This window comes from Ictalurus furcatus, chromosome 13, assembly GCF_023375685.1.
Source record: "Ictalurus furcatus strain D&B chromosome 13, Billie_1.0, whole genome shotgun sequence".
In the NCBI taxonomy this organism is placed as follows: domain Eukaryota; kingdom Metazoa; phylum Chordata; class Actinopteri; order Siluriformes; family Ictaluridae; genus Ictalurus; species Ictalurus furcatus.
Window position 1 is genome coordinate 11980278 of NC_071267.1, and position 222100 is coordinate 12202377.

The following is a 222100-nucleotide window of genomic DNA, read 5'->3' on the forward strand; positions in this document are numbered from 1 at the left end:
CTATACTATATGACATCACAAAAAACCTCCAGGCACAAAGTGTCATTTTAAAATATATTACAAATATTTATACATTAATATGCTACTAGTTCCTAACAAAGCCGGAACTTAGGATGGCAACAGACATACTGAAAATAACAGCTGCATCTCTTTCCAGCAACCTCCTCCCCTCAAAAGTGTGCCTGCTTCACCCTTTGTGCCTGTACTAGATAAGAAGGTAGGGCAAATTAAATCTGTTCTGGCCCAGATAAAGTTTGTGGAGTCCACAAAGGGAATTTTAGAAATGAATAGATAAGAATGGGTACTGTCTGCAGTACAATATTTTTTATGTGAAATGTGTTGCATTTACTTAATCAAAACGTAAAGTCAACTGCAAAAATGATTGAATATACAATAATACATGCCTGTAGGCGTCACTGAAAGGGGATCATTATTTAGGGATTCTTATAACTCCACCCAGGCACCCATATCTCCTCTGAATACCTTGCTGTCTATTTAAATGACCAGTCACACATGCAGTGGGTTAAAAATAGCAAGCACTCTGAAACTAGAAACCTTGCCTCAGTGTGTGGAGTGTGTTGTAGATGTATTTGCCTGCCCCAGAGCCATGCATTCAGCAAGGATTTAAAATATGTAGAAGTAAGTAAAGAAGTTTCAGATTTTTACAGATAGAAGGCACATACGCTTATGAAATCCTGTATGTAAAACTGATATGTGTTAAGATTAAATTGGAGGTCTTCTTAAAATGGCTACAGTTTTGGGACAGTTTATGGAGTTTCACCCAGTTCATGGTACAAATGTGCAACTGGACTGCTGTGGGACTAAAGCCACCCGAGTTGAAAGTTTTGCTAATGGAATCTGCTTTAGTAAACATTCTTTAAACCCTGGAGAGATTTTCCTGGTGGAAATCGAGGACAAGGAGATAGGCTGGTGTGGCCACCTCAGGATCGGACTAACTGCACATGATCCTCAAAGGTTGGAGACGGTTCCTGAGTATTCCCTGCCTGACCTTGTGGACCAGGGAAGAAGTTGGGTGTTTGCCATAACCAGAAACCACAACAAAGTTATTGACGATGAGGTTCAGGAGGTCCAAGGAGCAGGTGGGAGGCAAGCAGATGGGAATGAGGGCAGTAATGTTAAAACTTTTTTCACGGAAAGTCACTTGTATATAGAGAATGTGTGCATACCAAAGGACAAGTTGGTAGGACGGAGTCGGCCTGGACGGTTTAGTCACATCCTGGATGATCTTTATAAAATTAATGCTTTGCCTCCCACAGCCAGACGCAGTCGGATAGGAGTTTTGTATGTGCCAAAAAGACAGGGTTTTGCTGATATGCATATTGTCATCAATGGTGAAGACATGGGTGCCTGTGCCAAAGGAATTCCCACCACTCAGCCTCTCTATGCTGTCGTGGATGTATTTGCTGCTACTAAAAGTGTCAGAATTGTACAAGTGGAATATGGCCGTGAGTTCCCAAATGAAATATGTAGTATAATCACACACACCCACACACATACATATATACATACATACATACATATATACATACACACATACACACACACACACACACACACACACACACACACACACACACACATATATATATATATATATATATATATATATATATATATATGTGTGTGTGTGTATATGTATATGTATACATACATATATATATATAAATAATCTACAGTTGACCTATACTTTTTCTTCTCTCCTCTTTTTGTTCTAGTTCCCTCACTGCAGACACTTTGTCGAAAGACTATTCAGAAGCACATCATTCACAGAATGGCTTTGGACTGGTTGGAGCTTCCAGAGATGCTAAAACATTACTGTAAATTTGAATAACAGAGTCATGGGAGAACTGGAACGGCTCTGACAGCAACACAGTTTACAAACTCTGAAGATAAGAGGTGGATTATAACAGCTGTTAAACACATGTATATAACGAATAGCAAACAATGTATGTATGTAACAAATTATTTAATGACCACTATAATTCTTCTATGGTCATCTTGAATAAACTGAAGTCTACTGTGTCTCTTTTCTAAGACATTTTATCATCCTTAAAATTTAAATTGCCATGCATGTCAGTAAGATATGTCAGTATAATGATGAATGTAGAAAACACTGTTTCCCTTATACATAATTCCCTTATACACAAATACATAATTGACAAATTAATAAAAAATAAACAACATCTCCACTCAAGGCCTTTCAAGTTAAAGGCCTTCAAGTTTTAAAGAGAGGCACGGTAGTTTATGTCCTAAATGTAAACCATTATTATAAAAAGAAGAAGAAGAACAAGAAGAAGAACAAGAAGTACAATAAGAAAAACAACAAGAAGTGGAAAAGGGAATAAGGTTTCTAACTGCCCATGGGTAATGAAAATACACTGCCATCTACTGGACAAAATTAGGGTTTACACCCGGTTGAGTTTTGTAATTATCACGTGGCCGGATATTTCAACAGCGCATGCGTGCTGGATTCGCATTCTGTATATGTTGTGCTGTTAAAATTTTAGTTAAACTCGAGTTTTATTAATTATACAGTGAGCTGTACCATCTATAACTTTATAGACAACATGTCGTTTTGTTCTTTTTTCGGAAAGGAAGTGTACAAAGACCATTTTAAACGAGGTAATCATCCTATGTTTTTATCCTAACCTCTGAAACTTAGCACTTTTAATGTTAGTTTCATGTCTCGTGTTTGTATTTGCAAAATAGTTGAATCATAAATGAAATGATAGCACTTTGATTATTTTGATGCCGTTTACTCGACACATTTTCTAACCAATGTTAAATTTAATTATATTTTTAAATCATATATTGTTTTTTTCCCCCTGACCTTTTATTTGGTTGTCTGCAGGAATATATGTTTGCTCCCAATGTGCAAACCCACTATTTTCCAGTAGATCCAAATATGCCCACTCCTCACCTTGGCCAGCCTTCACAGAAACCATCCATGAGGACAGTGTGACTAAAGTGATGGAGACACTCACGGCTTATAAGGTTAATGAAACTGTGATCAGTGAATATCACTATTACATGAGCTTTAGTGTTAAAACAGCAGACTTTATACACGGTGTCCTAAAAGTCTCCATACATCGGGGAAATTAACACAGTTGAGCAAAATGTCTCCCAAATTTTTTAATTCATATATGTATAATATTCAGATAGCCTTTAAGAATGCCTTTTACAAAAAGAGAATGAAATCATTCTCATAGCTGGGTCAGGAAGCTGTTGCAAGATTGCAAAGGACTTTAAAACGAAACATGGCAAACATATCACACATGACACTGTTGCCACACTTATGAACAATTCTGAAAGACTGGAAGTGTTGCAAACATCCACTGATGAAGACACAACTGACGTGGTGCTCACATACATTGTCCCCTATGTAGGGAGACTTTTTGGACACCCTGTAGAATAGACATAAAGGTGAAGTTCATCTTCACTGGTTCCATTAGCTAAGGTTTATGTTTGGGTTCATGTGCAGGTCCTGTGTGGCAAGTGTGGCAATGGACTAGGCCATGAGTTTCTGAGTGACGGTCCAGAGGAAGGCATGCCAAGATTTTGAATTTTTAGCCACTCGCTGAAGTTTGTCCCAAAAGGTAAACAGGCTATACAGAGGTAGTCATTAAATTCTTATTTTTTGACTATGTAACAGGTCTTAAGGTCTATGGATTACTTATGAATAACATTACTTTAAACATTAATTCATGCATTGTATTTTACAGACAATGTTGACAAGAATTAAAGCGAGGATGGAGGTCTGTGACCATGCTCTGTAGCTGCTGTTGCACGCACGTTAAGAGGATGTTCATTTCATGAAGTGGACAGGGGAAGATCCACCTGGAACCCCTGTTCACAGATGTATGTGGTCATCCTGCTCTGTACCTCAGTGTAAAACAGTTGTAATATTTCAAATATGCACAATATTCTAGAAACAAAAACAGATGATTCCTCATGGGTCATAGTAATTAATATTCTTCACTAATCCATATTAAATGGGTTAGTATGACTTCTCTGGACCTATGGTTCTCAAACTGGGATCTGTGATGTGTAGAGATAATTTATTATTACTTTTTAAAAGAGATCAACTACTATTAATGTTATTATTTTACATCTGCATATAATTAACTAGTCATTTGAAATGAAAGGGGGTTAATCTAAAGCACGTTAATGTATCAACAAATATTTCAGTTTTATTTAAACTAGGTAAAATATGTTAAACATTTCATTTTCAACACTGTATCTGGATTAGGGTGGAACTTTCAGGAACATTCAGGCTTCAATAAATATGTATAATGGATAAATATGTATAAAGCAAATATATTTACTTATGCAGCCTAGTAATATGTGAATAGTTCAACTATTTGTAAAATAAATCTGTTCTACTATTAATAGAGGGTCAGTGGACTTTCTTTTACACTGAAAGAGGATCATTGAATGCAAAATGTTTAAGAACACTTCTAGAGCATTGGTTCTCAAAGTGGGGCCTGAGAATCCCCATGAGTCTGTCAAACATAGCCAGGAGGTCACAGGGTTTTTGTTTGTTTGTTGTTATTTTGTTTTTTGTAATAGTATGGGGAATCATAATCCAACTTTCAAAGTTTATTATATTTATTATTTTTATTCTTAGTAAGTAAGTAAGTAAAATTTATTTATATAGCACGTTTCACACAGCAAAGCTGACCAAAGTGCTGCACAGAGTAAGGAAAATAACAGAAACAGAATTAGACCAAATAAAAACAGACAATGGACAATAGAAAAAATTTATTAAAAATTTGTTTAAACAATTAAAAATTTGATCAAAAAGCCTGGCAGAAGAGATAAGTTTTAAGCCTATTTTTAAAAGTGGTAATAGAAGGTGCAAGGTGGATGTCCAGTGGCAGTTGATTCCATAGACGGGGGGCAGCAACAGCAAAAGCTCTATCCCCCTTTGTTTTTAACCGGGAACGAGGGACATGCAAAAGAAACCTATCAGAAGATCTTAGACATCTGTTTGATGAATGTGGTTTAAGAAGATCCTCGAGATAGGAAGGAGCTTGATTATTAAAGAGTTTTAAAAACAAACATCAGAATCTTAAACTGAATCCTAAAACGGACTGGGAGCCAGTGAAGCAATGCTAAAATTGGGGTGACACGATCAAACTTCTTTGCCCTGGTCAACAGCCTTGCAGCTGCATTCTGAACCATCTGAAGACGAGCCAGAGATGACTGAGGAAGACCCAAGTATAATGAATTACAGTAATCTAAGCGAGAAGTAATAAAAGCATGAATAACCTTCTCCAAATCCTGGAAAGACAAAAATGTTTTGAGTTTCGAAATAATCCGTAGTTAATAAAAACTAGTCTTAATGACTGAATTTATCTGCTTGGTTAAGCATAATTCTGAGTCCAGAATGAAGCCAAGGTTCCGAACCTGGGAAGAAATTGAGGGAAAGTGATTATGGAGCTCGTTAATGAGACCATCTCTCAATCTCAGGGGGCCAAAAACAATTATTTCAGTTTTGTCTTCATTAAGTCGGAGGAAATTATTTGTCAACCATTTTTTAATGTCATCCAGACAGTCCAGCAATGGCTGAATGGAGTCACCAGCTTTCAAAGGAATGTACAACTGGGTATCATCAGCATATCAATGAAAGGAGACATTGTGAGCCCTAATAATATTCCCCAACGGCCGCATATATAAATTAAAAAGAAGTGGGCCCAGAATGGAGCCTTGAGGAACACCACTAATAATAGGACTAGAAGAAGAGCAGAAATTACCCAACGCTACTGAGAAAGACCTCTTAGTTATTCTTAGTTATGAAACGAATTTGTCTGATTATTTTAATTGGTCATTTAATTATGGTTTTATTTCAGACCTCAATAACTCAATCATATAGCCCATAAATACAAATAAAATTTTACCTAATGTGTTCGATCAGTGGAAAGTTCAAGAGTGGGGAAAAAACCCTCTATGGCTTCAATATATAGCCAAATATATGTTAATACATTTAAATATGGAGCTTGATATGTGCACGTGTGTTGTTCGTAAATCATAACACCTGCCCCCTTGCACACCTTTAGATGAAACTGGAATGCAGACTGCACCCCAGGCCTCTTTACCTGGCATCAGAGTGCTGACCTGTTATGGAAATCCTTATCAGAAGAGTGGAGTTTAATGGGGTCTAAACCTGGAATAGGATGTTCAAAAAGCACATATGGGTGTGATGGTCAGGCGTCCACAAACATTTGGGCATAGTGAATAGTTGGTATACGTGTAATGCACTTCTTAATGAACTCCTGTTGTGTCTCGCGCATGAAACTCGCTGCCTGAGGTAGCGTAACACAAACACCAACTACCCGTTACACCAATAAAAGATGTTTGAAAATGTCACTTTTGTCTTTTTTTTTTTAAATAAACAATTTCATATAATTTGCGGGTATAATATCACACACTTCATCATCAAACCAGGAACTTTCCATCACCAACACTCCTGAGATTCTGAGCCGCCGTCAGTGGCGCGCGCTCAGCGCTTCTCTCCCCCAGATAGCATTTAGCTAATAGTGACAGGTTTGTCTTGACGTTTTCTGTAAGAACGATGTGTTTAATAATGTACCTTGCATGTAAAATATGAACGTCTGCTAATTTACTGATTTTACCACCTATAAATACTTTACACTTGTAACATCTTCTTTTCAGGAATAGCTGTTATATTTTCAGCTTTAGGTCGAAAGATGGAATATGCTTCAACACACAGCAGTGTTTCAATCTCTGACCTGAGCCCGAATATCACGCGTCCGGTGAGAAACTATTTTTATTTATTTGTTTGTTTATTTAATCTTATACTGAATAGCACTAAAAAAAAAAAAATCTTATAGAAGTATTGGCTCCAGTAGTGTAGGATGCTAAATGTGTTAGCACAGCTTTGGAAATAACTGGCTTGATAAAACAGTGACCTTTCATGTTTACTTAAATTATATGCTGGCTTATTTATAAATAAATAAAAATAGATAGATATATAAATATATCTTACTTTCAGAGTGTGGTCGGGATTATCATTGGAAAGACTGATGCAAGAGGATTCCCTGACAGGAAAAGTTGGCTATCACATAAATTACTTATTCATTCAAGGCTTTGTTTTAGACTGCTCACACTCTTTATATGTATTCTGATTTCAATACCACTACTAGTACTACTACTACTAATAATAATAATAATGTAATTTTATTACATTCTAGAAGTTGGCTCAGAACGATTCACTTTCAGCTTTACAATAAAAGACTCACCAGACCATTTCATTAATGTGTCTTCATGGGGCACTGAAGAATACATTCAAGGGCTCTGCAGTCATATCAAAATAGGAGACTGTGGTAAGAATTAAACTAAAACACATTTCTATCTACTCAGTCCTACATATTTCAAATAGCATATTTGTGATTTAGACTTAACTGTTTTATTTCTTTTTCAGTTGTCATTGAAAATCCTCTTGTTGCTACTAAAGATCCAGTGAAAGAGGACCGATTCTGTCCCACAACCCCGAGGTAAATGAGAACATTCTTAGAATAATACACACGGTCCCCTCCGAAACTATTGGAACAGCAAGTCCGATTAATTTGTTTGTGCTATACACAAAAGACATTTGGGTTTCAGATCAAAAGATGGATGCAAGACAACAGTTTAGGATTTCAGCTTTTATTTCCTGGTATTTACATCTAGATGTTGTTAAACAACATAAAACAGGACCTTTTGTATCAGACCACCCAATTTTTAGGAGAGCAAGAGTATAGGAACAAATAAATACTCGCCATAAATAACACTTAATATCTACATATAAATACCAGGAAATAAAAGCTGAAATCCTGTAAGCTCCTCTCATATCCATCGTTTGATCATGTGCTTGCTCAGTAGTTAAGACGTTGGACTTCTGATTGGAAGGTCGTGAGTTCAAATCAGCCCCGCCAAGCTGCCACTACTAGACTTACTATTGTAAGTCGCTCTTGATATGGGCATCTGCCAAATACCATGAATGTAAATGTAATGCAAAACCCAAATGTCTTCAGTAAAAAAAAAAATGTATTGGCCTTGTTGTTCCAATAGTTTCGGAAAGGACTGCTAGTGGAGCTCTGAAGCTATTGATTATTACTATTTCTTTTTTTCATGTATAAAAACATTTCATTGTCCTCAGTTTTTACCGACTGTTGGTGACAGAAGCTCACTCAGCCATAAGAATGTGTACAGATTTAGACACCGAGAGCAGACTGCTTTCTGTCTTCCACATACCAGTAAAGGACTCAGGGGATTTCTACTCACTTGGAGACATTACTGCAAATGGACAAAGCCTAGATGGGAACTTCATTAATATTCTAGCTGCTGTGCGATCAGTAGGAAACTGAGATTTCGTTGCATTGAAACATTACAACATTGTTTTGGCAAATTCATTTTAAAGATTTTATTTTTTGTATGACATATTGTAATTTGTAATTTAAAGATTGGAGAGCCAAAGTTCTTCACTACTTCAGCTGGACGAAAAGGGCAGAAACTAGAGATTAAACTGTTTGATGAAACTTTGACATCCTTCCCTTTCATATGGTATGTTTATATATATTCCCAAATTGACACACTCATCATCGTTATATTTGTTGTTAAAAATATTGTCATTCATAGCTGGGATGGAGAAACAATTCAGTTTGTACAGACCCTGCCACCACGAGAGACAGGTATAGTAATAAACAAAAGGGCAACATATAAATTACTGTAATGTACATTTAATTTGATATAGATTGATAGTTGAAATTTTATTTACTTGTAGTGCTCTTCATAGTGGATGCTCGCATCAGCTTTGATACTTTTCGTAACTGTATGGTGGCAACAGCTACCTCAAAAACAATCATTACTATGAACCCTGGTAAGTTCATAGTAAGTAGTGTCTAGTGATACCTATTAAACTTTTCTCATTAAAATTTCATTCTCATTTAGTGTACATTTTTAGTGAATACAAGCTTACCCTCTGTCTAAATACTACGTTTTTTTGTTGTTGTTGTTTTTTTTTTATATATATATATATATAGATACATTAGAAGCCAACCAGCTCTTCAGCTATGCCAAGGAATTATCAGAAAGTGAACAGCTAGATGAGCCACAGATAGAAGTGAATGTTAATGTTCCCTGTAAGCATAAACCATGTGTTCTTCTTAGCTGTATGTGCATATGTAAAGGTTTATAGGATCATGTCTGGTAGATATTGAATCTGTTTTTCTCATTTATTTCTTAGTGGACTCCATTAGTGATGTACTGACTGTGAGTCAGGTTAAAGCCAGAGCCCAAAAAAACTCTGAAGCCTTTTATGGTGTGATATATGGGTTCATCACCTCTTTAGGGTTAGATTCTTGCATTACTAAAGTCATTCACAGCAGGTGGTAAGTCGGAAATGCTTGGAAGTTAATGCACTGAGTTTAATGACCTGAGTTTTCTCCACATGGTTGAAGTAATTCTTAATTTTATAGTGACAGATGCAAATTTCGTGTCCATGAGGAGATTGAGGTCTGCACTAACACGGCCTGTCCAAAACAAGGACAAGAAGGTGAAGTCACTGCAGACTTTGATCTGCTGGTGGATATCAGTGATCATACAGGAACTCTGCAGGGCTGCAACCTGTCCGGCACAGTCGCTGAGAAAACACTGGGATGTACTGTAAGTACAAACAACTCAATCTTCTTTTTTAAAAAATTAAAAAATAAATGAACTGCCAAGTTGTCATCTGTATGACAAAGCTTGTAATCCAACACCTAGGGTATGTTCTTTACCCCTAATAAGTCAAATTAAAAACACTGGATGGATGGACTGGGTATGAGGTAGATAAACAGTTTAATATATTGCTGTACATTTAGAATGGCTATACATTTTTGGTACAGTTCAGCACGAGTGCACTGGCACAAACTTAATGCACTTGTATGCATGTTTTTGTACATGTTATAAACCACAATTCAGTCATTTGCAAGTTCAGTATTTTAGTTTCACAAATTATAGCAGTTTGTATAGAAGAAAACATCAATGTGAGTTTAATCTAACTGACATATCAGCTTAAAGATGGTAAAAAAAACAAAAAAAAAACATGTTTTATTAATACAGTTCTTGATGTTGTTTTGTTTTTAACTTTTATAAATGAGTTTTTTTGTTTGTTGGGAAATGCATTCTTGCTGGGAAGAGCTCTGTTTACAAATGCGATTTTTCCTTTCCTTTCAGTCCAAGGAATTTGTGTGTCTCTCAGAGTCTGACCGGACGGCTATGAAGTGGAAGTTTCTGCTGGAAAGATGCAAAATTTATGTGAAGGTTTAAAGATCTTTCTTGCATTGAAATCCCTTTTCCCAATGTATTGAGTTTTATCCTGTCAACATTACATGACTACAATTAGATACTATTGTGTTAGGATAATTCTACACTTAATTAAATATAAATCAAATAAATCAAAGTAAGTTTTGTAATCTCACATACTTATGCACTGTCACTGATCCTTCTGAAAAATCACAGGTGGTTCTGACATCTGTTTCAAATATCTGACTTCTGGCATACATACATACATACATACATACATACAGGCATGTGAAAAAATAAGTACACCCCATGGAAATTGTTGGCCTTTTTAAAAAAAAAAAAAAAAAAAAAAAAAAAAAGTCATATTTTGACAAGCAAACATTTGATCATCTTTGAAACAGTGCCTATTAATAATGTTGATATACTTGTACAAAACCACAAGGAAAATTAACATTTTCAATCACTTTTTCAAAACAAATAGCAATAGATGTTATATTCTTCTGTGGAAAAAGTAAGTTCAGCCTCAGAAGCTGGTATTGCCCCCTTTAGCAGAAATAACTTCTTGTAGGCATTTGCTGGGACAGCCAGTCCTAGACAAATTGCACCATTTTGTATTTTCCTTACAGTAGAGTGTATTTCAAATAATTTGGAGATATTTTTAAATCCCTTGCCAGACTCCTAGGCATCCACAACCTTTTTACTGAAGGCCTTTCAGCTCTCTTTAGATCTTGGCATGATGACACCACACACCTCAATTGCAAAGGGAACACCAGACACTAGATATGAGAAGGGTATAAATAAGACCGGTTCCACCTGCACTCTCTAAGAAGGTTCTAATCACTGGCACCCAATCTTGAACACCTGATTCTAATTTTATTGATTTGAAGGTGTGATGAATGTAGGGGTATACTTACTTTTCCCCATGTGACTTTTTTTTATTATTATTTAAATTGTGAATTTTAATTCACAATTAATTACTACAAAATGTCAATTTTCTGCCATTTGATAGTGTATTGACTTTATTAATAGGCACTGTTTCAAAGAGCATCAAATGTTTGCTTGTCCAAATATGTCAAAAAAGCCATTTTTCCACATAACTGTGTGGAAAGGATTGAATGTAGTACTGTGTTAACCCTAGCACCCTAATTAATAATCATAATTGTTCTATTTTCAAAACTGTCCAGCACCAATATATTTTACAGGTTTGCCTCAAATGGCGTAATCTCTCTCTCTCTCTAACCAGGTGTTAAAATCAACAAAAAGCACAAGTGGCATGAGGACAAGCATCCTGTCTTGCACCCTTGCAGATCCAGTGGAAGTGAAGCAGAGCATGTCTGTCATGACCAGCTGAGTGCGAGTGGGCCCACCAGTTCCTACTAATACACACAGGATATGAGATCAAATAGTTTTAGTGTTCATTAAATAAGTCAGGCAAGGTTAATATTTGATCTGGAAAAAAATGTTCTTGACGTTGAAAATTGCTCGTTTGTATTCTGTTTTGGTTATATTTGATACGTATTTGTGTATTAAATGTTCTCCTCAAATAAACCTGAAGATATTTTTTTCCTCATTCGCTTTCAGAAGTTGTTCTCGTTCCCCTTTCTCTTAGCCGGAACTATTAAATGTGTTCAGTGTTTCAGGGGGAATATGTTCGGGTGCGCATCACCTTGGTTCTTTGCCGTTCTTGTAAATAAAGAATATTTAATTGACTGTGTATTTTAATATTCTCGCATTATTTCTTTATTCAGCCGGGATTAATCGCCGAACAGGTAAAACCTTTATGTTTCCGTTTGATGTTATTCAGTAAATATAGTTGATCCTCTAGTAGAGGTTAGTTAGCGGTAGTTATTTTTCTTTAGTGTATGCTAACAGCGGTTGAGAAAACTTTCTTTTCCTAAGCAATGGATCATTAAACTACAGCAGATAGCAGGCAGTGTGTAACTGTCACACAGAGGCGCACTGTTTATTGTTTATGCATTGTTTATGTTTCAGCTCTCTGCAGTTGAGCATCGGTGTGTGAGTCCTACAGAGTTAACCATGAATGTAAACCAAGGCACAGTCGGGAGTGACCCAGTGATCCTGGCCACCGCTGGGTATGACCACACAGTCCGGTTCTGGCAGGCACACAGTGGGATCTGCACCAGAACAGTACAGCACCAGGACTCTGTATCCTTCCAGCTGAAAATGCTTGGACACACGCTTGCATGCTATTTTACATGTAAAATGCGACTTTTGCATGACTGAACGAAAAGGACCATTTGCTTAAACCACATTATATCGATTGATTGATTGATAGATGGGTGGATGGATAGATAGACAGATACATAGATAGATGGCTGGATGTACTTCATTGATTCCCAAGGGAAAATATGGGATTATTACATTATCCCAATGATTTCTTAACTCGAACACCAGCAGGTGAATTCACTAGAAGTAACACCTGATAGGAGCATGATTGCAGCAGCTGGTGAGTTACAATCCACAGGTTGGAGACGAAAAGTGAACTTTGTGCAACGCGTGTTCTTACTGTCAGCCTCTATTTACAGGTTATCAGCACATACGCATGTATGACCTCAACTCAAACAATCCAAATCCTGTAATCAATTACGATGGCGTTAGCAAAAATATCACATCCGTCGGCTTCCATGAGGATGGCAGATGGATGTACACTGGAGGAGAAGACTGTATGGCACGCATCTGGGATCTAAGGTGATTGACCGCTACCACTGATTTAGATAAGAAATCTGTTTGAAATGTTCATTTTTATTTATGTTACGTTTTCATTCAGGTCAAGAAATTTACAGTGTCAAAGGATATTCCAGGTCAACGCACCCATTAATTGTGTGTGCCTTCATCCCAACCAAGTAAGATTTGTACTTCATATTTGTGTTAATAAGACTGAAGGCTGTGATATAGGTTCTTGGGTCATTGGATAAGAGTTTATTTGATGTGTGTGTGTTTTTTTTTTTTTTTTTAGGCTGAATTGTTTGTTGGAGATCAAAGTGGTGTGATCCACGTCTGGGATCTTAAAACAGACCATAACGAGCAGCTCATCCCAGAGCCAGAGGTGTCTGTCAACTCTGTGCATATTGACCCCGATGCTAGCTACATGGCTGCTGTCAACAGCTCCGTAAGTATCCATATCCCACTTTGTCTGTATCATGTTTGTCCTTACATACACACATATTAATTCTGCATTAAATGCCACAAATAGCTTTTTTTTTCAATGTTTGCTGTTGTTGGCCCTTAGGGCAACTGTTACGTGTGGAATTTGGCTGGAGGAATCGGTGATGAGGTGACGCAGCTTATTCCCAAAACCAAAATCCCTGCTCACAAACGTTACTCTTTGCGCTGTAAATTTAGTCCTGACTCCACGTAAGTGCATCCGGAATTATTTAAAGAAATTCTTGTAAAGGATTGTGTAGTTTTTTTTTGCCACTCTTCCTTTTATCTTTAATCTGTTTGTATTTTATGTAGATTGCTGGCTACCTGCTCTGCAGACCAGACATGTAAGATCTGGAGGACTTCAAACTTCTCATTGATGACCGAGCTGAGCATTAAGAGCAACAACCCTGGAGAGACTTCTCGTGGCTGGATGTGGGACTGTGCCTTCTCTGGAGACTCGCAGTACATTGTCACAGGTGAGCATGTGATAAAGACTCTGAAGGTCTAATGTGGAAATGTCCCCCTCTGTAAAAAAAAAAAAAAAAAAAAAAAAAATTGTTCCATCCCTGTGTTGTTCCTTTTCTTTCCTTTCTCTAGTTAAGAAAACCTAATATATATATATATATATATATATATATATATATAACTGTATGTATTGTTAGGTATTTTTCCTGTCATCAGGGGACAACAAGTTTGAATCGTGAAGATACCACAGAGTATTTCTATTTGTCAAATAGCATGACATTAGCCAATCAGGGGCATCTCTTTGCTCATGTGTAAAGAATACAGCAGGTACCATTCTCCTCTCAGCATTGTCAGCTGCCCTTTGGCATTGCATTTCAAAAAGATGCAGTGACCAGAACACTGGGAGGAAACTGAGTAAGATATCATGATGTACATTACTTTTGATTCCAGGACTAGGCCAATGCAATCAGACATTTATGTAAAATTTGCCCTAGTAGTCTGTCTCTTGCAATTAAGTTCCAAGGGACTTAATATTTTGGGGGGATTTTGACGGTCCTTAAAAAATGCAGTCATATTCTGTAGAAGGATCATTTTTACCATGAAGCAGATGGCATACAAATAAATTATTACAAGTTATACTTCAATTAAACACTTTACATTTGAAGATGCCATGCACCCTCTCTACGTACTGTATATCTATGTCTTGGTATCCTGACATACACAAGAATTTTCATTACAAGAAGAAATATATTCTTAGTCTTAACTGAAATTTGTAAAGTCTTGCAGCTCATTATGTACTTTTTCTACATCGATTTACAGCCTCTTCGGATAATTTGGCACGTCTGTGGTGTGTGGAGACAGGGGAAATCAAGCGTGAGTACAGTGGGCATCAGAAGGCTGTGGTGTGTCTGGCCTTCAATGACAGCGTGCTTGGTTAAATCAGAGACAGTCTGCCATCATCTCCCATTCTGATGAAATAGGCAGCAGGACTGTTTGCTGTCACAAGTTTTACAGCCTGGAGTACTACATCAGGACAACATAAGGTTAAACTGTATGCGGCAGAAATGAGAAATGTTGTTTTGATTGTTATTGAAATTGTAATGTATTATTTTTTTGTGTATGACTACACAGTTTATGAAAAAAAGAGAGCATTAATTAGTCACTGCAACAACAGTCAAGGGAACATCAAAGATACATGCAAGACTGCAGTTCAGGATATGTGACTTTGATTCAGCAGGCATCCTGCTAAGTAGAGTGTATTAAATACCACCTTTAGAAATACAAAGCAGTATCAGGATACATAGGGAAGTACTTAATTGAGCAACCTAAGTACCACCTCCAAGGAAAGTCCGGTATAGAAATTGAATAATAATTATTATTATGATGATGATGATTATTATTATTACAAGTGGATGAGTTATTAAACTAAAGGTATCCAATCATTTAATACTAGTTCACCACATGTCGCATGGGGTTTGGTATTTTTCTTTTTCTTGCTTCCACATCTGTATATAACTACATGTTTGTAAATACAATCTATGCCAGTAAAAGACTGAATTAACAGACTGGTATTGTCATTGTAATCTCTGCCAGTAATGTCTGATGTCTAAACACTAATTAGCAGTATTGAACTTTCCCTTTTAGTTTACCACCCAGGTTAATCTGTTAATCTGTATGATTATAATGTTCTATTGCAGTCCCACAATATGTATCTGTACAGACTAAGGAAAAATGACTCACTCAAAATCATGATGCTTTATTGTAGCTCAACAGTGCCTTCAGTTACTCATATGCATCAGGTTACACAAATATAAGCAGCAACAAGTCTCTGCATAGAAAACTATTTTTTTTTTTTTTTTTTTTTTAAAAGGGCTGGGGACATTGTGGATAACATGACTGGATGCATCTGTTTGCCTTGTCAGAGTGATGGTGCGTGTGTGGCCCCTCCAGTTTGTCTCAGTGATAGCAACATGAATGTGCTTCCATAACAAAGGGGATGTGTGTTTCCATGCTGTATGCTCACACACTCTGAATGGAAGCTCATTCTGGCAGGTAGTAGAAACACACAGACACACAAATGTTGTTGGGGAAGCAGATGTCAATGCAGAAGTAAATTAGTCGTTCTTTGGGACCTGTAAGGAGATCAGTGAGCCTCTGATCAGTAAGGGAGGTAGGATTCTTACTTGCATCAATCACAAAATTACTTCACTTTCCCAGTCCTGCCACAGTTAGTCACTACAATTCTGGAAAAGGTCACAACTGAAGTGCTGGATTATGTTTCTCAGTCACATTTTGCTCTTTAAAGTGCTTCACGCTATGTGCCCCTGCACTTGGCTTGTTCGCCAAAATAAGCCTTCTAACTGTTCCATTGTTTGTCTTTAGAATAACTCGGTAGTATATTAACAAAAGTAAATAACAAAAGAATTAACAGTTTTTAGTGTTCTTTTTTTGTTTCCTTTTTGGAAGTTGTGTTTGTAGGGGAACTCTCACCACCAGCTCTCCTGGTCCAGTACACGGGTCTGTGCTGACAGAGGGACTGCAGCGGTTGCTGTAGTACTGAAGCATCCACACGATGGCCTGACAAGACACCTAAAAACTCAGTGTGTCTCTGAGTCTCGTTTCCCACCAGCCAGATCTGATTCACCTGAAATAATGACCACATCCATTATATTAGTATAGGTTATGAATACATTTAGTGTTGTCATGTTGGTAAACATTGTATAAATGCATCTATACATACTTATACAATAATTTATTAACGCTGCAGTGAAATGAGAGAGACATGTACAAATGATCTGATGTGTCAGTGAACATGATACAAAGTAGTTATAAATATCTATAATAAAATAGAACAATTCACTCCAAATGCCTAGTCAATAAGTGTTCTCTTCTGGTGAGCAGATTGAATTACCCAGAGTTGTTTAATGGCCTCAATTAGGTGCAGTGATGAGGGAAAAAAAAAAATCTAATCTTACTTTAGACTTTCTACCTGGACAAGGATACACATCAAGTCAAGTGGAACAACCCGTCTATTCTGTGCAGATCATAACCCACCACAGGAACAGCTTGTTACGTGCTGAGAGAAGTGTGGCCAGCACAAGGCTCATGCCTGTTAACGGAAGAGTGCGCTTTCCTCCCAGTAGTGACTTATAAGCGGGAAAAAGCAACAGAGCGGCCATTGTGCACTTAGTGGTCCCATCCTGTAATGGGATCCGTATGAGGCAGATCAAATGCGCTAAGGAATTCTGAGCCAGCTAGACCTGAGCTCGTCTGAACCTGTGCGGTCTGTTGCTCCTTTTCTGGAGTTGGAAAGAAAAACGCAGCCAAAAGAACTCTTTAATCAGCTCAGGAGCACTGGGGGTGGCGCTGTGTTCAAGTGTCAGTCAATCTCCTAGCCAAGCTCAAAGTGGCACTTACACACAACTTAATGCTGCTCTGCCTATGAGGGACCTGATGTATTTCAAAGATGTCAGGGTACATTTCAAATCATGCGTGACTTTTTACTAATTAGGAGATTTGAGCTGCTTTTGATTAAGCATCATTACCTGTTGTTTGGACTCATTCAAGAGCATGTGCATGTTTTCATAATCAGACATCTCCATTTGACGAAGGAAGCAGATGTCCTGGTTGTCAGGCTTGTAGCATATTAACCCCTAAACAGGAGAAATGATCTTTAAATGATTTCTATTACATTTTGATGTTCTGTTAAAGCCAGTAAGGAAATAGAGATCTTACATGTTTAATGTCAAAGAGCACTGTAGATGTGTGATTTGTTTGCGAGGTGACTGAGTATGTCACTACACTGTTGTGTTTGTCTACTAATGCAGACTGGTTGATCAGAGCAGCAGGGTGGTCAGGAGCTATGAGTCGGACAACCTGCAACGAAGACTGTTTAGGAGCGCATTTAGGTTTTGGAGACTTGTAAAACAAAATGCTGTTCTATTGTTGATAATTCGTAAGGGTAACAAATGCCTTGAAGTAGACACCCTATCGCTCACCTGCGTGTCTGGTTGGAGTGTGAAATTCCCAGTGACGATGAGGGCAGTAAGGGCAATGATAACGATGAGCAGCGTGATAGTGAGGGTGCCCCATAACACACGCTGTGGAAACCTGGAGGAGCCTATGGGGCCACAATGCTGAGACCAGAAGAAATACGTAAATATCACCCTATCATAACACTACTGTAGCCTGCTTCAGTCTTAAGCATCTTTATTCTGGATTCGGGTGAAGATTTTACACTAAATTACCCTCTTTATTCAAAAGTCTTAATGATTAATCTGTACTAGAAAGTCATATATTCATTCTTAGAAAATGATCAAAATGATTACAATACACTTTAATATGTTCTTTATTAATTTATACTTTGCCACGTGAATCGTCATTTTGGATGTAAATGAAAGACCGCATCATGGAAACTTACCATGCACTGTGGCTCCTCCAAACTAGTTTCTGAGAATTTCCACCACCTCATCATTCTGCATCTAGTTGCTTCTCCTCAGTCCCTGGCTCTTGCTTGTCTGTATCAAGCTGTGCTCATGACTGAGCAAGAGCAAGAGCTGTATACCTGCTCAGGTCCTCACTGCTAGTCTTTAACCCCCCCAACAGACACACACTCCACACAAAACATAGTCCAACCCACTGGCTGCCACTCCACACTGGACAATAGACAAAGGGGAGCGGTAGGTTGGATTTTTTTTTTCTGTGGACAGAGCTTGTCATCGCAAAGAGGCAGTTATTTTAGAAATGCATTGCTTTTGGCCTGGATCAGCTACTGTAGCTGCTGACTGGCCAAGGTGACTTTAATTTCAAATACTATAATTAATCATGAGAACATCACATAATTACATGTAATAGCTTGCACACAGTACACCAGTCATGTCTTTCAGTCTGAGAGGATGCTTATTTATTTGATCTTTTGTGTAGTGAGCACTTTGTTCAAGGCAAGACAAAAAAGGAAACCATTACTAGTGATCATAAAACGGAAGTCAGTTACAGTAGCTGTTACGCTTCAAACTCTACAAGGAGGGCTAACTTTAATAATGAGGAAAAACAAGCACCTCAATAAAGAACATTGTGTTTAGTTATTTGTGGTAGTGCACATCTGAGCAAATCATCACATTGGTTGTATTATCAACCAATAAGCCATCTTGTCTGTTGCAAGCCATTTTTCAGTACCTGAGGTTTGAAAGAAACAAAAAAACATCACATGTTGATTCTGTATTCAGTACATGTATGTATATAGGTGTGTACCAATATGTATGTAGATATCTTCAAAAAATGCACAAAGGAACACTAACACTGTACTTGGCAAAAAGCACAATGATATACATGGACATTCTTGTGGAATGACAGAGGTAGACCATGCTGATGGAGCAGATTATTAATAGAAAGTATGCTTTTGTGGCTTTATAAGGACTACATATTCCAATCAGTGTCCCGACAAAATCCTGGATATTGTATATGAAATCCACCCATGAGGATCCACTGCTAGTTTTTCCTACCCCTAAATACCTAAACCAATCCATAAACTGGATCTTAGGTGTGTTGAAGTAGCTATGAAGGGCTGTGGGTCCTGATAACTGGAGATCAGAAACTACTGATATAAATATCACTTGGAAATATCTAGCTATTATATAAGCCTCTTGCAGTGGGTCTCGATCTAGTCCTCAAGACCTTCAAGCCAGTCCACGTTTTCTTCTGCTGAAGTTCCAAAAGACACCTAAATCAAAAATTCACCTATTATTTACCTGGGACGTGTGTGTTTGACTCAGCAAAATAAAAATGTGCTGATTGGAGGTCCTGGAGACTAAATTAAAAACCTCCTCATTCACTCTTTTAACAATGAACTGAGTTCTGTTTTGTAAATAATATTAGTAATTATTGTAAATTTTAATGAGTAAATATTGTAAATAATATTCCCTTTATGCTGAACCTACATAACCCTGGATACATTTTACATCCTCATCAGTACCGACCCACTATGCTTGGAGGGCTGGTAAAATCTCTGCAATGCTATCAACATAGTAATCGGGCACCATCCCCTGACGCTTGGGACACCCGCTTCTTTGGTGCTCCTCTGCATCTGCTATTGTTGAGACACCAGTCAGGGACAGCAGAGTCTTCAGACCACAGGTGGAACCTAACATGATGTCTGTGTCCAGTCTGTCCCCAACCATAAGGCATTTGCTTGGGTCAAGCCCGAACTGGTTAGCCATGCATTTGAACATGAAGCTGCTGGGCTTCCCGACCACTTGGGCATGGCGCTGCGCCGCTGTCTCCACGGCCTTCAAAAGGCAACCAGTACCTACAGTAAAACACAAGATCAGTCAATATGTCGTTGTGTTTGTTTCATTGTTTTACAACAGGAGAGTAAAATCTCACCTGGGACAGCTTTGCCCCCCTCAAGAGGAAGTCTGGTGTCTGTATTGGTGCCCACAAACTGACACTCGGCATTGCACAGGTACTGCAAAGCTCTGTTCAGCTTCATGTAACTGAAATGTTCGTCAAAACCCACCAGAACAGCCTTGACCTCCGGGTCCAGAGGAACACTGGCCCAGTCTTTCTGCCCTCCTGAGACCGGATCTGGTCCCACACCGACCGACTCGATCCCTATCGCCTCGAGCTCTTGCTTCATCGCATTGCTTCCAATCAAGTACACTTTGCCCTGGAGGTTGCACACGGTTTTCAGGTACACAGCTGAACAGTAAGCAGTGCCGAACACTTCATCCTTGCTGGCCTCGAAGCCCAGCTTTCCCAGCTTCTCTGCGTACATTTTGCGGGTTTTTGTGCTGTTATTGGTGACGAAAAACACACGCTTACCAGCCTTTTTCAGCGAATTGATCACTTCAGGGGCGCCTGGAATCGCTTGATCTCCTCTCCATATCACCCCGTCGCAGTCAAACAGCACACTGTCCACCGAGTCCAGGACCTGCTTGGTCAACGGGCCAGTGAGCCGGGTACATTTAGACACAGCCATTGAGAAACTAGCTGCTGTCAGGGTTAGCTTGTCTACCGAACACACGGCTGAATCCTTCTCCGCTTGGGTATTTAGCCCTAAGACTGTAACTGTCGACAGTAGCGAACAAATACTAACTGACAACGGTGTGTTGAAAAATGTTGCTGTAACTCGAGATATCCAGTGTTAAGTAATACATTAGCTTGTCTAAGGGATCCCGACATGACCTTATTGCATTAGCGGCACATGCAACACTTCCGCACCGGCTTAAAGGGACAGTAACAAAAAAAAAAAAAACCTGGCGTACACCAGGCTACAGGTGCATGTCAGTAACAAAATGATGGTGTACAGCCTACAGTAATCGAAAAACTGGTCTGTACCAGGCTACAGTAACTGAAAGGGACAATAATCGAATAAAAGGTGTATACCAGGCTACAGTAACTGAATAAATGGTGTGTACCATGCTACAATAACTGGAATAAATGGTGTGTACCACGCTACAGTAACTGGAATAAATGGTGTGTACCATGCTACAGTAACTGGAATAAATGGTGTGTACCAGGCTACAATAACTGGAATAAATGGTGTGTACCATGCTACAGTAACTGGAATAAATGGTGTGTACCAGGCTACAGTAACTGGAATAAATGGTATATACCAGGCTACAATAACTGAAAAGCACAATAACTGAAAAATGGTGTATACCAGGCACTTATGAGCACAACAGCCTAGATATTGGTTTTATAAAGTATATGACCAGTCCTAAAAATTTACATTTTACAAGGCTAACAAAATCTACCACACTCTACATTAACCAATCCTGCTGAAAAAAAAACAGCTTGGTCTGACTAGCCACCAGAGCACAGACTGAGTTGGTCAAACTGGTAAATCATTATTTCTTTCTTATTCTTAACTAAATTATTCAGCACGTTTAACTGCCTTAGTGTAGTGTATGCTTCTTAAAAGCAACTTGTCCACAATGTTGCATTAGTAGCACTAGTTCAGAAACCGTTTCCTTTCCATCAGCGGGCAAAGACTACCAGTTTGACTAGCGTGGCCTGTGTTTTGGCAGCTGATCAGAGCCAGCTGGATTTTTTAGCAGGGAATATTGGAGAAACACATCTAATCTACAGCCACTTGTTTAACAAACATCGTATAAAAACCATTTATTAAAAAAAAAAATCAATCTCACCCACCAAGACAATATAAAACAATTCATTAAAAACAGTGGTATGAAAACATCACGTTAAAGAAAAGCAATTTACAGATAAAAGTAGTTACAAGACATGTTCGGGATCCAAAAGGTACTTTTCCTTTTTATAGTGGAGCTACAGAACAAATGTTGATAAATAAAGAGAAAGTATTACGCGAACTGCATCTAATTTCTCACACATTGCCTTTCTAGAAACCCTTTTAGCATTTTTGGATACCACATGTATTTAAACCTTTTCATAAAATAATAGGTCTAAATTAAAACAATTAAGTATCAATTCTAAACTATTTTTTATCGAAATCATTTCTAACAAATGACTGTGACCTCTACACAACTCTGATATTTGCACAAAGTCATACAAAACTATATAATGAAGAAAGTGATTCTGGATCCATGATAGCTGCTGCTACTGTTGTCTGCTCTGTGATGTCCTTTTGTGCATTTTATAAATAAAAAAGTGTCATACAAAGTCAGAAACAACATTAACAAGTGTTTTTGAGATAATTTAATGGCATGCAAATGTGCAAAGATTTAGGCATGTAGTTTGCACAATGCTAAACTGGTGGCTATTAGCTTCTCTTACTTGTTAGCACCATGAGCAAACACTATTGTTTTGTTCCACATATAACTACATTTGGAGTTGGGAGAAAATTGTCTACATTTCTTTTTTTGGTCAAACTCCTTTAAGCAGAAGCTAATTGTCTTTCTTCTGAGTAGGGCATAAAGGCCAAACTATTTCCCCAAGATTTTTGAGGATTCCTCTGTGATAAAAACCACGTAATGGGTTGTAGGACGTACGGCATCGATGTCCAGAGACAGGATTGCAGTACTGGCAGCCATGGCCTTTCTGCTTGAACCATTCATTAGATGTCTGATTCACCAAAGCCAGATAACAGTGAAACAGGGTATACCCCGCCACAAGGAAAAATACAAATACCACGAAGCCAAGCATGAAGACTATCCTCGGGAAGGTCATGAAGAGATGCTGTGGAGAGAGGTTTACATCATTTAGCCTTGAAAATGTCAAATACTTCCTGGACTGTGAAATTAGACTTTTTTTCCCCAGCAGTCACAGTATTAACAGTAAGGCTATTATAAAAATTTCTGCACAAATAAAGATTCAGTTTACCACTACTGTAAAGTCATTATAAGCATGTGTATGGGGAAAGCTTTCTCCATAAGATTAGATAAAGCTCCTAATACTGATCATGAAGCTTTTAGGGCACTTGTTGTAGAATTTGGTTACAGCTACTAAGGAAAGCAAAACTAGTGAACTTGGCCTGGATCAACAACACTGAAGTCACTCTTTTCAAAAGACTGTGGAGACATTCTTGTTCTTTTTCTATTTTCCGTTATCCATCTTTCTCTCTGTGATACCTATTATAATATTATTTATGTATTTATGGACCCGTTCTTTGGTGACTCACCTGTATAACAAACAGTGGTCCTACAGGCTGCTGCTGACCCTCCGCATCAACGTAATGTGCATTCATGATTCCAGATCGCAGGACAGTATGAAACAACATGTCTGCTGTGAGAATTGCAATATTGCCTGCCATGGCACATAGGCTCAGCAGGTAGAGCAGGAAGAATCTAGTATTCTGAGCACCGATGCAGTTATTCACCCAGACACAGTGGTGGTCAAATCTCTGAACACAACGGTCACATACACCTAAATATGACAAAAAAATAGAGATTTTAACTATTTTTTCAGGTTAAAAATGTCACTGAAATAGCGAGATAATGAGCCGATCCTTGGCATGGCACTGCCAATTTGCATGAGGAAATTTAAATTTTGTACTTTCCTGAACACACTGATACTCACTACAGTGTTTAGATCTGGCAGGTTTCACCAACTGACATGTTTGGCAAAAGACTCCCTCTTGAAACAACCTCTCATCATACTGGTACACCTTCAGTTGAACTGCATGGTTTTCCTTTGTCAGTGTACCTAAAAAGAAAGCAAATTTTAGATGAACTGTCTGAGGTTCTACTTTTATAAGCAAAACTTACATGTTTGACTTACATATGTTGCTTACCTGGATCTTTACTACAGCACAGGTAAAAGATGTAGGACTTAATTGCCAAGAAGAAATATGGAAGACACACGTTAAACAAAGTGGTGTCCATTTCTAAACAGAACCCAAATAGCTCATAGGAGAATTCTCCATACACAGCAGCCTCAAGAATAAGGTGTAAGTAAATGAAGAGCCTGTTTCTGTTGCAGAAGAGAAAATGGCATACTTAATAAACATCATGCAATTAATCAACCAGCACAATTGAACAATAACAGACCAACACAAGAAGCAAGTAGTATGAAATTTCCCTTAAAGTCATCAGTAATTTAGCATCTCGCAAGAGACAAAATAACTTAAGCTGTTGTGTGATACAAAATTTGTAAAAATAAAAAGTTATTTTGCCACAGCAATTTTGAATAAAATCTGAATTTTTAAGCATAGTCCCTGTGTATTTAATACATTTTAGTGTATAAAAACATTATATACAGTATGGCAGAAATACAATATTATTTTATTAAATAAAATATAAAACTGTGCTTAGTGATGCTAATTACAGTCAAAGGGGGCTTACACTAAACAATAAATTTGAGAAGTGTTGATGTACAGTAATAAGCAAATCTGAAATACTTTCCACCAGTGTTCTATTTACACTGATTAAAGTAACGTTGGATTTGGTTGAAATTCTCACCTCTGATGGAAGAGTCTGTGCATAATCCTGTAGCAAATATTTTGAATGCATTGTGGAATCCAAGGAGTAACAACCTGGGTAACCAAAATAGGTATCCTTAAAAAGCTATTTGCATTTCAGTAACAGATTTATCAAGGTGGTGTTTCTGTTGGTTTAGTGTTCAGCTGAATCAAAGGTTAGTGTACAAAGTAAATTTAATTAAGTGGGTTTTTTTTTCTTTTATAATTTTTTAAACATATATAATGACCTGACATTATGTAATGTGAAAAAATAAGTACACCCCATGGAAATTGTTGGCCTTTTTTTTTTTTTTTTTTACATATTTGGACAACTAAACATTCCATAATCTTTGAAACAGTGGTTATTAATAAAGCTGATATACTTGAACAAAACCACACGGAAAATTAGTTTTTTCAATCATTTATTCAACAGAAATGTGAATAGATGTGGAACATGTGGGCAGTGGTAGCTCAGTGGATAAGACATTGGGTTACTGATCAGAAGGCCGTGAGTTTGCTCAAGATCAAATGTTTGCTTGTCCAAATATGTCAAAAAAGCCAACAATTTCCATGGGGTGTAGTTATTTTTTCACATGACAATATATATCATCAGTTCTACATAAGCAGAAAATATCTGTGTTTAGGGATTTAAATACATAAATCAAGTGAGTCAGGATCTAAAATGGCCAACAGTTTTAAATTGTGGAACATGCTTTTTTTGTTTTTAAATTATAGTATGTTACCATTATTATACCATACAGGTAAGTCTATATGAGCTTACTTCAGCATTTTTTCATCCCACTCTCTGTCTACCACATCTGTAGTGTATGTGTGATTACCCCCAGACAACCATTTTGATATGTTTTCCTGTAAGCAGAAAAAGAATGGAAAACCTGTTCACTTGAAACCCACTTATATTAGATGTCTGGGGCAGTTGTTAGGGCAGTCAATACATGTTTAAAAATATTTTTTCGAACATGAATTCTTCAGTCAGAGGTATTTGTAACTTAAGCTCTAAATCTGTACAATACACCCCTTCTCAAAGGGAGGAATTGGTGCTTATGCAGGAACATCATAGTCATGTAAACACGTATATGCCCCAGTTTCAGCTTGATGGTGCATAAATAGAAATGACTTTATTGACTGTATTGGTCTAGATCAGTCCTGAGCTTGGGCTGCTTTTTTGTGTGGACTTTTGCACATTCTCCCTGGGTTTCATCCAAAATGTATTTCCTTAGACGTTTTCCACCTCCCAATAAGAAGTAGGCAGACTGTTTATGCGCAAGTATCCCTAGGTGTGAAAACATATTTGCATAGTGACCATCGATGAACCGGCCTCAAACCCGGTGTACCTGGGATAGGCTTTGGATACTCTGGGATCCTGACAATGTGGTAAAAAAAGATGAATACATTGGTTGTTCTCATGTTTGAAAGGGGAGTAAAACTCAATAAAAGCTTTCTCTAATGTTATTCTGAGACTTTAACTGTTAGCGAGTAAAAGGTTTAGTTCCAAATCTGTGTTATAAGAGAGTTTTAAGTCAACATGTTTTCTCTTCTTTACACAGTACATGGAAGCAAGTATATAGCCCATACATTACGACTGTAGCACAGCCAAAAGTACTGTATGTGGACACCTGACCGTCACACCTATATGTAGACCTTCTCAAAACTGTTGCCACAAAGTTAGAAGGACACAATTGTCTAGAATGTCTTTGTATGCTGTAATATTACGATTTCCCTTCACTGGAACCAAGAGGCCCAAACATGTTCCAACATGACAATGCTCCTGTGCACAAAGCAAGCTCCATGAAGACATGGTTTGCCAAGATTACTGTGGAAGGACTCGAGTAACCTGCACAGAGCCCTGACCTCAACAACACCGAAAACCTTTGGGATGAACTGGACCACCGAATGTGCACCAGGCCGCCTCTCCAAACATCCCTGCCTGACTTCACTAATGCTCTTGTAACTGAATGAGCACAAATCCTCACAACCACGCCACAAAATCTAGTGGAAAGCCTTCGCAGAAGAGTAGGGGTTATTATAACAGTAAAGGGGGATTAAATCTAGAATGGGATGTTCAACAAGCTGATATGCATGTACTGGCCATGTAGTGTATATTCCTTTAGCAAATCAACGTTATTATTTTGACATGCAGCTTGAATGATGCTTATTGACTGTCATAGTTTCTCCATTACTTAGGAGTCTTACTCCAGTGCAAAACTAACGACGTTTATTATAAATTAGAGTTTGAATCTTAAAGTTTTGACATTTGTAAGAGGACAGCTCCCCCGGTGTCTCTTGTCAAGTGTTTACCTCAGAGAGAGTGTTGTAGACTCGGCTAAAAGGAGTGTGCTGTTGGTCTGAGTATCTACACACCAGGGCGATGCAGGTGAGCACCACCGCCACATAGATCCCGAAAAGAGTCAGGAAGTCCATTTACCTGGGCGCTGTGCTGTACAAACAAACAGGATTTACACACTGATTTACCCAAGTGCATTTCTCACTCCAGTTATTATTTGTGGCTGCAATATTTATATATATATATATATATATATATATATATATATATATATATATATATATATATATATATATAGTTTTATTTTAGGTTTATTTTAGTTTAGGCTTACTTTCATTTCGTTTTAATAGCCAGCAAGCTATATACAGCTTGATACATAACGACTGTGAAACTAGTCATAGGCAAACACTTTGACAACAACTTACTAAAGGGGGGGAAAAAGGGAAACAAATATCAAATAAAATAAAAACATAAAAAATGCTACCTTTTTTCATTTACAAAACATTCCTCCACAATCCCCCGGCAGTTTATTTCCTCATGTCTCCTTTCATTAGCCACAGGTAACCAGCAGCGTGAAGCGAGTTAAAACAGACTCCTTGTTAGTGAGCGTCAATGTAAAAGTCCCCAGTAAGGTAAGAGTTCTGATGAATTGACTTAATTAATAAATGAATTTGTAGAAATTTAATTATGTTAAAAGATCCATTAATGTGTGTGCTTTCTAACTTCTCTAATATGGTTTTCCTATTATGAGGATTTTGTTTGTTAAAGAGACTACAAAGCTCGTCTTTACATCACATTGGATAATTAGCCATCTGCTGAATGCTGTAAATGTACTTTTATATGTAATGTAATATAATCAAAGTTTTATTTTTAAATAATTTTTGAAACAATGAATTGTTTTTTTTACACTAGGGTAACACACAGCCTTTGATTGTATACATAGACATTGACACCATACCAAACAGCAGCCACAGAACACCTTCAGGCCCCTTAAAAAAATTAACTTACCAAATATATCCTATGGGTGCATGCTGGGATGCAACCTCAGTGATGTTCCTGTGGTTTGCAGGTGTTTCAGGTCTTTCACCATCAGACACCCTCGCCCAGGTGACCCAGACATGGATGATCAGCCCCTGGCCTGCATCCCAGCAGCAGTAGGCCATGGGCCTGCCTTCTTAATACAGAGATACCTTGTGGCTCTCTCTGCAGCATCAGTAAAACAGATTTTATGGCCTAGCTTTTATCCAAACCCACTATGCCTAGCTGGGTCAGGACTTTACAGATTGAGTGTCCTGAAAAGCCCCGTCAGCCGTCAACAGTCAATCTGTTTTCCAACCCTTGCTCCACCAACTCCTGGTACTTGGCATGCTTCCTTTCATATGCCTCGTCCATGTGCTCTTCCCAGGGCACTGTCAGTTCTACCATGATCACCTGTCTGGTGGTATCTGAAAAGGTGACCATGTTAGTACAGAGTGTTGTGGAGGTTATATGGTCTGGAAACTTTCGCCTCTTGCCCAGATCTGCTCTCAGCTGCCAATCAGCAGCAGATGCATGGAGACAGTGTCGGTCTTGGTGGTGAGGAAGGCCTTTCTCCAGCCTTGACAAAAGTGATTTCATTCAAATTTATAATAATGAGAATTAAATAATAACCATAACAAAATTTATAACAGTTTCCCTCATAACCATTAACATCATCATCATCATCATGTCTATGAATGAATGAATGAATAAATAAAAAACAGACCTACTGGCTTTATGGACCTAAATATTTATAGCTCTATGGGCTATACCATTTCTATATAAAATCTTTGGCATAAATACAAACACACATATACATTCCCTGATTTGTGAGTCGCTTTGGATAAAAGCGTCTGCTAAATGAATAAATGTAAATGTAAATACATAAAACACTTAAAACTATGTAAATTCAAAATGTTTTTCATTACTCACTCCATATTGACTAATGTATTGTAGATATTTCTGTTCAGTAGACTTTATAGTCATCTTATATTACTGTTGCAGTGTTTAGATGGGTTGTCCTTATTTATACTGTATCAGAGCAGTTCTAGATGGACCTCTGCAAGGCTCAGGTTGCTGTGGTTGAAACCTGGCTGGAGTTGCAAACACCTCTCAGGTTACAGCACAACAGAGGTGATGCCTTCAGGACCTGGTAGCGCAGAAAAAAAAACTTCAGTGACTCAATGTCCAGCAACGAATACAGCAATTGTAAAAAGGTATGTTAGCATCTCTACCTGTGTCTTTTAGACTAAAGGAGAATAGTCTGTTGGGGTAGGATAACACTGCATTTGTGTTTTGCTCAGAACTGTAACTGAACTGTTTAGTTATTCACTTTGGAATTGTTTTACTTTCTGTGTCCACCCCCAACTCAACATGTTTTGGGAGCTCAGCAGATTCTTTCTGTTAAGGAATAAATTGGATATTGTATTTCAGTGTAATTTGTGTTAAATTGCATGGATTCCTTTAAAGCAGTCCATCAAATTCAGTCCTGGAGGATCAGAGTCCAACAGAAGGGCGATTTTCCACCACTAAAGCATCTACTTAACCTGGTATTAACTGGTGAGTTAAATCAAGTGTTTTTGCTCAGGGAAATCACCAAACTGCACTGCACCTGCCCCTACAGGACTGGAACTAATGACCATTTAAAGTTAGTACAGACCAAAGTGCTTTAAATGAGTGCACAGTCTAGGAGTTATTTGCACTTTATTTGAAATCCCAACTCATTTCTCTGCCTTATAGTCCAGACCCTTTGAGCTGGTAAGATGAGACATTGATTGAGGAAGAGTGTCTGTTTGGCTCTGGTGCTAAATAATTCAGTTAACCTTGAGTCACTTGCTTTTGTACCCGGCCCTTTGCATTACTGCATTAATTAGATTTAATAAAAAATGTGATCTTTACATGAGTTACATAGGTGCTAATATTTTTGCATTTTGTGGAGTTACTGAGTATTACGCTGCTGTGCATTACTGTGTACTGCCTTGGGAATAAGTACAGTATATGGTTACTGTATTCGTATTTGTGATTGAGCCCAGAGTTGAGCTTTCTGAGTAAATCAATCTCGTCTCACTAGTCTTCCCTGAGGATACACTGTCCGAGTGTGTTTCTATCATGTGGTTGGTGGATCTTAACATGTATCATTTAATCTGTCTAATCCAGAGCAAGGGATTTAATTGCACTGGTGTGACTGTGATCCTCTCACAGACGTTCTAATTAGCTTCCACCGTCCTGCTACATCCCCATGCTGATACTGGGCCACTTTCCATCCCTTGGAGAGGGAGCTAGCTGTCAGAGTATGGGAGGAAGATATTTATAGCAAAATGGGGCCTCACTTTACCCTTTTTGGAGAGAGAATTATTAAGGATCTGTGCTACACTGTCCCAGTTTCACAGTGTTAGCTCTGCAGGCAAGACTAGACAGACTTGCCAGAGATGCAGAGTCAACGTGACGGAGAAAAGGATTTCGGCACTGTATGCCCATCACCATTTTATGTGTCAATACTGCGCATGGTTGACTTTGATGATGGAGGGCATTGGGAAGGTTCTCCTCCTTGCCTGCTAATGCTTGACTAGAGGATGTGGTGAATAAAATTAGGAGCCACTGAGGTGGGAGAAGTGCACTGGATATTTTTTTTTCTTCACTTGTTGACTCGGGCAAAATGAAGAGATTCCTGCAAAATAAGAAAGGGAGGTCCTCCTTACGGCAAAACCAGAAGTCTGGCCCACGCTATGCACCTAAAGATTTCTGTAAGTTTATATTAATGTTTTTAATTGCTTGTGAGGATACAGGAGACTATGATTTTCTTATTAAATGTCCATACAGTAGTTGCTAATAGACGAGACACATGATTTACAAGCGTCAAAACGTATTACCATAGGTGTACCTATAAGCTTGTATAATTCTGTTAAAATTTAAAGCCTCTTAGCAGATCAGAGCAAAATTAGGGTTTCCTTGGTCTGCCCCCAACTGGTAAATTGTTCGACTTAGTTCTACATATATGCATTGCCAAATTAATATTCTTATATTGATATTCTTTTCTTGTAGCATGAATGTCTCTCTTACATCCATTGTAAAGTAAGCACCATGCTGTAGAGAGTTTTGGACATTTTGTGGCAGACCATGTAATGGTCTGTCTTCTAAGCACAGGTGATTTTATATTCCTCAGCTGTGTATTCTCAATCAGGTCAATGACGGCAGAAGGTTTGAGGAGTCAGCTGAGACTTGCTGGTTGTGAGCCTGCATCATACTCTTATACCTCAGTTCCACTGCTTTGCCTGAATATGTGGATATTGTCATTTACAGAGCAATCTGGCCTGCTTACATGGCTGCTTGTCAAATGGTCAATTATTCTGAAGAGAAACTAGATTGCCTAGTGATTCAAGAACAGGTTTGGGGTTCATTAAATCTTTGGTACAGCTCCAGTCATGGCATCATCACACAGGTGAACAAGAAAGGTAAGCTGCTGTCCTTCCTCTATTTCAGTTCTTACCATGCCAACATCTAACCACGGCTGGCCAGAGGAGTTTGGCTTCCAGCTTGGGGGCACTGGACCCAGCTATATCCTTACTGTGGGGGAGGGTAGCAGTGCTCATCTATCTGGCCTGCAGCCTGGAGACCAGGTGCTGGAGATTGAAGGGCAGGATGTGTCCAGTCTGGGAGCTCAGGCAGTCATCGCCCTGGCACAGGCACAAAAGAACATCCCACCCAGCATTGGCGTGGTCTCCAGAATACAGCAGGTTTGAGAAATAACTGAAGTTTGGGAGGACCATGCCTTAAGCTCCACCTTCCTAGTTAACTTCCTATTATTTCCAATTTCTCCAATTTCTCCCATTTGCTTCTCATGACTGAATTTCCAGCCAAGTTCTCAAAAAGTTTACTAGTCTTTTACTATAGAAATTTCTATACCATTAAGTTAAAGCCATGGTCTGCACTGGCAAACCTCCATTTCTTTTTCTATTTCCTTTTTTTATTCCCATTACATAATCATGCTGTCTTACACTCTTTATACTGCTTGCCCCTGTATTGGGTATGCTTCACCTTGCTCCTAGAGACATAATATATTCATCCCGCTGTTTTCATGTCTATAGCTAGAATGGACTGACGTTTATTTACCTTTCATTTTATCTTTATTTCTTACTTCCCTTCTTATAAATCATTCTTCTACGTAACTCAAATGTCAGAGACAGCAGTTAATCTCTGTGTTTCCTTTGACTCTACAGATGGATATTACCCCAGGCCCTGATGGTCGTTTTGGCTTTACTATTGTGGGAGACTGCCCCTTGCTGGTGGAGGACTGCTCTCCCTGCTCCCCTGCTGGGCGCAGTGGTCTGAGGGCTGGTGATTATGTCATGGAAGTGAACGGAATACCTGTGAAGCATCATGAGATGGCTGCTGCCTTAATAAAGTCGTCACAGGGTCGCACGCTGCGCCTTGGAGTGCTCTGCATGGGCAGCCGGCAGAAGCGTAGCAGCAGCATAGATGAGTGGCAGAAAGACAACGAAGGCACGCGGCTGGACCGCAAACATAAAGCCTTAGAGTTCAATAAAAGGGTGAGATTACATAATAACAAGTTTTGTTGCTTTAGCAGTCCACAGAAAAAAACTCTCATATGTAAGATTATTTTCTGTGAATTAAAATGATGATTCAAGGAAATGACATTCATGGCCATGTTTTTGTGGAATTATGCATCAGATTGAGGAGGTGTTGGGGAATGAGCCTGAGGTGAAAGAGAAGCTGTTTGCTGTGCTAAAGCAGTTTGCTGCTGAGAGGAAGGTGGACTGGCTGGCATCTGTCCTTCCTGACATCCTGACCACTGAGGAGCATCAACAACTCATTTCTAATGTCAGGTAGGCATTAGACCTCTATACAGTTTTTACTGTGTTCTAGTTTTCAACCTCTATTTCAGTGCTTCTCTGACCTGAAACACTTTTAGCACGTCTGTGCTGTTAGGTGGCCACTAGAGGGCCTTAGAGTTGATTCTTTCACTTGAGATTCAGGCTAATGTTCATTTAAAGGATGTAACAGGTAATGTTCTGATTTTGCTATGCAGAATCTGGTAATAACTTGCAAGAGAACCTGCAGTGTTTGTGTCAAGTTTTAGAGGTAGATTAGTCGGTGTTAGTCAGTCTGACTACATAATGCTGTTGATCAGTTGGATCCCATCTGCTACTGTTGTGCTCAGGATTATCCACTGGCTTTACTGTGTGGGAGATATGCATGTCCATAAGTGAAATTCCTGTACTAGTTCAGTGGCATGATATTTCATGTGCATCACCATAGCTGATCTAGTGCTGACACAGCTCTGTGTCCCAACACAATCTGTCTGCTTGGCAAGCACGTACACTAAAATTGGATTGATACAGAGAAGGTTAACGTGGCCTTTATGACAGGATGACAAGCAAGCACAGAAAAATAAACTGGTTCTTCAGAACAGTTTCTGATTTTAGCATGCCTGGAATGCCTGGCTGATTCAGAGAACAAACTGTAAAGCAAAGCCTTTTGAGGAAATTGCTCACCTGGGACCAGAATGGTACAGAACATCTGTTACTCCATTTGTATCTTTCTTTGGTCTAATTATGGGGTGTGTATGGGAGACAGAAGAAATGCTAAAAATATGATTTCTTTGTGTAATTCCAGCTTAAGACTGGAGTAACAGTTAATATGATAGTTAACAGTTTTGATCCTTTTTTTTTTATCTGAGGTATTAGGCAAGTGTGTAATGGTCTTTAGAGAGAAAGGCAGTTAAAGTGGACATCAGCATCTGCTCAGCAGTTCAGGGGCTACTAGCACCTGTCTAACACTACATATGATGATGATGATGATCAGTGGGTTTTTCCAAACTGTTGCCTTCGACAGCACCATGAATCTGGGAGGACAAAAACTAGTGCATGCATCCCCAATGTACACATGCTGTATGCTATGGCTGGAAATATTAATCTACATATATCTGTTCTATATCTATGTAGAAGTGTCTGCTGAGAAGTGTGACAGAGATCACAAATGTTGGATGTGATTATGTAGCTTCAACTGGCTGATACATCCTATAGTGTATTTAAATGCTCCTACTGTGTGTTTGTACCTCAGTGAGAAAGCTGCTGTTTGCATTCTTCCTGAACTGTGATCTGTTCTCCATCTGCGCCCCAACAGCAGGGTGTGTCTGTATAAGTAATGTTTCTACTGTGTTTAAACTCAAATAGTCATAGAAGTATACATACAGCTGGTATTTGGTGTAATTCAAAACGGACTATATACATTAAGACTGTTTTTGATTCCCATTTCTAACCTACTGAACAATATCTGGGTCAGTGTTTTAACACTATGAGTATAGCACAGTTTGTGATGGCCTACTGGGATGCTACCCAGCATTCATTACTAATATTCACTTTAGATGGTGGTTGAAAAATACTGTTTGACTCGGTTGTCATGGTGGCTAGCCATGGAGACATAGTGTTTCCATACAGGCAGAATATTAAAATATGTTAATATGCAAGCCTGCAGATATTTCATATTTCTCTCTTTTCCTCTCATTATTCACCATTATGCCTTTGCAGCTCATGAAGTGGGTGCATACTTTTGACAGTTTCTTGCTGGTTTCTGATAATACAAAGGCTATTCAGTTGCCTTCTGCTCTGTCGTAATAGTGCCTTGTTTTATTTTTCATTTGATTCAGAGTTAATAACAGCCTTGAAAAGAAAGATGGGTTGTTTGGTATGAGTATCTTTTATTTATGGCAAATTTCAGATTGATGAACTTGAATTTGAACGTCGCTCCTACACCCATAGTGTAAATAAATCCAGTAAGTAATGCGTTTTTTTAATGCTATTCATGCTAATAAATATTTAATAATTAATCAGCATTTAATAAATGCAGGAAGTAATAAGAATTTGTCAGCAGTACGTGTAATGGTGCTTGAAAGTTTGTGAATATAGAATATAGACTTTTCTATATATCTACATTAATATGACCTTAAACATCATCAGATTTTTATACAAGTTGTAAAAGTAGATAAAGAGAACCTAATTAAACAAATGAGACAAAATACTTTTATACTTGATCATTTATTTATTGAGGAAAATTTATTGAGTGGCAAAAGTACAACCCCAATTCCAAAAAAGTCATGACGTTGTGTAAAATGTAAATAAAAACAGAATGCAATGATTTGCAAGTCTCATAAACCCTTGTGTTAATCAGAATAGAACATAGAAAACATATCAGATGTTTAAACTGAGGAAATCTACCATTTTAAGGAAAAAATAAGGTCATTTTGAATTTGATGGTTGCAACACATCTCAAAAAAAAGTTGGTACGGGGCAACAAAAGGCTGGAAAAGTAAGTGCTACTACAAAAAAACAGCTGGAGGTTATCTGGCAACAGGTCAGTGACATGATTGAGTATAAAAAAGAGTATCAGGTTGTTTCAACTTCTATATTTTCCATAAATCTGATTCATTTTAGTATCTCATAATGCATTGTACATGTACTGTTTGTGCTGGTCTCTTTACATCCTTAATATTTTTTGGGTGTCCCCTTTTACCTCAATGTACTCACCTCACTAACCCCTCACATTTAAGCTACTCCACTCAGCTCTGCATATGTAATGTGCACCTGGAGGCAGCTGAGGATTGCCATGGCAGCCTTCAGAACATAATAGCATATTTACATTTTCTCTCTGAAGTTTTTTTGGGTTTATTTAGCACAGTTAATGGTCATTTTTTACTTAAAATGCATCATTTTAAATCTAGTTTAAATGCAGCTATTGTTATGTCTTGGACACTTAATTTAGAGTTGTTTTGCAATAAATGCATTTTTCTTACTGTCAGTGGATAATGTGCTGTTCTGTGGTTCAGAGAGGCACCAGTCATGTATATGGATGACATAAAACACTAACATAGGCCTTATACTTATCCGAGTAAACAGTTTATCAATACATTTATTTGTTAATTCCTTCATATCATATTACACTTATCATCATTATTATGTGAGATTCTCCTTGCAAATTTTAGCGAAGATAAATCAGACATAAACATGCCAGTTTCTTATTAATTATTTTCAGATTTTTTGGGGGCTGTCATGACAAATTATTGTGTGTTTTATTAACCATAACACAAGTGGTTATATTGTGGTGGATATTCTGGACAATAGTGATTACATAATGGATCTTTGTAGATTACAGAATTATAATGAAATCATATTTTTCCTTTGCTATCAAAATAACATTATAATAATAATACTGTGTGGCAGTAATGGACATTAAATTGGTTGATTATAGTTTACACTCCAGTATTTCTGAAGAAGTGGTTTTCAACACTCATTTTGTATTTTTGTATTCCACCACTATCTAAATTGCATGCAAATCCTGTTGTTGGGTGCATATGCTTAGTATATGCAGTGTGGCCCAAAAGTCTGAGACCACACCGAAAATCTGGGATTTTTTTCCTTTTCTTTAAAATTCTAAATTTTGAAATATTTTTAAAAATGAAGAAAGTAAATGTTCAGTATCTTTAATATTAAGTCCCTTTTAAATCCCTATTTAAATGTAAGCAAAATTGCGATATTGACCATGTTAAATGCTTTGTACAAAAGGTCAGATTTTCTTCATGCCTAATCTCTTCTCCTGAAGCATGTGTTCAGATGACTGTCCGATGGATTTGATCAATAAAATGGATCATAAGGTTTTGCACAAACTTGTGGAGTCCATGCCAGCTCGAGTGCACACTGTCATTAAAGCAAAGAAGGAGTGGTCTCAGAGATTTGGACCCCACTGTATGATTCAGTATATCTGTACACAGTACAGATATAGTACATCATATATAGAACACAAAAATAATTTAGTATTAATATAAATAAATAAAATTGAAATAAATAGAGCGAGTGAGAGAGGGAGTGAAGAGAGAGAGGGGGAGTGAGAGAGAGAGAGCGAGAGCTGGGGAGCGTGAGAGAGTGCGAGAGATACTCCCACACCTTTCAATTTGCTATATGCTGCCTGGTGTAGTGGGAGCTTGTCAGTAGGAAACCAGACTTCTTTCCTCATTTGAGAGGCTCACTCATCATCCGCAGCACAGGATGACAGTCTGTACCGCTGTGATTGATTTTTAAACAGGAAAATCTTTCCAGCTACTTCTTTTGATCAAAGGCAAAGGAATCCGTTTTAAGCTTTCACTTGACCATGACGTCTTTGGCTGGAAATATCTGAACTTCTCTGAAAGCTGAACTTAATGGCTCTTTACAGCTGATTTTCACCATCCCTTTCTTCTGCCTTGCTGTTACAATGTTTGCTAGGATCTTCATCCCCAAGAAGCACCGGCAGAGGTTTGACGAAGCCGTCTCACAAAGTCTTCTCAACCGTGTGTGCCGCAGTAAGAGTGTGAGCGAGCCAGGCCACAACCGACTGCGTCGCAGCCGCAGCCAGGAGCACCATGACCGGCCACATGCCTCCAAAAGGGCCAGCTCAGTTCCTAGAGACACTGGAGAGAACCACGAACGTGGCCATAAGAAGAGCACGGCTGGCATCCCAAGTATCCCCCCCACTGGAGCAAATCAGAGGTATATATAAACATAAACACACACCACATACTGTACACTATTTTCCAAGTCTCTTAATTATATTACTGAATTACTGTGTACTGTAATGTTTATCCCTGGATTTTACCTTAAATATACGCATGTACACATAGACTCCGTATGTACATAAAAGATAGTGTTACAACAGATTTCAGTGATGAGAAAATGGTACTGTATATATCACTGTACATAATATATAGAGCAGTTACTGCGTGTGTCACAGAGCTGTACAGGTTGTGCAGTGCTTTTGCCTTGCTCCTCCGAAAAGGAAGAGTGTTGTCTGTGAATATAAAAGTATGGTAAAAAAAAAAATAATAATAATCTGCATGAGGATGGCTTTTCAATAAAAAAAAAAACATCAGTGTTGACACTTCACAGTCTGTGGAATGTTGGATGTGCGTCATGTGTAGGAGTGTGTGTGTGGGTGGGTGGGAACAGCATCACTGGCATATGCTTATTTCAGGACTTCACATCCACTGCTTTATGAAGTAGAATGAAGATTAAAGTGTAACATATTCAATTAATATTGGTAGGAATGTCTGTTTACACACACACACATACACACACACACACACACACACACATGCACCACATGTTCCATGTTCCACATTGTTTACACCTCTGTTGTACCATTCTGTTGCACTATAATTATACATATTCTCAAAAAATAGCAAGTGCCTCTTCATAGAATCCAAGAGGAGATCAAGCTTATAGTATAGCAAGTATCTCATGACATGATGGCTATGAATCGCCCCTATAATGCCTCTGTGGTACTGCAAACTCTTTATACTGTGACATTTGTGATGAGATATTACATAAATAACCGACCATCAAATTTTCATTTGACTTTCATTCATTTTAGCATCATTATTGCTGCCTCTACTATCTTTTTTCTTCTTCTTCTTTTTTTAAAATCAGACACCTTAAGCCTTTTTTAACAGTTCATTATATGTTTACTGAAATCAGCTTGATAGTTTATTATTCAAGACTGTAAAATGATCTTTCCAGCCATTAAATGGTGTTATTTTTGACACAAGCACATTGTGTCCACAAAGTTATACATTTTAGTAGTCGAATCTATAGATCAGATTTTCTATATTATCAATATTGCATTTTAATGCCTAATCTGCTGCTCTGTTATTTTCTTGTTTGCTGCTTGTAATTTATGTAATAATGTCCTTTTAACCAAGCATCACTGATTGCCATCATCTGCTTGTTTTAATGAACACCCCTTCATTTAGCTGGATTAGTTTGCCTTGTATAAATGGTATGGCATTTTACTGCCTATTCACCTCCATCTTTGCCAAACATCTTCAGTATCTTTTCGAGGAGTTGCCACAGCAACCAACAGCATGCCCTTCGATGTTCACATGTCAAATATTCTCAGTGAGAAGCAGGAAAATCAGGGCGCTCTTCTGTGTTGAAACATCAGATGCTCTTGGTCCATGTTCTCTATGCAGTCTTAGTGCAGTGTTGTCTACTCTGCTATTCATTATACTGTTTACTGTGTAAGCAGAGGCCAAAAATAGAATCTGGATTAGATCTGTTTGGTGTTGTAGGTGTGAGAATTTAATATGCATTGCACATCTTATTAGAGATTTCAGTGTAAACAGATCAGCATATATTTGCAAATCTTTAGCCATATTAAAATTACATTTTGAATGATAGTGTTTCTATTATAGTGTTTATATATGAAAGGTGTGTATTAGTCACGGATTATGTACATCATATATACTGTAATAAGCACCTGACCTTTTTAGTCTTTTTTGTTTAGATTAGGCTCATATTTGTATACATGCTTGCCTAAATTCACAAAAATTCTAATCGAATCCAAGAATTATGTCCACCCACATTATATTTATATATCGAATGCAGTATCTGAGAATTGACAGGGACATCATCATCATCTTTTATTACTGATTGTTTTTCTCCTATAGGACCATTCGTGTTTACAGAGGAAAGAAGAGCTTTGGGTTCACGCTTAGAGGCCATGCACCTGTGTGGATCGACTCTGTCATTCCAGGTACACTATGTACTACATTGTACCTATTTATGAGTTAGACAGATTTTTTTTTTTAATCATTAATCGGAATTGCTCAGTGGTGTACTCAAGAAGTAGAGTCAGTTAATGTTTCATGATGTTGTTGTGATTGTGTTTAGAGTTGAGTAGGTCTGCATTGTGTATGAAAGTCTGGATTAATGTGTGAGGGGCTGGAGAGTGGGAGGTGAATGTGTGAGTGTCTGCATGACGATATTCGCCCACTACAGGCCTGGTTAGAACCTAGTTAGCACTGACTCAGCCGAGCCACGTGGGGCTGCTTATGGAAATATTGTAGGCGTCCAGTATCGTGATGAACAAACTGATTGCAAACTCACCTAGACTCAAAACTGAGTGTATGTTTTGTGTCTTAATCTATCAATAGACATATTACTAAGTACAACATATACAGTACCCTCTAAAAGTACTAGTATGACAAGGTCAATTCTTTTGTTTTTGCTATACAGTGAATACATAATATCTGGTTTGAGATGAAAAGATGAATATAAGACGATAGATCAGAATTTCAACTTTCATTTATTGATATTTACATCTAGATTTATTAAACAGCTTAAAACATGGCACCTTTTGCTTGAACCCACCCATTTTTCGAGTGACCAAAAAATAGAAACATGGTGACTGACAGGTGTTTGTTTTGTTGCCCAGGTGTGCCCTGTTAAACTGATTGTTTAAACAATTAATAGTTTTGAGAATCTACTCTTGGTTTGAGCCCTGGGTTTCACCTGTGAAGAATGCATTTGTTGTTAAAAATATATATAAACCAACATGAAGACCAGAGAGCTGTCTATGGGAGAAAAGCAAGCCATTTTAAAGCTGAGAAAAGAGGGAAAATTCGAACAGAACCATTGTACAAGCATTGGGCATAGCCAATGCAACAATTTGGAATGTCTAGAAAAAGAAAGGAGCCCCTGGTGTACTAAAAAACAGACATTGAACAGGTTAGCCAAGGAAAACAACAGAAGTTGATGACAGAAACATTGTGATTTCTGTGATGAAAAACCCAAAAACAACACTCACTGGCATCACCAACAACCTCCACAAGGTAGGGGTGAAGGTACCACAATCCACCATTCCAATAGGACTTTGAGAGCAAAAATATAGAGGCTATACCACAAGATGCAATCACTCATCAGCAGTAAGAATCAGAAGGTCAGGATGGAATTTGAAAGAAATACAGAGATGAGACACAAAAGTTCTGGAACCAAGATTAACCTCTACCAAAATGATGAAAAGGCCAAAGTGTGGAGAAAGAAATGATCCAAAACGTCATGATCCAAAACATACAAGCTCATCAAGCACAGTGGAGGTAGTGTCATGGCTTGGGCTTGCATGGCTGCTTCTGGAACAGACTCACTAATCTTTATTGATGATGCAACTCTTGATGGTAGCAGCAGAATCCCAATCTAATTGGAAAGAACTTCATCATGCAGCCAGACAATGACTCAAAACACACTGCCAACACAGCAAAAAGTGGAAGGTTTTAGACTAACCAAGTCCATCACCAGACCATATCAGGAAATGAAAGCTGAAATTCTGATCTATCATCTCATATTCGTATTTTGACCTCAAACCCAAAGATCTTCAGTGTATAGCAAAAGCAAAAGAATTGGCCTTGTCGTTCCAGTGCTTTCAGAGTGGACTGTAGCTGATGAGTTGAAACAGGTGTGTTAAATAATCGATGACACTGAAGAATTCTGATTGTACTAAAGAACGCTTCAGTAACAGCAAAAAAAAATCAGCAGAAAACAAAACAAAACAGCAGAAAAGAACAAAAGCTCTGTGTCACCCAAGACAAAAATACTTGGGGGGTAATTGCAGTAAATATGCTTCTACAATTATTCAACAAGAATATCATGAATTTCTGCATTATTAATCTCTTGTCTCTTCACCTACTCTAGATAGCCCAGCTGAGGAGTGTGGCCTTAAACCAGGAGATCGCATTCTGTTTCTCAATGGGCTAGATATGAGGTAAACTGCAGATGAGTTTTCATGTTGATATAAGACGTCAAGTGGGATAATTTTTTCTCACAAAAAACCCCCACAAAACTACACGTACTGTATATTGTGTATGTAAATGGTAAGTGATTACAATCTTGTCCTGTGAGCAAATTTAGAATGATAAAAGGATACTGTTGCATGGATGTAGACTTGCTGGGCCATTAGTCTAAGTCTGGTATAAGCAGAGCTTGGAACAATATACATGGATCTCTGAGCTAAAAAAATAATTAGGTTTAATACTTTATTAACATTATAGTTCTTCATTCATTGCTCAAAATACTTGATGGAGAAATATGTTTGTACTGTATGGTTAAAGATAAACATTTATTCATTCAAAGGATAATGAGCTACTCCTTTTTGTGATGCAGGAATGTGGACATGCTGCTATTTAAGATAATCCTGTTGAAATGATGATGATGATGATGATGATAATGATCATGATGATGATAATAATAATAATTAAGTCTTAACCTTGAAAACTCCACTTGTGTTCCATGTTGTTACTGCATAATAAGTTTTACACTTTGGAGTTTAACTCCCCAAATCCTTTCAAATAATTATACAACTCCAATTCTGAAAAAGTTGGGACAGTATGGAAAATGTTAATAAAAAACAAAGAGGAGTGATTTGTAAATGTACTTTGACTTGTATTTAAACAAAACAAATGTATAAAGACAAGGTATTTGATGGTTTACCTAATCAATGGCATAGTTTTTTTTAAGATAAATGTTTATTTTGAAATTGATGCGTGCAACAGGTTCCAAAAAAGTTGGGACAGGGGCCATTTAGGACTAATAGCGATGTGACAAGTTGAAATAAGAAGGTGATGTGAAACAGGTGAGGCAATCGTCTAATCATAGTATAAAAGGCCTAGTCCTTCAAGAACAAGGATGGGTCGGGGCTCACCAATCTGCCAACAGATACGTCAGCGAATAATCCAATACTTTGAGAACAACATTCCCCAAAGACAAATCGGTAGGATTTTGGGCATTTCACCTTCTACAGTGCACAATATAATTAAAAGATTCAAGGAATCAAGTCAAATCTCGGTTGGAAAAGGGCAAGACCAAAAACCACTTCTGAATGTGCGTGATCTCCGATCCCTCAGACGTCACTGTCTTAAAAACCGCCATGAGTCTGTAATGGATATCCTGACATAGGATCGGGAATACTTTGGTAAACCTTTTGTCATCAACACCATTCGCCACTGCATCCACAGATGCAAGTGAAGGCTTTACTATGCAAAGACTTCTCTGGGCTCAGTCTCATCTGAGATGGATGGTAGCACAGTGGAATCGTGTTTTGTGGTCCAATGAGTCAACATTTCAAATAGTTTTTGGACAATAAAGCCGTCGTGTTCTCTGGGCCAAAGAGGAAAATGACCATCCAAGCTGTTATCAGCATCAGGTCCAAAAGCCAGTGTCAGTCATTATATGGAGGTATGTCAGTGCCCATGGCATGGGTAACTTGCACATCTATGAGGGCACCATTAATGCAGAAAGATATGTACACATTTTGGAGCAACATATGCTGCCATCCAGAGCAGGACAACGCCAAACCACATTCTGCCCGGATTACAAGCGCATAGTTGCGTAAGCAGAGAGTGCGGGTGCTAGCATGGCCTGCCTGCAGTCCTGACCTGTCTCCAACTGAGAATGTGCGATGCGTTATGAAGCGCAAAATAAGGCAATGAAGGACCCATACAGTTGTGCCGCTGAAGAAATGCATAATGGATGAATGGGGGAAAATTCCACTTGCTAAACTTAACCAACTGGTGTCTTCAGCGCCCAAGCTCTTAATAAGTGTTATTAAAAGAAAAGGTGATGTTGTACAGTGGTAAACAGTTGACTCTCCCAACTTTTTTGTAGTGTGTTGCAGTCATCAGATTTGAAATGAGTGTATATTTTCAAAAATAAATCAAATTCACAAAGTAGAACATCAAATACTGTGTTAACAATGTGTTTTCAATATAGTACAGGGTGAACTGAATCTTCAAATGACTCTTCAAATGATTTTGTTTGTGTTTTTGCATTTTCCATACTCTCCCAACTTTTTTGGAATTGGGGTTGTAGTTCTATAATGCAAACAAAGCCAAGAGTTCCTAAGCACAGTTTTGGTGTTTGTTTAGGAATTGCTCCCACGAGAAGGTGGTATCAATGCTGCAGGGCAGCGGCGCCAATCCCACTCTGGTGGTGGAGGAGGGACCGGTGCTTTACTCTCCATCAGACTCTGAAGCCGAGGAGTCTCCCTCACGTCCTTGCTCTCACTCACCTGCCCTCAGCTCTCTGCAGTGGGTAGCAGAGATCCTTCCTCCTAGCATTCGCGTGCATGGCCGTACCTTCAGTCAGCAGCTCGAGCACCTCCTCACCACGCAAGAGAGATACACCATCTGCAAGGCTCTCGAGACCTTCTTTCAACACAGGTTACTGTCTCCTGTCTCCTGCTACCTGCTGTCATACATTAAATGCAATAGAGCACAGATTTAGACAGTTCTCCTGTTATTAATAAACTTCTGTTTTTATTCATATGATCAGAGCGGTACATATGAAGCTTCTCACACTGTTCGTTTAGAACCAGTTTTAAGTGGGTTGGTATATTCTGTGTTATGGAGAATGTCAGTAGGTCTGGTCTTTACATCTTTCCTTTGAGATAATTTGTACGCTCAGATATGACAAAATTGGGGTCTCTCGCTTTGCATCCTGGCTTCAGACAAATGTATTCATGAACGATTTTGTACATCCCCAACAAATTTTGACAGCAACTTTTAAAGTCTGACAACTAATTAACACTCACTGAGAGCAACATGCTTTTCAGAACAAATGTCAAAGCACAGCGTTCCCATGGAACATTTCTTCAGCCTCACAGTGGTGAAATCAGTGTGCAAAGCATTTAAAAATAGCTCCAGCTCTTGGCACAAATAGACACATACAGAACATTCTGCGTGGGTTCTCTTAGATTTTCTATAGGACTTACTGTTACACTGGGACAGCATACAGGGAGTGTTGCTTTACTGTCACTGAATTGCTCCCCATGTCTGTCTGGAATCCAGGAATGTGGACACACTCATTGTGGATGTTTTTCCTGTGCTGGACACTCCTGCCAAGCAGATGATCTGGCAGTTCATCTATCAACTTTTGACCTGCGAAGAGCAGGAGCGCTGTAAAAGCAAGATCTCCCGCTTCCTGGGCTTCAAAGGAGCAGGTGTGCAATAAAGACCCTTCTGTAGTATGTGTAGGCTTGGCTGAGAACTAGGCGTGAATATTATTGGTTGTATAAATGCTAGGCAATGTATTTTAGGCATTCTTTTTGTTGTTTATTTAATCACCATGTGTGTGTGTGTCTGTGTGTTGGCAGAGCCTGAACTGGGCACAGAAAATCACAGACGGAGCAGTTCCATGAGGGTGACTGGAACATCCCACCGAAACCGTATCAGAGAAAGAAGCTCAGATGATTGCATCATTGGCACTCATCTAGGAATGGGTATGTTTTACATACTGTACATCAGGATGGAGACTTCTGTAAATGCAGAACATATTACACTGGCTCATATTAGCTTTGACTCCTCCACCTCCATTTTTACCTCATGCTGTAGAATCATTCCTTCGCTCTTATGGAGCCTTAAACAACTAGCCATGTCGGGTCTAATGTTTATGGTTCAATAAGATTGCTGCTGTGTGTTGAGTTTTGTAAGCAGCTTTTTTGCTCAGTCCAATGACCTCACCGCTAAGGTGAATTACAAACAACTGCTGTTTGTGCCTATGTTTTCATTGGGGGGGGGCTGTCAGCTTGCTTTGGGGTACTGTGTGCTGGACAGTGATCTTTCTCCTCAGGGACTTTCACTGAGCCTGCAACCCCAGGGGAAAGACAATGTGGCGATGGGACCTCCTTTCCAGAGTCCCCAGATTTGAACCACGTGGGTACCATTCAGCACTTGTCAAGTACCTCTTGCATTTTCAATTGCTTTTACTCAGGCATGCCATTGTCATCTAACCACATAAAAACCTGTAGATATCAGGAGTGTACACAGAGCTGGAGAGTGCTTACACGGTGAAGAACAGCAAGCCTCTGCAGAGTAACTCATCACCTGGGAATGAGGGCATGAGCCATGCTGACAGCCATGCACTCACTCCCTCCTTCACACATGCTAAAAAAGGTACACTCATAATATCATCCAGTGTCTCTGAAATGAAATGGTTAACTGGTGCTTGATGAGGTGACGTATGATACAAACATGACTGTAATAAAACATTTCACTGGAAGAAAGGTAAATATTATCATGGCTGTATATAAATGAATGCATAGATTGACACCTAGATACATATTAACTTAATTGGTTATCCATCATCCTCCTTTAAAAATATATTGTTCCTTACAGGGAACCGTAAGTCAGGCCTGTCTCTGACATGGAAGGAGCCCTGTACCAGCCCTCAGTATGACCACTACCAGCAGACTGTCCCTTCTCCTGGAAGCATGGACTCTAACCCTTATGTCAGCCTGGACAGCTCTCCTAACTCCCCTCAGCACTCAGATGAGGCCCCGAGCCCTCAGCCTCGTCGAAAAAAACTCTTCACTTTCTCCAGACCCCCACGCAGCAGAGACACAGACAAATTCCTGGATGCCCTGAGTGAACAGCTCGGCCACCGAGTCACCATTGTGGATAACTTTCTGGGAGGCGAGAATGACTATGAAGAGGTGTGTGTGTGTGTGTGTGTTGTGATTGACTAATGTAAATAGTTTATATATACAGAGATATGAGCAGTGTGTCTGTCTTTGACAGATGAGTTTCCAGGAAGACCAGGACAACATATTGTCTCGTCAAGCGAGCAGCGCAAGCAGTGAGGACCACAGCAGTGAGGACACGAGCTCGTTAACGTACTCGTCTGAATCAGAACAAATCCCACCCCCTCCCCGGAGCCCACCACCCCCTCCCCCACCCATTCAGTTCACTGACATGCCCTCCCCCATCTGCCTCACCCCACAACACATGCCTCAACCTCCTCCTGCCTTCCAGAACCACCCCATCATACCCCCTCCACCACCCCCTCCTCGGTTCATCCTCTCCAACCGTCCGTCTCTTCACCAAGTGCTGCCTACAAGCCAGGCGACAAGGTTCCATCACACGCAGCCCCGAAAGCACTTTTCTCAGCCCTCTGTTCATACCAGTCAAATTCGCCAACCCAAAGCCCACCCCATCCTGCATACAGCCCCTCACACATCCCCACAACCTCATCATACATCCCAAAAGCCTCCTCACACATCCTCACAGCCTCGTCACACTTCCCCACAGCCTCCTCACACATCGTCTCAGCCTGCTCACACATCAGCACATCCCCCATTGAGGCACCGCACCCAGTCCATCTACCAGAGCCAGCAGAGCACAACCATGCAGCCCAAAACAAAGAGAGATTCGCCACAGTCTACCCATAAGACCTATGAGAGTACCATTTCAAAGATAACACCACCACCCCCACCTCCACTTCCCCCACCCTGCGAGCCCCCACCTCTGCCAAAACCAAGCCCTCAGGCTGCAGATACCAACCACATGAGTGTGAAGAGGCTCCGCTGGGAGCAGGTGGAGAATTCCGAGGGCACTATCTGGGGACAGGTTAGTTAGTTACACAATAAGTACAATGCAATCTAAGTATGATCGTCTGATAATGCCTCTTTCTGCTTGTTTGGCAGCTTGGAGAAGACCCTGACTATGGTAAATTGAGTGACATGGTGAAATACCTCAATCTGGAGCTGCACTTTGGCACACAAACAGGTTCCAGTAAGTTTGGAGTGCCACATGTATTCATGTCAAATTACCACCATCAAGAAACATTTACCAAAGCATCGTTGTTGATTGTATATTGTGACACGTTATAACAACTGCATTGATGCTCGATAGACGTATCTCATGTTTGTTGTCTATGTTTGTGCTTTTTCAGCTCATCACGTTTACCATTTCTCATGGATCACTTACAGTCTGTCCATTCACAGTGTCCTCCCCTCCCTCACTGGCATCTCAGCATCTCTCTTTATTCTCATGATGTTCCATTTATTGTTTCCACTGCTGGCTCCTGGAGAACCGATCCTTACAATGTAATTAAATATGTCAGTTTCTCTTCCAGAGCCCACCATTCTACCCGAGAGCTTTAAAAAGAAAGACGTGGTCGAGATTCTGTCTCATAAAAAGGCCTACAATGCTTGTGAGTATAACTGGGATCGCTTCACAAAGGAATTATCCAGGTTGCACTAAAGACTGAGATAGATGAATTTGAGAAACTTTTTTTTTAAAACTTGAGGGTGTATTGATACAAATGTGCTGTGTAAAGATTGCTTACATATGCCTAGTCTCAATGTGCAGTCATGGGAAGCCTTACCTTTTCTTCTATTTTATTAGGTTTAAAATATCAACTGTAAAACATGGAACTGCCACTTTATTAGGAACACCTGTAAATCTGCTCATTCATGCTGTTCTCCAATCAGCTAATCATATGACAGCAGTGCAGTGAATAAAATCATGCAGACACAAATCAAGACGTTCAGGTAATGGTCACATTAAACATCAGAATGGGGAAAAATGTGATGCCAGTGACTTTGACCATGGCATGGCTGTTGGTACTAGACAAGCTAGTGTAAATATTTCAGAAACTGATGGTCTCCTGGGATTTTCACACACAACAGTTTCTATTCAGAATGGTGCAAAAAACAAAAGACATCCCATGAGCATCAGTTCTGTAGGTGGAAAGTCTTCGCTTGGTCTGATAAATCCCTGATTCATTTCTGCTGCTACATGTTAATTGTAGGGTCAGAATATGACCATGGACCTAAGCTGCCTTCTGTCAACAGTTCTGGGTGGTGGTGTAATGGTGTGGAGAATGACTTCTTGGCATAAATCGGGCCCGTTAATACCAATAGAGCATTGTTTGAATGCTACAGCCTATATGAGTATTGATACTGACCCCGTGCATCCCTTTATAGCCACAATGATATCCAGCATGATAATGCACCATGTCATAAAGAAAAAGTCGTCTCTGACTGGTCCCATGAACATGACAATGAGTTCAGTGAAGTTCAGTGGCCTCCCCCAGTAACCAGATCTGAATCCAATAGCACACCATCAGGATGCAGTAAACAGGATATTCACAAAACTGCAGCAATTATGTTATGGACCAGAATCTCAAAGGAATATTTACCTTGTGTAATCCATGCCATGGAGATTTGAGGCTGTTCTCCGAGCAAACGAAGGGAGTTCCTACCAAGTATTACTATGGTGTTCCTAATAAAGTGGCTGGTGAGTGTACTGTCAGAGGTGAAGTGTGCTCACGTTTCCCTTGGTTGCTCTCCCCAGCTATCCTCATAGCCCATCTGAAGCTGTCTCCAGCAGAGTTAAGACAGGTCCTCATGACTATGAGCACTGAGCGTCTGGAGCCTTCTCACATTAAGCAGCTGTTGCTGTATGCCCCCGATGATGATGAGGTTAAACAGTTCCAGCAGTATGACCAGGATCCTGCCAAGCTTAGTGAACCTGACAAATTTGTCCTTCAGGTGCACATTTTTTTTACTGCACAGATAAGACTTTTTTTTTTTCTGGAAAACAATTCCAGGAAGTTCCATTAAAATATAGAAGGCATTTGATTTGATTAGGTATGCTTATGACTTTGTGTGGGTCTTTCAGATGTTACTAGTGCCTGAATATAAAACCAGATTGCGGAGTCTCCTGTTTAAAACCACCCTGCAGGAGAAAACTGAAGAAATGCGAATTGGTTATGAGTGCATCTACAAAGCCTCCCTAGAGCTAAAAAACAGCAAGAAGCTGGCAAAGATCCTGGAGGTAAAGTAGTTTTATAGTCAAAACAGTAAGGAGTTGATGAAAAATCTATTCTAATTTTTATTATTGTTCTGTATAGTGAACATTTCTTTAGATATAATTATTATAATGTTTTGTTTTAGTTTGTCTTAGCAATGGGAAACTATCTTAATAATGGCCAACCCAGGACAAGTAAACCAACAGGCTTTAAAATCAACTTCCTTACTGAGGTACAGTAGATATTAAACAAGACATGGTTTCAAATATGTTTTATCATGTTTTTTAAATCATTTTGTAATTTAAAAATAGTACCATGTAGGTTTGTTAACTGGCTTATTTAATAATAATGTTATAAGAATCCTGAGCCACTGTCTTTCCACAGCTCAGCACAACAAAAACAGTTGACGGGAAGTCAACCTTCCTCCATATTCTGGCCAAATCACTATGCCAACACTTTCCCGAACTTCTTAACTTTGCAGGAGAGCTTATAACAGTGCCACTGGCTGCCAAAGGTAAAATCAGCCAAGCGCCAATAAGTATATGATATGCATTTATATCATATCATCTTCTATACCTGTTTTAAAAAATCGTAACAGATTACATGATTAAGTCATGTTTGGCTGAATACTTTTTTTCTCTGCAACCAGTGAATCAGAGAACCATTACAGCAGACCTCAGTGATCTCCACTCCACCATCCAGGAAATCAGGACTGCCTGTCTAAAGATCCCAGCCACAGCAGAAGATCGATTTGCAGCGGTCATGAGTGTATCCTCTGCTAATTCACAGCCCTTCTAAACAAAAGGCTAGACTAGAACAGAAGGTGGACTTCAGGCACTTGTATGTCATTGAGAGTGGGGTTCGAAATCCCTAGTACTGGTACTTGGCTGGACCTAGAATTTGTAATGGTATACCAGTGTTTTTTAACAATGCTGCAGCAGCACATTACATTCTTGATCCTGTCTTTCACAGAAATACTCAATTTTATGGCCTTGATCTATGTGTTCATATCACAGTGCTGTAGAAATCTCAGATCTAACTGGTCAGGAGGTGCCGAAGAATTTTCTTAACCACACAGCTTTGAAATGGATTAAGAGTATATATTGGTATTTAACAAAGAAACGTGTCTAATTGTTGATTTGGTGAAGTTTTCTGTAAGGAGATATTTATTTAACATTTTATGGAAGGAGTCTCAGGTGTCAGCATTTTGTAACAGTCTACAAGTTTTGTTTTGTTTTGTTTTTTACTATGGGAGAGTCTTCAGGACAGAGGAGTTCATGTTTTCTGTTTTCTCTGTAACATGACAAGCTGCAAGAGTGAGAAAAAAAATACAGCCCGGTGAAGGAACTACTGTTATATCATGTGGTGACAGGAACTAACTTGTCTTGTGGATGTACCACAACAATAAATGTAAATATAACTGGAAAAAATGCATGACATGCAATTCATTAATAAATTGTAATTGTTGACAAATTGCTGTGGTATACAAGGAATAAAACATGTTCTATAACAGAATGCAGTATTATTATAGGAAAATATTTCAGTTTGGAGTTGTAACAGCCCTCTGCTTCATGTTAGGCTGCATCACACCAGCCCATCATTGATTATTTTCCTATAACAACAGTGTGGCCTGTCATGTTTTATTGCTTACTTATTGAACACCATGCATTTTACAGAACGCACAAGATGATGATTAGGCTGAATGAACAGAAAATTATATTTCACGTAACATAAGCATTAAGTGCAAATTTGCTTGCAGAGACACTGATGTAGAAGAATAAGTGTGTATTGATCACTTAACTTTGGCATCAGAGCTTCCTGGAAAACTCGCATCCAGCTGTGCAGTCTCTGGACTCTTACCAACAGAAAGCAATGGACGAGTTTGCTAAGGTAGCCTCTTACTTTGGAGAAGACAGCAAGGCCACAACCACAGAAGCATTCTTTGGCATCTTTGCAGAATTCATCTCTAAGTTTGGGGTGAGCCATTCATGAAAATGAAGAAACAGTGACAAAATAATATGCAGTAATGAGATAAGTAATAAAAGTGATGCCATTTCAGTCTGATTGAACCAAAGTGATTTTGATGAGTTTTGCTATGTCATTTTCTGTGTTGCAGAGAGCATTAAATGAGACGCGGGCCACAGAAAACCCCAGGAGCCCTCGCATTGCTTCACCTTTAGCCTGGTGAGAATATGCTTTAGAAATGCTACCCTCATAAACTAAGGCCATCCATGTGCCAAGAAGTCGACAAAGCAAAGAGAAGCAAAGAATTTAATCCAAGTTAAAATTTATGATACATGCTAAGAGTGTAACTTCATCATAAAGAATATATATTTTATACAACTTTAAGCTATCAAGGATGTGGATATAGTTTAATTATTTTTTAAAAAAAAATTTCCAGTGGCAAGAGAATGTAACAAGAATGTGAGCACTTTACAGTTCTTTCACCCACAGTTGATGATACGGTAGTCAGCTGTTTATTTGTTATTCCTTTCACTGATGAATACTGACCAAAAGCTTGCAGACAGACTATAATAATGGATGAGTGTTAATCATGTTAGTCAGCAGCATATCAACATTGTAAATAGATGATTAATTTTTGCTCCGCATTAGTGTTGGCACTCTCATTTGCTGAGACGAGACCCTGCCACACTAATAATGGCCACTTATTTTGTCTGATCTGTTGAAACAGTGGCAAAGCTGTGCATGAAAAACTGTACAGTGTAACAGTACTTATTATGAAACTGTCATCTATGAACTCTCTTGCTGTGACAATTAAAATATGAATGAAAATGCATAGGTCTGTTTTTTTAGCCTCACTGAAATGGCCCTGTGTTTACATATTGTTCGTTTTATGTTTACATGGTAAATTATTATGCAGCTTGGCAGATTTTTGCTTGAAATAATGTTTGAAATGTTCTTTCTGCCTGATGTTTTATGTTACCAAAAATCTATTAGTAGCCTCCTTATTAAATCCAAATGCAAGCTGCATGATGGATGTAAATCCAAACACTCATGTTTCTTTTTTTTTGTCTGTCCTTTTTCAAACCAGTGACAGTATTTTGAGAGGTTAATCTACAATTTGCATGTAGCATTGTGTTTATTTTTGTTGGCAAATAATTGTATTATTCTTAATGTAGGCCTAACCATTGGTTTCCTTTTAACCTGTATTTCTCGTTAGGACTTAGGTGTATTGATGTATAGATTTTTTGTGAATAGGATAGTATTTATCCTGTGCAGTTCTGCATTTTCTTTGGGCCACATTGGGATGCATTTTATTCTGCTGTCTAATTTATATATTGGGAATAAACAAACCTTCTGACAAGCACTGATGAATATCTGATTCACTTGTGTACTGACCTGCTCTTCAGCACATTGTACAAAAGCACATATGCTCAGCAGCCACTGTCCACCTCCAAATTCACATTATGCAAATTAGGTTCCCTAAATGGTTTCATGGGCTTAATGTAAGGATAGAGAATGACTTGAAACTATATTTTATATATATATATATATATATATATATATATATATATATATATATATATATATATATATATATATATATATGTATATATATATATATGTATATATATATATATATATATAATTGCACAAAAATATTATACTTGGTCATTTGTGTATTAAAGAAAATGATCCAATTTTACATATAGTGGGGAAAATAAGTATTGGACACTTTGACATGTCTTTTCTTTAGTAATGGAGTCTTGCGTTTTGAGCGTGAGCACTGGAGTGCATTGCCTATTGTTTTCTCTGTGACGATGGTACCTGCTGCCTCCAAGTGTTTCTGGAGCTCTTTCCGAGTGGTCCTTGGCTCTTGGGCTACTCTTCTGACTCCCTGGTCAGAAATCTTGCGAGGAGCTCCTGTGCGTGGCCAATTGATGATAGAGTGATATTTCTTCCACTTGCGGATAATGGTCCCAATGGTGCTTACTGGAGGACTCAGTGGTTTTGAAATATGTCTGTATCTGATTCCATCAATATGTTTTTCAAAAATAAGGTTGCGAAGGTCTTGGGAGAGTTCTTTGCTTTTACCCATCTCGAGATGTTTCTTGTGCGACACCTTGATAACGAAAAGCCTTTTTATAGACCATCAATTTACGAACCCAGCTGATATTAATTTGCACAGACAGGGGGTATAATTACTTATGGATTTCAGCTGGTTCAGCCTTACCTTGCCTTGGAGAACCGCTTTTTGTTAACGTGTTCAATACTTTTTTCCTGTGTCATTCCACTTTATTACACATAACTTTATTTATGGACTTTAATGTTGTGAATTCTTTATATTTCTGGATTTCTTGAGTTAACACTGATGTCTGGTGAAAATTTCATGTGAATAGCCTCATTGGAAATATATTTATTTGTAGAAAATGTTGACACGTCCAATACTTATTTCCCCCACTGTACCTGTGAGTGGCTTTCAGTATCTGGTATGACCCTCTTGTGCAGCAATAACTGCAACTAAATGTTTCCTGTAACTGTTGATCAGTTCTGCACATCGACTTGGAGGAATTTTAGTCCATTCCTCAGTACAGAACAGCTTCAACTCTGGGATGCTGTTGGGTTTCTTCACATGAACCGCTTGCTTCAGGTCCTTCCACAACATTTCTATTGGATGTGTATACATACAGTACATACATACAGTGCTGTGAAAAAGTATATGCCTCATCCTGATTTCTTGTTTCATAATAAATATTTCCAGAAATTAAAACAAAATCTAAGATAAAACAAAGGCAACCTGAGTAAACATAGAACAAAGTCAATGATAATGTTATTTACTTAAAGCAAAAAAAGTTATTCAATACCAACTGGGCCTGTGTGAAAATGTATTTGCCCCCATAGTTGCTAATTCCCCAAATCTATAAAACTTACACATACACACATACATGTGTGTGTGTGTGCCATTAAGACTAATATAGCTTTCTATATATTTTTAATAAACATGAATACACATCACTACATTCATTAATAAATAATCAGTTATTAAAATTTAAATATAATATCCAGTGGGTTCAGAAAGTATTCAGACCCCTTCTGTTTTTGCACACTTTAGTGTGTTATAGTGATTGTGTTAAATGTATGCTTTTTTTTTTTTGGTTAGATATTTATATAATGTGTATAGAAATTTAATTTGACACACAGTGTGAGCATCTCTGGCGCCCTCTGCTGTTCTGCATTTTTACGTTTTGAACCATACAGAAATTCCCTTTTTTTTCCTTGAAACTGTAAATCAAAAACCAACAAATGAGGTGCAATTGAAAGCAATTAATTAAATATTTAACACAGCTTACTATTTTCACGTATTCACTAATTAGTTAAATGTAGCTGGCCTAGCTAGATATACTAATTGCTAACAATCTCATGAGCTAGTTACTGGCTATTTAGTTGTTTACCTTGTCGGTTTATTTTGAGAGAGCTTTAATTGACAGTATTTACATACATACCACCACCTCCCAAAGAGGCGCTATTTAGACTGGTTTGTATAGCAAAAATAAACCAGAACTGGAAAGCGAAAGGGAAAAACGTAGTGCAGTAACTGGTAAACATGACTGAGCTGACTAGCTGAGGCTAGACATGACATGCACTTATCTTGTTAATCCATCTTGTAAGTAAGGCGTATGTAAGGCGAATATTGGATAGCATGTTAAAGTATTTTCAGCAGAAGAAGCTTAAGCTACACGTGTTTTCTTTCAGAATACTATGAAGAGTTTCTATACAAATTGCGGGGAAAAAACTAGAAGGGTTGTTACTGGGTTAACTCCATTATCCATCTGTTAGAGGTATGCGGTCATTAAACATGGTTTAAATATATTTGTATATTGTTATAACTTTATACATTTACTGTTCTTTCCAGTCCACATATGAAGTGGACAGATCCACAGATCCTGACAAAACTGAGTGAAATGGAGGAAGGCTCTAAGTAAGAGACAGACTGCTCCACAGTTATTATCCAGTTGACAGAAGATTAATTCAGTTAAGGCCAGGGACAAATTTACACTGAATCATTTTATGTTATATTCCCCTTTATGTTAAAGCTCATTACTGAAGGATTGCAGGATACTGGTAGTTTCTCACAGCTTGTCAGTTCGATTGTTCTCCTTGTGGAGCAGCCGAATGATGAATGTACCAGTGAACAAAACCCATGTAGCTGCACACACACAGCCAGATGAGCTGCTCGTCCCACACAGCCTCGCAGTGATTTATAAATACTGCACATATCTGCTAAAGGTACATAAACATCTGTTTGCAGCCACAGCCACATACAGAAGTGTAACAGCTTTGCATATTCAGTGCCTTAAAGAGATACTGCACCAAATGCTGTTACATTTTCACATACCTACTTTGGTAAATAAGGGTAGGAAAAAAGAGAAACGTATGAATCACATTTGTACACTGAGCCCCAGAACATTTCATGAATGCATAAAAATGTGTCCTAGCACCTGTTACTTTTCCTTTGCTCATGAGTCTACAGACCCTTTTCTGTGTGTCTTTTTGAGGCTCGGGTTTCTGCTGCTTAGCAACTAGCCTGCAGATTCTGTCATGTAAACCCTGACACTAGCTTCCTGGCTTAGGAGAAATATTTCCCTTTACATACACTGGTTCTATTATGTTATCATCTTTGTCTCATTACATTTTTGCACTTTTTATATTCAGGATACCTGCACATCAAGCACTGGACATTTTTGACATTCCTTCTGAGATTTTAAAAACTAATATAGTGCTGACAGGATTCATGTTTTTCTTATACATACCGTGATTTGACATACAGCCTAACATGACTTACTTCGTCAGTGTTGTTTCTTGTGCGTTTGCTCTTTTGCTCAATTCCATTACATCACTTCAGGAGTTTAAAGGTTTGCAAGTCTTCTGCTACCTGAGAGGCGAACTGTAGTGAAAACACGGACATGCCTTTCCCCCAAATAACCCCACCCAGACCTGAGAAGCTCTGCTTTCCTGCTCCAGACAGGGCTAAAGACAATTGCAAATGAAATGTGTCCTATTACTACAGGTTTAGAAACTCTTTTAAACATTAAAAGAACCCTCAGCCAGTCAGTCTCGGAGTACATATTACTGTGTATACATCATTATTGTAGTGGAGAGGAGGAAAACATTGAGCTGCCTGTGTAATATTTCCAATGTCACTCTGCAGGTTATTTGTGAAGGGCAAAACACAAAGGAACAGGCTCTTGTGCTGGAAGAGGAAACCATTATTCACCTCTGCAAGAGCCAAGTGCTACATTCTCCCACTACCTTCCTTAATAGCTACACAAAACCAGTCAACATATTCATGGACCCAGGTAAATGTTATGTCATTTAAAGTATTCAGGTTTGTCATGTTTGTGTTATTAGAAACTGTGTGTCAACCAATCATCGACTCTACTGGAAGTCAGAGTGGTAAAGAACAAAAGACCCTTAGAATGCAACAAGGGATATTTACAAAGGAAGATGTCACTGACGCATATAATTAAAAAGCCATAAAAGCAGTTGGTATTGTGCTTTATTAATTAATGGTAAAGCAGTAATAGCAAGCATTTTGTCTCCCCCCCCCCCCCCCCACTAAATTTCTCATTTCAGAAGTTTCTTCTTTGTACACCATCAACATATATAGCTTTAGTTCATTTTCCAAATGTTATAATGGGTAAGGCAGCAAGGTAAAGGCAAGGCCTGTGAACAAACATACTATAAAGGTCATCCTTAGTGTATATGATTTTGTCACTTGCCATCATTCAAGATCCTGTGGTTTGTTTTGTTTTTTTAACACAGTAAAATATTCAGTATACCACACAGTGTTTTCGTCCAGCAAGGTCACAGACTGTCAGGGTTGTCTCATTTGTCAGTTTGTTCTCCGTCTGTCATTTAGGAAATAGTTAAATTAACACACTGCCTGTGAAATGTTTCATTCTAGATTTCATACACAGATAACCAAATTCTTACACACAGATGACTTAATGCTTTAAAATTAGTTATGAGGGACTGATCACATTAATGCCCTAGGTTTAGGAAAACATTAACGGCTGAAGAATACTAACCTTGTGACGCGTGTACATTTTTATACTGTAGGTAATAGGCTATATTGATAATAAACTGCAGGAAATTCAGCTAAACACAAGAGGACTAAGACTTTCAAATGAAAAACAGAACAACTGAGACATACATAAGCCTTAGGGAATGTGTTGATAGAAACAGATGTAGGACAGTTTCCATACATAAAATTAAGAGTCGAGTATATTAGCTGACTGGAAACCTGCAGTCACAAGGTACACTCTAAAGCCACAATATATGGTTTCAGCTTAATATCATCCCAAGCTTAATATGCTTTGTTCTCTCTTGCTTTTTTCTTTTTTTTAACTAAGGCCACTTAAGATACACCAACTAGTACCTCAACCTATTTCCCAGTATTCTTACAATAAAATGAAATTTAGTGTGATAGCTTTAAACCTGTTTGGTGCCATGCAATATGTCCATGCCGCTATTCCTGTGGGTGCTACTGAAGGTCCAAATCTTTGGTGAAATGCAACCAAGCTGACGAAGACTTGGTGAAAGGGAAGGAGCAGCAGCATTTAAGAGAGTCCTTGGGATGTGAGGAACAGGTAACAGGTTTATGGCAGCCAAATCCTCACCTTCACAGGACGGTGCTCTCTGAGTCCAAGTCTGAATCCTTTAGCTGAGCAACAGGCTGCTGTTCTGGGCCAATGTCAGGAACAAGGACTCGGTTTAGCCCTTTGAATGACATCCCTGGTTCTGAACAAATACAGTAAAGTTAGTGTCCACCCAGGCTTTAGGATATTCTACAGTATAAAAAAGTTTTCTAGACTTTTTATAGCAAAGCAGGCTTGTTTATGCTTGGTTGTGCTGTCTGTCCAAACATTACTGATATACGACGGTACTGCTAGCTCAGGTTTATTCTCGTAAAATTTGTAACGGTCCAAGTTACAAAAAATGACTTGCTTACAAATGTCTGGATAAGCAACCAAATTGACTGAAAGGGGACAACAGTTACCTTTTAATTCTCACCCATAAATGATTCGTTTATGACTATAAATAAGTCAATTCAGAGTGATCTGTTTTACAGTGATACTTCAGACACTTTTGACAAGAGCCATGGTGTGTGACATGTCTGTTTGAATTTGATATAATTAAAATGAAAAATCTATGAAAGTCTGTGAAAAGTCTTATCTTTTCTGAACTAACATATTTAGGTCGGTAGCTAGTCCCTGGTCTGATGAGCTGTACTCAGCTATATAATTGACATACAGTGCCCTCCACTAATATTGGCACCCTTGGTAAATATGAGCAAATAAGTCTGTGGAAAAACTGTCTTTATTATTTAACCTCTTTTGTTTAAAAAAAAAAAAAAAAAAAAAAAAAAAAAAAAAAATCACAAAATAATCTGCTCTCATGGATATCAAACAACTGCAAAGAAAACACAGTTTAATCCAAAAAATATCTTTGTTAAATATAGGTGTGCAACAATTATTGGCATACCTATGAATTCATATGAGAAAAATATATATGAAGTATACTGATATTTAAATTTTTTTATTAGTACACCTGGGTGACTAGGAACAAGAAATTGTTCAACCATAACTTCCTGTTTCACAGGGGTATAAATATGAGGTAACATATAGGCCAAATTTCCTTAGTCATTCATAACAATGGGTAAGACCAAGGTATACAGCTGTGATGTGCGGCAAAAGGTCGTTGAGCTTCACAAAATGGGAAGTGGCTATAAGAAAATGGCACAAGCATTGAAAATGCCCATTTCCACCATCAGGGCAATAATTAAGAAGTTCCAGTCAACTGGAAATGTTATGAATCATCCTGGAATTGGACGCGTGTCTATATCGTCTCAATGCACCGTGAAGAGGATGGTTTGAATGGCCAAAAAAATCTCCAAGGATCAAAGCTGGAGAATTGCAGAAGATAGTTGCGTCTTGGGGTCAGAAAGTCTCCAAAACTACAATCCGAAGTCACCTACATCATCATAAGTTGTTTCGAAAGGTTTGAAGAAAAAAGCCTCTACTCTCATCCAAAAACAACCCCAAGCGTTTATATATATATAAAAACCTGTGTTTTGTTTGCAGTTATTTGATATCCATGAGAGCAAAGTATTTTTGTGAACTGTTTGAACAAAAGATCAAAAGGTTAAACAATAAAGACAATTTTTCACAGCCTTCTTTGCTCATATTTATCAAGGGTGCCAATATTAGTGGAGGGTACTGTAAATGCATGTGGCTTTATGCCACAACCGAGGATCTGCTACAGAAGGCAGGCTGCTTCATGCTTAGAAAACTAGGGTCACTGAACTACAACAAGTTGTCATACATTTAACTGGTCTGCTACAATTTTTTTTTTTTCCAAATATTTGGTTTAAATATTCAAAATAATTTGCTCGATCTGTATTCAGACTGCTGTCCCCAGTTGAAGACCACTGGTTCTACACTATATGGCCAAAAGTATGGGGACACTCCTAATTATTTTGTTCAGGTGTTGCATAAAATCAAGCACATAGCCATGCAATCTTCATAGACCAACATTGGCAGTACATGTGGCACTGTAATAGGATGCCACCCTTGCCACAAGTTAGTTCATACAATTTCTGCCCTGCTACATCTGCCACAGTCAACTGCAAGTGCTATTATTGCGAAAAGTAAGCGTCTAGGAGCAACAACAGCTCGGCCATTTCATGGTTTGGGCCCCTTAGTTCCAGTGAAAGTTAATGTTAATGCTACAGCATACAAATACATTTTAGAAAATTGTATGCTTCCAACCTTGTGGAAACAGTTTGGGGAAGGCCCTGTCCTGTTCCAGCCTAACTGTGCGACTGTGTCCAACGCAACATCCATAAAGAAATGGTTTAAGAATTTGGTGTGGAGGAATTCAAGTGGCCAACACAGAGCCCTGACCTCAACCCCACTGAACACCTTTAGGATGAATCGGAATATTGATTGTAAGCAAGGCCTGCTCATCCAACATCAGTGGCTGACCTCACGTATGATCTTCTGACTGAATGGGCACAAATGAAAAACTGACATACTCCAAAATCTTGTAGAAATAAGGCCTTGGAGAGAAGGCCTGGGTCAGTGTTTCAATTCATCCCAAAGGTGTTCAATGGGGTTCAGGTCAGTGCTCTGTGCAGGCCATTTGAGTTCTTCCACATCAGCCTTGGCAAACCATGTCTTTATGGACCTCGCTTTGTACAAAGGGGATGATCATGCTGGAACAGGTTTGGGACCCTTAGTTCCAGTGAAAGGAAACCTTAAAGCTACAGCATTAAGAATGTACATATTTGTCAGAAATGGTAAATGTCACATACAGAATAAACATGCCTGCATGTTAGTACAACATTTAGCATTCATGTCTAAAACAACAGGAATTGACAATGTTGCAATAGATGTTGACTAACCCATCATTTTGTAGGCAGCACTCCAGATGTCATTCGTGTCACTGGTGTCGCTGGCCACACACTGAGGCTGTGGTGGAGGCGGAACAGTGGGTCTGTTGCGTGGTTTAGGCACTGGCCGAGACCGAGGAAGGGAGCCAGACGGAAATGGGGAAACATTTGTGCTTGCATTTTCAGGAGGGACCATGGAAAGTGGAGGAGTTTTAGGGGGACTGGGAGTACTGGGTGGAGACGGCTCCTCTCCTGGATCTCCGACTGCTGTGGGCTGAGGTGGAGGAACACTGACCTGGCTGGGGGGCTCTGGGGGTGGATGGTTGGGGGCCTGGAGGGGAGGCTGGTTGCCTGAATAGCGCCGAGGTAACGTGCTAGACTGAATTACTAACTGAGTGGGGCTAAGACTGCTTGGAGAGTTAGTGGAGAGAGGTCTTGGAGATGGAGAGAGGAATTGAGGAGTCCCACATGAAGACTGTGGAGCTGACTGGCTGCCCGGCTGACCTGAAGGTGGATTGGTTGGTTTAGGAGGAGCAGGAGCCGGCTTTTTTATAACTATGGCAAGCAGATTAAAAATTTCAGATCAGAATTAGTCAAATGATTTTTTAGTGTGCATTAAATGATTAAGTGGTGCGTCTACCTCTGCGTGCCAACAGAGGGCTGTGTCCTGATGATCCCGTTGCTGGAGATGCCACACTCAGATGTGAACCTCCACAACCATTTCTCTGAGGTGTGGATGCTGCGTCACTCGACTTTGAACTGCCAAAATACATAAGTAAATGTATGCTTTCATGAAATGAGAACAAAACAGCCTTTCATGCTGTGAACTCTGTAGGAATGATTCATACATTGACTAACGACTAACAGATTTTGTCACAATACTGTCAAAACATTTTGCATGTGACTACTATATCGTGCAAAAGACAAATATTGTGATTCTGGAAAATATCCAGACTAGTCTTACATGGAATACCTACACAAGTCATGTGTTCTTCAAAGACAACAGGAAAAGAAAATCATAAAACATTTTCCTTCCATGATGTGATGGATTTCAAAACAGGCTTTGTGCACAGTGAAAAGTGGGGGTAGGGAGAGGGGAGGTGAAATGTGACATTATTAGTTAATATTATTTTTTCCAGTACCTGTTTGGAAGTACAAAATTATATTTATGGTTGGATATTACAGAAAAACAGTGGGTTTTTTTTTGTCTAAGTAACTAAAATGGTTTAACTGTAACCAGTAAGACCAGGGACACAAATTACTAAGGTACAAAGGGTGTCTTAAGCCAACATGAGTGTCCAGTGCATAACTTATTGTTCACTCATAACAGACACTAGATGGCATATACAAATACTGAAAACAGTTCTGTCTACTCATTATGAATGAACACAGATCAAATAAAAAAAGCAAGCGGGGCCATTTTCACACAACAGTAAGCAAGGTGACTCGCAGGTTCGACAGAGCAATGCTATACCTCTTACCTGAGCTCCTCCGTTTGTTGTGCTAGAAGCTGCTGTGCTGCTGCTAGGGCTGCCATCCCCAGTGCCAAGCTAGGCTGGCAGGCCTCCATACCCAGGCCCTCTGGTGCAGGCTGCTGTAGCAGGAGCTCAGCTACAGGCTGGCCTCCTGCAATACTGACAGCCTCCACCGGGGGCAGAGGGGGCTGGAAGGCAGGGGAAGCGTGCTGCTTTCTAGTTAGTGTACTGCCTCTACGGGGATTGTGCTCCATTAATTTGTTAGCAGAGCTGAAGGGAAGAGAGACAGTGAAGACTCCACAAGTGCAGAGATGAGCCCAAGTGAGCAACACCACACACAGAATAGAACAGGAAAAAAGGTATTTGCATCCGCAGATGTGCCCACACTACCCACAGTGAAGCAGAAAGCTACAGAATCAGTTGCTCAGAAAATGTATTTCTGAATCAGCAGTGCATGGAGTTTTACTAGTGGACAATGTTACACTTCAGGTGAATCTTTATAAAGGATTAGAAGATTATTTGGAGTGATGACAGCCTGGTCACTGATATTTTGTGTGTTGTTTATTGTTAGTGATTGTACCTGTCTCGTTTGGCCACGTCACCATCAGGTCCCACCATACTATTAGGTCTCTTCCTCTCTATTGTGCCCGAGTCATAGTCGGGTAGGGTCAGATGGTTGACATGGTTTGTCATGGGGGTGGGCATTGAAAACATGCCGGATACATTGAACTCCACATCTAAATAGATAACATGTATATACACCATCTTTACTTAATCATTTTAAATGCCTTTTCTTAGGGGTGAACAATTCAATGATATAGTTCTCACCTTCAGGGAAAAACCAGTCTGCATGTTGAATGATGGGCTCAATAATAGTAACGACATGGACAGAGGTAGCAGCTGCCATTTCTGCTAGGCTCCTGTGATTGAAGGCATAACACTTTAGGGCCTACACAGACCATAACATACACATTTTACTGAAATAAGAAAAAAAATCTCACCCCTCTGTTTTTGCCCATAACAGATTCGGTCCCAAGACAATTGCAATGTTGCTGGGGGTCATCTTGTTTATTTCACTTTCTTGAGCAAGCTTAGCAAGGAACTTCACCAGATACCTTTTGAAATGGAATCAGTGATCGGTCAAATTTTATGGCAGGATGTCTGTTCCATTTAAATACTTTTGATAAACTCACCTAAAGTTGGCTTTGTTGTTCTTTGGTAATTGATCACAGGTCACCCACAAAGCTTGTAACCGTTTGTCTGGGTCAGATATACTAGAAAGATTTGAATACAGTATGTCAAAAAAATGAAAAGAAGAAAAATGGCTCAACTAAAAATAATTTTGTTTATCTCATGTGGTTCTAAATTACTAAAGTAAACAATATTTGAATTATTCCTTCTTATATAGCGTCATGAACTGGCTTACTTGGATGCCTGAATCCACTCATCATAGAATTCATAAGTCATAAGAGGCTCTGGCAGTTCCCTCAGGTAGGACTTCAAAGCCCCTAATCAGACAATTAAAAAAAAAAGAAAAGAAAAGAAAAGAAAAGAAAATCCAGAAATTAACAATAATGACAGTATTTCAGTATTACAGGAGAAAAGCCTGTTTTTATACCAGCAACTGCATGTGGGTCAGAGTAGAACTCCTCTAGCTGAGAGGTGGAGCAGTCCAGCGCTGCCTTAAGCTTCTTCAGTTTAGAGGCTCCTGCAGTTATTCGGAAAAGACCCTGTTCAGGGAGCAAAAGGAGAGCCATGTAGCAAACACACCATTAAAAAAAAAAATCATACACATATTTTTCCGATATTAATAATCTGAGCTCAGATCATTTGGTGTACACTTCCCATTTGACATCCTCTAATTGTTTTCTAGATTACATGCAAGAGCATGCCATTTTGTGTTGTTTTTCATTAGGCATCAGATGGCCTCTGATGTTTCTCATACCTCTTCCTTCATGCCCGTCTCCAACAGCATCATCACACAGGCCTCTATGGGTAGCGCTATCTCTCTGCTACTCCGCTTCAGGTGCTCATCCAAGCCTGTTCCAAATGCTGGCTTCTCTGTCCATGAGTCTGACCAAACACACAATAAGGGTGAGGTTACATAGATGAAATTTAAGCTTTTTTAAATTGTTCTTTTTTTTCCCCAGACATTGGTTGAATTCAGGAAGTAACTGTTGTAACCAATCGAGATCAAGGCATCTTCTCTTCCCCCCCTTTCTTTGCTGATGATTGATGAAGGAGGTGGGTGATAAGAAGAGGTTTGACTCATAGTTCACATGCTGGGCTGTTGAGTACACCAGCCTGACACCACAGATGAAGCTCAGAATAACAATTTATAGCACACAAAGCCTAGATTTATATAGCAAATAAAGAAATAAAGAACAGCTTGAACATAACGTCATGTTAATTGCTGCACTTATTGTTTGTTCAGAAGAACTGGAGTGTTTGTAAAAAATATTCAGCTGTATAACAATTGCTCAAACTGTTCCACTGTATTCTATTGAAACAGTATAATAAACAAAACCCAACAGCAGTCAGAGGAGCTGTCACACCTTGCTGTGCCTGAATGGTTGGCAGGACACTTTCCAGCACAGAGAGAGATTTTCGGTGGTAATCCGCCTGAGCCTCTAATAACTAAAAACAGAAAACAAATTGAGACCACTGGAAAGAGAAATATGGAATAAAGTCAAATTACAGTAATAATTACTGACCACAGTAATGTCTGCCTACAAACCACTAAACGCACTTACCGTTACATAGTAGCGTGCATAGTCCCCCTCTTTTGAAAAGAAATTATACAGGTCGGCAGAGAGTTGATCCTAAAACAGAGACAGGCAAAAAGCAATTGATCACTAATAACACAACTATGATCTTAAGTATTTATTTCAACACAAATAAAAACAAGCTATATATAAATTAACAGCTATATGCATGCATGCACGCACATACACACACACATAAAGTGAACCAATGCATTAATGCTTTACACATTTTACATTTGGAAAATTTGTTCCATGGTACGACAGCATGGATATAGGAGAAAGTGGGTGTTTGATAACTAGCTAAACACAGCGGGACAATAGTAATTCTAAATTAGGAATGTCCTAATCTGCTCATTTCTCTGGAGAGAAATTGTGCTTCACCCTTGGTTTTGTATATCCCTTTGAGACTGCATGGATGAGGACTGCATATAAACAGTGTTTCAGCAGTTTCAAAGACAAAAACCGTCTACTCTTAACACAATGTATCATGAAAACTGAGTCTGGACGTGTTTGTTACCTTGCAGAGCTCCATTTTGTTCATTGCTTCATCCATCTCTTCTTTAAGCGAGTCTGCCTTGGCGGACAGCGCTTGTGTGTTTGTTCCCGAGATTATAGACTTGGTTGCCTGCAACCATCTGAGTGTGAGACAACAGGGGTTATTATTGACTACCAGATGACAGTCAATAACTGACACAATGTGAATGGAAAGTAATCTTAAGCGTTGACACCTCAAACCTTAAAATATAAAAAATAATGACCTTGTTCGAGCAGAATCATAGTCTAGCACCAGCTTGGCAAGTTGTCTTCTCTGCTTGAGTATGTTGGGGATGTCCACCTGAAAGAGAATGTATAGAAGTCACAATCAGCTCATATATTTAATAAAAATAAAAAATAAAAAAAGTCATGTACTGCACAGCCCATGAAAACCTTGGTCTATAAACTATGAAAGACTTAAATTAGGAAAGTGCTTACCTCAGCTAACTGATTTAGTGGGTCTAAAATGTCCTTCTCAATCTGAATCTCATGCTGCATCAGCTCAGACGCCAGTCTGTTCTCCGCCTCGCCACACACCTCCATCATTTTCCTACCAAGTATAGCCAAATATGCTGAAATGCACTTTATAGTCATTAGGGTTTGCCAAATGCTGCATTAAACCATGCACTGGGAGCCATTTTAACATAATGATATTATTTTTACTTAACCACATGAATATGTATCGCTAAACATCTAGCTATATGCTGAGCTGAAGACGATTGACAGCACACATATTATGGATTGGCTTCAAAGGACAAAAAAAAAAATTAAAAGTCACATAAAACACATTTCACATTTACCCAATAAGAGACTCCTCTCCTAGCTGGCTCCCGCCATCTTGCATGGCTTGTGACAATGCTGTCAGTGGGAGCTTTTTCTGCAATACACAAAAACAAAGTTCATGCAGATCTAACAGTGTGGTGACGACACAAAGGGGTGCCAGGGAGTTTAAAGTGTAAAGGACACGTTCATGTCTCTTCTCGATGTGTTTGCCTACCTGCCCCTGCAGACATGTAACCAGTCTCTTGTGTGTGTTGTGAGAAACAGCCCGCACCAGCTCCATGCGACGTTCGATCTGTGGAGAGCAATACAATACATCAATAGCAAACCACAGCAGCGTGCTCAAAACTGTTCCAGGCTGCAGAGCAGCAACAAGAACCACCTCTGCAAAATACCACAGGCAGACTGTGCAATACCATGCTGAGGCTTTTGTGCCACACTGTATACTGTTTACAGTGTGGCACAAAAGCACAGTAGTGCACTCACTACTGTGCTCTGAAGCATGGTATTAATCAACTAATTGGCATATCGTGTGAAAACCACAAAAAAAATTCTAAGGTTAGTACAAAATGCCTACAGTCAAACGCAAACAAAGTGTCTTTCGCTGAGAACAGAGAGAAAAACCGCTTGTAAATCTCAATCGCCCTTGCCCAAGGGAGATGCATAAAAAGATATGCTTTTTACACCCATGACACACAGGGACAAGTAGAATATTCTTCTCTGAGGATGTGGCTGCCAGTTCAGACATTTTTCCACTGAGGTTTCAAATAATTAATAGCTATGCATGCTCCATTACACGAGTTAATCACTACAGCTGACAAAGACTGGATTTAAGCAGAGAAATCCTGAGATGCAGGTAGGACTGGGCGATATGACGAAAAATCATATCACGATACTTGAGAACATTTCTATGAAACATGATGTATATCACGATATATAAAATTTAGCTATAAAAAAAATAAACTCCGCAAAACAGTAGTATTTCACTGTTGCGCGCTTATAATGTATACATTTTTTACAGAAATGCGCAGTGTGCAGTTTGTGCTTACCTCGTGTGCATTGTATGCACATATTTATGATTTCTTGTTACAATGTTTATTACTCAAAGTAAAAAGTAATTAATTGTAATCGTGTGGGCCCTATTGTTAAAGTAAATGTGCATTTCAGTAATATAGCTAAGTAGGAGCATTTCAGTTACCAGTATTTATATTAAAACATGGATTCCATGTCCGCAAAACTAACATTTTAAATTAAATACTGATAACTAATCGATATTGAATCGAATTGAAACCATATAAATAAGAATCGAATCGCCAAATTGTCGCAATACCCAGCCCTAATACCAACGATATCTCTGAAAAGTGTACCACGAAATCATCTATCATGATATCAATATTATATTGATATATCGCCCAGCCCTAGATGTAGGTCGATTTACTTACAGAAAATATTCCCTACCTGAAATAAAATCCAACAATACTGTCTCTAATAAAAGATAAACAGTGTATTGCAGTATAACATATGAAAATATGCAACGATTAATACAATACCCAGAAGCTCAACAATGAACGAACAAACAGATTAAAAAAAAGAGAGTGATGACAGCAGAACTGCAGCAGTTTTCCAAAACAGACCATGGTTTCAGGAATTCCACAGTCTGGCAGCAGAGATAACTGCCGCTTCGTGCCATTCAACACTCTCCCATGTCATTCCAGCAGCACACAGCTGAGTCCACCACACACTCTGCCTGCATGGGCGTCTCCTGCACAAGGACAGAGAGGATACCCTCCACCTGGCGTGGGAACAAGGGGAATCCATTGACTATTTTCTATTCTTTTTATGCTGAGGGTGATCCTGTTTGGATTAGCTAATGCAAAGGTCTTTTATAAATGTTTCCCTGTTTCCATCCCACGCCAAACACCGGCAGACCAACAGTAGACTAAACAAGCTCAAACACCGGTCTGCACCATTTGCAATGGAATCAGTTTAGTATCTCGTTTTACGAGTTTCCACAGAAAAGGGAAACGCCCACTCCCCAACATAAAGAAAGTACATGGATGAGCACATATAGTGATTACACTGGTCACATGTGGACTAGATTTAATAAGATATGATGTCATTAATTACCTACACTGCCCAGACAAGCTGTCTACAAAGCAAAGGCATTAAAGGGGAATTCTCAGACATCTCTGGAGTGTATGTAAATGCCCAGAGTAAGCTGAGCTATACTTTAGTCTACACAACTGGGTGTGGAGTGATGTAGTTCTTTTGATTCCTCTGCTTCAACATGACATGCAGCTCAAGCAGTTGTTCACAACACTGATCAAAACATCCAAAGTCATTATAATAATAATCATCATCATAATAATAATAATAAGTTAATTAATTCTCCCCGTTTGATATCATTCTTAGTTTGTCACATTCATATGACTAATGCACTTTCAAAATCCATTTCCTAACCAATGATCTCATCTGTGCTTCATTGTTTTTTCAATAGGTTTCACAATGCTGAGCTGCAGGCCTTCACAGGGTGGGGCGCACGCTTTCTAGGACATCGCAGGTAATTTACCTGACATTTTGTTCACACATTCAAAGCCATCCTCTTCCATGTCATGATAAAAATGCGTCTGTGTTTGTAAAGTATTTACCTAGCAGCAGCGACTACCTGTCACAACAGAGTGACTCGCAGGTTTTCCACCATTTAACTCATGATGAACTGCAAGTCAGACTGATGAGTCATTGCATTAGCAAAAAGAAAAACACACAACTGAAGACAGATCTGTTTCACAGGGTAAAGGCAGTGTGTAGAACACTGAAAGTGGTGAATGACGTGTACTTAAATCTTCAGTAAGGTATACTTTACTTGACATTCTCGCTGTTTTTGTTCTTGGGAAGAAAAAATAAATAAATCTTACAGTGCCAGCTGACAAAGCCAACCTGACAAACAGTTCTTATCTAAAATGCTTCAATGAACCTTTCATAAAGCACTGATGTGACATTTTCCAAAAGACAGCAAATGACGTCCAATGCAAACAACGCAAGTGTATGGAAGGAAGTAGTCACCTGTAACAGGTCATCGCTGAGGACTTCGGTTTTTTCAGCTCTGTAAGAGAAAAGCAGGAGAGATATAAATAGGTGATGTTATTAACAGGTCGACACATAAGCACACATCAGCGCAACAAAATCGATGTGATTAATACTCCTACAAATCTATTTGCAACACAAACAACAGATATAACAATCAATACGCACACACACACACACAAAAGTAGTCTTTTATTGCAGTGCATACTATATTTGAGGTTGAATGTTAGATGTATTAACATGAAGAAATCATTGCTGACTGTGTGTAATGAATTTCATACACCACACAATCAAAAAGCACAGTCATACACAGAAACGGATAAACCGGCAGCAGGCATTTAAGTGAAAAAAAAAGTCTACATGCAGCAGCTCCTAGGAGAGCAGTTGGTGTGCTCCACTTTCCCAGAGAATTTCAGCATTCCACCATTGGCCTTGTAATGCTGTTCTGTACAGATGCTTAGCTACTAATAATAGTAAACTAAAAGAGGTCTTTGGCCATGGTGCAGATTAGTGCCTCCAATATACAGAGTGGATAAACACCCGTTTAGTTCACACACAACGTATCAACACCTTCCAAATATGAGGCACTACTATTAAAAAACAACAAACCACCTTAGCTTTAAAAGGTACCTTCTAACTTTCCTTTTTAGTTGATCCAACAGGCATTAAAATAAAATAGACAATAAAAGTTTACAATGCTGATGGGTGTGTACACACTTCAATGAACTGCAAAGTCCATTTACATTTACAGCATTTAGCAGACACTATAATGCATAGTGGCTTACAGAAGGGCTTTGTAGTCTCTAACAAAAACATGCTCATCCTCATGCTAGTTCACTAGGTCAGGGACTAAGAGTATAATAATCCCGTTAGTGAGGTCAGTACAGTACAGTATATACAAACTAGTATACAATATAGTAGATGATTTGATTTAAAATCGTAATATTAGATTTGCTCTCATTTAGTATATCTGATTCTATTCAGCTCTTTTAAGGAAAAAAAAAACAAAACAGCACTATGAATGTTATATGGAAAAAGTTAAGGCAGCACATCTGCTTGCATATAATCCTGTAATACTTGTAAAGGAAGGGAGGATCATCTAAAAAGGCACATTTGGCTCAAACTAGCAAGGGATCAGCTTGTCTTCAACTTCTCATGAAATATCAAAAAATGATCTGACTCCTACATTCATTTACATCGAGAAGTATATAGAATAGAACTAATAAATGAACAGGCAGTATGAGGAGTTTTAGTTTCAGATTAAAGAACATGACAAAAATGGCTTAACTTTTTTATTTATTTATTTTTTTTTTTACGCTTGACTGTTTTTACATTGTATATGTTTCTACAATTTACATTACCCATACATTCATTAATTCATCCTCAGTAGCTGCTTCATCCTGATCAGAGGTGGATCCGGAGCCTAACCTGGGAACACTGAGCACAAGGTACCCTGGATATGCCAGAATCCAAACAGTCTATCTTAATATTTCATGCACATAATATTTTTGCATTTTGTGCAATTGCAATTTCACCAATTCAGTAGTTAAGTATTTTTCTGCAAAAAAAAAAAAACTAAAAAAAATTTTATAATGCCGCAGCAAAATCAAACTTTTCTGGCCGCAACAACCACAAAATAAGTCTGCGAAATCCTGTCCAGGACCACGATTGGGAACCTAACTTAATGATAGTAGAAATGAGCAATACAGTTTTGAGTGTTTTGAAACAGTGCAAATTCTTTTTCCAATCATACACATTACTTGCAATAAAAAGTTGTTTCTATGCTGCATATCCTAAGGGTTATGGAGTTAAGCCAAGTCATTTGTCAATTCAAATTGCTCAGATAAGAGACTACGTCCTCTATCTAAAAACATATCCATTTTAAATAGTCTTAGGCTTTATCAGCATGTGGCTAACAGTAAACTAGTATATCAACAGATGTCTCTGTTTGGTGGTTCTCTTAGTGTACTGTGTACAGTTGCAATAAAATTATTCAACCCCCATTGCAAATAAGGTTCATTGTCAAAATGTACAGACTTCCAGCTGTTTGCAATGAACAAATCAAACAAAAACAATTGAAATAGTTCAACACAATTTTGAATAATTTTGATTGCAACGCCAGAGCCATATATGCAGTTGCCCATGCAGTTGCCCATGCAGTTGCCCATGCAGTTGCCCATGCAGTTGCCCATGCAGTTGCCCATGCAGTTGCCCATGCAGTTGCCCATGCAGTTGCCCATGCAGTTGCCCATGCAGTTGCCCATGCAGTTGCCCATGCAGTTGCCCATGCAGTTGCCCATGCAGTTGCCCATGCAGTTGCCCATGCAGTTGCCCAGTTCTTGCCTAGTTTTCCATTGAAGCTAAGCAGATTTGAGCCTGGCCAGGACCTGGATGGGAGACCTCCAGGGGAAAACGAAGGTTGCTGTTGGAAGTGGTATTAGGGATGCCAGCAGGGGCGCTCCCCTTGTGGTCTGTGTGGAACCTAATACCCCAGTATAGGCTCATCTGAAAGACTGTACTGTTTTTACAGTATAGTGTCCCCGTCACTATATTGTAAAAACAGTACAGTCTTCCAGATGAGACGTTAAACCGAGGTCTCTGTGGTCATTAAAAATCCCAGGACACTTATCGTAAAAGAGTAGGAGTATACCCAGGTGTCCTGGTGAAATTCCCCCATTGGCCCTTCTCTATTATGGTTCTCTAATAATCCCCATCTCTGAATTGGCTACATCACTCTCTATTCTCCTCTCCACTAACAGCTGGTGTATGGTGGGCATTCTGGCGCACTGTGGCTCCCATCGCATCATCCAGGTGGATGCTACAGACTAGTGGTGGTTGAGGAGATCCCCCACTATGTAAAGTCAGTGTCTACAAAAGCGCTATATAAACGTAATTGTAGCTAGCAACTCTATAATTGATTTATTTTATTAATATTTCTCATTTTTCTGTACATCATAGTGTAAAGGTTCACAATCCCGACTACATGTATATCTCTCTCTCTCTCATTATGTATATATATATATATATATATATATATATATATATATATATATATATATATATATATATATATATATATATATACACACACACACACACACATATTCAACACACTGAGCACTTTATTAGGAACACCTGTAATTTATGCAATTATGTGGCTGCAGCGCAATGCGTAAAATCATGCAGATACGGGCCAGCAGCTTTGAGTAATGTTAATATCAACCATAAGAATAAGCAAAAATGTGACATCCGGGATTTTGACTGTGGCATGATTGTTGGTGCCAGACGGGCTGGTTTGAGTATTTCTATAACTGCTGATCTCCTGGGAGTCTCTAGAGTTTACTCAGAATACTAAAATGGCTGGTGGAGGTGGTGTAATGGTGTGGGGAATGTTTTCTTAGCACATTTTGGGCCTGTTAATACCAATCAGTCATTGCTTGAATGCCACAACCCAATTGGGTATTGCTGCTGACCATGTGTATCACTTCATGGCTATAATTTACCCATCTTCTAATGACTACTTCCAGTTTGATAATGCACCAGGTCACAAAATAAAAGTCGTCTCAAACTGGTTTCATGAACATGACAATGAGTACAATGTTCTTCAGTGGCCTTCCCAGTCACCGGATCTGAATCCATTAGAACACTTTTGGGATGTGATAGAACGAGAGATTTACAGCATGGAAGTGCACCTGAAAAATTAATCGTCAACATGGACCAGAATCTCAAAGGAATGTTTCTAATATCTTGTGGAATCCATGACATGAAGAATTTAGACTGTTTTGAGAGAAAATGGAGGCCCTACCTAGTATAGGTAGGTAGCTAGTATTAGTATAGTGTTCCTTATAAAGTGCTCAGTGAGTGTATCTCGAGAACCTGTGCCCTTTACTCATATTAACCTACCCGTTTATGGAATAATAAGGTCTACTACCAACATCATATTAGCATTAGTGTCTGATGAGTCATCAGTAATTTGCATTATTAATGTTGGCTGTATGTGTGTGAAGCTTGAACTACTGCAGCTCTAGACTTAGCACAGTCTCTCACGCTGGTAAAAGTGCACTATAATAACTTTGTGACAGCGGTAGACAGCTGCTTTCAATTAACACAGAGGAGCAAAGAAATTGACTGAAAAAGTCTGAAACCAAATCCAGACAGAATTCAAAAGACATTTTGGCCTCATGCCTGGGCCAAGCTATTGTGCCATGTCCAGTGAGAACCTCAAATCACCAATGCATTACAAGCTCAAAAACACAGTGCCATAGGATCATATCAAACAACAGAATGAGGAAAAACAGGCTCAAACACCACTGGCCATGTTAGTTTACCAAATCTATTTAAAGCACCTTTGATTACAAAACATAACAGAAAATAATAGTTACAAGTAATCTCAACTTGCATCTTGCCAGCAAAAGGCACTTATTATATACACAACAGCATCTACAGAAAGCAAGATTTTTATTCTCAATACCAAAAAATATGTTCTGTATAGAGAAAGGAGTCAATAAGGCCTATAAAGCAAATCACTGCTGCTACACAGAGGTAGATCCGAGGTTTTGCGTAGATGTGTGAGGTCCCGTGTTACAGGAAATTAGATCAGGACTGAAAGCAAAATGACTACAGAAGAATCTCAGAAGATAAACCTGCATGTGTCTGCTTGGATGCTATACGTTGTTCTCAACTGGACTTTCTAGCAGAGCAACAATCCAAAGCACAAAGCCAGATGGAGATTCCTGGTGTGTCACTCAAAGTCTACACACTTAACATCAGTACATATCAAGACAGGGGAAGAGCCACTGACAAACACATAGCTTAATTCGCAATCTTATCCCATAATAATAATAATAATAATAATAATAATAATAATAATAATTTACTCATTTTTAGCAACTTCTTAAAAATTGTGCCTGCATTTGAATCCTACACCATGAAACAGTGATAAAAGTATTACATAAACTGTAGCAATATCCTCAAGTAAATAGTTCAATCAAACAAAAGAATAGTTAAAGACGTAAATGCAGCATCTACTGAACTAATGAGCAGACTGCTGCAGCAAACCCAGCCAGCTCCTCATGCTATGAAAACCCCCTGCAGAGATCTAAACAACAGTTTGGCCTCTCAGCTAACAGACTGAGCTAATGGTGTTTGATGTACTGCTATGTCTTGGGCTTCGATGAATTAAGCAGAGTATTGGTAAGGGAAAATGATCTCGAATTTCTTTTAATCGTGTGGCTAGAGAGCAGATGTTCTGAGTTATATGGCCCATTGCGAATGGACTGATGAAAGTGGATGGTCCACAATAAAACAATAAATGACTTTGGCCTTAGAAACAGTATGGATTTTGTGCTTAGGAGGAACACCCTCCTTATTGTACTAAAGACACTCTGATGGTCTTACTGTAGGGAAGTCATTATCTGACAATTAGTCATCCTTCAGTTGTAAAGGAACAGCAAACAGCTGAAGTCCTTAGCCTATCCCACTTCCTATAATAAGCACTCAGTTACACTACAAATAAACAAAAGAATGCAATTAGAATGATTGCATTATTAGAATTATTGCATTAGAATGCAATCACTGATTTTTTATTTTTTTTAGAAAATGATCAAAACCTGATGTACAGTGTATAGTAAAGTGTTTTGCTATTTTACTCTAGAATGCTTAAAATAAATTAAACAAGACCAATATATCAATATGCAAATTACTGCAGACGATCGTTTAAATAAAATCAACATCTCAGTGCTTGCAAGAGAGCCCATGTTTTTCGATTCGGTTCTTAGAAATAAAACTTTCCCAGGACGACTTCCTGTTTAAAAACAGAATAAAGAGAGACTTCCTTTGAGGAGCTGCACGGCAAACACAGTGTACTGCTTCCTCACAATCACAGGAACTGTGGGATCAGCTGAGGCGTGTGTCCTGCCCTCACCTCCTCCCCACAGCCCCGAACACTTCAACACTCCAGTCTGCTTTCTGCATCGTGAACTCCTGATCTACTGTTAGCAAAATACACAAGTTGCTGAATGACTATTCCAGATGTACATGTCTATCATTTGGAGCTATAGGGGCTGAATTTAAAGCCAAATACCTGGGCTCTTGAAGTAAACATGCTGTTTAAGATACAAACGCTACTTTTAATACTGTTACGGTCCATATCAGTTCAAAACAGAAATGTAAACACGTCCTGGCTGTAATAGTTTTTATTCTCGTATGATCGACTGCAGTCCATCACAAGCAGTGCTAATTATTTGGAATGCAAACACTTTAAATGTTTTGGAAAACCCCTCTTGTACCTTGCACAAGATATGGGAGGGTCTGTTTCAGGATTTATCCAAACAAGTTGGAAAAGAGGGTGTGTTGGAAACCGTATTTCCCAAAGAGAGTCTGGAGTGAAATTATGACTAGTCTGGGTTATCTTCTGAAACAGGAGACATTTGAGCTACAACTTCATTAGCGAGAAACCACGTCTGTGTCACAACAAGACACTACAGCGCCTCTGCAAACAGGCCTCGAGAGGCTGATCAAATTGCAAACATTCAAACAGAATAAAAATGAGCACAGAGACACAGGTCAGAACTCGATGAAGCATTGCCCTTTAACAAAAAGATCTCAATCTCTAAAAACAAGAATACTGCCAAGGATGACTGTCATACAGTCTTATTAAACTTGATTAACGTCATGGGGATGATTGTGTGTTAAAGGAGTACACACAATCAGTATGATAACAGACCACTGCTGATCAAACCAGACTTCGAAGTCAAAATCGGGACTCCTGAGACATTTACGTATGAATCGCAGCAGTAAAATACATGGTCAGTGTTTCTCAGATGAAGCTCCATGCTGCGTTTTGAAGTCTGTGTTGTTGTTTTTTTGTGGCTTTACTTCTTGTTTTTTTTGTGCATAAAAAGGTAAGCACAACCAAAATGTAGACATACAAAACCGAGCCATATCTAGAAATAGCATAGTGGCATTGAGTAGGGTGTGTAATAACCCCAAAACACATATACACCATGTTCTCTGACACACTTGTGAAGATATTTACATAAGGAGTTGCCATCTACAGATGAGCAACAGTTGGACCAAATTACAAACCCGGTTCATGACAAAGCCCAGAAATAGCACTGCCAAAATGCTGCCTGGATGCCTTGTGGGCTTTAAACTTCATCAAGTTAACAGACTACAAACAGAAGTTAAAACTTGCTGTGTGTGACTTTGTCACAGTGCTTCAGTCACCCACCTCTTCAGACTGATCAGATCACAGCCATTCCGAGCCTCTGGGCTTCACAGCAGAGGAGTTTGGAAATGATGAACAAGCACATACCAAGTACATAAATTACACTGGACTCAAGAGGGAAGGCATGGGATGGTGGACAAAAATTCACAGATTTGCTTTCTACATTTGTCAGCTTCAACACTTTTGTGTTCTTCCTAACTCTGGTTGTGGTGAGAAGACGATGCGAAAATAAAAACGCCATACTCTCAGCACTGCACTAATTCGTCTTATTTATACAGAGTTCGAGATGTGCTTTTATCCTGTGAAAAAGACTGTCATAAACTGCAGATGTTGTGGCCTCTGGTCTCTAAACAGAGCTAAATGTGGCTGTTGCTGTTATATAATGCTGGAAGTTCGCCCAATCTAAGACACTTTAGCTGTAAGAAAGCGTTCAGTAAGTTAAATTAGCTTGTTGTGGAAAGATAAGCGTGAATAATCAGTCGCAGAGCCGCTACTGTCCTGGCAACAACACAACACAAAACTGCTTAACAATTTATAGCTACTTGCCTGCCAACTGTCTGGTTGGCGAGTTGTTTCATCCGATTAAACTGCTTCTTCATTTTCGTATCGTAGTCCACAAAGTCCAAATTTTCGGGAAACAGAAAGCTTCGAGATGCTTCATTAGCCGAAGATCCTCTGAATCATCACTGAAGTCGCTGGGAATTTGACCGGCAAATGATTAGCTAGCTGAATAGCTGCCTAGCTAGCTGGATACGCTAGCAGCACAACACTGTATCATTAAAATGTGGATTAGAATATAAATGTAAAATAAAAGGGGGGAAAAAGCCAGCTTTTGTAAAGAGCAGTAAAAATGCTACGCCATAGGATTATGTCCTTTAACACGAGCAATACCGATATGTGTCTTCATGTTGTGCCAGTGGGTGAAATAAAAGAGGAGAAAGTTGACACATCCATCGGCGGAGTCTCCCCGTGACTCGGTGGCTAAAAGACTCTCACAACCCGATGAGGATGATGAATTAACTCCTTCCCCAAGACACACCTATGAACACACACACACACGCGCGCGCGCGCGCGCCTCACTGAAATGTTAAGATTTCCATATGAAACTGTTGTGATTTGAATTCATTACCATTTTTGCGTTTCATTTGTTTCTGTGTTTCAGAGATTTGTTTCGTCACACACACACACACACACACCAGTGTAGGATAAGATTAAACATGATCAAAGCTTTAACTGGAAATTATAATACTCTTTCAAAATGTTCATGAGCTGGGTGTATTATCTTAAAGAAAGACAGAAAGAAAGAAAAATTAAGGGGAAAAATGTGTAAGTCCTCTAAAATGACATAATGAATTAAAAGTATAATGAATAATAAATAAATATAGTGAAGCAAAAAGGCAAAACTTTGTGGCGTGGCTACTTGCTGGGATTTAAATGTCCTTTGTGTACAGTGCATTAGGATTATAAAACTAAACTTAGAGTAGAGTGGAAATTTGTACCTTTGGATGATGTTAATTACATTCACAATGTTTACATTCCTCACTTGGGTTGATAAGAAATTTGGTTTGATTTCTTGTGCATCTAATAATAATAATAATAATAATAATAATAGTAATAACAGCAATAATTATTATCATTATTATTTTTATTATTTGGGCATACGGTGGATTAGTGGTTAGCACGTTCACCTCACACCTGCAGGGTTGTGGGCTTGATTCCTGACACGACCCTGTGTGCGCGGAGTTTGCATGTTCTCCCCGTGCTGCGGGGGTTTCTCCGGTTTCTCCGGGTACTCCGGTTTCCTCCCCCAGCCCAAAGACATGCATGGTAGGCTGATTGGCATGTCCAAAGTGTCCGTAGTGTATGAATGGGTGTGTGAATATGTATGTGATTGCACCCTGTGATGGATTAGCACCCGTGCCCCATGCTCCCTGGGACCCAGTAGGATAAGCAGTGTAGAAAACGGATGGATTGTTACTATTATTATTATTATTATTATTATTATTATTATTATAGCAAAAGCTCCAGGCTCCCCGTAACCCTGTGTAGCATAAGTGGTACAGAAAATGGACGGATGGATGGATGGATTATACATTTTAATTGATCTTGCTGCTACAGGTATCTTCACAGTCAACAGGTTACATACAGTTGTTTTCACGATTTTTCCTATCTAACACTGTTCTGTTGTCTTGCTTAGTTAGTTAGCGTGCACTGCCCTGTGTATTTATTGTACATTTTATTGTACACACTGTCGTGAATTTGCACTTGATATAGTCCTGTGTGCCGTGCTGTTGTACTGCAATACAATGAAATTTCGCTTCAATGTATGCAGTAAAAGAGTTGTAGCCTGAAGACGAGGGAGAAGAAAGAAAGAAAGAAAGAAAAAAAAAACCCTCGACTTGTATTGACCTGACGCTGACAGCAGGCGGCGGTGTGCAGCCTTCACTCTGTAAACACACACTAAACCATACAGACGATGAAGGCGCAGGCGCAGTGCATTGTGGGAACAGTCGTGAGGGATGTAGATTTGCAGCGAACGCTAAGAAAATATTGTATATTTTAAAATCTGCTTATCAGCTTGCAATCGTTTTCGTTTAAATATTGAAGAACACGTTAATGTAACCTTCGACACGATTTAAGTGAAAAGTAATCTCAAATCTGTAGTTTAAAGCTTTGTGTTGTTGCATGAGTGTAAACTGTACAGTATGTGTGTAGTGGTGTGTGGTTTTCACATGTAAAAAGAGCAATAATTCTGATTCATACCTGCGATTTAGTAAGTGTTCATGGCGTCCAAAGCGCCTTTCACTGACTCTGACACCGCTGATGAAGCTGTCAGAGCAACATGCGACGATGCGTCGATATGCAAAAGGTAGAAATGTTGTTGTCGGATCACTGTGATCCTAAAACGCACTGTTTATGATCAGTGATGATGATTAGAGTTGGGCGATATGACAGTAATATCATTTCACGATTCCCTTTTTTTGTGTGCATTTTTTCATATTAAAAATATTTATAAAAATGAAATAAATAAATATTTTAAAAATACAAAAAGTACAAAATCAGTTACTTCTCGTCAGATTGTAATTAAATTATTTAAATCTAACAAGTCATGATATCCCAGAAAAGAATATTTTGACATAATTTATCACAATATCAATATTATGGTCATATTGGACAGCTCTAATAAAAAGTCTGAGCATTTATTTGTGTAGGTCTGCAGTCGCTGTACTATAACGTTGCCAGTAGGCATTCCTACTACTGGTTGCCATAGTAACATTTATCAGTGGGTGGTACCTTCTGGAGGGAGAGTGTTTGTATATAAAATTCACCAGAATATATATGCGTCATATCCTACGAGATGACGGAGAAGCAGTGTGTGCTCTTTGCCATTACGGCCGTCTATCTGCGGCGAAAGCGCCGGACTGTCTGTGTCCACGAAACAATTCGGACTGGCAGTCAGCATGGGGGTCACAGATCATGTGCGCTCTACTGGCTTCACTCCCATTGCACCAAGTGCTCCAAATTTGTGTCATGTTAAACTTTTCTCAACTTTGTCGCATCACTGGACACGCCCACATCTAGTCACCAGCGGTCGCTGTCGTTCATATTGCCAGAAGTCGCCAGCTCTTGTTGAAAATGAACGTCCCCATTTGCTTTGTTGCAGCAAGTCGATGTATGTGTGAACATACCTTAAGGGCTCAGGAAGATAAGACAGGGCAAGGCCATGTAGTACTTTGTGAATGAGTGTGTTGATTCTCTGTGTTTATTCTCTGCAAGATGGGTAACTGGTGTAACTGCTGGAGTACAGGTCCTAAACCCTTGCATCTGAATTTTCAATATGTGGAAGTTTATTTTCGGTACCAGAAATAGCAAAGAAGAGAGAATCACAGCAATCTGACCATAAGGATGAAACGTGAAATCAGAGTTTCAGCATTCAGTAAGTAAAGTTGAAGCCAGGCAATACTGTGGAGCTGATCAAAAGCAATTTTTATTAATGACCTATAGTGGAGTTCAAATGAGTATGTGTTGTAAAAATTATACCTAGATTATGAACATTTGTAGGATATTTGATCTAAAAAAAAATTTAGATGCAGCAAGTAAAATTTCTGTTTTGTCAGGGGATAATTTAAGAAGTTTATCCTTGATTTTATGTATCATAAATGCATTACATTCATGAGGCTGGAGGAAGAGCACTATTGGACCTAGTACTAAGATTTATCTGAGTGTCATCTGCATAATAGTAGAAGCTAAGGCCGTGTTTGTGAATGATCTGGCTAAATGGAAGCATACACAGTATATGATAGGGACAGAAGACTGAGCCACAGGATATATGTATACCACTGGTTATAATGTGGTATCTGTAGAATGGTAAGATGCAAACCAAACATGATGATAAACTTGTCTTGTCATGACCGACTTGCAACCTACCGTTTTTATTTTTTTTGTCTGGTGGCTTCTCGGATGTAATGAATTCCTTCAGATTGTTGTAGCAACACACTGGTTGTGTTAACAGACTTTCAGAATCTAAATCCATGTGTTTTGTTATTGTGCATTTATGTAGCTTACATTGAAGATGATTTTGCCTTGAAATATGCACTGATCAGCCATAACATTAAAACCACCTGCCTAATATTGTGTAGGTCCTCCTTGTGCCACCAAAACAGTTCTGACCCATTGAAACATGAACTGCACAAGACCTCTGAAGGTGTGTGCTGTGGTATCTGGCACCAAGACATTAGCAGCAGATGTAGTCCTGTAAGTTGTGAGATGGAGCCTCAGTGGATCGGACTTATTTGTCCAGCACGTCCCACAGATGCTCGACCGGGTTGAGATTTGGGGAATTTGGAGGCCAAGACAACACCTTGAACTCTTTGTCATGTTCCTCAGACCATTCCTGGGCGCATTATCCTGCTGAAAGAGGCCACTGCCATTAGGAAGGGGTGTACAGTACTTGGTCTGCAACAATGTTTAGGTAGGTGGTACTTGCAAAGTAACATCCACATGAATGCCAGAACCCAAGGTTTCCCAGCAGAACATTGCCAGGAACATCACACCTCCTCCACCAGCTTGCCTTCTTCCCATAGTGCATCCTGGTGCCATCTCTTCCCCAGGTAAACGACACACACGCACCCAGCCGTCCACATGGTGTAAAAGAAAATGTAATTTCTCAGACCAGGCCACCTTCTTTCACTGCTCCATCGTCCAGTTCTGATGTTCATGTACCTATTGTAGGTGCTTTCGGAGGTGGGCGGGGGTCAACCTGGGCACAACACTTTACTGTTTTGGAGATGCTCTGACCAAGTCATCCAACCGTCACAATTTGGCCCTTGTCAAAGTTGCTCAGATCCTTCAGCTTGCCGATTTTTTTTTCCTACTTCCAACCCATCAACTTCGAGAACTGACTGTTCATTTGCTGCATCTGTCCCACCCCTTGACTGATGCCATTGTAACGAGATAATCGATTTTATTCACGGCCATCTGTCAGTGGTTTTAATGTTATGGCTGATCGGTGTAACTTGTTTGAGTTTAAGAAAGCCATTTTGATTTACACTGCTTTTGATTGATATTGATTTGTTTTCACATTGATTTGTTTTTATTCTTAGGTATGCAACAAGCAAAGGATACTGGAACGACCCTTACATACAGTATTTTGTGCGTCAGACAGGTGAACGCAAGGCACCTGAGATTAACAGAGGTAAAAGTGTATTTCTTTCATAACACACGTACATTACACAAATGGATGTGTGGCATAAATGTTATAGATATGTGACAGGCATCTCCATCTCAATGCTGTTCAGTCCATGACAACATGGTGGTATAATTCATAGCAGTTTTTTCTTTTCATTTTGATTCATGTTGTAGGTTATTATGCCCGTGTCCATGGAGTGAACCACCTGCTTGATGCATTTCTTAAAAAGACTCAGTGTGACTGCCAGGTGGTGAATCTTGGAGCTGGACTGGACACCACTTTCTGGACACTGAAGGTATGCTTAAAAGAAAATTTGATTGAGTAGTGTCATTTTTTATAATTGTTCTTAATTAGTGTTTTTATATTACCGTTTACTGAGCAATATTGCCGACTGACATATTACTCAAACCATTCTGACTTGACTTTTATTTTATTTTGGTTTACTCTTGATCAGCTGCCAAACTGTTGCATAAATCCTCCTGTTTTAATTGCTAGGCTGAGAACACTTTGCCGAAAAAGTTCTTTGAAGTTGACTTCCCTATGATTGTTGCCAGGAAGATACACCATATCAAGTAAGGTGTAGAATTTAGTTTTTTTATTTATGCCGTTTGTGTCATCACCTGTTGTTAGTTAATGGTACTGTTAATGGTTATGAAATGTCATATAAGTTAAATGCCTGTAGAGGGAAACAAAGGACATGAAAATATGAAATAGGGAAAAAGCAAAATCATTTCTTTTTAGTTCAGTATATAGTTTCAGGGTTTTATTTAGCAAATCTAATATTTCTTTTTTGTTGTTTGTTTGTTTTTTAAACACCATTTCTCAAAATAGCTAGACAAATTCATTTATAGAGACAATTTTTTTCATAAGTGAGTTCATATATGTCTTTCTTTCTTCTGTAAGCGAATTATGTTCATATGCTTCATCATCACAATTATTGTTACTGAAACTGTGTTCACTGTTAGTGCTTTAATGCGTATATTCCTAAGTGAAGCAGCAGAGTCTAGAACTGCATTAACTTTAATGTGCATCATGAACAACCAGCACAATTTCCTCCTCTGCATGAAGCCAGATTAGAACTACTGACCTTTTTACAAACAAGCATTCCTCAGTAATATCCCAGAAATGTTTTTTATTTACACAGAAAATAATTTGTACATAAAAGTACACACAGAATTTTAAACACTCAATATATATATATATATATACTGTAGGGAGTTAGCTCAGGGGAAGGGCAGAGCACAGACCCACAAGAGACAGATTGCAGTCACAATGGGTGGTTTTATTTATCTTAGTGTGAGCTGTCCGTCGTGAGGGGGCGAGGGTGTGTGAGTGCGTGGGGGTGTCGTGGGGGTGTCGTGGGGGTGTGGCTGTCGTGTGACCTTCTCGGGGGCGTGTCGGGGTTCCTGAGACGAGGGTGTGGGTCTCCCGTGCCGTCATCCACCGGTGCGTGCGTTCTCACCAGCCGGCGGTCTCATCCGCGCTCGCACCTTCGGAGAGAGAAGGGAAGAGAGAGAGAGTGAGAGAGAGAGAGAGAGATTAGCGGTCGGAGTGAGTCAATCTTGCCGTCGTGCTCAATGTTAGCGCGCCTGTATGCTGCTGAAGAGCTCGCATGGAGTCTGTCTCTTCGCCGTCGTTTCCTTCTCTCTCGTACGGCCGGAAGTGCGTCCTTTTATCCTCCTCCTTCGTCGCCTGAGTGGTGGAATCTTCCCGACGAATTCCCCAATCGCCGGCCGGTGTAGCGTCAACGGTCCCGCCCCACCATGACGGTCCTTCCGGCTGATGGCGTGTCTGGCCCGAGGCTGTCCGCTTCGTTCCGGTGCGGCAGTTGGGGAAGGAGCGACTTCCTTCTCCTGCGCGCCAGCTGTCGGTCCGTCGCGACAGTACCCCCCCCTCAGCTCCGAGCCTACTGCCGCTCGGTGGTGGGCCCAGAGTGCGTCTCGTCGAGAGAGCCCATCTGCGTTGCCATGCTGGGCCCCCGCCCGGTGCTTGACCTGGAACGAGAAATCTTGCAAGGCGAGAAACCAGCGTGTTACCCGGGCGTTTGTGTCCTTGGCTTTGGCCATCCACTGCAGGGGGGCGTGGTCGGTTACGAGAACGAAGTGCCGGCCAGCCAGGTAGTACCGCAGCTCCTCGATGGCCCACTTTATCGCCAGGGCCTCTCGCTCGACGGCTGCGTATTTCTTCTCTGCGGGGGATAACTTCCGGCTGAAGTAGAGGACCGGATGTTCTTCCCCGTCGAAGATTTGCGAGAGGACTGCGCCAAGCCCGGTCTCGGACGCATCGGTGTGCACGGTGAATGGGAGGTCGAAGTCCGGATTACGCAGTACCGGCGCGCTGGTGAGGGCCCCTTTCAGGTCCTGGAAGGCCCTCTCTGCGTCGGCTGACCACCTGACCCGGTCTGGCTGGCCCTTCTTGGTGAGATCTGAGAGGGGGGAAGCTACAGCAGAGAAGTTAGGCACAAACCTCCGGTAGTACCCCGCCAACCCCAAGAAGGCCCGTACCTGTTTCTTTGAAGTGGGATGAGGGTAGTCCTTTATGGCCTCGATTTTCTTCGCCTGTGGTTTCAGCATTCCCCGGCCGATGCGGTACCCCAGGTACTGGGCCTCAGTCAGCCCTAGGTGGCACTTCTTGGGGTTGGCCGTCAGGCCGGCCTCCCGGAGCGCCTTCAGGACCTCCCTAAGATGGAACAGGTGGTCGGCCCATGTGGAGGAGTGGATGACTACGTCGTCCAGGTAGGCAGCGGCAAACGTGCGGTGGGGCCGCAGGAGGATGTCCATCAACCGCTGGAATGTGGCGGGTGCCCCGTGTAGCCCAAAGGGGAGAACCCGGTACTGCCAGTGGCCAGTGGCCGTGCTGAAGGCCGTCTTGGGTCTGGCCTCTGGCGCCAGCGCAACTTGCCAGTAGCCCTTGGTCAGGTCCAAGGTGGAAATGAACCGGGCCCTCCCCAGGCTTTCGACGAGGTCGTCCACTCTGGGGAGGGGGTAGCTGTCGAACTCGGACACCTGGTTCAGTCTCCGGAAGTCGTTGCACAGCCGCATGCTCGCGTCCGGCTTTGGCATGACGACGATGGGGCTGGACCAGGGGCTGCTGGACTCCTCTATGACGTGGTCCCGTAGCATCCGGCCGATTTCCTCCTCACTGGCTTTGCGTCGGGCCTCTGGGACACGGTAGGGCCGTTGTCTCACCACTACGCCGGGGGGAGTTTTGATTTCGTGCTGGACCAGCTGGGTCATCCCCGGGGAGGCCGAGAACACATCTGAGAACTGGTCGATCAGCTCAGTGAGCTCCTGTCTCTGGGCGGGGGTGAGGTCCTCCCCTAACCCGACCAAGGTACGCTTGCCGTGGTCCGAGTCCCGGGTTGCGTATGCCGATACTACTGGGGCCGGTTCTATCCACTTCTTCAGGAGGTTCACGTGGTAGAGCTTCTCCTCTGCACGCTTACCGGGCTGTTGCAGGCGGTAGTTGACCGGGCCCCGGCGCTCGAGGACTGTATAGGGGCCTTGCCACCGGGCCAGGAACTTACAGGCACTGCTGGGCACTAACAGGAGGACCCGGTCCCCCGGCTGGAATTCTCGGGGCTGTGCTGGGCGGTTGTACACTTTTCTTTGCTCCTCCTGCGCAGCGTGCATGTGCTCCCGGACTATGGGAGCTACCCGGTCGATCCTCGCTTGCATCTCCTGCACGTATTCGACGACCGAGCAGAAGGGGGACGGTTGCTCCTCCCAAGCTTCGCGTGCCACGTCCAACAGTCCCCGCGGGCGCCGGCCGAACAGGAGCTCAAAGGGGGTGAAGCCCGTGGACGCCTGGGGGCACTCTCGGACGGCGAAAAGCACGTAGGGGAGGAGGAGGTCCCAGTTCCTCCCCTCCTCGTCCACCACCCGGCGCAGCATCCGTTTGAGAGTCTGGTTAAACCGTTCGACTAGCCCGTCGGTTTGGGGGTGGTAGACTGACGTCTTGAGGTGCTTCACCTGCAACAATCGACACAAGTCGGCCATTAATTTAGATACAAAAGGCGTACCTTGGTCGGTCAACACGTCCTTTGGAATCCCCACCCGACTGAACAGGAGTACCAGCTCCCTGGCGATGTTCTGGGAGGTGGCCTTGCTCAGTGGCACCGCCTCGGGGTACCGAGTGGCATAGTCCACAATGACCAGGATGTACTCGTGGCCCCGGGCAGACTTGGGTAGGGGGCCCACGAGGTCCATGCCCACACGCTCGAAGGGGACGCTGATGATGGGTAGAGGGATAAGGGGAGCCGGGGGGGGCGGCCGTGGGGCCGTGTGCTGGCACTGCGGGCATTGCTGGCAGAAGGCCCAGATATCCGCGTCCATCCCGGGCCACACAAAGCGATCCCTCAGCTTCTCCAGGGTGTTTCGTGGCCCCAGGTGGCCGCCGAGTGGATGTGTATGGGCCAGATGCATGACTGTGGGTGTCCTGGGTTTGGGGACCACCAGTAGGTCCACCTGCTCCCCGCGGCGGCAGGTCCGTTGGTAGAGGAGCCCATTCCGGACGAGGAAGTACGAAGCGGGGAGTCTCAGGTCGGGGCTTTGGTTGACCCCCTCTATCAGTCGCACCTGGGCCCAGCAGTGCTTCAGACGGTCGTCCTCCTTCTGCTCCCATCCGAACTTCCCCTCCCGGTTCACCTGGGAAAAGACAGACCACAGAGGATTAGTGGGTTGGGGGGTCTTACCTTCCGTGGAGGTCTCTCCGCCGTCCTGGGCCAGGTAGGCCTGCCGGGCCCGGCTCCTCTTCGTGCGTTGCCGCGGCCTCTGGGGCTCGGCTGTCGGACCCATCGGGAATCCTGGCCAGTCCCGTCCAAGGAGCAGGGGCACCGGGAGCTCGGGGATCAGGCCCACCTGGAGGGGCCAGACCCCGGCTTCGCCCTGGATCTGGACCTCGGCTGCGGGAACTTCCCGGGTGTCCCCATGGACGCAGGTTACGGTGAGAACCCCCCCGGGCGACGCCCCTTGGGTAGAATGGAGGGCCGGGCGAGGGTCACCGTGCTCCCGGTGTCCAGCAGGGCGGTTACCGGGTTCCCCTCGACCCACACCGTCAGGGAGGGGGCCTCCGGCGGCTGTTGTAGATGGAGGGCGCAGCCCGCTAACCATGGCTTCGAAGGCGGCCGGGCAGGTTCCCTCTCCGGCTCCGTAGGCATGGGCTCGTCCAGGGGGGTTCCACCAACGGGCGACCTCTGGCGAGTCCTCCAGGTGCGGGGGCGGGACTGGCGGTCGGCCCGGGGGCCAGGGGCCCCAAGGGGCTGGTCGCGGGGCTGCTGCTCATCTCGGCCGAGCTCCAGGGTGGCCATGGTTTGCTCCAGGGCTGTTAGGAGCTCCTGGGGCGTAGTCGGTGCGTGCGCCCCCACGGCCTGACGTTCTGTCCGGGGTAATGCCCTCAGAAAACGGTCGACAGCCACTTTTTCCGCCACCTCCGCGGCGGTATGCTGATCCAGCCGGAGCCACCTTTTGGTTATCCGGATAAGGGTGTTTAGCTTGCCGCGTGGTCGGGCCCCCGGTCGATAAGCCCAGCGATGGAACTCTGTCGCCGCCTGGTAGGGGGTTCGCCCACACCATGCCAGGACTCCCTCCTTCATTGCCGTGTAGTCGGCAGCTTCCTCTGGCTCAAGGGCATAGTAGGCCGTCCGTGCCTCTCCCGTGAGCAGTGGGCCGAGGGCGCGAGGCCAGTCGTCACGATCCCATCCCTCCCGGCGGGCAATACCCTCGAAGGCCTCGAAGTACGCCTCAAGATCTTCTTCGGGGCCTAGGGGGGGCAGCAGGCGGCGGATCTCACGGGCCGGGTCGGGGAGGGGCACGGAGGCTGCGGGGGTCTCAGTCCTCAGGCCAATCAGCGCCTGGGTTGCGACCTGAAGGCTCTCGGCAAGCTGTTGCGTCACGGCTTGCTGCTGGATGCTGGTCTCCAGCAGGTGTTGCAGTGTGGGATCCATGGGTTGCTTTTCCCCCCTTTTTTTTCTTTTTTTTTTCTTTTTCCCCCCCTCTCTCTCTCAGGGTTTTTTTTCTTCTTTTATTTTTTTTTTTTTTTTTTTGTGCTTATTTGTAGGCGAGTCTGTACTCTAGTGCCTGCATCCTCCACCAGTGTACGGAGTTAGCTCAGGGGAAGGGCAGAGCACAGACCCACAAGAGACAGATTGCAGTCACAATGGGTGGTTTTATTTATCTTAGTGTGAGCTGTCCGTCGTGAGGGGGCGAGGGTGTGTGAGTGCGTGGGGGTGTCGTGGGGGTGTGGCTGTCATGTGACCTTCTCGGGGGCGTGTCGGGGTTCCTGAGACGAGGGTGTGGGTCTCCCGTGCCGTCATCCACCGGTGCGTGCGTTCTCACCAGCCGGCGGTCTCGTCCGCACTCGCACCTTCGGAGAGAGAAGGGGAGAGAGAGAGAGAGAGAGAGAGAGATTAGCGGTCGGAGTGAGTCAATCTTGCCGTCGTGCTCAATGTTAGCACGCCTGTATGCCGCTGAAGAGCTCGCATGGAGTCTGTCTCTTCGCCGTCGTTTCCTTCTCTCTCGTACGGCCGGAAGCGCGTCCTTTTATCCTCCTCCTTCGTCGCCTGAGTGGTGGAATCTTCCCGAGGAATTCCCCAATCGCCGGCTGGTGTAGCGTCAACGGTCCCGCCCCACCGTGACGGTCCTTCCGGCTGATGGCGTGTCTGGCCCGAGGCTGTCCGCTTCGTTCCGGTGCGGCAGTTGGGGAAGGAGCGACTTTCTTCTCCTGCGCGCCGGCTGTCAGTCCGTCGCGACAATACATACACACACACATATCAAACGGAAGGTGGAGGAGCGCAAGGTCTCTAACATCCACCAGCGCCGTGATGTCGTCATGGAGGAGAGGAAGAGGACTCCAGTGGCAACCTGTGAAGCTCTGGTGAACTCCATGCCCAAGAGGGTTAAGGCAGTGCTGGAAAATAATGGTGGCCACACAAAATATTGACACTTTGGGCCCAATTTGGACATTTTCACTTATGGGTGTACTCACTTTTGTTGCCAGCGGTTTAGACATTAATGGCTGTGTGTTGAGTTATTTTGAGGGGACAGCAAATTTACACTGTTACACAAGCTGTACACTCACTACTTTACATTGTAGCAAAGTGTCATTTCTTTAGTGTTGTCACATGAAAAGATATAATCAAATATTTACAAAAATGTGAGGAGTGTACTCACTTTTGTGAAATACTTTATATATATAATATACACACACACAAAGTCATGTGAAAAAATAAGTACATCCCATGGAAATTGTTTGCTTTTTTGACATATTTGGACAAGTAAACATTTGATGATCTTTGAAACAGTGCATATTAATTAAGTTGATATACTTGAACAAAACCACAAGTAAAAATAGCTTTTTCAATAATTTATTCAACTGAAATATCAACAGATGTAAGATTATTTTGTGGAAAAAGTAAGTCAGTATTGCCCCCTTTAACAGAAATAACTTCTTGTAGGCATTTTGCATAATTGTCCACAAGGCTTGCTGAAACTTTTGACCATTCCTCCATGCAATATTCTTTCAGTTGCCAGATGTTTGAGGATTTTGTTCATTGCATGTACTGCCTGTTTCAAATCCCCCCACAAGAATTCAGTGGAATTCAAATCCAGGCTTTGACTAGGCCATTCCATTTCTTCTTTTTGAGACATTCCTTGGTGGATTTGCTAGTGTGATTAGGATCATTATCTTGTTGAAAGTTCCACTTTTGATTCAACTTCAACTTTCGGACAGATGGCCTCAAATTATCTTCGAGCACTCTTTGATATGATGCAGAATGCATAGTTGAGTCAATGAATGCAAGCTGTCCAGTCCCTGTGGCAGCGAAGCAACCCCAACCCATAACATTTCCACCTCATTTGGTATGAGGTGCTTCTCCTGAAAAGTTGTCTTTGTCACCGCCAAACATGTCTGTGGTTACTGTGGCAAAACAACTCTATCTTTGATTCATCTGTCCAGAGCACAATATTCCAAAAGGCTTGGACTTTGCCTATATGCTCATTGGCAAACTGTAGTATCGCAAAGGCTTTTTCCTGGCACGCCTCCCATGCACGTCAAATATGCGCAATCTCTTTCTGATTGTAGAAGCATGCACTTTGACACCAACAGTTGCAAGACTTACTAGCAGATCCTGTAATGAAATTTTGGGGTTCTTGGAGACTTCTTTTTTCATCAGGTGGTCTGCTCTTTGGCTGAATTTATTGAATTTGGGCTAAATTGTGAAAATTACTACAAAATTCAAATTTTATGTGTCATTTGAGTGAACGTTATTAATAGGCACTGTTTCAAAGAGGATCAAATGTTTGCATATATAATATATATATATATATATATATATATATATATATATATATATATATATATATATATATATGTATGTATTGGGCTGCAACTAACGATTATTTTTTAATCTTTTCAGTACCATTTTTTTTTGTTTATTTCAAATAAAATACACAAACTGAGTGTTACAAATATAAACTTATGACTAAAACTTCACACAACTGCTTTTCCAATTATATAAGACTGAAAAGAACCCAATACACACATACACACTCCAGATTATATATTATTAATTTAGGACTGTAGTTTAATTCTGTGTTTTTTTTTTGCATTCATAAAAAGTAATGCATAAATACTTATATATAATATAAACTTATATATATTAGAGCTGCAACAACTAATCGATAATAATCGATTATGAAAATTGTTGTCAACGAATGTCATTATCGATCAGTTGGTCTGCACAGCACGGGGGAGATTTACTCGTTACGTTACTTCTGTTCAGAAAACACGGTTCGGAGAGTAAATACTAAAGTTGTGTCCCAAATGAAGTACTATACACTTTCAGTGTGCACGGAGTACTCTACCATCTAATGTGTGAATTTTAGAAAGGTAATATCATCTCTAATGGAACACTAGTGGTTTTTTTTTTTTATTAACCGGAAGTATAAGCCACTTCCTAGTCGACGGCGCTTGACGTCACATGCATGTAATGCGACACCGCCGAGAAGATTTATAACCTTTATAAAGCAGAGTTTGTGGAGAACTGAAGCTCCCTGCCTTAGAAGACTTGGAGGTCACACTTTCTTCCTCAGTCACTTGATGATTATGCCTCTGTCTGATGTCTGATGAGGACTGAGGTCATGTTGGGAATAAAAGGTAACATTGACATAAATAGTAAACTGAAGAAAGTCATTGTCGGTGACTCTGGGTATCTGCTAAAGCTAGCGGCGTCGCATTACGTGCGTATGATGTCATGCACCACTGATTAGGAAGCGGCTTATACTTCCGGTTAGTAAAAAACTAATGTGTTCCATTTGAGACGATGTTACCTTTCTAAAATTCATAAACTAGACCAGTGGTTCTCAACCTTTTGTGAGTTCTGGACCCCAAGCATATTTCGAACAAACCAAAAGGACCCCTTCACTCCACAACAATTATAGGCTATATATTTAACAGTCATTTCTATATATGTTGCTTTATTTTATTAATATTTAACATTAATAATATTAATATTGGACATTTTATATTGAATCAAACCATTTCAAGATTTTATTTTTTATATTATATTGTTGGTGCGACATTTATTTTGACTCTCTGAATTATCTTTTGTTTATTTTATCCATCAATGCAGCACTTGAACTTCTCTACCACTCATAGGTTTTTCCAAATTATCATTTCATTTGTATATAAATTTAAAATAAATTTAATCAATGAACGATTGTGATATTTGTGAATGCACTCAAATTACCAAATTGGTTCATTTTAAAACATCTCATTTGAATATGTTTTGATCCATTTAAAAAAAAAATGTATGTGTATATATATATATATATATATATATATATATATATATATATATATATATATATATATATATATATATATATGCCACATGATAGTGGAAGCTTGGGGAGGCTTTAGCTACAAAAGGTTCAGAACCTCTGGTCTAACCCATTGTTATGAATGACTACGGGAATTTGGCATATGTGTTACCTAATATTTATACCCCGTTGAAACAGGAAGTCATGGTTGAACAATATCGTTTTCCTAGTCACCCAGGTGTACTAAAAAAAATTTAAATATCAATGGGAACATACTTTAAAAATATTTTTTTTTTATATGAATTCATAGGGTTGCGAATAATTGTTGCACACCTGTATTTAACAAAGAGATTTTTTTGTTAAACCTGTGGTGTGGTTGATATCCATGAGAGCAGAGTATTTTTGTGAATTTTTTTTTTAACAAATGTTTAAACAATAAAGAAATTTTTTTCAAAATTTTGAAAAATTCATATATATATATATATATATATATATATATATATATATATTTATGTATATATATGTATGTATATATGTATTACAGTTATGTACAAAAGTTGAACAAAAATGCTGTACAGCAAAGATGCCTTCAAAAATAAAGAAATTAAATGTTTCTCCATTAAAAAAAATACTATAAAGTGCAGTAATAAACTAATTAATTAGAAAAAAAAATTAGTATTAGTAGTCTCAGGTACACTTTCTGCAGTTTTATAAGGATTGTCACAGTTCACAAGTCACGGTTCTTCTGGAGATTTTGACTCACACTTGCTTCTTATTTTTACAGCAAAACCCAGCAGCCTTTATTATGTTTTTGTCTGAAAACTGTTCCCTTACATAATATGCTTCTTTCTTTCCTGATATACACACATTTTTCTGTAACATTTAATTTTGTGCTGAAAAACTAAAGTTTGGGAATCTAAAATGTTTTTGTACTCAATAATGTAGAAATCATATAGTAAAATAAAAATCATAATTTTACTGTTTTGTGTTTTAGAGAGGTTATCACAGGATCATGATGTTTGGGGGGGGGGGGGGAGCATGGTAATGATTTTAAGTCCCTTTTCCATTTCTGCAGGACAAAACCTCCTCTGTCAAAGCCCTTGATTGAGACCCATTCAGCTGATTCACTCCTATTAGGTAATGATGATAACTTCAGCATTAATGATGTCAGATGTTGTCCTTGAAGCAGCTCTTATGCTTGTACATGTCTCTTTGTTAGATGGCCACAACCTGGACTCAGACAGATACTGTATCATCAGTGCTGATCTCAGAGACCTCTCAGGCTTAGAGGAAAAACTCAGAAAATTCAACATAAATACAGAGTAAGTCATGTGTTTTTGATCTAGTCTATGTAGTTTCTGTGAGTTTCTAATAGGTAACAAATAAAAGACAGCATAATAGGAAATAGGAAAATAATCACAGACAGGATTTTATTAAATTAAGGAACATCACAGTGTAATTTATCCATTTATAGTTACATTTAATGTTGTGAAGATCCATCTGGTTAAGTAATTTCTGTGCAAATATATATGTGCCGTGTATATTTAAACTTTTCAGTCACATGAAGGCTGTGGGATGTTGTGACTAAACTCACGTACCTTGTGCGTGACAGAGTCAGGTTTTAAAATGTTACGTTCATTGACATAAAAGGCACAACAAATACATTGGACTTGGCTGGCCATATTGGCTTGATATAATTTTCACATTTATTGTTTAGTTAAATATCCCATTGCTGGTGGCCTTCACAACAATAGCACACCAGGGATTTATTAAAATATCCACATGTGCGTCAAAAAAGCTCATCTTCTCGGATGTGCAATGCTGAGTCTTGGAAATGTTTACAAACATAGAATGTCTACGACATCAGTGACCTCGATTTCAAGGACTCTTTCTTCAGATGCCATTCTTTAACTTCCTCTGAATAACCCACATTTACAGTTTGTGGAACTTGGCTTTACTTCACTCCAAATTATTGTCTTGTGTATAAAATGCTTCTTCAGCGTCTTAACAGTGGGGTTTCTTACACAATATTCAGCTCACAGTATTTCTTACACTATATCGCCGAAAGTTTGTGGACACCTGACCTACTCACCCGTATGTATTCCTTCCCCAAACTGTTGCCACAAAGTTGGAAACACAGTTGTCTAGTATGTATTTGTATGCTGTAACATTACAATTTCACTTCACTGGAACTAAGAGGCCTAAATCTGTTCCAGCATGACAATGCCCTGTGCCCAAAACGAGGTCCATAAAGACATGGTTTACCAAGGTTGCTGAGTGACCTGCACAGAGCACTGACCTCAACCCCACTGAACACGTTTGGGATGAACTGGAACACTGACTGTACACAAGGCCTCCCCTCACAACATCAGTGCCTGACCACTCTAATGCTCTTGTGGCTGAATGAGCACAAATCACCACAGCCACTCTCATAAATCTAGGAAATCCTTCCCAGATAAGTGGAGGTTATTATAACAGCAAAGAGGGAATTAAATCAGGACACAATTTTGGCCTTGTAGTGTATATTTTAATGCTGTTTAAATATACATAATATCCTCAAGTAGTACCTTCTCGACCATTAAGAACATTGCAAAACTACTATACACTACAACATTTATACTGTTTGTGGTCAGAACATATTTATGTTGTATTGTCCCCCATAGCAATGCTATAGGAGAAACGCTGTTGCTTACTCCACCCTGTTTGTCATTGTTTTATTTTATGTCTTTTTGTTCTTTCAAATTAGATTGCCAACACTCTTTGTTTCTGAATGTGTGCTGGTGTACATGACCCCAGAGCAGTCCTCCAAACTGGTGCACTGGGCTGCACACACCTTCCACACTGCCATGTTTATCAATTATGAACAGGTAAGATGCAGGTACAATCATTGACAATCAGTTTAAATTTAACAATGCGATTTAGGTTTATCTGTGCGTTCAAGTCCTCCTGGGAAGTTCGTATTTATGAGTTGGGAAGTCGTAATTACAACATCTGGTGTGTTCAAGTCACCTTGGTTAGAGAACGATGGTGGTGTACCTTCCCTTAATTAACTACAAAAATATACAGCAAGGTTTCTTTTTTTTAACTCCTAGAAAATGAAGAACAAAGAATGTATATCAGGTGTGTTTTGCCTTTTTATGCGGCCGTAAACTTTATATATTTTATCGTAATTGTACAATGCTATCGTGTTTTGTGCAGGCAGTTAACTTGTTTTATTGTAAATAAAAAAGCCTGATAATAACTTGCTGCACATACCAAACACGTAACTGAAATCAGCTACAGACATTGCATCCATTGATTCCACCATGTTTTCTTACTGACACGCCCCATCTCAGAAACTAGGAACTCAAAGAAAATCCAGAGTTACCCACTCATAATTGTGACTTTGTGGCGGTGTTCATGTGCATTCAACTCGTAAATACGATCTTTCAGACATGACTTAAACGCATCACATGTCCCCAGCAAAGAATGTATATCAGGTGTGTTTTGCCTTTTTATGCCGCTGTAAACTTTATATATTTTATCGTAATTGTACAATGCTATCATATTTTGTGCAGGCAATTAACTTGTTTTATTGTAAATAAAAAAGCCTGATAATAACTTGCTGCACATACTAAACACGTAACTGAAATCAGCTACAGACATTGCATCCATTGATTCCACCATGTTTTCTTACTGACACGCCCCATCTCAGAAACTATGAACTCAAAGAAAATCCAGAGTTTCCCACTCATAATTGTGACTTTGTGGCGGTGTTCATGTGCATTCAACTCATAAATATGATCTATCAGACATGACTTAAACGCATCACATGTCCCCTGCAAAGAAGAGCTTAGAGCCTGTGCTATAATTAAATGCAAATGTAAATCATGGCATAGCATAGAAGTGATGACAGTAATGAGGCTGTAATACAATTACCTAGTGAAATGCTTTCATTTCTGATCCCATCATTGCCCCCATTTTACAGGTGAACATGGCTGACCGGTTTGGGCAGATCATGATTGAAAATCTGCAGAGACGACAGTGTAATCTGGCTGGAGTGGATGTGTGCCAGTCCTTGGATTCTCAGGTAATTGGGAATTCATTTTGACACTGTAAAATCTATAAACCAGTTGTTTTCACTGTGTATTGTGATGCTACTAAAAACAGGGCTGACCATATTTGTTTTGAGTGATACACATGGAAAATTTTTGAGTCAATCACTGGATGTTTTGTGAAGAACCATTTGCTCTACCCATAATCACTGTGAGGCCCTTGTGAAGTGGCATTGTAGATTGTATATGCCTCTTTCCTCTGACTGCAATTGTCCAGCACTGTGTCACTCTGTAATCGCATTTCTAGCTGATCTGCTGGGGGTCATACACGTTTTTGCCCGTGGCTAATTCTGTGTTGGTCAAGAATAGAAACTCTTTGCCAACCTCTGCTGTAATTTATAAAATGCATGGTTGTCCATTTGAACAAAAAGCTTGAACTTACAGCTCAAGGTTCTAGGATTTTCATGTGAGAGTATTGCATTATATATTACTTGCAGTGTTGGGTAAGTTACTCAAAAAAGTAATCCACTACAGATTACTAATTACTACTTTAAAATTAGCAATTAAACTAATTAAAGGTAAAGATAGAACTTTTCTAACTAAGCTAGTTTGGTGTCGCTAGCCAAGGGGAGGCACAAGTAAGCTATGGGTTTAGCTGCTACAGTGCTATGCAAAGTACATTATCTTTCCTTACACTCTGCTCATATCATGTTCACGTAAACCGGAATTCATAGACATTTACACACCTTGTTTTCCTACTAAACATGAGAGGATGTTACTGTTTCAGGTTGAACCCCTTTACTGGTATAAAAAAAAAAAATCGGCGTATATCCATTTTTCCTCACACTGACTGTGAGCTAGTGTTTGGCAGAATTGAGAGCTGTCAGCCAATAAGACACGAGTATTTCCACATATTTTCCTCTAAACCCTGTCTGATTGGTCTCGCCTCCGTTCACTGAAGATATAAAATTACAACACTGCCATTTTTATTTATTAATTCTCCAAGTGGTGAATTATTTAGGGCTAAAGAAAAATTTTCAAATGCCCAGGCCAGGTTACCCCCCTGACAGCCATGCAAAATATGATTTATTTTAAAAATGCTTTCTACTTAATATTGTTTTCCTGCAAATAAATTTGTAATGCAAGTAACGTAATTTTATTGACATCAGTAACTGTAAACAAATTATATAAATTTAACATTGCGTTACAGTTACATGCGTTACAGTTACATTAAATGTGTTACAGTTACATTAACACACACTGCGTTATCAGAAAAACTCATTAGAATGCAGTAATACTTTGTAACGCGATAAACCCAACTCTGATTACTTGTGTGTGTTGTTTGTATTGTTACTGTCTGCTCAGTGCCCAACAGGTGGTTGGAAATCAGGCAAAACTGTCAAGTTCAGATGTTGTGTTTTAGTGCTGCAGCTGTTGCTGTTGGCAGAGCCCAACATGAGCAGTTTCAAAGTGCAGGATGGTTAAATGCAGCTTCACCTGAGATTACATACTGATAACATAGTTCAAATGTGTAAATGTATATACTTACATTTTTAAAAAAATATTTCATTCTATCCTTTAGTGAATTCAGAAGAAATCTTTTTTGTTTGCTTGTTTGTTTCTTTGAAAGTTGGACAGAATGACATGATTTTTATGTGAAATCTGTTTCAGAAGGAACGCTTCCTGTCTACAGGATGGGAGAGTGTGAACGCACTGGACATGATGGCAGTCTATAGCCTGCTTCCTCAGGAAGACGTAAGCAGGTACAGGATGCGGGGAAAAAAGCAGCTTGTGTATTGTGCCTATGGGATTTCATGACTAATGTAGTACATTGTGTGTGACAGAACCTGGGTTTGAATTGTTACATTCACTAGAAACAATGCATTTAGGATATTTGGCACCATAAAGAGATTGGGCTTGGCATTTGACTTCTTAGAATGTCTTATGAGAATGTTTGCATTTACAGGATTGAACGACTGGAGTTTTTAGATGAGAAAGAGCTACTCCAGCAGCTTCTTCAGCACTATAGTATCTGCTGGGCAGTAAAGGACACACTCAATCTAGGTGAGCTTATCTATTCCAGCTTTCAAATAGTACAGTATTAGTAAAAAATATTGTCCTTTATATTCTTCCCTTCCCCATCGGTGTACACATTTTGAGTCTCATAAATGTCCAGAAATAATTGGCAGTGACCCTTTTCCCTTTTTTAGGCATTTCACAAATTGGCTTTTGAGTTTAACTGCGACCTGGTTGGGAGAACTACAAGTCTTGTGCCAAGGTCAACATGAATTGGAGGAAGTCATTTCAGCTTATTTTCCCTTTGTGACGTCAATAAAAAAGATGAGACCACTAAATTGTCTTATTTTGCCTTTGTTCTCCTTTAAAATATCCCCTGTGAGGAGATAGGCTGCAAATTTAAGTGTAATAATAATAATAAAAATAATAATAATAATAATAATGACGACTATTACTACTACTATTATTAGTCAAAAGTGTTTTAGAATAATAATAAAGTCATCAAAACTCTGGAATAACACAAATGGAACTATGGGAATTATGTTGTGTTTAAAAAAAATCCAAAATAAATCCAAATAATTGAGTATTTTATCATTTTTAAAGTAGACCCCCTTTTTAACTAGAACTTATTGGCTGCTTTTTGGAATATTTCACTCCAAGTCATCCATTTAAAAAAATTTTTCTAAATACTATGCAAGTTTTCTAACGAAAGAAATTAATATGTTGACAATCATATTTTTGTCTAAAACACAGATTTCAAACATTTAGTCTACTTACACACACACACACACACACACACACACACATATATATATATATATATATATATATATATATATATATATATATATATATATATATGTATGTATGTATGTGTGTGTGTGTGTGTGTGTGTGTAAAAAAAAAATTGCTTGTTAATTTATAATATATACACTACACACACTCACCATCCACTTTATTAGGAACACCTGCACATTCATGCAGTTATCTAATCAGCCAGTCACGGCTCAAACTGGACAGTTGAAGGCTGAACAAAGACCTGATGATTTCTTTTTTTCTAATCGTCAAACATCCGGTTTGGATGAGTCTGGACTCATCAACCTCACGGTTCAATGTTTTGTGCATGCTGGGATGCTTTTCTGCGTGCCACGGTTATAAAGAGTGATTATTTGAGTTACTATATCCTTCCTGGCAGAGTGAACCAATCTGGATATTTTCCTCTGGCCCCGCTTATCAATAAGGCATTTCCACCCACAGAACTGCCATTTTTCACACCATTCTGTGTAAACTTCTGTTGTGTGTGAAATTCCCAGGAGATCAGCAGTTTCTGAAATACTCAAACCAGCCCATCTGACACCAACAACCATGCCATGATCAAACTCACAGAGATCACGTTTTTTCAGCATTCTGATGTTTAATGTGAAGATAAAATGTAGCTCTTGAGCTGTATCTGAATGATTTTATGCATTACACTGCTGTCACATGATTGGCTGATTAGATAACTGCATGAATGTGCAGGAGTATGGGTGGTTCTAATAAAATAAACTGTGAGTGAGTGTGTGTGAATATATATATATATATATATATATATATATATATATATATGTGTGTATATATATATATATATATATATATATATATATATATATGTATATATGTATATATATATATATATGTATATATGTATGTGTGTGTGTGTGTGTGTGTGTGTGTGTGTGTATAAATTATGAGAAGAGTACCTGTATTCTGGCTAATTGTCATTTTGAAAGTTAGGAAGCACTAATTTGCTTGAAGAGTAAAATCATGTCATTTATTTTCTTCTCACACACCATGATTTCACACTACAGTAATCTAAACGTCACATGTAACTAGTGTTACACATTTATAATTTGTACAGACAAATTAAAAATCTCATTCGTAACACTGAATTGTTCAATCCTGTATGTAGTTTTTTGAATGTAGTTTTTGGACAAATGGGGTTTCACAGTGGACACTGGACCCTGATATCACAAGAGTTTCCCTTATTTGTGTGTGTGTGTGTATTTCTGGGGAAACATTAAACCAGTGTGACCTTGTGCAGAACACGAGTCAGTCTACAGTACTGTATCTTTCTCTTTTTTTGGTCAACATTGTCTCCATTGGTCATCATTGTTTATAAATTATCACCTATGTGATTGATAGGTGCTAAATATTGCATCTACGAATTGATTTGGACGTCATGTGCGTCACGTCATAAAATTTTATGGTCACAGATATGATGGTCGTAGATAAACAGTATCCATCCATAATCTTATGCCCATCACCCCAGACTCTTTACTGCCCTGCACAAGTGGGTGGTTTCTGTGGCTATTGAATGGGTGAGAGGAGGAAGGAGGGGGGATGCCTGGTCCTCCCTCCCTCACCCTCTTTCCCTCCCTCACATGCACCTTTATCAGCGTGAGATTGGAGGACACATGGACAGTCAGTTACCGTAGAGAAACATGACTGAGTCCAAGTGTGAGCTTTTTACCGTGGCCAGTGCAGAGACTGTCCAGTGTCAGAAAGAGCAGGCCGCCCCAATGGGTTTCTTCGAGCGCTATGTACAGCCCTGCCTGGCCGAGCTTATCGGCTCCACTCTCTTCATATTTGTAGGCTGCATCTCAGTCATCGGCAACGTGGGAATCACAGGGAGTATTCAGCCTGCGCTGGCACATGGACTGGCCCTGGCTATCGTTGTTGCAGTGTTTGGAGAGATCAGGTCAGGACTTTAGAGCTCAGTGTACTTTTAGGAATTTTGTTCAATTCTTGTAATTAACTTATTATTTAATGAACAATAGAATTTTAAATAACAATACTACTTTATGAAATGTATCATTTAGTATATTAATAAGATGGAGCCTTTATTTTGTATGATTAACAAAATGTAAAATTTTGTTTTACAAAACTACTTACTTTAAAATAGGATTGGTTGAAGGCTTGTGTACAGTTTCTGTAATTTACTGTGAGTGTTAAGATGTGATTGTGATCAATTTGTGTTTTCCTTAGTGGGGGTCACTTTAATCCAGCTGTGACGGTGTGTGTGTACCTTGTGGGAGGAATGGAGCTGATCCTTCTTGTTCCATATGTACTTGCACAAATATTTGGTGGAATGATTGGGGCTGGTCTTGCCAAAGTAAGACTAATAAGTATTGTTCAGTACTCATGCTATAATTATGCTGATATAGTCTTTATTCTAATGGTGATTTTAATTTAATCAATACCAATAGGCTATGAATTATCATTCTAACAGTTTTTCTTATAATACTTCAAAGTCTTATTAATTTTCAAGATTCATTAGTAAAAATATGACTAAATCGTGTATTATAGTACATAAATTACCAGCTGATGTCTATTTGACAGCTAATGTCTTTTTCCCTAAGGCATGCATTAATGCATGTTTTTTATGAAAGTTATTTTGTTTGTTCTAGGCCATCTCCCCACCCATTCAGTTCAGTAATGCATCTGGAGCTGCGTTCACTGCTATCAGTAGCAGCGCTGATGTAGGAGCTGTTACTGTGGCTGAAATGGTGATGACTCTCTTCCTGACCATGGTGGTCAGCATGGGGGCTGTGAATGGGAGGACACGTTGCCAGTACGCTCCCTTCCTCATCGGCCTTACAGTGACAGCGAACATCCTGGCTGGGTAGATCTTTTTTTACCCACTAGGGGGTTTATATTGGGCATATACTGCCTTTAATTTTATCAGTGTCCCAGTCTTACTCATGAACAGAGTTGGGTGTAACACATTACAAAATAATCTAATTACATTTTCTGATAAAACAAATTTTAAATTTATATAATTTGATTACAGTTACTGATGTCAATAAAATTGTTACTTGCATTAAAATTTATTGTTAAGAAAACAATATTAAGTAAAAGGTTTTTTTTAAATAAATCATGTTTTGCGCGGCTGCCGGGGGCGAAACCTGGCCTGGGCATTTGAAAATTATTTTCTTTTTCTTTTCTTGAAACTGAAACAGTAACATCCTTTCATGCTGAGCAGGAAAACAAGGTGTGTAAATGTCTATATGAGTTCCAGTTTATGTGAACATGATATGAGCAGAGTGTAAGGAAAAATAATGTACTTTGCATGGCACTGTAGCAGCTAAACCCATAGCTTTCTTGTGCCTCCCCTTGGCTAGCGACACCAAACTAGCCTAGTTAGAAATGTTTTATATTTTATCGGTCTGGTAGTCCTACAGCAGTAGCAACACCCAGGGCAAATTTTATGATAAATCCAACTTTTTTGTAGTGTATTTTTGTAGGTTTTGAAAGTAACTTGAAAGTAAAGTAATTGGTAATCTGATTACTTTTTACATGCAGTAATCAGTAATGTAATCAAATTGCAATTTTAAAGAAGTAATTAGTCATCTGTAGTGGATTACTTTTTTGAGTAATGTACCCAACACTGCTCATGAACTCCTTGTCTACTGAACATATTAGTGTTCTCCAAGCTCTAATAAAGGGGTTAGTAATGAGCTGAGGGGAATAGAGAAGCACTTAAATATTGTGGCACTAGGGTAAAATCTATATGACTTTAATATAGTGGTTTAATAGTAGAGGTACTAGTTTAAAGCTTGTTAATAAATGTCATGTGACCTCAGATAAGGGAAAAAAGTTACAAAAGCTTACTCAATACCTAAAGCAAGTTTATTTAAATAAGACTGACTGATATTTATTTCACAGGGGTATGATCTCTGGAGCGTGCATGAATCCAGCTCGAGCTTTTGGACCAGCGGTGGTGGCTAATCACTGGGCCTATCACTGGGTATATTGGATTGGACCTATGATTGGTGCTTTGCTCACCGTCAGCATCATCAGGTATTGGACACCACACTTGGTCCAACTTCTTGGTCAAAATGTGTAGATTTTTCTGTAAAAAAAAAAACTAAACATGAATATCATAACCTGGTGTTATTGTTTATGGATTTAAGAGGTAATTAATTGTTTGTGTGTTCTTTGTTCTAGGTTATTGATGGGCGACAAGAAGACTCGCATTGTATTTAAATAATAGAGCTGCGGCTTATGAGGGTCATTCATGACATACTTTTGATTAGCCATTAAGTAGCCATTAAGGATGCTATGTAGAAAGTTTCACTAATTTTACCTTGTTTGTCTTGTTTGTTTTTTCTTCATTACTGTTCAAACAAGCTAACAGTAACAGGCTAACAACTGCATATTAACTGTATAAAGCTGTATTTTATTTCATCTGCTGTAAAAACAAATCTTCTACTTGTTTAACATTGTATCTTCCTAAATAGTGAAAAATCATGTACAAAATAAAACCTTTTGCTTTTGTTTGGTAACAATTTAGATAAAATTGTTCCTTGTGCATAAGTTTGAGAAGTTTAAGGTGATGTCAAAAAACACTTGGTGACCTTGTATTTTATACTTCAGTATCAGGTGAGTGCTCTAACTATTATGAGATCAAAATTCAGCAACCCTCATAATTCAGATCAAAGATCAGCATTTTCAATGGATTATTTCAGCTATGCAGTATCTTAAATGAGGGAAGTGATAAAGTTAACACAAAGTTGGGCAGTGAGCCAAACTGATAAGCAAATATCATGCACAGGGGTTTTATGGTGGTTTGCCTAGACAAACAATTTCTTACACAATATATGACATGACAAGCGCACTTGTTTCTATATGCCACTTCCTGTGATACAGTGGTCTCAGGAGGTATAGAAAGTAAATATCCATAGGTTTGTTCCTACTGGAATTTCTGTTTTGAAAAAAACAACTGCATTATTGTTAAAAAAAAAAAAAAAAAACAAAAAAACAAAGCCACCAACTGCATGTGTTTAGCTGATGTCTTCAAGCAAAAAAAAAAAAGGTCTGCAGTAATGAATTATTCCAGATTAGAGATAAGATTAAAAATAAGATAAATGTTATTACCTCTTGGTGAAAATTCTCTGTGGACACACTTTGCTCTAGCATACAAAAATGCAAGACATTAAATTGAGTAAAAAATACCTTTCACCACTCTCTGTTGCACATTTGCCTTGCGTATTAAACTGTGTTCATGAGTTTTTTAATTACCCAGAAGCAAATATATTAAATGTGTTTTGCTTGTGTTTTGAATGCAGAATGTGAATAGGATCATATATCCTTTCTTTGACATAGCTGGATGAATATAATATTAATATTATATTATATTTCCATAGCTGTCTTTGCTGCTTATAGAAGAGTACAATATACATATTGACTGAAGAGATGGACTCCCATATTATACTGTTATTCTATTGTTGCCACTCCTAGAAATTCTTATGAACAAAATATAACTGAAGCACATTCGTACTTCTGTATTATAAGTTAACCTGAGGTGACACGGAGGCCAAACTCCCTTAGTCATTCAGCAACATGGAGAAGATTACAAAATGCACAACTGAAATGATGCAAAAAGTGTTATGACCTTCATAAATCAGACAACAGCTATAAAATGTACACACAAATTCACACAATGATAACAGACTCTATCTTTTGGCATGGCCATCCCAGTCCCCTGAACTAAACCCCATAGAAAACCTGAGGGCAGAGCTGAAAATAAAAGTCCACAAAAGAGGACAGAGGACCCCAGAGGATGTGGGGAGATTCTGTATTGAGGAGTGCTCTCAGATTCTTTACTCTGTATTCTTCTGTCTCATCAAACTTTAGAGGAGACAAATCAGTGTTGTTAAGTACTAAATTCATCGGTGCCAATAATTGTGATGTGTTGTTTTGTTAAAAGATATACATTTTTGAAGTGTTTTTTTTTCCTAAATAATATTTACTTAAATGAAAAGTTAAATATCTCATATTTCAATGTGAAATTGAGCTAACTAAATACAAAGATATTTTCTCATAACTTCTTCTTATACCCTTCTTTACCAAGGGTGCCAGTAATTCTGAAACAGACTGTATATACCATACCATAGATGTAAGTAGGAATTTTTCTTCAGTCCTTTAATAAACTTATGTTCCAGTATCAGCATTAAAAAAAAAGCAGAGTGAATGCCATGCAATCAGATTTTGGACAAATATTTTTTCATTTAATAAATAGCACAGAACCAGCAACAGAATTACGGCATTTTTGCTCCCTCTGATCTGAATATCCTCAGAGTTACACCTACAGAATCCCATATGTTTTGTTGGTTGGGACTTGATAGGACGAGCTCATTGCCATTCATCTCCGGCCAGGATGTTTGACGTTTCTGCAAATGTGGCATAAATGTGTATATAGTTATATCCAGTCACGCTGGTGATGGGGGTCAAAGTAATAACACTCTATCTACTCTGTCAGCCTAGTATAGTAAAGTGGGGCTATTTATATATGCCAGTACAGAGGTTGCTAGTGTGTTACTCCTTGGTCTTTTAGTAAAGCAGTTAAACGGCAACATACATCTGCAAAGATGGAAGAAGAGAAAGTGGAGCTTAGAGAGATAAACAGGTCCTCAGAAGACAAGTTCAGAAAGTCAGCTAAACCAGCCAACAGGTTTGAGAGAATAATCCAGCCATGCATTGCTGAGCTTGTGGGGACTATGTTTTTTGTCTTCATTGGTTGTGTATCAGTGATTGAAAATGTTGAGGCAGTGGGTCGTCTGCAGCCAGCGCTGGTGCACGGGTTGGCAGTGGCTGTACTAGTGGCATGTATGGCAGAGATCAGGTAGTGCTTTTGTGGTATTATTTCTATTTCTGTGTTTACATTAGCTGAGAAACTTGTGTATATGTTAGTACTAAGTTCTAAATAAGAACTTTTTGGCTTCACAGTGGATCTCATTTCAACCCACCATTTACTTTGGCTATTTTCTTATGTGGAGGAATGCAGTTAGCAATGGTTATCCCGTATCTTATCAGCCAGCTTGTTGGAGGATTGCTTGGTGCTGCCATGTCAAAGGTTGGTCTATTAGATTTATATAAGTTTTCCAAAGCATTGATGCAATTGCTTTAAAGTTTGAAATTATATCAACTAGCCAGTTGTGACATATTTATGAATAAAACAGGCTTATCAAAATGATTATATGTTCTCCAGCTCATGACATCAAAGGAAAACTACATAAATGCCACTGGTGCAGCTTTTACCATTCTACATTCAGATGAACAAGTACCTGGTGCTATCTTTGCCGAGATGGCAATGACCTGTCTGGTGACTATGGTGGTGCTGCTGGGGGCAGTAAATGGGAAAAGCAAGAGTCCCATGGTACCTTTCCTGGTGGGCTGCACTGTGATTGTCAACATCCTGGCAGGGTAGGACAAGAACAATCTTTCATTTTCACAGTTTTATCACTATTATGCACAATAATAGTCTCCATTCAAATACTCTCTACTGTTTGTGTGGATGAGAATGCACTGATTAACCAAACCAAATCATTCAGACTTTTAAATACTATGAGAGCAAATAGGCTCAAATAATCAGTAGGAAAACTGCTTCAATGGTTTTATTGGCTGTATATTTACATTAGATGATCATGTGTTTGGTATCTCAGAGGTGATGTATCTGGCACCTGTTTGAACCCTGCAAGAGCTTTGGGACCTGCACTGGTAGCCGGTCACTGGGATTATCACTGGGTATACTGGGTTGGCCCTATTGGAGGAGGTTTAATAGCTGCAGCCCTTGTAAGGTGAGTCTATGACCTAGCTGATTTAAGGCTGATCATTACAGCATTTTTCACATTTATGGTATTGGTCAAAATACATTCATTATATTATATTTCAAGTATTGCTTCTAATTAATGATTCAAATCTTTTAAGGCTGCTGCTTGGCGATGAGAAGATTCGAGTTATAATGAAATGATGCCACTATCACAGGAACCTTTAAAAAACACAAGACTGTTTGTTCAACATTCACCAGTGCTGATGTCTTAGAGTGCTGAAGTGGTCATATGGCCAGCTGAATTTATATATTCCCAAGTGTATTGTATTATTATTAATAATAATATAACTTTGCAAAGAACAATACAGAAGAAATTAAACAGAAGAAAATGTACAGTGTTGTTTAACTCTTAGTTAACTCTTCCAGTGATAATTATAAGGATATTACTGAAGAAATTCTTAAAATTTTGCATGATGAATTTTCTACTGAAATAAATACATTTTTATAACAGCACAGGACGATTTTTTTGAACAAATTCAAAGGAACTTATATAAGTAACTATATTTTTACAGACCTTTTTGTAAAATCCTTTCTGAAATAAACATTTTAATTTTAACATCACCCAAAGACTAGATTTTTTTAAATTAATAAATTAATACATTTTTAAATTTATTAATTTATTTGTTTGTTTGTTTGTTTGTTTGTTTATGGGGTGGGATCTCCTCCACTTGATGTGCGTATATGAGAGCAGCACAGTTTTAAGCAGTAGATAGTGAACGTGTGAGGCAGCACATACGCGTTTTGTACCTCGCAGGCGTCATGAGCTCATATCAGTAACTATAATCTGTCAGGATAGTCAGGCTCACGCACACACAGCATACAACAATCATACGGGGTGTTTAGGGAGGAAATCTATACATCCATATATTGTCTGTAAATTTAGATGCAGAACTTTTTCTGTTAAACATTTAGTTAAAGCATTCGTTAAACTGCATATTCGGAAATATACACAAATGACCTGCTTCTATTCTATTCATCTCTATTTAGTTTCTATCTTATTCTTATTTTTATCTCTATTTTATTCTATCTAGTTCTTCTTATATACAAATTCATGTGCAAATTAATGCAAATATGCCTCTATAGCCTATACATTTTATCTTTAATTATTCAGGCAATATAGGGTACATGTAACTGAATAGATATTCAATAAAACTTATTTGTTGTGCCTATTTCCCTTTTTCCCCTGTGTCTTGGCTTCTAGAGATCCAAATATACAAATAGCTGGCAAATACATAAATAAATAAAGTTTGCCCTGCATCATACTTTCCTATTCCTCACTGATTTACATCTTTAGAAACAAAGTTACCAAAACCGTGTCATTATGAAATAGCTTTAATAAATAAATAAACAAACAAACAAACAAACATGCTGCAAATTAAGAAACACCCTCCAAAGCACAAACTGTGGACCAAAATCATAAAAACTGAGGGGTCGCAATAACAGCCCAATCTCTCCTGTGCAAATCATGTGCAAAATTACCAGGCGATATATTTGCGCATGAGCACAGCATAACCTCAGTAAGGCTCTACTATAGCGTATAATCACATGCTTATCAACTCACTCACAAGTTTAACGCTGGTCAATGATGCAAGTTTTATTTTGTGTACATATTCCCTACATTCACTATACAGCCTAATAAAAAGTTTTGTTAGTAGGTTATAGGCTAAGATATGTGTTTATAACCTTAATGTTTTGAAATTGGTAGGCTATAACTAGAAACGTTTTAAAGAATTTTAAAGAAAGTATATATAATCAGTCCTCACTATTTGACGCTTCTAAAGGAGGAAAGCTGCGTTTAACGCGCAGCTTTTATTTGAATGATCTTTTATAAACTCGTGTAGCGCGGTGTGTGCATGTTTAATTACACTCGCACTAATTTGCCTAAATAGGCCAATTTATTTCATTCAAGTAGTTTGGTGATAAACCCCAATTACGTTTCCTAGTGTACAGGCTAATTAATGAAGACAATGAATATCTACATAGCCTAGCATTTGTTAGACTGAAGAATGGTCGAGGTTCTTTACTGAGAAATCAATGCAGTTATATGGACTACAAAGTACATATAGGGACACTAGATCAAGCTTACTTCATTGTGCTTCGTTACTGGGATAGTCCAGTTTACAAAGGTTGAAGAATAATTTTCTTGTGTCCTATATTCTCAGAAGAAATTGGTACAGAACAGTACCTTGTAGCTGCAGTAGAACCTTCATGTCTTTTGTACCTTTAATAAGTGCTGTATCTTTCATCTGGAAACGTGGATATAAAATAGATTTAAGGTAAATTAGTTTAAAGGTACACAACATGCACCTTTCTGAGTAAAATAAACTAAAAAAAGCTGTAGTACTACCCTGTCGAGGGTAAAACCCTTAAAAACACAAAGAAATGTACAGTTCTTATACCCTTTTAGAGAATACAGGAAAATTCACTTTACCTTAATTCCCTCTTTCTTTAAAGCTTATCTTTACGGCAGGTATATGGGAATCTGCAGTGTAACTGCAAATCATCATAGGCACATTTAGTCAAGAATTAAACTTATTAATCCTTCAAAAATGAACAAAACTACTGTAGATATCCATACTACATTTACACATTTAAAACAGTGGGAAAAAACAAGCACACATTAATTTCCCCAGATTAGCTTTATTATTCACCACAATGAGCTATCACTCCACAGCATAATGCATGTAAATTGGGTAAATGCTGCTCATATTTTAACGATATTTATCAGACATGGCGAGCGCCACCCTGGCGAAGAACTTCTCCAGAGACAGGTGCGCCTCAACACTGAAATCATCCGGGAAGCGATTGGCGATCACCACAAGGATGTTGTGGGACAGGATCTGAAATGATGTAAGATGACAAAACAGCTTAGAATTTGGGATATACTAAACAAAACATGCAAAAGAGAATGTTTAAATATTCAAATATGAATATTAAAATATGACAGCTTATTCCTAAAAAGTATGTAGACCTGATTATTATCTGATTATTGTCATTATCATTATTTTTAAATGACATCAAAACAACAATACTACTTTAAATCACAGAAAAACAAAAGTAACCTATCACAACAACAACAACAACAACAACAACAACAACAACAATAATAATAATAATAATAATAATAATAATAATAATAATAATGAGTTTACCTTGAAGTTAGTGGGATCTATTCTAAGCTGAAATGCGTGAAGCTCACTGAGGCTGCTCAGACCACCAAAAAGGTTATCGATATTATTGACGGCCTCTCCAACACTATCCATGACCTTCTTCCCATGCTTCTTCACTGAATCGGAGCCCAGGCTCAGGTCTGGCCAATGCGCAAAGTAGGTCTTGGTCTGGGGAAATACCAGGAACATTCTGCAATAACAGTGAAAAGGGGGGAGTTCATTTGCAAGACCAAGAAACAACACATCAATGAGCAGGTGTGGATGAAGATGAAGGTGGAAGATGAAAGTGTAGAAAGTGGCTAACCGGGAGAGGGCCTCACACCCGAGCTGATCAGCAGCGGGGGAGATCTTTGCCCACAGGGTCTTCACCATTTGCTTGTCGTTTTCGGAGAGACTCATGTTTGGTCGATGTGTCCTGTCGATCTTAACTCGTTTGTCCACTAGCTCTCTTTTTATACGTTTGTATTAAAGCAGTCCCACCCAAGATAGCACTGACTTACGCAGTTGAAACACTTCCAGGGAGCGTGCGTGCTTTGACCATGTGCCAGAGGTTTGTTTCCCCCTATTTTTATCAGAATTTACTTCATACATTTTTCTTAACCGCTTGTGATAAAACATACCAGTCTAATGCTAGCTATAGTTATGCATCAAAATATAGAATGGAAAAAGTGTCATGTCTAATTTAATTTGAAATTAAATGGAGAAAGAACATTCTGTTATAAAAGTTGTAGCATAAAGGATTGTAATTAGGCTCATATATGGCTGGTTTGATTTTTAAAAGATTTATGAATTCGTTAATTGGTCCAAGCAATAAAATTAGATCTAACCACACCCAAATAATTTTTTTTTTTTTTGCCTACTTATTATTAGGCTCTGGGAGGCTTGTGAGCTTGTCTCATTGAGATGGCTAAAAGCTACTTTAATAATTGCTTTCATCGTAATAAAACTCATGCAAAATTATTCCTCTCAGTGCTCTCTCTCTCTCTCTCTCTCTCTCTCTCTCTCTCACACACACACACACACACACACACACACACACACACACAGAATGTAGTAAACAGCCTATTCCAAGCAGATGGATAGAGAGAGAGAGTGAGAGAGAGTGAGAGAGAGCTCTCTGGAGCTCTGTGTGTTTGTGTTTGAGTGTTTAAAGCATAGATTTAAACATAATTTAATAAATAATACATAATATATATAGTGTTTAAAACAGATTTAAACATAATTTAACAAATAATGCATAAATATAGAGTGAACCACAGTTTGATTATTTATGTGCCATGCAATGGCCGGAGTCTGAAAAAATTTGTGGTAAAATAAAGTTTCTATTGGTTATAATAAACAACCCCTTGGGTTTAGCAATATATTTTAAAGCAGCAGTTATCACAACATCAGTTAAAACCTGACTTAAGATCTCTTACACCTCTTTGCCCAACTTTTACTTTATCTTAATGCAGCTTTTGATACTGTAAGTCACAATATTGTTCTCGATAGACTAGATAACTTTTTTTTAAGTTAAGGGAACAGCTCTTTTCTGGATCAGGTCTGATCTGACTGATGTTAATGGGGATTTGTCAGTGCATACAAAGGTGAAGTTTGGTGTTCCACAATGTTCTTTTCTGACCACTGCCACTGATTTCCCCCCATATGTGCTACCTCTGGGTGTAATTATTTTTAAACATAGTACTAGCTTCCACTGTTATGCTGTTGACACACAGTTGTATGTTTCAAGCAAAACTAAATGACAGATGCCAACATAATAAGAAGCTGAAGTCTATAGTTCACGCAGTTGATATGGAAGATTGAATGGTCCAGGGTAGCAGGGTGATGGTTTCTTGGACAGAATTCTCAGCTGAAGGTTGTCTTCAGGAGCCTCCCTGGCGATTACCTTGTGTCTTCTGCCATCTGAGAGCCCTCTCTAAGTGAATGTATGCATATTCCCATAGCTCCCCACTGTGTGTGAACTTTTCATCGACTGCTGGTACCAGTCATTGTGTCAGTTACAGGGGATGAATGGTGGTTGGTAGCACTGGAATGGTGTGAGTCTAAATGAGGTATGAATGAGTGAATTCTGGGCATACACAGCCCAGGTAAGAAATTAAACACCAGTGACCCTGCAGGTCTGTGCAATAACTATGGATATACCATGAGACTCAGGTTGATGGTCAGACATGAGGCTCACAATAATGCACAAATGCTCCATGAATGTCCTCAAGACTGAACTGTGTTGTGAACTGAGTTCTTCCATTGGAGGATGTCCTCAGGTATAGGCCAAATCTATGGAAGGCATGTTGAAAGAAGGCTTCAGTGGTCTGGAGCAGTGGGGAGACCTGGAAGAATGATCAGACAACATCCTTTAGAGAGCTGATCTACCACAACCAGTGGTTACCTTCTGATGTTGGGATGTCTGTTACATAATCCACTTAGAGTTTGGGGCAAGGCTTATGAGGTACTGGCAGGGGCTTAAAATTTCCTGCATGTAACAGTCTGAGGGTCTTAAATTTTGCACACAGAACATAACATAACTTTCTGACTTTCAGACCAACTTCTGGAAATCACTTTGGTGCCCACTAAAAATATAATGGTAGCTCACTGATACTTTGGGTCTGCTTTACTGCTGTGAAAAGTGATGGCATTATGAATTCTTATAAACACTAGAAGATTTTAACCCAAAATCTGGTCACCACACCCAGAAAATTAAGACTTGGGTGTGAATGTCTCTTTCAATAAGACATTGACACAAAATATACATGTACATCCAAATCAACAAAGAAATAGTTGGAGGAAAACTATTTTTTTTTTCAATGGCCATTTCACACTCTGGCTTTATTAAAACTGAATTAAACATCTTTTTTCGGAATTAAAGAGAAGAGTCAACGTGCAAACTTGAGCATATAAAGCAGCTTAAATTTTCTGCATGGAGGAGTGTCTGAGATCCTCTACAAGTGTCTACAACTTTGTTGACCATAACAGGAACATGCTTATTGATTTTATTCTCTACAAAATAGCTGTTAAAAGTTACACTAATTCTTGATTCTTTTTTTTATTTAAAACAGCTATAATATTTGCTCAGGTTATGCTTTAACACTGTTCAATCTGCACTACTAACTCAGATCAATGTACATTCATATTTATTACTGTTCAATCACTACTGCTGCTACTGGTTTCAGTCTTTCTATACTATTGTGTCGTTTGCACATACTCTTCTACCAAAATTGCACTTTCTGAATCAGAATTAATGGACAGTACTTGCACATGTTGTGTTCTCCTGTATTTTATGCTTTAGTTTATTGTTTATTGTTTATTGTTGAGCTATAGCCTACCAAACACAATTACTACCACCACTGTTGTTTGGAAATATAATAATTTTTAATTCTGGAGTTGACTGACATTTACCTTTTTTGAGACATATGGCGCTGTTCTTTACGTTAGTGGCTTGGTTTTTTTAAGCAGACTCTTCTCTTTATGTGCACTGTGTTACATACTTTTTAATTAAATAAAAAATGTTTAGGGTTTAAAAAAAAAGTTTAAAAATATAAACATTGTTAATAGTCCATAGTGATTCAAATTGATATAAACAGGCCGGCATTTTGCATATTCTACCGCTAGAGGGAGATAAAGTCGCGGGTTTTAAACGTCCTTTCAAATTCAGACAGGTTTGGCCTGACTTAAAATTGTCGTATATGTATAGCTATGGCTGGATATAGTGACGCATTTCTCGCACTTAAGGTAAGAGCTGCCATCCCTGTTAAAAAAAAACAAACAAACAATAGAAACCCTCATAGAATGTTTAATGGTTTTAATGGTTTCAATGAAAACTGTACTAATGGTCCCTGTGGGTCCCTACTGGTAATTTGCCTTCAATTGGCCCTCTATGTTATGTCTAGTGGATTCCATTAAGGACTTAGAATGGTAATGGTTTTAATGGTTAGCTGATGGTTTATAATGGTATTTGTAGTGGAAACCATTAGAATTTATGTGATGGTTTGTATTGTTTATATCAGCAGGGATGGCCTTTAGTTATTCTATTTATTTATCAAATAACAAAAATGACCATTTTAACGACATTAAATTGTATTTAATTTAACAACAGTAATCTATTTACATCATTAATTACATAACGAATAATAAAGAAAAACATTGCAGTGTATTGATGAACCTTGGTCTCCTGTTAGAATCTTGGAAAGAGATGATGATGATGATGATGATGATGATGATGGATACTTTTGAGGACATTTCCTTATCTGAACTTCTCGGCCAGCACTGCTGAATAAGCTGAGAGATACTTGTCAATCGCTGCGTGTTCAATAGCAGAGAAGTCACCCCCCAAATGACAAGCTAAAGTCACCAGCATACAGTGATTAAACAGCTGTGGAAAGAAGTTTCATTCAGTTTCAGTGCTGCTTAATATGGCAATTCTGAAATGAACTAAACAGTAGTCAAGCTAAACAAAGAGCCAGCAGAATGCTGTTGGAAAATGTAGTGTGATTTATGACCGATCCACGTGTAGTGCACAAACTTAACACGATCTGAGCTGAACCTTAAAATTGGTTGGATGTATTCTCAGCTGATAGGCATGATATCTGCTGAGGTACCCCAGACTGCTGGTAAAAAGTGGAGTGCTTATGTGCGTCGTCCCCTCCGCTATGGCCACCACAATCTTCTTCCCGAGAGAGCGCAAATGCCCAGAACCGTGACTGAGGTCCAGGTGACCGAAATATGTCTTGGTTTTGGGAAACGTTGTAAACATTCTTTAAGAGTGGAAACACGAGAGAGAGAGAGAGAGAGAGAGAGAGAGAGAGAGAGAGAGAGAATTAATTAATCACACAAGACAACATGCTGCAGTAGGTTACCGAATAGGAAAAAACCTGCTGTGTGTAATCATACCTGTACAGTGCTTCACCTCCAATATCTTCTGCCACTGGTATCAGTTTGTGCCACAGGTCTATAAGTATTTGTTTCTCGAGCGCTGAAAGCATTGTGTTCAGTAAAGACGTGTGGTCAATTTGATATAAAGTACTACGTGAGAGAAGAAAATATATATATTATTATTTAAATAAATTAGCTATTGCGCAAAGGGCAGCTTGTCATTTAACCATCTTGACAGTGCCCCAAACTCTAAAGTATATTCCCTACATTTATCCAGTAGGTATAAATGCCACGCACTGTTTAGAAAATGTGCTGTTGGGCGGTAAGCTCCAAGTGACGTCACTGTGCGGCATCTACGTCATTACAAGGGGCGTAACCTGAAACCCAGCCAATAAGTGTCCGATAAATGAAAAGAAATCTCTTAATTTAAGATGTTTGATTAAGATTTTTCCAAGAAAATCCGAAACAAACCCGGAGACCTTTTTGATAACGCTAATAATTATGTAAGAATATTAAACTGGAGAAGCTGCTGCTTTATACATGGGTTTCTATTTCAGAAAAGGTTCCAAGTAAAGCAGTATTAGAGAGCGAGAACTATTACCTGTCTAAATAACTCTTAAGGAAACTTTTGTTTCTGTAAGTGCAATTAGGTCAGATGTCAATTCTTTCAATGAAGAAAGCGTTGTGGGTTGTGTAGTGTATATTTCCATATTTGTGTAGAGCCTGTTAGTGCAATATCATTATAAGCTTTTGTTAGTACCATATCCAAGAAGGAATAAGTGAAACAAATGGTATGTAAGCCAAGGTTTTGACCTATCACAATGTAACAGAACGGGAGGGGATCAACAGGCTCACACGCACTGTAGGCCGATAAAGTCTCTTTGCTTTCTTATCAGAGGTTCAAGCAGGAACAGATGGTGGAAATTGCAGTAATCACCCATAGCTCTGCTCTTGCCCCCTCTACTGCCTCACCCAGCACAAATATCTCAACAACTCATGACTCAGCACCAAAGAAGGATCCTAAAAAAGACTGGATTGTAAACTTGTAATAAAACATTAAGGATCTCTTTTAGAGTTTTTGTCACTTGTCAGTGTCCCTAGGTGTTTGATTGTTAATATGTGCTCTGTACTTCTAACCGCTTCTAACAAACCTTCTGCATGCAGTACGTCTAAGAAAATTCTCTAGGAGTTTTCATTGCTAATTACACTTGTTTTATTATGAACTTCTAAAATTAAAATGTAATGTTTAATAATTGATTTATTCAATTTATTATTTTATTTACCAGATGCATTATTGATTTTTATTTATTTATTTATTTATTTTTTTATTTCCCAAGGTCTGACCAACATAGCCTAGTGAAACAGAAAAACAGAGAGAGAAAAAATTTAATCCACAAGCAGCATTTTCAGGGGCCAAGCACCCAGACTGGACATACATGCTATAATTGTTCCATAAAGCAATCACTGGAAAGCAGAGCCATAACTATAGGTAAAGGAATTCAAGAATGATTTGTAGTTTCACCAGTCCGTTATGGGACAATGGTTTTGAATATCAGACTTCTTTTTATAGCATTTGTTTAGACAGGTCTCAAGATGATGTGAGCCAAATTTGGAGGAGAATTAGTGAAAAAAAAAGTTTTTTAACAAAATCGAAGATGGTCAACAAGACTTGAATTTGAGATTTTTGTGTGTGTTCACTTTACCATACTCTCGGGAATTATAGGAAAAATGAACTGTGAATTTAGCACAAATTCTTCAAATGATATAAGGAAAAAAAGCAAGAAAAGTATATTATGTCTTTTTATGTCTTAATATAGAAAATGTATGATATGAGATATTTATAACCGATTCCAAGCTGTTGTAAGTATATGTAAAGCATTCATTATGTTTTTTATTTGAAATCAATCATAGGTTTAAGAAATGTTTAAAAACTGTATTTTTTATGGTATTTGGTTTTTAAAAAACACTGCAATGTTGAACATGAACAAGGTCCACAAGCTAGGAAAACATTCAGGACACAAGGTTTAATTTCTAAGCTTGTTGCATACTTGAAATCTAAAATTTATCCTTTTATATTATTTTAAGTCTTACTTAAGGATGTACTCCATGATGTTCTACAACCTCTTGCAAAGAAGTTTTGGAATCACCACACTTAGAGGATGTTCACTCGGCTTTTTTACTTTGCAGTAAATAAACAAATCACATATATGACACAAAACAAGTTTTTGTTTAATAGCTGAGCATTCTGCCTTTGTGAAACATACCTCAAACAAGTTAAATGAAATTATTTTAATTAATGGCATATTTTTTTTCCCTAGATTAAGTAGAGGGGAAAAAATGATTGAATCACCTTTAATGTGCATTTCTAAAATAAATACCAGCACAAATCCAAAAATGCTAATTAGTCTGCAGTTAAAATAGAGTGCTTCCCGACATTAAAAGAGTGCTTAAAGACCTTAACCTTGGACTTTTTGAAATGAAACATGGCCCCAACAAGAGAGATGTCAATTAAAACAGTGGAAAGGATTATAAAACTCCTTCAAGATGGAAATCCAACATGGAGTGTGGCAGTAGATGTTGGTTGTTCCCAGTCAGCTGCGTCTAAAATTTGGTGCACGTATAAACAAAATGGGACGGTTATAAAAGAAAAACACACAGGGAGACCAAGAAAGACATCAAATATCAGGGTAGAAAACTCAGAGCAATATGTCTTGAAAATAGAAAATGCACAACAAAACAAATGGAAAACAAATGGGCGGAAACAGGAGCCAATGTTTGTGACAGAACTGTAAGAAATCGGCTGAATGAAATGGGATTTATGGACAGAAAAGCAAATGAAAACCAGCACTAACACCTAAACAGAAGAAAACAAGGTTACAGTGGGCTAAAGAGAAGCAGTGATGGAGTGTGGATGATTGGCTGAAAGTGATATTCAGTGATGAATCAGAAATCTGCACTGGACAAGGAAATGATGCTGGAACTTTTGTCTGGTGTCGTTCTAATGAAATATATAAAGACTGCCTGAAGAAAACAATCAAATTCCCCCACTCATCTACGATATGGGGTTTCATGTCAGGTAAAGGACCAGGATAGACCTCAACTATCAGTGCATTGAAATTTTGGATACTTTTCTCATTCCATCGATAGAAAATAGTTTTGGTGATGAAGTCATTTTTCAGGATGATAATGTCGCATCTTGCCACAGAGCAAAGAGTGTTCAAGCTTTTCTTCAGGAAAGGCAGATCAACAGTGACATGGCCAGCAAACAGTCCGGATCTCAATATTATTGAACTTTTTTGGTGGAAATGTAAAAAATTGGTCCATGACCAGGCTTCATCCTGTAAAGCTGATCTATCACCTGCTGTTCGAGAAAGTTTGAACCAGCTTTATGGAGAATATTGTTTCTCATTAGTGAAGTCTTTGCCTCAAAGAGCTCAGGCCGTTATAAAGGCCAGACGAGGAGCTACAAAGTACTAATTGAGATTGGGTTTTTTTTGATGATTCCAAATTTTTTCCTCAACATTGAGTGATCCCATAATTTTTTTCCTCTAATTGATCTGGGAAAAAATGTCGTTAATTGAAACAGCTTCATTTAATTTGTTTGAGATGTTTCACGAAGCCAGAATGTTCAGTTATTAAACAAAAGTTTTGTGTCATATCTATGATTTGTTTATGTGCTACGAAGTAAAAAGCTCCAGGTGAACATCCTCTAAGTGTAGTGATTCCATAATTATTGCCAGGGGTGGTAATTTCCGTTAACCTATTTTCCTTGTGTTGTGACGTTGATCAACAGGTGGCAGTGGTGAGCTTTTTTGTTACAACCATATTACAAAGGACAAATCCTATAAGATGCTTTTTAAATCATGAAATAAATAAAATATAAAAATTAAATAAGTTAAATTAATGCCCAATACTTGCTTGTGTTTCCCTTTTTTGCCTTGCTCACTTATCAGATTTAATACAGACACAAAATGATAATAGTATGGTTTTTATTTATCACTGATGTGATCCGGCGTGTCTAAAGTGTTCGTAGTGTATGAATGGGTGTGTGAGTGTGTATGTGAGTGTGCCCTGCGATGGACTAGCACCCTGTCCAGGGTGTACCCCGCCTTGTGCCCGATGTTCCCTGGGATAGGCTCCAGGTTCCCCCGTGATCCTGAAGAAGGAGTAAGCGGTAGAAGATGGATGGATGAATGGATGATGTGATCCTATTTCATTCACTACTAGATAATACATTCTACACATGTTGTGTGACCAGCCTTTGACCTGAGCACTGGCATAGTACATCTGAATGTAATTTATAACAGTATTAACCTGAGATAAAGGTCATATTTTAGCAAATCGTTAATGAACGGTAGGTGAGCAAATAAAAAAAGCATCAATGATGGTGTCTAGCTCCAGTCTATAAGATTGTTGCTCACATTTTTTTTTATCCATAAATTCAAGGTTTCTTTGGATTGAATATATTAAATAATTTCCATTTCATTGATATTATAGTCATCTCATCTAGCCTCTCTTTATCTTTGAGTTTGTCAAGGCCTGTGTCTTGTTGTCTAATGATCTTTTCCCAGGTAATAAAATATGATTAATTACTGCTGAAGGCTTATTAGGAGAATCTGTTTTTGGAAGAGGGGTTTTATTTTCTTAGAATAAATTGACTTCAATCAAAGGTTAGATTTCTCTCATATTTATAATAATAATAACAATAAACTTTATTTTATAAAGCACCTTTAAAAGCAGCTTCTCAAAGCGCTGTACAAAAAATAAGCAGTACACAGAAAAATAAAACATATAAAAGTTAATAAGAACAACAACAACATTAATAATAATAATTATAAAATAATAATAAAAAAGACATCAGCAGTCAAATGCAAGTTTAAAAAAGTGTGTCTTAAGTAGAGCTTTAAAAATGTCAAAGGTCTGAGCTTCCCTGTGTTCAGGAGGAAGAGAGTTCCAAAGTGAATGAGCATAGACAGAAAAAGCCCTGTCACCCATAGATTTTAGGTGGGTTTGTGGAACAGTTAACAAATTGCATTGTGAGGAGCGTAGTCTGCGATTTGGGGTGTATGGGATTAATGAACCAGATAAGTAATGCGGAGCCAAGCCATGTAGTGCCTTGTATGTCAACATCATGATCTTAAAATCGACACAGAACCTGACCGGGAGCCAGTGCAAGGACTCCAAAACAGGAGTAATATGTTCACATTTCCTGGTCCCAGTCAGGATCCTGGTGGCAGAGTTTTGAGCATATTGCAATTTGTTAATTGTGGATTTAGAAACTCCGGCTAAAACGGCATTACAGTAATCCAACCGAGTGACAACAAATGAGTTAATCAGCTTTTCAGCCACAGAGAAGTTTAGCATTGGGCGCAGTCTAGCTATATTTCTGAGGTGAAAAAGGATGCCTTCACAGTGCTCTGAACAAAAAAAATCAAATGTAAGGCTGGTATCAAAAATTACTCCAAGGTTCCCCATTTTACTTTGGGTCTCTAGAACAGAGCCATCAACAAACAGAGACAGTGGACCAGCTTTGCGAATTTGATGACGGGAGCCTATAAGCATAACTTCGGTTTTCCCGCTGTTCAGGCACAGAAAGTTATTGTTCATCCATGTTTTTATCTCAGAAATACATTCAGAAAGAAAACAAACATCAAGGTTTTCACCAGATTTTGAGTGAATGTAGATTTGGGTATCGTCAGCATAAAAGTGATAATGGAGGCCAAGCGATCGAAGCAGATGCCACAGTGGAGATAGAAAAATATTGAAGAGTAGAGGGCCTAAAACTGAACCCTGAGGAACACCAGTGAGCACAGAGCTAGTGTCAGACCTGTAGCCACCCATAGAAATAAACTGGGAACGGTCAGTAAAATTGGATTTAAACCAGTTTAAAACAGTCCCAGACACACCAAAAACACTTTCAAGGCAGGTAAGTAAAAGACCATGATCCACAGTATCGAAAGCAGCTCTAAGATCAAGAAGAATAAGAATGGATGTAGCGCCACAATTAGAGGCCATCAACAAGTCATTGGTAACTTTGACCAACGCCGTTTCAGTGCTGTGAAGTTTACGAAAACCTGACTGAAGGGGTTCAAAGAGGTTATTAATTGTAAGATGATTACATAGTTGAGAGGCAACAACACGCTGAAGTATTTTTGCCAAAAACGGAAGATTTGTAATGGGACGAAAATTGTTGAAATCATCCACGGAAACATTTTCTTTCTTTGGTACAGGTGTAACAGCAGCAGTCTTTAGTACTGCTGGAATGAACCCAGTCTCCATGATTCATTTTAATGCTGAGGATAGTAGGGCACCAAACATCGAAGCACGATTTAAATAGGTTCGTGGGAATTGGATCCAGCAAGCAAGTGCAAGATTTTCAGTGCAAGATCAAGCTAAATAACCACAAGACATTCATAACTTCGTTTTTTAAACCTCACTTAACCAAGGATGCCAATCATTCTGGAGCTGATTGTAGTTTAGAAACAAGACAGCAGCTATGATGGATAAGTAGTAGATTAAATTAAGTAAAATTCCTAAAGTTTTTTGCGGCTATATTTTGTGAAACGATTAAATATGATTCATAGTTGCTGAAGGCTTGTGAGCAGTCTGTACTGTGTCTTGAGGAGAGCACTACTGAATTACACTTTTGACTTATGCAAAGCATTGTGTGGCTTCCAGCAGGAAGGATGTGGGTTAGCAAGTAAATGATTATGCAGCAAATTATCGACCACCAAAGAGCTGTACCTGCGCACAATCAATACTTACATGTAGCATGCAGAAGTTCACAAAAATTCACAATCATGCCAAATTATATCATCAGTTTTACAATGTTTTGTCATAATAAAAGTGTGAATATGTCTGTTTTCAAAACTGTGATGGCTGATGACTTATTTACTCCTTACACCCACCCAACAAACACACACACACACACACACACACACACACACACACACACAGAGTGCTATATCATTATATCATTTATATCATTATAGACATACTGTGACATAGACATAGACATAGACATACTGTGACACACACACAAGCTCAGACAAACACACACAAACACACACATTTACTTGTTAAAGAAAGGCAGTATTAATCCAAAATAATTCTCGCTGTAAATATGTGAGGAGTCGAACATTTCACTAGGATTTATGACAACATGCAGGAAGAGCAATAATTCTCTCTATTTGGGTAAACAATCAACACATTACTCATCTTCAGAGAATCAAATAATTTCACACCAGGTCTACCTACTGTGGAGGAAGTGTTGCACAAGCAAGCTTTGCAACCAGCTATGCCCACGTATCACTTACACAACACAGTAGATTGACATTTTCATTATAAATTACAATTTCATGAAGAATATGACACCATCGCCGCTTGTTATCGAACGTTTTTAATAACCTTTTAAGCCACTTCCATTAAATCAATGCGCATTTTTACTAGGGCCACATATTTTCTCTGCAAAGGTCACATGATAGGTGTTAAGTAATATTACTCTCTGATGGAGTAAATAATAAATAAATACTTGTATTCACAATCCCCTCTATTGTGATAGTTGGCAGTGAGGCAAATAGGAATTTGATCCTACATAATGTATACAAAGCACCATATACTTAATAGCGTTCAAAACAGTGTTACTATGAATGTAGACTTTAATACACTGAAAAGGCACATTATTAGCATCACATAAATATATATAAATACACTTGGTTTCACTCTGCCCACTTTTAATGTTTTTCCTACATTCTTTTGAATGTCCATGGAATAAAATAAAATAAAATATCAGATGCCACGAGTGTACCATCTGCCATCATTTACACATTTGAATGACCATGTAATATGAGGTAATGTGATAACATGCAATTAAAATGATTTTATATGGCCATGGGCATTGTTTCGACTCAGGACAGCTGTCATTTGCTGTTTGATGGCGTTTACACAACAGCACTTCACCTTCGCAGAGAAAGCTTATGGCTGAGATGCAGGAATTTGGCCAATAGCTGCTGCAAGCTTTTTATAATCAACCAATTGGTGTGCAAGAAGGCGGGAATTACAGAGAGGGGTTAAAGCAATGCAGACATGTGCACACATGATGCCGTATTAGACCATAAGCACATGATAATGAAACTAAAGCCGAATCCCGGACATTTTCTCAAATTTCACAATTTGTGTTAATTTCTACCAAATAAACTTATTTGCGCATGCACCAGGAGGTTGCTCATGTGAGCCATGACTGACAAGAGAGAACCAGAACTATAATCAAGCAGCTGTCTATATTTTGTTATGTCAAAGGATTATGTATTATGTATTAGTATTTTAATGAAAGCCATTTCTAACTCAAAGATTAGATGTGTCCTCCAGCTGTCGCTTAGATGTCTTTCTTTCACTGAATATACTGTATAGGTACTCTTAGGAAAGAAAGTGTTCATCAGTGGTTCTCTACAGGTTTGTTAGATAATTAAGGATTGTTGGCTTCCAAAAAAACCCCACTCTGCTGTAGAGTTACCTTAGATGGACAACCAGAGAACCCTCAAGGGTTCTAAATGTTCTAAGAGTGTACTGTATTTCAGTATAATTGGACTGGAAGTGAAGTCCATACAGGACATGTACAAGGCAGCTTCCTCTTTGTGGTTGTACTGGTGCTTTATACATGCCAAAAACAGTAAAGTTACTGTGCTTTGGCTGTGCATTGTAATCAGGCCACACAAAGGGAAAGGGGCTTTTAGATTTCCTGCACGTAAGTTAAAAAGTAAAGGACTAAAAGGCAGGAACGAGCATAGTAGCCTTCACATAAAGGACTTAATTTGAGTTTTGGAACAGGAGGGGTTTTTCTTAACCATGGAGCTAAGAGCATGTTGTGCTAAGGCCAGTTTAGCAAGAATCAAAGTCAGTCCATTATCAGCTCCTGTATTGTTGCCATTATTAGCATTCACTTGATGCACTGAATTTGGTCTCTACTCTACATAAGGTTATAACATCCTGGCTCTCCGACATACTGATTAAATAAACAATAAATACTACAAGTCAGAAGGTTCTGGAAGAGCTTCCTTCTTATGTATATCATTTATGCAGTGCAGACAAACTGCAGATTTCCTGGCTTCTCTGTTTAGATAATAACATCAGCAGCACTCCTCACCTACCGTGAGTCTTTGGCCCTGGGGAATACAGCCAGCTTCTGTTCCTTCTTGTTTTCCTCCTTTACTGCTTTTCATTGACGAGTGAGCTAAGCTTATAATTCACAAGAGATTTCATGCTCTTTGTACTTCATACTCCAAGTTTCAGAGCCTCATAAGTTAGTGCTGCAAACTATTTCATTTGCTTTCTGAAGCCATGATCTGATCTAGAGAAACATCCCTTCAAACGGCATGGTCAAGTCATCAGGAAGAGCAGGCCATGTGCTGCTGGCCTCAATAAAGCTGAGGAGAGCAGAGCCAGTTACTGTGCACTTCTGAAGCCCTGCCAGCTTCACTTCCTGTTCCCTGGTCCTCAGTGATGGCTGTAGGGCTTTGAAGAGGGTGCAGGCCAACAGACTGCTGTAGGTAACCTGCAGTTTGCATGCGGTGGGTCTATGGCAGAGAGTGGTTTGCTGGTCTGCAATGCTCTTCAGCTCTTTCTGTAGTTCTGTAAATTGCACCTTTTAAAATGTTTCTTCTGTCTTTGCCCTTTTGAAAAGGCACTCTTTATTTATGGCATCTGGGAAAAGTTCACAAGTGTTACAACAACCTTAAGTTAATATAGTGTTGTTCTAAAGAGGATTCTAAGGCAAAATATGACCATTCAGCGAAATGCTGACCATCATTTTTAGTTAGTATAATTAGCGCAAGGAATAATAGGCCTGTTAGTCATTCTTCTAGAAAGTACTAAATCATTGCAGGCACAACAGCAAAATTATAACTTGGTCTAATGCCTATATGACCACACTCAATTTAACAAGAGTGAATAATTCCTGGCACAAAGTGTCAATCGACAGTGCCAGCTCCTTCTCCATGGTCTGACTCTGCTGCCTGCCTAAGTGCTGCGATAAAGAAAAATGTCCAGCACAAGGCTGGAGGGAAAACCTGTGCTGAATCTATGGACATTAAAATAGCTGGGATCTCCCTTACAGACCCATAGCACTGAAGCTGAGATGATAATGAAGATAAAAGGATGAGGGACAGAGAACTAACAGTACTAACTTAGTGCTGTCTACACAGTTGGAATATACTTGCCAGCTTTCTTCATAGGCACGGGTGCCATGACTCACATGGAGTGCTCACACCTCATATCATGCCAATACTTGTGCCAAAAAACTAAAAACCATCAAAACTATTGTTCAGAGATGTTCTGCCCTGATGCTTGCAGGAGTTCCTGCATGTTTGTGGAGTTTCACTCCAACTCCCAGGGCAGCTTGATCAGGTTAACTTCTCATATATATTTATATAGATTCAGATTTACTTGTCAGATTTGTGAAAATCAACTAACCTGGATCTTGTTCCACTAATGAGGCATGGTTCAACATACACCATAGCTCCATTATTTATTCTGTCTAGAGGTCATGAAGATAGACAGGAAGTTCAAGTAGCTGGGTCACGGGTTATGTCGTCTTTATTTAAGTGTGCCCCATTAAACATCGATGTCTTGTATAATTAGATTTATTGCTGTGGAAAGCATAAAAGGGGCTGTGTGCTGTGTGCTGTGCTGTTGCCAGATAGATTCTATGTCTTTATACAGATAGACCTCTTTTGCTTTTACATGCCCATGGGTTGTTGTTTTTTTTAATTATTATTTAAATAAAGTCTGCCATTGGATTTAATGATTGGTTGGTGATCATTCTGATTTTAGTCCTTATAAAAGATCTTTATCCACAGAAATCATCCTCATTATTGCCATATCAGCTGCTTCAGTGTTTATCTTCACAGGCTAATAAGGATTTAAAGGTCCTAAAGCACTGTAATGTTGTTTAAAAGCGGCATACCATCAGTGTCGATGGAGCACTCAGTGGGAATCCATGGCCCCTCACTCTCTGGAGTTTATGGACCATTGCTGAACTTTGATAAACACTTCCTCTACTTGTGGCTTTTTATCTCTGCACTGCTCTGTGGGGAGCAAAAGTAAATAATAATAATTTAAAAAAATGTAAAAAAAAAAAAAAACACAAAAAAAGGTTCTCTTTCAAAATTCCACTAGAGAAAAGAACTCTATGAAATATGTGTAAATCCTGTGACAAAAACAACAATCCATATGAAAAAAATAAACTAAAATTAGTCTGAAAATTTTACAAAAATTGACATGGTAGTCACATGGTAGTGTGTGCTATGCTGGTATAAGTGTTACAGATACAGCAGTGTTGCAGAGGGATTTTAACATTGTCTACGCATTATTAAACACCTATCTTGTTAGTCCACTTAGACAGTGTCCAGTATGCAATTAGAGAATGTAGCTCAACTTTGTCCATGCCCAAATTGTGTTTGCCTTTATCAGTGTCTGCTGTAGCAGCACTGCTGTAGGCTGCATATTTTAGTTGGTGGACTGTTGCTCAGCCCAGCAGTGATACTTGAAATCGTGTTGAAAAATCTCAGTGATGGTGCTGTCTGATACACTCATCCTAGTGCCCACACATTACCATGTCACCACCATGCCAGTGTCATTGCTGTGCTGAGAATTTCTACCTGGTAGTTGGTGGTCCCTAGTGAAGATGTACCTTATAAAATGGCCAACAAATGTACATATATACTAGATGTACCATAATACACTAGCAGCTATGTCTTTGTTTGCAATCTATGAAGCACCTTACATCAGCCATCAATGAATGTAAAATCAGCATGTGTGAAGAACTTTTTCTCCAACATTGTGTGACAGTCTGGGCTGTAAGGCTTTGGAACAGTGTGTTTCAATGGACTGTCTACAGTCTTGTGATAACTCCAGGATGGTGTTAGGAGTTATAGTATGGGGGTGACTCACTGTTCTGTTAGATCTGAAAGATCTGAGGGCCTCAGGACGACTCACAGTAGCAGATGCTAAGCAAGCAAGACTTACTCATTATACTGTATCTTTTGTATTTATCTTTTCATCTTTTCATCATTATATAATAATCAAAATTCTCATTTGCTGAACCCTGTGGCATTCAGGAAGTATTTCCAAGAATACTCTTGACTAAACTACACTGCTTCTATGTTGATTAAGGTGTTAATTAAGGAGAAAGCAGACTTTATGAGATTCCATGTGGGGTTCTTTAAGCTCTTTCACTGTTACTTATTAACAGACTTTAAGGGGCACTTTAGGTGCACTCACGCCACTGACATTTAATCGTTTCCTTTCCCTCTTCAGCTTAATCTGTCCCAAGGGAATAGGGCAGGAGTAAAGAAAAACTTCCACAGCAGACACACATGCAGTTAACCACAACACCCAGTTATCATTGTATGACTGTGTTATATTTGCACATTTTACCCTCTTTGGTTGTGTCAGACTGACGTATTTTTTTAAAAAAATACAGTCTTCATACTGATCCTACACTTAAAAAACAGATTTTATACAATTAAAGAGATTAAAGAGAGCTTAACATTATCAAAGGTCAATTATTTAATCCTCTGTCATTCTCTCTCTCCCTTCCTGTACTCCACATATTGTTCCAGAGTTCCCCTTGGATCTAAATACATTGTTCTGAGCAGAAAAATAACTTCCTGTCACAAGTGCATTTTGAGTACCAGTGGAGGCTGATGTCATTAATTACTTGTAATGTGTACAAGCAGTGAGAGGGGAAATTTCACAAGCAATATCTGTAAGCAGACCCCTGAAAGAAGCATGGAACTTTGGAGAACCCCCAGGGTGTTAAAAAAGGGCAAGGTTAAAGCTCAGGTCAGAGCATAATGCTTTCCATACCCTGAAACCCCCTGTCATCTGGGTTCTCATCTCTGCCTCCCCCATGCATGGTTTGATTCATTGTGGGTATACCTTTCTTCCTCTCTTTCCTCTTTGTAGCAAGTGTACGCATGTTTAACATAACCGACAGAGACATTTCTGATTTGGTCTGCTTTGCTGTCTGAACAGTGGCACCAGTATGCTAAATCAAAGCTGTCCACACCTTGCTGCTGAGAAAGAATGACTGAGTGGCAAAGAGCAAATACAGTCTTTCAGAGGGGAAGGCAACAGTTAATTGGACAATAGTGCTCTCTAGAAGCATTCCAACAAAGAAATGATAAATGGTAAATAGTCTGCATTTATATAGCACTTTTTTAACCTTAGCAGCTCTACAAAGCACTTTACACTGTATCTCATTCACCCATTCACACACACACTCACACACCAATAGCTGCAGAGCTGCCATGCAAGGCGCTACAGTAGCTTGCCATCGGGAGCAACTCAGGAACAACAAAGAAGCAGGCCAACACCACGAGTTGGTTGTTGCTATAAATAAAAAGTTCACAACCGATGTAATCTTACTTCTTGTTTGTGTTATTTTAACATGCCCTATTGTTCTGCTCCAGATCACCCCATTTCTCCGATCCCTCCATTGACTTCATGTAGCTGCTCACATCAGATTCAAAACACTGATGCTTGCCCACAAAGCCAAAAGCAGAACAGCCTTCTCCTACCTCAAGGCATTTCTCAAACTCCACCCCCCCATCCCTTAAGACACAAGGAAGACATGCATCAAGATTCGTCTCTGTTCTGGTATCCGGGTGGTGAACCTCCGCTTGCTATCCAAACAGTCTCAATTCACTGTCAATATTCAAACAAAGACTGAAGACCCACCTCTTCTCCAAGAACATAAACAAGCAGTAAACTTGCATCGCACTTTCTTATCTTAGAAAAATATTTGTACTATTTGTACTTCGGGTATGCACTGTTCATGTATTTGTTTTAGAAAACATACCAGAAAGGTTCACATGGCATCTGGCTGAGACAAAATGCTGCACAAGCCAGAGGTTTTTCATGTGCGAGCGAGTGGACAAATGTGAAGCTTGCATTTACAGCATCCTTAGTAACTGTCTTAATATTTTGGGAAAAATAACCAAGTAAACTCTCAAATATTGCAGGCAGATACAAACAAATATAATAAGTGCACACACAAGGTTAAAAAAAGCTACACACCACTAGCTGAGCCTGAATTCACAGACCATATTACAGCTCTTGGTTTTGTCTGGAGTTTCTGGGTGCATAGTGGCACAGTTTATATTTCCATGCATCCACCCATTTTTCATGCCACTTATCCTACACTGGGTCGCAGGGAGCCTGAACCCTATTCCAAGGAACTCGGGATACAAGGCATGGTACACCCTGGACAGGGTGCCAACTCATCTTGGGGCACAATCACACACATATTCACATACCCATTCATACACTATGGAGAATCTGGAAATGCAAATGAGCTTACAACACATTTGTCTGCACTGGGGGAGGAAACTGGAGTACCCGGAGGAAACCCCCAAAGCACGGGGAGAACATGCAAACTCTGTGCACACAAGTTGGTGGAGAAATTTGAACCCCAAAGGTGCGAGACATGCTAACCACTAAACCACCGTGCCCATACATGAAATAAAACAAAACCAAACAAAACACTAAAAACATCCAGTTCCAGTTTAAATCTGAATACAGATACAATCGATGCCTCTACAATGCATACTTGAAAGAACTTCTGTAAGTAGTTATCTTTGATATAGGCATCTGCCAAATACTCTAAATGTAAATGAAAATACTTAGCAACATTTTCAAGTACATTTTCTTCCTTTAATTTAGACACAAGCTTATGTCAATAACTGTCTCCTACAAAGGCCTCTAACCTGAACACAAATTCCAGAGCAAACTGGAAGGGAAGAGCCATGCTGATCGCAGAACTGGAAATTCCCTGACGGAAGTTTGTCCATCCTGCAGGAGGAATGCGGCTGACTCGCAGAGAGGAGGAGGAGATGTGTCCACGTGCAGATGCCATCTATGGTATGTGTGCCGCAAATTTACTTCTTTCTGCTGATACTGTTAAAGACTAAAGTGTGCAGCATTTCATTCTGCTAAATGCTATCTCGAGGAAACAGATGTTGCATTTCCAGCTACAATAGATTTAACAGAGAATTCTATCTACAATCTGCTCTTTTGACTTGCTGTTACTGTTTTCTGAATCTTTTCAGTGTGTGTGTGTGTGTGTGTATGTGTGTGTGTGTGTGTGTGTGTGTGTGTTCAAGCTAAACATATGATCCTTACTTTGTGTAAATTTACACATTGTTGTCCTCTCCTTCCACTTGTCTACAGCACAAATCATGTTATTTGAACAGAATTTCCGTGTCAGTGTGCCTATGAATACATAACCTCCTGAAACTGAATATTCTGAAAAACCAGTGATATAACTCAGACTAAAACCCTGAACAGAATGCATTAAAATGGATGGCATTTCCCCCTCTCATTGTCCTATGAAATCTAATCCAAAGAAAAGGCCTAATAAACCAGCCATTAGGGCCTGCCTATTTGAGTTGTTTCATCATCCATCATGTGACTCAAAGGTCATTTGTGTATTTTATTATCTTCCACGAAATCTGAGCCAGAGTGTGACCACAGAACAAATGAATAATGTCACCTAATTCATTCTGAAAAGACAAGTGGCTGGCCAAAATAGAATAGCCCTGGTCGAGATGAGTGGGTAAACCTCTTGAATTCTTGAGTGATTTATCAAGCTGAATCAGGAGTGGTGTGGCGCTCTACTGGACAGATATTTATATCAAAGGCCAAGTCTAAGGTTCAATACGGGGCTGAAATGTGAACTCATAGAGGAAAGCTGATATAGTAAGTACACTGGCTGATTTTGTTTGAAGACTGAACCCACCTGGGTCACTTTCTGGTCGCAGATTTTATTTTTAATCTAGAACAAACATATGGCATTGAGCTAATGTATAGAGATGTGTTACATTATACAACAGTTAGTTCCAGTTCATTAATCTTATTGGATGAGTGGCATTCCAAGAGAGCATATATTTAGTATAACAGCACTGGGATGTTTCACTATGTGTATCACTCCATTGTCCATGCCACATAAAATTCCAGTTCTAGCAACGGTTAACAGTTACTAAAGTAGAGTTAGTGACATCATCAGCGGACATGGCAAATGACACATTTTTCATTTTTATTTAAAATATAAAAGCTCGTCAGATGAAGATGTCAAGGAAGAGGTGAAACCAATTTGACCTTTAACAGGAATATACAAATCACTGCGGGCCCAACAAGCAGCAAGCTAGCCAGCTAGCCAAGAGGCTATCAGTGAGTGGGGCTTCTTTGGGATCTATTTCCGTTAGCGAAGCAAAACAAAAAATTAACAAAACGTTTGTGTCCAAAATGTCAGTTACTCTACAGCATATCCCAAAAGTCTCCATGCATGGGGGAAATTAACACATTTTAGCAAAATGTCTTAGTTTACATTATATATTATTGTCAGATAGTCTTTAAGGATGCCTTTGACAAAAGAAAAATGTATTGAAATCATTCTCGTGGCTGGATCGGGAAGCTGTCGCAAGGTTGCCATGGACTTTAATGGGAAACATGGCAAGCACATCACACAAGACACTGTTGCCAAACTTATTAACAAATTCAAAAAGACTGAAAGTGTTCTAGCCGAGAAGTAGATGCCCATGAACATAGTCCCCTATCTATGGAGACTTTTTGGACACCCTGTACATTCTTTTCTTGTTTTTAGAACTGTTGTATAAAAGCAATACTGCACAAGCAATAGCATGGATATACTGAATATCAGCACGGTTGTGATTTGCTACGGAATGAATCACAGCCGTGCCGATATTCAGTATAACCACACTCTTGCTTGTGTAGTGCTGCTTAAAAAACCCAATACCCCCTTCAGTTTATGCTTTAGTTGAAGCATAATTCATATGGACAATGTTTAGGCTGGGATGATATTCTGCTTATTTGTTGTGACTTAACAAAAAAAATTGATACACACTCAGAATGATGTCTGCAAAGAGCCTAGAAAATTTCCATTCCTGCTGCGAATACAGACTTTCATTTGTTCCCCAGTGATCAATGATCCCCATAATTCTCTCTCAACTCCTTATACTTACTGTATATATCTTTTTATATCCTTATTCAGTGAGCCAAGCACATTTCTCCTGGGACAGCTTTGAGAATACAGGTACAGTTACAGAGAATACAATACAGTTTGATTGCAAGCTATTTTTTAGCACAGGGTTTATAATGAATCAGCATATTTCTGCTCGAGTTTGGAACAGCAACAGGTTAAACTAAGACCAATTTCAAAGAAGATATCTGCTTGTAATAATATTAAATGTCACTTTTTTCTGTTATGACTAGTTAATTGATTGGTGTAGGCAAGCTTTACCTACATATACCTATTTACCTATATACATTCTGGATGGGATGGCAGTTCGATGCAGGGTACTGTGCACACACTTGTTCTCACCTAGGGACAATTTAGCACAGCCAATTTATGATAATAGATCATATAATATATTTTAATGTAGTGTGCTATTGTGTACTATAGTATAAACTATAAAGTTTTGCTCCCAATAAAGATGGGGTATGGTGGCTTAGTAGTTTGCCATGAATCAATCGGGTTGGGGGCTCGAATCCCACCTACACCCTGTGTGCAGAGTTTGCATGTTCTCCCCATGCATCAGGGGTTTCCTCCAGGTACTCCAGTTTTCTCCCCCAAAGACATACATTGTAGGCTGATTGGCATTTCCAAATTGTCTGTAGTGTGTGAATGAGTGTGTGATTGTGCCCTGCAGTGGGTTGACACCCCATCCAGGGTGTCCCCTGCCTTGTGCCCTGAGTTCCCTGGGGCTCCCCTGTAACCCTGTGTAGGATAAATCGTATGGAAAATGGATGGATGAATGGGTTGGTACCCTTCTTCGTCATGCTATGTTTTGCCATGTTAATAAACACAGGAACTCCACTTATGAATATTCGTGCTTAATGGTCCTCAAAATTATATAAAACAACACAATCTAACTTTAAATTGCATGTTTTAGCCAACATAGATGTCCATAATCTCATGATTGACAGTTCCCCCCCCTCTTTTCTGAGTCTCTTACTAAGCTATATGTATGTCTTGGGGTTAACTTGCCAGGAAATGCCCCAGGTGTTTCCTGCTCTAATGAAGAGTCTAATCATTATCTGATGAGCTGGATGAGGTGTGTCTTGAGTAGGCTATGTAAACAGTAGTCTATGTACAAAGGGATGGCAGCTTTGTTCCTGGATGTGTGATGTTTTTCCTTTTCGGATTGACTTCATTTTATTCCAGTTTTCAGCAGAGATGTCGAGCAAGATAACAGTGCAAGTTCTTGCTACACAACTTCTGCTGAGTTCCTCTGGTGCACATGGTCCATTTGCCATAGCCGCTTGTCCGCATCTCCGTTGGGCGGTGAATTGTTTACTTGTAGACGAGAAAAACTTGTGGTCGCGTGTTTGCGCTTGCGGACGGCGCGTGTGAGTTGTGACGTGACTACGTTTGTGGCTCCGCCCACACCGGTGTTTGTGGAGAGGTTTAGTCAGAGTGAATCACTTTCAGCCCACAGTCCGTGAAACTCACCGCCCAACGGAGATGTAGACACAGGGACGATATAACACTGCTTTCGGTTCTTGAACGCGTCCATCATATAGTTTGTTCCGAAGATAACAGATTTGCGAAAACTGAAAGCCTACAGGCGTTTATTTCCCGGCAGCCATCCACAGCGGGGTGAATGAGCGGACCCGAGAGCTGAAACATCAGAGAAAGTAAGTAGTGCATCACTTTACAAAACACTCACATGGCAAATTTCAGAGGCAATCATGTACAGCTCTAAAGAGCTGCTCGGTGCATCGTCAGAGCTTCTTGCAACTGATAATATATTTGAATATTGATATGTTTTATCATATGCATAATATGATCTGGGACCAGCAGACGTCGCTCCACATCTGCGTGCTGCTGATGAGAGAAGCGTTATCTGTAATCCGCCTGCTGAATATATTCATCTACATAATGTCAGTCTAGTTGCTTTAACTAGTCTAGGATTATTCTGTAGGGATTTTCCTACACGGTGTTCTCGTGTAGTTTCAGAGCAAGACAGTAATCAAGCAATCAATAATGCCCAGGATACTGTCGTAGTGTATGTCAAACTAGTACGCCAATAATATTATAAATATAACTCAAATATGTCGGTGGGCTTTGGGCTTGTGGCATGAAGCTTTAAAGGTGTACTACATACTGAGGGTACAAAAGTGCTCTAGAAGGAACCACCCTTCTGACAAGGAAAGGTACGGTTTAGTACTTTTTTTTTGATGTGTACAGTTGATACACAAAATGATATTCACTTCTGTAAAATGCTAAAGGAATGGTTCAGTAGCAAAACAAATGTTACTGATTAACTATAGAATATTTTATAACTATATATATAACTATAGAATATTTTCCTTACTATTTGTGTGCTTTACTTACTAGTTTGCCGCTTTACTAGGTACACCCACCTTTTTTTTTCCTTCCTGTTTCTCTCCTCAATTTGTTAATCTGCCAAACCCCACCCACCTACCCATCCGCCTCCTCTCCCTATCATACAACAACTACCAACCGTGGAGAGTGAAGACTAACACATGCTTCTTCTGAGACAGGTGAAGCCAGCCAACCATATCTTTTTGAACTGCTGCTTATGCTGCATGGTAGCATAACGCACTCGGAGGATAGTGCTATCTGCCCTCATACGCATACATGAGATTACAGACACTCATCTGCACTAGTGTGTGCTAGTGTTGCTGTGATTGACAGGGGACAGAGAGTGTGACATCTCTCTCACCCAGAAAGCACTGCCAAATTTGCTCTCTTGACTCCCAGGCATCATCAGGATTCAAACTCACAATGATAGGCTGAACACTTTTCTGTTGGGCCAACCAGAAGCCCATTCAGCCGCACTTATTAGCCAATCAGTCACGTATACATCACTTACTGTAGCCCATTTCTTACTTTGTCTATCAGTTGTCTATCAGTGGGGAAGGTACCATTTTAGGATTACTTCTAATTGAGTGTTAATCTGGTGGTGGATTATTATCAGCCCAGAAGTGGCACTGACATGGTCATGTGTGTGTGGTCCTAGTATAAATGTTTCAGGTGCAGTAGCTTTGCTGGGGTTTACACGTCTACCTTATAGGTGTTTGGTTATAAATTATAGCCCATTTTTTCAGTCATAATTTACCTTTTAGCAGTGCCAGAGAGCACTGAGGTACATTTCCATAGAAGCATTACCATAGAAACCATAGAAATCTATAGAAGTCAGTGTATCATAACATATAAACCTGAATCAGAGCTGTAGCATTTTGCCTCTGTGACTGATGACACTGGCCAGATAACTTGAAGAGGTTTCCAGAGACGAGTTACTCAGAGAGGTAGGGACAGGTGGAATGTTTCTTTTGGGAGTGTGTGGAAAGGGATTAACGTCTATTGAAAAATTTACTTGGGATGAGCATGGAATGCATTTTAAAAAATGTTACTCACCTGAAAATAACATCTTGTGGGCAGATGTGTAGAGGGCAGATCAGAATGCAGCTTGGCAAAAAGCAAATGCATTCTTATTGATGCGTTCACTCTGCTTTAACATGAAATGCCTGGTCAAGAATATGAAAGTTGAATGTTCTGTTGTCTGAATTGGTCTCCTTGCTCCCATGATGTTTTACTGCTGAGGACCTGCCTTCCAGTGTTGTTTCACTTGTGCAATTAACAGCTGAATATAACGAATACAAATCCAAATAAGATGATGATTTTCTCTTGGATGTTGGATTTCATGCTGCTATATTTAATACTATGCCATGTTCAGCATTTAAAACACATGCATCACGAGGGTATTGTATTCTCCTATGCTGAAGGAATGACCTTTTTGAGCTGCTTTTCTTTCTATGTTTTGATATACTTTTCCTCTAGAATATCTGACCTTAACACAGTTTTGGTTTTTCTCATTGATTCCATTTGCATTTTTTGGACGAGGGCTTTAGTGCTACTTTTGTAGATTTATCATAAGGTGGAGCCTTATTTTTACCCAGTACACGGCGTAATCTCTTTTAGTTTGACGGAATGACTCGCCCCAGCAACAGTTTTGTGGGAATAAGTGTTTTATTATGACATTTTTTAGGGTCTGGCTGTCTCCTCTGAGTGTTCAATGAAACTCTCCGTTCTCACACCACTGCCTCCATTTGTGGTCGCACACAATATTGGGTTACTACCAGTGCAGCATCTTCCTCCTTCATTCTGGTAATGCTCTGAATAAAAACATAACATTTTACATAGTCCATTCTCATCTTTTTCTTTTGTAAAAACATAGTGGATCAGTAGTCATGGTCATATATCCATAGTATCTTAAAGTTATCTTTAAGCTATGTGAACTAGTTCAGACCCATATCACACGTTGGATAGCTGTAGTTACAAACCGTACTAAACATCGGAAGGCATTGTAATGTAAGCATTGGGAAAGCTTGAGAAGAGAGAAGACTGTTTTGTGATTGCTCACTCCTTTATGTGGGTGTAGTCTGGGCTTATGTTTTATGCCAGGCCACATAGTCACTCAATAGGTAGCTCTGCAACTGTGTTTCCATGGCATTGCATGTATTTTTTAAAAAGCAGTATCTTTCATTATCCTCCACGCCAGCACTGTGCGACTGTTTTTGAAAGCTTTACCAAAATAAAGGTTAACTTAAAAAAATATGCTGTAAAAAGCTTAATAAAATGTTTCAGCTGTTCACAGTAACCAAGTTCTTTCCATGGCATGTTATATTATGTCATGGTATTAAACAATTTTTTTTTTTTTTTTTAAAGCGAGGAGGTGCAGAGTTATTAACACTAGTGGAAAAATAGGTGACACCTGAGATGACAAAATGGTGAAAATAAAATAACATTTCATTTGATTGAATAAAAATGAATATGAGGGTTCTCTGCAGTATGTCTAGTTTCCTTCATTTCATTTAATGCTGCATTTTTATTCCTACCTCTTTGTCTCTCTTTTTGCTCTTTTTAAATGTCTTTTTAAATTGCTCTTTTTAAATGTCACCCACACGTACACATACCATCAACTACTGTGCGGCGACTTCTGTCATGCTGTTTTTGCTGGGGCTGTGGTGGGTGAGATTGTTGTGTGCTGTATGCCAGTTTTATCTCTTTCAGCTCCAGGGAGAGAAGAGGGAGAATCAAGTCTTGACATGCTCCTAACAGTGCTGTAAATGAAATGCTTATTATTTGGGGAGCTTCTTTGGAGCAGCCATGTGTGAAAAGACACACATTTATACACACACACACACACACACACACAAACAGACAACATTTGGAGCATCACATTCACCATACTGGTTCAGATTTTAGGAGGAGGTATTTATTGTCGCTGTATGGTCATTGGCTGGCAATGAACAGGAAGTAGTCCTTAAACAGGGTTTTTGATTATCTCTGTATCTAGCATGATCTGTCTAGAGCAGAGAGAGTCTGTACCAGATTTATGTCCTGGAGCACCATGTGACAGACAACCACATGAAAGGCGTATTCACATTCATATGTGTGGAAGGGAGAAGGTATTGATGATCACAACTTACTTTGCTTAGAAGTTTATATGTTGAATGCATATTTAGTAAAGAATTTTGTTCATGTGCATCTTTAGTTTAAATTGTGGAATTAAATGACTGTAAGAAGAATAAGAATAGACTGGTCGTTAAAACACAGTGAACAAAAAGGCATGTTCAGAGGTAAAGCCCAACCTTTGCTTCAGGTGAATTCACTCACGTTTTTTTTATACGTGTTGTGACTTCCTTTATTGAATTAGTACATTACAGGAAAGGCTGTTATAACAAGCTTCATTATTAATGAATAAATGGGTTTGGTTTTTTTTTTTTTTGCATTATCTTACATGTAACTCTCTGTAAGGAAATTTTAACACATTAAATTAGTTCACATATGAATAAGGGACAAAGTAGGTCTTCAGGCCATCTTATTTGCACATGAAATATTAGGATTTACCTCCCATAGTCCTTAATTAGCATAATCATGTGGAATATTCTTTTTAATGGCAATTTCCCTCTTTCATCAGAGCCACATCTGGGCTCAATTAAAAATGAAATTTTATACAGTGCTAGCCAGCAGAGGAAGTGAATTTCACAGCTTGAAGATGCTTCATAAAGAGCTCCATTGTGAAAGGCGCTCTTTCCCAGACAATAACGTGAAACACTCCACAGCTCTTGAATAGCTACACAGAGACACAGACTTAGCCCATCTGCAGTCCTAAAGATGGAAGATCTGTCTGTTCTCTTCTGATGTGAACCTGCTTCCTCTGTGAAATGTACCATGACAGACATTCAGTGTAAATCATGTGTGACCAAGAATATTTATTTCCAACCACTATACATTAAGAGAGGCAGGGATTTTGATATGTTGCAAAGTATTAGCTGATAGCAGTGTGTGTGTGTGTGTGTGTGTGTTTGTGTATGTGTGTGTGTGTGTGGGGGGGGTGCCCTATGATGGCCTGGTGTGTGGTGTTAGTGGGTGGCCACATCCCTGACCAGGATGGAGTGGCTGCTGAGGATGGAAGAATAGGTGAGCAAATGAATGAACCAGTGAATCAGTGAATGAAATTGATTGACGCAACATTGACACAGCATTTGTTTGGTCTTACTTGCTGGCTTGTGACATTCAGTCAAAGACTGAATGCTTGTTAATGGATATTAAAAGGACCTGCGACCAGCAACTCATTTAATTGTTTTGCTTTGTTTTTACAGTTTTTATAGATTATAGATTTCTGATGAGAAACATTTCAGTAAGCTTCTCTACTGTAATGACTTGCATCCATTGCTTATGCAGAAGTAGAGACTGGTTTAAGGCTCACATATTCTTTTAAGATTCTCTAACTGTTGGTAATTTCTGGCTGTTCCACCAATGTTAATAATCCAGATTTTATTTCATTCTGATGTTAAAAATGTTTTTATACACTCTGATACCTTCTATTCATTCAAATGTGGCTGTTAGTTTTGGATAAATTCGGTTTTTGAATTATAGTGTGTTAGTGTTTGCAGTTCCATCTGAGAAGGAAACTATAAACTATTATATTACTGACTGAAAATCACCTGATAGTTCCCTAACTATAACAAAACTATAACAGCTTTAGTGGTTATGTGGTTACCAGCTCATTGTTTTGGATATGGTTGACAGACTTTCTGTCCATCTGCTGAAGATCTGTTTGCTCTTTGAAGTTCATTGGCAGAGAAATATATTCACTTCATTTTGCCTTCTGGCTTTGAAAGTTATATCACTGAAAGAGCCTTAAGAGTTTTCCACACTTATTTTGCAGCACATTTCATTACTCTGGATGTGTGGAGCTAGGGTTCCTCTTTAGGCTGAAGCAAGTACCCAGTAATTCAGACAGCTGACATTTTCAACAGTGAACAGTGCTGGGTGGCTAATATCCCACAATCAAGTACAGATAGCCCACACAGTGTGGCTCTTTAACGCTGAGTGCTCCAGGCAGCCATTGTGCTGGAAAGTATTTAAATGGAGATCACATGTTGTTTAGGCATACGATTCAGACACTCCTCACAGTTTCCTCCAACTGAGAAGTGGCTGCTTGCCAGTGAAACAATGACACACTTGTCAGCAAGTGAGGAGATGGACCTGGAGGTTAGCCATGACACCTCTCAATGCCTCTGGGTCTAGCAGTATTGATATATTGTTCCCATTTCTTATGTTAATGTATAGTTCTGTTAATTCAGTGCATCTTCTCATCTGTTTTGGAAGACTCGTATTACAGCCGATCAGGAAGTAGGTAATATTATCAGGAGTCGTTACTGCAACAATGCAATGTCCTCTTGGAAATTACAGTGTTTAGCCAGTGTGCATTTTTCTGAGGTAGTCAAACTCAACTGGTGTGATAAATAAATGCTATCAGCAGACCGTCTGAATCGAGCAGCTCGGCAAGAGCAAACTGACCAATCTGCTCAGTCCCACTATCAGTAGACTGGAAGAAAAAGGGATGAAATGATGTAGAACGATTCTGCCTGTGTTAAAGTATGTGAAGCAGTTCCTAGCATGTGTGTACAGCACTCTGCCAGGCTGTGTGCCCAGACTAACAAGCAGATGAAAATTTCAGCGCCCACTTTATTGGTTCCTGGATTTTTTTTTTTTTTTTTTTTTACAAGTAGCTCAACATGCAGCCAACTGTGTCATTATCATTATCATATCATATCATTATCAAGTGTCAGTAGCTGGTTATTGTCATAAATCACCTCTCCAGTAGTGTTCATTTATATACTCTGATTGTCAGAAGTCAGTTCCTTCATGCGGAAGGACTTAATAGGTTGTATAAATAATATTTTAACTTGTCACAACACAGTGGTGAGCTGTGGTGAAATACATTGTAGCGTCATGTTTGGCATCAAATGGTCAAACCTTCCAAACAACAAGTATACTGTAATATCAGTCATATTGCAGAAATAGTAGATATCTATTTAATCTAAATTAATTAGAATAAGAGATGGCTTATAGTTTGTGGGGAGAATAATTCATCTTTTGTTTTGGATCAAAGGACATTCTAGTGAATAAGTGAATACTATCATATTTTAAGCATTAAATGATGCAAATAGGACCGTTAGATGGCGGTTTCATACTGCAGAGATTTCAACAGGAGCTTAAAGTGCAGTAATTTTTAACTTGATGAGAAAGAGCTTGTTTGCAACACAATTGACCAAGGCAGGAGAGCAGCAGCACCACTGCACTCTGAAATTCCAGTAACCTTCTAATACAGCATGAGTCTTTATATGAAAGCCATTGTGGTCAGGTGTGAAACTGACACCGGGTGGTTCAGTACTCCACAGTCTCAGATTAGCAACCCAGTCTCACAGAAAAAAAACATTCACATGCAATTTATCTGCAGCAACATTATACATTGAATTTCAACGTTCTGGCACAAGCGTATGTTGAATAGAAACATGTCAAATTTTCACTTGAACGCTCTGTATGAGATGTTCTGTGCCAACCTCTACCATACGCTATTTAAATGTATGCTATGCAATGTACCCTTGTGCCAGAATGTTGCTATTCAACGTGTAGAAGGTGCTGCAGATGAGTTGCATGTGAACATTGTTTCTGTGAGACTGAGTTGCAGTGAAAGTTTGAGGAATGTTCTTCTGCCAAATTGTGAAGCTAGCAATAGTCTATAGCATTTTATATAACATTTACCTACATTGGGCCTTCAAAGCAGATTCATATGCATTGCATAAACTTTATAAACCTTTATAAAGTATTAGAGGACATTTTAAAGGCATTATCACAGTCACAGGCTGGGCACAGGCTCATCAAAACTGGACAGATTGGAAAAAAATCACCTGGACTTTTTTTCAATCTTCAACTGTCTAGTTGGTGAGCCTGTGCCTAATTTAGCCTCAGCTTTCTGTATTGGCTGACAGAAGTGGAATACAATGTTGTAGCTCATCCACCTCAGGATTTAGTGTGTTGAATGTTCTGAGATGTTCTTTTGCTCATCATGGTTTTAAAGAGTGGTTATTTGAGTTACTGTACACTTCCTGTCAACTCAAACCACTCTGGCAATTTCTACACTGACCTCTTGCCTCAACAAGGCATTTCTGCTCACAGCACTGCCACTCACTAGAGTGGTTTAATAAACCATTCTGTGTAAACTCTAGAGACTGTGCATGGAAATTCCAGAAAACCTTTTTTATGAAATACTAGAACCAGCCTGTCTGGAACCACCAACAACCATGCCACAGTGAGTGTCACTGAGTTCGCCTTTGATCTCCATTCTCATGTTTGATGTGAACATTAACTGAACCGTATCTGCATTATGTTATGCTCTGTGCTGCTACCACGTGATTGGCCTATTGGATAATTGCATGAATTATTAGGTGTACAGGTGTTTCTATTAAAGTGGCCAGCAAGTGCAATAACCATATCACAGTCAAGATCACAGAGTTCACATTTTATCTCCATTCTGATGTTTGCTGTGAACATTAGCTGAATTAACCGAACTGTATCTGCCACAGACAGCAGACAGTGTTAGTCATGGGTTATTGTTCATGGTAGTAATGTTTTTAAGATAACTCAAAGATTGGACTGCCTGCAAGAACAGAAACCTATCTGAACATGAATCTGAAACATTTCAAAATCACATATTCACAGGCCGTTTTTGGGTTAAATACAATATTCCTTTTGGTGTTGGTCACAGTTCAGACTGATGAGGAGGAGGAGCACAGGCAGAGGTGCACACTGCTCACAGGAAGGAAGTGTTTGCCAACTGAGGTCATCTATCACTGTCCAGAAACCAAGGACATCTGCTCCCACGCTCCCTAAATTCCCATTTAAACACACAGACCCAACATCTCACCACAACATCTGGCCTTAGTAAAAACACCGGCCTCCATTACAACACAGCATAGAGCTCCTCCATCAGGAAGGATTGTCACACATCATGACAGAAGGCATGCCAGTATTATGACAGAGTGATTATTATGGAGTATGCACTAGTGCACATCTAGATGCTTCAAAGGGAACTGAAGTACAAGATGTCATTAACCTTTGACATTATACAGAGTCTTCTGCTACACCATCACTAGTGTTGGTCTACTTGTGAATATAACTTCTTAGTGCTGTATAAACATTCTGGTCAATATGAGGCACTACTGTATGACTGAGTACTGAGTGCTGGAAAATTAAACTTTTAGTTGTGTAATTGTTTCATATTCATAAATAAAAATATGTTTGATGGGGAGGGTCAAGCAATAAAGTATAGTATGAGTTGATGTCATGTTGAAATGATGCTAGTCTACATTATTTTGAGTGTTAGCTGGTGAGGAAGAAATTCATACCTCTCACTTATTAGAAAATAGTTAAAATATGGGAAATGTCTAGAGATGTCTTCTGCATTGCTGTGTTATTGCTTTAAGTATTCTTTTGGGTTGGTTTGTTTGTTTGGTTAGTTTTAAGTAACACTACGACAAAAATTAGGAACGTCTCAATCCTTTTTTCCATTTTGTCCATTTTATTAGATTAAACAATCCATTTTAATGCATCAAATCACCATCTTAATTTGTGTCATATGTTCATATTTATGATCAGCGTCAATGGAACGAAGTATGTCAGTGGAGCTGATCAGAAAATATGTAAAATACAGGCTGATCAGATTTCTGGGTAAAAGTCCATATTTGTGTGCACAAATATAAAGATCCTGTACAGTGGCAATTAATCATGTGCGCTACCGAGAGAGTGTACTTTGTGCTGGAAATCTGAGATCCACCAGCAAGTGCAGCGGTGAAACTGATCAGGGATTATTATACAGTATATTACTTTACTTTACAAAAAGAAAGTACACTTTGAAAGTGTGCTTTTGTCAGTTATTTATAGCCACAATCAAGAAAAGGTCATTCCCTAAAGCACCAAGTTTCATTGTGGGGGAAATGTGGTTTGCAGTAGGATGTGGTGAGATTGTTGCCAAGGGATGCTATTTCAAGATTTGTTTTTTAAATTTTTTTCAAGTAGTTTGGTTTCTTATTCCTTTGAAAATATGCCTCAAAAATATGCATTTACATCAAACCAAAGCTGGTAAGAGGACATTTTATGCCGTCCTATCCTTCCATGTGGCTGGTGCCATGGTCCATTATCCAAAAGACTTGAAATAGCTTGTGGTAGCCAGGAAGACTGGCTGGTGAACCAGTTGGTGTTGAATAGCACATAGCATGTTGGCTTTGGCTGAGTTGCTTGGACTTTTGGTTCTTGGACCAAATTATTTAAATGCAAGACAATAGTTCCAGTAACAATAGCACAAATTGTGCATTTCTTTTCCTCCCATTTCCTAGCCAGACTGTTCGTTTGAATTTGAAACTGGGCCTCTGATTTGGACAATGCACTTCTATATGATTAGAAAATATATAAATAGCACTATTATATTAACTTCTTTATGAAGAATGGTTTTAATCGCCTCTGAACAGCTCCGAGAAGGGCTGGAAGACCCATTTTCTATAACACTCTAGATCTGTGTCAATAACTGTGTCTGCTGGGAGGAAAAATCTCCATCTGCCATCCCATTTATCATGCCTTGTATGACAGTGACTGTTCTCTGAGTGTGTCTCTCATCACTGTACATACAAGTACAATTTCTGGCCTATTGAGCAGGACAGGAGAGCCTGAGTGGCCATTACATAGTGTGTCTGGCATTTTATGAAATGCTCTTTTGTTCATTATGATGCTTGATGTATGTGTCTTGGGTCTGGTGTGCTATTTTGACATGTCAGTGGGTTTTCTCAAAATGACGAAAATCTGACGTAGAGCAAATATGTGAAATGCATCATAATGAGTCATTCACATATTGTTCTTTGACTGCACAGAGGATGTGTCAATCAAGCAAGGTTTTATTGTTTTCAGTTTGCTGAATACATGGTGGCTGAGCTTGTAAATGCACGAGTGATTCAACTGTTTTTGGCTTGCAGAGAAGCGTAAAGCTGATCATAATCGACGATGACCATCATCCCTCATCTTAGACTAGATTTTGGACTTGGTACAGCGCAAAGAAAGGTTATGGGTAAGATGCTGACTCCAAAAAGAGGCTAGGAAACAAAAATGGTTCAAGGCAGTGTGAGCCAGTGCATTAAACTTTCGGGGCCAAAAATTAATATGGCACACCTATAGTTGTTAACTACAAATGGATGTGACTCTTTTAAGAAGTAGGATATTCGCAGTTATTTCACATATATTAATTAATCTTAGCTTGACACTGCTAGCGTATGTCCATACAGATTACTCTTTACGTTTGTAACCATATTAATAGGAGACCTGAAGATCTGTGACATATCTGTAAGGAGTGCTGATATATCAGTACCCTCTAGTGGAAGTGTTGAGAGATGCCTAGTTGTTAGAAACCCTGAAACCAAAATTATGTTCTATTATCATTACATTTAATTTCACCGCATGCATGTGCATCTGCAATTTTTCCAAACTATTTACATCACTTATATATTGATGGATGGATTTTAACTGCTCCAAGTTAGAGAGGGATGGGCGATATCTTACCGTTTGCAATATACCGGTAGAAATTCTCCCAACAATAAGAATTAGTCTTCCCGCGATAATAACGATAAAGCCATAGTTGATGACGTATTTCTGTGTGTGACGGTGTGCGACCCATTTGCAGCTCATGTGCAGAGCAAAAACAAGTATGGCAGAAGATGGACGTGAAGCTGAGAAGGAGTTTATCACTAAACGAGGAGCTACATCTACAATATGGAACTGGTTTGCTTGCATAAAATCAATTTTACTTTTAGGTCAATGTTTGTGTTTCTGAGGCTCTCAAGACTGCATGCAGCTGTAACTTGTAGCCAAAAACAGTGTTGAATGGTACTATATTTATATCGCCACTGATATCGTTATCGCAATAGATACCAGAAAATATTGTGATACAGTTTTAAGTCCATAACGCCCATCCCTATTGGTCACCCATATTTGCATGTGCTGTAAGTGCTTTGCACGTACAATGAGCATTTCCCTATTGCTCTCTACCTCCAGCTGGCAGACGAGGGGAGGGGAGATGAGCATGGCTGAAGCTGATGAGGAGAGCAGCAGTCAGCAGCGGAAGAAGCCACCATGGCATTATCTGGATATCCCCAGCACACAGGGCCCCACGGAGGAGCTAAACAACTTCATACAGGTACTGAGAACAGAAACGGAAGGTTTTTAGACACAAAGCAGTATCTCTGCAATTTATTGATGTAATTAATATTTACAGTACACACACTTACAGAGTAATTACTTCGCTGGAGGATTCATTATTCATAGATTACTTGGACAAAATATTAAATTACATTATGGTACTGGTAACTTGCCCTGCAATATAAGACAGCTACTTTTTAGTGAACTGTGTCTTTGCAATAGACTAATAGACCATCACTCAAATGCTGCTTCTCGGTGTCACTTGTTTTTGAATCTTTTTTGTATTTTATTCAGCAGTATGAAAACCTCAGGACTATTTCTTTCAGCTCTGGTCAAACAGAACAAATCAAAATGTCTTCTGACAGATAATAGGACCTCTGCCTTCTTGGTTCTGTGAATATGTTGTCTGGCTGTGACTTTTACACAAGTTTCAATGCGTAAGGTTAACATGCATATACCCAATCCTGTAGCAGTCACACACAGACTATATATTTTTTCCCCCTCAAATCTAAAAAGAATATATGTATTCTGTGCATTGCCTTTTTTGTATGGGATATCAGGGTTCTGTTCTTTTTCCAGCCATGGGCACGTAACAGTCTGTACCTGCGCAGTGCCAGCGTGCCCACAGAGAACATTCAGCTCAGATACCCAATTGTGGACCCCTATGCCTCTCGAAGACCCTCGGTACTGCGCAAACCCTCCCTTTCACAGACCATCAAGAGGTATGGGCACACACACACACACACACACACACACACACACACACACACACAGAGGTATCCTTAGCCATATATGAGTCATGCAGGTAAACATTAACATGAAGGAACATACACTGTATATTCTGTGTTTGTATTTCCCACAGGGTTTAACATCTGATCTATAAAATCAATCTGTTAATTCAACAGTCAGGAAAGAGCAGGTTTTGTGCACTTTGTTAGAAGTCCTCTTTTGGCTCTCTCTGTGAAATTGTTTTACTTTAATTTATTTGCAAGGTTAACACACCGAAGTGTTTATTAATGTTGTTTTGCGTTTGTAATAAACAATATAACAGCATCCTTTTATCTTGTTCCCAGTCCCATTTCTATGACCAATTACTGCTGCAAATTGCATTATTATGATTTACACTATAATTATGATTACACACACATCCCCATTTGCATTGCATGCGTCACCATCTGCTGTAGCATTTACTTCCTTGCTGAATTTTTTTTTTTTTTTGCTTCAGAAGACCTCTTTCTGCTTAATGCTGTCCTATCTTTCTAAAATATTTTCTGACTTCTTCAATATTCCTATTGTAACCATTTAACTTTCAATCTCTAATTCCTTTCTAAAACTGGTCCTCTAACCTCTTGTCCTTTTTCTTTTCCCTCTTTCTCTTGTTTCTGTTCCCCATCTTTCTTTCCCTTGCTGAGTCATGTTTTCAGCCCTTCAGGGAAGAGGGTACGCTTTGAGCAGATGAACACAGTGTTGGTTAATGGCCAATGCTCCTCTCGGCTGGAGGCCACCAGGCGCCAGTCGCTACCCCATATTGTCCTCAGGTACTGTAGCGCTTTGTGCGACCTGCAAGAGGAGGGTGACACACCTTCCAATCACCATTGATTCCAGTCCAGCCTGTCACCCCATTCATGTTCATTGTGTATCTCACTATCACACTGCTCATTCAGAGATGTAGACCAGATCACCATCTGTTCTCTGGGTTGTATTTTTAGCTCTGCTGTTTGATATGCTTCGTGGAAAATGTATTAATCTTTGTGAGAACCATGTGGCATGCAAATATTAAGCAGCTCAGAATACAGCTGTGTGAAACCAGCCATGTTTTACACATGCTGAGTTATGTGAGCTGTTTCTTATAAGTTGTCTAAATCCATCATTCTCAAAGTGGTGCCTGTGATCTATACACAGGAAGTCTGTTTTTTTAATGTCATTACAGTGGGGGAGATTACTACCAACCACTATTTTAGTTTCTATCGAAGTTATTATAGTCATACCCCTAATCTGAAGGTTAATTACATCGTTACCTATAGTCCTAATATTTGAATAGGTGGATTATGATAATAAAAATCTGTGCTACTATCATAAGGAGGTTAGAGTTCCTTTTTACACCTAAAAATTTAGAGAACTGCAGATCCAGATGACTTGAGTAAAAAAAAAAAAAAAAACAGATGTCCTCATAACTTGCCTCTGCCTCAATGGGCTTTGACAGGATTGTAGATTAATTATATACTGGTCCCAGAGCATGTGGTCTGCCTACCTTCAAAGACATGAATAAAGAAGGATAACCTGGATGAGTTTGCCATGTCTTACTATCCACTTACTATGGCAGACACACACCTCTGAGAAATTAGATAACTAAACCTGTTTAAATGCTGATGACTGATGTGATTCATCATATCAGTGTAAACATGTCTAGAGTGCTGTTCTAACTGGCTTTATGTCATGTGAACTGAAAACTGTCAGTATCTCCACACTGCCATGTTTTATCATAGCAGACACAGACCTAATGACAGTAAGGCCTTCGGTAGAAAAGGCTCAAATTATTTTGGGTCCAGTGTTACTTTATTGCTTTGCTTGACAAATTATTTGTGGTTGTACAGTACAAACATGTGTGTTTAAATGTACAGTACCTAGTATTTTAGTTTTGGAGGATTTTTTGGAGTCTCTGCTTTCAGGCAGAGGCATGTCCTTCCTGTCTTTTTTAACAGACAAGCTGATATTTCAGAGGGTGTTTACATAAGGCTAAACAGAGGGGTAGTAGTTAGCTGGCCAAGCAGTGGAATAGAGTCTGAAAGAGCACCCATCTTTAAAGTACACCACACATGATCTGTCACACTGCCAGAGCTGTTCAATTTGTGACCGTCCTTGGAGTGTCCTTGGATCGATGACAGCCTCGGCCAGGCCGTCATGTGCTCTGTATAACTTTAGACATGACATTTCTAGCATCTGCAAATCAAAACAGGTAGGTTGAAGCAGAAACTCCCAGCAAAGCTTTTTTGTCTTTCTTTCTTTTTTTTATTGTGCATTGGACAGATTTCTTGACTGTTTTTGTAGAATGATGTAAACTCTTTTCTCATTCAGCCTTTCTTTTCATTGAAACCCTCTTGTGTATAGGCTCCACCTACCTGACCTAGAAAGCTTGCCTAACTGGGCTGGGTTATTACTGTAAACACTGACATGAGGCAACTGTTTTATAATGATTTAAACTTAAAATAAACTTGATTCATGTGGCTTTTTCAATTTGCTGAATTTGCATGTTTTGATTTTGGCTTTTTTTTGTTGTTTTGTTATTTTGACTTTATTCTCATTTGATTCCATTAGCATTTTTTTCTTGTTTATGTCGGTGTTTGTGGGAAAAGCTAACAATGAATAGCATGCCTGCATAATTGAATACTAAGTTCTAGACATAATTCTCTCCAGGCATTTTTGTGTAAAGTTTTCTAAAGAATGGGGTAGATGTGGGTTAATACTCCCTAGCTATAAACCATGTGCAGTCATGCATCATGTGTCCATGCAACAGTACCAGATTTAATGCATACCTGCTGTATATAGTTTTGAGTTTGAGAATATCAAAATATCCCACCAATGAACTCAACTCCCATCCACGCACCTACATTCTGCCCTAAAAAACCTTCTCCAGCTGGACTCTGTAATGACACACAGCCTGTTATTACTGAGTGTCCTTTACTCTAAACACTCCCTACATCCACCCACTCTCCCCAATTTACACACACAGTAAACACACACACACACACACACACAGAGAGATCCTGAGACCCAGGTTAGTCAGTCCAAATATAATAACTTCATTCATGTACAGTTTTTGGAACATCACTTCTGTTTATAATTATGTTTTATAATTCACTTTTTATAAGCATTATTTGACTTGCAAAAACTCACAAAAGATGTTTCAGATGTTTTAACAGCAAGTTATTGACTAGTGAAATGTTTTGGTTTGTTTCATAACAGATGTGAGTTATACGCAAGCAGACGTTCTTGATCATTAGCATGACAGGAAATAAGAGACTGTTCAAGTATTCCACTGTAGTCATTATGCTGTTGGGCTGCATTCACTATCCAGGGGTACGGCAGACTGGTTTGGGGTCAGTAAGGATATCGACACCACTCTGAAATGGCAGAGGAAGAGCCTGCGCCACTGCAACCAGCGCTATGGCAAGCTAAAACCGCAGGTGCTCCGAGAGATGGACCTACCCAGCCAGGACAACATCTCCATAACAAGCACAGAGACTCCACCACCACTTTATGTCCCAGCAGCACACCATGGCATGCAGAAGGTTAGATGATTATTATTACTAGGTACTGTATATTTTTTTGTACATTTACTGGCATTGTTAATAGTAGGGGGCATACTTCATGCGCAGCTACGTTACACTACCATGCTTAGAGCACACATACTGTAAATAACAGTGTTCTGCTACTGCACACTGAAAGTATAATGTATAATACGTTGAGCTATACATTAAATTGCTCCTAGGAATGAGTGTGTGAATGTGTGTGTGTGCATGGTGGCCTACAATAGACTGGTTATGCATCCATGGTGTATATAGTGGTGCTTGAAATTTTCTACATTTCTGCATAAATATGACTTAAAACATCATCAGATTTTCACACTTGTCCTAAAAGTAGCTAAAGAGAACCCAATTAAACAAATGAGACAAAAATAGTATACTTAGCCATTTATTTATTGAGGAAAATTATCCAATATTATATGTCTGTCACTGGCAAAAATATTGTATGTGAATCTGGTGGATTTCCTGGTCCAGATGCAGCAAAACAGGCCCAAACCATGATACTACCACCATCATGTTTCACAGATGGAATAAGGTTCTTATGCTGGAATGCAGTGTTTTCCTTTCTCCAAACATAATGCTTCTCATTTAAACCAGAATGTTCTATTTTGATCTCATTCCTCCACAAAACATTTTTCCAATAGCTTTCTGGCTTGTCCACATGATCTTTTAGCAAACTACAGATGGGCAGCAATGTTCATTTTGTGTTTTTCTCCTTGCAACCCTGCCATACACACCATTGTTGTTCAGTGTTCTCCTGGTGGTGGACTCGTGAACATTAACATTAGCCAACGTGAGAGAGGCCTTTAGTTGCTTATGAGTTACCCTGGGTTCCTTGGTGAACTCGCAGACTATTACATGTCTTGCAGTGGTCTTGAATTTCCTCAATTTGTACACAATCTGTTCTCTTTGACATCTTTTACTTTTGGTGTGAATATCTGATGATATTTTAGGTCATAAATATGCAGATATGTAGAAAATTCTGGGGGGGAAAAAAACAACTTTCAAGCACCACTGCATACCTGACTCATTCCCATTGTTCCCAGGATAGGCTTCAGCTCCACCATGACCAAGATAAAGTGGTTACTGAAAATGAATGTGTCAATGAATTTTCTGACATTTATTAGAATGCCATAACAACAGGCTTTGTAGCTCTGGTTTGTTCAAGTCATATTATGGTGGTGATGTGACCTCAGATATCAAAACGTACACTTGCTTTAATTTAAGGACGTGAAAATATGCATAACTCTGTCATTACAGTGTCATGATATTGACAAATATTTTCAGAAAAATCTCACAAATAGCAAAATGAACCACACTTTACTTAATAAATATACATATTACAATATATATATATGTATATATATATATATGTATATATATATATATATATATATATATATATATATATATATATATATATATATATATATATATATATATATAAATGTGTGATGACTGTCACTTTCAAAAGCTTCACGTGACATTCACTTCACTTTACTTCACTTGCACTTAGAGCAGGTTTTTTATTTTAATTTTTTTTATTTTGACGTCAACACAAAGTGAGTTTAGAAGACATTTTTACACTGAATTTTTTAAACCATTATGACCATTATGTGACCTTGACAGCATAGGTACACTGAACTACAAAGTCATTTGATGGCTTAATATAAATCAGGTCAGAAAGTGTCCTTATATCAGCATGTAATTTATTATCTATGTAATAGACTTAAAAACAAAAGCAGCTGAATAAGTACTTACAAATGTAAATATACATATATATATAATCAGTTGTCTTGAAGGGCTTATGTAGGCGTCATAAATTTCTATGAACAATGCCCCTAATTATTATTACTGCAAGTCCTGGGTTAAGTATATTATCATTTATACAGGAAATATATACAAAGATATGCAGTTTCATGCCACTGATGTCGTCTTCCCCTGCAGATTGTGGACCCACTGGCTCGGGGCCGAGCATTTCGTAACATGGATGATGTGGATGCTTTCAATGGGTCTCAAACTCCTATCACCCCTGGAGCTGTCTCCCTGTGCTCTCTCACCAGCTCCCGTTCTGGCTTCAACCGTTTGCCACACAGGCGCAAAAGAGAGTCTGTGGCCAAAATGGGCTTCAGAGCAGCCGCAGCTCTCCTGAAGGTGAGAGCCAGAGCTTACCCTGTGTCTCAGATATACAGCGAGGGTTAGGTAGCTCTGTTGAAGCTCAGCTGAAGATGCCACTTTGTAGAGACGTAAAGAAACCGTGGGACTGTTTGTAATTTATGTTTTATACAGTATGTGAGCCAAGAAATGGCAAGATATGTCTAAAGAAAGTGAGAACAATGACTGACTTCCACTTATATGAAGAGTGCAAAATAAAATACTCCTCTTAAGTTCAGTCAGAATTCAGTCCAACAATTGCAGGGAGTTCTCTTTTTAAAAGTAACAAGAATTGCACAAATTTGCACTGTGTTGTTTTGACATTCTGACCATGCCTGACTTTTGCATTATTAAATATTTTTAGAATGTTCCATAGAATTTGATTTGTAATTTATCTTATTCCTGAGTATGGCTAATATTTATAGTTGGATTATGTTCAAAAACTGTACGAAGGGATTCCATGAAATACTTAATAGTTTAAGGCTTCCCTTGCTGCAAAACGTTTGAGAACCCCTGCACTAGATTGCTCAGCTAATAGACAGGAAGAATTTTGTAGAGAGGATATAATCACACTGCAACAACAGCTTTATGTTTTAAGACATTTAGCCGTATTTGTCTTTGTTGTCTTTGAAGATGATTATGGTGGTGAAGATGATTAGGAAGTGGTGATAATAATGGTGGTGCTTTCAGGGCCGTTCTGTGAAGGATGGCACAATGCGTCGAGTACACAGACGCAGCTTTGCTGTAAACAGCTTCATGGAAGATGACACAGGGGAATTCCTAGATGAACTGGACACCTCCTTTTTTAGAAGGGTGAGAATGAAAGCAATATTTCCTTCACAGGTCTACACAGCACTATTGATCTCTGTATAAACTCACTACCTACACTGCCCTCCATTGGCCATTCAACGCAAAAGCACTCCAGAACTAAGGCTAACACTTTATCACATTTACAGTTACATTTATTCATTTAGCAGATGCTTTTATCCAAAAGCGACATACAAATGAGGAAATACAAGCAAAGCGATATATCAAACGGAGACCAATAGAAGTAGTGCAACCATACAAGATCTTTTAATTGAGTGCCAGAGTAGGTGTTTTTTGTTTTGTTTTGTTTTTTTAAGGATAATGTGGGGGTTGGCATTTTAGGGGTTATTTATGTATTCACGGAAGAGGTGGGTCTTTAGCTGTTTTTTGAAGATAGTAACAGATTCTGCTGTCCGGATTGAGGTTGGAAGTTCATTCCACCACTGAGGGACAGATAGTGTGAAGGTTCTGAAAAGGGACCTTGAGCCACGCTGAGCAGGCACTACTACGTTAATCAATTGCAGATTGCGTGAGGGAACATAAGCCTTCAGGAGAGTGTTGAGGTAGAGGGTGTTGTTCCAGACAAGGTCTTGTACGTGACCATCAAGGCCTTGAATTTGATACGGGCAGCTACAAGAAGCCAGTGGAGGGAGATGAAAAGGGGTGATATGTTCTGCCAACTGTTCAAATTATCATAAATTAGCTGTGACACTATATTCTGTCACTTAATCAGCATTTACTAATAATACATAATATTACATAATAGCTAATCGAGAAATATGTCTTTAGCCACAATGTAATAATAATTCAACTCTATTAAAACATATTTTTCTCCTGATTAGTACTATGTGATTGCGTCAGATCCCGTAATGACTGGCAGTGGCATCTCCCCATAACTGTTACCACATCGTTGCCACTATTTGTCATGAGAATGTCTCCGAATATGGTGCTAGCTAAAAGTGACAAAAATAAGATCACACTTATTGTGTCCGTTTGACTGCTGGTTAACCACTTCTAATTAATAAAAAACAAAAACATCTCTGATCAGCATAGCTTTTCAAATGAGGTAGAACTGCATCACATTGAGACTACACAAAAACAATTGTGATAAAACAATTGTAAAAATGCTAGGTGCTAATTTGATGGCATGGTCACTGACGTGGAAAATAGGTTGCGAGAGATAGCAAATTTACTTCAAAGACATCCTGAAATCAGTGTCTGGTTAGTTTCTTGTTCTTGGTGTTCAGTTTATCTGTACTTGTCACTTAAAAGGCAAGATTCTTCTTTGTCTGTAGTCCTAAAATGCAGTGAATGTAGTTATCCTGCCTCTCATCAGTCTACTATTTATGAATAGGTCACTGTTGAGTCACAGGCAGGGGAAAAAAATCAGCAAAAACACTTCAAGATGTTTGCATGAGAGAGTGAAAACTTTGGCCTAAGCATTCGAGTCACTACCTACATTCCCGGAAATACACCACACTGTGAAATAAAAATGCATTTCACATTGTTATATAGTTTATAGATTACAGTGGGTAACTCAGTGGGTACCATATTTCTAATTCTGAAGGAGTCACCTACTTGCCCGAAAAAGAAATCCTTGCCAAAAAAGGAATTCAGAAATCTCTCAACTAAACACACTAACATTGTTCTTCATTTTAATTCATTGGGCTTTTAAGAATAACATGTGTTTTCTTATATTATACTAACACTGTGAAGTAACCTGGTGGCAGAGCTGTGTGGTAAAGCTGTATGTGTGTGTAGGATGGACTGGTACAGGAGGAACTATCCACATATGCAGACGATGTGTTTGAGTCGCCCTCTGAGGCCGCCATTCGTGAGAATGATGCAAACAAAGTGCCCTGTGAGACAGATTTAACAGGCAGCGCCCTGGGAAAGCCTGAGCTAGAAAGGAGTCACCTAATGCTGTGAGTCCCCAGCTCCTTCACACACACACACACACACACACACACACACACACACACACACACACATGCGTATACTCATAGCCAGCTGTTTGCATATGTGAAAAGTTTACTCATAGTAATTATTTCAAACACTGTCAGCCATCAAACAAGACAGGGAATCTAAACACTTACAACACGAGACATTACAATGACAGCTAATTATTACTGAAGACTGAGTGTTTTCCAAGTATGGCTCACAACTGCATATCCTCCTTATCTCTGTCTCTGTAGGCCACTTGAGAGGGGCTGGAGAAAAGGCAGGGAAGGCTCTCTGGTCCAACCTAAAGTGCGCTTACGCCAGGAAGTTGTGAGTGTGAATGGCCAGAAACGGGGTCAGCGCATCACTGTGCCCGTTACAAGGCTGTTTGCCCGTGAGAAACGTCCTTATGGCCTGGGCATAGTGGGAAGGCTGACCAACCGCACGTACCGCAAACGCATTGACAGCTATGTGAAGAGACAGATAGAAGACATGAACAACCACAGGCTGGTTCTTCCTTTGATATTCAAATAAATAAATAAAAAATACTATGTTAGATATTACAGCTCATTTATGTATTTACATATTTCCATGTGTATTCGAATACTAACAAATATAATGACAGATTTTGGTTTTATTTTGGTTCTGTAGGCCTTTCTTCACATATTGGATAACATTTGTCCACTTGCTCATCACCATCCTGTCAGTTTCCATCTATGGCATTGCACCTATTGGCTTCTCCCAACATGAAACTGTAGATTCTGTAAGTCATACCTGCTTATTACACACACACACACACACACACACACACACACACATATATATATATATATATATATATATATATATAATGTGTGTGTGTGTGTGTGTGTGTGTGTATATATATATATATATATATATATATATATATATATATATATATATATATATATATATATATATATATATATATATATATATAAAAATATATATCGGTTTCCTTCACTCCAATTACATTCACAATTTATGGCATGTTTTCCACCTTCCAGGTACTAAGAAATAAAGGCATTTATGAGAATGTCAAGTATGTGCAGCAAGAGAACTTCTGGGTTGGACCAAACTCGGTAGGTTTCCTTTACTTTCGTCTGTCACTAATGGTCCAGTTGTTGCTCAGTTATGGGGAACAAAATAGTTAACTACAGTGTCGCATCTTGGCTGATAGGTGGCGCTGATACATTTGGGAGCCAAATTCTCACCGTGCATGCGCCAAGACCAGCAGGTGCATGACCTGATCCAGGAGAAGAGGGAGAAGGAGCGCCACTCAGCCTGCTGTGTCCGAAATGACCAATCAGGCTGCGTGCAGACCTCTCAGGAACAGTGTTCGGTCAGTGCCATTATTTAATCCCTCACTGTGGGACACGGCTATTCAAATGCATACGGCTTAGAATTGCAAAATGCTTTTGGGGCAGTCAATATGACACAGATATTACAGCACACTACCTAAAGACATTTTCACGACATGCATATTATTTCACAACAATATTGTATCATAATATCATATAACAAATGCCAGTTATAACCTAAGGTCAATTATATTTTTATTTAATGGTAACAAATATGTATTGTTTAACACAGAAAAGACAAAGAAAGGAAAAAAATTTTACTTACAATCCCCATAATAAGTCATGACCATGTATTGTGACACTTTATCATTAATGTATCATATTGATATTATATCATACCACATATCTCTCACTCTTTCTGTCTAAGAGTACAATGGCTGTCTGGGTAAAGTGGCCTCAGCACCCAAGCGTTCCATATCTAGATGGCAAATTACTCAAGTACGGCTCAGTTTGTCACCAAGACCCAAGGTAATGCATTACAAGCATTATTAATTGAGTGGTAGCATGATTCAGGCATGTGATTGATGGCTTTGTGTAATGACATCAGGACTTGTCTGGAGCCAGCCTCGGTCGCACCTCATGAGTGGCCTGATGACATCACCAAATGGCCAGTGAGTATGACTCAGTCACAAGACCTGTGAATTTAGTATGCTATTATTTTCTACTGGAAATGATTTGTACATTTTACATTATTTATACCCACGCTAGCTATGCTATTTAATTCACATCATTCAGAATTGTTGTGATTTACAGATACTGCCTGTCTTCTTTCAGATCTGCACCAGGTACAGCAGTGGAAACCACACAAACCTGCCACACATAGACTGTGTGATCACAGGCCGGCCATGCTGCATTGGAACCAAAGGAAGGTGAGGGGGAGCTACATGACTACACAGCTTTTAGCATGACTCGCTGACATTATTTTCAGATCATAAAATGTCAACAGTTATAGAAAGTGATTTTTTTTCTGCAGGTGTGAAATCACTTCCAGAGAGTACTGTGACTTTATGCAGGGCTATTTTCATGAAGAGGCCACGCTTTGCTCCCAGGTACATTTTCACGTCTTCCACTGCTATCTGTGTGTTAGCAACTCAGACAGCTTAATGCTGTACTTGTTTTGTAAACTTATAGCTCTCACTGAACATAACCAGCAGAGGGTGTACAGATCTGCAGTCCTCGATCTCAGTCTGTGAGACTGAATCATAGTTGGTCCACCACTAGGTGGAGGTTAAAATCATACATACTGTAGTGGCAGTTCTCTTAAATATGCCTCTCATCAGGTGCATTGCATGGATGATGTGTGTGGCCTGCTGCCTTTTCTCAACCCAGAGGTCCCAGATCAGTTCTATCGCCTGTGGCTGTCTCTCTTCCTGCATGCTGGGTAAGCGGGACATCTGCTCCAAAAACAACACCTTAAATGTTTTGCAGTTCAACAATTTAATATTTGTATTTTAACTCATGCTCAAGCAAACTTTTTTTATGTTTTCACTCAGGATTCTGCACTGTCTCGTGTCTGTGTGCTTCCAAATGACCATCTTGAGGGATTTGGAAAAATTAGCAGGGTGGCTTCGAATATCAATCATCTACATCCTCAGCGGCATTACAGGCAACTTGGCCAGTGCCATATTTCTTCCTTACAGAGCTGAGGTGCAGTCATTCCCATAAACTCTCAATATCCGGGTGAATCTGAGTTGTGTAATGTGATTAAGGACGCAATGACCTAACTTCTTTCTCTTATTTTTTATCAGGTCGGCCCAGCCGGCTCTCAGTTTGGCATCCTTGCCTGTCTGTTCGTAGAGCTGTTCCAGAGCTGGCAGATCCTGGCGCGGCCATGGCGGGCCTTCATCAAGCTGCTGTGTGTGGTTCTCTTCCTTTTCGCCGTTGGCCTGCTGCCTTGGATTGACAACTTCGCCCACATTTGCGGCTTCATCTCAGGCTTCTTCCTCTCCTTCGCATTCCTGCCTTACATCAGCTTTGGCCGAATGGACATGTACCGCAAGCGCTGCCAGATATTGGTCTCGCTCACACTCTTTCTGGGAATCTTCTCCAGTTTTGTGGTGCTCTTCTATGTGTATCCAGTCAAGTGTGAATGGTGTGAGCTGCTTACCTGCCTCCCTCTGACGGACAAGTTCTGTGAGAAATATGACCTCAACGCTCACCTCCACTGAGGCCTTAGAGAGACGAGAGGAAAACCAGAGATAAAAGTTGTGAAACGGTTTCCAATCTTCTAGCTCTAACTGACATTATTTGCTCTGTTAGAGTCTGTATCAATGAAGGTATTCTTTTCATAGGCTCAGAGAAAAGTCCTCCCTGGGGAGGAGAGATGATCTAAATGCCCACAGTGCCTTGTTGATCGATACAAACTGCTGCGTTTCTGTGTTCCATTAAGTCTGAGCACTTTTGTTTTTAACCTGTAATATGTACACTGCTATTTAAGTAGTGCATGTTTGGTAGTGTTTTAGCTACCTGTTCACTTGTAATACACAGTACAATAAGAGTAAACTGAATTCTCTGTGTGTCATATTTATTTTCTGTTTAGGAAGAAGAAAAACAGGACAGATGGACATCTTGATCAGAATATGCTCAGAATTCCATTTTCTGAAAACTCTTCATTCATTTCAGTGCACAATTACCTAATGTAATTATCTATTACACAGTCCATCTACAAGGGTTATTTTGTGTGGTTGGTTGATTGTCAGAGTGTTTGTTATAGTGCTGATCTGAAAGCAGGTCTTTATGCCGGGTGCACACGGGGGAGGTTTGTGATTTGGATTCGCCATGTTGTCTGCCACAGGCTGAAGGATGAGCTCCAGTCTACAGCGAACGCATCAGTGCATTAATAGAGTTCCGTCTTCACGGCTCACCGTCTCTCCCGTACCTCCTTCGATAAAAAGCTCCTCTCTATTGTGTGCTATGTTAATTTGAACACCCACCCTCCCATTCCCTACTGTAGCGCAACACAGCACAACAGAGCCTGTGTTAGTTTAGCCGAAATGGTAATTAAGAGGTAGCAAATGAATATGTGTGCGTTGGGCTGCAGGCTGCTGAAGTCGCTTGAGTGCTCTTCTGCTGATGATTACAGGTCTGCAAACAATGCTTCTGTGATGCTGAAAGCTCAAACCCCTCCACAGGAACAAGTTACCACATTTTCTATCATTTCTTGTCCCGCACCCTTTTACTCTGTCCCCCTCTCCCTTCTTTCCCGCTACTGCTCCATGGTCTCCTTCCCTCTCTCCCAGTTAAGGACAATGGAACAGCTGAGAGAGGCTGCCCATGCAATCACAGCTTTTTAGCAGCTCTATACATCAAACCCACCCCGCACTACAGAGGAAATTAGCCTGTCTATTCCCCAGCCCCCATGCTCTCAATGCTCTGCCCTATAGAGATGGTAATTTTAGGGTAAGAGGTCCATATCGCAAATCATTGATCAGCATCAAATCAGTGTTTGGAGAGAGCTCAAATCCCCACCACTTCAGGACTACACAACAGCCATTCGCTGATTAGCGGCAGCACTCTGCAGAGGTAGAGATCATTCGAGGCACAGGGCTGTCCTGGCTGTCTGTGTCTTTTGACACTGTCCTCCTCACTGCTTCCCATTCCTCTTCTTTATCCACATTTTTTGGACATTTTTCCTTAACACATTGTGTCACTAATGAGATGTATGTCAGTGTGTTACAGTATTAGCTCTTTTAGAGCCTCTTGATAAAATGCAGTTAATGAATATCAGAGAATGACTAAGAGAACCTAAACAATTTTGTGTTAGTTAACAAATAATTGCTGTAAAGGGTTGGATTATCATGAGCTGGTTATGAGTTTAACAGTTGACCTGCTTGATCGCGCACATGGCATTTTTGTCTTCCAAACAATCATAGATTAACCAGAATTCTCCTGTCTAGGTCACTGAATTGAAACATGCATACTTTGCTGACCACAGATTCTCTGTGTTACTGCCCTCTTTTGGGGAAGACCAGACATTAAATAGTAGCCTTGTTGAAATATAAAATGCTAGCATTATCATGTGTCTAGTAAATTTTCCAAGATGTGCCCAACAGCTAAAATAGCCTTATTTGCAGCTGTGAGATATGGGATGATACAGGTCGATCTACAATGTCAATGAAGGTCCACCTGGATCTCAGTCTAGGCACCAGGTCTTAGTTGAAGATTACAAACAGAGGAAGTGCATTTTCTGGATGCTGAGGGCTAAGGGACTGATGGGGGAGGTAACTGAAAGCTGACCCTGAAACTGGACCCAGGCAGCTGCGCAGCAGGTGGTTAGTGGCAGGTTGTCTCCCCTCATTGTCCCTCAGAGTAGTGCGTAGGACACAGCAAGCTCCCCCAGAGTTATACCAGGCCTGGGGCTTGCAGGTAAACGAATGAGGGTGCACATGGTAGTGGTGGTGGTTGTGTGTGTGTGTGTGTGTGTGTGTGTGTGTGTGTGTGTGTGTTTGGGAGGGGGGCTGTCAACTGCACATCTGATCTAGCCAGCACAGTCATGCCTCGATGAAGAGAGAGAGAGGAGCTTCATTCCCAACAAGTGATCTACTGTATCTGCCACCTGTGCACTGGCTGCCTGTCATACTGAGGGGCAGAGCACATCAGACAGATCATTAGGCATTAGTCAAAAGCACACTGCATGTGGTGCCGTGATGGTAACATCACTGCTTTATGTAGGCTATTAGTGGTACTAATCTGTCTTACTTCATGCAAGTTAATTAGGGCTCTGTCTTTTTTTTCTTCTCTTTGACAGTATTATGATAAATTACTGAAACTCATCAGGAATGGTTGTGGGTTGGTGTACATAAAATGTCTTGATAATCAAGAATTCCACTAACCAGTTCTAACACTACAATTTTAAGCCGTAGATTTTTTTTTTTATAAAGTAGGGCACGCTGTCATTTCTTTCCTGTGGGTGTTTGGAGAGCTAACGGCCACATTCTGGCCCACGGCTCTTTCATCGCACTACTCAACTGTCAGCTCCAGGCCTCAGGCTGCTGGAAACTGTCTTCCCCAGCAGTATTGATCCTCAGCCCTCTTGTTGTCCCCCTGAGCTCCCTGCGCTTGCTCCTTCATGGCTGGTAGTCTGCTAATTACATCCTCGAACATGTTTGCTCATTACACATGAGCTTAACAAGATCCTTCACAGTGCCCACACAATGCTTCATCTCATAGATAAGAGTGACCCTAATGCAGTGGAAGAGCCTGCCATACTTTGTTTATGTGTAACATAGATTTGGGGGCTGTTAATTGTGCAGCCCATTAATGTCTTAACATAGTGTATTCATTTACTTTGGTTGTTAAATTTGGCTAAACGTCCAGCAGACCATGCTAGCTACATTTTCCTAGCAGGTGTTCCTGAATGATGTGCTTGCTTAAAATCAAAGTATGGTGAGTACCTGAGATAATATAAGATCTTGCCAGCCATGTAACAAATGCAAGCAGTAGCCTCCATTGTCTTTACTGTACCCTAGATTACTGTATTAACTAAGAAGACTGAAATTGTTGTAATGCCACAGTATAGATAACAGTAGTTAGAATGGAATGGGCAATTTCTTTATGGACAAGTGAAAGGAACCAATTCCTTCTTGCCATATGTTTGAATAAGACCCATAACTAAACCGACAACCTTAAAGAAAGCTTCACTGTACTTGATTGTCTGTCATCACAACTTCTGCATTAACAATTGCAGCAATTCCAGCTCTGCTTTTATCTTCATGGAAATGCCAAAAACCCTATGGTTCCTTTTTGTCCCGTTTGGGTTATTTGTATTTCTCATCTGCCTGTAAATACAATACTAGGTAATGGTTTCCTTTGATTAGCAACATTTTAAACATGATACACATATTCTCATTGCTATGATTGGTGAACTGTTTTATATAAATGGAAAATATTTAAAAGTGGTAATTCATTTAGTAATTAAATAATACGTTAAAGATTCCAGTTTACAACACTACCTTGATGCTGCATTATAGTTGTGAATAGTTCTAAGGGCAAATTATAGTTAGAATTTCAAAGTAAAGTAATTTCACAAAGTAGTAATATTTTGCATACTGAATTAAAAGCACATTTACATAACATAACTCTTTTTATAATATTAAATAAAAATAAAAATAAATAAATAAAAACTTTAATCATATGAAAGGTTGGGTGCCATGAAAAATATGACAACGCCACCCAACCTGACCCCCACGTTAAAATGGAACCTATGTCCTGGTAACAGTCTTGTCCAAGCATTTTAAAATCGTTTATACGCCCAATTCATACTTGATTCTTTAAGGAAATGGTACAATACCAGTTTTACTGCTTTTCAGCTTTAGACACACAATAGCACTATAATGATAGACATGAAAAATAATCCACTTCTGGTGCAATGCTTTTCAACAACCGGAAAAGCCAGGTACCCATTAAAGATTGGACCCCCCTGACACTGTCCTACGGCATACATAGCATTGTTTTAGAGATGGACCATTGTTCCTGAACACAACGTACGTGTCTAATCAGTAAACAGGGCAAGTATAGACTTGCCCTGGGTTGAGGTATGGCCTCGTCTCAGGTTAGCCTCTGCTTCCTCAAGATTATGAAAGAGCACATTGGTACACAATTTTTTAGAGAAATTAGAATCACTATGCTCCAGGGGGTCGATCTGGATGACAGCCGCAAACCTTTACTTTCATTAACATTTGTCCAGAGCACACGAGTAGAAATACAGCACTAATTTTAAAGAACAGCTTGTACTATGTGTAAAGATGTTCTTTTTTAAAGATGGCAAGATATACGATGATGTCCATCTGATTTACATTTAGATTAAGAATACTCATTAAGTAACATTCTGAAGAGCTTCATTAAAGCTAATCAGCAATGATAAAAAGGAGATTAGAAGGAAGTACCTGAGGATTACCATTAAGATTACCAATTTTATGAACATGCCAGCTACTTGGCTACTCTAAATTCCTCCTAGGTGTAGATGAGTGTGTGAATGTCTGTATGCAAAGTGCTTTTCGGTAGATTGGCCTGTCCATTATAACATGGCTACAGTAGATCTCTTTATTGTGTGAGATCTAATATGTTTAGAGTTGGTGCATTTTTTAATGATTTAAGTATCTGTGTGAACCAGTTCTAAAATATTCTGCCATAAAATGCCATTAGCTGCCATAATTATCGTCTGTTTTATCCACACTCATGGCTCAAAGCCTTTTTTGGCTTGTTATATTACTAGTTATTGAATTTTTTTTAACAAATTTTTGATCTAATTGTTAATTATGTGATTTGGAATAAAAAGGTCTATTGAGGTTGCAGGTCTGTTGCAGTCTCAAACTGTGATACAGTCCTTACTCAACACAGGTAAATATTTAGATTTTTGAAAAATTTACCAGATGTTTAGATGCTAGATCTTTTTTTCTGCTTATTTTATGTGTCAGAGATGTGGACAGAAACAATCTGTTACTTCCTAAAGTCGCAGGCACACAAAAAGTAAATAATTTTAAAATAAGATATATCCTCTTGGTATGGTTGTCTGTATTTGTTTCAACTGGCTACCATCTCAGAGTTATTTGCTAGCATATGATGCGACTGACTTGAATGTGGGGACGTGTCTGATGATTCCATAGGTTTAAACGTATGAAATTACCGGAAATTACCATGATTTTTTTCTGGATCCACTGTTAGGTAAATACCAGAATCAATAAGCTGTTTTTCCATATATACACTTAACTGTTATGGTCCTCTATTGCATTCTATGACAGCAGATGTCATAGACCTCAGTATGATATTGACACTAGTGTTGTCAGTAACCTTTAATTTATGAGGCTCTTCTGATATAGAGATTAGAAGGAGAACGCTTCTTCTTGCTTCAGCTCTCTGTAAGAATGATATTCATGAGAACTGTAGTCTGTAAATCAGATTATTTTCCACAGTCATTGTTCTGTACACTGAGTGTTTTGTGCCTTGGTCGTACGTTGACCATCCAGTGAGATCTGGTCTCCGGTTAGACGCCTAACGCTGGCATGATCTCACAAAGGCAGGTTCAGACATGCCCGTGGCGCACCCCTAGGACCTGGGCCGAGAGCGCGTCTCTCTTTTAGCAGCTCTTACCCAATCATGACCAAGCACTTTCAGTGCCCTGCCAGTGAAATTACAGCTTTGCTGATTTTCGTTAGAGTGCCACTCTAAACAGGGCAATCATGTGTTTGTCTGCAAGGGTGCTTTATCAGCATGTAACCAAGTTCAAATATCTGTTCAACTGACCTCCAGAGATTTCCACATTCCTGTCAGAAGACTCTGACAAACCCATCAATAACTTTATCAACAAATTATCACATATATAATATATTAATATAGTTAACAGACAAAATATCTTCCTCACAGGCCAATACTAAAATAAGAAGCATACTACATAGTGGTAATGGGGAAATCGGTTTTTGTTCACCAAGGTTTCAAAGTTGTATGGAAGGTGTGAGTTATCATTGCTGCATACATCAGGGCATGTTCTAGAGCCTTCTTCTCAAAGGCAATACATCAAAAAGTAACAAGTGTCCTGTGCTTTTGAAAACCAAACACAAGTCTGAACTGTCACATAAAACTAACGAGCCTGCTATCTGCTGCACCACTGTATGGTAAAGCAGGCATACATTGTCTGCATTTTAAAATGAGGCTTTTCCAGCCTGCCTAGACTCTTAACAACAGCTTTACAATGCAGCGGGAGCTGCGCCAGTAAATGAGGCTACCGGTGGACCAAACTCAGTCTTGGGAGGTAACTCAGCAGGCCTTCTTTGTCATGCTAAGAGAAGCTAAAGGAGGTCTGAGGAGCCAGGATACATATAAAAAGATCTAGGGATAGTGAACAAGCAGGGAGGCCCAAAAGTACAAGGCCAGAGACAGACAGCCCCTCCTGTGTCATCACATTATGGTTTTCATTATCTGGAGCCAGGCAAAGATCAGAGGAATTTGTAATGTCCATTTTTGGACAGTAAGAAAATCACATTTTCATTGAACTGTAAAACACTGTCCCCGGGTGTGAATGTGTGTGTGCCTTGTAATGGACTGGCATCCCATCCAAGGTGTATTCCCAACTCATGTACACTGATCCTAGTGTAGACTCTGGATTCACCACAACCCTAGTCAAAGTAGTTCCTGAAAATAAATGAATGAATGAACCGTAAAATCCTAAATGTCAAAGCACTAAAATTTATATGTCTAATACATTATTCTAATTTTAGTGGCCCAAGCATCACAAGCACTGGAACCCTGTGGTTTTTGTTATATGATTTGCTTATACTAGTAAAAATCCAAAAAACTTTCATAGTTCCTTTTTTCATTTACCCACTTATCAACTGAAACACTTACAATGACTCTTTTTTTTAATGACTCTTATAAAAGTTTGTCGGAAGTTTGGATTATTAATGTGCTTATTTTGCATTGTGATTTTTACTAATCACTGTTTATTTAAACAAAGCATATAAAGTACATATAAAGTACACAACCAGTTCAAAGCAAATTTACTGCAAGTATGTTGACAACAACTTAACTGCTGCCTATCACATAGAACACATTAACTATCCTAGCCAACATAGCATAGATCTGTCTGGTGTTTTGTCTCTGATCTCCCTTTTGGTCAGTCAGTTGGAATAAAGAGTGTAGTCTGGCCACTTACACCACAGACCTGTCACAATTCCCAATGGGGCACAATTCCACACACAACAGACAGAGTTAAAATTCCCCAGACATCTTCTCCACTGTATACACCATGCCAAATAGACAAAGACAATGATGTGAGTACATGCAGACAAGAGACAAGGCATTCACCGCAGAAACACAGGAGTCTGCTCATCCATCAACTTCAGCAAATTAAATAAGTGATTCCTCTAATTCCTTTCCAAATACAGGTTAAACTTCATGAAGGCTTCACGTTTAGATTTTCTTTGACAACTTTTCAATCCTTTTACAAACTATTGTTCATTGTGTCATCCATCACACATCACATTGACCTGTGACTAAACTACTATGTGATATATTTGGCATGTGAACTATACATTGTATCATTTGTTCTTTGCAAAAGCCCAGTCCTATTGAGGCTCTGCATAATTGGCACTACAAGGAGAGAGTAGAGCTCTGGACTGAGTGTAATCTGGCATAGGATCAGCGAGGCTCATTAAGAACAGAACTTTCTCCTCAGCCAGGCCCTGGCTAGTGTGTGAATTCAAACAGCAGTTGCAAAAGGCTTGGGATGATCAGAAAGTGAAATAGGATGGGTTTTTTTGTTGTTGTTTTACATCAGCTGCTTTAACTGGAACAAGTGGGAAAAACCCTCATGACAGAGCAACAAAAGAATGTCTCCGCCACTGGCTGTTCTGTACACATTGTGTTTTTGTATCAGATATTCAAATATGTCCAAATGTCACAAATATTTTAAGGCACCCTTTTATCACCTTTTTATCATGTAGGAAACAGCTGCTCTCGAAGCTCTTGGATGGCCTCTTATCAAAATCTTTAAAGAGGTTGCAGGGCTCATCTTGACACACTGAGAGTATAGATTTATGGATATATATATATACTTTTGTGACAAACTATGCACTGTATTAGAAAGTATTTTATGAATGAACTTTAGATAACCAAGAAGAGCAGCATAACATGAGCAAAATAGCTTCTCTCTCCATGTCAACACATACAGTATCATTGATTCCTAACCCCTGCCATCACCCCCCATCCCTTATCCTGTCATTAAGCACCTGTCCAAAGGACCACAGCCTCCAGAGGGACACTGTTGCATCTCATGACAAACATAAAATAGGCCACGGTAAGGTCTGTGCCAGAGCCCTAGAGATATAGCAGTTCATACCTTTACCCCACCACTGGCTTCCACAGGGGTAATTAAGAGGCTGTTTAGGTGAATTTAAAAAATTGAAATTAAATACTGGACTTGCCTTACCCTCTATTAGCAGGCATGCATGACAAAGAAGATTACATTTTTTTATACTCACAACATATAAAATTAATGGCCCATTTTGTATCCCAGCTACAGACTTAAACAGAGAGACTCTGCATTCTGACTGTGTTTTCCTACCATAACTTGTGAGTAAGATGAGACACTACAGATTAAGGCACGGCCTTACATTATATATCCTTGAGTACACTTGTGATGTGCTCTGTGTTGTCAAACACTATCGATTTAATTATAAACAGTAAAATGTTTAACACATGGCTACACACAAAGACATTTTTTTCATATAGCACTTCCCAACTCTGTGCTGTTGTTCTCAGTAGAGAACTATTACTCGCCTCAGGCCTCATGTGTCCAATTAGCAGGCTTCAGCTCGTCAGAGGTTTGCCCTACTGCTCTGCCATGCAACTGTACTGACTGTACCGTGCATTTGGATCTCTCTCTCTCTCTCTCTCTCTCTCTCTCTCTCTCTCTCTGTGTGTGTGTGTGTGTTCTCACAGGAGCATTTCTAAAAGCTAGAACACTGGCATAGCAAATGTACACATTCAGCGTGTCTTCAGAGACCACATTGCTTGCTTTACACTCTACAAATATACCAGTGCCAGTGAACGATTTAGATGAAATGTGCTCTCTATGCAAGATAATGCCAGGGATGTGGATTATGGACAGGAAGCAGGAAGCAGGCTCATCGAGGGAAACACTGAAATGTTCCACACAGTAAAGCCTCCAGAGAGACCTGCTTGTTCTTAGAGTCCATTGCAGCCATGTACTCCTGATTCTGTATTTGTAGGACATTAACCTTGCTCCTCTTGCTGATTGAGGCACTGCGCATGTGTGCACGACTGATTCCCAGCCTGCCAGGAACAGGTGTGATCCCTGTGGGCCCAATCAGTTTTAATGAAGTCCTGATGGTGGTGTTTGCTCTCCCCCCTCTCTCAGGTATCAGCAGGTATACCTCCACCTCCAATCTACAGTCTCTCTGATTCAACCTTCACTCTGAATCTAAGGCCAATTTTCTGGTCTAATATGACTGTCGACTTACTCTGGGAATGTTTCAATGAGCAAATTTAAATGTCTGTGTTTAATATCTGCATATATTTTTATTACCTAGAATTTACTGTTGAGTCTTATTAGATTTGACATTACCATGCAGATGGAAAATGTTTAAGCTCAATGTGCTCTTTTAGAGAATTACACAGTCTCCTAACACAAGCTGACTTTTCTCCCAAACTGAAGCTTCCCAGATCCCCTGCAGACTCTGAGTCATGGGGCTTGACCAGGCTCACGAAAATGGGAGCCCTCCAGAGAGCGCCTCATCTACTACTTTTGAAAGGGATGACATCTTTCCATTCAACAAGCAAAACAACAGATCCTTCTCCCCGGTGTGAAATGGGAATGAGGAAGTCACAGACCTCCTGGAAGAACATGTGCTACACATTTCCAGCAAAGTGTCCAAACAAGTATCCCGCTGCATAGACATACAAGGCAACCAAAGCCAGGTTATGTATTCCTTCATTACACACCGCCTTCTAGTCATTACTTGAGCATGTTATACATAGAAATCTGACGAGCAGTTTTGCAGAAATACATTTTCAAAAAACACACACTGCTGCATATAAGGTGTTAAGACAGGTCTCTGTGTGTCTAGACTCATAAAGGCTTTGTCACCACCTTGTCCATGGACGTAGTAGTCAGGTGAGTGATAAATAATGAAGTACAGAAGGGAGCCGCTCGAATGGAGGCCGTGTCTCATGTTTCCCCTGAGCAGAGTCATGTTTATGCAACCGTGTGCTAATTCTGCTGCCAGTTAGGGTGAGCGCTAAAGCTAATGAGCTTTCCCTCAGCCTGTGTAGGCGGTGGACAGACTGGGAGGCAGGTGACAGAGTCTGAGCAGGATCTGATTCAAGAGAGCCAAGCTAACACACCACTGCCTTTAACGAGGAGAGATGGAGCGCCGGCTTAGAGAGAGGGTGTTGAATTGCCCTTCACAAGCACTAAATGTGAGGTAGCACACAAAGCCAAAGCATGGCTAATCAAATAAGAGGCAAGAGAAAAAGCAAAGGAGTGTAGGGGGAATGAGTTAAAGGGCTGTGGATGTGCACACAGCAGGATAAAGGTGTTCACACACAAATGTGTAGTCTACAAAAATATAGATTTTCTTTCCACTCACCTGAAATGTTAATCAGAAAAGATTTCCAAAAGTTGTTCATTTAGATCTTAGAAGCTATAATAAAAGAACAAAAGAAGCATATGGCTGCCTAATAACAAATGATCATACAGTTAAACTGTGTCAAGTAAACTCAGATAGAATATACTGACACTGTATGACAAACAAATACTTAGCAAATGACTTAAATGTGTACAATAATATTCTGTCCATTAATTGGAGCCAGAAATGTTTCCCTTTTTTATTTTCTGAATTGTTCAGCCATAGAACCATTTTGAACCAACACACATTGTTGGTGAGTTATGGTTTCCACCATAGTAATAAATAAATACCTTCTTAATTATTAGATACTTTATCTTTGCAGATGGAATTTAAAATTTGGACAAATATTTGTACTTCATTTGACACGTGATAAATTTGTGTGAATCCTTTAGAATAGTATTTTGTCCTTCAGTGGTTCATAATACTTAAAGGGCAGAACATAGGAGGTTTCTGTGGCATGAAAGCAATTGTTACAAGTACTTTGAATGGTAAAAGAAACAGAAAGGAATCGAAGAAGTTTTTTCCCGTCATCTGCCTGGCATGGGGCACAGTGTGTGGCCAAGCTCCAGGATGCGCCTCTTGTCCTGCACACACCAACATACTGGCCTCTGGCTTCTCTCTCTCATTCTCTCTCTCTCTCTCTCTCTCTCTTTCTCTCTCTCTCTCTCTCTCTCTCTCACACACACACTCACACACACACACCCCTCCTCTTCAGCCCCAGAGACCTGAGAGACCCCAGAGGAATGCTTTTGAGTAGCCAGCTTGCCAGCCAGCACCCTAGTCTGCAGTTCACTTTATGGCACGCAGAGGAGATGAAAGGCGGGAAGGAGTGACATTTAGAAGAACTCTGAGCTCATTCTAAATTCCAATCACAGCTCGATCTTTTTCTACACAGCAAAATACGCAGTATTCATTTAACCCCAGACAGATACAAACGAACACTGAGCGTTAATTCACCATTATATGAGGACAATCAAATTACTGTAGAAATGAAGCATATATCACAGTTCTCAAATGCTGAAATTCTCTTACTCTTAAGATGAGAGTGCCTGAATGAGTCAACATGTAAGCTGTTTTAATGGCACGTCCACCTACGTCTTCAAAGTACATACATTTTTTAAATACATAAAAAATATATTTTCATAATTTCATACAATTGCAAAATTACAGTTGATTCCTGTAATCAGTGAACAGTGCTAAACGATATTTTTTCATAGAATTAAAAAAAAAAACCATACTGCCCACATGCAGCATATTTTAAATGCTCATTTAGCTGAGGAGAGATGGGTGAGCAGAGGTTGTCTGCTGTCTGTGTGTGAGGAACCATTTCAAAAGGTTCCTAACAGCATGTCTATTCGCTCAGACACTGCTAAAGAGACTTTGTTACAGAGGCATAAACAGCTGCGCAAATTTATGAGCTTGTATATGTATTTGTATTTGTACAGTTTCAGCACAATAGATATAATTAGCATATTAAAATGTATAATAAAAAAACAGGCTCTGCATTTTAAATGTTGTGCCAACATAGGGTGGGTTTGTGAAAGGCAAAGTTGTGTGTGAGCGCAACCTTTTTACTGCAGTACAGCCAAAATGACAAGGTTTCGGCAAAGTTCTGAAAAAAAAAGTGGCTGACAAAAATAATTCATTTTACTGTGCTGGATTGGTTGTTGATAACAGTTTTGGAAAAGATGGGTAATAAATTTACATTTGAAACTTTAAAGAGAATTATTTTCTTGCCCTTTAATTCAAGAACAATTAATAAAAGATATTATTAATGTTGTTTTTATTTGTATAATTGATCAAATTTTTAAAACTATAAATCTTCCTTCTAATGTTGTCTGTATAATTCAATTGTTTTACATTATTATTAAACACTGTTTAATAGACTTATAGACTAAAGAGTTGCATGAAGAATTGCACTTGATTAACAATGAATCAAGCAAAACTGTTTAGAGAATCTTTTATGCTTTTATAACATCTGCTATGACTGTTTTTGAAATTGTACGAATCTGAGTGCAATAAAACTATAAGACTGTGAAGGCTGACTTTGATAAACCCCAATTTTTTTTTACTGGTAATATTTAGGATTAGCTGTTTAAAATACAATAAATTTAATTTGAATGTTAACTGATTCAACTATAGTTTCTTCAAAAATCACGGGATTTATCGCATGTTTTTTATTTTGCTTATAAGGCAAGGCCAGGTCTGTTGGATTAACATCAGCCTTATATACTGCGAAAGAGTTGTCAAGGTGATACTTGCACTAAGAGTAGTAGTCTGACCAGTAAATATGAAAAAATGGTGCAGGAGGTCTCTGATACACTAAATGTCATTATCCCATCATAGCTCTCTAAAGAAGTGTTTAAAATTACCTTTGCCCTTTAACCTACTCCTGTGGGTGTCCCCCGAAATCCAGACCAGAATAATAGGGTTTGTGTGGTTTAGTCAAGCTCCAAATGAGATAAGGACAGTGTCTCAAAATGAAAACTCTTCTCTGAAGTCTGACACAAATTTTATACGATCTATTTTTTACTTGAAGACTGATTAAATGTGAAATATATATATATATATATATATATATATATATATATATATAAGCAAACACACACACGGAGGTCATTCTAAAAAAAATTGAATATTGTGGAAAAGTACATTTTTTCCATAATTTAATTCAAAACTTTCATATATTCTAGATTCATTACACATAAAGAGAAACATTTCAAGCCTTTTTTTGTTTTAATCTTGATGATTACGGCTTACAGCTCATGGAAATAAAAAATCCAGTATCTCAAAATATTAGAATAAAGAATTTATAATACAGAAATGTCGACCTTTAGAAAAGTATGTTAATTTATGCACTCAGTACTTGGTCGGAGCTCCTTTTGCATAAATTACTGCATAAATATGGCGTGGCGTGGAGGCGGTCAGTCTGTGGCACTGCTGAGGTGTTCTGGAAGCACAGGTTGCTTTGATAGCGGCCTTCAGCTCGTCTGTATTGTTGAGTCTGGTGTCTCTCACAGATTCTCTATGGGGTTCAGGTCAGGTGAGTTGGCTGGCCAATCAAACACAGTAACACCATGGTCAGTAAACCAGTTACCAGTAGTTTTGGCACTGTGGGCAGGTGCCAAGTCCTGCTGGAAAAGGAAAACAGCATCTCCATAAACCTTGTCAGCAGATAGAAGCATGAAGTACTCTAAAATCTCCTGGTAGACGCTGCATTGACTCTCAATTTGAGAAAACACAGTGGACCAACACCAGCAGATGACATGGCACCCCAAATCATCACTAACTGTGGAAACTTCACACTGGACTTCAAGCAACTTGGATTCTGTTCCTCTCCACTCTTCCTCCAGACTCTGGGACCTTGATTTCCAAATGAAATGCAAAATTTACTTTCATCTGAAAAGAGGATTTGGACCACTGAGCAACGGTCTTTTTATCAAAAAGGTGTTTTGAGTTAATTAGCTGATTAGAGTTCTTCTCAGGCTGACATTGTTATATTATAAATTCTTTATTCTATTCTAAAAAAAAATTAATTTAAAAAAGCCTTGAAATATTTCAAGCCTTTTTTTTTTGTTTGTTTTAATCTTGATTATGGCTTACAGCTCATGGAAATGAGATACTGGGAAAATCCAGTATCTCATTTCCATGATGTCATACGAGTGACTACATTTCCCATCCTGCACTGCGCCCTACAAACATGGCCGCCATAGACAGCAATTCCTAGAACACTCGCCTTCATTTCAATCACGCACACCTGCATCCAATTCACAGCACAATCACAACCACACTTTAAAAGGATTTTCTATGCATTCACTCTTTGCGAAGTAAACATTAAGTTACATTTAGTTTCTGCCGTTGCCAAGCCGTGAGCCCTTGTTTGTTGATTCTTGTTTTGACTTTGTTCTTGTTTTCGGCCTCGTCTTTTTGCCTTGCCTTGTTTGGACTATTTGTCTGATCGCCTGACCTCCAACACAGGAACATCTTATTCTACTGAATGAGGTACTGATAAGGTGATCACCTGAACCAAATCTTATTTAATGAGGAGAAGTATAAAATAAAATAAAATAAAAAATCCACTGCTGTGGTCATCACTATCCTCTTGCAGTAGAACCAGCTGGATGGCAAGCACAGTGCTAGTAGAACCTCAAAAATACAACCCCAATTCTGCAAAAGTTGGAACAGTATGGAAAATGCAAAAAAAAAAAAAAAGTCATTTGAAAATTCAGTTCACCCTGTGCTATATTGAAAACACAGTATTTGATGTTTTACTTGAATTTAATTTATTTTGGAAAATATACACCCATTTCATATCTGATGACTGTAACACACTCCAAAAAAGTTGGGACAGTTGACGGTTTACTGCTGTGCAACAACATCTTTTCTTTTACTAACACTTATTAAGCATTTGGCCGCTGAAGACACCAGTTGATTAAGTTTAGCAAGTGAAATTTCCCCCCGTTCATCCATTATGCATTTCTTCAGCTATGCAACTGTACAGGGCCTTTGTTGCCTTATTTTGCGCCTCATAACGCGCCACACATTCTCAGTCGGAGACAGGTCAGGACTGCGAGCAAGGCATGCTAGCACCTGCACTCTCTGCTTATGCAACCATGTGGTTGTAATCTGGGCAGTATGTGGTTTTTAGCGTTGTCCTGCTCTGGATGGCAGCATATGTTGCCCCAAAATGTGTACATATATTTCTGCATTAATGGTGCCCTTACAGATGTGCAAGTTACCCATGCCATGGGCACTGACATGCCCTCATAAGATGACAGACACTGGCTTTTGGATCTGATGCTGATAACAGCTTGGGTGCTCTTTTTCCTCTTTGGCCCGGAGATCACGACTGCTGTTTTGTCCAAAAACTATGTGAAATGTTGACTCATCGGACCACGAAACACGATTCCACTGATTTCACATCACCTTTTTATTTCAACTTGTCACATCGCTATTAGTTCTAAATTGCCCCTGTCCCAACTTTTTTTGGAAGGTGTTGCATGCATTCATTTCAAAATAGATGTTTACCTTCAAAAAAAACTATGCAGTTGATAAGGTAAAACATCAAAAACCTTGTCTTTATATGTTTTTTGTTTAAATACAATTCAAAGTACATTTACAAATCACTCCTCTTTGTTTATATTAGCGTTTCACATTCTATCCCAACTTTTTCGGAATTGGGGTTGTAAGTGGAATCAAAAAATAACTATTGATCATGCCAAAAGAGTTGAAAAGGAAAGTTTTGAGTGAGGAAAAGAAGGGTTAAATTCTGGCTTTACTGGCAGAGTGATACAGTGAGCCTTGGGTTGCTTTCATCCTTAATATTTCAAAGATGGCGGTTCATAAGAAAACTTCAAGCAGCAGACATTGGGGACAACGAAGCTACAGACTGGCAGAGGGCAAAAACGACTCTCCACTGACCAGGATGACCACCAACTCATTCGAATGTCACTCAGCAACCATAGGATGACGTCAATTGACCTACAAAAAGAATTTAAAACGGTATTTGGGGTGAACTGTCATGGCCAGCCCAATCTCCATACCTGAACCCCATTGAAAACCTGTGGAATTTTTGCACCAGGAGTGGCATAACATCACTCAACATCAATGTGAAAGAAAGCATGCCAAGATGCATGAAAGTTGTGACTGAAAATCAGGGTTATTCCACCAAATATTGATTTCTGAACTCTTAAGTTAAAACATTAGTATTGTGTTGTTTAAAAATGAATATGAACTTATTTTCTTTGCATTATTCGAGGTCAGACAAACCTGCATCTTTTTTATTTTGACGAGTTGTCATTTTCTGCAAAAAAAAAAAAAAATGCTCTAAATGACAACTTTTATTTGGAAATGAACAAAAATGTTCATTTTACCCAAACACACACAAAGAGATATATATAGTAAAACCTGAGAAACAGTGGTCTCAATTTTTTCCAGAGCTGTATATGAAAATGTCTTTGCTTTGTATGAGGTGAACAGAAAAAAATTGCCTGTAAATGCCCAAATGTATAAGAATTGTGCATCATTTTGTGATGTAGGACTGTGAGAAGAAAACATCCTCTTTTGAAATTGTTTTAATCTCACCCAGTTCTGTATCTTAACCAAAAAGAAATGCTGTTCTACACATCATCTTACCCAACAAAAAGTGATTTTACCTTCCTAATCATAAAGCTGATGCTGAGTGCAATGGTTTTTGCTAACTGTACAGCAAAGCTGCCTTGTCTCTGTGTGAAACCTGGCTGGCATGCCTACATAACACCTGTAATCAGAGGCTGCCAGCCGCGCCCAGGGGGAAATAAAGCAGCACTGGGTAGCCCTGCCGTGACAGCAGCCCTTGTTCCTGCTGACAGGTCCGCTTGCTGGGCCTGAGTAGAGACTGTGGCCCATGTAAATACAGCGCTGAGGCTGTGCCACTAGGGAGATAATGTTATCAGTACTGCCAAGGAGCTCTTCCATCCCACCTTCACATAAAAATGTCTCCCCTGGGATCTGCTCATTACCACCTCCGCTTCCTTAGCCTCACCACCCACACCATCATGAAAGCTCTAATTCATTTGTGCTACATCACCTCCATCAAGACAGAGAGCTGCACATCAGGTTAGTGTGCTTTACCCTCAACCTGCTCACGGCTCTGCAGAGAGCCACAGAGTGAGCCGGCAAACACGAATATGAATACTGAGGAAATGCTTCACTTGTTGACCGTTGCTTTGTTTGGCTTAACCATAGGGAGCTGGAATTAGCATCCCTGCTTCTCCCTGAAGTTCTAGGAATGTGAATTATCCCACGGATCTGGAGGGGTCCCTACAAAGTGACCTCCAGCAGAAGGAGGCAGCGCCAACATGATTGTATAATCCTTTCCTTTTTATCCGTTTTCATTAAAAAGAGATTTTAAAATGTGAAAGTATTACTTTTTGCCCCAAATGCACTGGAATTTCACTGGCATTGTTTTCCAATGTAGGATTTGGAAGCTAAAACAAAGGCAGATACAAAAAATAAGTCAATAGAATAGTTGCTTCTATTTATATTCCTCCTGTGTTTTTTTTCAATACAACAATATCTGATCCAAAACCAGAGCCCAATTCAAACACTTCTGTTGTTCTGTGTTGCTCTCGGACTTTGAAATTGTTCATGTATGTTTTTTGTGAAAAGGTTATCAGTGTCTGAGCTTGCCCAACCGTATTCTTACTTTATGTACCCATAAAGGGTGAAGTTCAGCACAGAAGACGTCTGGGGGGGAAACACAAACTGCATTACAGTTATTTATTCGGTGCAACTGAAAGTCATTTGAAGAAGGTGGGCCAGTCCAGACATGTCTGAAACATATTTGCACACTCCTTGTCCTTGTCGATAAATAAACTGTTCTGTCAGTAAAACACAAGAACCGCTACAGAGCAGGGAAACTGGTATAGGATGATGACCTGTGTGTGGCATCATGTTCAACTGGAGCGACTGACTCAGGCTCTGTGATCAATATCCAAACAATTAAAATGTAATGAGCTGGTTTTGTGAACAGTGGAAATTCCCAAATTATAATAATGTAGTGTTTTAAAACTCACTTTTCAGTTCGATGAGAGTACATACCCCAGAAAGCTGCCTTAAAACCATAAAAGTGTATAAAGAAGACATTAGTATCACCCACACCTAAAGCTCATACTTTATTTATTTAAATGTCCCCTAAAAGATGCTCGGGTGGAAGAAACATGAGGAGGCCACTGGTAATTGAACCTACAACCTTCTAGTAAAATAGTAAATGGTGGATTTCCCAACCTTACAACAAGGGGTTGGGGATAAATTTTACCTTGCTTAACTGTTTAGACTCTTTTAAAATGATATCATATAGTTGAAGACATACAGTAATCCCAGGGACTTACCTTTTAACCAGGTGTGGTCAGTTGTGCAGTATATAAATGTTTTTACTGATCACCAAGGTTGAAACACCACTGGACTGTTTGACATATAATTACACCACAACTTGCAGAGATTGTTGATCCTTTTATTCAAGTACACAATATAATTAGATTCAAGTTGCATGTTAGGTAACTCGATACAAATACAAATCTAAAACAGTCCTTGCCTTAACATGATATTGCTCCTAACAATTAATTAAAAAAATCAGGACAATGGCATTTTAAAACAGCTTATGTAAAAAAGAAAGGAATTGTAAAAAGAAAGAAAGAATGAAACCACATTTTCTCACATTTTATCAAATAAATTACAAGGTTGATATATAGGAATAAAACTGAAACACTGACTCAAAGTGCTTGTGCTGGATTTCTGAAGAATATTTCTGCAAAGCACTTTGGCTTGTTGCATCCCCTTCCCATCCAATATCTGATTTTTATTTATTTATTTAAAGATGTAAAAATATCACCTATTCATATTATGACCATATCTAAATATCAAGTGAACTAAAATTAATATAGATTTAACTTGATTTATCTACGCAAAATTTGCCACTAATTTGATATGTTCCACAGTAGTCATTAGCATGTTACTGAATCCAACCATGATTTAAAAGTCTTCAAAAAAGAATAAGGATAATTATCAACATTTTAGCATAGATACTCAGGGAAAAATCCAAAGAAATTAAAAAGTATAATTACACAGTATTTCTTGAACAATTCATTATGCTAATGTAGCAAAACAAAAGTCACCAGGCCAGTAGACCAGCAGTGAGAGTGCATGGGTTCAGAGAAACACCTCTCCCCTCTCCCACATAGGCATCTCAGAAAAAAATCCTTCACACAGCCCGTAGCCCTGATCCAGAGACAGAGGAATGGCCTGGGCCTCCTCTTTAACCTCCCAGGGTTGCTGCTGTTGAGGCAGGTCTGAAAACAGTGCCAGTCCCTCATAATATTGCTGATGGGTTTGTAACTGCTGTTGCTGCGGCTGCTGCTGGCGCTGAAAGTCTTCCATGCTACATCCCATCATGCTGCTCATTTCCAAGTAAGCACAAGCTTGCTCGTCCTCGTTGCTGTACCATTTGGACACAGTGGATGCATGCTGGTTCTGAGAGGGCACTTCCATCTCACAGCCAAGGGAACTCAGAGCAGTGTTGATGTCCAGGTCCTCAAACGTGCTGCCATTTCCACTGAGGACATCATCAAACACTGAGGCCAGGTCAAAATCTCCTCGGAGCACATCTGATGTTTTGATCTCGCTCGCTAACAAGGGGGACTGGGACATTCTCCCCAGTTTGCCCCCTCGTTTGGGACAGGCCTGTTTGCGTTTGTTTCCTGCTACATGTTCTTGGTAGTGATCCATGCCCATGTGTGGGTTGAACTGAGGGCTGTAAGGGGAGCAAGAGGACAGAATTCTGTTTTGTCTCTGGGTGCTGAAATTTGTGGCAGGCATTCGTCTTCTTTTGAAGACCCCATTCACAAACATGTCTGCATACTGGGGATCGATTTGCCAGAAGCCTCCCTTTCCCGGCTCGTCCTTCTGCCTGGGGACCTTCATAAAGCACTTGTTCAGAGACAGGTTGTGGCGAATTGAATTCTGGAAGAGATTGGGATGATTGTTCGTTTAGGAGACATGTACCATTAATTTATGACTCATTTCTTAAAAACCAGTTAAACACACACAAACATTCAGGCATCTTGTGCTCTACCAGAACATACTGTATTTCCTTCATAATTACAATGCACATTACATTTCCGAACAAATATGTTTATTTATAATGCTGCCGTGCTTCCTACATAATGACCCCTGTAAGGTCTCATTGTACAGCAGGTCGAGGTGTCCTGTTTCCCTGGCCCACTGTGCGCAGTGGGTGGTGCTGGTGGAGATGAACACTGGGGGAGGGGAGTGTTGTGTGTACAGGAGAGCAAATGCTCCTAATGAGGCTCTCTTGTAATGCAGCACTGCATGTTTCTTATGATCAGCTGTGCCACACTGCCAGCATCTTGCCCCTAGGGGTCCATCATTAAAGAGACAGGCCCCAGGATACACTATTGCTCTTGGGTTTAGTGGGTTCAGTTTACAGCTACAGCCTCCAGCTAAGGCTTACTTTACCTGAGCATCTTAACACATATCACACTGAACACGGCACAGTCTAAAAGCATGGACTTGGACTGGTGGTCTGAGTTTACTGTTGTTCATATAGGTGTTTCATATAGGTTTTTGTTTTATTATTCCATATGTAAGCTGTGTAGAAGTAATTCAAATTTGGTGTACCATTTGTTTCTTTGTGTACTACACGAGAAAATAAATAATAGCCTATATTTCAGTTTTATTTTTCCTATATGTAGATTGTTGCCAAAAGATTAAATCACACGAGACTATCCTATGTAATACACATAACCCTGACTAGAGATAAATTAGAATAGAAACCAGTTACACTATCTGTATTTATACTATCTCTGTATATCTGCCTTTATATTATGGAAGTAAAATAAATAAAATTACGATTACTACCACACTGAAAATGAACTAAATTAATTAATTAAATAAATAAATTAAATAAAACAGCAAAAATGGTGGACTAATGGATTAAATTCAGCAGAGCTCTCATATAATATTTATTCCATCAAAAGTAACTACAGGTGTTCATCTTTCATGACCTTAAAGATGACCACTTGTTTGTAAAGAGCTTCTCAACTTTTTCTAAGCAGCACTATATATGGTATTTACCTGCCAGCTGGGCTCGGCATGTCTGTAGTAGCAGAAGTTCTCGGTGATCCAGCTGTAGATGGCGGACAGGGTGATTTTGGTCTTCTTGCTGGCTTGCATGGCCATGCAGATGAGCGTGGCGTATGAGTATGGCGGTTTCACATGCGGGTTGCTTTTATAATCGACCTCCTCATGCGGCTGAGCTCCGCTGTGCCCGTACAGCGGCGTGTAGGCGCTCGCTCCGGCCAGCTTGCTGCAGGTGGCGGCGGGGTTTCCGGGAGTGTGTGCGGTGCCCGAGGCGGCCGTGTCACCTGCAGGAGGGCTGGAGGGAGACTCAGTGCCACCCGGTGGGTGCAGAAGCTGCTGCGGTCGCCAGCCGAAACCGGGCGCTCTGTCCGGTGCCGCGCTCATGATGGAGAAGTTCTGCAGCCAGTGCAGGCTCGTGAGACTGTCATCAAAGCTCACAGCGCCGCCCGCGTCCTCCTGATCCTCCGGATGCAGCAGCATCCATTTCTCCTTGAACTTCTTGGCGATCTCTGGACTCGTCAACACGGGCATCGTAATCGGGACACGATCGCCTTTTCTTTAAATGCGTCTCGGATTTCGGATCAAGAGCCCTAAAAACATGCACCTTACACCTGAACGTGCAAAAAAAAAAAAAAAAAAAAAGAATTTTCTTTTCTTTTTTTAAATAATGGACTAATGGTTTATTTGATTCGAAATGTATAGGCTAATGATAAGACATTTATATGTGTAACATTACAAAAAAGTGACTAAAAGAGGAGCCAGTAAAGCACTCACCTCTGCGATGGGGGAAATGTGAACCTGTTGCGAAGCCCCTTCCCTGGATGGATGAGTGCTAGTCCGTTAGATGGAGACGGAGGAAGCGCAACAAGTGCAACACTCTGGAGGAGAGGAGCAGCAAAGCCGAAGTCGTGATGCTTGAAATTCACTCACTCCATTCTTCTTCGAAAGAAATTAGATCCAGCTCAAGACTAGCACGTCCAAAGTGTCATGGTCCACAATGCAGGAAACTGAGACAGACTTTAAAACGGTCGCGTGCGCTCTTAACGGCCCTTTAAAAGCGCTCGCGCTCTGATTGGCTCACCGAACCGCGAGTGTCGCGTATCTCGCTGTGGAGAAAATACACCGAGGGGAGTGTCTTTACCAGAAAACAAGCGCGCTCAGACACACACACACACACACACACACACAAAACCCGCACAAAAGAGTCCGGGATACTTGTGTCAGAATACATTAGTTTGACAATCAATAGGTTTAATCATTTCAGAATTCCAGGTGTAATGAAGCTCATGAAGGAGAGGATGAAGCTCAGTGACGGCCCATGAAGCAGCGCTCCTGCTTTTTTAACATGATGCACCACACTCACGCACTTCAATTCAGTGCTTTAGCTATATGAAGACATTCTCCACATATTAAGAGCGATGTCCAGATGGAGACACAACACTGTCACACTTAACACTATAGGCTGTGTTACTTCAACCATCAGTTTGTTTCTGTGATGTTTGTGATGATCACAATTGTATTTACATGCAGTGGACCTGCCGGTGTTAAGTCTTCGTGTGTGTGTGTGTGTGTGTGTGTGTGTGTAAAGCGTTGTTTTTCGACACAAGTAGGCCTCTAGACATTGCGGTCTATAAGATGAAGCCGTTGGTGAAGTCACGCGCCAAGCCTGGCGGAAAGGCGCTAAACGAGGGCGCGCGCGCAGGCCTCCCGCCACATTACCCGCCTGAGGCAGCCTTTTCCTTATCACATTACACCCTACACACTGCCCTAACCCCCACACATTATACCTTCTCTGACTTTTAATATTTTCCCATACGCATAAAACCAATAATGACCACAAAACGTTTAGAATTTATGCTTGTTTAATAGACAAACGCGTTGTTTCGTGCACGTGGGGTACATTACATTATTTAGGGTGGGGCGCCCCCTTGTTGCAGTATGATATTACTGCGCTCTCCTTATTTATAATTATATCCTTATCATTCAATTCTATTTTCATTTTCAGCGAGTATTCTAGGAACGATTTTCAAGCACACTGTTTTGTGTCTTTGCTTGATGACATTAGATAAGATGACTTTCTTTATATAAGTGCTTTTACACCGTTTTCAACGTTTTCCATTCCCTAAATTAAAAAGAAATTGTGCGCGCGCGTGTGTGTGTGTGAACACTGTAATAGTGTATTGTGTATCCAATATGTTAGGACCAGATTGCTTGAATGAAAGGACAGCAGGAAGCATTTGTGTACAGCACTTTATGATAAAATGATTTAACTACATACAAATATACAATATTCATTCTACAGAGTGTAGAAGTAGTGAATTACTAAAAAGCCATGGTTCTGACTAACTAGACTGGCTATAAGTCAGAGATTATGCTTAGCCCGAGATCAAAACACACATTTTCAAGTGTTAAAAACATTTTAGTCTAGGACTAGGCTTAATATATATCCTGACCCTTCATGTAAATAAAAAGACCATTAATGTTGAAGTCAGCTACTAAAGCTCAATCAAGTTTCCAATTTTTAACACTTTGACCAAAGGCAGAGATTGACAGACAGAGATTATTTTCATGGATATCTTGCAAAAAGAGACTTGACTTCGCACTCACTTAGCAATACATAAAAAAACTTGAAAAAAAAAAAATGAAATAAATGGATCTACAAGAAACTGATTGGACCATACATGATTGCACTATCACTGTAAAAAAAGAAAAAAAAAAGTAGTGTCTTATAAATAAAAATCATCACTACAATCAGAGACGTGTCAGAGCAGTAAGATATTTGTTCATTAGTTTGGGAACATCAGTGATACTTGCCAGCCCGCTTAGAGACTATGAATCGAGTACCTCTGCTTTAGTGATTTTTTTTTTTTGGAAGACACTAAAACACAAAAGATTCACCTTAAAGGAATGTCAATGCTTGGGAGATCTGTAGTTCAGAGCAGAGGGACATTCGTCTGAGCCGTTCAAATGAGCAATGGTGTTTCTTAATAGCTTTCAAGAGACATTAGTGATTGTGCTATTCTTAGAAGTAGACTCTTGACTGTAGCAGAAAGGATAAAGCAGAGGCACACAGGAGCGTAGTGCTGCTAAGGGCTGAGAAGCTCGTCCTCGATGCACAGGCTGCTGGGGAGGCAAAGCAAAGGTTGGATGGAGCTGCTGGTGCTCTGACTCTTCAGACTCTCAATGGACCCCGATGACCCTGAAAAGAGGACTATTTTGGTAGCTATTAAAAGCACAACATTGTTGAATATTTAAAAGCAGAACAAAATAAACAAAAGACATAGGCAGTTAATGCAACAAGACTAAAGTAAAAGCAGTTGAAGTGATCGCTCGGGGTACTACTCCTACATACCGTTATGAACATTCCTCAACGGCAGTAGACCAGGACTCAGATGCTGAGTAAGTTGAGAGTAAGTTCAGGTCAGATTAACAGAGAGAAGGTTAGGAAACAGAACAGCACAGGAGCACACAAGCATCAGACTGTAAAAGCAAGTCAAAGCCAAATTCAGTCAAACATCAAGTATATTAGAAGCATTCCAGCCAGGAGTTAAAATAGGCTTGTCAAATTATTAAACTAATTTATGACTAATCACATTATTTTATTGAATCAAAATTAATAGCATTTCTTTATTTGGGCACTTTTGACTCTATGTAAGTGTTTTTTCCCCTGCAGTTCTGATCGTTCAAATGTGCAAAATTTGGGATGTGAGTTTAGGGCACTGTGAAACGCCCTGGTCTGTAAAGATGTTGTAATATAAAGTTGTTTGTAATGTTCCCTACACTATGTGAGCTTTTTTTTTTCCTCAATATTTTACACATGGTGCCACAGCTATTTTTCTCATTATAATGCACAGTAACACCAGGGTAATTATGGTTATTGCTGTTTTCACAATCAATCAATCAATCATAAATTGCAGCATTTGAGTAATTATACTAGAAACGATCCTTAAAAATAGAGGTGTTATAGACTTAGCATATTAATAATGTGTTAACTTAAACAGCCTTACTTAAAACCTAAAAACGAACCATATGTTAGAAACCAGGAGTAAAGCATGGGGTAGTCCTTGCATACTTGCTGAAAAAATATTGACACGGGAAGAGAATAATGAAGTAAACAATGACACAGGAAGGAAGTGTAAGACCAGTTTGTAGCTCATACATAAGCAGTGCACTAGAGTGTTGGGAGAATGCTTAGAGGCTGATGGTGGCCATGTGTGTGGAGTACGAAGGTAACGATGAAGGACAGCTCACTCACCAGGCAGTGCCATGTCTGCTGAGGGATCGCTCTCAGTGCGGCTCAGGCTGCTGCGTGCACTGTGGCAGTCCTGCAGGATCTCACTCACAGACACCCCCACAGACCTGCCTTCTGAATCTACACACACACACACACACACATAAACACACACAAGCACACACAAACACACACAAGGTTGTTACACATCACACTTTAAACATAATAAAGGTTATTTTCATTGCCAGTGCAGGATAATTGAATAAAGTAATCTACTTCCTCTCCAATGCAGATTCACCTGTGTTAGGGGATCCTGGATCTGATTCCACCCCATCTACTGTTGCCTAAGTGTGTTGGGGGGAAGGACAAAAGAGCTTTAGAGCACTGAGCAGCTGGAACAATAATGTAAACAGTTACAACAATGCCTTTTGTTTCCAGTGTGTTTCCGTATTTCACTGAATGGGCCAGTTATAAAAAGAACCTTCAGCCTCTTCAGTACCTTTCACCCCAATGGTAAAAACATTTTTAAAATACCTATATATCTTAAATTCATTCTTTGCATTTGTTCTTATTTATATCAATTATGACAAATTAAAAGAAAAACAGTGACTCTGTCAGGGTATAGGCATTTATTTTTGTATGGTTTGGCTCCACTTGTCCCCCTAGAGTGAAGGGTCACTGGAAATCCATACAATATTTTTCTGACTAATCAACTTTATCTTATGATGAAACATTTCTATCCTGATGGGAGTGGTCTCTCTTCCATGACGATAATGCCACCATCCATTTAGCATGGGTTGGATTTAGCATGTCTTGATTGGGGGTGCAGTCAAAATGTCTGGAGGGCATCTTTTAAAATCATGCTTGCCAATGAAATGTAATGTTTGTTTTCATTTTTGAGATACCCAGTCAGGCTGTTTTCTAAGGCGATTCATTTTTTAACTTGTAACACATTCTATCAATTAACACCAATAACCTAGGCTCTGAAATTAGAATAGGATGTTTCTGCAGTGGGTATAAAATGTTTACACAAACCTGTTAAAATGGCAGGTTTTTGGGAAACTGTCACACATCGTGACGGAGCAGAGATAAGGCGGATGCAAGTGCAGGATAACAGTTGTTTATTTGTAGAGACAGGCAGGCAGACAAATCCAAAACGTGATCCAAAACGTAATCCATAAACATGCAAGAGGTCAGGCGATTGGCAAACAGGCATACACGGGGCTAGGCAGGAATCTAGGTCGATAACCAAAACAAGACACGAACTAGAACGAAGGACTGGAAGCGGAGAATCCAGCACTAACTTATGACTATGACTATGACTATGACTAAACTAAAGCTAAACATTTACTTACGACTTATTAATCTTCCGCGTTGTGTGCTGGGAAGCGCGCGGTATATATGCGGACATAATTAGCGTGTAAACTGCTATCAGCTGGGAGCAATACAGACCCACGTGAATTCCTAGCCAATGACGGAACAGGGAGGAGACATGACAAACATAAACAAAACACACGTGTCCCAATGTCACTACGGTCGACAGCGGAAAAGCAGGTGCTCGCGCATTTGCGCTTAGAGCACACTGCTTCAAGGGGGAATCGTGACAGAACCCCCCCCCCAAGGGCACTCCTCCCGGAGTGCCATGAGTCTTCCCACTTCATTGGCGGCCCTGGCCCCCTGGGCTGAATGTCCCCAGCAGAGACATGAAACTGCACAGTGTTCTTGGCGGCGTAGGGAAGCAGAGCGACGACCTCAGCTGGACAGGGAGGCTGAGCGACGACCTCAGCCGGACAGGGAGGCTGAGCGACGACCTCAGCTGGGCATGAGGGCAGAGCGACGACCTCAACTGGGCATGAGGGCAGAGCGACGTCCTCGGCGGAGCAGGGAAACAGAGCACTGTACTCGGCGGAGCAGGGAAACAGAGCACTGTACTTGGCGGAGCAGGGAAGCAGGGCGACGTCCTCGTCGGAACATGAAGGCAGAGCGACGTCCTCGGCGGAGCAGGAAGGCAGAGCGACGTCCTCGGCGGAGCAGGGAAACAGAGCACTGTACTCGGCGGAGCAAGGAAGCAGGGTGACGTCCTCGTCGGAGCATGAAAGCGGAGTGACGTCCCCAGCTGAACTGGGAGGCAGAGCGAAGTCCCCTGTAAGGCCAGGGAGAGGAGCGTGGGTCTCCGTGCGGCCAGGGAGAGGAGCGTGGGTCTCCTCGAAGCAGAAGGGGGGAACGCTATTTGCCATGGAGCAGGGGGACTGAGCGACGACCTCAGCTGAACAGGCGGGCTGAGCGACGACCTCAGCTGAACAGGCGGGCTGAGCGACGACCTCAGCTGAACAGGCGGGCTGAGCGACGTCCACAGCTGAGCAGGGAGGCTGAGCGACGTCCACAGCTGAGCAGGGAGGCTGAGCGACGTCCACAGCTGAACAGGGAGGCTGAGCGACGTCCACAGCTGAACAGGGAGGCTGAGCGACGTCCACAGCTGAACAGGGAGGCTGAGTGACGTCCACAGCTGCACAGGGAGACTGAGGCTCTGAGGTCACTAGGTGAACCTTGGGCATGGGCGGAGCTTGGCTGGCCGTGTCGGCAGACTGGGGCGTGAGCGGAGCTTGGCTGTGCGTGTCAGCAGACTGTGGCGTGAGCAGAACTTGGCGGTGCGTGTCAGCAGACTGTGGCGTGAGCAGAGCTTGGCGGTGCGTGTCAGCAGACTGGGGCGTGAGCAGAGCTTGGCGGTGCGTGTCAGCAGACTGGGGCGTGAGCAGAGCTTGGCGGTGCGTGTCAGCAGACTGGGGCGTGAGCAGAGCTTGGCGGTGCGTGTCAGCAGACTGTGGCATGCGCAGAGCCTGGCGGTGCGTGTCAGTGGGTTGAACTGGGGCAACCGGGTCAGTAGACTTGGGCGTGAGCAGCATTTGGTCCTTAGGCTGAGATATTAGCAGAGCTTGGGCCTCTGAGCCTGGAGGCTTGGTTTGGGCGTCAGAGCCTGGAGGCTTGGCTTGGGCGTCAGAGCCTGGAGGCTTGGCTTGGGCGTCAGGGACGTGAGACTTGACCTGGACCTTCCTGACTGGAGGCTGGACCTGGAGCTCAGGGACTGGAGGCTGGACTTGGATCTCAGGGACTGGAGGCTTGACTTGGATCTCAGGGACTGGAGGCTTGGCTTGGATCTCAGGGACTGGAGGCTTGGCTTGGATCTCAGGGACTGGAGGCTTGGCTTGGAGCTCAGGGACTGGAGGCTTGACTTGGAGCTCAGGGACTGGAGGCTGGACCTGGAGCTCAGGGACTGGAGGCTGGACCTGGAGCTCAGGGACTGGAGGCTGGACCTGGAGCTCAGGGTCTGGAGGCTGGACCTGGAGCTCAGGGACGTGAGACTTGACTTGGATCTTCCTGACTGGAGGCTGGACCTGGAGCTCAGGGACTGGAGGTTGGACCTGGATCTCAGGGACGTGAGACTTGACTTGGATCTCAGAAACGTGAGACTTGACTTGGATCTCAGGGACGTGAGACTTGACTTGGACTTGGACCTTTTGTTGGAGCTCGGCGGGTGAGCCCACCTCGTGGGGCTCAGGTTTGAGCTCTGAGGTCACCCTGTCGGTCCCGGGCTGGGTCTCTGCACGGGCTCTCCGGTGGAGTTTCTTATGCTCCCGCCAGCTGCTCTTGAAGCATTCCTGAGAGCAGTAGAAAGCTTCCTGGAGGCCCAGCTTCCTGCAAGTGGGACATTGAAGCTGAGTCTCTCTCCCGCAGCCCTCGGTCATACATCTCGGGGATTTCGCCCCCGTGTTGGCCGGAAACTGAAGTGGATCGCCGGTTACTGCCCTGTCCATCTCCTCATAATAGAGGTTGAATGGGGGGTCCACCTGGGGCTGTCCATTGACTCTCCACCCCAGTAAATCAAGACCACGAAGTTGTCCAGGCTGTGAAAACTCCTCCATAAACAGCTCTGTAAACTGAGTGACATCATGGAGGGCTGGCGACCCAGCACTCACCAGCTGCACCGCCCAGTCACGGGCCGGGCCGCAAAACCTGGACACCAGGAACCCGATCCACTCTCTCTTAGTAGGCTTGGGAACCGCCAAGCTGCAGAAATACTCCTGGCAGCTGAAGAGAAACTCCAGCGGGTAGCTCCCCAATCCCGCTGTCTCTGGCGGCAATTCAATGGCGTACCTTTGGGGAAATTGCACGGATGAAAAATGCGGCCAGTAATCCGAGCGTTCCCCGATGCGGTATTGTCCTACGATTTTCCTGGTTGCTGTGGCGTGCCCTCTCTCTAGTCCTCCTGCTGCATCCATGTTAGGGCGGAAGATTCTGTCACACATCGTGACGGAGCAGAGATAAGGTGGATGCAAGTGCAGGATAACAGTTGTTTATTTGTAGAGACAGGCAGGCAGACAAATCCAAACCGCGATCCAAAACGTAATCCATAAACATGCAAGAGGTCAGGCGATTGGCAAACAGGGATACACGGGGCTAGGCAGGAATCTAGGTCGATAACCAAAACAAGACACGAACTAGAACGAGGGACTGGAAGCGGAGAATCCAGCACTAACTTATGACTATGACTATGACTATGACTATGACTAAACTAACGCTAAACATTTACTTATGACTTATTAATCTTCCGCGTTGTGTGCTGGGAAGCGCGTGGTATATATGCGGACATGATTAGCGTGTAAACTGCTATCAGCTGGGAGCAATACAGACCCACGTGAATTCCTAGCCAATGACGGAACAGGGAGGAGACATGACAAACATAAACAAAATACACGTGTCCCAATGTCACTACGGTCGACAGCGGAAAAGCAGGTGCTCGCGCATTTGCGCTTAGAGCACACTGCTTCAAGGGGGAATCGTGACAGGAAACAAAAAAATTAAACTAAGGCAAATCATGCCAACTCTTTCCACACTCAGAGTAAAATTACAACATATAAAAATTAGGGAAAAAACAATCAGAAACATTTTAGGGAAAAATAGGGATGCATAAGTGTGCACACCCTTTTATAATTGGGGATGTGGCTGTGTTCTGAATGAACCAATCACATTCAATTGCAAGGCACACTATAGTAACATACTTTATGTTGGTTTTTCTTTTAATATGTCACCTGTGTGTATTTAAATATTATGTAAAGCACTTTATATAGAGATGCACTCTGGGTATGATAATTACTTGTGAAATAAAAGTTTATAATAATAATAATAATTATTATTATTATTATTAATATTCGATTTATTCTATTTATTTATTTATTCTATTTATTTATTTATTTACTGTTGTTGAGTGAATCTTTGCCTACAGAAAGAAGTATGGAAAAAGTCCACACAGACAACAAATTCTAAACAGCCTTCTTTCATGATCTAATCAATACAGTACTACAACAGTATACATAGGTTATTAATTATATATGTATATATGTATATATATATGTATATATTAAGTATATATGAGGTTATTAATAAAACATGTGAGAGAGCAGTGATGCTGTATGTCGGCGAGGTGTTGCGGGCAGACCTCAGTGGGAGCTGGACTGTAGGGCCGCACGGGGCGAGGCTGAGCATCAGATAGATCAGACAGATGCTCCTCATCCTCCTCCTCCTGTATAGGAGATGTGGGGGAGCGTGTAGACCTGCAGAAAACAACACCACATATGTAAGCACTCATAAAAAGGAAGGCTTGGGGCTTCTTTGCATTTTTTTATGCAACTTCCTGCCACACAAATGGGAAAAACGTTATTTATTTTTAGACTGTGTGTCAGCATTGCAAATTATATATGATCAGATCTGATTGAGTTGTTCAGATTGTACTTGCAATTACTCACAAATACTCATTGTTCATTACAGTAATAACAATACAGGTGTGTGAGTGCTGAGTAGTATGTAATGTGTGTGTGTGTGTGTGTGTGTGTGTGTGTGTGTAGTTTACATATGCAGCATAAAGCTTTATCTATGGACAATAGAAAATCAAGGTTCTGAAAATACTCATTCCAAACAATAGCAACAAAAATGCTAGTGTTATTTAGTGTCCTGCTCTAGCATGTCTTTATGCTGTTTTTCACACACAGCATTGTTCTTGTTGCACATTGCGGGTGTCAAAAGGTGCTGCATACTGAATGATGGAAAAACACATGAGAAATCTGATTTCACTAGATAAACTGAGTTCAGAAATTTGACGTCAGACATAATTGTGGCTTGAATCTGATTGGGAAAGGGGTGAGGTCATGTGTCTTTGCCATTCTTACTGCTGAAAACATTCTTGCACAATTAATTATGCAAAACAACGACCATAATAATGGCAATAAAGAAATCACTACAGTAAAAATGCATTGCTATATTTAACAATTGCATTATATGGCATTACCCATCTGGTGACTTGCTGAGTTTGGATTTCAGAGCTGCTGGATCTGCACTGAGCTCCACGGTGCTCTGCTGCTTCATGCTGAGAGTCAGTGGATCACCCATTTCTCCTGAGTACTGGACCTCTTCATACAGAGGGGCTGAAGGCAGAGCAGGAGACGCAGGCTGCACGCCATTCAGGGCCTCCAGCAGGGACACGGGCTCATAGCCTGGAGGGATGTTCTCAGAGTTCTGCAGTCCAATGTAAAATGTTAACAGAGCCAAAACAATGTCAGATCACTGATTATGTTTGAATGCAGATATGATTCTCCAAATGCCAGTTCTTATTATTTTAACTTATTATAACACGTGGGAAAAAGGAGTCCATGTGTTAAGGCCATGACTATAGAGGACAATCAATTAGTTTATATACAAAAAAATAAAAAACACTCTTCATAGTTTCATACCGAATTCTCTGTGTTGTCCGAGCTCTGAGATAGCACTGGACTGAAAGGGACAGAGGAGAGTACTCCAGCAGGTTTCTTCCTCACTGCACGGATTTGTAGCAGCGCTCTAAAGGCTAGTGAAGAATAGGATAAAGGCCATGTAAGGACAAGAGAACATGAATTAACACACTACAAATAAGCAAACACAGCTGTTGCACTTTACAAGGATCCCAAATGTTACCAGATTCATTTTAGCAACAAAAGAGGTAAACATTTGCAAGTGTTTAATAAAAGGGCTTTGTTTCTCATTTGCTTGACTGGATTCACCACAGGGGTTTACTATAGGGGTTTTCCCCCACTATCACTCTGAAAAACTAACACTTTGTAACTATCGAAATCTACAACAGTTTAAACTTTAAATACATAACATTATAAACACACAAACCTGAATATCTGGTTACCGGAATACCTGAAAACTTTCTGGCCCAATAGTAACGAGTGCTAATTTTTGACGAAAGTTATACATGTACACATGATCCTTTTGCCAATGTTTCTGAAGGAATAAATAAAAATTCCTTCAAACCTTTTGAAATGGTACACAGTGCCCAACGACATACTATTACTGTCCAGCAGGTGTCAGTGTGCTTCAAAAGTCAGTTACACAAGATGTACTGCACACATCAACAACAGCCATATACAGCCGCATCCAATTAATGTAACTACAGATCATTTGGAGCAAACAGAGACAGATCTTTTCAGCACTCGGCCTGGCTCGTGTCTGAAATGCATTATCATGTTAAGAAAACATTACTGGGCCCGTTTCAATAATTAGCCAATACAGCCTGTATTGTGTATGCATTGATTAATGAGATGCTCACGCAGTCGGCAGATAGGGCAGTTGTTGGCTTGGTAACGTAGTGTGTCAGCACACGCATTGCAGAGACAAAGGTGCCTGCAGGGGAGAATGAGTGTGTCGCGAAGGTCTGACAGGCACACCACACACTCACTGCTGTTGTCACTGTTCTCATCCTCTACAGACTGATGGGAAAATAAAAATGGCGTCATATAACACAAAGATTAAGCACACAGACACCTCTGTAGTAAAAGCTCGCAGTAAATTATTGGTGAAGGCACATGGGTTATTGTTTCCTTGGCATTCCTGTATGTCACTGGTTTGGTACAGTGGCTTGAATTACCTTTGTTTCTTGGTTGTTCTTATTCTCGATGCCATAAATCTCCTGGAGCAGGTAGCTGACGCGATCAACCTGCATGATGGCATCAGCAGAAGGAGAGCTTATGTACACTGGGACAGGAGGTGGGCAGTAAGTTCGTGTTTGCCCTGAAGTGTTTTGGCCGAAAACAACCGTAAATGCAGCTCAAGACACAGTTTAATAATGTCAAATGCCTCCATTTACACCCTCTACAATTGTGTCCCTCTACCTCTACCTCTGACTGAGCCTCCTAAATGTAGTTGTGGGTATTAATGGTAAACATAGGTTTCATTAGATTCCTTGGTTTAGCTATTATCTCTTTATATGTGGTGAAAGAATGAGGAGTAAAAGCCATACTGAATTTAAACCGTGAGCAAGTAAATAAGGAATATATTGCCAGAGCAAATATAGTAACTGCCATCTATATGAAGTAACAGTGAAAACCCTTACACCACACTTACAATCTGCTTCTGCTTCAAAGGCTTCACTGAAAAACTGCCATCAACATGCTGTGCAAAAAGAAACAAAAAGAAACCAAATCAAATGTGAAAGACAACGTGAAAATAAAAAGGACTCTTTCATTATCTTATCTTATTAATGCATGTTCAATCACAATTTTCTCCTACAATATTTTGGCTACTTCTAAATGTCAACAGGGCAGAGAAAATATTTTAACATTTTAAATGTTTATGTAAAAATATTTTTTTAAATGAAATTGCCTCTCACCCTCCCCGAAACTACAACTGTCTGTAAAACTAGTGTCCAGATTTGACCCCATATTCATCTTCTAACAACCCAACTACATCTCAGTGGATGAAACCAAATTCCATCTGTTTACTATTTACTTTTCTATGTATTTAAGACATATGAGTGAACAGATCAAAACTAATAGTTCTTCTTCAATAACTGCATTTCATATTCATACATGACCCACAAAACTTTTTGCATACCCGTTCAAATGCTGCTAAAAGTACATGAGCGTGTCCAACGACATCTGTAACAGCAAAGAATACAAATGAAATGGACTAGTACAATTAATCATAACATATTTACAGAGAGTTTTCCTATTACTATTGGAAGACCTACCATCTCCATCATCCACAACTGCGTGAATCACCAGAGGGAAAACACCTCTGTCCAGGTCACAGTTCAGCTAATAAAAACAAAAAAACAAGAGTTTACACAACTTTAGTCCATCAGAAATCTTTTATAGAAAATCTTTCCGGTTCCAAAGAAAATTAGGTCTCAAGCTTTGTGATCAAATTAAAAGGACAGTGAAAAAAATTAACCTGTGTGTAAATATATCTGAAGAATCCACAGTACTAACTACAGTAGACACTATTACTCCAGTCAGCCGTGCTGTCACAGGGGGATGACTAGGGAAGCTGTGCTGGGCCTGGGCTTGGGCTTGGGCTTGGTCAGGTGCCCAGGAGGGTTTGGTAGTCTAAATTGTCTGATATCAATCAAACTAATCAAACTACAATGGCACAATAAAAAGTCAGGCTATGCATCAATTGCAGCTCAAGGGATATGCTAATATTTCCACAATTTTGTAAAATGTAAGCGCTTCCACACCCATCCCCTTGTGGCTAATTAGACATTTTCTCATAAGCAGATGGTCTCTAGCTATTAATTACTTTCATTCATGTTTGTTAAGATGTTGCATAAGTCAGGTGAACAAAAAAGAATGGACTATATAAACAATATGGCCAAAAGTATGTGGTCAATATAAGAGTGCCTTCCAGAAACTGCTGCTTTTGAAGCGCACAAAGTTTGGAATCAGACAAGTCTAAAAATTCTGTGTATGCTGTAGCATTAAAATTTCCGTTCACTGGAATTAAGAGGCCCAAACCTGTTCCAGCATGACAATGCTCCCGTGCATAAAGAAAAGGCTTTAAAGACAAGGTTGATGTGGAGGAACTAGAGTGGGCTGCACAAAGCCCTGACCTCAACCCAACCTTGTGGATGAACTGGAACGCCAACTGCCCACCAGGCCTCCTCACCCAACATCAGTGTCTGACCTCACTAATGCTCTTGTAGCTGAATGAGCACAAATCCCACCAGCCACACTCCAAAACCTAGCAGAAAGCCTTCCCAGAAGAGTGGGGAATATTATAACAGCAATGAGGGTGCAACTGCATATTAATGATTCTGGAATGCAATGTTCAACAAGAACATATGAGTGTGACAGTGTACACATACTTCTGAGCATGTTGTGTAATGTTAGTAACACTGAATGTCACATTAGAAAGAGTTATAGTTTGATTAGAGTAACTACATTTCATGGGTTGTGCATATGTGTGTGTTTCTTTGGGGCTCTTTATAAATGGTTTCCCCAGGCAATATGCACAGCGTCCTGGCTCCAGTAAATATTGCTTGTCTGATAAAAATACAGCTATTGCAGTGCAAGTTCTTTAATGATAATGCTTTGGGAAACATTTAAAAGAAACAATCCATAACTTATGAGGGTAATGTGTGAAAATTAGTCTTAGAAATACACAGCAATTAACAAAGCCGACATCTTCAATATTTATGATTCTCACCTCCTCTGGTTTCCATTTAGTGAAATCAATCTTGAAAGACGGCAGAGAAAACTGCTGGTTTATCCCTCTCTTATAGCAGACTGTCTCAGATGCCATAGCTGTTGTTTTTGGAGTATAGCTTAAAAACAAATATTATCACTATTAAAATGCTGCAGTTACCAGCCTAATGTTACAGCACAGTGCTATTCTACATTTAAATGTACAAGTAGACATCAGTCTGCATATAACATATAATAGATGATATGTAAATCAGATAAGTGTTTTTGTGACTGTTAAGAGTTATGATTAAGCTCAGAAGTATTTCTGTATGTGTTGCAGTTTCCACAGGTGTTGTATTTCTTTGGGCTCAGGTAACAAAGAGAGGACTTTGAGACTACTGTATATTGCGCACAATCACATGACCTACATGTTTCCTTTGACCTGTAACCATCCCATGAACACCTGCAGCATCTGGGCATAATCTATCTCAAGTGTATTTACAATGTAGACACACACACTGTAGTTTACTGTAAAGACTTACACTGCTACTCCATTAGAAAACTCCTCAAAAGCCTGGCAGTATAGTGTTATTGCCACCCTGGCGTCAGTGTCAAAGTAAAACTCCACGCCGTACAAAACCCCCGGATTTCCAGCTTCCTCTGCAGTGCTTTCAGCTTCAGCTTTGTACCTGATAACAATGTACAAAGGTAACATCTAAAGCTTTCTTTCTTTATTTTAGTGTCAAAAACTCTCAATATGCTAAATGGGACTACCTAATGAGTCGTAAAGAGTCTTTCCTGATGTTCACTAGACTCCTCAGGGTCTTCACAGGCTCTTGAGGTGCAGGGGTCACATAGGGAAACTAGGACAATAAGAAAGGAAATAGTGTAATATACGGATATTTACAGGACTCAAAGGGCACCTAAAATCATTCGCTTTTCTTACCTGAACAGGTCTGTTTCCTAAAAAATTCAAATCCATGTTTTCTCCAAACAGATATCCCTCAGGATGGGGAGTGTCAAATTTCTGGCCTCCCATAAAAAAGTGGCTGGTGAAATAATTTCCTGTAAGTTGAAATTGAAATATTGAGCATGAATGTGGGTTTAATGGCATGACACAAAGGGACCGGTGAAGTGCAGGAAATCTGAATCATGGGAAGTTCATCATGATTGAACTCATGAAGAGTTCATCAGTTCATTGTTGTGTTTAAACAGATAAGTCACCAAAACAGTGCTGCAACTGTGCTGCACTCCAGCTACCACTGGTGGAACTGAAGGAGCAGTATGCAATGCATAAGTCAGTGAATTTCACAGTGGGGTTCAGAGACACCCAGTTTCATGATGTACAGCCAGGGATCTGTGATTTCATTATCACTGTGACTTTGATAGAGTTCACTGTTAACACTACTATTGTTACAGTTTAACAGTTAGAATTTTGCTATGATTATAATGACATAATTATAATTAGAAGCCTAATGAACTGCTTATTCTTGACTGCTAGTCACACTGTTACTCACAGGAAGTTCATTTTGTAGTTTAAAGCTTAACTTAAAAATAATTATAATAAATCAATATACATTTTATAACAATGTCATTACTTTTCTGTTATGTGTTCTGTAACAAAAAAAAATGGCTTTAATAAAAAAAAGAAACATACTCCTTTTATCTAATAGACTTAACATTTGAATCCTTGATAATGAATCTGCATTGCTGAAAGAGATCCCTGTCTGCAAAAAGTTTGAGAACCCTTGACATACAGAATGTGACAAATCTGAAGCCTAAAATCACTTTGTCCTGCGCAGAAGTAATGACCCCCCCCCCTAATCCATGATCAGTACTAAGCTGTTAGTCAGGTCTGAGTGTTTAGCCCCATTTTGCAAGCCATTTGCAAGCCATTTGCATGCCACTGGATGTAATGTAGTGCACAGTCTTACCTGATTTGGGAGGATATCTGTAAGCGGAATTGGCTTGAATGTCGATGTCTTCAACTCCAGCAATTCTTCGACTAAGTATTGACCCCATGTTTAGATAGTAATGTCCAGCTGAAAAGCTTGGAGCTATAAGGAAGCAGGAAGTAGACTGGCTTTTTTGGCAGGCTGCTTCTCGCTTAGTTGGCTAATGTTTCTTTCCACCGTTAGAGATACATTCCCATCTTTCCTGGTAAAAATATTGCGTTCATCGCTGATCCCAGAACAATACTATCCTACTCAGGGTAAAATATGTTGAACAGCCACTCACTGCGACAGAGCGCAGACAGACAAAGATAAATAAAATAAAAATAATAATAATATATATGTATATGCCCAATATAAACAACACTCTAACAGTGATCCAGACTCGTCACTGGAAACAACACGAGCAACCCCGCGAGACGTGAGTTCATGGCGCTGAGCATTATGGGATATGTAGTTATTTAATAGCAAGCTAACCAGTGCAGCAGCAGCGCATCACGATCAATTCAATTTAAACAACCTTTAAATGCATAGACTCTGCTCTCGGGTACTAACTTATACTACAGTAATTACCGTTAAAATAAAATACATCATGTATTATGCGGATTATTTTCATGTAACAACACGGCCCGAAGTGTTTTATTCATCTTAAATCAACAGCAATTTGTAAACGAATACCATTTTTTATTTATTAATGAAGGACACGCCATGCTTTTTAACCATTTATAGTTACAGTTAATGTTATGATACGTCCACGAGACAAGATCCTGTTGACCAGTCCCTATTTTTCCCCCTCATTCTTAAAAAATTAATAAGATTTAAAAAAAAAAAAAAAAAAAAAAAAAACAGCTTGTAATGTTACCAAGAAACCGGAAAGCCAAAGTATTCTGTCCTGAAGACTTCCGTTTTGGAAAACTTACTGATGGTTTCAAAGTGTTGATACAGGACCCTCCTTCCATCAATGTTAAATAAATGTAGGTGAGGTGACCTCTCTTACAGAAAACCTTGACATATTCAGGTGTGTGTGGTTTTCTTTGTTAAATAACAACACGTTTTTAACCCATGAGGGACCCCAGGTATTTTCAGACTGATGATTTGGGCATGCTCTGATATTGTTGTCAATTTGAACAAATGTAAGCACAATTTGCAAAGTCACATGATTTTTTATTTAGTATTCAGCACCGACCATAATATCTAAGTAGTATGTGTTTCATGATGTTACATTAAAACTAAATAATGGATAAATGAGCCTATTGTAAAAAAAGAAAAAAGAAAAAAAAGAAAAAGAAAAAGGAGTTTCAGAACTGTGTAGAAATGTATTGGTTTTTTTTTTGTTTGTTTGTTTTTTTAAACATGACCTTACAAATGGGGTGCATGGTGGCTTAGTGGCTTATTGGTTAGCACGCTTGCCTCAAAAGTGTTCGATTTGGGGTTCGATTCCCACCGGGGCCCTGTGTGTGCGGAGTTTGCATGTTCTCCCCGTGCTGTGGGGGTTTCCTCTGGGTACTCCGGTTTCCTCCCCCAGGCCAAAGACATGCATGGTAGGCTGATTGGCATGTCCAAAGTGTCCGTAGTGTATGAATGAGTATGTGTATGTGATTGTGCCCTGTGATGGATTGGCACCTTGTCCAGGGTGTACCCCACCTTGTGCCCAATGCTCCCTTGGATAGGGTCCAGGTTTCCCCGTGATAAAGCGGTATAGAAGATGGATGGATGGATGGACCTTACCCATTATGACGAACCGTTTTGGTCACTTGAGGTGATTCTGTTAAGTCTTGAGTATGCATCAACCACAAACCCTTTAATGTGCTCCAGTGATATGGACAATTAAATGGACATCTAAAAATTATGTCCCTATTGTTTTGGGATAAAGAGTTGGCAGTGGGAGGGAGGGCTAATGGCTTTCTACAGTGAATATGCAAAAGCAGTATTCACAGGTCAACCAAGATAACCCCCCCCCCCCCCCCCCCCCACACACACACACACAGGGAATGCCAAAGTGTAATAAAGACAACAGCTGAAGACAAAAGTTCTTTTGTGTGCATTTATTTGAATCACTACAAAATGCGAAGCTTGTCTCCAAATGAATTGTGCTTGAACCTACATGGCTGGGTTTACTCTGTACTGACGGACCTTTGTCTGTGGAATGCGCATAGCTGTATATTTAACTTATTTTAGATACTTTTGAAAGACACTTTAAAAATAATAATAAGAAGAAGTACTTAAAAGAAAACATGTTGAGGTTTCTGCCAATGCTAATATGATGTTTATAGACCAATGACATGGTCACCTCAGTCTGTTTATTGTTAGATTTAGATAGATTATGTAGAACGTCTCCCATACAAGTCCCTGTGAATGAGCGGTTACTATAGAAATTATTACGTATCTGAATGAGCGCATTAATACAAACGTATTATATACATGATTCGAATGACAGCCGATAACTACTGTCAGAGCTGTACTGTTGTGTAGATTTAATTAAAACACATCTTGACTTTTTTTGTTTAAAAAAAAAAAAAAGAAAAAAAAAAGAAAAAAAATCATCAATGTTTTGGTACAAATTACGTTATAAGTTACATGTGTTACTGTAATTAATCGCTTCCCGATAACGCAGTCTCCGCGTTTAAATGCATATGTTTGGTCTGAAGTAGTAATATAATGTAAACATTGACCGGACTGCGCAAATGTGGTGGAAGACAGTCACCTCTAAAGCACTTTCCAAAAAGTCTTTGTACGTTTATGTCGCTCCACGCAATTCAATTGGTCTTGGAAGATTTGTTTACCATATTTGGCAAGGTAGTTACAGAACTCGGATGGGAATTGGACAGGAGCAGCCGTCATTCACAAAATTCAGCCTCACAGGATTTTACAAACAAAGAGGGTCCTGATGGGAAATGGAGTCCTCAGGACAACGAAGTAGACCCGAAACTTACCCGTGTGCGCCTGCTGAAAAAGTAAAATGCCAACGTAAATAATTATCTTGTCGATTCTAAGTGATATGTTAAACTACACGTTTGTGTTCAGTGTATTAATTTAGAGTAACTCCGTTTCGACGACGGGGAACGTAAAAACGGGATTACATTCGCCTACAATTCCCACCGTTTCAGCTGGTCTCTGATTGGCTGCGCGGCGCTGTCAGTCAGAGGGAGGCTCTTACCCCAGCGCTCCTACAGTAAATATTTGTGTTTGCTCAGCCGGCTGTAATGGTGGACGACTGAGAAAGGAAAGGGAAGAAACATCATCGGAAAAATTGAATCCCAGACGAAACACTACCGTCCGCGGCTCGGAAATACACTCCGGCGAACATGGATGAACTAAAACATCAAGTGATGATAAACCAGTTCGTCCTGACAGCTGGATGCGCCGCAGATCAGGCCAAACAGCTTCTGCAAGCGGCACACTGGCAGTTTGAGGTAAAGAGGATAACTACAATAACGACATTGTTTATTATGTGTGTTTATGTGGCGACGGCTTCCGTGTGCTCGCGCTTCACACCGCCGTGTCGCATTATCACCAGGAAACCATACACTGCTTTTACAGCTCACAGTGTGTGTGAGCACGACCAGCTTTATTAAAGTGTCGCTTTGTAAATACATTTGTTTATTTATTTAACTTTATTGTGTTTCCGCTTGGTTTTACATGAGGGTATGTGTACATGTACATAAAACAAACAAACAAACAAACAAACAAATGGCGAATACAGTGTAGTGTCTGGCATCCCTTTATCTTTTACTCCAGATTAAACACAATAATCTCCTCGTGGCTCACTGTTCCTGCAATGGAGACGACCGCTGCTCTGGACCCATTACTCATTACATACATACATGCAAACAAACAGCTTTTTAGAACCGTACATATTAATAATCTGTCTCTTTTTTATCATTATTATTCTGTAATGTAGTCTAGTTTGTAAATCATAAATGAAATCAAGACCATGGTGATGTATTGTCTGAAATGGGAAACATTGCTGTCTATAATGTAGTGAACAGTGATGAAATGGTTATTATCATGGTCTACAAACGTGTTTATTTGTTGTCCTCTGGTTACAGACAGCCCTCAGTGCCTTTTTTCAAGAGACTAATATCCCATACGGTCACCATCATCAAATGGTAAGTAGTGACGGCGAGTTTACACACATTATTACACTTATTTCATGTCAAAATGTTCAAAATAGTCCGTGTTACTCTAGCAGGGTGTCCATGTGTTGGGTCTGCAGAGGAGAAAGAGGCATAGCGAGCTAACAATAACAATGTAGTGTGTGTGTGTGTGTGTGTGTCGGCCATGTTGCGGAGACACTGAGCTTCCAGAAATAAACACACACTCGGCCACGCTCGGCTTTGCGCTGCCGGAGGAGCCGAACACAACCGCCTTTATATCTTTATACACACGAACCGGCAACAAACAGTAACGAGGCTGGAGTTACAGCGGTTCGTGCTGTCAGTGAAGTGAACGTTAATAGCCAGCCTGTGTAACGTGGCCGTGTTATATCAAGAAGAATAGCACATTGTGTACTGTTTACGTTTAGTGTAGAGTCATATTTCCGGCTGTACATTCGTTTCCCGCATCTCTCTCTCTTTCTCACACACACACACCCCGCGGATATTGTTTAGAGTCACTGTATCAGTCATCCGTGCTCTCAGACACCTCTCTCTCTCTCTCACACACACACACACACACACACACATAAACACGGACCTGTTTTACATGCTTTTTTTGTAAGTGGCCGTTGCATCAAACTGCTTCCGGTATTGCGTCTAACAGGAACTGGCCATTTTCTTCTCTTTAGTTAATTGCAAGTAATTGAATGGTTGCAGAGAAATCAACACAAAAATCTCAATCCTCAAATGTAGCCTAGCTGTTAGTGTTTTCACACATTTACCATAAACAAAACTAGTAAAATATCTGTTGTACAAACAATAGAACAAATAGTTTTTAAGGATATTAAGGAGATCCTGTAATTATGGTTTCAGGTGGTCACCAGAGCAGTTTTCAGATATTCTGTTCAGTTTTTAATAGATAGCAGTATGTTATACAGTGCAGATCTTTACTAAACTCCACACAGTGTAAGGATAGGGTGTATTGTTTTAATTGGTGGACAGAAGTTTATCTGTTAGTTGTTGGGGGGGTTTTTTGTACTTTCCCAGCTCAAACCCGAAGAAGCTAAATTTGTTTACCTCTCATGCTGAACGTCTTTGTGGTCATATTTTGAGGGAAGTGTAAGATGTGTGACTTTTTAAAAAAAAAAAAAAAAAAATCACTTTTGTACACCTTCTCATCTCTATTAAAGGTGCTTGCCCATTCCCCTCCAGCTTATGACTGCTGTTCAGCTATATTTCCCTAATGCACTTTGCTCCAGAGTTTCCACAGCCCTGACACACTTATTCTGATTGACAGAACTGAGGCTCTCCGAAGTCCCTTTGGTCTTAAGTACATAAGACAGAATATGCAATACAGTAAATATTTGCTGTGTTCTTTGACATACTTTTGTACTGCATTTGTTAAATAAATTAAAAAAAAAAACAGCAACCAATACCCTTGAATACTTATACTGTTATTTTTGTGTCTTATACAGAATGTAATAAAATCTGAGTTTTTACTAAGTTTTTTTACCCTGCTACTTGTTTTAAAAGCTTGTAGCATATCATCTAGTATAGGTTAAGCAGTGGCATTTTGGAAATAACATATTTGTGGCGTTGTTATTGTGTATAACAGTTCAGCATGAAGTTAATTGTGAGACTAATTCAGATGTCCTTATCATGTTATTGATTGAGTATCATACGGTCATCTCTAGGCTTGGTAAATAGTCATTGACACACACATTCTTATACAAAATGGCTGCCGATGTTCATCTTAAGAGAAACATAACCCAGCTTAATATCCTAGTCAGTGTGTTTAATGTTATTCTTAGAATAATAAGTGAACTAGTCATTACTGATTTTACATTAGTCATGTACCAAAATGAAAATTTTTGTCTGAAACCAGAACTGAAATTTAGTGTGCACTGGCCCGAAAAGCAAATCTAAAAAAAATCAGGCTGACTGTGCATGAACCCAAACCAAAAACCAAATAAATATAATAAATTGAACCATAATCAAACCATAATTGAATTGAATTTAGAATTACAATGCATGCCGGGGTGACCAGTATGTACTGCAGAGACCAAGATGACATCCTCGCCATGGTCAAGTCACAACACACTCCTCCTCTTCCTCTCACACACATATGCAATGCCTCAAACAGGAAGTAAGCCTGTGGCCGTAAAGCTAAACTCTGAATGATGAGTTTTTAAGAAATGGTCTGGAGATTTATACCGTAAAAAAAAAACTGACCTTGAAAATATAATGAACACAACTGTCTTTGATTATGAGTGCTTAGTTATGTTCTTAATAGTCCATTAAAATGAGGTCATGTTTACAGCTAATTATGAATGTACGCTAATACATGTGAAGTGTGTGCTTTCTGCTCTACTTTCCTATATTATGTTTTACCTGTACTAGTAATGTACCAGTTACATGATATAGTAGTAAATAATAATGGTGTAGTACAATTGTTAAATGTGTAAAAGCGTTTTCAAGAAATTTGGCCTTTTGGACCATTGAAAAAAGTAACTGTTAATGTATACAAAACAATCAGAGTTAACTTGACACACTGAAGACCTAAATTCTTCTTATCTACTGATTAACATGCAGTTTTATTTTTTTAACCCACAATGACATTGCACCACATGAACCATGTCCGATTGCAGTAAAGCCACCAAAGTCAGTTGTTGAGTTGATAAACAAACCTTGAAACCACACAAACAGGGGTGAACAGTTTCTGTCCTTAGCACGCTGAGTCATAACATTGGGAGTGTCAAAGAGGGTGTGCTGGGTCTGGTAACTTTAACCATGTGAGTTTTTTTCTGGGTGTGACTTAGGAAGAGCTGGAGCTTTTAGGAGCAGCAGCCACACACAGGCAGGGTAAGGTAATGTTCAAGTCTCCGTCCAGCTGGAATACACAGAGCCCAAAGAATGGCATGGAGAGAAGAATTAAAGTGGCAACTTAACCACAGATATGCTCATTTATTAATGAATGGGAGTGCGTTAGACTTGAAGTTTGGTTTTCTAAAGGCTGGGAATTGGGAAGTGGAACAGCTAGAGTGTGAGACGCATTAGCGCAAGATGATGTCATTATTACCGCTAGTAGTGGTGTGTGTTATTGACAAATATTAGATCAAGATACGTTTCTGACATTTCTAAAATTTACATATCATGATATGTACAGGATTCCTCAGCCGCAAGTAAAGAGGTAGTGTTGTACAAAAAACCTGAGTTTAGTGATCTTTTTAATGTCTGCTGAAATTATTCACAAAAACATGAAGGCAAAGTAAAATCTGAAAGAAAAAAAAAAGTTTGTTTCACAGTTTTAGTGTTTCAGTACAAAATTGAACTTCTAATCAGCTGCTTTCAATCAGATTGTAATTGGTATAAAAATACAGACAATACTGTGATTGCTAAGCATATTGTGACATGATTTATCACAGTATCCGTGTTATATAGAAATATTGTCCTGTCCTAGCTGCTAGGAATAATTTCTCCTTTGATAGTCATATGGTGTGTGTGTATGCCTGTGTATGTGCGTTTACACACACACAACGTGCAGGTGTAACTAATAAAGTGGACTGTGTGTGTGTATGTGTGTGTGTACACACACATTCACCATCTACTTTATTAGTTACACCTGCACGTTCATGCAATTATGCAATGGTTCGACTGCAGTGCATAATATCTTGCAGTTACAGGTCAAAAGCTTATGTAAATGTTCACATCAAACATCAGAATGGATAAAAATGGCCTGGTCTGTTTCCAATCGTCTGCTGTGTCCAGAGCCTGTGCTTACTATAGCCTCAGATTCTTGTTCTTGGCTGAGGAGTGGAACCTGACGTGGTCTTCTGCTGTTCTAGCCTGTCCACTTTAAGGTTCACTGTGTTGTGCATTCTGAGATGCTTTTCTGCTCATTACAGCTGCAAAGAATGGTTAAAGTTACCTGAAGCTTCCCTGGCAGCTTGAACCAGAAAGGTTCTTTCTATTCCCCTCTGACCTCCCTCAGCAACAAGGCATTTCCGCTCACAGAACTGCCACTCACTGGATGGTTTTTGTGTGTGTGCGCGTGCGTGCGTGTGTGCGTGTGTGCCATTCTGTGTAAGCTCTATAGAGTGAAAATCTCAGGAGATCAGCAGTTTCTGAAATACCTAAACAAGCCCATCTGGCACTAGAGTCCATGTCACTGAGATCACATTTTCCCCTATTCTGATGTTTAATGAGAACAGTACTTGAAGCTCTTGACCTGTATCTGCATGATTTTATGCATTGCACTGCTGCCATGTAATTGGCTGATTGGGTAATTGTATGGATGTGCAATAAAGTGATGGTGGAAGTTTTATTCAAACACATAAGTTTTGGATATTTTGACTAGTTAAATAATTGAACGTTAAATCAAGATCCTCTAATCCTGTGTATTTTAGGACCGGGTCTTTTTTTTCCCTTTCTTCTTTTTTTTTTTTTTATAACAGTGTCACAGAGTTCTGAGAGCCACATCTGAAGTGGTTTGGCCTGAGAGAGAGAGAGTGAGAGCGAGAGCGAGAGAGCGTGTGTTTCTAGTAGCGCTGCTTCCTAGAACACTGGAGTTTGGTGGATGGTTTGGCTGGCTGAGAGTGTGAAGAGCAGATGTGTGAACACGTACATACACACACATGCACACCCACACGTCTGCTTCACATTTGTGTGACCTCAAGCAGAGATTTCTTTTTACAGGCTTCTTATAATATGTGAAAAATGTCTTTGTGAGACGCAAAATCAATCATTCCATCTATTTCAGTCTGCTGTGTATGTGGCCTTTGTTCGTGTCTATGCTCTTTGCTTTAACCTTGGGGGTTTTCCAACCTTCTTTTCCTGACCATTGCAAAATTATGGCTTCTCGTGGCTCACTAATGCCCCAGTTAGCGTTTCCTAATAACATCATGTTCCTCCTTTAGACATGAGCAGTGAATGATCATTCTTTCAGCCATGTATTTGGAAAACTATAGAAGAACACCGAAACAATATCTGCCTATTGTTTTGTTCTGAAATCCCTCTGTGGTGTGTCAACAGCCAGGTTAATTATCAAGCACTGCACCAAGAGATCATTTGCCTATATGTATGCAAGCACACACACACACACACACACACACACACACACACACAAATGTGGAATGGTTACTTCCACATTTTTTAGATCCAGCATTACATGTGAGAAAATGATCATTTTGCAGGCTAGAAGAATGAATTAGCAGATCTGAGACGTCACATCACTGCGCTATTCTGGTCTCTCTGCACTGTGTTCTTGTCGGCTTCTCACTGACTGACATACACGCTGTTCCCTCAAACAGAACTGCAGCTCAGTGGCCTTTTCTTGTGCTTTTTGGACTTAACTCTGTTGTCTGGTGATGGAATGCTGCAGTGCACCATCAATTATTCTGTTACAAACCTCATCATTATAATAACTGCAAGGCTTCTGTGGTATTCATACTCCTCACTCAACCAATCTCTCAGACGTTGTGTGTGTGTGCGTGTGTGTGCGTGTGTGTGCGTGTGTGTGCGTGTGTGTGCGTGTGTGTGCGTGTGTGTGCGTGCGTGCGTGCGCGTGCGTGTGCGTGCGTGTGCGTGTGTGAGAGAGAGAGAGAGAGAGAGAGAGAGAGAGAAATGCAAAGAGAGAAAAAGAGCAGTACCAACAGTGAACATAATCAGTGATTCAACCAGCCATGCTTGCATGATGTCAATAAACCGAGTCCTCCTCTGAGCGGTGAAGGAATCTGAAAGCAGTACTCTGTTCTTTGTAGTTTAATAAGAGTGAACAGTAATAGAGAGGGAGAGGAACATTTTTCAAAAGCCTGTATGAAAGCTATAAATCCTAGCACCTCTTGTTTATGGAGTCAAGTACTTCTGTAGCGCTCACTAGTGGAATTGTAAAGGGAAATGGGGATGAACATGCTGCTCGCTTTCAGATGCCTGTGGGATTCTCATATCTGTGCAAGTGTGGACATGAGACCGGTTTCAGCGAAGGGATTGGTGAACGCTCTGATCCCACACAGCTGCCTTTACTTGCCCGTGGTGAAATTGTTGAGAGTTTTCTGATTTTTCCTTTGGACACAGTGTAACGCATTGCCTCCAGCTGTAAAATCCCAACCTCGCTGACGCAATACGACCGCATTTGTTTACACGTTCACCGTCCACTCAGACTCTTGTCCGAAAAAGCTTATAATGTAATCCCCAAACCACTCAGGGGTGTAATACTCAAAACCACTCAGTGTTGAGTATGGGGGCAGAGATGAGGGGTGACGTATTCGATAACGCTCTGTGAAAGTTGGATTCATGTTTCTGAATACAGTTAATAAAGCAGAATGGGTTGTCTTAATTCACCTTGTTTCTCGGCAAGGCATCTGTGCTCGCAACCAAAATATTTCCATAGCAACACAGCTGTGGGTTGCTGCATGTTTGTTATGTACACTGCACTTGTGAACAGCAGTTTGTTGTGCTGTTAGAATAATGGAGGTTCCCCAGATGCTTGTGTTTTGCTTTCAAGGCTGCATTTAGCTGTCGACCTTCACCTCTGTGCTGCTGCAGTAACTAAATACAGTATGTTACCATTTCAGCACTTCTCAAATGATACCGTGTTGTCCAGTGGGTAGCGTTTAAAGCTTTACTCACAATTTCATGATTCTCCCAATTTCACAAATTCCTGCCTCTACAGCAAATTGACAGTGGTGATGGAGAGTGCAGATCATTCGAGACTTTTGACCCTTGATAAAGGGGCAGTTGTGGCCATTTCACGGCGATACTCTTTCAGATGGGTCGATAAGTGCCACGGACAAAGGGAATCGAGTTTGCTGACAGAACAGAGCAGGGTATCCTGGCTGTGAGTGAGCTAGGCAAACGTGGCCTCAGCCGTAAGATAATCCGGAGGCGTTTCACATACCTATCCATGGCCTGCGGAAGGGGACACCAGGAAGTGCATTAGGCACCGTCACAAACACCCTTAGCAGAGCAGGCACACTTAGAATGGCGAGCACAAGCGCTGCACCACACAGTACGTCTCTTTTGGTTCCTTGTTTACGTCTGAAGGGAACTTGAGGAAAGCAAATAGGTTGAGTGCACATTGACCGTGATAAACAGCACAGCAGACGTTCACAGCGACCGGAAGAGTCCGGTGTTTTGAAGATGATGTTCTGCAGCCTAATGCATTCCCATGAGGGCTGTTGTGTATATCTGTAAGGGAGGGATTTGTTCTTAAAAGAGAGGTCTAGTTCAAAGAGGACAATGAAGAAGTTTTGTGAGGTCATGGCGGGGCAGAAAAATGGGGGGGGGTCGTGCACAATGCCAGCACACAGATCAGAAACAGGAAGTAGTATCGTTAACGAACGGAGAGAACTGTATGGGAAAGGGAAGGGATGTCGGAATGCTGTTCAGGGACAGTTTAGCATGGTGTTGCTCTGTACTTTCAATGTCACTTGTTCTTTGCCCCCTAACATGAAGATGAAAATGTTCTTAATCTTGTGGAGAGAAAAAAAAAAAAGATTTTGTCCTGCTTGGGACATATCGATTGGCTTCTGGTGTCTAATTCCTTGTGTGTTTGACTCTCCAGATGTGTACACCAGCAAACACGCCAGCGACTCCGCCTAACTTCCCTGACGCGCTCACCATGTTCTCCCGCCTCAAGGCATCGGAAAGCTTCAGCAGCAGCAGCAGCCCCAGTATGGCGTCCATGGCCACCTCTCCCCCTCCACCCCCGGTCAGCTGGGGCATGACTCCACCCGTGGCCAGCCAGCAGGGATTATGGACTCAGGGCCCCCCAGGCACACAGGCCCACCCTCCCCCGGGCTGGCCATCCACTGTCAACCAGCAAGCAGCCGCCGAACAGAAGGCCAGTGTGGCCATGGAGGCTGAGAGATGAGGAGCAGGACTGCATGGCCCCTCTCCCGCTCTCTCTGGGGTGTTAGAAAAGGGGATGAGTGAGACGAAAGGTAGGGGTGGGGGCGGGACAGGGGGCACTCGCTTTGTCTTCTCACCTTAAGAAGAGGTGGGAAGGAGAGAGCGATACAAGCAAGAATCCACCAAGCAACATGGACAATTAAGGGAGGGGTGAAGTAGAGAACAGCCAATGCAAAGATAATTAAAAAAAATAGAGACGCACATTGTATTACAGAGAAAGCAACTGAATTTTCCTAGGTTTTTTTTTCTTCATTAAAAGAAATAGATGAATATGAATGGGACTATGATCATCATGCCCAAGGATTATTTCTGGTATTTTCTGAAAGATGGACATGTATGTACTCTAAGGCAGCAACTTTTGTCACATTTTCTTTCAAGCTTTCATCTGGTGTCCTTTCTGTACTCGAAACATTACACAAATTGACATTGCATGAGGAGTGGAGCTCTGTTATTGCATTTTTTTTTTATTGAATAGTATTCATCACAAGCATTCATGTGTTCAGTGTGTGGTGCTCACACACAAGCAACAGCAAGTCGATAGGACAGTTTCCTTTCTACCGTCAATACTGGGACTCTGGACTCTGCTTACCTCACTGGTCACCTGACTTTCCTCAGCCAATCAGGGAATCGCACTAGTTGAATGAAAATGTTTTTTTAAAAGCTGGATTTTACATAGGGTATCAGCCCTGCTTCTCTTCCTAATGCAGTAACGCAGTGATGTTCACAAAAGGCGTTAGGCTTGTTAGATACATCTGGACTCTTTTTGTCCCCTGCAACGACCAACAGCTCTTTTGAAATCATGGTTGAATATTTTATTGAAAGCTTTTTCAGGTGTTTGGTGTCGATCAGACTGTTTCTTAGCTGGGAAGGGGCTCAAACTTTAACTGATTAAAAACTACATACAACCAGACTACTATGACATGTTTGTAAGCCGACTTGCCACTTTGCATGATGTCTTCATATATAAATATATATCATATTTTGTAGTTTCTTGCTTTTTGGGGGGAATTCTACATGATCTCCTTGTTTTACAAAATGATTTTTTGAGAATCTTCTCTCATTCCCTCCTCTGGGTTCATCAGAGACGGGAGGGTGTCAGAGGGGGCATTGGACAAACTTCTCGATACAAGTTCAGGGTAGGACTTCTCCATGTTTCTACGGTCTGTTTATTTCAAAAAGACAAAACGAGAATGCATTTTTTAACGTTATTTTGATTGTTTCTCTTGGAAGAAAGAAAAAAACAAATAACCCTTCATGAACTTACCATCAATAACTCATTTTAAATTTGTGCTTGGGTTTATTTTCCATTTTCACCGGTTTTCTAATCAAAATTGTCTTTTGGGATCACACGTTCCTAAATGGATTTTCATGTATGTTTTCCCCTTTATGACTGTATTGATACCATTCCCACAATATTTGTGGACTACCTGATAATTAACTTATCATTGTTTGTGTTCCTAAATAAATATTGTATGTCATATGGTAGTGTGTTTTTTTTGTTGTTTGTTTTTTGTTTTTTGTTTTTTTGTTTTTTTTGGTTCAACTGAAAATTGTTGGGTTTTTTTTTTTTTTTTTTTTTTTTTTTTAATCCCTTACTGTTAATCTTTAGACACTTTAGAGTGACTCTTGGCTCAAAACATAGTTGCAGGGTGAAGTTATGCAAGTTTACAAATATTCAGTCATGCAAAAATAGTCAGACTCAAACTTTTAGTTCCATATATTGAGCAACTCTAGCTTCTGAATTCATCCATCTTGACAGCTACATTTTGCTAAAATCTTCTGAAACCTTAATGCTTTACATCAATAAGAGGAGCTGTTATAACCCAGTGCTTATAAATAAAGTTTGCACAGCTCTTGGTCTCCTCAAATTAGAGTTAAATATGAGTAAACATAAAATACAGATGTTTCCACAGAAAGCAACACACAGACGCCTCACAGTGGGGGATCTGAGATTGGGCGGTGCAGGGGTCAGTGAGTTCTCACTCTGGGTGTCCTCAATTCACACAAGAGCAGAGAGTGAGTCTTTGATTTACCAGGCCGCTGCATGCCTCTGTCCACACCTTCTGCGCTGAATGTATTGTGTGTTTGTTTTTTTAGGGCATGACTTAGAAACCAGGATGGTGCCAAGTTGATAAGTGTAGCTCCACCAAGCTACGTGAACAGGCAGGTCTATGCCAGGTGAACCCTGGCTTGGGCATTCACCCTAAACACGTTTGTGCAACACACAAACACACAAACACATGTCAGAACCTCCCTGCAACATTCTTGCCTGCCCAGTCTCCTCTGATTTATAGTGATGAAGTTTTTAGTATTTGAATGCACTTTCATTAACCTACACACTATATGCCCAAAACTATATGGACACCTGGACATCACACCTATGAGATTGTTGGGCATCCCATTCCAAAACCATGGGTAATAACCATGTTCCCTCCTTTTGTAGCCATAAAAGCTTTTCATTCTTTTAGGAAGGCCTTCTATAAGATTTTGGCTTGTGTCTGTAGGACCTTGACCTTCGGTCAAAAGACCATATGTGAGGTCAGGCACTGATGTTGGACGAGAAGACCTGGCTCACAATCAACATTCCAATTCATCCCAAAGGTGTTCAGTGGGGTTGAGGTCAGGGCTCTGTGCAGGTCACTGGAATTCCTCCACACCAAATTCTTCAAACCAATTCTTTATGGACCTCATGTTGTGCACAGGACACAGTCAGGCTGGAAGAGGAAAGGGCCTTCCCTAAACTGTTGCCCCAACATTGGAAGCATGCACTTGTCTAACATGCCTTTGTTTGCTGTAGCATTAACATTAACGTTCACTGGAAACTAGCGGCCCAAACCCTGAAAAAAGCCTCAGATCATTATCGCTCCTTCAAACTGCAAACGTTACTGTTGGCACTATGCATTCCAGTAGGTAGTGTTTCCACTGCACCAAAGTCCAGTGGTGGTGTGCTTTACACCATTCCAGTCAACACTTGGTGTTGAGTATAGTGATCTTAGGCTTGTGTGCAGCTGCTCAGACACGGAAACCCATAAAAGCTCCATAAAGCTCTCAACGCACAGTTCTTGTGCTGATGTTGCTTCCAGAGGCAGTTTGTAACTCTGTAGTGAGTGATGCAACAGAGGGTAGTTGATGTTTACATTCTACATGTTTCAGCACTCAGCAACCCTGCTCTACTGTCTAGTACTGGTCTAAGCTGTTGTTGCTCCTAGATGCTTCTATTTCACAAGAATAACACTTATAGTTGAACGAGGCAGATGTAGCAGGGCAGAAATTTTATGAACGAACCTCTACTACAGTCACTGAGCTCTTCAGTACGACCCATTCAACTGCCAGTGTTTGTCTATGGAGAGTCCATGGTTAGGTGTTCGGACTCAGGATCGAACCAGGGAGCAGTGCTACCTGCTCACCACCATGCCGCCCTCAATTCATAATCACATTGTGAAATGAAATTGCATTGAATCATGAGGTCCATAGATATTCCCACCCCCTAGTGTTTTAATCCAGGACAGAATGTTGTTATATAAGCAGCCAGCCACTCAGCCACTCATCCGTTCACTTCCTCTTCGGCTGTGGGATGAATCTACAGCATGGGCACTGCACTCCACATTGCCGGGGGACAAGGCCAAGTGAGAGTCTCTGTTCGCAGTTCCTGTGTCAGCGTGAAGCTTGTGTGTGTGTAAAAGTGAAAAAAAAAAATGCTGTGCTGCATATCATAATGACCGTGACCAAGAAGAGGGGAAGTAAGACTAGGATGAATCAGAAACAGTGAGTGTGTGTGTCGATACCTGATGTCAAACCGTGCCGAGTGAAGTAGCAACTGAATGAAAGGCTGTGAGTCAGCAGGAAGTGAAGGATTCAGGGCGTGCTATGATCACTGTGTTCTGTCATACGAGAGGCAGAGGGAGAGATTGTAGATTATAAATGAGCTGGTTTAAGCCCTGGACTCTAATTCTAGGGCAACACTAGCCTTTATCCTAACACACAATCGTATCTCCCATTGCACTCCAGTCCTACAGGTAAACAAATACACTTTTGGCTCAGTAACTGGAGTCAATGTGGGATCCATTCAGAATCATAACAGGCAGTTTTTTATTATGTTCATGGTGCCACTGTGCAGCTTCAGCCTGCATTTCAACAATGCTACTGCAAATGCATAAAAAAAAAACATCTATTCAAGAAACAATGTTAATACACACTCACCGAGCACTTTATTAGGAACACTATATTAATACTGGGTAGGGTCTCCCTTTGCACTCAAAACAGCCTCAATTCTTCGTGGCATGGATTCCACAAGATGTTGGAAACATTCCTTTGAATGGAGATTCTGGTCCATGTTGCCATGACACGTTCTACCACATCCCAAAGGTGTTCTATTGGATTCAGACTGTGACTGGAAAGGCCACTGAAGAACATTGAACTCATTGTCATGGTCATGAAATCAGTTTGAGACAACTTTTGCTTTGTGACATGGTGCATTATCATTCTGGAAGTAGTCATTAGAAGATGGTAAATTGTGGCAGTGAAGTGATGCACATGGTCAGAAACTTGATGGCACTGACTGGCATTGACAGGCCAATAATGTGCCAAGAAAACATTCCCACACCATTGTGTGTGTGTGTGTGGGTGGGCTTGGCGGTTAAAGCTGATTGATTACTAATTGGAAGGTCGGGGGTTCAAGCCACAGCACTGCCAAGTTGCCACTGTTGGGCCCTTGAGCAAGGCCCTTAACTGTCTCTGCTCCAGGGGTGCTGTATCATGGCTGACCCTGCGCTCTGACCATAGCTTCCTGACAAGCTGGGGTATGCAGAGAAAATAATTTCACTGTGTTGTAATGTATATGTGATTAATAAAGACTCATTATCATTATCATTATTACACCACCTCCACCAGCCTGACTGTTGACACAAGGCAGGTTGGGGTCCATGGATTCATGGAGTTGGTGCCAAATTCTGACCCTACAATTTGTATGCCTCAGAAAATCAAGATTCATCAGACCAGGCTACATTTTTACAGTCTTCAACTGTCCAGTTTTGGACAGTGCCCACTGCAGCCTCAGCTTTCGCTTCCTTGGCTGACAGAAGTGGAACCCGATGCGGTCTTCTGCTGTTGTAGCCCATCCGCCTCAAGGTTTGATGTGTTGTACATTCTGAGATGTTTTTCTGCTCACCACAGTACAGAGTGGTTATCTGAGTTACTGTAGGCTTTATGTCAACTTGATCCAGACTGGCCATTCTCTGTTGCCCTCTCTAATCAACAAGGCATTTCCGTCCACAGAACCGCCGCTCACTCGATGTTTTGTCGTTATTGCCCCATTCAGAGTAAACTCTAGAGACTGTCGTATGTGAAAATCCCAGGAGATCAGCAGTTATAGAAATACTCAAACCAGCTCATCTGATACCAACAATCATGCCACGGTCAAAATCACTGAGATCATGCTTTTTTCCCATTCTGATGGTTGACGTGAACATTACCTGACGCCGCTGGCCCATATCCGCATGATTTTATGTATTGCACTGCTGGTACACGATTGACTGATTAGAAAATTGCTTGAATGAGTAGGTGTACAAGTGTACTTAATAAAGTGTTCAGTGAGTGTACACACTCACCAATGCCAATAGGTCTCCAAAATACACTTACATACTCCAGGTTCAGCAAAATGTAGCAGGGAATTTCAGCCCAACATAACAACTGAACAAAAACCTGAAATAATTTTAGATCTCTCTTTTTCTCTCTCTCTCTTGAAGTTAATATGTAGCCAATTCATCTGCTGGAATGCTTTAGGAGGTGGGAGGAAACTGGAGAACCCAAACCCACTTGAACATGGGGAGAACATGCACAAAAACTCCACACAGAGAGTAACCTGAGATCGGGATAAATCAGTTACTGAAAATGACTGAACAAATGAATGAATGTTACATAGTGCTACTGGAGACTTCTTGCATAAATTTTAAATAAACATTCTCCTTACAGAAAGCTTCAACATAGCAGCAGTTATGCATATTTCTTTGTTAAATTGCAACACTACTTATCTTTTTAAATGTTTATTGTTAGCCTTAAATTATGGGAGTATAAAAGAACTGTGATTTTATTTAATTCAATTCAATTCAATTTTATTTGTGTAGTGCTTTTTACAATTGACATTGTCTCAAAGCAGCTTTACAGAAATATATAAACACAGGATACAGATTTTAAGTGTGTGGATTAATCCCAATTGAGCAAGACAGTGGCGAAGGTGGTGAGGAAAAACTCCCTAAGATGTTATGAGGAAGAAACCTTGAGAGGAACCAGACTCAGAAGGGAACCCATCCTCATCTGGGTAACAATCTACAATCTAAACTACTGTCAGAGCCATGTCGAACACCTTCTGACCAATCATAATCAAGAATTCAACAGCTCTAAGGTTACATACATTTCTATGTCATTAATAACAAATTTTAAGGTTTTAAATTGTACATTTTAATGTCGATATTGCACATAAGATTCAAACAAAATTCTGTCAGGCTGTTATGCAAATGTGGACATTTCTGGTAAGCCTTAGGTTTAACATACAAATTTTGGTAAAGGTTGTGATTTATACACCTGTCTCTTATGGCCTTTGAAGACTTAAACATGTCCATTTTATGAACACAACTAGACTCAGAAATATACCAGTAGGATATGTAACTAATTATGAAACATATGAATAGAGACAGATATAAACTGATACGTACTGGTCGCCAATTAGGTAAGTTTAGCAGGCTCAGCAAGATCACACATGATTATGATTAGTTAATTAAACCAAAAATTCCTTAGCCATTTGGGGAGAAACTTGTTAATGAACTGATAAGATATTGAACAACTGTGTTTACTGTATTGAACCACTGTAGGCCAACAGGGTTAGTCCAGCTCCTCCCTGGTCTAGCACACCTCATTTAATGCATCAGTAAATCACCAAACTGCACTGGACTCTAGCCTTTCAGGACTGGAGTTTATACCTACAGATGAGTTTATAATCAGTGTCTATCTGATCTGTGACAGACATATGAGCATGTGTTTTAAGTGTTAGATTGTCTAGACTGAACCAGAGCAAAACGATGGAGAGCCTGAGAGAGTGTGTATGATGAGAGTGTGAGACAGAGAGCAATATGTCATCCTTTGCTTGTGTCTGTATGCAGATGACAACAGTAGGGCCTGATTGGTCCTTTCCTTCCCTCCCCAAACACAGTCACTGCTCCTCCCTTCAGCGTCTGCAGAGAGCCAGAATCACAATCCTACTACGTCACAGACAAACCAGCACAGCTGCACACAACACAACACACACAATACACACGTCTTACTATCCTTGTGGTGTCCTTCCATTGGCATAAACCTTTTGAGTTCATATATTTGTTTGTTTTTAATACAAATTGTGTGTGTGTGTGATTCTGACATTTTTTATTTAAACAAAATAAGACATTAAAAAAATTGAAGTGAATAACATTGATTATCTCGTTACAATGGCACCTCTCAAGGGGTTGGATATATTAGGCAGCAAGTGAACAGTCAGTTCTTAAAGTTAATGTGTTGGAAGCAGGAAAAATGGGCAAGCGTAAGGATCTGACTTTGACAAGGGCCAAATTGTGATGGCTAGATGACTGGGTCAGAGCAGGTCTTGTGGGGTGTTCTTGTTATGCAGTGGTTAGTACCTACCAAAAGTCCAAGAAAGGACAACCGGTGAATCGACGACAGGGTCATGGCACCCAAGGCTCATTGATGTGCATGGTAAGCGAAGGTTAGCCCGTCTGGTCCGATCACAGAGAAGAACTACTGTTGCACAAATTGCTGAAAAAGTTAATGCTATGATAGAAAGATGTCAGAACACACAGTGCATTGCAATGTTCTGCTGGGAAAACTTGTGTCCTGGCATTCATCCGGATGTTATTTTTACACGTATTACCTACCTAAACATTGTTGCAGACCAAGTACATTCCTTCATGCCAACAGTATTCCGCAATGGCAGTTGCCTCTTTCAGCAGGATAATGCACCCTGCCACACTGCAAAAATTGTTCAGGAATGGTTTGAGGAACATGACAGAGTTCAAGGTGCAAATTCCCCAGATCTCAATCCGATTGAACATCTGTGGATTGTGGACAAACAAGTCTGATCCACGGAGGCCCCACCTCACAACTTACAGGACTTAAAGGATCTGCTGCTAATGTCTTGGTGCCAGATACCACAGCACACCTTCAGAGGTCTTGTGGAGTCCATGTCTCGACAGGTCAGAGCTGTTTTGGCGGCAGAAGTGGGACCTACACAATATTAGGCATGTGGTTTTAATGTAATGGCTGATCGGTGTATAATGCTTAGTATAAAGGCACCAAACTGTATGTTCCTGTAGCTTCAGAGTACCTTTAAATCTTTACATTAACAAAGAAAAACACAAGTGGTCATTGAGCTTCTCTTAACTAAATTTTTGAGTGTGTCACCCCAGTGACTATGAAAGGTCTTTTTTTTTTTCTGAGTGTAGGGGATTTTTTTTTTTGGCTCCTTTAGTTCCGGCTAGAGGTGAATAAAGTGTGAAGAGTATTACCAAATTACTAAACGTAAACACACCACACAGACACAGTATATGTTAGAGATAAAACTTCAGTTCCTCTTTCTTAATAACTTAATAACCACAATTTAATACCACACACTGAACACAGGGGTGAAAAATACTTCAGCAATTATACTTAATCACTATACTAAAGTATTAATACATTAAAAACATGTATACTTATTTAATTACTTTTCCAAAAAAAAAAAACAACAACACTTTTTACTCCTTATAGTTTTATTTATACCTTCAAAGTATTCTGTATAAATCACAAAGGTCTCTCCTCTCAACAAGCCAACTGCTGCGTACTATGCTTGAATCCAACAGGCTCCGCTTGGCATCTAATTATTTCCCTTCATAGCGTCCAATCAGGTTCATCACTGTAGATAAAAATATCAAGAATCATGTCAGTTTGTTATCGGCTGTGACCTTGTCATGTTACACTATAGTTTGTGTTATACATCCGTGTGTGTCTAAATATGACCAAACCATGGGACTGCAGTGTGGAACCCGAGGATGAGCATCCCTGACCCTACCTCAGTGAAATATTTCTATCAGCTGGAATAGAAAAAACTCCTATAAAATGAAGTGTCATCTTTTCCAACCTTGAAGGCATGAACTCTATCTAATTAGGAAATGCATGTTAAGACAAGTTTAATTAATTTTCTAACATTAACTAGCTATATTTACCAAAGTTAGCCTGTTTTCTTTGCTATTGGCAGGTTCCAGTAGCTAACATAATAGCATAATAGGCTAGTCAAGTCCAATTCTAGCTAATGGTAAATATTGCAGACTTGATGTTTTCAAACAAAAGTGTATGGTACGTAGTAAATTAAACCAAAAAACTTTTCACATGAAAACATGACATTAACTTGTCTATTTTCATCAGTTACTTTTGAATCTTTTTAATACCTGAGAACATTTAAAAGTAGCAACTTTTTTTTTTTTTTTTTTTTTTTACTTTCACTTGAGTACATTTTGAACGAATACTTCCACTTTTAATTAAGATTTTGACATTAACTATACTTTCTCAGAACTTTTTCAACTCCTGAACAATCAATAGCTGGCCACATCCCAAATCTTCCTCAAGCTGAACAGAGTATCTGCTGAAGCTGATTGGATAATGCATGGCTCCCAGTGTGGACAAGACCCGCCCACCGTAACGTCATCACCAAGGGTCTCGTTTGGCACATGTGTCTGCTGTTGAGAAAAGAGAAGTTCTGTGTGTGTGTACAAGCTGAGAGACAAAGGAGGGGGAGGTTTTTAGAGACACTAAAAACAGCACAAGGGTCTTTTACACAACTTGCTTACTGTTTAACCTTCATACTTCAAATCACTTTCTTTGTTTTCCTATTTATTTGAACTGTCTGCTTTTCTGTTAGCATGTTTTGTTAAAATAAAGTGTTGGTAATTACACAGTAGTTGTTAGAAACAGAGAGTAAGAGTTGAAGGGGCTAAAGTGAGGCGAGGGAGAGGTAGACATTTCTGGCTTGTGTGCGTCAGGCTTTTCGTTCCCCTCCCATTACTCATAGTGAACAAGCAGCTGCTCCCACTGCAACAGGAAGTGGATCTCAATGTTTTCATTCACGCATATACACCTCCCTCCCTCCCTCCCTCTCTCTCTCCCTCTCTCTCTCCCTCTCTCTCTCTCACACACACACACTTGTACATTCCTGCTGTAGTCTGACCAAAACACAGACTGGGCTGGTCTGAGCCCATCTTTGCCAGCTGGTAATTGCTGCTAGAAATGAAAGAGTTTTTGAATGGTCACTACTAATGCTACAAATCATTTTAAGAAAATAACAACAACAGGTCAATTTAAATATTCTCAAACATTTATTGAGCAGTTTTCCAGCATTATCAATAATTTACCAGCTGGAAAATATGGTCTACTGGTGTCTCCAGCTCTTCCTTTGTTTTGGCAGCTGGTAGACGGTCAGACCAAACTGGATTTTTCAGCAGGACTATTTTATTTAAATCACACAAATATCTCTTGCAGTTCCACAAACCACAAACTTACATGATCCCTTTAAAAGACCCTGTGTGTGAGTGAGTGAGTGAGAGAGAGAGAGAGAGAGAGAGAGAGAGAGAGAGAGAGAGAGAGAGAGAGAGAGACTGGTGAGGGTGGACCGTTATTAGTTTGCTGGTTAATATTTCAGTGTTCTGGGAGTGCAGTGTGTTCCAGCACAGCTCTCCACATCCTCACACTCACCTCCCTGAACAACACTGACCTCTAGGGCCCAGGACTAGGAAAGACTTGGAGACTCCATAGTGAGGTCTTGGTATTAATCTAACATGTTGCAATTTGCATGACTTCATAACTTTTGATTGGACTTGAGCTTGCATATACATGACCTAAAACTCAACATGGATTTGCACTTGAGACAACTGGACTTTGACCAGAAAATATCTTACTGAATTTAGTATGTTCTGATATGTAAACAGGAGAAGGAAATAAATGTTTCTTCAACACCAACTCTTGAAAGGTTTCTCCAGCTATGCTACTATAGCCTAATTGAATTACACCCTGATGAAACGAATAATCTGCTAGAACCTAGCTTGGATAAGAGGGTGCAATGACTTGAGACTCAAGGTCAGTAACTAGACTACGAGTGAACCCGTATATCTGATTTTCCACCACCATATCCTTGATCATAGAATTTTTATTGAAAATTTACATTTTACATAACACCCCACCCAACAACCCCAACAACCAAAAGGGGTAAACAAAAAACAATAAACAAACAACCAAAGAAGAAGAAGAAAACACACACACACACACACACACAAAAACCTAATAAACATAAAAACCCAAAACAACAACAACAAAAAAAAGGGGTAAGATGATCAGGAATTACAGTCCACCTCTCCTCAATCCACCACCAGGGTGCGTACATCATTGAAGTAGGTAATAAATTGTGCCCATTTTCCCAAAAATGAGTCACCCCTGCCTCTGATGTTGTACTTGATTTTTTCAAGTTTTAAAAAGAAGATTAAATCTTTAAGCCAGACTGATATAGAGGGGGGTTGTGGAGAGGTCCAAGACAACAGTATTCTGCGCCGAGCAAGTAACGATGCAAAGGCCACAACACTAGCTTGTTTATGGTTCAGAGGTTGACGCTGAGATGGAACACCAAAGATGGCAATTAAAGGACAGACATCTAATCTTAAGAACGTCGGACTAGTTCCGAAGAAAGAGTTCCAAAAGTTCTGTAATTTGGGACAGAGTGCAAACATATGACTGAGGTTACACGGCGAAAGTTTGCATTTTTCACACGTCAGGAACATTGGGATATATTTTAGACAGTTTACTTCTAGAGAGGTGAGCTCTACGGACCACTTTAAACTGTATGAAACTAAGTCTAGCACAGGACGAGGCAGTACGTATATTATCTAACGCTCTGCCCCAGTAATCATCCTCAAGCTCCAGGCCCAATTCCTCCTCCCAAGCACCAATGGTTTTGATATTGTAAGAATTGTCCTGTGACCAGATCGTTGCATATATCCGTGAAATAATTCCACCCTTATTAGGATTCAGCTTGAACACCTCTTCCCATGCAGACTTTGTAGGTAAGGAGGGAAAACCAGCGAATAGGGAGGAGACACAATGCCTAACTTGAAAGAAACGAAATAGGTGAGACGGAGGCAGGCTGAATGACGAGGATAATTCAGAAAAGTTTGCAAACACATTATTAATGAAAAGATCCTCAAAGCGTTTCAGACCCTTCTTTTCCCACAAAGAGAACGTGGAATCCATAAAGGAGGGGGGAAAGAGGTGGTTATTACATATAGGTGCCATGGTTGAGGCCGAGATGGATTTAAAATGACGGCGAAACTGATAGAAAATTTTTAGAGAGGTACATACTATTGGATTATCCGTGTATTGTGAAAGGGCTGTAGGAAGGGAGGAGAACACCATAGCAGGGAGGGAGGTTGAAGTACAAGACTTCGCTTCTAAGTGGCACCATGGAAGAGAGGGGGCCTGCACCCAGAGCACCAGTTTCTGAATATTAGCCGCCCAATAATAATACATAAAATTGGGCAAGGAAAGGCCACCACTTAGTCGACTCCTCTGAAGTGAAAATTTGGAAACCCTAGGAGTTTTCCCTGCCCATACAAAAGAGGAAATTAATTGGTCTATATTCTTGAAGAAAGATTTGGGTAAAAACAAAGGGATGGACTGGAAAAGGTAGAGGAATTTTGGAAGAATGTTCATCTTTACTGTGTTTATTCTACCAAGAGGGGATTCCACCACCATATCCAAACTTTTTTGGAAAAAATTACATCCAATCAGATCATTTGAATTGTGATTTAAAATACTTTCATTAAAAAAAAAAAAATAAAAAAAAATCAGAATCATGAGGTCAAGAAGTAAAATACATTTGCTTAATTTCTGAGCATTGCATTCTGTCTAAATAAACTTTAATGATGTAAATAGTGATCTATAATTACATAAGGGTTCAAAGAATAGCCAAACCACCAAACCAGTCTAAATCAGTCAGTATAAAAGCAGTCTTGGATGCTTTGCATCTGCCCTTTTTGAGCTAAAATCTTTTCCGACACCGTTCCTTTATAGAAAGTTGAGAATAACAGTCTCCACCTTCTTCTGGGTAGCTCTTTTCCCATTTCATGTAAACAATTTGACTATGGAAATACATTAAAATTAATACGACACATGTACTCCACCTCACACTGGTACCATTAGACACCACACCAAACAGGTATACAAATGTGGACACAAACTGTGTGACTGCATTTCCTGAAATTTGTGTTGCAGCACATGACTGTATGAGA

General features: G+C 39.8%; 18 protein-coding genes and 1 non-coding gene across 31 annotated transcripts; 11 read left to right on the top strand and 8 right to left on the bottom strand.

Moving 5' to 3' along the window:
* The first annotated feature begins 745 nt into the window (after positions 1–745).
* On the top strand, positions 746–2181 carry neurl2 (neuralized E3 ubiquitin protein ligase 2). Its single transcript, XM_053639534.1, has 2 exons — positions 746–1466; positions 1737–2181. Exons 1-2 carry the CDS (start codon positions 746–748, stop codon positions 1850–1852), a joined length of 837 nt encoding a protein of 278 aa, XP_053495509.1. The 3' UTR covers positions 1853–2181.
* Positions 2182–2462: 281 nt separating this feature from the next.
* msrb1b (methionine sulfoxide reductase B1b) lies at positions 2463–4410 on the top strand. Its single transcript, XM_053639538.1, has 4 exons — positions 2463–2643; positions 2873–3015; positions 3503–3617; positions 3744–4410. The coding sequence occupies exons 1-4, from the start codon at positions 2589–2591 to the stop codon at positions 3761–3763; spliced, it is 333 nt and encodes a 110-aa protein (XP_053495513.1). The 5' UTR covers positions 2463–2588; the 3' UTR covers positions 3764–4410.
* An 86-nt stretch (positions 4411–4496) lies between these two features.
* meiob (meiosis specific with OB-fold) lies at positions 4497–11739 on the top strand. Of its 2 annotated transcripts, XM_053639529.1 has the most exons (14): positions 4497–6567; positions 6697–6797; positions 7037–7094; positions 7236–7367; positions 7466–7538; positions 8183–8378; positions 8486–8586; positions 8662–8714; positions 8807–8902; positions 9066–9164; positions 9269–9413; positions 9501–9687; positions 10240–10326; positions 11552–11739. In XM_053639529.1, exons 2-14 carry the CDS (start codon positions 6732–6734, stop codon positions 11657–11659), a joined length of 1401 nt encoding a protein of 466 aa, XP_053495504.1. In that variant the 5' UTR covers positions 4497–6567; positions 6697–6731; the 3' UTR covers positions 11660–11739. The 2 variants fall into 2 exon arrangements, with proteins under 2 accessions (XP_053495504.1, XP_053495503.1); XM_053639528.1 differs by having other exon boundaries at positions 4497–6797.
* A 197-nt stretch (positions 11740–11936) lies between these two features.
* Positions 11937–15503, top strand: mlst8 (MTOR associated protein, LST8 homolog (S. cerevisiae)). Its single transcript, XM_053639531.1, has 9 exons — positions 11937–12077; positions 12301–12474; positions 12724–12775; positions 12855–13017; positions 13097–13172; positions 13286–13438; positions 13559–13683; positions 13786–13949; positions 14758–15503. The coding sequence occupies exons 2-9, from the start codon at positions 12346–12348 to the stop codon at positions 14874–14876; spliced, it is 981 nt and encodes a 326-aa protein (XP_053495506.1). The 5' UTR covers positions 11937–12077; positions 12301–12345; the 3' UTR covers positions 14877–15503.
* Positions 15504–15557: 54 nt separating this feature from the next.
* On the bottom strand, positions 15558–18694 carry bricd5 (BRICHOS domain containing 5). 3 transcript variants are annotated; one of them, XM_053639536.1, is made up of 6 exons: positions 18359–18694; positions 17937–18074; positions 17674–17814; positions 17484–17591; positions 16429–16582; positions 15558–16070 (listed from the first exon to the last, which is right to left on the bottom strand). In XM_053639536.1, exons 1-6 carry the CDS (start codon positions 18410–18412, stop codon positions 15979–15981), a joined length of 687 nt encoding a protein of 228 aa, XP_053495511.1. In that variant the 5' UTR covers positions 18413–18694; the 3' UTR covers positions 15558–15978. The 3 variants fall into 3 exon arrangements, with proteins under 3 accessions (XP_053495511.1, XP_053495512.1, XP_053495510.1); XM_053639537.1 differs by having other exon boundaries at positions 15558–15983; positions 17674–17826; XM_053639535.1 differs by having other exon boundaries at positions 17674–17826.
* A 124-nt stretch (positions 18695–18818) lies between these two features.
* On the bottom strand, positions 18819–21145 carry pgp (phosphoglycolate phosphatase). 2 transcript variants are annotated; one of them, XM_053639533.1, is made up of 3 exons: positions 20320–21145; positions 19914–20242; positions 18819–19113 (listed from the first exon to the last, which is right to left on the bottom strand). In XM_053639533.1, exons 1-2 carry the CDS (start codon positions 20912–20914, stop codon positions 19917–19919), a joined length of 921 nt encoding a protein of 306 aa, XP_053495508.1. In that variant the 5' UTR covers positions 20915–21145; the 3' UTR covers positions 18819–19113; positions 19914–19916. The 2 variants fall into 2 exon arrangements, with proteins under 2 accessions (XP_053495508.1, XP_053495507.1); XM_053639532.1 differs by having other exon boundaries at positions 18819–20242; positions 20320–21143.
* Positions 21146–22101: 956 nt separating this feature from the next.
* On the bottom strand, positions 22102–27703 carry zdhhc4 (zinc finger DHHC-type palmitoyltransferase 4). The gene is made up of 7 exons (XM_053639530.1): positions 27598–27703; positions 27128–27266; positions 24813–24886; positions 24146–24324; positions 23932–24057; positions 23534–23778; positions 22102–23091 (listed from the first exon to the last, which is right to left on the bottom strand). Exons 2-7 carry the CDS (start codon positions 27248–27250, stop codon positions 22801–22803), a joined length of 1038 nt encoding a protein of 345 aa, XP_053495505.1. The 5' UTR covers positions 27251–27266; positions 27598–27703; the 3' UTR covers positions 22102–22800.
* A 2857-nt stretch (positions 27704–30560) lies between these two features.
* On the top strand, positions 30561–52770 carry grid2ipb (glutamate receptor, ionotropic, delta 2 (Grid2) interacting protein, b). The gene is made up of 23 exons (XM_053640351.1): positions 30561–30874; positions 31611–31864; positions 32348–32677; positions 32820–32974; positions 37406–37669; positions 39625–39710; positions 41645–41714; positions 43873–44166; positions 44794–44945; positions 45099–45224; positions 45575–45657; positions 45753–45897; positions 46120–46436; positions 46522–47349; positions 47427–47514; positions 47846–47935; positions 49081–49277; positions 49408–49563; positions 49683–49769; positions 49922–50051; positions 50187–50305; positions 51350–51514; positions 51654–52770. Exons 1-23 carry the CDS (start codon positions 30787–30789, stop codon positions 51723–51725), a joined length of 4296 nt encoding a protein of 1431 aa, XP_053496326.1. The 5' UTR covers positions 30561–30786; the 3' UTR covers positions 51726–52770.
* LOC128617573 (U6 spliceosomal RNA) lies at positions 33451–33553 on the top strand. The gene has a single exon (XR_008387583.1). It is a non-coding gene; the product is annotated as a U6 spliceosomal RNA (small nuclear RNA).
* Positions 52771–55701: 2931 nt separating the features above from the next.
* arhgap17a (Rho GTPase activating protein 17a) lies at positions 55702–77911 on the bottom strand. Of its 5 annotated transcripts, none has more exons than XR_008387501.1 (21): positions 77366–77909; positions 69571–69610; positions 66725–66802; positions 66528–66604; positions 66166–66277; positions 65952–66028; positions 65711–65828; positions 65182–65250; positions 64984–65065; positions 64374–64501; positions 64047–64158; positions 63855–63936; positions 63622–63702; positions 63430–63543; positions 63257–63348; positions 63009–63165; positions 62435–62698; positions 61594–61712; positions 60966–61508; positions 57534–58300; positions 55702–57439 (listed from the first exon to the last, which is right to left on the bottom strand). XR_008387501.1 is itself a non-coding variant. In XM_053639995.1 (21 exons), the coding sequence occupies exons 2-21, from the start codon at positions 77416–77418 to the stop codon at positions 58182–58184; spliced, it is 2517 nt and encodes an 838-aa protein (XP_053495970.1). In that variant the 5' UTR covers positions 77419–77514; positions 77711–77909; the 3' UTR covers positions 57441–58181. The 5 variants fall into 5 exon arrangements, 4 of the variants coding, with proteins under 4 accessions (XP_053495970.1, XP_053495972.1, XP_053495969.1 ...); XM_053639995.1 differs by lacking the exon at positions 55702–57439 and having other exon boundaries at positions 57441–58300; positions 77366–77514; positions 77711–77909; XM_053639997.1 differs by lacking the exon at positions 55702–57439 and having other exon boundaries at positions 57441–58300; positions 60966–61457; positions 77366–77911.
* Positions 77912–79309: 1398 nt separating this feature from the next.
* lcmt1 (leucine carboxyl methyltransferase 1) lies at positions 79310–98708 on the top strand. The gene is made up of 11 exons (XM_053640332.1): positions 79310–79688; positions 82423–82514; positions 82682–82803; positions 83004–83080; positions 93402–93463; positions 93546–93648; positions 95073–95193; positions 96294–96395; positions 98032–98123; positions 98327–98424; positions 98571–98708. Exons 1-11 carry the CDS (start codon positions 79603–79605, stop codon positions 98591–98593), a joined length of 978 nt encoding a protein of 325 aa, XP_053496307.1. The 5' UTR covers positions 79310–79602; the 3' UTR covers positions 98594–98708.
* A 1965-nt stretch (positions 98709–100673) lies between these two features.
* Positions 100674–103701, top strand: aqp8a.1 (aquaporin 8a, tandem duplicate 1). The gene is made up of 5 exons (XM_053640412.1): positions 100674–101113; positions 101401–101527; positions 101823–102037; positions 103081–103215; positions 103363–103701. Exons 1-5 carry the CDS (start codon positions 100857–100859, stop codon positions 103403–103405), a joined length of 777 nt encoding a protein of 258 aa, XP_053496387.1. The 5' UTR covers positions 100674–100856; the 3' UTR covers positions 103406–103701.
* A 1734-nt stretch (positions 103702–105435) lies between these two features.
* On the top strand, positions 105436–107479 carry aqp8a.2 (aquaporin 8a, tandem duplicate 2). The gene is made up of 5 exons (XM_053640413.1): positions 105436–106039; positions 106144–106270; positions 106406–106620; positions 106860–106994; positions 107125–107479. Exons 1-5 carry the CDS (start codon positions 105786–105788, stop codon positions 107165–107167), a joined length of 774 nt encoding a protein of 257 aa, XP_053496388.1. The 5' UTR covers positions 105436–105785; the 3' UTR covers positions 107168–107479.
* Positions 107480–109223: 1744 nt separating this feature from the next.
* hbae5 (hemoglobin, alpha embryonic 5) lies at positions 109224–112522 on the bottom strand. Of its 2 annotated transcripts, XM_053640365.1 has the most exons (3): positions 110501–112522; positions 110179–110386; positions 109224–109866 (listed from the first exon to the last, which is right to left on the bottom strand). In XM_053640365.1, the coding sequence occupies exons 1-3, from the start codon at positions 110593–110595 to the stop codon at positions 109738–109740; spliced, it is 432 nt and encodes a 143-aa protein (XP_053496340.1). In that variant the 5' UTR covers positions 110596–112522; the 3' UTR covers positions 109224–109737. The 2 variants fall into 2 exon arrangements, with proteins under 2 accessions (XP_053496340.1, XP_053496339.1); XM_053640364.1 differs by having other exon boundaries at positions 110179–112522.
* Positions 112523–113339: 817 nt separating this feature from the next.
* On the bottom strand, positions 113340–115460 carry zgc:163057 (Hemoglobin subunit alpha-D-like). The gene is made up of 3 exons (XM_053640366.1): positions 115081–115460; positions 114734–114944; positions 113340–114562 (listed from the first exon to the last, which is right to left on the bottom strand). Exons 1-3 carry the CDS (start codon positions 115170–115172, stop codon positions 114434–114436), a joined length of 432 nt encoding a protein of 143 aa, XP_053496341.1. The 5' UTR covers positions 115173–115460; the 3' UTR covers positions 113340–114433.
* A 14437-nt stretch (positions 115461–129897) lies between these two features.
* On the top strand, positions 129898–158970 carry rhbdf1b (rhomboid 5 homolog 1b (Drosophila)). 2 transcript variants are annotated; one of them, XM_053639904.1, is made up of 18 exons: positions 129898–129981; positions 145559–145700; positions 146282–146424; positions 149778–149991; positions 151954–152160; positions 152851–152973; positions 154729–154892; positions 155163–155414; positions 155560–155671; positions 155937–156011; positions 156110–156271; positions 156658–156758; positions 156838–156901; positions 157065–157159; positions 157264–157339; positions 157571–157671; positions 157784–157937; positions 158039–158970. In XM_053639904.1, the coding sequence occupies exons 2-18, from the start codon at positions 145581–145583 to the stop codon at positions 158456–158458; spliced, it is 2583 nt and encodes an 860-aa protein (XP_053495879.1). In that variant the 5' UTR covers positions 129898–129981; positions 145559–145580; the 3' UTR covers positions 158459–158970. The 2 variants fall into 2 exon arrangements, with proteins under 2 accessions (XP_053495879.1, XP_053495878.1); XM_053639903.1 differs by lacking the exon at positions 129898–129981 and adding an exon at positions 133335–133776.
* A 17709-nt stretch (positions 158971–176679) lies between these two features.
* foxj1b (forkhead box J1b) lies at positions 176680–182166 on the bottom strand. 2 transcript variants are annotated; one of them, XM_053640014.1, is made up of 3 exons: positions 180845–182166; positions 180065–180681; positions 176680–178930 (listed from the first exon to the last, which is right to left on the bottom strand). In XM_053640014.1, exons 2-3 carry the CDS (start codon positions 180599–180601, stop codon positions 178121–178123), a joined length of 1347 nt encoding a protein of 448 aa, XP_053495989.1. In that variant the 5' UTR covers positions 180602–180681; positions 180845–182166; the 3' UTR covers positions 176680–178120. The 2 variants fall into 2 exon arrangements, with proteins under 2 accessions (XP_053495989.1, XP_053495990.1); XM_053640015.1 differs by lacking the exon at positions 180845–182166 and having other exon boundaries at positions 180065–180803.
* A 138-nt stretch (positions 182167–182304) lies between these two features.
* mgrn1a (mahogunin, ring finger 1a) lies at positions 182305–198029 on the bottom strand. 2 transcript variants are annotated; one of them, XM_053640013.1, is made up of 17 exons: positions 196729–198029; positions 195741–195859; positions 195569–195657; positions 195337–195483; positions 194817–194934; positions 193360–193426; positions 193224–193267; positions 192735–192782; positions 192259–192327; positions 191941–192100; positions 191084–191196; positions 190642–190868; positions 189796–189910; positions 184600–184645; positions 184326–184442; positions 183423–183465; positions 183146–183269 (listed from the first exon to the last, which is right to left on the bottom strand). In XM_053640013.1, exons 1-16 carry the CDS (start codon positions 196814–196816, stop codon positions 183425–183427), a joined length of 1608 nt encoding a protein of 535 aa, XP_053495988.1. In that variant the 5' UTR covers positions 196817–198029; the 3' UTR covers positions 183146–183269; positions 183423–183424. The 2 variants fall into 2 exon arrangements, with proteins under 2 accessions (XP_053495987.1, XP_053495988.1); XM_053640012.1 differs by lacking the exon at positions 183423–183465 and having other exon boundaries at positions 182305–183269; positions 196729–198025.
* A 1916-nt stretch (positions 198030–199945) lies between these two features.
* ubald1a (UBA-like domain containing 1a) lies at positions 199946–210229 on the top strand. Its single transcript, XM_053640455.1, has 3 exons — positions 199946–200159; positions 200796–200855; positions 208405–210229. Exons 1-3 carry the CDS (start codon positions 200052–200054, stop codon positions 208711–208713), a joined length of 477 nt encoding a protein of 158 aa, XP_053496430.1. The 5' UTR covers positions 199946–200051; the 3' UTR covers positions 208714–210229.
* The last annotated feature ends 11871 nt before the right edge of the window (positions 210230–222100 follow it).

Bases quoted from the DNA above. Each gene is read 5' to 3' on its own strand.
- neurl2 (XM_053639534.1), top strand. From the start codon at position 746: ATGGCTACAGTTTTGGGACAGTTTATGGAGTTTCACCCAGTTCATGGT. The intron at 1,467-1,736 runs GTGAGTTCCCAA...TTTTTGTTCTAG, and splicing joins TGTACAAGTGGAATATGGCC to TTCCCTCACTGCAGACACTT.
- meiob (XM_053639528.1), top strand. From the start codon at position 6,732: ATGGAATATGCTTCAACACACAGCAGTGTTTCAATCTCTGACCTGAGC. The intron at 6,798-7,036 runs GTGAGAAACTAT...TCTTACTTTCAG, and splicing joins GCCCGAATATCACGCGTCCG to AGTGTGGTCGGGATTATCAT. The intron at 9,688-10,239 runs GTAAGTACAAAC...CTTTCCTTTCAG, and splicing joins AGAAAACACTGGGATGTACT to TCCAAGGAATTTGTGTGTCT.
- mlst8 (XM_053639531.1), top strand. From the start codon at position 12,346: ATGAATGTAAACCAAGGCACAGTCGGGAGTGACCCAGTGATCCTGGCC. The intron at 12,475-12,723 runs GTATCCTTCCAG...CTCGAACACCAG, and splicing joins CAGTACAGCACCAGGACTCT to CAGGTGAATTCACTAGAAGT. The intron at 13,018-13,096 runs GTGATTGACCGC...GTTTTCATTCAG, and splicing joins GCACGCATCTGGGATCTAAG to GTCAAGAAATTTACAGTGTC.
- bricd5 (XM_053639535.1), bottom strand. From the start codon at position 18,412: ATGATGAGGTGGTGGAAATTCTCAGAAACTAGTTTGGAGGAGCCACAG. The intron at 17,827-17,936 runs GTGAGCGATAGG...GCTCCTAAACAG, and splicing joins CACTCCAACCAGACACGCAG to TCTTCGTTGCAGGTTGTCCG. The intron at 16,583-17,483 runs GTAATGATGCTT...TCATTATTTCAG, and splicing joins TGAATGAGTCCAAACAACAG to GTGAATCAGATCTGGCTGGT.
- pgp (XM_053639533.1), bottom strand. From the start codon at position 20,914: ATGGCTGTGTCTAAATGTACCCGGCTCACTGGCCCGTTGACCAAGCAG. The intron at 20,243-20,319 runs GTGAGATTTTAC...GTTTTACTGTAG, and splicing joins GGGGGGCAAAGCTGTCCCAG to GTACTGGTTGCCTTTTGAAG.
- zdhhc4 (XM_053639530.1), bottom strand. From the start codon at position 27,250: ATGGACTTCCTGACTCTTTTCGGGATCTATGTGGCGGTGGTGCTCACC. The intron at 24,325-24,812 runs GTGAGAATTTCA...CTTCTGCAACAG, and splicing joins CACAGACTCTTCCATCAGAG to AAACAGGCTCTTCATTTACT. The intron at 23,779-23,931 runs GTGAGTATCAGT...TGTCATATTTAG, and splicing joins TGCCAGATCTAAACACTGTA to GTGTATGTGACCGTTGTGTT.
- grid2ipb (XM_053640351.1), top strand. From the start codon at position 30,787: ATGAAGAGATTCCTGCAAAATAAGAAAGGGAGGTCCTCCTTACGGCAA. The intron at 31,865-32,347 runs GTTTGAGAAATA...TTGACTCTACAG, and splicing joins TGGTCTCCAGAATACAGCAG to ATGGATATTACCCCAGGCCC. The intron at 44,946-45,098 runs GTGTGCAATAAA...GTGTGTTGGCAG, and splicing joins CCTGGGCTTCAAAGGAGCAG to AGCCTGAACTGGGCACAGAA.
- arhgap17a (XM_053639995.1), bottom strand. From the start codon at position 77,418: ATGAAGAAGCAGTTTAATCGGATGAAACAACTCGCCAACCAGACAGTT. The intron at 65,829-65,951 runs GTCATTATTTTT...TCTCACACTCAG, and splicing joins TATGATTCTGCTCGAACAAG to ATGGTTGCAGGCAACCAAGT. The intron at 58,301-60,965 runs GTTAGTCAACAT...GTATTTGTTCAG, and splicing joins TGCTGCCTACAAAATGATGG to AACCAGGGATGTCATTCAAA.
- lcmt1 (XM_053640332.1), top strand. From the start codon at position 79,603: ATGGCGTCCAAAGCGCCTTTCACTGACTCTGACACCGCTGATGAAGCT. The intron at 79,689-82,422 runs GTAGAAATGTTG...TTTTATTCTTAG, and splicing joins GATGCGTCGATATGCAAAAG to GTATGCAACAAGCAAAGGAT. The intron at 93,649-95,072 runs GTAAGTCATGTG...CTTTCAAATTAG, and splicing joins AAATTCAACATAAATACAGA to ATTGCCAACACTCTTTGTTT.
- aqp8a.1 (XM_053640412.1), top strand. From the start codon at position 100,857: ATGACTGAGTCCAAGTGTGAGCTTTTTACCGTGGCCAGTGCAGAGACT. The intron at 101,528-101,822 runs GTAAGACTAATA...TGTTTGTTCTAG, and splicing joins TTGGGGCTGGTCTTGCCAAA to GCCATCTCCCCACCCATTCA. The intron at 102,038-103,080 runs GTAGATCTTTTT...TTTATTTCACAG, and splicing joins ACAGCGAACATCCTGGCTGG to GGGTATGATCTCTGGAGCGT.
- aqp8a.2 (XM_053640413.1), top strand. From the start codon at position 105,786: ATGGAAGAAGAGAAAGTGGAGCTTAGAGAGATAAACAGGTCCTCAGAA. The intron at 106,040-106,143 runs GTAGTGCTTTTG...TTGGCTTCACAG, and splicing joins GCATGTATGGCAGAGATCAG to TGGATCTCATTTCAACCCAC. The intron at 106,995-107,124 runs GTGAGTCTATGA...AAATCTTTTAAG, and splicing joins ATAGCTGCAGCCCTTGTAAG to GCTGCTGCTTGGCGATGAGA.
- hbae5 (XM_053640364.1), bottom strand. From the start codon at position 110,595: ATGAGTCTCTCCGAAAACGACAAGCAAATGGTGAAGACCCTGTGGGCA. The intron at 109,867-110,178 runs GTAAACTCATTA...ACATCATTTCAG, and splicing joins TAGATCCCACTAACTTCAAG to ATCCTGTCCCACAACATCCT.
- zgc:163057 (XM_053640366.1), bottom strand. From the start codon at position 115,172: ATGCTTTCAGCGCTCGAGAAACAAATACTTATAGACCTGTGGCACAAA. The intron at 114,945-115,080 runs GTATGATTACAC...CCACTCTTAAAG, and splicing joins GGAGGTGAAGCACTGTACAG to AATGTTTACAACGTTTCCCA. The intron at 114,563-114,733 runs GTTCAGCTCAGA...TTCTTTCCACAG, and splicing joins TACATCCAACCAATTTTAAG to CTGTTTAATCACTGTATGCT.
- rhbdf1b (XM_053639904.1), top strand. From the start codon at position 145,581: ATGAGCATGGCTGAAGCTGATGAGGAGAGCAGCAGTCAGCAGCGGAAG. The intron at 155,672-155,936 runs GTAAGTCATACC...TCCACCTTCCAG, and splicing joins AACATGAAACTGTAGATTCT to GTACTAAGAAATAAAGGCAT. The intron at 156,902-157,064 runs GTGAGTATGACT...GTCTTCTTTCAG, and splicing joins ATGACATCACCAAATGGCCA to ATCTGCACCAGGTACAGCAG.
- foxj1b (XM_053640014.1), bottom strand. From the start codon at position 180,601: ATGCCCGTGTTGACGAGTCCAGAGATCGCCAAGAAGTTCAAGGAGAAA. The intron at 178,931-180,064 runs GTAAATACCATA...AATCTCTTCCAG, and splicing joins ATGCCGAGCCCAGCTGGCAG to AATTCAATTCGCCACAACCT.
- mgrn1a (XM_053640012.1), bottom strand. From the start codon at position 196,816: ATGGGGTCAATACTTAGTCGAAGAATTGCTGGAGTTGAAGACATCGAC. The intron at 195,484-195,568 runs GTAGTCCCATTT...CATTGTTATCAG, and splicing joins GACTCTTTACGACTCATTAG to GTACAAAGCTGAAGCTGAAA. The intron at 193,427-194,816 runs GTGAGAATCATA...TGTTTTTATTAG, and splicing joins CTAAATGGAAACCAGAGGAG to CTGAACTGTGACCTGGACAG.
- ubald1a (XM_053640455.1), top strand. From the start codon at position 200,052: ATGGATGAACTAAAACATCAAGTGATGATAAACCAGTTCGTCCTGACA. The intron at 200,160-200,795 runs GTAAAGAGGATA...CTCTGGTTACAG, and splicing joins CGGCACACTGGCAGTTTGAG to ACAGCCCTCAGTGCCTTTTT. The intron at 200,856-208,404 runs GTAAGTAGTGAC...TTGACTCTCCAG, and splicing joins ACGGTCACCATCATCAAATG to ATGTGTACACCAGCAAACAC.